This window comes from Ischnura elegans, chromosome 11, assembly GCF_921293095.1.
Source record: "Ischnura elegans chromosome 11, ioIscEleg1.1, whole genome shotgun sequence".
NCBI lineage: Eukaryota > Metazoa > Arthropoda > Insecta > Odonata > Coenagrionidae > Ischnura > Ischnura elegans.
In genome coordinates this window covers 89233432-89521789 of record NC_060256.1, presented here as the reverse complement: position 1 = coordinate 89521789, position 288358 = coordinate 89233432, and the positions used below count along the sequence as shown (strand labels likewise).

General features: G+C 38.3%; 9 protein-coding genes and 1 non-coding gene across 14 annotated transcripts in view; 4 read left to right on the top strand and 6 right to left on the bottom strand.

Moving 5' to 3' along the window:
* The window catches only part of LOC124168109 (phenoloxidase-activating factor 3-like), a 17548-nt gene extending 6840 nt beyond the window's left edge, over positions 1–10708 (bottom strand). The window contains exons 1-6 of the mRNA XM_046546222.1: positions 10366–10708; positions 8133–8304; positions 6773–7254; positions 5858–5960; positions 3718–3947; positions 1742–1849 (exon numbers count right to left, since the gene is read on the bottom strand). Of these exons, the coding sequence (XP_046402178.1) occupies positions 1742–1849; positions 3718–3947; positions 5858–5960; positions 6773–7254; positions 8133–8304; positions 10366–10441 (1171 nt within the window). The 5' untranslated portion in view covers positions 10442–10708. The remainder of the gene's footprint in view (positions 1–1741; positions 1850–3717; positions 3948–5857; positions 5961–6772; positions 7255–8132; positions 8305–10365) is intronic.
* Positions 10709–13730: 3022 nt separating this feature from the next.
* On the bottom strand, positions 13731–36830 carry LOC124168110 (CLIP domain-containing serine protease B9-like). The gene is made up of 7 exons (XM_046546223.1): positions 36525–36830; positions 28825–28993; positions 27612–27874; positions 25965–26064; positions 24189–24409; positions 17900–18001; positions 13731–14374 (listed from the first exon to the last, which is right to left on the bottom strand). Exons 1-7 carry the CDS (start codon positions 36604–36606, stop codon positions 14040–14042), a joined length of 1272 nt encoding a protein of 423 aa, XP_046402179.1. The 5' UTR covers positions 36607–36830; the 3' UTR covers positions 13731–14039.
* A 25789-nt stretch (positions 36831–62619) lies between these two features.
* Positions 62620–89177, top strand: LOC124168071 (CLIP domain-containing serine protease 14D-like). The gene is made up of 8 exons (XM_046546184.1): positions 62620–62873; positions 64638–64699; positions 80685–81101; positions 83498–83600; positions 86108–86280; positions 86405–86491; positions 88042–88241; positions 88436–89177. The coding sequence occupies exons 1-8, from the start codon at positions 62845–62847 to the stop codon at positions 88544–88546; spliced, it is 1182 nt and encodes a 393-aa protein (XP_046402140.1). The 5' UTR covers positions 62620–62844; the 3' UTR covers positions 88547–89177.
* An 11396-nt stretch (positions 89178–100573) lies between these two features.
* Positions 100574–116742, bottom strand: LOC124168134 (protein FAM161A). 4 transcript variants are annotated; one of them, XM_046546254.1, is made up of 5 exons: positions 115568–116742; positions 115317–115475; positions 114511–114735; positions 110272–110554; positions 102792–102884 (listed from the first exon to the last, which is right to left on the bottom strand). In XM_046546254.1, the coding sequence occupies exons 1-5, from the start codon at positions 116647–116649 to the stop codon at positions 102873–102875; spliced, it is 1761 nt and encodes a 586-aa protein (XP_046402210.1). In that variant the 5' UTR covers positions 116650–116742; the 3' UTR covers positions 102792–102872. The 4 variants fall into 4 exon arrangements, with proteins under 4 accessions (XP_046402212.1, XP_046402213.1, XP_046402210.1 ...); XM_046546255.1 differs by having other exon boundaries at positions 102832–102878; XM_046546256.1 differs by lacking the exons at positions 114511–114735; positions 115317–115475; positions 115568–116742 and adding an exon at positions 100574–101224 and having other exon boundaries at positions 102623–102884; positions 110272–110361.
* Positions 116743–121182: 4440 nt separating this feature from the next.
* Positions 121183–207481, bottom strand: LOC124168356 (eIF-2-alpha kinase GCN2). Its single transcript, XM_046546553.1, has 30 exons — positions 207390–207481; positions 207244–207305; positions 206979–207154; positions 206693–206828; positions 206409–206528; positions 205372–205607; positions 203084–203196; positions 201482–201687; positions 201025–201144; positions 200006–200177; positions 199686–199923; positions 195877–195994; positions 193145–193294; positions 190647–190877; positions 189418–189593; positions 187865–188074; positions 186689–186886; positions 186099–186294; positions 180121–180287; positions 179130–179304; positions 172540–172928; positions 171426–171523; positions 168135–168322; positions 167698–167931; positions 166716–166873; positions 129116–129407; positions 127639–127748; positions 125655–126027; positions 124884–125050; positions 121183–121466 (listed from the first exon to the last, which is right to left on the bottom strand). Exons 2-30 carry the CDS (start codon positions 207298–207300, stop codon positions 121340–121342), a joined length of 5331 nt encoding a protein of 1776 aa, XP_046402509.1. The 5' UTR covers positions 207301–207305; positions 207390–207481; the 3' UTR covers positions 121183–121339.
* LOC124168358 (SET domain-containing protein SmydA-8-like) lies at positions 132231–163035 on the top strand. Its single transcript, XM_046546555.1, has 5 exons — positions 132231–132365; positions 157237–157636; positions 158195–159109; positions 161417–161554; positions 162739–163035. Exons 2-5 carry the CDS (start codon positions 157241–157243, stop codon positions 162880–162882), a joined length of 1593 nt encoding a protein of 530 aa, XP_046402511.1. The 5' UTR covers positions 132231–132365; positions 157237–157240; the 3' UTR covers positions 162883–163035.
* Positions 207482–207553: 72 nt separating the features above from the next.
* LOC124168359 (serine/threonine-protein kinase ULK3-like) lies at positions 207554–223816 on the top strand. 2 transcript variants are annotated; one of them, XM_046546556.1, is made up of 9 exons: positions 207556–208003; positions 208083–208234; positions 212047–212261; positions 212759–212985; positions 213646–213907; positions 216019–216192; positions 217264–217448; positions 219388–219472; positions 223239–223816. In XM_046546556.1, the coding sequence occupies exons 1-9, from the start codon at positions 207917–207919 to the stop codon at positions 223256–223258; spliced, it is 1407 nt and encodes a 468-aa protein (XP_046402512.1). In that variant the 5' UTR covers positions 207556–207916; the 3' UTR covers positions 223259–223816. The 2 variants fall into 2 exon arrangements, with proteins under 2 accessions (XP_046402513.1, XP_046402512.1); XM_046546557.1 differs by lacking the exons at positions 219388–219472; positions 223239–223816 and having other exon boundaries at positions 207554–208003; positions 216019–216158; positions 217264–217439.
* LOC124168549 lies at positions 214503–214621 on the bottom strand. The gene has a single exon (XR_006866973.1). It is a non-coding gene; the product is annotated as a U5 spliceosomal RNA (small nuclear RNA).
* A 6282-nt stretch (positions 223817–230098) lies between the features above and the next one.
* Positions 230099–264023, bottom strand: LOC124168447 (protein sel-1 homolog 1). Its single transcript, XM_046546691.1, has 11 exons — positions 263083–264023; positions 262188–262423; positions 254423–254618; positions 252288–252430; positions 251384–251509; positions 247215–247443; positions 242051–242199; positions 240738–240903; positions 238880–239127; positions 235855–235977; positions 230099–231752 (listed from the first exon to the last, which is right to left on the bottom strand). Exons 1-11 carry the CDS (start codon positions 263609–263611, stop codon positions 231273–231275), a joined length of 2625 nt encoding a protein of 874 aa, XP_046402647.1. The 5' UTR covers positions 263612–264023; the 3' UTR covers positions 230099–231272.
* A 15-nt stretch (positions 264024–264038) lies between these two features.
* On the top strand, positions 264039–282840 carry LOC124168448 (protein farnesyltransferase subunit beta). The gene is made up of 10 exons (XM_046546692.1): positions 264039–264693; positions 264865–265008; positions 265136–265248; positions 265323–265448; positions 269998–270168; positions 271261–271390; positions 271547–271679; positions 274279–274390; positions 278089–278203; positions 282409–282840. Exons 1-10 carry the CDS (start codon positions 264589–264591, stop codon positions 282559–282561), a joined length of 1302 nt encoding a protein of 433 aa, XP_046402648.1. The 5' UTR covers positions 264039–264588; the 3' UTR covers positions 282562–282840.
* Positions 282841–288358: the final 5518 nt, after the last annotated feature.

Sequence of the window (288358 nt, the reverse complement as noted above, 5' to 3'; positions counted from 1 at the left end):
GTGAGTTTCGACTCCACTTGGATTCACTGTTGTGTCTACACGTCTAGCGCTGTCGATTGCACGTTATCGCAAGTGAAGTCTTGTCGTTGGCGGTATTTTTGTATCAAGCATATAACCAATTATTCGTTTGAGGCGATGTCTATTGACCGAAGGAGAGTCGCGCTGTTATAGAAGAAATTTACGGAGTGTCGTCGATTATATAGCGATTGTTTCAAGAAATATATGAATATTGCGGGGGAGCATATACGGATTCAACGGGCATTGGCTAGATATATAAAATAAAGACGCCGATTTCATCAGGAAAGAAGGAGTATATAGGATACGTGTAATCCGTTCGCATACGATGATGGATATTTTCATTAAATATTTCCACGCGTCAAAAGAAGCTGTTACTTAATTCGTAAATAGATATAGTGGATGAACTAAAAGTTCGCTTGTAGTTAAAAAGTTAGAAATACTTTTTTAATGGATGCTCCATGTTAAAGTGAACGGAAGAACGGGCTTTTATTTGCTTTCTGTGCTAAATTTGCTAGCATATTTCTTACTTATTTGTTTCGAAAAGCTGTATGTAGCTAGAAATATCCGCTATTGAATTTTTTTATATTTTTAGATTCTCGTAGCATTACGGTTCATGAGGGAGAAACATAGGGCAACACATTTTTTTTGGCAGTTAGGCAATCTTCAGTAAGTCGATGCGTAAAGGACAAATGTCGTCCATAAATCAAGGGAAGAATGATAGTCCAAAATTTCCAATTGGAAGGAGAGAAAGGGGGTTAGAACTACAATAGGATGTCATGACATGCATGTTCTAACTCTATCCATTACATGTACAATTCACGAATATTTTAATACTGTAGGGTAAAAATCGTGTACAAATTTCTTCTGCTTCTTCTCGCCCGTGATTTGCGTTCCTTGTGGAGGAAGAATTAATCTTCCTTTCATTCGCTTGTTTCATGTCTTGAGTATTCGGTGAGGAGTTTACAATAAATGGCTGTGAGAAAGAGGATTCAATTTTTACTTACAGTAATATGCATAACTATGAAACCAATGGAGTCCACTAATCCAAGAGATTTCTATTTGTGTATCAGAGTGATGTGATTTACTCTATCACACGCTTTAGAAATGTCAGTATAGAGGACATCAATTTGACAACCATCCTCAAGTGATTGGATTAAATAGTAAAAACCAAAGGCATTCATGCCTTTGATATTCCTCGATAAACTTTATGGTGTCTGCCTCGGTAAACGGTCCCCTCGGGGAACTCAAATTCCCTCCTCTTGCGTACACGCTTACACTTCTCTCAACGTTCTCCATTTTTAAACAGCGATCCACTGCTGTCGGACCAGTGCGATTTTTTCGATCTAATCGAGAACCCTCGGATAGCTACTAGGATGGCGGCTACCTCGTCCGAGCATCGAGAACCACAGCAATCGATAGTGAACTCGGCCGGAAGTTGATATGATACACGTCCGAGTCGGCTAGTACCAACGAGTCGACTCGTACGTGTAATCCCCGCTTAAAAGAGCGAGAATCGATTGCTACTTGAAACGAGTGCGCGGGCCGGATGAAAGCCCTCCGCGAGCCGTATTTTGGAGACCCCTGGTACATGTCAACAAGATATCTAGCTATAAACTATGATGCTTGGCAGCGGTTGACTATTTCTTTTATCATACACGAAGCTGCATGCAGAAGCCACTATCATGGTACGTGCTCAGCATAGACCATGGTTACGATAACTTACATTTTTCCGTCATTCCCCATCCAGCCACGGTGGTGTTGAGTCCCAATTTAGTGTCATCAATTTTCAAACTGAGGTCCCCAATCGGTAAGCACACTGGAGCAATGTAATCTGGAATATAATTCACACAAATTTCAGTATATGTGAAGCAATTCAGATAATGCGTTATAACTTGCTAAGGAAAACACTGGTTTCTTAATTAAAGGAAAAGGAAATATTTTCGGGAAATATTTCTTAGGAAGATCCTAAAAAAGATCAAGAGAAAGTTTCACATGACGGTAGGCGAATGTGGACTACCGAACCAAGACGGAAGCGAAATGAATACTTGAAGGAATTTCCCATAAAGTCTATATTACTATAGAAGGCTCCTCTAGGAAGCAATAGCAGTCCTAATGTGATCCAGGTCTCCGCGCATAAAATCGCTCTCCAACTTCATCTGCATAATACCCTGCAAGCCGCCTAAAAGGCGTGTGGCAGGGGGTGTTAGGACACCAGCCGTTTACAGCTAAAAAAAAAAAAGAAAATGAAGTGTTCTAACGAAGTTGAGACTAGCGTTTATTAAAGTCCTTTATGGTTCGGGGGAAAAACGAATTCCCATATCTATCCGTTCGGCAAAACATCTCTCTTAATTTATCGCTTCCATCGGACCTGGAAACATAGTGCGTCTCTACTATTATTCTCCAAGTCCCTCTTAAAGATATCCATTCTCAATTGTTCAAACAATCTAAGCATAGCGCGCAGCCTCCGAGCCTCCAGCGGCTCCCAGCCTCATTTTCTTAACATCTGGGTAACAGTGGCGCCGACTCCATGGGGCCAGAGGGGGCCCGAGCCCCCTCAAAAATTCGTTATGGGTGTGAGGAAAAAATGTATCAGCCTTGTCGATTTTCCCCGGAGTGTTCAGATATCGAGATTCGAGTTATTAGGGTTCTAACGTTGTACATATGACTCTTCTAAAATGCTTAAAAAAACTCACTACTTATAAAATTTCCGGGGGGAATATCCCCGGTTCGGGCCCCCCCAATATTTTTTTAAGTCGGCGCGCCTGCTGGGTAACACTGTCTGTACGCCCGTAGCAGTTTTTGACGAAACGCGCAGCCTTCCTTTGTATTTTATTCAGTTCGCGGACTAAGTCTTTCTGCACCAGATTCCATACACTCGCTGCATATTCAAGGTGCAGTCGGAAGAGAGCGAAATGGCACCTTAATTTTACTTTCTCAACCGAAAATCTTCCCACCATACGCTTGACGAATCCTAATTTATTCAGGGCTATTCCGCAAATATTCTTTATATGTGTTCCCCACGTGATGTTCGAGGTTATCGTAACTCCCAGGTACTTCACTTCGTCTGTTGCCTTTATGTTAATGCCATCCACTGCATAAACATGGTTAGAGTTGGACGAATTCCGCAAGAAATGTACCGCCATGCATTTGCTCAGATTAAGTTCGAGTCCCCACTCTTTTCTCCACAAATGAACGTTGTTTATAGTATAAATATAGATTTAACCTGACGGATAATAATTGTACTGATAGGTTTATTCGTGGGATAGCAATTATTTTAACACTGAATAATTTCAGTTTCGAAAGTAGCATTTTTGTGTGAAATCAATGGTTGGCGAGGTTACTTGGTGGAATCTTGACATGATAGATAAAAATTAAACTTTGTTGTATTCAACACAGATTTATGAAAAGATTCAACCGCTTTCAACCTTTGCTGGTAATTGCAAAGAGGTGAAAAAAGCCTTTTTAACCTCATGATAATTAATCTTTTACCCAAAAAAACTTTTTCACCTCTTTAATAATGACCTGGAAAGGTTGAAACCAGTCGAGTTTTTAAAATAATTTTGTGTGGAATACAACAAAGTTTAATTTTTATCTATCACTTATCATTTTTCAGAGAAAATTTAAGATGAGCTGAAGATGAGTGTTCATTGTGTGACACAATGTTTCCAGAGAAACATCCCTAGATACGCCTATACTTACAAGTAAATTCCACGGTTGTCTTGAGACGAAGCAGTGCGATGTCGTTAGGTAGCGTTCTCCCAGGACTGTAATCAGGATGCGCTATTTTTCTTTCCACGGCGTAGTCCTTCGGAGTCTCCGCTCGGCAAACCTCCAATTCTTGCAGAGTCATCAGCGCCTCGTCCTTCTGAGCACATGCCTTCATTTCTTCATCGTCTTGCGTGTTGTACTCTCCTAACCGAACCGACACCCTGAAATTAGACCCGTGCAGTGGCATAACTATGAGGGGGTAGATACCCCCCTCCCAAATCCTCAGAGAAATAAAAAATATTTAAAATCGTTGTCTAGTTTTACGTATGATAACTGCATCTTCTTAAATTTAATTTTAAGTGCCAAAATGGTGTAAAATGTATTTCCCAGCATGTCATTTTTAAAAACTTTTCTCGGAGCCTGTGTTGTCTGGAGGGGGGATCATCCCCCAGGCCCTTCCATCCCCCAAAGCATATTCCTAGTTTCGTCACTGGACCCCTTGCCCGTGTTTATTAATTTTGAACCAAAAACAGCACCAATGCCTTTACGTTGGGTTATATGAAAAATAATAAATTATGCAAATATGATAAAAACATGTGTAAATATAATCTCATAATTAACAATGATGTTTTACGAATGCAATGTGTACAAAAGGGGTGGGGTATCAGAATTAAAGGCTTTGCAGTTGGCTGTTGAAACTGGTGCGGGAGGCGAAGATGTCAAGGGAAGAACAAGTATTCGAGTGGAAATTGAATCGAGAAGGTAAACGGTAAAAAAGGGATCTTTGAGAAATTGACAGTTGGAATTTGGGCTGGGGGAAAGTTTCGTATGAAATCACTGGTTTGCGAGGCTAGTGGTTACTCTGTGGAATCGTGACATGATAAATTGGAAAGTAACCGCTGTTGTATTCTACACGTATTTATTAAAAGACTCGACCGGTTTCAGCCTTTTCAGGACATTATAAAGAGGGCAACCAACAGGGTGACATCTTGATAATGACTAGAGATGCGTGAAAATCGCAAATGCGATAAATGCGATATAGATGCGATGTGCGCAAATAAATGTGGCATAGATGCGATGACTGGACTTTTATGATATTTTTACGCAAATTTTCCTTTTCGACGGCAAAATTCGTACATTTTGTGCCGAGCGCAGTTTAAATGCTCCGCCGACACTGACCGCTTAAAGCATGTGAGCGACTGGCCAGCTGCTAGTTGGTTGGGACTCTACGTGGCCGCGAACTACAAGTGGGCGCGGGCAAGCTACACTCCGCCACTATATGTCTTATTCCTTAATTTATTATTGTTCTACAACATAATTATTTAAAATATTCTGTATTTTGTCATATAACTGTGTTTCACTACATTTTATCGTCATCTACCTCATTATGAAAATAAAAAAATAGACGTTACAAAATGCGATAAACTGTTTTTGAAAGTGCGATAAAAAAAATGAAAGTGCGATATTCACGCATCTCTAATAATGACCTGAAAAGATTGAAACCGGTCGAGTCTTTTAATAAATACGTGTGGAGTACAAAGTTTAATTTCTAATCTGTCATGATGTAAAGTTTATGCATTGAGGGTCGAGCGGGCTGGTATGTCGAGTGAAGAGAATGAGAGGAGATCAATGCCTCTGAAAGACCTCTTCATGATGCAGTGAAGATGTATTCATCATGCTTGTATTGAACTGCCAAACAAATGCAATGTGGAGTGGGCCTTACGCAATATTTGCCCCTATCTTAAATACAAAAATGTCACACCTGAAAAAATGATGAAGTTAAATCGTCAAATTTTAGATCAATGAAAATGTAGACATTGGCGAACCATATTGACACTGAAAATTACAAGAATATTTCACATGTTTTATACGAGTAATGCACCACAAAATGATCGGTCAAACAAACGTGCTGCGTCTCCTAACCTGGTAGATTATATTTAATTGCAATCTAATTATCCAAGTAATTATTATTTAATGCTTAGGACACTTGAAATGAATATTTATATTGATTGCCCGAAAATGACGCAATTTTGCCAATGAGTGTCATCATGCTTACCATTCACATCAAATGTATACATTTTATTTCTAACATGCATATGCTACCCTCAGGCAGGCTGGTGTGATAACTTACGGCTCATATCTGAAGTCATTTACGCAGTGCGCAGCCGTGAGAACATATCTGTCGTTGATGAGGGTGCCCCCGCAGATATATTTCAGTCGGTGAAAGTACACCTCTGAATGCAGGAATAACAGGAGAAAAATTAATACTCGAGTCATATTACCATATTCTTCTAGCTTATCTCTAGTTTAAATCATCATATATGTAATAATGCAAAATGGCAACAAATTTCTTCAAATCTCGCGACCACCTCCTGTCCAAAAAATTCCAGAGGTTCAATCACAGCATGAAAGATGTTTTTATTACTGCAACAATAAACGTCTATTAGGGTATCAGTTATAGCTCGTTATAATTCAGATAATTCATTATTGCATTGAATACATCCTTGACTTCACGTAAATTGAAACCCAGATGATGTTGATATTAGTCAACCTTCTTTTCTTCGCAATGTGTCTCATGCCTTAAATTTCGAGAAACCCCTTCTATCATGGTCAGACGGTGGAAGGGATAGCAAGAGGAAGATTACTGAAATTACTGGAGGCAGGACAAATGTTTCAGATGTAATTCTTTCCTCAGGCAATTGAGAACAGCAACAGAAAAAAGAAAAATGCCAAAATTCCACATAGTTAACACCGGGAAACTTGTTCTCCAAGTCCTCCATTTGGCAACAAAGAAACATTGAAAAATTATTGGGTGCTGAGTTATAGATTGCTCTCATCGGGAAAGTGCCAACATTCACCGCAGAGCACTTGTTGAATTTCAATAAATAAATGGCAGTTTTATCAAAGTGATCGACTTTACCTTTTATTTATAGCAGAGGACCACAATATGCGTTTCCGGAAATAGGAAATAAATAAAAATCATTTTTCAATACATTAAAACTATCTTTATGTTAATAATCCTAAGAAAATTTTAAAAATAACTCACCTCTAACTTGTATCAATGCTAACCATGGAAATTCGCCAGGCATAGTCTCCTCTCCGTTTATGATTCGCGACTCAAGGCTCACTCCACAAGGTTCCTCTAGTAAGCGGCGGAAGTTCATTCGGACTTTCAACGAGCCTTCGTCTCCAGGGAAGGCGTATTTGTCTTCGGCGTTGTTCGAAGGTGGAGTAGCGGCGGTACTCTTATCAGAGGTTACTGGAGTAACCTTCTCAGTGATGACTGGAGTAACTTTATCAGCAGTGACAGATGTAGCCTTGTCAGTGGTGACTGGATTGGCTTTTTCAGTGGTGATTGGAGTGGGCTTTTCAGTTGCGATTGGAGAGGTCTTTTCAGTGGTGATCGGAGTGGCCTTTTCAGTGTTAGGCTTTGCAGTGGACGGTACCGTCGGCATTCTCGTAGGATCGGTATTAACCAATGGCAAAAAATTCTCCGTTGTGCCACGTGTGGTCATCATCGTTGATGTGCTGGAAGTATTGCATCGATTAAGGCGTCAAAAATTGCAATTCGCCCGAATACACATTAAATCCGACGGCACTTAGCTCTACACAATGAAATATTGATACCCTCTCCCCGAGTTAGGCCAAGATATTACGTATCCAGCCACATTGAGAAGGACCTCGTGAATTTTGCTCCCTTAGCATCCATGGGAAATCCACTATATTGAGAATTTTTCTAAACTCATGTAACCAACTCTGAACTTTTACATGGATTATAAAATAATGGAGAATTAAAACGAAATAATACTAATTTTTAAAAATTAATTAAAACTAAAGTTATAGAAATTAAAAAAGCACTACCCTCACCATTGGCTTTTCCATATTTTCCCATTTTAAATATATAGCAGTCGGCTAATACATATCAAAGAATTGTTCACGTAGACCCATAAACGCAATCCATTGAAAGACTTCCGTAGATAGGAGGGAAAGACAATTTTTCATGATAAAAAAATATTCCCGATTCAGCCACTCTCTCATTATTTTCAAAAATAAAAAACAGCAAATGTTTCCGCTCAATTTTTATGTGTTCGTGACGTTATTAAAATTTGGGATCATGTTCTCCTTCAGGGAGAACCACTCATTGAGGGAAGAAGGTGCTTACAACAGCGTATTATATTTCAAGCTCATTCACAATCAACCATTAAAAAATTGGTGAACGAGCACGCATATCATCGATTGATTATCGCGATAGCAGTGACAACAATAGTCTAGTCAATCGAATGAAAAATTGCGATACATTGCTGTATGAATATCGATATAACTGCGATACATCGTAACATGAATCGCTGTAGAAGAGACATTAGATGGGCCAGATAAAATCGCTTGATCTCGATTTGCGGGCTTACCTTGGTTCTCCATTTCGGTTTATGTTTGAGCGGCCCTGTTGAGTCTTGCCGCCCAGGAGAAGCATATGGGCGCTTTGAATAGTGCGAAAGGGCTTCTCTATGGGGTCAATTAGCGATTTCCACCAAGGCCTTTTCACTTCCTTCTTTCCGCCATACTGATCTTCTTTTGCATCTGCAACGTGAAACGAAATATCATGAATATTTGTCACTACATACAAAACGATGATTGATCTTACATCCTTCATTGATATCCCAAAAGATGAAATTGAGTTTTACACAGCGAAGACGTCATTGAATTTGTTTTAAATGACGAACACTAAATTCTCCATGATGACGACAAATCTTCGCGTTAGCAGTGGCAACAATAGTCTGGTCAATCGAATGTTAAATTGCGATACATTGCTGTCTGAATATCAATATAATTGCGATACATCCTGGCATGAATCGCAGTGTATTCGCATTAATATAATGGCGCATCGCGAAATACCGTTAATAGATTGTGAATATTATCGCGATTATCGCTCCTCAAGTCCTCCAATCCTGATCACCCTCATCATTCTAGGTAATCCATACTCCCGCACCCATTTTACCTTTAAATTTTGTGCCTCTATCACTTCTCGTGAGAATGCGATCTTCCGATCTCTCTTTATACAACAAGCTGACGCGCAAGAAACCCTGAAGAAATGCAGAGATCAGACCATCGCCGCGGAATCCTACGTTCTAACAATGCGCCATTCCCTCTAGATGGTCAAGATGATAGTGATAAATGAATCGAGATATCGAACGATGAATCACGATACATCGTAGTATGATTATTAATGTAAATGCGATATGACGACGCTAAATGTTTATAAATATCCAAAACTCTGGCCACCACTAACAGTTTACAGTTTCATTTTACCTGAAAATACTAAAAATATAAAAAAAAGGGGCAATTTTGAAGAGAAAGACTACAATTCCGTCAGCAGCAAATATCTTTCATGACCTTACAATTTACGAAATTCCGCATACAGCTTCATTAAATTCCCAATTTATGCCGGAAAGATCATTCTCAAATTCACCGCGACGTGTAGCTGTAGTTTTCTTAATGGGCCATCATTTTTCAGAAAATAGTATACAAATATCTTCAAACCAAATTTCAACAGATTAAAAGTGGATTTTGAACATCTTGAACTCTTGGACTAATAACTCGCCCCAATAATGAGGGACATTATTCTCCTTTAACATTCTAAGAACTTCAGGCACATAACCATAATTTAGGCTGCATTGTTTTTCCTTCTACCCACGTGTTATCAAGGTCTAAAAACAAAGCACGCCATATATTACACGCAAAGCTTACTCGCCCATATTGCAATTGGCTTACGACGTATTAGTAAGCATTAATCCGAGACCTGAATAAAATACTAAGGGAAGCGGAGCGATTGGTCAAAAGTTGGTATCACCGAACAAAGAGCGTGCTCGTTAGCAAACCAAGTCAGGAACCGTTAAAGACTCGGAGGCTACGTGCTAGGCTTATATTGTTTGAGCGATTAAGAACAGATACTTTTCGAAGTAGCACGGATAATATCATCTTAGAGCAGCACCGTATTTCCATGCTCGATACTAACGATAAAATAAGAGAGACATATTGCCGAACGGAAAGGTAGGGAGTTTTAATTTTCCATCGAACAATAAAGGACTCTAATATGAGTGGGTGAGAAGCCAAGGGTTACAAGTGATTTATTTTTTTGGTAGACAGAGTTATGTACAGAAATTTGGTAAAGAAAACAAACGAGATCAAATAGATTTTTAGTAGTGCATTTGATTTTCCACTCGATATCAGCACAGCGCATAGAATCACTCGTAACCCTTGGCAACCAAGTTTTTGTTTAGTTCTTCCAACAATTAACTGCACCTAACTCTGTTAAAAAAATAACTTGTACCCCTTGCCTTCTCACCCCCTCATATGTGCTACGCCGTAATCGAATAACCGCAATGACGCACACATTTTTTAAAAAACATACGTATCTGTATAGGGTTGGGTCTCTAACACCTCCCGCCACACGCCGTTTGAGGTGACTTGCGGGGCGGTATGTAGATGCAGAAACGTACCGCAGATATATCAACTCATTACACCGGGATGAATTTCCAAAAAGGAATATGGGGAATGATAGCCATGAAAACTCACCCAGTGCGCATCCTGCATTCTGATTTTGTCTTCCTGAAAAATGAATTCATGCATGCCAGTACTCACGCTGTGACCTTGCAAGAGTCGACGACAGGAGTATGAGGAGCAGAAGTCGAAAAGTCCAGCACTGTGCAGCCTCCATGCTGAGGTGGTCAACAGTCAAGGAAGTGGTCACCCGCCCATAAGCCCAGAAATGAAATTCGCCGATGCTTCCGGGATGACAAATGAGAACTGGAGTGAATACAGCAGATTAATTTATTTTTTGACAGAAATAATCAGAGGTTCGCCGGCTAATTGATGTCAAACAGGACGCCGTTCCTCATCCTCTCTCCTTGATATCGCGACTAGTTTCCTGACACAACTCCCGTGACGTCTGGGCGTGGTCTGTTCTCATGCGTTACCTCGGCCACGAGCGAACCGCCGAGTTTTGGCCAACCCATCACGATGTTTCCGCAGGATATCCGCTGGGCCGCGGAAGAGGTAGTGAAAGAAGGTGAGGGAGATGAAGCATGTAATCCCGCTTTGCGATTGAGTGACAGCTTAACGCATTTCCGCCTAGAAAAAAACTTTCTGCTTGAGATTTAGAGGATATTTATTTACGTTCCTCCTCTGGTTGTCTTGTTAGTACTACAGTGATTTTTTGTGATATATCAACTTGTTTAATATATCAAAATTAGAAAGATTATTGCATTAGCAAAGGAGGCGTTCATGAACAGGAAGGAGCTTCTGAGAGGATCGTTATGTAAGAGTTTAAAGAAAAGGTTAGTGAAGAGTTTGATCAGGAGTGTAGCGCTCTACGGTGCGGAAACGTGGACACTGAGGAAAAAAGACGAGAGAAGATTGGAGGCATTCGAGATGTGGGTATGAAGAAGAATGGAGAGGGTGAAATGGACGGAGAGGAAAAGGAACGAAGAAGTGCTGGATATGGTTGGCGAGGAGAGGCAGCTTTTGGATGAGGTACGGAGGAGACAATGTATGGATGGAGCGAATACTTAGCGGGGAGGGGATGTTGAAAATGGTGTTAGAGGGTAGCATGTTAGGGAAACGAGGGAGGGGAAGGAAAAGAATAGGATTTTTAAATGGATTGAAAGGGCCTTACAATGAATTGAAGAAGGTAGCGCAGGAAGGAAAGGGAGGCTCCCAGATCACTTCTTTAGTACTCCATGGAAACCTACCTTAATCGGTAGAATACTGCAATAAATCAAATTGTTTCTTCTGAATGACTCGCAGCCGTATACCTAGTTACACTGGGCGCCGACGAGGTCGGAATCTTATGTCGCTTACTACATACGAGTTACCGTGATAGAAAGGATGAATCTTCAGGGCAAGCTTATTTTGTTTGAAGGCTAAAAAAATCAATACAGAGCCATTTCCTGTTTACTTGTATGATACTTGCATGTATTTCACATGCGGTAGGTGTCAGTATTGAATTCTGTTTTGCACCCATCTCTATCCGTTAGTGGGTTTATTTCTTCCCGGCTTCTAAAATAAACTAATCAGTGGAATACCTTATTACGAGATTCAACAACACATTCGTGACAATTCGAAAGCAAAAATGAGAGCGGGTTTTCTTCAAGAGCCTCATATGCTCAGAATGGTAGGATTTAGCCATATGGTGGGCGGAAATTGGTTAATTAAACTAATTTATTATATCTCATTAGAGCCAGATCATGAATAGATACAACTTGTGCCACAATTTATCGTCATCATCACTGGTCAACAATCCTAGGATTGGTTTGACGCATCTCCACTCAGTTCTCCTATCAGCTAATCTTTTCACACCTACGTAATTCTTCTCTTTCACATCTCTATTTACTTGTTCCATATATTTTGTCCGAGGTCTTCCTTTTCCATTCTTGCCTTCCACTTGCCCTTCGACGATTGTCTTCATCAGGCCATCATGTCTCAATATGTGGCCTATAGGGTTGTTCCGTCTTCTTATTATGGTTTTCATGAGGCTTCTCTTCTCTCCTACCCTTCTTAGGACTTCCTCGTTACTTACTCGGTCAATCCATTTGATTTTCATCATTCTTCTGAAGCACCACATTTCAAAGACCTCTATCCTTGCTTTCTCCGCAGCGGTCATTGTCCATGCCTCACTTCCGTATAGGATTTACAATTTATCGATGATTCAGAAAGGACATATTCGATTGCTACCGCGGATATTATGCATCAAAAACGGATCTCTAATGTAATAATACAACTTAATGGCCATTTTCCTGATTAACTGCTTAATAGCCTGCGGTGGACCCAAGGAGAATTATTCGTGAATGAACTAATTGATTGATAGTACGTAAATCCAACAGACGAAAAATCACCCACTCCAGTTTGAACTGCATCTAGAATTTTCCGATACAGCGCTGATATTGGGCTTTGGCCACCAAAGAAAATGACAAGATAACAGTATAGACAAATGTACTAAAACACAAAACAACAAAAATGAAATACAAAAGAATATCCATTTCCTATTTAGAAGGCACTGTTATTTCATTATCACATGTTTTCAGTTTCCATCGGTATGAAAAGGATATCATAAGTTCTTTTTTTCTTAATTAGACCAGGTATTGTTTCATATTGACATGCTGCTGTAGTTAAACAATAAGCAAGCCATGGTTAAAGCTCGATAAAACTATTTTGGATTGTTGAGATGAGGTTTTTGATTTTTCATTTGGATAATGGTTAGGTGACCGATAGCAATAGTGGTAAGAATAATAATTGAACTATGCGGGTACCTCTTCAATTCCCAACAACCCATATACGACAGGTTTTGAGTTCTGGGATTGAAGAGTAACGTAGGACTTCACTGAAAGCGTAGGAATGACACAGCCTCAAGCAAAAGAATTCTCTGGGTTGAGCTTTGAAGCCGGTAACCACCAGGGTTTCTTAATCGTCGACAATGATGTCAACATTTGCGCGGTGGGAAACACAAAAGCCTTTCAAGAAGCCACAGGTTACATTTGGAGAAGTATTTTTATGCTTCAATTTTTTGGAATTGATTGATTGATTGATTTTTTGTATACCAGCATAGTGACTTCTTCTCATTAAACAAATACAAAAACTGTGCCTTGAGGCTTAAATGAAATTTTCACATCTAATGGCGGAATTTGTTCGTTACTTGGTTAAAATAAAATTGGGAACAGTCCGCATTTTGATGTAACAACCAGGCATGTTCCTCTGACTCAATCACCAATCACAGGCGCTTGCCATTGCCACGCCTTTGCTGAAGTTTTCACATGCGAGGCAACAAAAAGGAGTACGTACCATTATTCACCTAGCAATTAGGTGAATTCTACGTATGGCTCATTAATGTTCAACTTAACTGCGTATTGCTAGCGCCTATTCAATTCCCAATAACCTGGTCATGGCAGTTGTACAGTTATAGAGGAATCACGTAGAAGTTCCTCTACAAGCAGTAACAAATAAAATTCGTGGGCAATTAACATGCTTTATTTTTTTACAACTGACTGATCAATTTTTTTCCACACCGACATAGAGGCTTTTTTCTTCCAGCAGCCATGAAAACTGTGCTAATAACATTTTCTTAAGTTCATGCACTAAATAGCGGTTAATCTGGTTCAAAATTGGAGAAAAAATCCATATCATACATATGCATGTTTAACTAACTCGATCGCACCACATATACTTCGCCCCAATGCTTCACCAATGCCACAGGTTTGGAATGCCAGAGAAGAACAATAAGTTTTCCCCAGACTTCAGCGAGAAATAAAGGCGAGGCCAACCTAGGGCTTCATTGTCGCGAGAATCCAGGGCAGGAACCTTTCCACGTTATCGAAGATCAAGGGGGGCTCATCTTGGCAGTATGCAGACTTGGAAATTAGGAGGCCCAACTGCACATATCTCGCGGCCGGTTGAGCGCTGACATTCCCGGAGCCACCACTCCTGGAGCGAGATTTCATCTTCAAGTGGGAGAAGAGTGGAGCACCGAGGTCACCGTGGCAGAGGTCACTGCCGTCCACGCCGATGCCGCACATCTGTCCTTCCAACACCTCGTCTCCCGTTGCCTCCTCGCACTCTGAGGGGTCTGCATTGTACACGAACGCCTCCGATGGGATAACTTGAAAAAAAAAATAATTAAGGTGGGAGGCTAGCGACCACACGATTCACCCTAACTCACGAATACCTCAATAGGGTAGTTTCCTTCATCAAAGAAAACGAAAGGTATTGATTGCGATTCGTTATCCACAATTTGTGTATTTATAATATACAAATTATTTGGTATTAGAAATTCCGGTTTAGACGAATGACAAGGGTCAATTTTACCCTCATTTGAAAAAGGCTAGATTGGCGCCCATGCGATTCCACTCCACGTGACGTCACAGGGACCTAGTTTCTATACGAGTAGATAGGAGTTTTACATTGTCTGAGATTACCAATGCATGCATGAGGTACAGAGTTCAGGGAAACATGTCTTAATAATCACCTATTAAAACTGCCTATGGTCGGAAAGTTTCCTTCGTTTGATAAGGTATTAATAATCCTTATTTAAGCCAAGCGCTACCTGCTAGCAGGGTACTCAGCTACATCCTGCGTCGTATCAGCGCTCAAAGTCTCGCCCCAAGGTCATCTCTCTTGCGACAGCGGGAACCAGAATGACGTCACACGGAGTTTTTCCCAGCATTCATACTTAGCCGTCGCGTTTTCGCGCGCTTGAAATTTTTCACTTTTCATTCAATCGCGAAAAATAGATACCAACATTTAAAAATCTAAAAGATTGAAATACTCACTCCAGGAGTAATAATCATTCGATTTAGGCAAAAAAAAGTAATAGGAAACCACCCTGTTAGAGTGCATGGGATTGAATTCGTAGAAACGAATGATACGCAAAGTAAACAAAACAATAGGGTAGTGTCCTTCATCAAAGAAAACGAAAGGCATTGATTGCGATTCGTTACCCACCATTATTATATTCATAATATATAATTCATTTGATTTTAGAAATACCGGTTTAGACGAATGGCAATGGTCCATTTCTATCCTCATTTGAAAAGGGCCAGATTGGCGCCCATGCGATGCCACTCCACGTGACGTCACTGGGACCTAGTTTCTATACGAGAAGATAGGAGTTATACATCGTCTGAGGTTACCAATGCATGCATGAGGCGCAGAGCTCAGAGAAACATGTCTTAATAATCACTTATTAAAACTGGCTAAGGTCGGAAAGTTTTCTTCATTTGTTAAGGAATTAATAATCCTTATTTAAGCCAAGCGCTACCAGCCAGCAGGATACTCAGCTACCCCCTAGCAGCCTGCGTCGTATCAGCGCTAAGCTCGCCTCAAGGTCACCTCACAGGGCGGCAGGAGGAACCAGAAATACGTCACACGGAGAGATTTCCCGGCATTCATACTTACGCGTCGCGTTTTCGCGCGCTTGAAAATTTTCACTTTTCATTTGATCGCGAAAAATAGATTTCGTCATTAAAAAATCTAAAAGCGTGAAATACGTACTCCAGGAGCAATAATCTTTCGATTTAGGCAATAAAAAATAATAGGAAACCACCCTATTATAAGTGTAGAACATGTAACGGGGCATCCATTAATTGCGGGAGGCGTTCAAGGGGGATGGGGTAAAGTCGTTTCTCACCCAATCTCACGCGGGGCAAGTGGGGGTCCTGGCAATTATCAAGTAATTTTTTTCCCGCAAGAAATAGTGTAAGACTGCGACATTAGTAATATTGAATGATAGTATTGACAAATATTAAATAAAAATAATTAACGAAATTGCTTTTTTTATAAATCCAACGCAATGAAGCCGAGATTAACGTAATTACACTGAAAATTTGCATTTTGAACAATCTCACGTGAGGTTGGGAGAGGGGGTCGAGCCAAATCTCACGATATCTTACTATGGGTACTCGCATATGAGGAGGTAGAGATAAGATTGAGGTGGAGGTAGAGGTATAGTATCGCATAGTAAAGAGATTTGGGCACGCAGCTTTCCCATAGCCTCGATCACGTGCCAGTCTTTCACCGTGTGGCATCAAGTATAATGGTTATTGGTTAGTTGAAACATTTTCATAATGTTAAGCGATAGTAGTGGTGATGGTGACATGTTATCAGCATGTAAGTGGTGGCTGACTGGTAGTTAAGTAATCGCGAATTCAGTACCCATCAATACCCATAAATCAAGCGCCACAAGATCTGGGAGAATATCATCATCTGTATTTGCAACTTAAGTATTACCCAGACAAATTTCAGGAAAACATTAGGATGTCACAAGAAACGGGCCTTGAATGCACCAATCACGGAGTAGCCTCCCGATATACCTCGCGACACACCGCTGGAAAGACAAACTCGTGTCTTTGAAAGCGGTCCCGCGCGACCTCCTGGTGAACCGTGAGGTACACCTATGCCTCCACCTGCTCACTATGCGCGCGCCCGTAACACACGATGTATTTTTGTTACCTCGAGGTACTGCGACCCCTTCCTCTATCTGCACCTCCACCTCTTACCTCCTCACTATGCGAGTACCGGGAGAGGGGGTACAAAAATCGCTAAAATCACCTCACGTAATTAATAAATGTGCCCTACGGCCTCAATCGTGAAACAGAAAATCGACTCCAATGGCCGTAACGTAGGGATCATGTCGCACGAACAAAAAAAATATGTTTTGTTTTGCTGGCACGGGAAGATTATCAGGAGTGACTAGCCTCTCAACCGGAAACCCCTCAGAAGCACTAACCCAACTCGAGGGTAAATTATCGAGGGTTGAAGGGGCCTCGCTAAGGTTTCTTGAGATTTCACTCATGATTTTGAGGGCCTCGGTGGCGGTGGGGTTAAGTCCTCACCTGCCAAACGTGAGGTCGCGGGTTCGAGTCCCGCCTGGATAAGTTCCCCTTATCCAGAGCATGGTTGTTCGTGTACGTTTCATTGTTGAATTTGTTGAATACCCCGATTTAAAATGGCCTACGAGAGCTGTATTCGGAGGTTTGGGAATAAAATAAAATAAAAATAAAATAAAATGAAAATAAAAATGAAATAAAAATGAAATAAAAACAAAATAAAAACGAAATAAAATAGAAATACAATAGAAGAAAAACGAAATAAAAACGAAAAAAAAAACGAAATGAAAACGAAATAAAAATATAAAAAAAAACGAAATAAAAACGAAATAAAATAGAAATAAAACAGAATAACAATGAAATAAAAATGAAATAAAAACGAAAAAAACGGAATAAGATAGAAATAAAAATGAAATAAAAATAAAAAAAACGAAATAAAAACGAAATAAAAACGGAATAAAAACGAAATAAAAACGAAATAAAATAGAAATAAAATAGAAATAAAAATGAAATAAAATTGAAATAAAAATGAAATAAAAACGAAATAAAAACGAAATAAAATAGAAATAAAATAGAAATAAAAATGAAATAACAATGAAATAAAAACTAAATAAAAACGAAATAAAAGCGAAATAAAAACCAAATAAAATAGAAATAAAAATGAAAAAAAAAACGAAATAAAAATGAAATAAAAATGAAAGAATAAACGAAATAAAAACGAAATGAAAACGAAATAAAAACGAAATAAAAATAAAATAAAATATTGAGTCGAATCTAGTTAAAGTATCGAAGAGACTTACGATTATCTCCCCATCCAGCCAAGACGAGATCACTCGAAGAATCGCCGACATTCCAGCTAACCGCCATATCGCCAACAGGCAGGCACACAGGACTAATGAGAGCTGAAAGTTGCATTGATTGATAAATAAACACACTGCAAATAACCTTCGTTAGGCTGGAAAAACCTCAGGTTAGGGCTGATAAACAAATACTCATTATCACGCCTGATCTGAGTTTATAGTAACTCACGCTTGATTGCCTGTTTTTCTTCAATGGTAATGTAGTTTATTTAGAAAATTAGTGAAAAAATTGACAGAAGCGGAAAAAAAATTAGTAAACCTTTTTTGCTGCAAGATTCCGCGGAAGCTTTACGGGAATAATTAATAGAATTGGTATTTAAAAAAATCGGAAGAAATGAGGCTAATTTTAGACATGGAGGAGACTTCCAACATTTTCTGCTTTTGGAAAACCTAGTCATCTAATGGTTTTATGTTACCCGCCACCATTGGGTGGTGTATAAAATGGATACACTTGGATTTTCATAAATGTTATTAATTTACGCCAAGCGTGGGGAGTGTTGGGAGAAGCTATTTAACTCACAATTAGTCAATTTTACTAATATAATTGTAAGGTTAACATGTAAACATTTACATGATTATACATGTTATTTTGGTTACATAAGTGAATAAAAAAGGTTAATTTTTCTTTTTTACAAATTGAACGTTGTATTATATTTAATTATCTCTCAAATAACAATTCTAGTAAAACTAGAAATAACCAAGAATTTAACAGGGAGTGCGTAAGAAATTACTCGGAGAAAGTAAAAGGCACACCGTAATTAACCACTTGATATGAGAGTAACGAGCCACAAAGTTGGTATCATGTTAGTTTATTTCTAAAACTAGTTGCTCCTTAGATCGACTCAACTTCAACTTCCATCACACCTAAAACTAGTTGGTATTCAAGTGTACTTCATCATAGAGTTGCACAAATTCAACAATTAACCACATCGAACACTACTAATCTTCGCTTAAGCAATTTTACTGGAAATGGGTGCTATATTTATAACAGTATCGATAAAACCAAAAACTATTTACCCACCATCAACCAACCGACTGTGAGGGAAACTATTTTATCAAAATTTTGAGTATTAAATATTTCGTTCCATGCTCACTTCGAGAGACTTTCCAGAAAAACGGGAAATACGAAAGCGGCTCAATGGGCAACATGGATAGCAAATTAGGAATCTTGCCGGAATGAGGGGAAGACTTAAATGATAACACTAATTACCGATAATACCATGGCAACAGAGAACATCGAACCTGGCAGTCATTTTGTGCGGCGACAATAGTCGCTGGGGTAATCGTCGTCATCGCTATAGCCAACAATGCTCTAGCTGGCTTGGTGATGAAAACGCAAGAGTGGTTCAGTATTAGTGAAGCGGGCCATAGATGTTCAAGTCAAACCAATGGCTAAGTTGGAAATGGCTATAAATGTCAGATAAAGAGCGTGGAATCCCGAGGAGATAGAAGATGGATGACAACGATTGATATCTCGAAAAATAATCATTCCACCATTCGTACATGCTCGGCGGTCTGCGAAGGTTTTGCCGGTTTCTATCATTTTTCCTGCGAATGCCAGGCCACGAAGCCAACCCGGAGGAAATGAGTTCCAGCATATAATGAGTCTCCTATCGCTGCCACAAATTCACTATCACCTTAATCTCCATACGTTAAGGCGAAGTTTACCAAGGAATTATTGCTCTATCTTCGTATGTACTCGCTATTTAATCACCTAAATCACACGGACCTTAGATTGTAAATATCCACGTAAACTGATAGCAAAGGAAATAAAGTTTTTCATAAAGTTAAAATGAAAATTCTACAACCCCCGAAAACACAGCGTGCGTAATCTCTCTTTTAATTTGGAACATAGCCTTTAAATTCCTCTCACAATCAGGATAACTTAAATCGAGGAACCTAGTCGTAGTCAGTGGATCCAATGAGCACTACGGCCTGTATTTAATTTCTAATCAGAGGGTTAATTCGATCAATGTAATGGAAGTAAATTTGTTTAAGAGATAAGCATGGACAATGAATTCCACTTCTTTTAAAATTAATATGTCCATAAATCGACTATTTCGTTGATCATTCATTGTTTTTATCTCCTATTTCCCTTAAATCTGTGTACGTTGTGGTGTAAATCGGGGAGTTTAGTTCTGCCACGATTCTGAAAAAACGAACGATTAACCTCGGAACGATTGCCTATTTTATTTCTAAACAAATGCTTTGCTACACTCAAATCGTATTAAGGTTCCTCATTGCATCCGTGCAAAAGTGACATTAAACGAAAAGAGAATCTGATAGTCTTCAGATATTCTAAGACCGTGGTCTTCAGTGTACGTTTGTGGTGCTTAGCAACCAAAAATTATTTATATAGCTATGCTGACAGCCTTATAAATAAAGAAAACATTCATTTTAAGTGTTCAGTAATACAGTTTCATTTGTGACTACGGACATTTTATAGTTGCTTCACTGATCAGAAAACTGTTGTGTAAAATGAGGTGACCACTATTACTTCAGAAGAACAAATAAGAAGACCAATATTGTCAGCTTAGACTTGCTTACTTCTTATTCCACTATTAAGCACTCAGAACAAATCGAGACGTTACATAATTCGGCGTCATCTTGATAATTTTTTTGTGGGCAGCAAATATTGATGATACAAGCATCCTTAATGCGCATAAACAGAACTTTAGGAGGGTGCACCATCTAGGTAAGACTATATTGGATATTATTCTGTAATAGTTAGTGCCTTAGTTATTCCTTATTCAGACAAACACACTGAATTGGAATTTTAAGCTTTTAAAAGTTCAAAATCAAAGAAAACTAAAGTAATACGTCAAATAATTTCTTTATAAAAATTCCTACACTTAAGAAAGGGTAAATATTGACAAGATAGTACCAATTTTCCTGAGAAATCTGGATCACATAGATCCCAAGGGAGGTTTCGATTTTCGTAACAATTTTTATCGCGAAAATATACCAATTCGCGCTATGATTTTTAGCCAGGCATAATTGGTCACTGAAGCGCCTTAGGCCCACGACCGTTCATTAAAGTAGACATTTGCGACACTTGCGCTGTAATTCAAGATAATATTATTTATTAATGGCTTCAAATAATTTATATAAATATTTCAATTTCATTTAACGAAAAAGCGTATATTTTCTATGCTGATATACTACATGGATATTAGCAGAGAGTAAGGATATTAGATATCAAGGTCAGAGCGCTTCCTGAGAATAAATAGCAGGTTCTCTCGCATAGTAATAATTTCTCGGCATACTTCGCCAAAATGTATGAAAAATTGAGTCTACATCTACATAATACCCTGCGAGCCACCTCTAGGGTGTTTGGCAGGGGGTGATCAATCACCAACATTCAGCATGCAATTGGACTCCCACATGCACACCACACGGTCCAAAAAGCGTCACGTATATTAACAAATTATACTACCCCATGCTGTTAGAAATAATAATGAAATTAAGAAACATGCGTTAAGTTTTTACATAGGTTAGTAGGCTACACTACAAGTCATGCAATCTATTTGTGAGTTCTAACGCTGCCGTTATAATCTCTTATTGATCGTGGAAAAAAGACATTCTGAATCTGTCTGTTCCACAATCTATCTCTCTTATTTTATTTATATGATCTGATCTTCCGTAGTATGTTGGCGTCCGGAAGATATGGTTAGCTTCGTTAGAAAAGACACTGCTCTTGAATTTATCTAAAAAGTTTAGTCTACTTTTCAATCTACGGTCCGACAGAGATTCCTATCCGAGTTTATCAAAGTCGGATGGGAATCTCTATCATCCGAGTCGATCGTGACCTTGTAAATCTACATGCTACACTGCAAGCCGCCTCAATAGGCGTGTGGCGGAGGGTTTGGGAACACCGGCCGTTTACAAATAAAAGGCAAACTCTCAAAAGGATTTCACCTACTTTGGTGTCGTCTTGTAGCAGCGATGGGAGAAATATTATGCTTGATCTCATTCCTCCGGGATGGCATCGCGACCTGGCTTTTGCCCGAGACGTGAGATGTTCTGAGTATTTAACAGTGGAATGAGAAACAAGCAAATCTAATCTTCAAGGACTGGTCTTCTTATTTATTCTTCTTAAAGAGTAGTTGTAACCACATTATACACAACAGTTTTATCGCAGTAAACCGATTAATTAAATGTCCGTATTCATTAAATGAAACAATAGTACTGAAAACTTAAAATTAATATTTACTTTTTTAAAAAATAAACTCTCAAAATAACAACAAAAATAATTTTTGGAGCCTAAGCACCGCAAAAGTCCACTCGAGACTATTATATTATTTTTTTCTTTTAATGCACTTTTACATGGATGCAAGAAGCAACCTTAGCTAGGGAAACAGGCTACACACCACGAGAGTTGGCATCATGTCAATTCCGTCGAATTACCTTCTATTTACACAACTACATAATACCCTGCGAGCCTCCTATACGGTGTTTGGCAGGTGATCAATCACCACCATGCAAGAGGACCCCCACGTGCACACCACACGGCAATAAAAATAATGCGCGTGGTAATAAAATGGGATCGGGTTGGTGTGGTGGCTTGAGTGTTGGCTTCCCACCCGGTGGACTCGGGTTCAAATCCCGGCGGAGGCAGAGAATTTTCAGAGACTGCCCGATCCCTGCTTGAATGTTGTGTGGAGGGCATTTCAAGCGCAACACTCCGTCCGTCGAATGGGACGTTAAGCCGTGGTCCCCTTGGCGCCTTTCGTTAAGAGCAGGCTAATGCCGACGCCGGGTTTCCCTCAACCCTTCCTTACCTACCCCATCCCTCATGGCGCAAATGACCTCAGCTGTCGGTCGCCTCCTCCAAATACCATACCATACCGGTAATAAAATAACCTTCATTTCCTTACCCAAACATTTCCTCTGGATTTTACACACTTTGATCATATCTAGGGTCATTTCCCACAGAGCCATTGGTTTGGCGTGTGCGTCAGTGACCCGAATGAATGGAACTGAGCCATTAGCGCGTTTTCATCACCAAGGCAACTACTAGGAGAGCATTGTAAGCAAATGACGGCCGTGGTTACTCCGGCGACTATTGTTTCCGCACCAAATTAAGGCTATGTACCATGTGCTCTGTTACCAAGGCAGCGGGGTGTTTATGCGGAAGAGCAAAGGAATCAGTTTTGGACATGTCAGACAGTGTAATTATCCCAATAAGGTTCCTCATTTGCTAATAAGTATCGTATTGTGTCAGCGAAAGTGGCTCGCATCTGTCGTAAAATTGTATTGTTATACCATTGAGGGGGAAGGACCATGAGGATCGATTGCGTGGAAATTAAAATCTATTATAATTAGTTAAATTAGCATAACCAACTCATTGCTGTTAAAATATACCTCCCGCGAGAGCGGTGAAGAACTTCACTCTTATTAGCAAGAAAAAAAACTTCAATACCGGGAAAGAAATATCGGTACTTGGGGAGCACTCCGCTCTTCAGCACCCGTTTCGTTAACGTTTCGAAGAAGCAAAAATGTCGCAATCCCGTAGTACCTGAGAGATTGTATCATGAACTGATGCAAACGATCAAATCTCCAACTTATAAAACAGTATTGAGTATTTTTTTTCTTCCTCTTTGTCTCATTTTCAAAACGTTGATTAACGTCTTGGAGTGAAGGTCTTTGAGAATTAAATGCAAAATTTCTGGCCAACGTTTGGGCATGTTTTTATGCCTTTAACGTAACTATTTAGTAATTACGTAATGATGTTGCAATAATTACTTACGCATTCAGAGATTAACTATTGTTATCGAAGTATTGTACCGTCGGTGGAAGTTTACATGGAACATTATGAAAATTAATCAATCAAAATTAATGGTAACTAGGTGTGGTAATAGCTTAGTAACATAATATCAATAAATATGTACAAAGTTAAGGTATGTCAAAATTTTTGTATATCTTTGTTATCTTTGTATTTTATATTGTTCTTATGTTTTTCTTTCAAAGCCCTGATGATAGTTTAAAATAAACAGAAACGTTGGCTAAAACTTTTTTGCATAACATACGTTGACCTACACTCCGAGAACTACTTAAACATGAAAATTACCATAGGTTATCTACCCTCTCAGTTTGGCCTTCCTTTGGAATTTACAATAATGCCTATTCCATGTCATGATATCAATAAATCCTGACATAATTAATATTTTGATAATTGATATAGACATAATTATTAATAATAATAATAATGTCGAAATGTGTCACTCACGCGTGTACTCGACCTTCTTGGCGAGGCGAATGAGCGCGACGTTGAATTCGCCGCTGACTGGGTCGTACTTCGGGTACGCATGCGTCGTGGAGATAGCGTAGTCAACGGGTGGGTCGCCGTAGCAAGCCTCGATGGCCACCACGTCATTCAAGCCTTCCTCCACATCGGTGCAGTCTGATTCGTGGAAACCCACGTTGTACTCGCCGAGACGGACGTGGGTCCTTTTTTTCGAGAGGAAAGTGGGGGAAATGAGACAAGCGTCGGTATGGCTTTGCCTTAACCTGCCCCGTGAACGAGCCAAGTTTATACAACAGACTTAGACCTAAAAACATATTTTTACGGTTAATAACACAGATAGCCAACAACTTAATGTGTATAATTTTTACTTTGCATTAACTGCTTAATAAAACCACAATGCCCAAAATTTCTTAAGAAAATTCATTGAAGAAAATCCGCGTAAACGTGCTACGATCCACCCTATGTAGATTCAATAAAGAAAATGTCTTTCTGACAAGAAATTTTGATACTCATTTACGTAGTTTTATTGAATTTGTATCCTTATTTTATTATAATAAATCAAATATGATTAAAAACGATTCAGCCACTCTTGATTAATAAATGGTGTAACTAAACTGTAAGTTCATTGATTGTTAGGCGGAACAAAGTTCGCCAGGTCAGCTAGTATTAAATTAATAATAGGATTTAATTTTTAATTTTTATTTACTTATCTCGATCACCCCCGAAAACAGCACAATGAGGCATTTACTTCGGGAAACAATCAACAACGGACGTTTACACACACCCACATCCTGGAAGGGGCAACCTACCCAGGCGGGACTGGAACCCGCGACCTTCGGTATGGTAGGCGAGGACTTGACCCCTCCGTCACCGAGGCTGTCAATTCATCATTCATTGATTATCACACTCAGCTGCAGTGCTTCAATCTTAAGGTTTGTAATAAATCTACATTTAAATGATACCCTGTGAGCTAACTATAGGGTGTTTGGCAGGGGATGAGCATTTATCCTTAATATTGTACTAATATATAAGTGGGTGCCGCCACAATGGCACGTGAAAATGCACGACAAGGGTTAATTCCCCCCAAGCATAGTTAATTCTCAATCAGAACAGCTATGATATAACTTAGGCCCAGTTTACTATGCATTAAAAACTAAGGGCGCGGATGAAAATTTACGAACACATGGACCTGTTATTACCACTGGGCATATCATGCGGCACCATTGAGTAAGATATCATCTGTCAAAAATAAAGTCTGAAGAAAGATATGGTTTTAAACCGTGAACTCTGTAACACTGGCTTACAAGTAATTTTACAAACTTTGAACGATTAAGTTGTAATTGGGATGTAATCTTGGGCCGACTAGCTTAGCGAGACCTAAAGTACCATACAACCCAGCAGTAAGAGACATGGGATAAAAAATCATTAAAACACATAAAACAACATCCAACAAAGATGTGTATATATTATGGCATTTTTAGTTTGAGATGAACCAAACGAGGTGAAAAGCTGGTTGGTGGCACTAAAACAGAACCATATACATTTTATAGTTCCAATTTATTTGATTAGGTTCCTTTTAATGTGCACTTGAACGATGAATAAATTATTTATAAGCTCCATTGATCAGCACATTCCTATTATCTTGGCTCCATGGGAGAAGATGCAGTCGAAGCACGGTTGAATAAAGAAAACGCGAACATAAATAACTTACTTAGATTACATTTCTCTCTACCTCACCTTAGTCAACCTAATACTTACAATTTGTGGCCGGGAGCAGTCAAACAGCTGGCGATGGTGAGAACGTATCTGTCGTTAATCAAAGAGCCTGCGCAAAAGTTCTCCATCGTGTTATTTTCGTCTGAAAAAAGAATAAAATGGTTTAAGTTATGGTTTTCCACCATAAAATTTCAAATATCGAAAATTGAAGATGAAACGCTGATTTTGTGATGGTGCAGATGTGACGGTGCTGCAAGCAGCTTTCATTTGCGCTCAGTGATGTCATCTCCGAATTTTCAGAATGTCTGACTTCTTTTTTCTGGAAATATATAATTCCAAGAACGTTTTTTTAGCTAAAACGCAAAAAAATAAAAATCGCATGAAATGCGCAGAGGTGGATACAGATCCATACAGAAGTTTTCATAGAAATCTGAGAGCCAAGGAGGCGGTTTAACAATGTCTGGTTATCCCCAACCATATGATAATATAGCCTTTAACTTTACCTGGTGGTGGCATAAAGTTCTGGGAAGCTTAAAATCTAATCTAACACAGAAGCTATAGGAGTGGAAGGGATGAGGAATCCCGCACCGTCACAGAGGCGGGCGCGCCCTACTAATAGCAAAATCATTACTTGCTGTTTCTGCAGAAAACAAAAAAATTCCCTATGAGGAACGATACTTGTAAGATTTTCGGTAGATCCACCGTAACGTAAACTTAACCCCCAGTAAGGGGGGCCCCATCATGAAACCCAGCCGAAAGCCCTCAATCACCCCAGAGTCCCCCTGAATAAGAACATTAATAATTGCTGGGCCTTAGTTCAGTCACTTTAATAACACGGACATTTTTCGAGCTCACAAATAGACAGGTAAACTTCTGGTATTCTAGCATCTCCCACCACATCCCTATTGAGGATTACGGAGTAGTAGGTACCCATGTAGATTGTGGATTAAACCATTCTCATGATTGTGAATAAAAGACGATCATGAGCACTTAATGAGGAAAAGGTGATATTTTTCATTTACCACATCATTACAAACATTTTCGTAAGACAAAATTTAAATCTCACAAAAACGTGAGGATGATAGAGCTGGATGAGTCCAGTTATTTGGGAAGCAAGATAACTAGTGACGGGAGAAGCAAGAAAGAAATCAACAGCAGAATAGCCCAGGCGAAGAGAGCATTCCACCAAGAGAGACCTGCTTACAGCGGGAAACTTAAATCTGGAAGTAAAGAAACAATTTATAAGAACCTACATTTGGAGTATGCTCCTATACGGAAGTGAGGCATGGACAATGACCGAAGCGGAGAAAGCAAGGATAGAGGCCTTTGAAATGTGGTGCTACAGAAGAATGGTGAAAATCAAATGGATCGACCGAGTTAGTAACGAGGAAGTCCTAAGAAGGGTAGGAGAGAAGAGAAGCCTCATGAAAACCTTAATAAGAAGACGGAACAACCTTATAGGCCACATCTTGAGACATGATGGCCTGATTTAGACAATCGTCGAAGGACAGGTGGAAGGCAAGAACGGAAGAGGAAGACCTCGAACAAAATATATGGAACAAGTAAAGAGAGATGTGAAAGAGAAGAAATACGTAGGTGTGAAAAGATTAGCTGATAGGAGAACTGAGTGGAGAGCAGCGTCAAACCAATCCTAGGATTGTTGACCAGTGATGCTGAAGGTCAACTTACCGGAAAACCTTAAAAGTGCCAGCCATGGAAACTCTCCTAGCAAGATAAGCATATTTCCATACGTCATGTTGGAAGGACTGGCGCCGCAAGGGTCATTGGACAGTCTCATGAGGTTCCAGGCGGCGGGGTCCACATCTTTCGGAGGAGTCGGGGTCGCAGGTTTCGGGATTCTCTTCGGAGTAGTCCCGATGTCGGGGTCCATCAGCATTCGTCCCATCGACTCAGGCGGCGGCGCGGTGCTCGCTGTTGTGCTTGCTGTGGTGCTGCGTCAAAGAGTTCATTTTGTAGAACTGTAAAACTCGTTATAACGAGTTTCAGGATAGCTATCTTCAATTTTGTCATAAAGGGATTTCGTTATATCCATAATAAAGGATTTTGGCCAATACATCACAGGATTACCGGCTACAATTCCGTAAACGTTCTTTATTTAAGCAACAGATCCGTAAAATCTTATCATCGTCCCACCCTTTCCTTCAAACGGCTGTAAAGAGAAGGATTTTAAGATCAAAGGTAGAGGTATGTGGTGATGGCCACACGTCAGAACAACTGACGATAAGTTAAGGAACGGTTAAGTAGCGAATATGGCCTTAATTTCTTTATAAAAGAGGAAATAATTCCCAAGGGACCAAAGAGTAGTTTGTAATAGCGGGGATACCGTATCTTCCGTACTCGTTACATGCGGGGAAATGAACAATGGCGATAATCGGACCGGAAGCTCACCTCGCTGTCAGCAGGATTTCGTTACATACGTCACCGTTACCAATTAGTTTTACTGTAATTGGCATATATTTATTGATCTCGGGCACACATATACATATAGAACTTAGAACTCAGTTCTAAGGGCATAAGGGAGAATTTATTTATGTGAGTTAAAATGAGTTATCCAAGATGGTGGTTTATTGATTGGGGAAATAGGGTAAATCTGAATGTTATCGCTCTGCATCCAAGACAATGGCGGAGGAAGTCCAAAGATATTTCCACAAGAACCAACACTTGAAAAAACATACACAACCAGGGTGGCAAAAACCCCGCTGAGACGATGTATACCCACGACCTCTAAGTTAAGAACCTGACATCGCCACCAACGTGGCCGCCAAGTCCCAGTTAAAAATGAAGTTTTACCCTCAGGATTAAATATAACCATAATTTAGCTATCGCATTTCCAAATGACGGGAAAATCTTAGCTGCACGGCTATGTCATTTGTCGACTTACATTTCCAATGTCACAGGACGATCCTTGCTACTTTTGCTACTTTTGGACACTCCAAGCAACAAAAAAGCGCTGTCGACTGTTCTGAATGGCTTCTGCACCTTCCTGATAAAGTTCTCCCACGCCGAGGGCTGACTGCTCACAGTTTCTCCCGCGGCTGAAGCCCGCCTCGCTGTGGTAGAAAAGAGCCTGATATTATTGGTTTGCAACACATCCAAACGGGATGATCAGATTTTGGGACAAGACAAATTACACAGGCCAACAATGAAAAAAACCTTTTTACTGAAAATACCTTGTTCTTATGTTTTTAAAGTTGATGAATCCAAATATGATGGTTTCAAAGTTGTATCACCCACCATTTATTCACATTTTACAGTTAAATTTATGAAATCAAGCAAATTTTTAGAATTTAACAGCTTTTTTATAGTTATAATAAAATTGAAAAAGTAGGTCTAATGAACGAAGATAATGGGGGATTCCCGTTGGTACTTCACCGAGAAGTTCAGCGAGCGATTCATCTCAGAAAAAGCTACACAAGAAGCTTCAAGGAAAAAGGGTAAAAAAATGTAGACCAATTCCAGTTGACAAGTGAACCCTGTATTATCACGCTGTAGTAAATGCAAACAATTTTATCACGATGTAGTGAACAGTAAGTACAAACAATTTTATGATGTAACACAGTGTTTCATTGATTTCCCTTTTTACCGCATAGGGTTATTAGACCAAATATTATATACATATTGCTAGGAAACTATGGGTGATACAAAAAAACTTAGGCCAGGTTTGGATTCGGCACATCAAAATCAATAAATATCAGCTATTAAAATAAAAAAAGTTTTCAAACAAAATTTTTTTGTTGGCCTGTGTTATTATGCAAGTACTAAAACACCGTGAATCAGGGTCCAGAGTAAAGTTGCGTTAGCATTAAAGACAAGGACCTCAAAAACTTCCATGCATAGGTAATCACGCTCAAGTGAAAAAGCTTTCATGCATTGGTAATCATGCTCAGTAACAGTTAGGAAAAATATGTGGCAGTGGTAAGATACTATCTCCTGGGATGGGACCCACATTATATCTTCGATTAAATTTAGGGCGATTACTGAGCTAGTAGAGCCACGGTATTTTAGAAAGTTTCGATTTACGACCGTAGGAAACGCATAATTCGATAATTTCGATATAATTAAATGAAGAAGAAAGGCCAAATAAAAAGATACGATGCTTTTTCAAATAACATACTGCCTTTCCCCATCCAAAAAATTCAAATGGTGCTAACTTGTATTTATTCATAATACTGGTGAGCTTAAAAGTTCTTAATAAATTTTCACCAGCTAAATCACGGAGCCAGTCTCTACCGAGTACGTTCTGTCTATGAATTTAAGAAAATATCCTTCTTCTGAGGAGATGATGGCAGAGCTCTATGCCTTTCACAGAAAATTTTAGTAACGTCGACATATAACATTGTAGCTATTTTATCTGACCACTTGCCCATAAATCCTTCAAAATATTCCTTGCGTTGTCCACGACAAGGCTTGCACGATCTCTTTGCGCAATAATGGCTATTTAATACTTCAGCATCCTATCTATATACAGCCCTCGTGGTGACTGACTCACTGATGGATACAAATTCCCGACCACTTCTAGAAGTGCTGGAGAGCTGAAATTTGGCACGCGTGCGGGGAACCGGAAATGATTCGGAGGAAAAATCCGAAAACCGGAAGTTTCCGCCACGTGTCGTCGCTAGGACGACAAAATGGCCGAAATCGCGCTTTTTCCGGGGACCGTCTTCCGGTTTTTATTTTACTGCGCGCGAACCGTGCGTGCCACACGGATCGTTAATGCATTTTTTGAAAGCTGGTAAATGTAGTAACGTAATTATGTTATGTTATAAGTTTCTTTTTAAGACATTTACTGCCAAAATGGCGTCCAAAAATTGGTTTTTCGAAAAATATTTCATAACTTCCGCTCCCCTAGTCGTAATTACAGGTGTAGGATATTGAAAATGATTATTATATATGCTCATAACATAGTCTACGAAATGTAGGTAACGTTCTTCTTTCATCGTCCTTGGTTACTGAGAATAAAATTAAAATATTCCGAAAATCACCGAAAATTACGATTTTCAAAAGATTAACACAAGGTTTTGTCAATTTTAACTCAACCGATTTCTTTCAAACTTTGTTGTTACATACAGCTATGCATTGTCTTTCAGAAAACATAAACATTTTAATAATAATTTAATGGATTTAACCGCGAAAATCCTATCTATATACAGCCCTCGTGGTGACTGACTCACTGATGGATACAAATTCCCGACCACTTCTAGAAGTGCTGGAGAGCTGAAATTTGGCACGCGTGCGGGGAACCGGAAATGATTCGGAGGAAAAATCCGAAAACCGGAAGTTTCCGCCACGTGTCGTCGCTAGGACGACAAAATGGCCGAAATCGCGCTTTTTCCGGGGACCGTCTTCCGGTTTTTATTTTACTGCGCGCGAACCGTGCGTGCCACACGGATCGTTAATGCATTTTTTGAAAGCTGGTAAATGTAGTAACGTAATTATGTTATGTTATAAGTTTCTTTTTAAGACATTTACTGCCAAAATGGCGTCCAAAAATTGGTTTTTCGAAAAATATTTCATAACTTCCGCTCCCCTAGTCGTAATTACAGGTGTAGGATATTGAAAATGATTATTATATATGCTCATAACATAGTCTACGAAATGTAGGTAACGTTCTTCTTTCATCGTCCTTGGTTACTGAGAATAAAATTAAAATATTCCGAAAATCACCGAAAATTACGATTTTCAAAAGATTAACACAAGGTTTTGTCAATTTTAACTCAACCGATTTCTTTCAAACTTTGTTGTTACATACAGCTATGCATTGTCTTTCAGAAAACATAAACATTTTAATAATAATTTAATGGATTTAACCGCGAAAAAATAAAAATGGCGGGCACTGCTAACATTTTTCAGGGACTGGTTTGCTTTTTATTGTATTACTTTCGAAATATGGATGTCATAGGGCACAATTCTTTTAGACATGACAGTAAATGAATGTGACCATATAGTACCGTCATCTTTTAACCCCCCGAAACCCCCTAAAAAATTAAAATTAGCATATAAGTAGCCTTGTCGGGTACCTTTCGTCACAATTCCGCCGCTTTTCCAATCCTTACCACTCATCGCTACGGAATTGATGTGGACGATTGATGACCGCTGGCAGTAAAAACCTATAAACCCCCGGTAAACCCACATACACCCCCCCCCCCCAAAAAAAATAAAATTTTCAAATAAGTCTACTTTTTCGGTACTTTTCGTGACTATTCCACCGCCCCCAACGACTCATCCCCCCGAAATTTATGTGAATGGATGGTGACCGCCAGGATTACACACATTTAAACCCCCGGTATCCCCGTGAAATCCCCCCCAAATGTAAAATGTGTCATTTAGTCTCCTATTTGGGAACTTCTCGCAAACATTACGCCGCACTACCCGTCCCCTCTGAGCTCTAGATCCGGAATATTTGGTGAGGGCGAGCCACCGTAAACCATACGGGAAAAAATACCAGAACACCCCCGATTACCTCCTGGAACATCGCCGAAAAAAAAACAAATTTAAACTCGCCTTTCCGAATAGTTTTCGACACAATTTAACCGGTGCCCCTACCACTTATTAAAACCCCCGATAACCCCGTGAAACCTCCCAAAAAATTTCTAATAAATAGCCTCTCCAGGGAAAAGAATCGTAAGACCACTCTTCCGGTCCCCTAGGACTTATCGGCACGGAATTTATGAGAACTTTTAGTGACCACTGGTTTAACACAAGTATAAAACCCCCGGTATTCCGTAGGAACCCCCCGAAAAAAAATGAAAAACTTGCCATTAAGTCTTCTTTAATGGGTACTTGTCGCCACTATTAATCCGCATTGCACTACCTTTTACAATCATCGCTACATGATCACTGTGGACTTTTGGTGACCACATGCATAACACATTAAAATCCCCGAATCCCCCTGGGCACCCATCTCGGTGGGGAAGACCATTTATAAGGACTAGGCGGAGCAGCCGCGGGGGGGCTCCTCAACCCCAAGGCGGCGAAGCCGCCCCACAACGAGGAACTGGCGTAGGCGAGGGGGAGCTTCAGCAACCCCCGGGCGGCGTAGCCGCCCCGATGTTCAAGCGGCGCAACCGCTGTGGACTCCCCCCACCTCTGGGCGGCGAAGCCGCCCCTTAAACGAATGACGGTGAAACAGTTCCGAAATGCCCTCGCCCTCTGGCACACTAAACCCCCAGGCGGCGAAGCCGCCCTTCAGCGAGGAACGGCGAAGCCGTTCCGAGGAATGAGTGGGGCACCTCCCTACCCCCTGGCCGGCGAAGCCGGCCCCTAGCCGTGTTGAGATTATTCGAACTTCAAAAGTCTTCGAACGACCACAAATGTAGACGGCGAAGCCGGAACCGGGGTTTTAAGGGGCGGAGCCCCTTAGCGAGCGCGCGGAGCGCAGCGAGTTCATGCTTCTATAATGCGAATAGAATTTGAAATATCGAATGTTCCGTTGCAGCTAACCTTGGCAATTTATACTTTTTTGATATCGTAGTAACTTTTAAAAAATTCTGCACATGACATAGAGCATGAACGTAGAAGTTCAGTACATACCACTCATGTCAAGTAGTCTGATTTCTGAGATGCTCCACCATCGTGGATTCCGGTGAATTTTTGTGCAAAAAATTATACAATGCACGCATTTAAATAGGGAAAACGTAAAATATTACGTTCCCTTGCGCATTTCTTGCTGTTATTTGAAAATTCGATTGACACCATATTCGTTTGCCTCCTAAAACATGTTTAAGGGTTTTGGCAATATTTAATCCTTGAATTTCCGGATATATTTGTCCGAGAGAAAATTGCCTAGGGTTATAAACGTTTGCTACTATGCTGCACAAAATATGCTGACAGAATGTAAGTAAAAACTGATTATATTTAGGTAATTTAACGCAAAAATGCCCAAAAAATGGAAAAGGCGGGACAAGTTTTACTGTCGGTTGCCTATCTACATCTCCAAAAGCATGCGAAAAGCCAGAATCTTTTTTGTGCGATGAATCAACCTAAAATATTTAACTCAAAAATTGGTGAATATTTTGCTATTTATTAATTTAAAAATTGAGTTTGAAAATTAAGATCTCAATGGAAACATAAAAAAGTGGGATTTAAATATTTTAAAAAGACTTCAACTTTGGAAAAAAAACTTTTTTTATCTGAACGAAATCAAAATTTATTTGTCATTGCTACCATGCCTGGAAATTGAAATAGGGACACCTTTTGGCGGTTGCTGAATAAAATCACCTTGATTACAGTATCGCAGTTCGTTTTCATTACCATTGGAGGTGTGGCAAAGTCAGGTCAGTGACCAAGCGCGCTGCGTCAACACGCTCCATCATTATATTTATATTCCTATCCTGGCTTACTCAGCATCCATCCCAGTGTTTAAGATTTCGAACAAAATACAACCTCTTATACACCTTCTAGGCATCAACTTCCTGCTCTTAGCTTTGCATGTCGAGATTTAACGAGAGAAAATTTTGCAAACCATAGATATCGAGGATTTTTTCGTTCTTTTTCTTCACTGTTGACAGTCACTACTCTAATAGTCCCATCACTTGCGTCACGACCTGTTGAAACCCAAAAATTGATAACCCATTTTTCAATTTTGCCTTTCAGTAGTATCCCTTTACCTATTTCCTGCGTGTTTCACTACAATATGAAATTATGCCTTTCCAGTTCCCATATTTTTGCGGCATAGCTGTATCCTTTCCAATGGCATTGGAAATAAGAAATCGACAGTTAACATGTGAGTAGCGCAATAATAATTAAATGCTTGCGACCTTTCATGATTGCTACAATTCATTTTTACAGGTACTACTCTTACACCTCATCTACATCTAAGGACAATCTCTGCGGCCACATAATAATGATAAGGAAATAGGCATCTTCAGCTCATGGTAATTGGTCTCGAATGAGGAAATATCGAAAAATATCCTTCGGTAAGCAAGGACAAAAGATATATATCCACCACGAAATTTCATTTGACGCCTTCAAAGTATTCCCTTTCACTTATAACCTTGTAGAATTATGCATCAAAAACAAAATTAAACGAATCTATAATACAGGGTAAGACAAATAAGATTTCTGTCGGTCTTCAATGAGGAAATACTACAAAACTAATTACCCTTAAGATGTACTCACATGCATAATAATTACAACTATCACATTATTAAAATTTGCCTCTAATGATATAATTTGGGATTGTAACTTAGGCTTTCTAAATAATCTTTCTTTCTTTATTTTTAAATAACCTTTCCTTTTGCAACATAACGTGTTCAAGATGTAAATGACTTGCACCCATAAATGGAATCTTTGGGAGTAGATTTACATTCCAAGGCTAGCCATGAAAATTAACGTTACGCTTCTAATAAAGTGTAACACATATCCAATTGTTCAAGGAGTATTTTTTCACACGAAAAATGAAAAACATTTCAATTCACATATTCAATCTCCGAATAACTGCCAAAAATAATTGGCGTACTTATTAAAATATTAGTAAATTTAAACCTATCACTTTCATCAACCGTTACCGCTAAGGCATTTCACTTGACGAATGCTAAGCAATATTTTTACCACCAGTGGCCAAAACTAAAATTACGTGTCAATAAGTCAAACAATAAAAGCAAAAATATCGGCTATTTCACTCCGATAGAATTAGCTTGCCGGTGCCCATGGCGGATTGAGGAAGTCTAGTTATAATAACATGGCTAACGAATACCACAGCATTCGTGTTTTCTGAGATAATAGCTGACCGTTGTAGCACTAATTAGAAAAATCGGTAAAAATGCAAGAGTAAGCTACTGGAAGCCCAATGATATGCAAGAATAGCAAAACAAGCAAGGAAGAAAAAATATTTTGGTCTGTCTCTTACATAATACTAAAATCGATGATATAATAAATCTCCTTTTCATCATGATAAAATACTTAATAGCTAACGGAATCACTTATGTTCAACACAATGTTAGTAAAAGTACTGGGATCAATTTCATTTACTTCATAAAAATTGTAATCAATTACGATAATAAATTACTGATAATAAAAATTAATCAGTAAAACTACAGTTACAAATTACTATTAGTTCTTATATGAGTGTCCACTCTAAAGACCACCTGGAAACTGGCGAATTACGCAGAAAAAATTTGGAATACTTGAGTCATAAAAATTGCAATTTCACTTGCGATACAAACAATTATAACTGCCGTAACAGCACAAGGGGTGTCCTATTTCATACCCATCATAAGTAGGCTGCAACATAAGGTTGGCTGAACCTAAGCAAGCAAAATATGGTAGTCAGAGATTCGAAATTATCTGTAGGCCTAGGTAAATCTGTGAAATCAGTTAAGTAACCGTCGATTACGAGCAAGCAACGGTTGAAACGAAAGTAACGATTCCCCTTTCACCGTAAGGAGTTTTTTTAAATAAATACTGTGTGTAAAACAGCAAATTTTATTGCTTAATCTATCATGTCACCATTCCATAAAGTGAACTCACAAACAGTTGATTTCAATAGTTTGATCGCTAATATTTTTATTCTTCCTCGTCAATTTCCATCAGGTCAGATATTTGAAGAACTTCAACAAGTAAAAGATAAGCAAAATCACTCACTTTTAAACCGAGGCTCGACGAACTGGAGCAACAGAAGGATGAAGACCACGCGGAAGACATTCCGTGTGCGCGCGGCGGCCATAGTGGATCGTAGCAAACTCCAGGGAGACTATACAACAAATTCCACACAGCTGCTTCAACGGATGAGATCACGGACTTGCCACGGACAGGTATCTCTCCATTCAATTAAAGGAACGATGCGTGACACGATTTCGTCAACGTCAAGGATCTCGAAAAAGGGGAGCAGGTGTTCTCGCAGGCGACGTAAGAGTTGAAAGACACGCTGCTCTATCGCCTTCCACTTATCAATCTGCGGTCGCCGAGCGGAAGTTATGTCACTCGGGAGAGTTGCGGATTTTAGGCTTTTGGTCTGGATCAGAGGGGAGTAACGTACAAGCCTGGCATCAGCGACGTATATCAAGCGAGGGGGCCCGTCCTAGGAAATAAGGAATACAAACAAAAAATTATCGTATTCTGAATATGTTTGATGCCCCATTATGAGGGAGAGGTCCTGCCTCATACTACCCCGTAATGAGGATCTGCACACGCAACTGCATAGTAGGTTACGATTTTGGGTAGCTATGCTGATATACTATTCATGTGGTAGTTTACAAGCCTAACTTACGAAAGATGATTAAATGGGGTAGTTTCCTTCATCAAAGAAAACGTAATGCATTGATTGCAATTCCTTACCCATCATTAGTGTATTCATAATATAAAAATTATTTGGTTTTAGAAATCCCAGTTTAGACGAATGGCAATGGTAAATTTTAACCTCATTTGAAAAAGGCCAGATTGGCGCCCATGCGATTCCACTCCACGTGACGTCATAGGGACCTAGTTTCTATACGAGTAGATAGGAGTTTTACATCGTCTGAGATTACCAATGCATGCATGAGGCACATAGCTCAGGGAAACATCTCTTAATAATTACCCATTAAAATTACCTAAGTTCGGAAGGTATCCTTCGTTTGACAGGGTAATAATAATCCTTATTTAAGCCAAGCGCTACCTGATAGCAGAGTACTCTACTACCTGCGAGCAGCCTGCGTCGTATCAGCGCTCAAAGCCTCGTCCCAAGGTCATTTCATAGGGCGACAGCTGGAACCAGTAATACGTCACACGGACTTATCCCAGCACTCCTACCAAGCCGTCGTGTTTTCGCGCGCTTGAAAATTTTCACTTTTCGTTTAATCGCGAAAAATAGGTATCGTCATACAAAAATCTAGGAGCGTGAAATGCGTACTCCAGGAGTAATAATCTTTCGATTTAGGCAATAAAATAATAATTTGGAAACCACCCTATTTACTTTGCTTAAATCCCCACATTTGACAAAAATCGCAAGAAAAACAAACGACAGTTTCAACGACTATATCGGCGTAATCAAGCATCCAGATGATGGTATCAATTCAATATCATGGCAATGGTATAAGCTCGATTCTTGAAAACCGGATCGATTACAAAAAATATTGACGATTTAATCAGGGAAAGTTTTCAACATGAATATTAAAATTCCACCTCGACAAGTCGGAGGAAACTACTCTAAGGTGTTTTGGAGAGCGGTGAAATTTTGATCAACATGCAGAACACCACATTTAACATTGTCGTAGTACGTGCTACTCATGTATGTGGCTGGAGTTATGCCGCATCCACCACGCACTATTTATTCAGTTACGAATATATTTATAGTTTTTAATTGGAAATTTATTTACGAATTTTTTTTATTTCCGATTTTAAGCGAACACGCAGCCAGAAATTGAGATTTTATTTACCTTTTCGATATTTCTTAAAACCATTCAGTTTTACTATGTAACCTTAGATTCGAACACAGCAGATCATGAAAGCAAGATATGTATACGAAGAAAGAAATCAAAACTACCCCCAAACTCCCATGCTAAGCACCCTTTCAGCGAAAATTGCAGGAATATATTAAGGATATCGTATCTGCAGGTTAGTCCACTCATCTTAAGTTTTCTCAAGGAAAGAAACACATTTTGGTGGGTAATTTGGGAATAAAAAACTGGCCGCGTGCATGAACGAATCATTGTTGCAGGAAAAAAGTGAACTTAAGTCAGCAACCTTGACGAATGCCATCTGACACGCCTCTAGCACAGAATAAATGAAATTAAAGCGTACTACTTCAGCTTTCCGGACATTCATTTGGTAGATTTCCACGGAGAGATAAACGCTCTTGTGCCCGGACCGCTGGTCACCCTAATGAACGTCTCGCTCTGATGGATAGCCGCGCGGCTACAATTTCGTTCCCTTCTATAAAAAGTATGGGAATTCCTCTGGGAATTTCTTTAAGGTTAAGGACTGCCAATGTCAAGGAGCAGCGTTAGTCACCCAATTGAGAGGGCGAGCACAAAAAAACCTTGGCGCGCTCGTCCGCTTTTAACAGTCAAAATGAACTCGATGATCATAAATGTCACTGTCTAGGGGACTGCATAAAGGAGGCCCAATTCCAACCCATAGAAGTCTGATTTCTGTTGCCACTTCGGTCGCATTTTAATCGGTTTTTAAAAATGTCCATGGCAGCGGTGAGGCATGAGTGCAATGCGATCCACTTTTTTCCAAAACTTTGCAGAAGGGGCGCAGCGAGGGGGGGATAAACCCCCTCCCCCCCCCCCCCCAGAGCTCAGAGAAATTTTTAATTTTAATCCATTTACTTAATTTGATTGATATTACTAATAGAATAGCGTAAGGATTAATAAAATATCCGTCCGAAAACCGTAAAACTCACCATTTTGAAAAATTTATCTTAAAATTCCGCAATATATTAATCTCGCACCTACCGCTTATCCTGGTAGGTATTCCATACCCCCACACACACCGGTATTATAGTTGTACCTAAAGCCCCCCCCCCCCCCCCCCCCAGCCTTGATTCCTAGCTGCGCCCCTGCTTTGCAGTACAATTTTCTCAATTCCGAGGAATAGCATTGAGTTTTTATGAATTTGATAGATCACATCATCATGTATAAAAATTCAACTAAACGAAATAGAACAAAACTACATGTGCGCCCTGACATTCATTTCTTGGATTTATCAAAGTGTTTAGAAGACACATCAGTAGAAAAATTAAAACCCCGCCTGCGACGCCGAAAGTTACACTAATATTTTGAACTCGTGGACGGTGCTCGTCCACGCACTTACGGTCACGGCTCACGAAACAGATTTTTCGGGTGAGAACGACGACAATCCCATCAAATTTTCCTTGTTTTGAGCTGCTTCAGTAATGCCTCGTTCACATTACGATCGTCCGAACCGTCGTCGGAACTATCGTGCATTCACATTACGATGGTTAAAAAATGTGCTGCCCTCAAGTGCTGACATCTAAAGTGAACGGGAAATTGAATGTTAGCAAAGCTGTTGAGGTATGCATGGACAAGATATTACTGTGTTTAACGTGTATTTACCGAATAATTTTTCTTCCGCCCATATTCTTCCTTCCAAGGACAAATCCATGAAATGTCCATGGAAAAAATAGAGCTTCACGAGCTTTTCGTCTTTCTCTTGTCGCTTCCGTTTCCGGTCTCCCAGCGCCTAACCATCGTAAAGTGGCAACGTTCGGAACTACGTCAACTATGGTCAGAACGTAGCCTACGGTAGGCTACGGTCAGAACTTGCATTCACACGGCTAGTTCGGTCGACTATCGTTAGGACGACGGCTCGGACGATCGTAATGTGAATGAGGCATAATTGCCGATTGTTATAGGTCCTATACTGATGAGCTGATTCAATTGAAAACTATGCTATGCATATTTTTTTCTTTGAAAATTACTTTACAAATCATAAATCATATCGTAAGATCTTAGATTTTCTCGACGTTTGAAGAGCAGAAATGATTCTCGGGTTTTCCGCAGGGCGACTGGCTCCCTGTCTCCCTGTCTCGCGTAGTTTCGAAGAACGGCTTGCTCTTCGAAACGTCGCACAGTGGGCTAGAATCGAAAAAAGCTGGCCAAAACCTCAAAAACGATTTTTTTGAGCTAGGAAGTTGAAACTTCGCATACATGCTCTCAAATAAATTGTGCATAACTTTTCAGATTATTTTTTTCCTGTGTTTTCACGTTAACATTATATGTGAGGTCAAAGTTGAACAAATTTAGCGAAAAACGACCACCCTAGATTTTTTCTGAATATTGCCAACTTTATCCTCGTGCAGTGATTTCATGAATAGTTTTGTCGAAAAAACTGTTATACCATCTTAATTGGCAAATCTTTTTCCTCAGTTAAAGGGTTTTTAAAGATTTCGTTTCATCAATAACCATAGATTTATAACAAAATGACAGAGCCTGTTTTCAGCCCATTTTTTTACATAAACGTAGAGAAAAAGTAGATATTATCATCGACTTCCACTAAGTAACTTATATCATGTCGTTCTTTGAAGCTTCTATATTGTGAATCTAAAGTAAAACCTTGCACCAATTTGCAACCCCGAATGTTACATCGTTTTTTCGAGCGTGCCGTCGACTCGGGTTCTGGCCGCCGGCGGCGGAGAGTACGACGACGCGGCAAGCGTGTGGATGCAATATGGCCAATTTCATTTTCATATTCAACACACAATCAGCGTTATTTACACATGGACCGATAATAAGGTGTAAAATAGACCATTATGAGGATTATTTTGCATTTTATGGACCTTAGAAATCTATTTTTATGAACGAGGTTGTACAAGAGAATCCTGATAAAAAGGGCAGTTACAGAATCACGTAGTCTTAGAGGTTCAATGATCGGCAATTTCCATTCACACCATTTTCCTTTCCAGCAATTCACTCCTACGTCGCTATATCATTCTCAAAATGAAAATCCGTCCAATTGCATTGTGACCACGAAATTAAGTTTTCTTCTTCAAATATTTTTACACGGAGAAACCACTATGGAAGAAGTTGATCAACCAGTGATAGCTTAAAAAGCATTATTTTTTTCATCGCACGTTTCCACGTAAATCGATCGCTCGTTCTTCCGGATAACTCAAGCGGACAATCTTCCAGGAAAAACGGCAGATAATCGTGTAAGCAATCGTCAAGAGAATGCAATGTGGCGGCAGATTCTTGACAAATCCTGTTTTTTTTTCAGGGAATGCATGACACTGGGGGTATTTTCCTAAGGGGCTGACATTATTTTTTCCTAATATCACTACATAACTATATTGCAGGGAAATGAATCATTTTCTTCATAGAAATTTTCAGAGTCAATTCCATTGAGGTATACTTTCTAATTCGAATTTATGACTAAGCAGGTTTTTTCAGGAAACTGCATGACACTGTGGGTATTTTTTTCAGTGACTGAAATCATTTTTTCCTGTTATCACTACAATACTATATTTTATAGAAATAAATAACTTTTTTTCAAAGTAACTTCCATTGAAATATCCTTTCTCACTACGAAAATAGGCACACACAACGATAGATAGGATTTAAATCATCAAAATAGGGGAATAGGTTCAAAAAAGAAGGGATTATAAACATTCAGCTATCCTCTGAATAATAAAATTATTCATTTTCAATCGTAGCCATGGGATTTAATTCAAGGTGCTCGTCAGGAGTAGTGAAATAATTACGACGACACTCACTACAAAACTTTCCACTTATCATTATCATTGCGTAAATTGAGTGAAAATATGCCAAACAAATTTTATACTACCCTTATGGTTCATTACGATTTATCGCTTCATAAATATGGTGTTTGGTGAGCGCTCATCCTAGTGGAATACTTAGATGTTTTTTTTATTCTGCCTGTTATGTAACATGTATCTCTTTGGTAAAAGTACCCAATTCCAAGAATCTTGTACCGGCCTGCAAGGTAGAATCCTGATGCAGAAAAACTTCAACTTTGGAGCTTCAAAAATAATATGAAAAATTGATATCCTGTCTAAAATACCAATCAAAACATTTTATAATTCTATAATCTTAATTCAGATTTGTTGTTATTGTGTCAGAATATGTCTACTACCGAATTTCCTATTCATATCAGAAATTTTAAATTAAAAAATCATGCAATGATTCTATCAAAATAATATGCTCAAGCCCCACGAGACATTAATAACAAACATCGCAATATTATTGAATGGGAAGATAAATATTGTCATAGGATTTCTTCCAATATCAGACACACAAACGACGTAAGGGAAGGAATACTTATCCGCTTCGCAATGTATCATTAAAAAAAACTTATTTCATGTTTAATTCATCGTTTTGTTGTAAATTGATAGGAGTGTGATGGCGTGTAGGTAAAAAAATTACCTATTGACTCCCAAAAAAACTGAGTCGTGGTAGGATGGTAGTGGGAAGATGAATTTACTCCTCAAGGCCCGAGTCATTTAAATTAATTCCAAGTGGATTCACGACGATAATTTTTCCATTTGCAATTTAAGATTTGATGATTTAAATTCCTTTCGCGGTAAATGCCAAAATAATCTCACAAATCGCTATAAATTTAATTACTTTCTTACTAAGTTTCAATATATCAAATCAACGAAAATATTCCTGCATTTAACAGCTCGCGGTGAATTAAGATGTCGTTTATATGGTAAGTTGCAGGATAATTAGGCTATATAGACTGGTTTCAACAAGAATAGGAGGAATAATGGAATACCAGCATAATGGAATCCCGGATGATGTAAAAGTTCAACTGCCAAGTCGCAAAACTTCATTCGTTCTTTGGTAAGGTTAGTTTGTATTCAGAAGCACCTTTATTCCGCAATGAGAACAATTTATCTCGTGACCCTAGTCTTCAGTGTTGCCCGTAATTCAAGTCGTATCCTCAGCTGGATTTTAAATTAAAATTATTTTTCACGTTCTTCTTCTCTAATTGGATCTCGCGAGTCACATTGCCAGTCTAGATTGATGAATCGTTTGGATATTATAAATAGTCTGCTAATTGCTTGGGATTCCCACTTCCTGTCTCGTAGCCCGGTAACTCCGAAAAGGTGTAAAATGAGAGTCCCACGGAGTCACTCGCATTCATCGTTTTCCCTACATGGAAAAGATTTAGCAGCGGAAAAACCAATGTATTTTTCACAATGCTGACTAGCGGCGGAGATTATAAAACTTTTTTTTCCTCGGGATCAAAATTTCTCCTTCCAATCAACTCTACTATAAAATGCAAGCCATCGTATTTTACGAGAGTAATAAAATGCAAAGCGAAAGGTGAAATAGGAATGGGGATGAAAATTCTTTTTGTAAGGGTATTCCAATTTACTGAGGAGAAGATAAAATGGAATATACTAGAGTGATAGCTATTTCATAGTTATATAAGATAATTTGATAACTATTAATCTGAGACATAACGTTTGCGAAATCCTAACCAACAGAAACGGTAAAAATTGTTCTGTTTTTCTAGAATCATAAACACTCCAAAAGTGTGAGAGTGTTTTCATTAAAAATGATGGTAGCAGCAGAAAAAATAAAGAACCAATTGCAGAATATTATAATGTCAAAGATTAAATATAAAATCTACTATCTAAGCTACTGTTAAGAATATCAATTCTTTCTAAAATAGGAACCAGGAAAAGTTTTCTTGAACATAAGAAAATGATTGGATCAGAGTTTTCATGAGAGTGACGTATAAATGGCACAGAACATATCATGTAAAAAAACAGGCTCAGGCAGTTTAACATAACCTAGATTCATTCACTTGTTAGTAAAAAAATGAAGAAAACTCTCCAAGCACCAACTTTGGCTTCCTTACACTACTCATCGAATAGGGTGGTTTCCTATTATTTTTTTATTGTCTAAATCGAAAGATTATTACTCCTGGAGTGCGCATTTCACGCTTTCAGATTTTTAAATGACAATATCTATTTTTCGCAATTAAACGAAAAGTGAAAAATTTCTAGCGCGCGAAAACGTGACAGCTAAGTAGGAATGATGGGAAAAGTCCGCGAGAAGTATTTCTGGTTCCAGCTGTCGGCGTGTGAGGTGACCTTGGGGCGAGGCTTGAGCGCTGATACGACGCGACGCAGGCTGCTAGCAGGTAGCTGAGTACCCTGCTAGCAGTTACCGCTTGGCTTAAACAAGGATTATTATTCCCCTATCAAACGAAGGAAACTTTCCGAACTTAGGTATTTTTTAATGTGCGATTATTAAGAGATGTTTCCCTGAGCTATGTGCCTCATGCATGCATTAGTAATCTCATACAATGTAAAACTCCTATCTACTCTTATAGAAACTAGGTCCCTGTGACGTCACGTGGAGTGGAATCGCATGGGCGCCAATCTAGCCTTTTTCAAATGAGGTTAAAATTGACCACTGCCATTCGTCTAAACCGGTATTTCTAAAACCAAATCATTTGTATATTATGAGTACACTAATGGTGGGTAAGGAAACGCAATCAATGCATTTCGTTTTCTTTGATGAAAGAAACTATCCTATTGCTCCACAGCCGCGCAATGAAACTTTGCGACGCAGTAATGCGATGAGTACATTGTATTGATTGGTTTCGAGATCGTGTGACATCTCTAGGGCAAGATGCTCCAGAAATTGTCATCCAATGACAGAGGGGTGGTTATGCTATCAGACACATCGAGCCAAAATGGGACCAATTTTACCCACTCCAGTCACTCGACGATCATAGTACTGCGCAATAAATACCTTTTTACATCAATGGGCTCCTTCAGCAACTTCGTATTTCTGATGTATTCAACGGTGTTCGGCGAGATGTTGTGGAACATAATGATACAATGGTAAATGAAGAGCAAACTTAGTGCATGTCCACGTTACTGTGGACATGCACTAAGTTTGCTCTTCATTTACCATTCGTATTTCGGTTGATGGTAATAAGAGTCTGAAAATAAGGAGATCCGTATATTTTCCGTTTTACGATGTGCCGCCTACTTTCGAGCTATTCACGAAGAAAAATCAACGGTTTTAACCCCATCGCAGATGCGTTGATGACGTCATGAACTCTAGTAAGTCCCTTCTTGCCTCTCCACTAATCCAGGGCTTTGTGCGGTTCGTTTTTCTAAACACTTTCGTGAGCTATTACCATCATCAATGAGCGTCTCACTGCGATCGAGTGTATCGGCCAAAAATATCATGACGTCACCATCTCATTGAAAGTGGGTGTCAATTTTCGTGTTTTTTATTTAAAAATTCGGAAAGAATTGCTGAATAAGGAATATCTCTATCACCATATCTTATTTTCCCCAACCAAACGTCCTAGAGGTTGCTCGCAGGGTATTACGTAGATGTTATCTTTCCTTTACAACTACCGAATTCTTTCAACGAATTACGATTTCGATTTTGAGTGAACGACGCCATTGCACTAGGCTTAAAACTTTTAAATTGGAATGGATTCTTTTTCTTATCGAACAGTACATTATTTTCATCTTCCGGGGTTATATCATCATTCGAGACGCACTGCCCCATCGCAGCCACACAATTGAGTATTGGCATGGGTGGAAAATACGACGGAAATATGGTTAATTTGCTAGATTTATATATCTTTACAAATCTTAGATGAGGGTATTGGGTTATTGCATTTTGCGATTTCTTTTAAAATGAAATATCATCATTTAATACGAACTTTTTCCGCATTATCATTCTACATGCGAAAACGCATCTTCATTGATTCATCGCTGCGCTGTCATACCCCCCCGTCGGTTAGCCGATATTCGCGAACAGACGTGTAAATTGGATACTAACTTACTTTCGCATGTTTTTTTTAGCTCTGCCGGCAGCATTCGCCAATGTTTCATCATTACTTTAGCCAATGCCAAATGTCACCAAAGATATTCCTGACTTGGAATCATCATTACAACTCCATCTTCGTCTTCGGGATTTTGTACGCTTCCACCTTTCAACGATTTTTCCGTTTCATTAAGACTCTCAATATTAAAATAGGGTTGTTTCCTTCATCAAAGAAAACGAAAGGAATTGATTGCGATTCGTTACCCACCATTAGTGTATTCATAATATACTAATTATTTGGTTTTAGAAATACCGGTTTAGACGAATGGCAATGGTCAATTTTATCCCAATTTGAAAAAGGCCTGCTAGCATCCTGCGTCGTATCAGCGCTCAAAGCCTCGCCCCAAGGTCACCTCACTTGCGGCAGCGGGAACCAGAACGACGTCACACGGAGTTTTCCCGGCATTCATACTTAGCCGTCGCGTTTCCGCGCGCTTGAAAATTTTCACTTTTCATTTAATCGCGAAAAATAGATAACGTCATTTAAAAATCTAAAAGCGTGAAATACGTACTCCAGGAGTAATAATCCTTCGATTCAGGCAATAAAAAAATAATAGGAAACCACCCTATTCCCCTTTATGATGCATGCTGCACTATCGCACGGGACTAATTAGTACAATTCTGAATTATGGTTCAATTCTTGCATTTTTTAATACCAATCTGTTGGAAAATGTTGTTGAAAGCACCAAAGCCTTTAATGGTCCAGTTAAATTTGTCTGCTAATAACTGTTTTTCTCTCTTTTCCGTCTTACTAGCCATTACTTCCAGACCTGTGAATTGCTTCACCTATTTGAAATTGCACCCACTGAATTATACTCTTCCAAAAAAAAAAAATGGATAAAATCTACGACTCATGGACTCATTGGATAAAATCTACGAAGGCATTTAATAAAATCTACATCGACGAAATACGTCTACATCTAAGTAATACCCTGCGAGCCATCTCTCGGGTGTTTGGCAGGGGGTGACAAATCACCAACATGCAGCATACAAGAGGACAGCCACATGCACACCGCACGGTCATAGAAATATTACACATACTAGCAAAATATACATACTTATTCATAAGAAAACTTGCTAATGTTTATTAATTCCTAGAGAAAATACATGCAAGGTTAAACCTATGAAAAAAACATGCAATGAGTGATCCTAGCGAGCGACGCCATTAATCCTATCAATTGAGACAACGTTGCTATCCTTAATAGTACGAGGGAAGACTGTTCAAGCCATCGCTATGTGTGGCACGGGTTGATTCCTCAACAGGCGTGATGCACTCATCCTATTCTTGCTCTTCAAACACAACAGGAATCATCTAAAATTGTCTCGCGAAAATAAAATACTTCTGATTAAATAGTGACTTACGGGTGCACGCCGCTTGGTACATTGGATGTTGCCCCGACGCGACGTTTCGAGACCGACTGCTGGTCACTTCTTCAAGGGAATCAAGGTGGTGTTTGGCGCTGCTGAATTTTTATTTCGCAACTGAACCAAATCAAACCAAACTCCACCACCATCCCCTTGAAGAAGTGACCAGCAGTCGGTCACGAAACCTCGCAGCAAAATCCGATGTACCCCGCGGCGTACACCTCTATACTACTCTTTAATCATGATGGGACGCGAAAGCTTTAATCAAGAAAAAATACGTTTCCCCACTTCGCAAACGAAGTGCCTCAAGCGAGGGAAGTAGGCACAAGAGATGTGGTTGGACGTTTGACACCGTTGGCCACTGAAAACCCGGTCACGAGGATAACGCTAACGAGAATCTTATGCAGATGAGGGCAATGGGAAATCCTCCTGCCGCCTGACCAGACCAGATATTCGCACTGAGGAGAAATCGTCTACGATAACTTCAGGGAAGGAGGCATAAACGAGGCATAAACTCCAAATCCGCGACCTTGTCGGGCTAAAATGCGGTAGGGACGCAAAAGAGAGAAGCTACCTGCTAAGATGTCGCAGTATGCTGCTAACATTTCGGACCCTAGCGAGTCAACTGATCGCTTTAATTTATAGATTGCAGCGCAAAGCAGCCATATGTGAGGTTAGTTCTTATAAAAAAATAAATAAAGCAGCGCGAGCGCTTCCGATATTTCAGGACAGTTAAGCCTGAATCACACGATCATTTTTTTCGTCGCGAAAGTGATCACTATCGCGATCACTTCGCGAAATGATCGTCGCCGGCAATTGTTTTTCGCATTCGCGATGAGGATTCCCATCGCTATTTTTCATCACTAGTCCAGTCGCTTTTTCCGTCGCTAAAACCGTCACTAAAACCCTATATCAGCCAATCGGAACGCATTCCCGTATGGAGCGATTGCAGCGTTCGTTGGATAATCGTGGGAACGACATAGATAAACAAACACGCTGTATATTTTCGTGATGCGGGTCCTATGACAACGAGCTGCGATATCGGAAATGATGCAAAAAGCGACGGCGGGAGTGACCGTGTGATTCAGAAAAATGATCACTGGAGCGATCGCTTTTCGCGACGGGAAAAGTGATCGCGATAGTGATCACTTTCGCGACGAAAAAAAATGATCGCGTGATTCAGGCTTTAGACAGGTAATATTTGTAAGAGTGTAGAGCAACGTACTGGCTGAATGTCCTTAGCAAATTAGGTGAGGGTTTTTTCTCCTAAATGATTCGGAATAAAAATACGCTTAACGTGGTACCACGGTAGAAGGTGTTACGAGAAAGATAGAGGAAACACAGCGCAGAGCAGAGATGTTTTTAAAAGAATATTATCATAAACTTAAAAAAATTCAATTATAACTCTCGTCGCATGGGGTTACGAAAGAATTGCGGTGCGAGGATTCGAAAATATTACCGCCTCATTACAAGCCCTCGACCATGACACTCACATCAAAATATCATCAACACCAATCATCATCTACATCTAAATAATAACCTGCGAGCCGCCTCTACGGTGTTTGGCAGGGGGTGATCAATCACCAACGTGCAGCATGCATGCACACCGCACGGCCATAGAAATATTACGCATAACAATAAAATATACGTGCATACTCATTCAAGGACAAAAATTGCCAACGGTTAGTAATTCCAATAGCAAATCCATGCAATTTTAGAACAAAATCATTACCCTAAACCCTAGGGTGATTCCACACCAGGCATGCAGCACTCATTCTAGCCTTAATCAGACACGCGCCCGCTTGCCGGACATAGGCCAGGCACACAGGACAACGACAACCGGTCAGTCCAGAAACTAAGACAGTGCTGTGGACATGTAAAATGTACACGCTACCATAAAAATACAATTACTAGATAGGAATAGAAAACGAAAAGTTATCGCAGTAAGTGATTCATGCAGGAGGTATAACATGCCAAGAAATAAATGCCAATAGGTAGTATTGACAATAACAGTAAGTTATTAGCCATATATGCAGAGCCTATTTTATCTACTTGGAGTCAGGTTGTCCTAGAGCTAAATTATCGCTGGTATTATGGTCTCTAATTTTACGCGGAAAAAACGACATCTTAAGTCTATCGGTTCTGCAGTCTATTTCCCTCATCTAGCATGGAAGAACTTCTGTATCCCTCAATACCAATTACAGTCTCGTCATCCACCACCAATTCAACTCAATCATCGGTTCTTCCCCACGGAAACAATGCCGGGCAGATCATTTTCAAGCCAATCCGAAGTTTTTAAGAGTCTTAACTGATGATTTATAGGCAAAACAAAAACACCAACCTTAACTATGCACGGAATGATTCCACTGCAGTTATTCAACAGCCGTTCCAGGTCGTGGCTTAACTCCCCGTGCTATACTTATGTTTTCACGAGCGTAATATATGGCCTGGTCATCAAATTAATGTTACCGCAGTATCCTGTATAACTCGCCGTAACAACGAAATCTCTGGCGTCGCTGCCGGGAAGATACTTTTCAAGCGCGAACACAATAGTTGCCACAGTGATTATTTATCAGTCCATTATAAAAAATATGAACAAGGCAACATAAAAATGATAAAATTAAACGCTAATACAAACAATAAACTTGTCTGGTCAACCATTAGTGTATAGATACAGCGAAAACGTTTCTGAACTGAAGTGAACAATCGTTTTCCAGCCCAATCAAATCGTACTCACCTTAACAATTTCCACGTGATAAAGTCACCCTCTCCAGTATATAACGTAAATTCTAGAGGTGTTTCTCGATAAAATTTTATACTCACAATTGTTTTTTTTCAAAAACTCGAGATAAATTCATACATCGAATAATAACACTTATAACGAAGCAGTAATTCACCACGGGCATAACATTACGCCGTAAAATCTCCCTTCCAAAATTAACTGGCGATAATAGATAAACAAGGCTTATCGGATCGTTAACTTTATGAAATACCAACAGTTACCGACTAAAAGATCCAATAAGGACCATTTCGAAGAATTCTCCATGGCGACGTATCAAAAATTAGCCCACATGATAATTATTATTACGCATATTGAAGACCATGACAAAGAGATATTGTTCCGTAGACAAGTTAAGGTGCTATTATTATTATGTATTTTATAAAAAAAATTTCAACACCGATCAGTCTATTTCAAGTATTCACAGGGAATTGACAAATAATTCCACATGCATACTTAGGTGAGGGTATTCAATAGGTACACGCGGAAAAGAAAAATCTAGCATTTCATAAATTCGTAAACTAGTATCCACCATTATTCAAGGAGAGTCGGACTAACAAATGGAAAACCTTTACCGAATCCTCAGAAAATGCATTTGTGCAAAAATTCTACGGATTAAAAAATCTTTTGCCTTGACCGAGATTCAAACCAGGATCTCCTTACTTCACTATGGGTGTCCTTCTAATTGAATTACCAAGGCATCTTCTTCTTTATATTTTATCTTTATTATACTTTATGGCTTTTAGGCTATTATACTTTATGAATAAACTTGATGCCCTGAGCATTACTTTGAGTAACTACTTGCTTGGCTGAAAGGGCACAGATTTCGTAAGAGCTACTTATTCCCCACAGGAGTTTTGTTTGGTTTAGAGGGCAGAATGGTTTACCTACGCCGCCAGACAAAGTGTATGAGAGATTCAGGTTCTAATCACGGCAAATGATTTTTCCTCCATGGATGGGTCAAACTTCAATTAGTACAATCTTTAAGAAACTATGAATGCATCAAATTAAGATTTGATGATGAGGTAGCTGAAGTAATGTTATAGTTTCCACTAAAACTGACACATACTGTAATAAATATAAAACAGCACATTCAACCTGCAAAGCTTAAATTTGCACCTCATCCCGGTATTGCATGTGAATAATATGCCACTGCTCACATGCAATATTATTAATTTCTCGACGCAAAAAACTGCTTTCAGTACATAAAGGCATGAATAAGACCCATTATATAGTTTTTTTTTAGCTTACCCTTTCAAGTCATTTTCTGTAATTTCCCTCTCAAGCAACTTCAGTCTGCGAAGTTATAATTCGAGCATTCGACAGGTGATGCGTTTCGTCGCTTAACGCCTCAATTAACAAAAGAATGCAAGGATCAAGGTTAGGCTGTTTTTTGTTCCCTGCTATTTATTTTGAGGGCAAGGTCGTTTTTTCCCAATTTATGTGGGTTTTCCCAAACCGTTTCCAATTCACTTCCCTATCTCTTTCATGTTCCTCACATTACTCAGAACTTATTCTCGCTCAGTTCTTTTGCCATTAAATTGTTCTCGTTTCCGGTATTCGCGATGATATCCCTGGAGATAGCGCGCTATTATACTTTATGAATAAACTTGATGCGCTGAGCATTACTTTGAGTAGCTGCTTGCTTGGCTGGAAGGGCAGAGATTTCGTAAGCGCAACTTATTACCAACGTGGATTTCCACTTTTAATGTGAACATTAGAAGTTAATCGAGATCAAAATCGGAGATAGCGACAAGTCGAACGTATGAAATAGTTCCTTCTATAACATTTTCCTAGTTCACTAACCGATTTTCAAATATGTGGTATTCCATTTTTCGGTTTCCTTGGATGAATAACTATTACCTACTCATGCCTTTTCTTTTTTAAGATAAAGCGACTCGGGTTTTGGTGAATAATCATCATCATCAAGCGTAAATTATTATCCATGTATCTTATAATTGTAACCTTTGTTACGTAACGGAAAAAGAGATCAATTTTGAAACCGACGCCAGAATAGGGAAAAGGATAGGTAAGTATTTATTTATGAGCGTTGCCCTGGTTATTAAAAATATTTAAAATGTCTCACTGATATCTATAAAACCCTCAACCCTCCCCTACCAACGCGTAATAGCAACCAAATAAACAACAAAATAACTATAAAAATAACCATTTCTGCACCTGAAGATGTCGCCTCTGCGACGAAACCGGTCGTCTTAAATAAATTGTGTGAAAAGTACCAAACCTTTTAATTGTTTACAATGGATTTTCACAAAGTTAAGCCTGAAATAATCGAGATTTTTGATATCTAGAATCTAATTCGCGGCAGTCGTTACCTAATTTCAAATTATTCATTTTAAAATCACTACTATAGTAATTACATACTAAGTGCTTAGCAAAATTACATTTTATCATCTTCGCTGTTTCTGTAAAAAAAAGAAGAAAAGGAAAATAATCATCCGAGAAACCCTATTTTCCTAGTTTACTAAAGTCAGGAGTAAATTAAGTAGGTGTTGGTGAACTTTTGCGCAAAAAATATCTTCCGGGCAAAAGTACATCTACATCTAAATAAAACCATCTCAGTTAACTCTAGGGTGTTTTGCAGGGGGTGATAAGATATATATATAGTATACGAACGAATGTTCTCAAATTAGACTGTTTGGTGAATTATTGTTAAGGGAAATTTTTACATGCTCAATGGTGTAAAGAACCATTCATAGAGTAAATTATGAATTTAAATTGGAAACTAATCATATCCTTAAGGGGTGACATAATCATAGATGTAATTAATTTCTTATGGTGACCAGATTTTTTTTTATAGACGCAAGTAAATACAAATCAGATTTCGAGAAACTATGCCATCAACAAGGTATGACCTTGAAAATGACACATTTTGCCGAAGCCTGGATCGGATGACAAAAACCTGTGAACTATACAGAAGTGTACCAGTGATTATGTTGCCTGCCACACGGTTCCACAAAACATTGCCATCAATCCATAGCCTGGATACTTTTTTTTGGCGTTAGGTAGATGCGTATATTGGGAAAGAATGAACTCATCTTCGGTTGACGACGCGAATACTGGCGAGATCTGCTAAGGACAGACCGTGAGGTGAGGAGGAAAATCCGGGAAAAAGCACTCGGGAGACGGGATGCGTCATTTTTGTTGCTCGTTGTTTCATGAGGGATGAGGGGGGGTTTGACAGGGCTACAAACACACACACACACACCGCTCGCCGAGAAGGAGAGGGGGGAGGGAGTAGGGGTGGAAGGAGTGGGGGGGAGGCGGAGGGGAAATGAGGGGAAGTCGGGACAACCGGTTGCCTCGGTCAAGGCAGCAGCGGATTCGCATCGCAAAGAAGGAAGGAAGGGGATGGGGTTGAGGATGAGGAGAGAACGATGATAATACAAGCACTGAAGAATAATAGACGAGGTGAAACAGGTGCGGAGGGGTTTATTGGAGTGAAAAATAAACTTCGTCATAAACGTGACGGTTTACCAAAATACGACAATTAATAATAATAATAATAAATAATTTTATTACTCCACACACAAACTACATCATAATAGCAAAATTGAGTAATTTTAGGTAGTCGCTAAGGATAACCTGTTTGAGGCTACCATCCAAAATAATAATACATTATGCTTTACATATAGTGTAGCTCATTTTGTGTTACCTAGATAATCTATACTAACCAAGCTTAAGTGCGGGGTTTGACTGGACATAATTATTCAATGAACTAGTTCACCTGTTTTATTGTCGACTGTGATAGAGTATGAAAATAAAATTAAAAAATAATATTAAAATCTCGACTACCTATATCCATAAGCCGAGGGAATCACTAGGGGTAGGGAGGGGTAGGGCTAGGGATACAATGAGTTAGATTTTGGAATTCAAACGGAAGGAATGATCAATTCATAAGGTAGAGTTGGTTAAGAACACGTCTTGGTAAAGCCTAAATAGCACGATCATTTTTCTATCCCTCAGAGGGATAACTCCAGCGATAGGTTTTAAGGGATCGAACAGTCTGAATCGCACAGTCATTCCCACCGTCCCTTTTTCCATCACTTTCTCCGTATTAAATACTATCATTCCATTAAATGCAAAGCGTGGCGTTGGCGGCCTTGCGTTCTGATTGGCTGAAGGACGGTGCCAGCTACGGAAATAGGGACGTACCGAGTGATGGAAATTCCATCTCTGGAGCCATCGCGGGAAATGATCGCGAAAAGCTGCCATTTTTTCCGCCATCGCTGGAGTGGTCGCTGGAGCTCTCTCCAATACGCTTAGATTACGGCTTCAATCGACGAAAGGCTCGTGGTGCGACAGGCAAATATTCAGTGCGTAACAATGGGGGGGAAGAGGGGGTAGATCCCCTCCCCAAAGCCTCAGAGAAATTTTTAAAAATATTTATAACTATTGTCTAGTTTTGACGTTTAATAACTGCATCTTTTTACAGTTAAATTTTAAGTGCCAAAATGATGTAAATTGCATTTCCAGGCATGTCATTTTTTTGATTTTCCCGGAACCCCGTTGCTTGGGGGGGAGGGGAACGCCACCTCAGGCCATTCCATCCCCCCCCCCCCCCAAAGCATATTCCTAGTTACGCCACTGGTGCGATTAATACGATAACCGAATCGATCAAAATAAAACCGAAGGCATGGAGTTACACAAGGCTTCGAGAGCCAGGAAAATGAGGTGAAAAATAAATATTTTAGGTATCAAATGTGTTTGTAAATATGAAATAATTGAAGAGCGGATCGTAGAGTATTCATCATCACTGGTCAACAATCCTAGGATTGGTTTGATGCAGCTCTCCGCTCAGTTCTCCTATCAGCTAATCTTTTCACACCTACGTATTTCTTCTCTTTCACATCCTTCTTTACTTGTTCTAATTATTTTGTTCGAGGTCTTCCTTTTCCGTTCTTGCCTTCCACTTGTCCTTCGACGATTGTCTTCATCAGCCATCATGTCTCAAGATGTGGCCTATAAGGTTGTTCCGTCTTCTTATTATGGTTTTCATGAGGCTTCTCTTCTCTCCTACTCTTCTTAGGACTTCCTCGTCACTAACTCGGTCGATCCATTTGATTTTCATCATTCTTCTGTAGCACCACATTCCGAAGGCCTCTATCCTTGCTTTCTCCGCTGCGGTCATTGTCCATGCCTCACTTTCGTATAGGAGCATACTCCAAATGTAGGTTCTTATAAATTGTTTCTTTACTTCCATATTTATGTTTCCCGCTTTAAGCAGGACATTCTTTTGGTGGAATGCTAACTTCGCCTGGGCTATTCTAGTATTCGCGCAAAGAAAAGGGTAGCAAAGACACCGGGAGTAGTGCCACTTGTGTGGAAACGTGGGCTACGAGGGATAATTATAAATTAGATAAATGGAGACGTTCAAGATGTTGCTAATGGAGGAGAATGTACATCCACATAATACCCTGCGAGCCACCTCTAGGATACTAGGCAGGGGGTAATCAATCACCAACACGCAGCATGCATGAGGACCGCCACGCGCACAACACACGATCATAGTGCATTACGCCTAATAACAAAATTTACGTACAAATTCATGAAAATGCAAAACCTGCCAACGGTTAAGTGATTCCTAGAGAAAATCTATGCAAGATTAGAACAATAGAAAAAATAAAAACGTGCCATCAGTCGACCTAGCGAGTGATGTCATAATTTCTATTGATCGAGACACTGTTACAATACCTGATAGTACGAGGAAAGAATGACATTTTAAATCTCCCTGTTTTGCAGTATATTTCCTTTATTTTCTTGTTATGATCACGCCCACCATAGTACATAGTACAGGGTATATTTCACGTCGTATAAGACAAAATCTCCGACTTAACCAAGTAAATTTAGTCAATACTTTGCTTTACGCTCCTGCAAATATTCCCATCCTAATTCGCCTAACATATTGGGAACGGTAAGCTTTTCGTCAAATTGGAGGTCGTAAGAGAGAAAGGGGGGCAAATTAATAAGGCACTTGGAAACAGCGTGGTAGAGGAGAGGATGACACTGAAGGAGAATAAATAAGATGTACGGGTCGGATGAAGCGCATAATAAGAGAGGAGGTGATGCAAAATTACTTGCAGAGGAAGTGAGTGGGGTACGCGCGGAAGAGTAACATTGATACTTCCTATTGTGTTTCAGGTAAGTAAATTTCCCTCAAATGGTAAATCGTCTGCAATAACTACAGCAAAATTCACTCGTTTCTTCGATTATTTGTGTCATTACCTCTAATGAGTGAAAGAACGCAAGTAAATTGAATACGAACAACTTCTGAGATTAACAATTAAGGAGAACGAAATGATAAGCTCTTTAATTCACAATTTCATTTTATGCACAAATTCCATTTTGATATTCAACAAAAATTCCTTAAATTTTTTTGTTATTCAAACTAGTTTCCTTTACAGATGTGAAGTTCTACGAAATAGTTATCTCAGTAGTCCACCATTATCATTTACTTAAAAAATGGAGCAATAAAAGGCTTGCGACATCAGCATAAATGTTGCATTGACATTCGCATCGTGTCGCCGGCACCCAAAATTTTAACGAGACGAAATGTGAATAGCATAGGCTATTGGCAGAAAGACATTTTTGACTTTAAAAAATATATATACTACAAGGTAGGTAACGAATATTTCTTTTTTAACTTTTAAATAAATAATAACAGGACAGTCTATAATTTTTACTTTACTCTAGGCCACTACCTCCGAAAATCATACTAACAAGCCCGAGAGAATTATTGTTCCAGTGAAAAACGAATTCACATTACACCTATCCGTTCGGCTAAATATCTCTTATTTCATTGTTTCAGTCCATTCTGGAAATCTGTTGAGGTTCTAACATGATCTCCGTATTTAACTAAACGGTATCTGTTCTGAATGTCTTAAGTAATCTACGTCTAGCATCTAACACACGGCCTCCGCGTCTCTAGGTGATCCCAACCTTATTCGTGATAAAGCTGTGCAACGTTTTCCATTTGCTCGAAGCATTTTTCGACGAATCATGGAATTTTCCCTTGTATCTTCTATATTATTTCTACTGTATAGATACCTTTTTCTCAACTTATACGCAACCGAACTCTAAAAAGAAGGTACCAAAATGCACAGAATTTATCAGAGAACATGCGACGGCATATCTTACTTCCTAAATATTGCATTTGTTTCCTAAAATTGGTATAAATTTTTTATTGGTATAAAATAATTTAAAAAAAAACAAAAAAAACGGTCAATATTCCTGACGCTTACTGCGCACAAACTGTTTCATTTGTTCACTTGCAACAATATCTCGCATTCTTTAAATAAACTTTATTAAAATGCGGCTGATTCCACATTCAAGTCTCCTGTTGATACGTAAGTATGAGTCATCATGTGCGTTTAACAGAGGATAGTGTAATTACTTCCAATGTTGTGTTTAAAGAGGTCCTCTGACCTCAATTTGTACATGAACATTCCAATTAAATTTGTACATAAGACCCTGCCTTTTTTTCTACATTTTAAAATTAGAAACGCGCCTATCCCTCTGTGGACCTGCATTGAAAAGAGCGGGGTAAGCCCGCTGGGAGCGGGCGCAGCACGCTTTATTTATTTATTTCACGGAATAAACCTTTCTGCGGCACATCCATCATGCTTACCGCATATTCGAGGAGCAGCCTGACGAGTGCGAAGCGGCATTTGTATTTCTCTTGCTCATCCGCAAACCTTCCCTCAATTCGCTCAATCAATCCTAGCTTCTTCCCGGCTCTGCCGAAAATATTTTTTATACGCGGTCCTCGTCCCTAAGTTATCGTATCTCCCAGACATTTGAGTTGATTTGACGCCTTTATCTTTAATTCACAATTTCATCTTATTCACTCCATTGGCAAACATATACATTGAGGTAGACGTTCTGAGCAAGAAATGTAGTGACATGCATTGGCTGAGATCATCAACGTTATTAACGGGTAAACACACTGGCATTTAGGAATCACGTCGCAAATAACGGCAGGTTTTCGACGTGGGACTCATTGGTGCGCTGCCGTCGTCATTCGTGGGTATGTAAAAAGCGCGTACGAGCTATTTTCATAGAAATAATTTGTAATGCCCAAATAATCATGTAATATATTTCGGTAAGGGTATATAATCGTTGATCGAGATCATAGTTACCAGCATCGTTATTATAATTCGAAATCAAACATTACGAACCTTCTAATTCAAGTATGATATGAATTTAAATTTTTAAAAAATCAGAGGCTTTGCAACTCACAGCCTTCGATCGTGTAAACTGCAAATGAGTAACTAGGGAAAGATATTGGTCCCAAAACCACAATTTTTTCAAGACGATTTTACTCAGGACCTCTCTTTCCACATGCCCTATGAGTAGCGGAGTTATAAATAATCCATGAATTTGCAATGAAATTCATAGGTTCCACAAGATATAATATTAACAACACGGAGTCAAAGATTCGGATTGACGTCGAAGAAAATATTCCCCAATAAATCTCTTTCTTAAAAAAAAACCAGTCGGAGAAACAATCATCAAGCCATCACTACGGGATTATCAACTAAAAATTAAAAATACGTCAACGGAAAAAACATCATTCAATAAATTTTCAAATGAACAAGGCTATACCTATGTAGGCCACATGAATTCTAGCGTCATAATTTTGCGACAGGAGAGAGGTAAATTTCTCTTTTTCGAGTAGGAACTTGTGATTAGTTCTGCAACCTGAGTAGTAGCATCACAAAATACCGATAAACAACTCTTTGTTGCGGAAATTGCATTGCGCGAGGAAGATGATTGTAGGAAAAAATGAGGTGCCGGCATTAGAGGTGAATGAGTGCCCGAGAGACACTTGAATCAGGCTAGTAGGGGAAACTTACGCTTAAGGCAATGAGCAGCGAGAGGCAAAACGCAATGAAAAGCAATAGACAAACGGGAAGGAGAAAGGAAGATCTTCCAAGAAGGAAAAATATAGGAATGGGGAACATGCATGAAATTTGTTCATCATACTAGTAATTGATTGAATAGACAATTTTCTCACGAGTCCAAATATATAAGCAAAAACTCTCCTAGCACCACACAAACGTCATTAAATGCTTATTAAAAGTGATAGAATATCTCTTGATGCCACATGACCTGAAACGCCCTCTGACGTCATCGCACGGTACACCATTCACTTCGCTAAAAGAGTAGAATGGCGGACTTGATTGCAATATATCTAAGTAAAAATCATCAACGAGCTTTGTAGAAGTTCCTCAAAGGACAAGTTGACTTAATAGGGATTTAAGAAAGCACAATACGACAGTTTATATTTGGTCGACTTCCATATAGCAGCTGATTTTCTGAAAAATAGTGATTCCTTCCAAATCTCACCAAGCAATCCCCTTCATTTGTTTCAATAACGTCTTGGCAACCCAACATATTCACAGCAATTATTTTCGCCAAATTTGCGTTTGAGCCCCTACATAGACCGATTTTTTATCCACTTCCTCAGTCTGTCATCAGTGGATTCCGTGTCGTGACGTCACGCTCCGATGACGTCGTGTTTTCAAGCAGCCGATGAAGATTAATTTTCAAAGACTCATAACTCAGCTAAAAAACATTATTCATCCGCGAAATTTTCGGTGAGTACATTTGAGATAGGAACCTTCTTATTCTAGTGCTTTGAAAAAAATGTGCATGTTCCCCATTGCTGCGCTTGTTAGAGCTGCGGGATGACTTAAATCTCATGAGGACTTTGAAGAACGTCTAACATTAGGACGGAATCAAGTAATGCCTAATTAAGCTTTTCTAACAGAATTTCTAGTAAATCAATAATCTAGTAGGGTTTCCAAATGAAAGGACTGTAACCCAATGGAAATAATATGACGTATCACGAACTTCTTTATGGCGTTGAAACCTTACTTTACATTCGTCCATTAAAAATGAGTAAAAATGAAAAAAAAGGTTGATTTATTTTTCCCAATATTTCAGTTTTACAATATTCAAATTTTATCAATTTTTGGAGGCACTATTACGATTAATATGAGCTTAGTTTTACACGAAGGGAAAAAAGTCACTTGTTTAAAGAAATGGCCAATTTTCTGAGAGCTGCACGATGGAAATAAATGGATTACATTCCTCATTTAAGGCAAAAAGTTTAGAAAATTGATAAATTCTAGACTTAATAAAAAAGAGGCAGAACGGGTATTTCGGGAGAAATAAGAGAAGAATGAGCGAATACATCGGTATTTCTTTGGCCCCAATGAGATCGCAGCGGACTTTCGAAGAAGCAAAACTGGATATTTCCCACCGCAACTGGACCTAACGCAAGACAGCAAACTCAGAACTACATTCATTAATTTATTAAATGGTGGCTTTTCGTGAAAGTTTCGGAGGATATAGAAAGCTGAAAAGGAGAATAGAAAACTACACCTCGATGTAATGAAATTGGGAAAACGAAAAAAAACTAAAATGAAATCAGAAATTCTCACTTATCAAGAGAGACAAAAACGTTACATGGATGTGATACAATAAACGAATAAATGAGAAATTATGAACAGTAGTCATATTAGAGGACACATTTTTCATAATTATATGATGTGCTAAAATACTGAGCCCCTTGAAATAAATTCTGAAGCTCGTATCAAATACTTTGGTTAAGGTCCAGCATTTACCAGACGGCTGATCCAATGAGCTAAAAGTCAATACCATACTTAATATGATGACAGAAACTATTAAAACCATTTTATCGATTAGAAAAATTCTTAAGTAAAATGTGCGACAGGATTATTTTTAAAAAAAATATGAGTCAAACTTCTACCGCAATTGTCGCACCCAAATGAGGCTCATGGAACGGGAATAGGTACCCAACATGAAAAAATAATAGTCACACAAATCCTTGATAAACAAGGAAAGGGAAATGAAATATTGTGGTTTCTTCTCCTTTTTTCCACTGCAAAAACACCAATTAATACCAGTACTTCTTTGACAGTAAGCAAAGCCTACCACGAGACAGCGGGAGGCTGGGAAGAATGGTAATACGGCAAACGGCATTACACTATCGTATTCTGAACTAAGTTCGCTGGAACGACCACAAATTTATTCTCATTCAAGCCATTAATAAATCATAAAACGAATCCATATTCTAAGCAAAGATCCTGCTGAAAGAAATTTAAAATAAAACTATCATTAGCATAAAATTTTGTGAAATGTTTATGAATGGAATTACTTTTGGCTTCCTCCGATATCAGATGAAAAAGGAGCACATAACCTCAAGATTAGGTACTTTAGCTCTTTAATTAACTATGGTGATTAATGGAGTTCGTCCACGATTGTTACGATATTTTATGACTTGAAACAAGGTTTAAATAAATTTCTGATGTCATCGAGCATCCTGGAGTAACCTTCTCAAAGCAAGCAATAGCGAAATGGAAAGCTTCCATCCATCGCAACGTCTGAAAAGTTAAGGAAAACGATAGAATTAATTATACCTCTGATTTTAAGGAGATGAAGTTTGCCGTAACTGTTCCTTCAAGTACTTATGTGTAATAAACAATTTTTAAAGCAATAGTTATCTACAAATTTGGAATGCTTCCAAGTATTTTATCCATTAATTTAAAGGAATAAGTTTAAAAACTCCATCGAAAATATCTTGCTTCACACTCATGAAATCAACACCACCATTTCCACTAGGTATATGGGTAATTCAAAATATTAGGATTATATGAAAATCATTGAGAGTTTCCTTCCGGAGTTTCATCCCCAAAGCCAAGATTCATGACCTATACATACACCCTCCGATAACTTCTAATACGGGCAAATAATTTTTGTTATAAGTAGTATTACGCAATTACACCTGCTTCAAGCAAAACTCCGCAGATATGTTCTCGCGAAAATATTTCTTCAAATAAGGAACATATCGGAATACTTTACTGCCCGGAAACGACAGCGCAGCTGCCCACCCTACGATTAATAAGTGTGCCGGAGGAATCCCCACGAACATTATTTCGCGGAAAAGATTGCTCATCGCGGTTGAAAGAAACTCGGGATGCATTGACGGGATGGGAAAACTTGGGGGTTAGCCTTGTGGAAAGGAACGCAGCAAAGTAAAAAGCACTATCTAGCGGTGAAGGGTGTCCACATGGAAAGCTCTTGTGTATTGGAATCAATGGAGTGAGTGAGCGAGGCCTGGTGAGGTTGGCGGTGGTTTGAGGTAAGGGAAGGGGAAGTTGTAGGGGGGAAGAACGGAGGGGAGGCGATTCTGGGAGGTGGGAGAGATAGCCAGGGTCATCGTGACTCGGATGGTCGCAGCGGCCAGTCCGTGCGGTAGTGGGCGCGCGACCTTTATACGAGCGAGCCAATACAGCTCCACGGGACATCGTTGTTGACGCGCGGACGCTTATACAAGCCTGTGTTTGCGGGCGTGTGATTACCGGCCACACACACAAGACGGATACGAGATTTCGGACAGTGAAAACTCAGCGGGACCCTTCGCCGTATTCCAGCAGACAAGATGACTTCGGCCGTGAAATCGTTCAAGAGGTAGGTACACAAACGTCAGGGTGAAATTGGAGGGATTTTTCGAAACGGCTCGAGGACTTGGACCGGTTGTGCCGGCCACCCCACATTTCATCGTCCCTGCAGTACGACTGCCTTGATGAAGGCCAGAGAATTTCTCCAACTTTATTGCGTTCATAACCTGTGAGTTCAGTTAACAATTTCGACTATTGGCATCAGCCATCACCCAAGTTAAGCAAGTGAGACGCAATAATATCGGCTTTTTTAGCACCGTTAAGACACGATCTACATTCACGTCTCAATCTTAAAACCGCTCCTGCCAGAAGGAAGGTGCCACCTCAAAATTTCAAGAAACTGTGTTTTATTTTTTTTGCAAAACCACGCGTTTCAGTGCGTAATTTTTTTTCATATCCATTGTTGCCAGTGCAATCATTCTCGTATATTTTGCACGGTCCTGAGAAAGGTTTTAAGCATCTAAGCAGTAATGGAGTGGTTTAATAAAAGTAAAGAGGACGAAAAACCTTCGGATAACCTGAATTTATTTTAAATGCAATAAGCCAACGCAGATATCCTTTTCAGAGGCGTCAAAAATATTTCTTTTTTCTTTTGGTACCTAATAAATAAAAAAATATTTTAGAAATTGTGAAACTCACGCTTCTATCAAATGACCTTTATATGAATTTTCTTATTTCTTAATGATATGAAAATGTTTGCTAAGTTCAATTTTCTACCTTTCCTTGTTTACCAGTGAATTTTTAACCGAGTTTTTTCCTTGTAAAGCAAACAGGGGCGGATTAAGGTCGTTGTTTGTTTTTGGTGGGTGGCAGTGGCGGATACAGGTGGGGGGCGCAGAGTACTCGCCCCCCTCCCCTAGTGGGACCGCCTGCATCGCCGAACATTGCAGAACCACAATTGTAACTTTTTATATCATAAGATGGCTTTGCCTTGTATACGTGTATAACCAGTTTAAATTAAACTTTCTTAAAAATTGCATGTAACTTGATCACTTTTCATTACGATACAGGTATAGGTAGCTCAAAACATCTTTTGCGCCCCCTCCCCCCCTTGAGCTTTTTCTGTATCCGTTTCTGGTGGGTGTCCCATAACTTTTCGACGCGCCTTTGTGGTATGCAATACCTTTTCGCGTTAATATGTCTGAGGTCTGATATGCGTAGACGGGTGGCTTTTAAATATTCATCATTTATTTTGAAACATTTTCAAGCTGGTGAAACAAAAGCTACCCTTGAAGAGCCACCTAAAAATAGCAATCTTTTCAATTTTCCAGGAATTACTGGGGCCAGCCGCCCCTCGCTTTGCTCCTCCATTGATAGCAACAAACTCGAAGCATTTTTGTTCATTATGAACGAGTCGGTATCATCAAAGCCAGTTATCTTCAATAGGGTACCTATAGTCCTCATATTAAGGGAAATGTTAATATAAATTGTATTTATTATGCTGAGGAATAAATTCTTCCATTATCGACTAATTCAAGAATAAACTTTGCTATAGTACACACTGTACAAGGTATTTTTTTTTTTAATCTACCGGTTTCGTCCTTTTCAGATCATCATCAAGAGGTAAAATAATTCTTTTACCTCTCAATAATGACCTGAATTCATTTCCGATTGATTGTCACCATTCCACGAAGTGAATTCGCATACCATTGATTTTCTTCCATTGTTATTAAAAAATCCTTCCTAATGAAGGACTTTAAGCTAAAAACGCTTAGATAAATTATGTTTTACGCGCTCGAACTATATACCTCTCTTTGCCTTTCTTCTGTTTCAGAAATTGGACCCATCCACAGACTTTCCTGAGGGCAGGTCTTCTAGTCCTACTCTTATGCGACGGTAAGTCTAGCCATTGGGTATTTATGAGTATTCGTTCTAGTCGAAGAAACGTATAACAACGGTTGCTCAATGCACTGGTCTTCGAAGGAGATCGCGTCCTTCATCCCCGCGTCCATTGCCAAAACTTTACCACCCAAAATGGAAATAAGGCCTCGAAGCTTTCCGGGAAACCCCAGAATATGCGTCGCTTCGTGGCTCAGTCCACGCACACTCAGCTCTGGGTGGCGAAATACGTTGAACGCAGGCCACGGCGTCCAATACGTTATGATCCCACGACGCGCGGCTACGAGGATATGAGTCAAAGCCCCCTATGCGACATCGCTAAAAATAAACAACTTAAATTTGAGCAGCTAGATTTGTTATGATATTACGCAATTAACAAAGCCGAGTTTCCAAAATGCTGCTTTGCGCTGGGAATCTCAATGCGTGCGAGGGGAAAAATGAAGACCTTAGGGTCTGTTTAAACGATGCATTAACACTAAGGAGTTAATGTCTGTTTGCATTAATGACTTTTGCGGACCGGAACGGCACATATACGAATGCGTGAACCAAATTAGACCAGGTATATGGGCATTTATGAGTATTCGTTCTAGTCGAAGAAACGTATAACAACGGTTGCTCAATGCACTGGTCTTCGAAGGAGAAATGGATTTGTAAAAAGAATTCTCGGTAAATGCCCAAAAAAAGGTGAAATAAATAAGCTACCTGAATTTAATGAGGCCTCACTTGGAATATGCTGCTAGCGTGTGGGACCCTTACAAGGTAGGACTAATGGCTGAAATCAATCGAGTACAGCGCAGGGCGGCCAGATTTGTGATAGGTTGTTACGACAAAAAGTGCAGCGTTTCCAGTATGTTACACGAGTTAGGATGGGAATCTTTACAGGAGCGTAGATCAAAGTATAGGCTTAACTTACTTAGGAAATTCGAAGATTATATTTTCTCAGACGACGTGAATCATATCCTTCGTTTACCATCATACTATAGTAGACGTGATCATGAAAATAAAATAAATAGACTGCAAAACAGAGAGATTTAAAATGTCATTCTTCCCTCGTACTATTAAGGATAGCAACGTTGTCTCAATTGATAGGATAAATGGCGTCGCTCGCTAGGATCACTCATTGCATGTTTTTCATAGTTCTAACCTTGCATGCATTTGCTCTAGGAATTACTAACCATTAGCAATTTTTTTGTGAATAAGCATGTATATTTTTCTGGTGTGCGTAATATTTCTATGACCGTACGGTGTGCATGTAGCGGTCCTCTTGCATGCTGCATGTTGATGATTTGTCACCACCTGCCAAACATCCTAGAGGTGGCTCGCAGGGTATTATGTAGATGTAGGTACTATTTTCTGTACATGCATGGGTGGTTACACGGTGCATTTTCGTTTCAATTTACGCGTTCATACATTTAGACATTAACTCGTACGGGTTAATTTACCGTGCAAGCAGGTCTTAAAATACGGAAAATTCCTTAGCAGAATATTTTTCATATGCGATTCAATACATTTGATGGATATACAACACTATATGGACCAGAAAATAGAAGAACAAAGAAAAATACGAATGTACATTGAGAGGGAGGTAAAATAAATTGATTACAGGTATATTTTGAGATGCCATTATTTACGTTTTTATACCAACTCATTTACTTTTGAATACCATCGCTGCATGGTTATAAATCCCGCATTGATGCAATTACTTCCACTTTAAAAAAACCATTCCGTTTTGTTTTGTGCGCGCGCTCGAAACTACGTGTACGGGGTCACCAGCTCATTTCATTTTCCCTCAGCTTTATGCATTTAATTATTAATTTCGCTGCTATTTAAAAAATAATCTGTTTTCCAACATGAGTTCACACCTTACCCTTTCTCTAGTATCATTCTAACAAAAATCGCGGCAATTGCCAAAATGCCTTCACTAACACGATTTAAAATGAATAAGAGAAAAATCTTTTGAGCTTATTTTATGAGGAATAGGGTTGTGGAAAAATCCTTTTCGGTCTTTGATTAAGAAAGGTAATATCGACTTAATATTACATTTTTAAGATAGATGTTATTCTCTTGTCGTCATGGGAATAGTGATTAGGGAATCTATGCGATTGCCAAGAGCCGCCTCGATAAATTACATTTACACTCACTGATTTTGTTAAAGTTAATGAGTATAAAATTTTAGAATGGAAAAAATAAAACCTTTGTGAATTTTCATAGATTTTTTATTTGTTACGATGCGTTTCGGCGCTGAGGCGCCATTTTATAGCACTTACCGAAACACAGGCGTAGGTTCCGAATCGCGTCGTACCAAATGAAAAATCTGTGAAAATTTACAAAGGTTGCATTTTTTCCATTCAGCATGTATTTTCACTAAACTGAAATCCGAATCGATCGATTAATATAATTTTCGTTGAGCACGCTTAAATGTTACAGCACACGGTATTATGACAGTCTAATAACATTGTTCAATTTAGAGCCAGATTCTATTGTTCATTGTTTTAGGATTGGAGGTCTTGTAAATCAATTGCACTATCGTGTACAAGGTATGAAAATTAAATTTCAACTGGGAATTACTTCAGCTATATCCAAATGATACCTTGCGAGCCCCCTCCAGGGTGTTTGGCAGGAGGTGATCATTCACCAGCATGCAATAGGGTTGAGGATTCCCACATGCACACCACACGGTCATAAAAATTTTACGCACAGAAACAAATTATACTTCCACATTCATGTAAAGGCAAAATTTACCAACTAATCATGAAGGCAACCTGCCTTTGAAGCTAGAACATACTGTCAGTAACGCTAGGAAAAAGATATACTTCTTGAAGAACAAAATCTATTATGTTCAGGTAAATGGTACACGAACTGAAAAGAGTTTGGATTGGTTTTCCTCTCCAGCGCACAATCGGTTGACGTAATCGTTGGCTTAACCTGGTGATGTATCTTCACAACGAATCACGCGTGAGATGCAGTGAAATGCACCCATATTATTGAAAGAAGCTTCCTGGATGGTGACGCATACAACATTTCAATCAAGGAAAAAAGGTATTTCTCAGAAATCTGACAGTACCCATTCTTGTCTGAACACGCAACTTACTCCGTTAACCATAGTCACCGAGTAGATTCACTAGATCGGTAAAACATATGTTGTTAGATAACTTTGAAAAGCACAATTTAGTGTCGGAAAACGTAAGTAATTATGAATAGTTCTAAAGTGCTTTATGTTCTAGTGATGGTGATAGCGGTGAACGATGTGGATTCTTCATGGTCTCTCATTGACGGGTGGTCACAGGGAAATAAAATTCACTAGTGCATTCCACACTGACAATTTATTAAAATCGACCATACTTTCGACAACCTTATTTAACTATCAGGGTGTGTGTGATAACGACATGTGACGAAACCATGGTCGCTGTTAATAAATTGTCAGTGCGGAACGTACGAAGTGAATTTTATTTCCCTTTATTGTGGTTCCGCAAAGTTAAGACGAAAACTTTAAACAGATTGGTCACAGTTTTTTTCCTCCGTAAAATTAAAAAAAGTATGATAAAAACTGTTATTCATTTATGAAAGCACATATTGCTTTGCACGGATACTAAACCTTTGCTGATTGAGTAATTCAATAATTTTATTAAATTATTTAGTGTAATATATATTTTTTAAATAGAAATTTTTCGAGAATGGGATATCAAAACTTGAAAAATTATTCACCATTGCCCATGAAAAAGAGTCGAATATTCGTAGTGCCAACAAAAATAATCAGCGGCAACGAAAAAAAAAGCATGTACAAAGTACGTGTAATTCATTCAAATAACTTACTACTGGACCTAAGTTCGAGATTTGCCTCAAGTTTGACCGAGGTAAGGGATTTTAATCGATAAATACATTTTCTTCGAATCGAGCACGCGAAGCGAAGCACGTGACACCATGAGGTACTGTGTCGGGGTGGAATATAAGGGTGGGGCCAAACCCCTACCACCCGCCATAAATGGAAAAATTAATTAATCGGAATAAATATAAACAAAATGCGCGTGAGAAAATAATTGCACAAAGTTAATTCCTTTTTACAACACTAGTATTTTAAGAATGAACCGACGAATTATTTATTTTATATACCTTTGAATTTAGCGACCAAAATCTAATGTAAAATATTAATTGTGATTACTAATATACTTATCTATCGTATCAATAGATTTAATACTTAGGATAGGAAAATAAATTTGTGTCGAAGAAAATAAAATATAAATCGCAAATCGGGCGTTGAGTGAAATATGCATGAAGCAGGGCACAGCGGTCACGGGGTAATGCCATTACCATGTGGACGCCGAAGTCGCGTCGGGTTTCTCTCCACCCCCTCTTCATCACCTTGACTTTCACCTTCGTCAAACGACTATCCAACGACAGGTCTTTACAGCTCTTGCATTGCACAAGAGACCATAAAACTGAGTTAAAGAGTTTTCACGTTTAAAGGTAAATTATTGTACCGAAAACATCATATTTGGTTTGACTAAACGCTATTAAAAGTTCATTAAATTCATAGACATGGGAGCTACCTACGCTATCACTCGCGTTACCTCAACCATTCCTTTTTTCCTTATCTTGACCTCGTTTAATTCATGTTAAAATAGATCTTGGAGTGTAGGTCAATGTATGTTATGCGAAAAAGTTTTAGCCAACGTTTCTGTTTATTTTAAACTATCATCAGGGCTATGAAAGAAAACATAAGAACAATATAAAATACAAAGATAACAAAGATATACAATATTTTTACATAAATAAATTTCCTCAATCATTCCTTGATTCCGCGGGATTACATTTCGGGAATCAAGAAAATCCGTGGGTTCCTGATAGACATTTTTCTAGTGTAAGCGAACAACATTCCGCCCCCCCCCCCTCAAAATAACCTGAGAAGTAGTAGGATTAGTACTGAACATGGACTGATTGCTTAGGCGCCCCCGTTTGCCTGGCGACATACGCGGCCACTTAAACCGTCCAGACCAATACAACTTAGCGGGTGTTGACCAAGACAACTACGGCACCCGCTCAGTTGGCTTGGGCCACCGTTGGAATTATGTACACTTTTACGCCCAAATAATATTCTTCACAAGTATTTTTTGGCTAAAACTGCTGATGGATTGTGCCCGTAAATATAAAAGTGTGCGTTATCTTTCTTGAATTCGATAATTATCTTTTTAAAAACAATCGTAAAGGATAGTAATTACGAATTATGAAAATTATATATACTCATAAAATTGATAATGCGGAAGTGTTCTCTCAAAGGCATGTAACACGATGTCAAGTCACGATTGAAAGCACTATAAGCTCAGGAATAATTTGCTTTCTCATATTAGCAGTGATACAAGCTTCCACGTAAATCAAAACCTAACATAATCAGTACATAAAACTAATAATTTCTTATTAGAATTATATATTCCAAAATATTAGACGTAGAGAATATTCGCCAATACTCGCGGTAATACGTCACTGAATTTTAAATGAATTAATATAATCCTAGGACAGTCCCATCGGCTTTTTCCCACTTATTCCATTTCTGTCCTATTTTAAGGTCGTAAAATAGATATCTTATTTTAGAATTACATTTTCATCATCAAAAAAAGTTGATATACACATAATTCTCTTCTGCACAGGCTTGTAAGCCCGAATCCGTTCATCACGCTATATAATAATGAATGGATACCATATAACTACGGTCAAGAACAGATCTTTATCTGGATCAAGGCCGGTTTTACGATAGGCTTCCAGGAGGGCAAGTCGGTAACTTGGGGCGCCTCGTTTGGGAGAAAGAGTTCTCGCCCAAAATTGTCTCCCGACCCAAGTCGGTAACTCGGTAGAGAGAACTGTTTCTCCCGACCGGATGGGAGACAACTCGCTCCGATGGGTAGTATGAAAAATTTCTAAGGCGAATTTGATATTGGAGCTTGATTTATCGAAAAATTAATCGTGTGCCATTTTAAAATGTTTTTAATTTTATGTAAAATTCAGCCATGCAAATATTTTCTAAATTGAATACATAATAACCTCATTATTACTTACCAAAGTCGGGACTACTTTTTTGACCGCGCGCAGTGATTCCTCGCTTGCAAGCGGTTGCAAGGCTCAATGCAAGTGCCGGTAAATTTTGCTTGTCCCCTTGTTAAATTCTTCATCTCGTGTCAATTTCAACCTCACCAAAGTTGAAAATTAAGAGTATATTTCAAATATGAATACAGCTTTTGCTCGCTGCTTGCAGATTTGTGCAAACATCTTTTGTGCCAAAATTGTGTTAATGTCAATGTGACAACTCTCGTAAATCTTCTGCTGATAATCACAGTGCCAGTGGTTGCAATGTACAAAGTTTGGATAAGTTGAAAATTATCGGCTAAGAGTTGTAATTATCATTGCTCCATCGTGATTGAATTGTAAACAGTGCTATTACCGTATCGATTAATGTCTGACAGCAATGCAAACATTGTCAGTGTCGTGTTCACCTCCGTTGTTCATCGTATAGGTGGTATAGGTACATTGACATTTCACGATCAAGCTATCAAGATCAAAGCTGTGTGTGAAGTTTCTTTTTCTAGTATATTTACGAATAATAGTGAGAGAAGTCACCTGTGCCTCTTTCGTATGCTAATTTCTGGCTTTAAATCAGTGAATTAATAGTTGTTTTCATCATAACGAGCTTATAAGCTATAAACTATAGTGATTGTAAGTTGTTCGTGATGAATAAAAGAGTGGAAGTGATTTCCAGTTTTTGATTATTTTATTTGCCTATGTCTCACTTTATATTTACGGTGTGTGCTAGTATTTAGTTTGTGGATATTCATTTATTATTGAAGTACATTTATAGCGTGTGTATGTGTTGACAGCGGAACCGATTCGCGATCTCACATGTGTGCAGACGGTTTTTCTGAGCAGTCGTATTCGTGAAACCAATGAAAAGGTGAAACTCTGTTACATTGTCATGGGACAAGTTTCTTTTAACAATAAGGGCATATCTTGTGTTTCATTAACTATCTATTGCTTTATATAGGTAACTGCTTAGAAGTTATTTTCCATTATTTAAATAGCTTTTCTTGCGCTCTCTGAATTAGCATTAGCTTTCTAAACCCCGCTACTTAAACGAAAAAAATGCAGAGCTACAGATTATTGTTATTTCATAGGATTGCGGTGTTTTTGTCTGTTATTGAGGCCCTCCAGCTAAGTATTGCTGATGGATTTTCAGCAGGTAGAGAATCGGACCATCGAAGGACGGATAGGACAACCTTCTCCGCTAATGCGGCCGGAAATCTTCCTCCCTCGCCTCAAACGGTTTATTTATATCCCGCAACAATTTCTCACTGGTGGTAATTGCCCCACTTCTTTTAAATGCACCTCATATACGAGCAATAATATTCTATGGTTTGAAAGAAAACGCGCCATATTGAGAAAATACAACAAAACACTGTCGAGATACGCACTTTCTCCATGGGAGAAAGAGATACGTCGGGCTCTAGAGGGGGACATAACTGAAGCGCCCGTCTGGGGCGCCGGAAGGCGCTTGAGGGGGCTTACAGACTTGGGTCGGGACACTAGTACTCTCCCAGGCGACAAATAGTCTCCTTTCTCCGGCGGGGCGCCCTAGAGACTTGGGGCGGGCGACAACTCTCTCGCAGGCGCTTCACGAATCTCCTTTCTCCCATTTTCGGGAGAGAACAGAGTTACAGACTTGCCCTCCAGGAGAACTACTTTCTCGAGTGCGGTGGATACATCAACGTGAAAGGAATCTTTTACGATCGTGCGAAACTATCCAGAGTGAATTGAAACTGTGACCAGCGCCAACAATCAATTCACGTTTGCAGCGTTCTATAATGGGGTGTTTGCATAAAACATTTTTGCGCTTAAATATTTCTTCATCTTATAGAGGAAAGGAAGTAGATGAAGAAAACATAAGTTTTAATGCAGTAAAATGGAGAAACATATTATTATATGAATAATAAAATCGCTAAAATGCCAAGGAAATCAGCGGGAGGAGATACGTCCTGTGATTCGTCGATCGATTGGTGACGTCACTTTCCCGTAGTTGCCCGTATGAGGCCTCATTGCGACTGGGAAAATTGTCGAAAACATAGCATTAGAGGTCAATTTTGATAAAGGAAATACAAATAATCTACCAAAAGTTGATGTATTTATGGTGGCGGAGTATTTGAAGGGAAATGACTGCTTCAGCAGAAATAAAATTAATTTTTCACTTCCATGACTGTGACATTTTCCATTTAGAATATAGGTATAGAACAAAAAAGAGCAGGGAAACGGGAAAAAATAATGTTGTCTTAATTCGTCACCCATGCAGAGCGACGCGACGTAGCGAGACATCAAATTCATCTTCCTTTGAAAACTCGCATAGTGCCAATACAAGTGATAAGCAATTTCAAGAGAGTTAGAGGCCTGTGGCGACGATTACTTTAAATAAAGAGCACTCTTTGATCACAAAACGCGCACATTGTATTCTTATTACTATTACCCAAGTTATCCTTACTATAGTCGACTGACTCCACGATATGGAAGAAATTGTAGACCTTTCCAGCACCTGGCCTCTCTAAGTTTTAGGAAAATCTTTTCAAACCGCCCAATATTAAAATTGAAAACTATTCGCTCGTTCAGTACTGAATCACATGGAGGTGTCTTTTCGTAGAAAAAAATCCACAAACTTTGTCTACACACACGACATTACTTAGAAACAGGTAAAAGTTAAGATGCTTTCAATATTTTCTAGATATATATTTTTTATTTTGGTAAAGGATGGTGTCCTAACACTCCCACACGCACATTGAGGCGACCTGCGGGTTTTTATGTAGACGTAGATTAGGAAACAGAGTATGAAAATAGCGATACATTCAGTCGACAAGAAAGACCACGATCCCTCCATCTACGATCCTTTCTGGGGATCTCTGATAGACACATTTGACCAACCCCAAAGGACGGAAGGTGCAGCTTCCAACCCAAACTGCTGCAACTTGCAAGAGAGCGTGCTGAACACACACAACACCATCAAAAAATGTAGCAAAAAATAAGTGGTCTAACACCTGCTAACGTCGATTATTTCCCAAAAAATGACGAAAATTTCGTGTTCACGAAAAACGGTCATTTTAAAAATATCTGTCATTCAGCTGTTTTCCCGATTTTATCATCCTCGAATGATATGTTTTATTTGAGGAGGCAAATGAGGACACCGATTTTTATCAAAATTTGATGGATCTAGGGTTAACTCGAGTTCGAGTTGGCATGGAATGAGCAAATATGTGTACAATATACTGTGCTTTAATTTTTATGTTTTCGTAGCTACTTTACAGTCCACCGAAAAATAATATTTTTCCTGAAATACAGAATTCGCAATTGCAGAAAGATTGCGCAATGACGTTCCCCGTGTAATCGACCTTTAGATTTTTATCCGCATTTTCAATGTTTTTTTTTCAAAAATCGGCAAGTTTCTATGATTTCCTGCATGAATTTAACTGAACGAACCCGAACGAGATGACAAGACCCATCCCATATTCGAAGACACCCTATTTTATGGACGTGGTCATTTGTTGCCACGAAAAACAGAGTGACATCAGCAAAACGGTAGAGTTTCCTACGGAGGAAGAAAATTGCAGAATAGCTCTTGTGATGAGCGAATTTTATTTAAATGAGACAAGAGAGAGCTCGGTTTCAAAGAAAACTCCTCGCATCATCGGTGGGGTACGCAGGACGTAATAAGTGCAGAGGTCCTTCACAGACGGAAACAGGTAATGATAAAAGCATTGCACATGATTATATTGACGGTAAAAAAACAAATTCAACCAGCTCACCATTATTCCCCATGAATAAAAAACTAAAACTTCATGATAACGTACCGATATATAAACGTTGTCTCGTTGAATAACCTGAAGGAAAGATAAAGTTTCAGAGGTCCTGTGGCTTAAGAGGACGCCCCTCCTCGACATTACAGTTGTATCTTTCTTAAGGCCGTTTTACACGGGGCACGGAATTGCGCAGGTTAGAGCTGCATTAATTTCTAAAATGGCGTGGAATTGCGCGAATGCATGAACGAAATTAGAACAGGGGCTATTTTGCCGTCTCGCTTCCACGCATTCTCGCATGTGTTCTAGCAATTCACCACTTTACACGACGCAATTTTGATTGCGCCTTCGCACGTACGTCAGATTGCGCAATTCCGTGTACCGTGTAAAACGGCCCTTAGTGACATCAGTGGCGTAGCTAGGAGGGGAAGGGGGGGTTTGGACCCCCTCCCGAAATTTAAAAGCACACTTTCTTTGCATCACAAAAGAAAATCAAATATTGAAAAATGATGAATTTGCTAAATAATTGTTTAAAAGATGAAGTTTCTTCGATTATGAAAAGAGTTAAAATTAGTTTAAAACCCTCTACTTAGTACCCTGTTTTTCAAAAATTTCCCCCCCTGGTTTTGGACCCCCCTGAACAAAATTCCGGGCTGCGCCACTGAGTGACATATTAATCGTTTAAAACTTACATTAAACTCCTGAAATTTTCAGGGTATATGGAGTAAAACTTGTTCGGCGTGTCAGTAGGAACCTCAAACATAAATATTTCATGCAATACTCAAACACAATTTTAAAAACTTTAAAGAAAAGCTAAACCTCACAAGAACAGCAGGATTTATATATATATCATACCAAGAGCCAATCTCGATGTGAATCCACGGAGATCAGTGAGTCAATGCGAATTCTACGATGGCAATTTTTAAGAAGACGTGTCACTCCCTCTCGGCCGGTCTGCCTCCTATAATGTCCGGTAAAATTGAAAAGATGTTAACCGTTAAGATGAAATGAAAGCTTTTATTTCAATAGATTAAAAATAAATGTCAAAAAATGATTGATGAATATCTTAAAGACAACGACCGCTCCTATCCGTGAAGTAATATCTCAAAAATATCATTCTACACTGGCGTGTCTTGAATTTCTAGCCCAGAAAATCGTATGCGTCAATTTTGAGCCAATGTAATAGTATTTGAAATTTCGTCCTTAAAATCAGAATACCAATCCGTGATGGACGGAATTTCAGATACATAAGGCTCAAATTTTACGCAAGATTTTATGGACAAGAGGTTCAAAATACGTCTGAATGGAATGATACCACTTTGCGGCTAGGAGCTGTCGATTTGTTTGCACATAAACGCATAGATTGTTGCATACCACCAAGGCGGCCCGAAAATAAATTAATCCCTCCCCAAAACAAAAGACCTTAATATGCCCATGTCGTACGCCGAGCACTGAGGCCGTTTTATACGGGGATCGAAATCGCGCAGGTTATAACTGCATTATTTTAACATTATGGCGTGCAAGTGCAAGAATGCACGAACGAAATTAGAAAAGGAGCCATTTTTCCATCTCACGCCTATGCATTCTCGCATGCGTTCTAACAATTCACGGCTTTACACGACGCAATTTTGACTACGCCCTGGTACACACGTCAGATTGTGCAATTACGTGCTCCGCGTAAAAAGGCCTATAGAAAACATTTCATCTCTCATGCGAGCGTTCCGCGACCCCGTAAGCCAGCAAGAAGGTCAGTCAACCGGGCGAGTGGTCAGGAGCGCGATTTAAGATGTGGATCCGATCTAACAAGGCTCTTTTTTAATCTACCTAAGGTTACTCGCACGGTGAGGAGGCAGAGATGGAGGTGGAGATAGAGGAAGAGGTCGCGGTACCTCGAGGTAACACAAATACATTATGTGTTACGGGCGCGCGCATAGTGAGCAGGTCGAGGTAGAGGTGTACCTCACGGTTCACCAGGAGGTCGCGCGGGACGCTTTCAAAGACAAACGAGTTTGTTTTTCGAGCGGTGTGTCGCGAGGTATATCGGGAGGCTTTTCCGTGATTGGTGCGTGCGTTTCATGTGGCATCCTAATGTTTTCCTGAAATTTGTCTGCATAATACTTAAGTTGCAAATACAGATGGTGATATTCTCCTAGATCTTGTGGCGCTAGATTTATGGGATGAGCACTGAATTCGCGATTACTTAACTACCAATCAGCCACCACTTACAAGCTGATAACATGTCGTCACCATCACCACTACCATCGCTTAACATTGTAAAAATTTTACGACTAACCATATAACCATTATACTTGATGCCACATGGTGAAAGACTGGATCGTGGTCGAGGCAATGGGAAAGCTGCATGCGTAAACCTCTTCACTATGCGATACTACCTCTACCTCCACCTCAATCTCCATCTCTACCTCTATCTCCATCTCTGCCTCCTCACTATGCGAGCACCCTGAGGGTGAGTAAGATGGGTATTTTGGACCTAGAATGAAAAACCAAAATAAGTATACAATTTCGATTAGGTACAGCCGGGGGCCGGAACTAGGGGCTACGATCACCCCCCCTCCCGTGATCCCCCTCGCTTCCTCCCTCCTACCCCTTCCCCAACCACTAATTGTAAGATATCAGATATCCGTAAGCTATTTTTTGAGATGCGGTAGTTGAAATTACACACCGTATGTTTGCTTTTAAGAAGTTTCATAAATATTATTTTTCAGTATTAATACATTTAAAATATTGTTAAACAATTTTATTATAAAAATTATAACTTTTTAATAAAAATATAAATAAATAAAAACTTTAAAATTTTTCCGCCCTATGAAATCTGCCACCCGGAGCACATGCCCCTTCAGCCCCACCCTAGTTCCGGGCCAGGGTACTGCAAACAAAATACAATCGTGGTTTTTTTTTTCATCTTAGAAAACCAATTTTTGACTGAATTATCTCAAAATAATATCAATTTTTGCTATGTTTTACGTTTAATGCATTAGATCCGACAAATCCAAAATATTTTTCTATGGCTCTTCTTTGAGCATGCTTAGGAGGTATTTTCACTCCAAACTACAATTTCGTTCCATTGTTTACATCATTCTTGTGTTATAGGCCATTTTTATAACAAAATATCTCTTTTTCAAGGATTTCACGCTAGCTTTTCTTGAATTCATTGTAAAAGAAATAATAATAATCATCATCATTTGTAACCTACGTCATTGAATTCCTCATGCAAAAATGGCATGGATTTTTTGTTCAATAATGGCCTTGGAAACTGCTGGAATGGCGGAATACTGGGCAAATAGGACATAAGCGACTACCACAAGTTCTAATCAAAGAACCCATGAGAAAGCAATCCATCCTATGTCGCTCACATGCAGGGCTGGGAGTATCTCAATTACAATTATTTTAAAATACATATTTGAAATACATTGTACATCGTATCTGGTATTTCAAATACAAAAACTAAATGTATATTGTATTTTGAATTTCAAGTATGATTTTTGGTATTTTCCCATTCCAAAATAAAAAAATAGATTTGTAAAATACTTTTGAAGAAGCTCTGATAACACTTCTGTAACATTATGCTTCAGAGATTACTTCATTTTCATTAGAATCGTTTTTTTCGTGTTTGCAACTATTCATAACAAGCCAATTGCAGGTTATATTTTTTAAAGATCTCTTAGTTTCCATGCAAATGTATTTTTATACTTTAAAAAGTATTTAAAATAATATTTTGAAGTTTGTTTTTCAAACACCGAAGTCAAAGGTATCTTGTATTTCGCATTTCAAATACATTTTGAGCAGAATTTTTTATTTCAATTATGTACTCCTTGGCTTGTATTTTGTCTAGCCCTGCTAACATGAGCTGCTTCTCCCAATGGGAAAATATTTTTACTAGAGTAAATATTTCAAAAGACATTCCCTTTTATTATTTAAAAGACATTACACCCATGTCTCGTATAGCGCAAGGGATGCGTTCCTTGGGGTCTTTGCGCTATACGAATTTGCGTTATACGAGAGCGTTTTAACATAGGGAAGATAGGGATGCGTTCCTGGTAGCGTAGGTCTTGGGTATTGAATTTCCTCTAAAACATCTATATTCCCATAAAAAGCCTTAGAAAACATTATTTCTATAAATATTTATAGTTTAAAACATCTTTAAAGATAGTATTCACGCATTCAAAGACTTTTATTCACGTTAAAAAAAATTCTTACGTGCTTTCGAAATTCCGTCCTGTCGTGCGGGTGGGCTAACATCTGCTATCTCAGGGGATCGTAATGCGTTGCCGGCAGTTGATGATTTTTCAAACTAGTCTAAAAACAACTATTGTGTCACCCAGGCCCTTTTGTCGCTCATCGAAATGACAGGAAAATGCTACTTTAAATGCCATTTCATAGCTAGCGGAGTTTATGAATGATAAATCATTTTAATTTGAAGTCCTCCGAGTCATTAGCAGCTACGTGAAACAGTCTTTAGATGCCTTGAAACCTGACCCAGGTTTTCCTTCCCTGAAAATGAATGAACGAGAATGCATTCTTTTCCAAAAGAATATCGTCTCATCAACACTAAAAACTAGTTGAGGGGGAAAGGAGCCACTTTCAATAACAGCTTGGAGTTCATCAGAAAATGTTGTGGTGGCTGCGCTATCAACACTTGCAGATTCACCTGATATCGCCGCACTGAAAATACCTGCTTGCCGTTTAAATTCTGGAACCAACCGGAGCTTTCACTTAATGTCTCGGAGCGATTACCACTCTCGTCTTTTTGTACTGATTCACCATGAACTTTCCGTATGTGTAGACCGCTTGGTTGAAGTTGGTGCGGCTGAGGTCACTGATATTTTAGCTTCGTCTTTATTCAGAATAAGGCATCGTGAGTTTAAACTTCCGCGCAATATCGCTTTGACGCTCTCCATTTTCAAAGCAATTGACCTCTCTCAAGTCCTCTTCTAGGTTAATGGTTTTTCTTGATAAATTCTTGATTTTTCTACACGCATTCCTATTTTTTGCCATATTCTCTTGGTTTTTACCCTGTATGGCTCTATCTAAATCACCTTCTTCTGCTGAACTGTATTCCTGAGACGCAGAAGGGCTATGACTGCGGGGAGGGAACGAAGCCATTGTGTTTAAGACTCTATAGCGGACCCTTTTATGTGTTGATGCTATTCATGCGCAACTCGGTCACAGCTCCATTTCTCCCCCGTGAATACCGATGACCTTGAAGGCTTTAGCGTAGACTCTCTACCTGGAAGTCAATCGCCCGGTAACCTACGACGGCAAAAATACGTCTCAAACCGTATTGCTGAAAAAAAACTCATTTAATTAACGCTTAATTAACGATCTAAATTATTCATTATCATTCTGTTAAGGAGACGAGATAAATCTTCGGTAGGCCGGCTATCTAGACCCAATGACGAGTAATACTTTTGGCAATTGCGCAGCAATGAATTTCGATTAATATATAAACAAAAAAGAAGATTTGAGGCAAGAAATAATATTAATATGCGTAAATTGATAGAAATTTCGTGTGTACTTAGCGCAAGTTCACGTTTTATCACGAGAGCGTTTAAGATTTTTGATTAGGCTACACTGCGTTGCAATGTTTCCCCGAGGAACGAATTTGCGCTATATCGAAATTGCGCTAATCGAAATTGCGCTATACGAGACATGGGTGTATTAATGAATTGAAAGTCAGTTGATCATTTTCTATTGTTCGCTTAGTTCTTTGGCAGATGAGTTCCAGAAACACCTATGGGAATAGACCTACCTAATGCACATATAAATGTCTTGTCCTAGTTAAATAATTCATTGCTAACATCAAGGTCCATAGTTAAGATGGATTAAATTATGATGGATACATACTAGGTGGAACTTTTGTGGCCATCCTAATGATTGGTAGTTGATACTCACTTAATATGGTGGTTCATTTAATATTAAAACTTAAGTAGCATCCATATTTATTTCCTCAACAATTAGCTTGGGAAATAGCACATGTAATAGCAATAACAGCCAAGGAAACAGGGATACAAACGTTGAAAATCCAAAGTAAAACCACTTTGACAAACATGTTGGCCCATTCTCAGGCCCACAATGATGGGGCAACACCGCAAAACTGCCCCCAATGAAAGAATGGAACACTTACCATTGATTGCTTTATTCCACAGTGCCATCCCTTGTCTTTGGCTGCAAGAAATGGGAAGAGTGCCTCACCGTCTCAGAATGTCGGAAGATGCAGAAGCAGAACAACATCGAGGCCATGAAGGTATCAGCCACATCGATCCTCTTCCCTTGCGATGAGACGCTGAAGGCTATGACAATATGTTGCGCAGTCCGGCAGCAGAGTGAGTCATCACAGACAGGGTATGAAGTGTACCCTGGGTACAACATCAGTTATGAAGAATCGGCGGCTGATTCCTTCCCAGCTGCTTCAGTACCGATTCCACTGCCGCTACAAGTCAAGCCAAATGAAGAGTATCCGGTGGCAGAGGCAACGAATGAGTGTGGATTGTTCCGTCGAGGGGCCACTGAAGGGGATGCATCAAGGTGGCAATTTCCTTGGCTGGCCCTACTGGGGAAGAAGAGTGAGTATTTACATCAAGCCCTAGCAGGGATGCCGACTTACAAAAAATATTGGGGGGCCCAAACCGGGGATCTTGCCCCAGGAAATTTTATAAGTAGTGAGTTTTAAGTTATTTAGGCATTTAAGAAGAGTCATATGATCAACATTAGAACCCTGATAACTCTAATCTCGATGTCTGGACACTCCGGGGAAAATCGACAAGCCTGACACATTTTTTCTTCACGCCCATAACGACTTTTTGAGGGGGCTCGGGTCCCCTCAGGCCCCATGGAGTCGGCGCCACTGTGCCCTAGTCATCACAGAGTAGTCCAAGGATATGTACTTTCATCAAAATGAAGGATTTCATGCTTTGATTTGTAAAACATTAAACAAAACAGTAGCTTCATGTCTGGTGACTTCATACACACCCAGGTGGGAGGTGTGTGCATACAGGACTTTTGTGGACTGTGTATCCATAAGTTAGCTTTCCACAAAAAAAAATTCACGCGAGAAATTTATACGCCTGAATTTAATTATCTTTGTAGTAAATAAGTTGCTAAACTCAAAGAATTCCTCTTACCAATTAGCAGTCTTCCAGTTTCAATTAAACTTTAGCAACATAAGGTTGTGAAGCAATTCATTGCCCTTGAAATTGATCGACAACAGAAAAATGCTAAATCCATGATTAATTCGTCAGCCGGCATGAGGTGGGATGACTGCTAATTTTCTCAGATCTTGATCCAATGAGGGCCTTTAAATCCTTTACATAACATCAATAGCACCAGAAGAGAAAAAAAACCTGAAATATCATTATTCAATAAGTTTTACATTATTTTTAAAAAATACAATGAATATAATTGCCATTCTAAGACTGTTAGCTGATTTTTTAAAACAAATTTTATAACATGTCAAAACTTATCTTTTTTTGGTTACGACCTACAGCTTTTGGTGTTCATCTATATTTTTGAATTAGAAAGATTCCACAGGTTTTAAGATTTAAATTTCCCATCACTGGCACTGCCCCAGTTGCCTACCTTATTGGGCCAATGTTGGACCAAGATGACAATTTTGGCCTTCATTGGCCATGGACTGCTAACGAATGCCCATAATGGCCCAATATTGGCTACCCCACAAAACATAATTTGGGTTCCCCAATATAATTTATAATATGTAGTTAATTAAACAGTTCAATAATATTTTATGCCTCAGCAAACACATGATAGCTTTCATAATTACATATTCAAGGACCACTTATTTCAGCATGGACACATCAATGTTTCCATCTGAAGTATAATAAATACTATTAATAATAATTTATTCTCCGCAGACCATACAAATGTAGGTATCAGATTCATCAATAATAATAATAATAATAATGTTTATTTGTCCAGAGATCTAGAAGTACAAGAGATACACTGATATAGGACACGTCAGGTTAAAAAAATATATATACAATAAATACAAATATACAATGATGCAGGATACGTCAAACTTTGTTTAAGAATTCATCTACAGAATAATACATTCTTAATTTCAAATATTTTAGTAGGTTGGTCTTAAAAGTAGTGACACTTAATGGTGCCTTAAGTTCAGGTGGCAATTTATTGTAGAATTGAAGGCCCATACAATTTGGACCAGCACTGGTATTCTTGGTGCGCACATACGAAACATGCAGCTGGTCAATTTGCCTGGTAGAATGATGGTGGACATCACGGTTCTTAATGTAATGAAATAGATTTCTTTTTGTGTAAGCAAGTAAATGAAAAATATACAAACATGGTAGTGGTAATATGTCCAGTTTCTTGAACAAGGGACGACAAGGTGAATCATAGGGGGCATTGCACATCAGCCTTATAATTCGCTTCTGAATTTTAAAGATTTCAGTAGAAATATGTAAAGTACAACATAATTATTTAAATACAAAGTACAAAAGCATCACAGTACATATACATGGGTCATAAAGAAAATGATTCAATTTAACATTGTTTGTGATCATCACCAAAGAATTCATTTACAGTATAATAACATTTCATTATCAGATACTCTTTTAAGAGTTTTTTAAATACTTTTGTCGATTTTGTACACTTCGCACTGTCAGGTAGCAAGTTATAGATTTTGGTGCCCATAACCATAGGATTATTTGGAGATATCTTCTTTTTGTGAAAAGTTACATGAATATTGTATGTATTTCTTGTGCCATATGGGTGAATTTCTTCATTAATTACTATAATAAATACATAGCCAGAGTCACAGAAGGGCCCCCACCAAAAATGATTGTGGGGGGGCTAGTCCCTCCAGAAATCAGATATTGCTGTTTCATTGGTTCTCATCTCATCATATAGCTAGTATGAGGAGCCAATGAATACCCAATATCGAGTGGCTGCAGAATCATAAGATCACATAAATATCTCATTTCAGATATGGAGACTGGAGAGTTTGTAGTTGACTGCGGAGCATCTTTAATTAACAACAGGCATGTCCTGACATCTGCATACTGCCTAGACAATCTAAATGCACCTCCGTAAGTACTTTCAAATCTTTTTTGCCCCAAAAGACCAGGATTGCAAGTCTTTTAGAAAATTTAGTGTTGATCATGCTCAATGTTGGTTACACCTATTCTTTCATTACTTCATAACTACAACTAAATTTATATTAATAGTCAACAAATATATTACATGACAAAAAATATGTTAAGCTCAAAAAAAATGGGCAGGCAAGCAGCTGACCTTGAAGACAAACTTTAAATTAATGACTGCCTTATAATTATCTATTAGGGCAGATCCAGGATTTTTTTCTAGGGTCTGATAGGCAAACTGTGTTCTCATCTTTGGGATTTAAAACTACATGCAACAATTACTCTATGAAATATACTCTTAATTTTAATATAAAGTTATAAATAAGTAAATATTTATAACTTCTATCCTATAATATACATTTTTTAAATAGTGTAAAAAAACCTAGGTTGGGCAGAATCACAGAACACACTAAAAAAAGATAAAAAACACTCACAGTAAGTACTGAATTTTTGGTGGCGTATTACCACCTTCCTCAGAGTTAGGTAGGAGACTGTAGGTAAAGGATAGCTGAAGGAAGGGGAAATAGGGGGGGGTAGGGTCCAAAGAGGGGGGAAAATAGTGTGCTGAGGCAATTAAGGGATTATCCGTTGATATTTAAGCCGGGAGGAAGAAATGCTTTGAATAGCCATATGTACATATTAATTCAATGGAATTAAGTCGGAGTGGGTGGTCTGTGGGGGGAAGGGAGGCTAAAACTGATACATTATAACAATCATTGAATTGACACTGATGAGTGCCCGCATGTTTCGCCACCGGGAAGGACGCAAAGTCAGAGGAAGTGCATGATGCCCCGTGGTTATTGATTCTTAGGTTAAGGGGGGTTGAGGATTTGCCTATATAAAAGGAGGGACAGTGTTGGCATTGAATGAGGTAAACTACATTCTTGGAAGTACAAGAGGCCGCAGGGGGTGGTGGTGGACAGGAGACGAGATGACTAGGGATAGAAGGAGGGGTAAAAATTGGGCAGGTCTTGCATCTAGGACGACCGCAGGGCGAAGGTGTACTATTGGGAGTAGTGGGTGGCTTATGTAAGGGGTTCGTTGAGCGGAATAAATTTGAAAGGTTTGCAGGCCGTCTGAATGTGACAGTAGGGGGTTTGGCAAAAAGATTGGCTGTCAACTTATTATTTTTTAGAATAGGGAAGAGGTCTTTGAGGATAGATTGCAGGGATTGTATTCCAGGAAAGTAAGTGGTGCAGAGGGAAAGGTCACGTGGTTTGTTTCTATTGCATGGTTCTGGGGGGCATCTTTGTTTGAGAATTTTTTTATACAGGAGGGACTCTGGGTAGCCTCTCTGGAGGAGGGAGCGGTGAAGGTTGTGAAGAAAATTATTCAGGGCATCAGGATTATTACAAATACGGTGGCCTCGAATGGAAAGGGAATAGGGAAGGGAGCGTTTAGTGTGGGAAGGATGACAACTGCTAAAATGAAGGTACTGCTGCTTAATCGTGGGTTTTACATGGACAGAGGTGAGTAATTTGTTATTGAGAAGATAGATATTAACATCAAGGAAGGTAATCTGGGAATTAGAAATGGTTGAGGTGAAGGAAAGAGAGGATGAGGAATTGAGAGTAGCAATAAAATTGTTGAGGGAATCATTACCATGTGGCCATAGGAGGAATATGTCATCAATAAATCTAAGCCAAAGGAGGGGTTTCAATGGATGTTGGGAAAGGAAAATTTGTTCAAAGTGGCCTAGGTAGAGGTTTGCATAGGAGGGACTGAATCTACTACCCATTGAGCAACCTTTGATTTGTAAATAATGCTTATTATTAAATGAGAACGAATTGTGCGTTAGGACGATATTAGCTAGGCCTAAGAGGAAGTCAGTGCTAGGGGTATGAGGAGCTGGGCGTTGGGAAAGGAAGTGGCGGAGGGAGGAAAGACCTTCAGAATGAGGAGTGGATGTGTAGAGAGAAGTGACATCTATGGTGGCCATGGCAATTTGGGTGTCAGGAGGAATTGGAGTGGATTGGAGACGGTCAAGGAAGTTATAGGTATCTTTGATATGGGATGGTAGAGACAAAACTAGTGGTTGGAGGTAATAGTCAATGAATGCAGATATTCTTTCCGTGGGTGAGTTGCAAGATGAGACAATAGGATGGCCAGGGTGGTTGGGTTTATGTACTTTTGGCAAAATGTAAAAATGTGGAGTACATGGGTTTGGGGGGGAAAGGATGGAGATGTCAGACAAAGAGAGGCCTTCCAGTGGGGCATGTTTTTTTAAATAGTAGTATTAAAAATATAGTCTTTTTAAGCATCTGGAGTAGGGCACGAGCCCCCCCTAAATCTGCCTATGTCTATCTATATTATATTAACTTTTACATACTGCACAAAGCAATTTCTTTCTCTTAAATTTGCCTCCATCCCTGATATTTTTAGAAAATGAAATATTTCTGGAAAAATTTAATATGCATAAGTGGGTATTTTACAAAAAAAATTTTTAATTGCAGTGAAATTGTGAGGCTAGGTGAACATGACCGATCAGCTGGGTATTCTCAGGAGACTGGTCTTCCTCTCGACTACAGCATAGAGAAGATCATAGTCCATGATACATTCAACTATCCATTCTTGAAGAATGATATTGCCCTTATTCGTTTGGAATCAAGCATTCCTGATTTTTCAGGTAGGTGTTAGGTAAATATGTGAAGCCCTCAAGAATAAAATCTCGTGAAAGCTACTCACACCAAATGTTGATCTACGCCATTCTTTCCTGGATTCTCAGTAACATGATGATATTTTTTTTCAAGATTGCATAAGACCTATTTGCCTCCCAGACGCCCCATCACCTGACTCAGCAGAATTCATTATGGCAGGCTGGAGGACGCATGGCTCACGTGAGTACCAACACCACAAGCCCTCTATTATATGGAGAAAATATTTGTACAAGGTCTATTTTTTGTGAAAAGTGCAGAGAAGGGAGTAGACCCATTAAATAACCTCATAACTGTAATCTCATAATCAGGGGTGGATTCAGCATCAAATTTGGGGGGGGGTATGACCTGGGTATTCTCCCGTATGTGTAAATGTTTTTAAAATACCCATTTTTTATGAATTTGGGAGCCTAAATTTTTCATTCTTAACAACATACGAAATTGAACAACTTTAGACATTTAAGGATACAAAAACTATTAAACTATTGAAGATTAAAACTTTTTGAAACATATGTCTCATATGAAACATACCATGACCCCTATAGTGCCCCACCTAAATCTGCCCATGCTTGCGATCACATAGTGTGAATAAGGGGAACCAGGCAACAGATTAGTTGGACTTCAATTGACAGAGGAAAATTATCCATTCCCATTGCTATGTATCTGTACTACCTATATTCAGCTAGTTTGTATATTGTAGGTAGTCACTAGTGAGGAACCATGGCACCAATGTGGGTGGTGTGGTGGGAGATTGCATACATTGTCTCTTTCATGGTGGTCATAGCTGGAGTTAGAGCAACATAAGTCAATGAAATCATTTTATTAATTTAGTAAGTGTTGTAATTAAACATCACATATGATTCAAAATATTTAGAAAAAGAAATATTTGCTCGCATGACATTTGAATAGAGATCTAGTAATAATGACATTATTGTTCAATGTTGGGTTAACTAAATTACCCAAGTAAGATTCCCCACGTACATAAGTTAATCACTGTAAATATCAATTACAAGTATCTAGGTTATTTGTGTTTTGTTACAACTTCAGATAATAGGTATATGTAAATAATAATGAGAATAGCACAGCTAAATTTTGAGTTGGTTGTATATGATACTAAACTTACATGGAAGTTAGTTGAGGATTCTATTCCAACTCAAGTTTTTATAAATGTCAAAATATAGCAAAAAATTAATAAGCCAGAAAATCAAACGGACAGAGCATTGAATGAATTTTGGTATTTTTTTAAAATTCAGAGTACTGTTGGCACTGTTAACAGTTGAATACAAATAGCTACAAGGGGTTTAGAAAAATTCTCATTTCCTATGTATATTAACCTTTTGTGCAATTGATGGCATGTACAATAACTAAATCATTTTAGTAATCACTGATCTTTCCTGAATGCCATCAGTTGTGTCAAAAATTGTCAATTATGAAATATTTATACGTAAACCTTAGAAGAGAATTATGCATCTTAAGTACAAAAGAACTTTAGCATTGAAACACTTCAACTGCGGGTGACTATGTAGAGGAATTTCTCATGTCCTATTACAGTTGAAAGCACAATCTAGTTTATGGCAAAACTACTTCACAACAGCAACTAGTTTTTTGGGTCTGACAGCTATAGTCAAAGTGATAATAAAAAATACAAAAAATAAATATTTTATTACTTACAATTAGTATACCATATTTGAAGTGAAGATGGTGCCTACTAAATGAATTCTATTTTTCCACAGGAGGAGTTCCTTCAACCAGCATACCAAAGTTCGGCCCTCTATCTCAGAATAATTCAGGTCTTTGTGATTTACCAATACCACTGCAGCCTTTGGCGGAGACTCAAATGTGCTTTGGATCCAATCCATCCTCATGTTATGGAGATAAGGGTGGTCCGCTGGTAGAAATAATCAAGTCCTCTTCGGGTGAGAAGGCAGTCCAAGTAAGTGGAATTCTCAAATAAGATTGAAAATATGGAGATAGGCTGGATTAGCATATATGTACCTCAATGATCCATTCCTCATTCCGGTGGCAATATCAAACATCTCTCGATAAAATTTGATAAAAGTCCATCAGATTTTTTTATGGAAGCACAATCATTGAGCTATCCTAATATCATTTCTTGTTTATCCACAGGCTGGAATATTTTCCGAAGGTGGTGCACCATGCAATGCCAGATTTGCAGGAGAGTTGTACACTAAGGTGTTCCCTTATAAAGACTGGATATTGAAGAATATAGTTGTCTGAAAAAACTGGGGACATAAAGGTGTAAATTCATTTTATTCAGATTCATCTTCAGTCGGCTGTGACTAGTATAACACAATTTCTGAGATTACGCTCGGACTTGTGTATATACCAAAAGAGGAAAGACAATGCATGAAGATAGGTATATGGAAACCTCACACACTGTGTTACCCTTTGATTTTTATGAGTGGATGTGTATGTATGAGTGCTACAGTAAAATGGATGATAAATTAAGGTGTAATCACACATTTAAAAAAAATCTTTCCAATGCTACACTTGACATAGAAATTATTCATCAAAACACATTATTATGAAAGAAAAAACACAGAAATCGATTTTACCAAGCTTCACCAAGACAAGATTAAACCCATGGAAGGAGAAACCTATGTTGATATCTTCTTAATGAGAAATACATATGTATATGGGGAAAAGAACCAATGTATTTATAAATGGTCTATACTTCCTTTTGTTCCTCCCATCCTTGATTTCAAAGTTTTCCTTGATATAATCAGGTTAACCTATTTCCAAGATTGTTTCTCCGGATGGGACATAGAATCCTATGAAAGTTTCATTTAATCTGTACTCAAATGATGCAACTTATCATGAAATACTGATAAGAAACAGCACTAATGTGCACCTAAATAAAAATATATAAGTCCAATGATTTTTTAAATAAAAATAAATATTTTACAGCAAAAAATGCAAGTATTTACTGTTTATTGATTTCCTTGATTACATTAAACCTCCCTTAAGAAGTCACTCCATGATTTCCACAAGGATCAGGGTAATTGTACCAAGGAGAAATATCGTACAGTTGTCTACCTTCTGGCTCTATTAAAAATATTCTTCAAAACTCACTGAAAATGAGAAAATAAGGTACAAAATGATGTACATTAGTTATAGGGCCGCTATAGTCCCCTAAGAAATGACTGCTCCTCATAAGTTATTGTAGTAAACTAGGTGTCAGGAGGATAAGAAGTTTGCAGCAGGGTAATATTCCAAAAATATGTACAATATACAGACATAGAAAAAATAAGCCTTTTCAACAGTTCTAACATACCTACATGGATGACACCATACCACCATTAGCTAGAGGCTGAGTTATTCACTTTTATCCTTTAATTTTTGATATTGGGAGGTGGGCAAAAATTTGGGGATTGGAATAGGTAATGCACACAAGACCTTCTTGGAATTACCCACGGAAAAATTCCCAAAATACATTTAATTGAAATAGTAAGTGCATATAATACATAGCCTTCAGAAATAAATTGATCAGCTCAGAAAAATTAAGCTCAACATACGGTTGAATTGTGCTAAGAAGCGCACAAAAAGGAAATTTTCCTTGATAAGCATCATTTTAGATGAGCTGCTATGAGTTCATTTATTTACTGCTTTTTCCTTCATTTCCCTCTTCCTTCCAAGCAAACTCAATTGGACTAAACTTAAAACACAATATTTTTTTACATATCTACTTCCAAGGCAGTAGTGAGGGAGAGGTCTAGAAGTTCAAAACATGGTTTTTTGTGCACCCCCCCTCCCCAAGTGACCCTCCCCAAAATCTTTTCTGACTACAGTTACGGTACCTCTAGGATAGCCGCTCCCAACCATATGCATATCCCTTGGGGGTACGCGACAAATCAGTCCGGGGTACACCGAAAATAATTGGTAATGGCGGATGCCAGGAACTATGAATCTCTAAATCAGGAATATGTATTCATTTTATATAGGGTTTTTTAAAACAAAATTTCCATTTAAACAATTATTTATAACTAAAAGTTTCACCTACCCACAGCAAAATTATGTAATAAAATGTGCACATTACATTTTTGGGGGCACAATACATATTAGTTATATACATATGAAGGGGTACGAGAGAAAAAAAGGTTGGGAAATGCCACTTTATGAAAATTTCTACAGCTATAATTTGTGCAACAATAGAATGAATCCTACAGCTGCACCAAGGGATGCAATATCAATTTTTGCTGGAAGAGCAGTAGAAACAAAATATGCAAAAATGAAGAAAGTATGTGAAATGTGGTCAAAGAGATTGGATATATCATATTAAAAATTTGTTGGAATGGATTAGGGACCCGTGGCATCAGAGAGTGACAAAAATGAGATGGACACACTGGAAAGAATAAAATATTAATAGGATTTCAAAGCGTATAATTTAAAATGAAGATACAGGGTGACTGATTAAACAGGCTTGTAAAGGGTAGGAGTAGGACATAGAATGTGGATGCCTTACCAAGAAAAAATTCCAGGTAGAATACCTACTTGCAGGACCTTCTAGATCTTGCAGGATCCAGCTAGATCCAGCAAGATTTAGAAGGAACCTACTAAAATTCTGTAAGATTCAGCAGGAAACAGCATGAAGTTTGAGTAAAAGAGCAAAGATAAGATAAAAATGTTCCACAATCAAGAGTTTAATCACTTCCAAAGTTCATGAATTGTGTTTTAAACAACATAACTGGAGATGCAGCTAGATCCTACTAGAGGTTTCCAATTTCTAGCTAGAATTTTTACTTGGGAATTATGTAATTAAAGGGTGCAGAGCGAACAGAGAGAAAGGCTTCGTGAGATAAAATTGACACAAAAAAGATACAAAGTTACATATAGATGTGGTTGAATTCCATAATTTCTTTTGCTGAAGCTTATGTTACATCAAAGTTGTCCGGTAAATCATAATCACTTTCTCGCAAGATGTCCAATGCAAATTTTGGTTCAAAATGAAATCTATGCTTCTTTTTCAAGGCAAGACAAAGGCACACCACGATCACAGGTACTTTCATCCATACATTTTGAGAGCTACAATAACAGATATAAAAAGAATAAATATAACCATTTAATAATAACCCAATTTTTAAGTACTTGTTCACCCAGTAGAGTAATTAACCATGAAATGTGACTCTCAGATATTCCTCAAAATTATTCATATAAAAATAAATGGAATTAATAAAGCTGAAAGTTAACAAGCCACTACGGCTACTATTAACAGGACCACTCGTAATCCAGAAAAATATCATATTCCAATTTGAACACAATGGCAGGCCTAACACAAAATGTAGTACCATATATTGTTTTATGCAAAATGACACTGCAATCACCCAATTGGTTGTTGGATTTAAATGCTTAACAAAATTGCGGATGGAACAAATGAAGTGAATCCTGGTTTTGTCAAGCTCTAATATTGAACCTTTTGATGCAATCTTTATCCTAAGAAAAAGAATCCTTACCTTGTACGGTACCTACTCGTAAGTTTTCCTCGTGCATATATACTCTGTAAGAGCCCATGAAGACTCTCCAAGAACAATTTGTGATACCAGACACCTCCCTTCTCCAGAATAACTCTACCCTTACTCTTACCCCAAAAATTCGACCAAACATCACTGCTCGTAAGAAAAGTGCTTTCCTGGCACACAATTAGAGTGAAGTTCGAATTCGAATTGAGGGATAGACAATTTATTTGCTAAATATTTTTCATCTGTGTATAGAAAACATGATAATGCTCCTATTCCAGACTACTCATTACATTCTTCTTTTACTATAGCTTCGTTCATGATTTCAGTTAATGAAATTGAACATAAACTTGGTAATCTTGATCTAAACAAAGGATCTGGACCTGATGAGCTTCCTCCCCTATTTTTGAAGATGTGTCAATCCCCATTATTGTATCCACTATTCATACTTTTAAACAAATCCCTCAGTAGTGGCATCTTCCCAGACTCCCTAAAGTCAACTTACATAATACCTGTGCATAAAGAGGGTAAAAGAAATGTTATTTCTAATTATCGCCCTATTGCCAAACTATCAGTATTAGCGAAAGTTTTTGAATCACTGGTTGTAGATAAACTTAGTTCTACTATTAACAGCATTATCATTCCAGAGCAACATGGTTTCATTAAAGGTCGCTCTACTTTGACTAATCTTCTAACTTTTCAAAACCATTTATTGAAAGCTATGGAAAATGGTACTCAAACAGATGTCATCTATACTGATTTCTCGAAAGCATTTGACTCAGTCAATCATGAAGTTCTCCTTGTGAAATTAAAGTCACTTGGCTTTACAGGCACACTAAATACCTGGCTCGAAAGCTATTTATCTAATAGATCACTTGTGGTTAATATTAACTCCTCAAAATCAAGAATTTTTTATCCTACCTCTGGAGTTCCTCAAGGCTCTCATTTGGGTCCGATGCTTTTCAATGTGTTTATAAATGATATCAAAGATGTTCTTGACCCAGTTTCTTTTCTACTTTATGCAGATGACCTAAAGATTTTCCAAACCATATTTTCTGAAATAGACTTTGTTTCTTTACAAAACAGCCTACAAAGGCTTGAAAAATGGTGTAAAATTAACTACCTGGATTTGAACATTAAAAAGTGCAATACTATCTCCTTCCATAGGAAAAAAAAGCCATTACAATTTCAATACAAATTAAATGGAATTACTCTGCCACAACTATCCCATGTAAAAGACTTAGGAGTTATATTTGATTTCAAGCTCAACTTTACACAACATCTCAATTATATACAGGCAAAATTGTTTAGAGCTCTTGGCCTTATTTCAAGATTTGGAAAAAACTTTAATACATAGTATTGAAATTTATAAAGTGCTTTACACATCTTTAGTTAGATCTAACTGTGATTACTGTTCTGTGGTATGGTCTCCTTACTATGTATCTCACATTAATACTATTGAGTCTATCCAAAGGAAGTTTGTTCGTATGGTTTCGATAAAGTTAAGACTATTTGATAAGGACTATAGCTATTCTGCTATCTTGCCTCTATTTAATCTTCCTTCCATGTTTAAGCGGAGACAGTGCTCTAATATTATTTTCTTGTATAAGCTATTAAATAACCTCGTTGATTCCCCTGTCCTACTAAGAGAAATATTCTTGAAAGTTCCTTCTTATTCCACTAGAGGTGACAACCTTTTTGACAATAGCCATCACTCACGCAACTATACCCATTTTTCCCCATTGCAGCAAATAATGCGTGACGGCAATTTATGTCTCAAAGTGGACCTATTTTTTGATTCCTTACCTTCTGTAATGAGGTACCTGAAAGGATTACCAGATAAGATGCTTACTTAATACTTAATTACCTTTTTAATATGTATACTATTGTCATTGTTGTGAAATCTTATAGCATTTTATAAAGAATTTTAAGCTTCGTAATTGGGCTTCAGCCCGTTAATTAATAAATTATGAAATAAGTATTTGAGAATTTTTCTCCATTAAAATTGAATGGCTGACTATGTTTTCACCTTTTAGCTAGGGCATGCATGGCAAAAAGTTTTACATGTATTCCTAAAATTCTCTCGATTAAGGAAAATTTTCTCATCTGCAATAAGCATTTACCTGTGAGCACATCTGTAGAAAGGTGCTCAAAAATTGTCTACTGACCTAATGGAGAGAATTGCACCTTCAATAGAGGGCCTAGAATTACCCTAGCGAACAAAAGCTGCTCACAGAACTGAGATACTGATGTTATGGACAGAAAAACGAAAGAGCATTCAAAAATGAGATGGAAATATCTGAAAGAAAATACTTTTAAAAACTGGTAACAAAATCATGTGAAGTGAAAGCTTTGAGGATAAATTCTAAGTGGATTTCGGAGTAACTTATAAGTTAAAACCCTGGTGCACTGTTAAGTGTGGAACATAGAGATGCCAATCAAAATAAAGCAAAAGTCTATTCCAGCAAATTTTCAAAATTAAAGTGAAAACTTCATACCTAAAAGCAAACACTAAAGATGAGTAAAAAACAAAATAGTTAAACCTGAAGAGCAAAACACAGCATGAAAACTGCATTTGTTGGAAAAGATAATTGGAAAGCTAAAAAAATAAATAAAAATAAAAAAACTATAGTGGGTTAAAACTAAATTGAGGCCCCAAAATGAAACTAAACATATGATTTAAATTTTACACCGCAGGAATGAGCTATTCCTTCAAATACATGTGTAGTATATGTTTGACCAACATGATTATATCAAATGCCGACCAATTACCTGTGCATGAAGATACATCACATAAGGTGTTGCCGTATAAAGACTGGATATTGAAGAATATGATTGTCTAATAAGACACCAAGTCCTAAAACGGAGTAACCCAAGGCAACGGGTTATGCGACAATCCCCTATGTGGCTGGCACCAGTGAAAAAATCGCGAGACTCCTCAGAAAATTTGACGTTACAACACGCTTCAACTGTGTTAAGAACACTGGAGAACTTCTTCCGACTCCTAAGGACCGCATCTCACCTCACGCCTACGAAGGAGTTTATGAAATTGAATGCAGTTGCGGTATGTCATACATCGGACAGACCGAGAGAGCTGTGAAGTGCCGCATTCAAGAACATAGAAGAGCGGTGAAAAATAAACAATTCCATCTGTCGGCTGTGGCTGAGCACACTCTTGAGTGAACCTGGACACGACATCAACTGGGAAGAAACAAAAGCTATCGCCAGAGAATCCCGATATTTTCCGAGGATCATCCAAGAGGCGATTGAAATATCCAAACATCCTCATAATTTCAATCAAGAGGATAGCTACCCACTCCACAGCACATGGAAGAGACTCTTCGCCCCACACCCCCACGCTATTGGTCGCAAGGCGACCAATCAGGGCGAACCTACACCACTGGGCTGCCTATATAACGGCGGCCAAAACACGGCATAATCACTTCGACCTGAAGACGCCTGCTGGAATGCAGGAGAAACTTGTCACCAACGCAACCACTACGCGGTGAAACCCGGAAAATGCAGCCTACAATATGATTGTCTAAATGAGCTGGGAACATAAAAATATAAATTCACTTTCTATACATTTTTATAAATTCCACACTCCCACGAACTCCATTACTTCCTCTAATTTAATACAAACGGGAAATGTTTAACAAGGATATGACGAAAATATTTATGAACATGGATGGTCATCACTGTACTAGCAATGATGAAATTATTTATTCAACGAGATGCTGATTTTTTACTTCGTCCAAAATAAAAACATCTTGGAAATGTGAATTGGAATCGCTGCAGTACTTTACATCATTAACCCAATTTCAAGTAAATATTCCCACGATCCTCCCTGGGAACCACCACCGATCATCACAGAACTAAATCCCAGGATATATTTAAGTTTCAGTGTACTTAATGATATTATTAGTAGATATGATTTAAGTAAGTAAGGAATTTGGAGGAGGCGACTCATAGCTAAGGTCGTCTGTTCCATGAGGGAAGGGTGGAGAGAAACCCAGCATCAGCATTAGCCTACTCTTAAAGAAAGGCACCTAGGGGACCACGGATAAACAGCTCATCTAACAGATGGGATGTCGTGCTTGAAGTGCCCTCCTCAAACATTTAAGCAGGGATCGGGAAGTCTCTGAAAATTCTCTACCACCTATGGGATGTGAAGGCAGGGTGAGAAACCAACACTCTTGCCACCACACCAACCCCACCTGCTTACTATTTACATATATGTGATATTAATTTATAAACTACAATGCACTCGAATGAGAGGAAGATGTATACGCTCAATCCATCTAAATATGCATCGGTACTTACGTGAATTTAAAGGGACACCATGACTGACACAGCTTGTGAGCATCAAAAATTAATTATGCATTGGATAGCAGTTCAAGCCATTTTAATCCATCATTTCAATTTCCAAAGATCATTGCTTCAAAGCATCACATGATCCACAGTATGTTAAACATAAGCCAAGAATTACATATATATACTAGCATGGAGATGCACTGTTTGCAAAAGCTTAATTGTATCAAACATCGAGAAAGACAAGCTGAGGATATGAAATGTTAAAAAATATTCCATTGCTTAGAACGGCAGTCCATAACTTAACGGCCTTGAGGCAAACAGAATTAATTGAAATAAATCATTATACACTAGAAAATAAGCAGAAGAAATGAAACAAGTTTTTTGTTAAGGCTCAGCTCTTTTCTTAACTACAGAGACATTATGTAGTATCAAAGGCCACTATTCACGTCCTCTCTCCATATGAAAAAAAGGTTAAGGAACCAGAAGTGGGAGGGGCAGAGAAGAATATAGGGTGGTTGAAGTGGCCTCTTATGGCCTAGATTTTCTCAAAGTGTTCCAAACAATTTCCTCCAATATATCAATATCTTTCACAGCAATGCTGGTGGCATTTTCCAAAAGTACCTTACAATGGCATGGAAAAAAACAATCGCAAAAACTTTGAGAATGATTGAGAGGCTGTGTGGTTAAATATACATCCTAGGAATTTAAGAAACTACATGGAATACCAATGGTTAATCACAGAGATTAAAGCGGCTCTTATTCTTTAGAATTGCATAAGATTATGTCCTACTTGTTTCAAAGTAGGTTATCAAAATGAAGTTTATATTTATTTTCAATCGAACATTGGTTTATTTTAAAACAATGGAACTAGTTCCTGTATGGCCCTATTCACCAAGGAACCATAAGTTAGTTTTTTGGGACTGAAAAAGCTGTAATCTTGTGAAAAATAAACCCTTTTAGTTCAAATGATGTACTGATACACAGTGGAACCATGGAAACATGAGGATGAGTTTACAGCAAGAAGCAAATTCACTTTTGGTACAGGAATATCCATTATTGTGGAGCCTTCCGGCAAAGTATTATACCCCAGTAAATTTAAAATTTACATATGTAAGGCACAAAAATGACACAGGTACAAGTCATAATATGTATTACAAAACACTTTATGTTACCTACAACATTCACATTCAGCTAGGTTAATATAGAAAATATGGCTATAGACACACCATACATTCACACTTCATTAATTATGACTATACTAATTGCAAACATGAATTTTAGGTACACGTAAAAATTCTGCACAGAGCAAAACATACCATGGCACATTTTCTCTTAGCAAATGGATGGATAAGGATATTTGAGTAATGTTTTTTTAAACAAGAGGCTTGATACACAAACACTTAATTATGTGCATGAATGAGAAAGACTTCCAGTATGTGCTATTCAAATATGAACATTGCCCTGGTAACATGTTAAAAATGTGCATAAAATGATTTTATGAAAGTGCTGAGTCTCCACTGCCATATGAAGAGACATATATATGTAGAAAAAATTGACATTTATTTTGGCATTTTTTTTTAATGCAATAAGAAGACTTGATAGTGTTTTCAAGTAATATAAAAAGTGTGGACCTAAATAAGGTCACCACAAGTTCACACACAATAATCAATAGATTTCATCAAATCTCAAACTGATGGATTCTCGTTGATTTGATTAAATGTTAAAATTCCTGTCCCATCAATAATTATAACCTATCATTTCCTAGAGTTACAAAAGGCTGACTCTAGACTGTCAGTCTTCATTGAATGGAGACTTAAAAGAGTCACAGAATTATTAATAAGGATTGAATTATAAATCCAATCCTTATTAGTAATTACTATACCACTTTTACAGATCAAATACATTATGGCATTTGCACAGAAAAAACAATTAAGAAACTAACTGACCGTGACACATCACTTTCCACCACAGAATATTTCCGTAATTCAGAGACAAAATACAGTAATAGTCACTTCCACTGATTAATCTTCGGACCATTTCTGCATCACGATTTGCAGCGATGAAGTTGGTTTGTTTAATTATACTATATCTTGTAATATTAATTTATAAAACTGTTTCTTCTTTTGCTAAAAGGCACTCAAATGTAATTACTATTATTTCATAAGAGTAGAATCAATCGAATATACACCTGTACACCACGAAAAATATCACAACCATAGCCAAACTCATAGCCTGAATATTTATGCATTACAGGTAAAAACTGAACACATATGCTTACTTTCATGCCCACTTGCTTGCTTTCAAGTTACACTATTCAAAAAGATTGGTCACATTGGTCCAAACTTTGGCAAACATCCAATATAACAATGCTTGTATTTTGTTCTTCATGATTGTGGATTAGAATAACATTCAACAATATGGAAAATCAAATTTCGTGTAGGAGTGGAAGTGTCGCCACTCCAATGTTGGAGATACTTTTTTGACTGACGGTGCCTACATATACTAAGGCACACATATTCTGATTGACATGACGTTGGTCTAGGTATGATGAAGGAAGAGGCTGATACTAAGAAGAAGGAGAAAACTCGGTAAACAAACTACACACATAACTCAAAGAATTATATGACTCTACATAAATCAAAAGCAAAAAAAAAACAAATGTCGGTGGAAAAATGTACACAAATGTATGATAAATAAGCCAGTAGATAAAAATCACTCATCTCCATGGCCTTACCGCCCAGCCAGCACAAGGGATATGGAATTTAACCAATATGCTGCGGGAGTTCACGATTTTAGCTGCCAGCCAGTGCAGAAGAGACCCCTGTGCAGGAGGCACCCCTTGCCACAAGGGCTGGTCTGGTAGAATTAGGCCCCTCAGCCATCTTATGGCAAGGGAAAGTGTCCAAAGGCAAGATATGCAGGTAGCAACAAAAAAATTGGGTAAACGCCGCAGTCAGCAAGCGAAACGTATAAAACCATTCTTGTACTCGAAGGGTTAAATAACCACAGGGATCTACTGAAGATAGCAAAAACATTGATATTATATACCTCGTCCTCCAAATTTAACATCATAGCCAAAGTAATTTTCAATCTTTATATCGTAATAGAGTTTCTGAACGCCTTTAGTTCATCGCTTTTTCAAAAAAAATATCTGATTAATTATCCAAGATTGTTTTCTGCGTAAGACAAATGTAATCAAAAGTAAAGAAACTTTGTAATTCTACATAAATATTTAATGTATGACCTAGGTTTTGACGTGGCACGTCATCGTCTGGTACAGATGCACAGAAGACAGAATAAACAGTTCATTAGGTCGTAAATTAAATATTAGAGTGGAATTACAAAGTTTTCTTTACTTTTCATTATGTCAAGTAGATTTCATAAATGTATGCCTGAAACAACTAATTATAAGGCAAATGATTTAAATTAGGCTCACATTTTCCACCATGAGCAACGCATGTTTACCTTTTCTTCAGATTGAGCTGACATTTTCAAAACAAAATATTCAATGACATAGACTTTTAAGTACTCATCTTGCATGTTATTTGAAATATAAATATCTCAGTAAATGCACTGACATGAAAGAGTGGAGCAGTTGTGATTCAAATGCATAGCAAATAACATTGTTTTACAAGTAGACGAGAGTAGAAGCCATCATATCAAGTGGCCATATTGAACATCAGGTACATGTAGTTCTGTTGAAAAGCATAGGATGCAATTCAATCAGTCATTGCAGTGAGGAAAAGTAAATCGGCATAAAAAAAATTTGGATGCTATATCCTCACCATATCCTTCTTTATCTCAACATTTTTTGTGATCCTTGCTTAACTGGGCATTCATCTTGCCTCTACCTCGGTGTACTCAAGCTGGATCTTCACTTCTTCCTGAGATAGTGAGCCCATATTGCGGTTGACCATCCTTGTACCCCAGGACAGTACAATGTGGTTTTAGATAAATGATGCCTTGTGCTGACTAGGAAATATACTCCTGGTAAATTCAAGTGTGCCATAAAATCTTGATTTCAGCAGTTGGAGGGACTAAATTTGTTGCTTCGAGCAATCAAAATCAAGAGTTGGAGAAGAGACCGTAGCCAAGAGAGGAAAATGCTGAGATATAGACCAGAGGACTCAGATCTTTAGATTTTGTCCTTAAGATACATTTAAAAAATTTGGGGATGGGGATACATAAAAAAGAGGGCAAACATTTTGGGGAATTCAGTCAGAGGGGGTATGTATGACTGTATCTTCCACATCTATCCCATGACCCTGAATAGACATCCCGCAAATGAGTACCTAACCTCAACCCCTCCCCCATTCCTGCTTTTATATTTTACCCCACGTAGACCTACCCTCAATATACCTAAATACCAGGCTTGCTGCTCCTTAGGTTAGACAGCTCTTGATAATGATGTGTAAGCATTGAAACCGGTCGAGGAAGAATAAAAAAGTGTGGAAAAATACTCCTGCTGTTTCAATTATCACTATCCATGGACTCCCACAAAGTCAACTCGTCAACAATCAGTTTGAGGATTATATTCCTTATATTTTAATTGACCCATACCTAGGAAGTAAAAGAAACACAGAAAATCCACCATTGACTTGATAAATACTACATGAGGATGACCAGTTCATCTATTCTCCATGAAACAAAAGAATGATGCAGGTTTGATGGTAATTATATTACATACAAACAAATATTATCCTCAGGGACATTATTAGTCGACATCACCCACCTCATTCTTTCCATCACTACCTTCATTTTCCTCCGGTAAATCCAACAACTTTTGAGATTCATGAGTGGGCGATGAATCCCTTGCGTCTTCTTTCCCATCCTCAACCACTTCATCTTTGATCTCGTCCTCCAGTCCAGTGCCCTCTTCAACATCTTCCCCAAGGCTGTGATGGCAAGTTTTGTCGTCCTCCGGATCACTTTCATAATATTCATCCGAGTCCTCCTCCTCCTTCACTTCTTCTTCTTCTCTTGGGGTTGGCGAAATGCTATTCACTCCCTTTGACTGCAGTTTGACCGATAGCTTCCTGGATTTCCCTCCACTCTTTGAATCCTTTGGCTGCTCCTTCGCCATCTTCCCATCCAAAACTTCTTTTACTGCTTTTCGTGAGAGATGGACCTGGAGGATTAGTGCTATGAGGAGCATGAAAACTACACAAAAAAATTCATCAAACCAGGTAAAAATGACAAGCACAAAACATGTATGTATAAAAGAACCACTCAGAATGCACACATACATTTTTCATAATTTTTTGAAGGGAAATATAAGAAGTGAACAATGGGGGTACCAATTGAACCAATCTATTAATGGCCTCTTGAAAAGTATGGAGTGCACTCATGAGACACTTTCCCTCAGAGGAAAATATTGCATGGTACAATTTCAACAACAACTAGATGAGTCTTCTACTATTTATACTAGGAGCTGAGCTCCAGAAGAATAATTTTGCAGTCTCCACAGAGAGCTTGCAAATTGTTTCTAAATAAAACTGTTGGCATTTTAAACAGTCACTCTGTGGAAACTATATTTGCTTGTATTTTACTTCTAATATAATTTTCATCAATCACTTGTTATGCATAGCCCAGGCCATAATCAAAGCATAACCATAAGTTGCCGCTTCTGAGTGATTTCACATGCAACAGTGATCAAGAGCCTGTCAACCTCACTGATAAACCTGATCCCCATAATGGGATGAGGAGGTAAAAAGAGCGGACTGACAATGTTCTTTGGCAGTGAATTCAAGCTCAAAGTTGATGCCTAAGATATCATACCAATATGCAGTGACTTCTCTTCCCCAATTCTATAGAATTGTCTCTCAACAGCAGGGGTGCAGCCAAGAATTAAGGCTAGGGGAGTTTTAGGCGCAACTAATACTTTGGGGTGCAGGGTATTGCATACCCACCAGGGTAAGCAGGAGTTGTGGGGGCCCTCCTCCAGAAAATTTTAAGATTAATGGCTCAAAATGGCGAGTTTTACGGCTTTCTGAGGGATATTTAATTGATCATAACACTATTCTATAAGTAATACTGATCCAATGTCATTAAAATGGATTAAACTCAAAAATTTCTCTGAGGTTTTGGGGGGTTTTATTTGGGGGGTTTTGGGGGGTTTTATCCCCCAAAACCCCCCCTCGCTACGCCACTGCTCAACAGAGCCTTCAGTTACAAAGCCAGTTTCCCTCACATAATGACCAGCACTTAAGCAGTCACACAGAGTCAACAGCTAGTTACTTAGCCAAATAAAGTTATCATTAGGACTAACAGGAACTGGTGGGAAATAGTATTGGGGAGATGGGAAGAATACTTGATAGATGGAGGAGGGGGAGGAAGAGATCAATAGGATTAATAGACAGAATAAAAGGGATTGGGCCTTATTGTAAATTGAAGAGGGAATTCCAAGATGGGGTTGGAGATGGCCGACCTGATTCTCAAATTCTCCACGAAAACATACCTTATTTAGTAAAATAGTGAAGTTTAAAAAAAACAATGGGGGCTTAAGAAAATGCGTAAGTCACAATACCTGAGACTGTCTCTCAAACAGAGTTGGGATCTGATAAACTCGCTTCATCATATTCTCCATTTGGTGGCAATGGATCTGGTTTCGGATGCGCTCTTCTTCCCTCCGTGTGCACGCTCGGAGAGCAAGGTCGTCCTCCACCCCTCCCCACCCAGAGACCAGTTTCCACGCTGGGTCCTTGCGGAACTCCCTTTCCCTCAATCTCGCCTCTTCCCTCTGACGCCTCTCCTCACGCCTCCTCACCCTTTCTTGCTCAGCCCTGTCCCTGTCGGAAACCCCAACACACAATGAATAAACCAGCGCCAAAAGCACTTTGCCATTAAATGGCATATCAAAGGCATGCAGAGTAGAGAGTGCCTCTTCAAGCTTAATCACGTGGATATGCAGCATATTAATAAAAAATAAAAATTACAGGCAATTTTCCACCTTAAGTTTCTTTTTTCACTTTTTCTGGAAAACAATCGGTAATTGTATACATATTGTTACGTGCGAGGGTTCCAATACAAAAAGCAACTGTTCTTATTTCCGGAACACTTAACACCTTTATTTCAGTAGAAGTCGTACACATTAACTCTCACTTCGTTCTCAAAACACAATCTCCTCACTCCTCTATTTACTCAAATCTCTCCGTCGTTAAAATAAATAAACCCCGTTGTCATGGATGATTCCTCCGCTACACTGCCCCCTCCTCAAGGCTGTTTCGTCCCGGAACAGTTCTTACCCACGCCTTGACCATGTTGTTCGGCCGCCAACGTGCGTTCACCTCTTGATCCTCCTCAACTCTTGCATTGCCACCTTCGTAAAGTGCCAATCGATTGTAATGGACTACCTTCGCCTTTCCTCTAGGGGTTTGTGGAGCATGTCAGGGTATGTGCGGCGCTCAGGTTCGGGCAGTGTAGTAGCCATCATAGCCTTTGTCATAACTGTCATAGTATCCATTCCTCATTGATGGTGGAGGTGGCAGTCCAATCCTGTCCATTCCAGGGCCCCTGCCATCCATTCCTGGTCCTCGTCTGTCATAGTCCCCACGACCGTCCCTCATCATGTACGGAGGTGGGGCTCTTCCCATTCTCATCCCCCTCATTGGTCCTCCTCTACCTCTCATCATTGGACCAAAGCCTCTACCACGACCACTCTTCTTACTAGAAGATTGCTCAACGCTAATCTGGACACCCATAAATTCAGCATTGTTCAGGGCCTCTATGGCACGGACGGCCATCTCATCAGTCTTCATGTGCACAAAGCCATACCTGTTTAAAATGTCACACTCGGTAACAGTTCCATACCGCTCAAAAAGGGCCCTCAGATCTTGTGCCTTGGCGTCTTCAGGGAGACCGCCCACGAAAATTTTAGTTTTAGGGGGAGTGCTCCCAGTACGGATATCGTCACCCATTTTTGAAATTTTAGTAAGATGCGTAGTCTGTCGATCTGCTCTGCTCTGGCAATGGTGTCGATCGAGAAAGCGTCCCTGCCGCATCGTACTATTTTGGCAGCGACTACGGACATGTCCAAGCTCCCCGCAATCCCAACAGCGTATATCTCTTTTTGTGGGTTGTCCTGTCCTCCGTAAAAATTTTGAGACGATCTTTTCGATCCTATCTTCGAGAGATTCTTCTTCGCTCGTGCTTCGGACATGAGTTAGGATTTTTGAAGTTTCGGTTGCCGCTTGGAATTCCAAGGCTCGGGCTAGTGCGTCGTCCAAAGTTTTTGGGTGCATTAAGCGTAGAGCTCTCTGCAGTTCCGGATCAGCCACACCAACCACGAAAGACTCTGCTGACAATCGCTCAATAAATTCACTGGGCGCCGAGGGATAAGCCAAGAAAACGAGTCGCGCGATGTCCGCTTCAAATTCCTGCAGTGTCTCGCCACGGTTTTGACGTCTAGTGAGCAATTGGCTGTGGTAGACTTGTTGAAGGTGTTTGTCACCGTACCTCATTTCAAGTCGGCCCACCAGACACTCGTAGTTCCTGTGTTCATGGTCAGGCATCGCTTGAAGAATGTTCAAAGCGTCTCCTCGCAGCGCCACAATCAAGCCCGTAGCTCTGTCTTCCTTCGTCCACCCGTTGGCGTTGGCCGCGGCTTCAAACTGCTTGAAGTAAGTAGACCAAGGAATCTTGCCGTCGTATGTAGGTGGTTTTACACGCACGGCCTTGATACTAGGAGCTAGTCCTGACAATACTCCAACAGTGCCCGTTTGCGTCAATTCTTGAGCGAGAGTTTTCAGACGATCTTCAATACGCTTCTCTACATCGACTTCTACCATTTTTAAATCTTCTTTTACGTTCCTTAATCTCTCTTGCACGCCTTGTACTTCCGAAGTGACGTATTTCAGTTCTTCCTTCATCTCGTTGACATCCGCTTCCAGCTCATCTTTTACTCCGCTAACGTCATTTTCAAGCTTGTCCTTTAATTCTCTGACGTCGTCTTCCAACCCACATTTTACTTCAGAGATCTTCGCCAGCAGTTCGTCTTTGATCGAGCGAATAGTACTGGCAATTTCTTTCAAAGTTCTGGAATACTCGGCACGCTCTTCTTTAAATACAGTGAGGAAATGCGTGAATTCATGCGCGCCGACTTCTATCTCGAAGGAGAAATCCTCGGGGTCCACGCCTTCGGCCTGAAGCGCCTCACGAAGTCGCAACTGAAGGACTGCTTTCGTCCCGCTAGTCTCCATGTCACGTTCCGCCAACTCGCGCTTCAAATCCGCCACTTTCAACTCACTTAACTTAGCTGCCTTTGAAGCCATGCTCCTACTTCGATTGAAAATAAGTCGTGCTTCATACAAAAATAACAAACACTATAATTTATGTTTCGTCCCCTTCTGACACCAGTTGTTACGTGCGAGGGTTCCAATACAAAAAGCAACTGTTCTTATTTCCGGAACACTTAACACCTTTATTTCAGTAGAAGTCGTACACATTAACTCTCACTTCGTTCTCAAAACACAATCTCCTCAATCCTCTATTTACTCTAATATCTCCGTCGTTAAAAAAAATAAACCCCGTTGTCATGGATGATTCCTCCGCTACAATATTATTAATTGGTAGGCACTGATTGCAACAAAAAAATTTCTAAAACAAATAAATTTTCTTCACAATATAATTAACGCAGATGTAGTGAAAAGAGCTCCCATAACAAATTGGTAACAAATAATATTTCTGAAAATTACACTAAAAATCAAGAACTATGGAAAAAAGGTTTATGTAATATTTTCCACATCTGACAGAGAGAAATATCCCACAGAGAAAAATCATTTTCCCCCCACAGCAAGCAAAATAACTTTGGCCTAATTCATCAGGATCCATTGTTTCATTCTTTTATCGACATACTATTTAATTTTTAACACATGAATGTGATTTAGTGCCCAGCAATATATGTACATGCAATTAGACATGAACAGGACAGCAATAATCAGTTTACTGCATTTAAGCTCGTAACTCTGGTGGATGTAGAACTCCTGATGGTCCAGGATTTCTATTAATTTATTTTATTTATTCCCACACCACCGAAAAGAGTACATACTGGATTTCAACAAATTTAATTATCATACAAGCACAAAAAACCATGCCCAGGATGGGGGTAACCTACTAAGGCAGGACTTGAACCCGCAACCTCTTGTTCGGCAGGTGAGGACTTAACCCCGCTGCCACAGAGGCCAGCAAATTATTTCTACCTTCTTTTTTCAGGAATTACAATTTTTCTTCTCTGTTTTGAAGAGCTCTGCATTGCTTTTGATAGTGTCCCTACCTCAAATGTGAATATGTACTCCACTGAGGAAAACACGTCGCTGGCTACTCTACAGTTATTTCCTTGAATAAGGCCCAACGCTAATTTAGTGCAAGATAAATAAAACCTGATTATCACATATCTTCCATGACTTTGTTAACTTCTTCAATTCAACTGTCTAATGTTCTTGAGTGAATCTCCTCATGCCCTTTCTTGAGATTATGCCACACCTTTCCGTTCACAAACCAAATAAGTACTACCATCACCACTTTTTGAAAATTGTGGCAATCTTTAGGACTGGTAAAAAAATATAATCTGGAGCATGATATAACATGATATTAGATCGACAAAGCTAAATAAAACCTATACCCTCACCTACAGCCTAAGTCTTCCCCATATGCACCAGAAGAAGTGTCCTTTCCAAAATAAAATTGAGTATTAATGTAAATAAGGAGCCATTAAAGCTATACATTAAACAAAAATAGAAATAGAGCAGTAGATGGGGGTTTTCCATTATCGGAATTGTGAGTGAGAGTTAAAAGGGAAAAAATAAGCGGGTTTTTTAAATTGTCTCATTGAAAGACATTAACAGGAAACATGCCTAAAATATTTCATTCTGATGAACCTGATTATATTGACAAGCAACTTTTCACCAATGATCAATACAAACAGATAGGGATTTTAGGAATATCCTAGTCACATAAATTAAAGAGAAAATAATACTTTTTATGTTTGCTCCACAGATATATATTAAGCCTAACTAAAATACACACAAATGCTTTGGTTTCATGATTTTACCTTTCTAGGATTAAAGGCATCAAAAACTACATTTAATTGGTAGTCATTAAATCAGCTTATTAAGTTTACAATATGAAAAATTATACAATATATTCATGTTTACTTTAGATACTTCATTTGGCAAAATGCTTTGGAAAACATGTAATTCCCAAAACCCATAAATGGTATAATAATGCGTCTGTTACAAGAACAGGAGATCAAGAGATGTCATGGTATGGTCTTGATTTCCCTGTATCATATCAAATCCCCAGACTTATTCCGGAATTCCTTGACCAGGAACGACCCTGTAATTTAACCTCATGTCCACTGTGTGTGGTATACTCAGTCTGGCGAGAGTGTGACCCACGGGTGAATCACACCAAACTTTTAGTTGCATTTCATACAGTACCCTCCATAAAATAACTCTAACTTCTCACTTAGAAGAGTGGCAACAACTACAAAATGAAGAAAACTCATAAATTTGCTGCAGCGTGACCCACGGGTGGGTGGGTCAAATTTAATTAGGTGAAAACACTATATTCATGAATTTTAACATGGGATACAGCCTTTATCATAAGTCAGGTAAGTTAAGGAACAGTGCAATTCCTAGATAAGTGAATAAGCTAGCTCCTCATGCAAACACAAACAGCCAATCAACAATTGCAATTAGGTAATATCAACTGAAATAGGCAATAAATGGGTGAAATGTAGCATCAGCCAAACATTTTGCAATCATGGAAAGGAAAAAGTGAAGTTTAAGTGATAAATATGTCATGTACATAATCAATTTGAATTTCAAACAGAGGTTAGTTAGTTAAATACTACCTAGATGACTGTATACGTAGAACAGAAGCCAAGTTGTTCCTATGTAGTGTTAGAGGCCCAGCCGAAGCTGGTCGATCTCTATCTTTGGTTAGGCTCGCAGCTTTGCAAGATGAGTGACAGCACTTGAGGGACTAAAGGCAAATGTAATAATTAGCAATGAAGGAAACAAACCTTCGTTGCAGAGATGTATTCATGAAAGTTGAAGGCCAGCGCACATCATACAAAAAAGACACAACATCAAAGTAATACGGTGATTAATAAGAAATTATAGAGTCATGAGTGTTTACCATTTAAAATATTTTTAAATTACAGGAGCAGGCACTGAGGGACGAGGAGATACTGAAATCTGAGCTCAAGGGGATATATAAAAGGGAATCAAGTAATATTAGTGAGAATGATTTGTGAATGGGATGAAGAGAGGTACATAGATCTCATACTGGTCAATTCAGACTGACAAATGAGTAGCTGATCATGATTATCCATAGTACAGAACAACTAATGCCAAAAAACATCAAAAGTTTTGTTTTCACGAGATAACCAGAGCTGAATCATGCATATTGTAGATGAGCATGACTTTCACTACATTTACAACCAAGCTGATATTAGTCTGTCTCATTTCAGGTTGGCAAACAAAGGGAGACAAAGAGCATAAAACACTGAAAAATTCTTTTTTTCACAAAATGGTCTCAGGGAATTTAGCCTGAGGTGTATGCAGAAATTTGCATAGAAATATGAAACCCTACTCAGCAAACTTTTGTTGAATTGAGGTTTAACGACCAATATATATGTATATTTTTTAAGACAAAGGACAAATTTTAGAAAAAGGACCAATTTTGAGCATAAAACACTCAATGCGACTCATTTTAAAAATTATGGAAAAAGTAATATTTTTTGATTTTTCAAAAGTTTGACCAAAGTAAGTAAGATCTCTATTTCCCCTTAAAAAAAGAAAGAAGGGGATTTATTTTCTTTAGACAATTACCATTAGAAGAGGTCACATTACAATTTTAACTTTGAACGCAACACAAACAATAAAGTAATTTTTAATTCAAATTTTTGACATTTCGATCCAGATATGCAGGTTGAAGATATGGTTCAATTTTAAAACTTTTTTTCTTCTAAATCAGATTGACAAGTAGCCAATTTTCCGAGTTAATACTGTTCCATTCTGGCACTTGTGTTTTTTACCCACCATTATGAACATGGTAAATGAAACAACCCTATTCTTTTCACACACTTTTTTAATGTATTCCCATCAATTGAAACAACTGAGCATCATTCTCAAGGTATATGTGCGGCAAATGGGTACAAGATTCAAAAAAACCAAATGGAAGAGCAAAAACTAAGTTGGAACTATAATGATAGTAAATCATATTTAGCTAACGCCTTCTCAAGACTGGTAATTAAAGTGAATTTAACCCCAAAATCTTACATACATATGATATAAGTTTTAATTTAAATTATTAAGAAACAGTGGAAATGTCAAGACACTTTTATCAGATGCATGTTTTTGAATGATTTGACAAATTTTAAATACTTACAAATTTTTTTAATGGTTTTTAAATCCGATTTATATTCACATGCCAATTGTACCTCCATTGCTGTCCCTGATGGAACCCAACCCCCATACCACCCCACCCATTGCTCCTATCCTAAATGCCCCTTACCTCTCGACTCGAGTCTTCCCCATCCCTCACTGCTCCTAGCCGTGAAGTAGAATCTCAAAAAATCATTCAATTCAGACATATCTTGAATTTCTAGCCCAGAAATGCATGTATGTTATATTTGAACCATATTATTTGAAATTTCTTTCCTAAATCATATTCAAAATACCTGTCAAAGCCGCATCTTGGCCAACAACTCAATTTTTGTTTTGTGAACTTGATTTTCACTTATTTTTTAAAATTACTTGTAAATATCGTACAAGAAAACATTTTTGCACTTTATCTTATTATTCTAACAGTTTACTAAAGTTAAATTCCTCAAATGAGATTCAACTCCTTTTTGTGAAAACGTGTTATGAATCCGAGAAAACAGATTTTTAAAGATAAGACATAAAATATATATCAATAAAAAATAATGGAAATCAAGATCCTAAAATTAAAATGAAATAATTGGTTGAAGTAAGGCTATCTGGACAGATTTTTTGAGACGCAGCTAGTGGACTGGTATTATGAAATACAGTAGGAATCGATCGAAGTTATAAAAAAGCTGAGTGGAAAGTTCAAAGATTTTTCATTAACCATATTCAATACCACTAACATGATTAAATTTACATTTATGATTGCTTCTCAAGAGAAATTTTTGAGAAGCATAAGTTGTACCTTTTTGTCATGAATCATTGCAGTCTCCAGGTGGAATGGTTGTGGAGTGGTAGTGATGTTCTCATTCTTCCTCCCCTCAAGCTCCATTCGTAAAATATCATGAGACAATTTGTAGTTTGGAATTTTGCTCCTCTTCCGCTTGGGACGGCAACATCTCTCCACTTTGTCTTCATCCATTGAAAATCTTTCCCGTCTCAAATTTGCCTTCTCTCGTGCAGCCATTGATGGTGGCAATGAAGATGATCTTAGAAGCTCTTCGGAACGAATTCTTTTCCTCAGAGTCCTACCATTAAAGAATACATGACTAAACCAAAGGCTAACCTAATTACATAATTAAAGTGCTCCATAGAAATTAGAACAAAATTCTGGCTAAGAACTAAATATGTATACAATAATTGATGATGAGGCACAATTCATTGATGCATCTCCCAAGTCAATGACATTACGTCAACATATTTTTCCAGCTCATTGGCCATTAGTATATTTCAAGGGTGCAGGTAGGAATTAAGGCTAGAGGAGGTTTTTAGGCGCAAATACTGGGGTGTCTGCGGGTGTGGAATACCCGCCAGGGTAAACGGGAGGTGCGGGAGCCCTCCTTTAGAAAAATTTTCATATAAATGGTTCAAAATGGTGAGTTTTGCGGCCTTCTGAGGGATATTTTATTAATATTTACACTATTCTATTAGTAATACTAATCCAATTAAGTAAAATTAATTAAATTTAAAAAATTATCTGAGCTCTGAGGGGGGGGGGGTTATCCCCCAAAACCCCCTCCTCACTGCGCCGCTGCCAAAGCTGCCCAACACATTCTCAAGCAAGGACCACAAAAGGTAATATGATTTCTAAATATGAGCAACATTGCTTTCAACACAATCACCATTAGATATACATATGCAACAATTTGAGGCTGTATAGATATATCCAGCGATTTTGTTTGTTCACATCAGTGAGTCGGAAACATATTTCAAATCAAATTACTGTGTTCTGCCAGGTTCATGCTACCTAACTGCACCGTCTGATTGCAAAAATTTTAACTTGGGTAACTCCCCGGTAGTGCACATTTACTCATCAAGATAATAGCATCCCATGCTCTCATGAAGCGTTGAAGTAATTTTTATTAGACTTTTTTGCATTTTTAATAGAGCAGGTTTCTCACATAAATTTTTTCACCATTTTTCAATAAATAATGAGACAATGTACCAACATTGATTTTACAGTTTATTGTTCACAATAAAGCAAAGCAAGTCATTGATTTAACAGATGAAAAACATGCAATGACCGTAATATTTACATAATTAGACTCTCAAGTAAAGTGTACTCATTTCTTAAGTAAATACAGTGCATTTCACAATGAGTTTCCACCAGAAAAATGTTTTCAATTCAAAATAGAAACATGGCAACAGCAACACTACAATGAAATTTGTTGCCTGGGAAACACATTAATGGTTTCACGTATCAAAACACTGCCTGGCAACATGTTACTGAAAATTATCAACCTGCTTCAAATCATTATTAAATGATTACAAAATGATGAGGTTACAAATTAGCTCTAGTTCACAGTCATTTTGCTGAAAAATCTAGCAATTATGGTAGAATGTGTATATTTATGTATTCTAGAATGTAGAGGCAATTACATGAAATTCTTTTCTACTAAATGAATTATTGTAATTAAAAATCAATCCCAGGCAACTTTAAAGTCTATAAATAATCAAATCTGAGAATATGTACATGGTCTACCCAGTCAAAACAAAAATTATGGCCACAATGTGGCCGCATTGTGGTTTACATGCGGCAGTTATGGCCACGGCTAGCCACAGTTTGCCATATTATGTGGGTGCCATCCATCAAGCCATAGTTTTGCTTGCCAAACAAATGTGCAACTATGGCAACATTTTGAGTCGCCTCAGTAAGGCCACAGATTGGTAAACCAAACATTTATCAACATAAGTATTGTTTTGGTTGCTATTGATACAGGTTTGTTGATGAGTTATTGAGATTTGGTTGATTCTACTAATATAAAGAAAGTGCGTGAAAGAAAAAAGAATATATATTTATTTAAAGTTAAAAAGCTTCCACATTATTTATTGATATCATTAATATTGGTGTGTTTACCCGAGTTTACTGTGAGTACTGTGATACTGAAATGTGGGGAAGATTGGTTAGGCTACCATAATTGTTGTAATGAATAAATATGTTTTAACTGTTACTGATTTCCCGATAGGTCTAGTTAACATATCTGGAGGTGGACAGGTAACACGTTCCAGTCGCAAATCCAAGGCAATATTGTAATGACCAACCTATCTGCAATGTTGTTTTGTTTCTTAAGTGACTAACCTAGAAGATCATTCAGGGATGTCATGGTGCCAGAATGCCATTCCGGCACTGGTTAAGAAAAGATATACCTAATAGCCAAACAACACTTTCATCAATTTTGGTGCTTCAAAATTTCTAATATTATTCTTAACCAAACTAAAAATATTTTTCGATTTGTTTATTCTGTATTTTCTGACATAATTGAAACACACAGAGTAGTATTTCACTTGTAAAATAAGTTAAGAAAAGTGTGTTCCGGCACTGATAATTTTGCCATGACGTCACTGAGACCATTAACCCTTTCGCTGGGGCCAACCCTTCAGAAACCTACCGGTCTCATGCAGTGAAAGCACTGAACATATGGCAGGGAGGATGTAAAGTTACCTACGTTCACAGCAGCCTGCCAAGCAAACGTACCAGGTATGTTCATAGCATTGAAAGGGTTACAGGTTATTTTATGTTATTTATGGTCCATTTTCTGCAATAATAAAGTACTTATAAACATAAACATTTACCAACTACTTTTCTTCGCATTTACCTTTCCACTATAGATCACACAGTTAACTGCACAGAGAAAACTACATGGAGGGTGACAACCAGAGGGCAATCTACCCTACATATCACTTATATTGATTGTAAATAAAAGTTTAAATGCTTTATTATAATTTTTGGTTCACATTTAGTTTTCTAAAACTCATTATTTCTGCATTGAATGGTGGCCTTGATGGGCATGGGATGATTGAAATCTTCAAGGTACTACAATATTAGTACAACAGAATTATTATATTAGTACTTATATATTTGGGGTGGGGCATTGTGGCTTGCCAAAATGAGACCATAGTGTGGCTAAGCATACTTAATCCACATTATGGCAGGCCACACTTTGGCTACATCATGGACAGGGGTCAAAACCATTAACCCTTTCGAGACGGCAGAGTTTTCGTCTTAGCATGACTGCCGTACTGAGCCCCAAGAGACTCTTCTTTCTCGTGGTACGGAGCATTTTTGGAGAGCATTCGTTAAGAAGGGTCTCGCTGTACCTTTTTCGACCCCTCCACGCAAGGACTTCGCATTATCTCGGACTCCGAGAGTAGTTGTGCTCCCTCCTTTCCGGGTTTACGACCATACCTGCGGAATTGGTTCGCGGTCAACTTTTGTATTGCTTATATGTATTTAGCAAATGGATAATTGTTGCCTGCACGTAAATTGCAGACTTTGAATTGAATTCCTTATTTTTTTCTGAGCATTGCCAAATTTTAAACGAAGTTCTAAGGCCAATATTAACGCATTTAATGCAGCAACAATTTCCATGCTGATGTTTATACATAACTCGAGACATAAGTTAATATTTATCGTAGAATTTCGAAAATTGTAAACGCTGCTCAAAAGACAAATAATTCAATTCTTAGTTTATTTTTCTTGAGAAATGAAAAAATATTTATTTCAAAACCTGACTGGATAAAGAATTGCCTGACCGCTGTCCCTCACCGCTAAGAGGGGTTATAAAGGACGAGGGGTCCGGGTACCTGCTCCCGGATTCCGAGGGTAAATCCTAAACCCCGCAGGGTTGGGTCCCGAGACAAAGACAACGTAAACCCGCGACCGTCCTAAAAGGGGGAGAGCTAGAAAATGTATATATACGGCTTTCGTTATCCTGGCTAGGAAAATCTCACACGCACATATACGGGCCGTCGTTTACCGGGTCAGGAAACGTCCACACGCATATATACGTGTAGAGTAGGGAAAAGGTTAAGGTGCCCTGATGGAAACCACTATGACCATAATGGTGTGCCACAGTACGGCCGCATTTTGGCCATGATTTTGCGTTGACTGAGTACAGAATGAAAATTTTAATTGGCAAAATCTGGTGTTTGAACAAGCAGTGCAATTTTTATTTGGTGAACTATATATAAAATTTGATGGTACCTGTAAAATTCATCTTCACGCATCCTCTGATAAACATGACTGCTAAAAAGATTCCTCGGAACTGGCTTGGCTTTGAATAATTTCATTGGCTTGGAAATATTGCGAAGTTCAGGTGAAGAATGAGTAACTAAGTATCTCTTCTCTTCCTCATCTCTTTTCACAAAACTGAATGGCTTCATCATAGCTTTTAAATTTTCCATGCTTTGTTTTTTGACCATCCTTCTCCTTAAAAATAAACAGGTTAAAATATAAATTTAAGCAGCTGAAGCAAGCACACACATCAGCAAGCTGCTCAAGCTTGGAGCAAGCCCCATCATTGATTCCAAGGTCCTTAATGAGGCCAAAAATTACTAATTCCATGGTATATTCCAATTTAACCAACAGCAGAATATAAAAATATGTTAAGTACCATTTAAGTACATTACTAAAGAAACGGTCGGTACTTAGTACAAAACTCACAACAAGTCTAAGGCTACAACAATTGAGACAATGATTGCAACCGTTGAATAAACTACAATTACAAAAAGGCTACAACGATGGAGACAAAAGGAAAGAGTACATTATTTAGTGAAAATTCAAACCGAATGGGTGAAAAAGTATAAAATGTGGTATATCTGGGAGGTAAGTTTAGGAAATAATTCAAATTTTATCTTTTTTAAATAGGACAAAATTTAACACCGACTATGATGACAATTGAAAGTTGGATGGCATACAAGTTTTTGTAACTACTTCAGGAAAAAAGATTATGCAGAAACATACTAGCCCTCATAATTTCTTGGTGACTTGTTCAACCACCCAAAACATACCTAGTCTCCTGCTCATTTAGAATTTTATCGTAGAGAGGAATACGAGACTCAATTGGTACGGGTTTTGTCTTGAAGCCTTTACTTTCACTCTTGGACAAATCACGTTTGGAACCATAAAGCTCACCCCTGAGCTGACATATTTCTCGATTTTCTTTTTCTCTGAAAATACAAAATTGATTGTAAAAGTTTTATTAACATGCCTAAGTTTAAAGATGATATGAAATGATTATATTGAGAATTTATGTTCATACCTGGAGACCATATTAAAAGGAACAGGTACAGTTATTTTTGGATCTTTCCATGCAACACTTTTAATTTGTCTTGGAGGTGGACAATCGGAGCATCTAAGATCAAGATTGCTATCTGAATCGGAAAATGAATGCCCTGACTTTGGGTAGTAATCATCAATACTGAAATTGTCCCACGCACTATCAACAAGAGAACCTGAGCTTACTCTAACTTGTGGATGATTCTTCCTCGTACTTTTTGAACTTGAATCTCTAGATAAGTTCAGCAACTCTTTTTGTTGTTTCTTGTGAGGAGTTTTCTGCGGTGGTGGATTGTTATCAGTAGCTTTCTTTAATGACATTTTTGAACCAAATCCATCATTCTCGGACACAGTATTGTCGTCGTTTTCTGTATGTATCTTTCCATTGTCAATTGACTCAACAGTACTTTCTTCGCTCGTTGACACCTCCAACGAAGAGTGATGCTTTTTCACTTTGCACCGCTTTGGCGATTCAAATCTACTCTTGGCAAAGGTTTGACTGCTTGTATTGGATACAAACTGTTTCCTAGTTTTGAAAGAACTAGTACACTTTTCTTTTACCCGGTTATCTAAGCAATTCACTCCGACAATGCCACTATGCAAATCTGAGCAAGGATTAGATCCAACGGATGAAACTTCCTTCGATCGAGACTCTGGCTTCGCGTCTTTTATGTCGTCCTCTACACATTGAGAAGTTAAAGAACTGCTATATTGCTTCTGCTTCTCCTTAAGGTGTTGAATTTTTCGATAGAAATCTTCATCGGAAAGGTGGTTCAAATCACCGTAGTCCGGAATGCTTTCGTAAAAGTCTATGAAGGCCTTCAAAGGCCTAGCAGAATCACAGGACTTAATATTAGGAGACAATTTACTTAACTTTGTCCGTGGAATCGAAGGACTACTCAAAATAGGCCCGTACGCACTAACCACAACGTCTTTTCGAGAATTCATAACTAACAACGCATCATTCTCCCTTTCATACGATGGACTGGGCAGCCCACTGCTTGGGTTGATAGGAACTTTTATACAGGAGTGTGTAAATGATGAATCACTGTTACTCGTTGGCATGACAGCCTCATAAATCCTTTGATTGGAAATACACCATGGAAACGATGGAATCGCTTTCCTAAACTTCACATCATCATGGAAACGGAGATCAAACATTCGTGCCGTGAACAACAATGCCATCTATTGATAATCCAACGAACGTAACGTAGAATTTTTTTTTGTTTACCGCGTAATTCGAAAGTTAATTTGCTGAGAAATATTTGGAAACATAACATATGTTATTATCAGTGACGGTCTGGCTGGGTCGGCTGGTCGGCAATCGCCGAGGGCCCCGAGCTTAGGGGGCCCCCACAACGCTCGCGTCTATCATGAAGGAAATGAAAGGTATATCCAGCGATTTGATCGTTGGATTATTCTTCCTCATAGGATAATCCTCTAAAATCGGTGGCACAGTAATGGTTTTGGTAGGACCCGCCCGCCTTTGTGACGGTGCGAGATTCCTCGTCCCATCCCTTCCTTCCCTATCCCATTGGAGGCGTAGTCGGGCTCCTATCGCGGCGGCGCCTCCTTCCTTTTTCCTTCCTGTCCTACCCCTTCTGCGGTGCAGAGGTGATAAGCTAACGCTTCCAGACCTCGGCCCAGGAGTGTAACCTAGCTAGCCCGACCTAGGGTTTCGTATCCACTGCATGAAAGGTGAAATAAAAATTACTTAGATTACTTGAACCAAAGTTTTTTTGCAACTATAAAATTCTAGGTTCTCTTTAGCTGCTTTATTCACAACATACTTAGCACAAATATTATGTGAAAAATGAAGGTGTCAGAATATAAAAGAGATCCTGACGATTTTTTGAGAGGTTAAGTCAAAAATAATTTACTTCCGATTTTTTTTTAGATTTCAGTGAAGTTTCATGGTGAAAATTCATTAAATATGTAATAGAACCATAATCAATTGTTAAATTTTTTAAGTTGTGGAATTTTTATTTTTGATTGGCTTTTATCTGGTTTTTAACCCCTCAACGCCGTCATGCATACCCAATACGCTTCCTGACCTACTGTATATAATATTTTTTCTTCGCCAGATATTGTTTTTGAAATTAAAACTAATTACTCTACCTTTTGAAGAAATGTTTTTCTTCTCCGATAAAATATTCATAGTTGCTTTATACCTTCAGGATATTTTTAAATGTTTCGATGAAATTCCGTTTTAAACCAGTGCGTTGACTTCAGTTCAAAAACTCTACGCCTTCCTTCAACTGTACTATCTTGAAAACTGCCACCTATTCTGCTTGTGGGACGTCAAGAAGGGTCAGCTACTTTAGCTTGATATACGGTATCTTCTAAGCTCACTGCCTTCTCTCCATCTTCTCCTTGTGTGTCGTCACCTCGAGCCCCAAGTGTTTGGTTCGCCTCGTTAGTCCTAAGCGTCCTAAGCGAAGGGGCCATGTGCCTAGTCCACAATAGGGTGGTTTCCTATTAATTTTTTATTGCCTAAATTGAAAGATTATTACTCCTAGAGTACGTATTTCACGCTTTTAGATTTTTAAATGATGATATCATTTTTCGTGATTAAATGAAAAGTGAAAATTTTCAAGTGCCCGAAAACACGACGGCTAAGTAGAATTGATGGGAAAAGTCCGTGTGACGTATTTCTGGTTCCAGCTGTTGGCGTGTGAGGTGACCTTGGGACAAGGCTTGAGCGCTGATACGACGCAGGCTGCTAGCAGGTGGCTGAATACCCTGCTAGCAGGTAGTGCTTGGCTTAAATAAGGGTTATTATTCCCTTATCAAACGGAGGAAACTTTCCAACCTTAGGTAATTTTAATATGTGATTATTAAGATATGTTTCCCTGAGCTCTGTGCCTCATGCAATCATTGGTAATCTCAGACGATGTAAAACTCCTATCTACTCGTAAAGAAACTATAGGTCCCTATGTGACGTCACGTTGAGTTGAATAGCATGGGCGCCAATCTGGCCTTTTTCAAATGAGGATAAAATTGACCCTTGCCATTCGTCTAAACAGGTATTTCTAAAACCAAATAATTTGTATATTATGAATACACTAATGGTGGGTGAACACCCTAACGAATCGCAATCAATGCCTTCCGTTTTCTTTGATGACGGAAACTACCCTATTGATGAATAGACTGGTGAACTACTTATTATCAGATTTTTGAAACACTTCACCAGTCACTGATGGACTAAGCAGTAAATGATGGCACAAGCAGAGTTTCTTGCCAGTAATTTTTGTAAAGACTCCATTGTTTTAATTGCACAACAAGTACAAAAGAAAATTCAAGAAAAAGTGTTAACCCTTGAACGGCTAGCGTGCCCACATGGGCACAGCTGCAATGGTTTAAAGAATTGCGTATAAATTCCGACCCAAACATTATAGAGCATTCTGTCTTCGCCAAAAATTTTACAATGCATCACTTTATTCGGTTCGTGTGCTAACGGCCAGCATTTACACCAGCAGTTGACTGTGGCATGATAGGTATTCTTACTCACTCTGTTCGAGGCAGAAAAAGAGGAAAAATGGCGAAGTGTCTTCAGTAAATGAGATTTTTTTCCTTTTTATTTTTGATTCTCGGCTATTTAATCTTATCCTTATAATGAATGTTGTCAACTTCGGTTTCTTTTACCAGCATTGTGATATCTTTCGTACAAGACTAGGAATTTGAATTTATTTTTAGGTGATGCCATATGGGCACGCTAGCCGGTAGCTGGGGGTGTCTTTTTTGGCGGGTGTCCTTCGCTACAAACATTGTTATTGGGTCTGTTATCAAATAATTTCGATATAAAACACTAAGTTTTTGCCAACCTTTCATTATTTTCTTATGTCATCCGATTTTAACGACTTCAATATATATATTTTTTTTTGTAATATTTTATATATTTTTTTCTCTTTCATAGCCCTGAGGATGATTTTAAATAAATCGAAACGTTGGCTATAACTTGGTTTGTATTGACCTAAACTCCAAGAAATATCATAAAAAGTTGTTAAACAAGGTCAAGAATAGAAGAGGAAAAGTAATAATAATATTAATTTTTAGTACAAAAAATACACTTTAAACCATTCAACACTTTTATTCATGGTGCTTGCGTTTTACTTTGCTCGACTATCTAGTATGAAGAATGATAGGGTTATTTTCTACCACCGGTATAGGTACATACCCAACAATCAAGGGCATCCCTTAGCAAAAAAACTGTTGGATTTTAACAGTTACAGTTGGATTCAACAGTTGTCCCAATTAACTGTTGAAATTTTCAACAGTTTTTTTTAACAGTTTTTTCGCTAAGGGATGGTGGAAGGGTTAAAGGATGTTTGATAAATACAATGATGAAGCTCATTATGAAGTGCTTTGTACCGTGTATAAAACTTTGAAACAATAAAAAGTAAATTGAACCTTGATCAAATCGACCACATTGAACGTGGCCAAATTTTCCACCTAAGCCCAATTCCTGGTTGTTAGTGGCAGGGAAACAATCAAGGCAAAAGTTAACAAGCAACCATTACAAGCTCCATCAGTTTTAGTCCTGAACAGGATGGAGGAAACATAAAAATGACCTTCCCTGTGTCTGGGGCTTACGTTCACAATGTGGAAGATTTAAATATGCCACAATAGATTTTCGGATTACTACGAAATTTTTCATGAGCTGTCAAGGCCTTCGAAAGACAAGCTATGGGTAAACCATTGCAGGCATTAGTCCATCGAAACATTCCGAGCAAATCTCATCTTCAGTGACACTGTGTTATTTTCTTGAGTTACCTTGCATTAGGAATTTTCTGCATACCTAAGGGAATGCATTATTAGCATTTACCAATACCATTGCAAAGAAATAGTGAAGGCAACTTGCCCAGATACTTGGAGTGACAATCCTGTCATACCTGTAGATTGTGACAACCGTGTTTAGATGAAGTGCCGAGTAGTGCGCATTATAAAATCCTTGGTATCAATTTTTATCCCCATGTTGAGGTTGCTATTTCCCTTGATGATGAATCAAATGATAGAATAAGTGATAACTATTGAAAACTAGTGGAACGAGTGTCAAAAAATATCTGCGAGAACTGCCTTCCACAAACAACAATACTGCCTAAATTAAAATCTGAATGATCTGGACTTCAAAAATCAGAGAGGTATGTAGTGGGATTTACACGATAAAAAATTATGCTACCATATAATTTTTCTGCTCTTAACCACGTTACTTTCAGCAAGCCCTTTCGTACAAATTGCCTCTTGTGCGGTTAATTCTAATTCCTTTCCCAGTGCCTAAATTCAGCTGGTTTCCTAGATTTTTTTTGGTGAAGAGGTTTTGAGTTTTGTTTTCATTTCAATCACGGAGATGTGCCGATAGGGATAATCTTCTCAACCCCCAACAATGAATATTGAAATCACTGTAAGTTTACACTCGATATCTACCGTAGTTACTCATCCACAGAATTTCTGAGTGAAAAGCCGGCAAGTCGGCGAGGCAGATGCTTTTGAAGATTATTTTGCATCGCCACACACACACTGAGTCAAGAACCGGTAAATGGGATTAGATGCCAGTGAACTACCTTGGCTTGAAAGGCAAAGAAATGAAAATCAAAATGATTCTGTGTATAAATATATACACCAATGAGGGAAAGAGCCCCCCACTGAGATCCTGTATTTGTTACAATATGCCACAATCAATACATAAAAGTTGATTTTCAAAAGCACAATCAATTCCCTGCACTTAAATCTGCAGTGTAATTAATTATAACATTGATCACATCAGCATTTTGTAAATATTGTCATTTAAACTGTATAACACTATCACAGAACAATTTTTCTCAAACTTCAAGTCGTGAACTTCATCGCATAATCGGGTGAGGTATTTCCTGTGACGAGGCAACCTGGAATTAAAAAAAATGATATTATTAAACAGGGAATTAGTTTAGTAAAACACATATTTAAATTATCATTTCATTTCATACATTTAAGCAGATCGTCCAAAAAATCTACAGTAAACGAGCAGCAGCTTTGAAAAATATTCTCTTAATTGATCACTGACAAGGTAAATTCCAATTCCTGAATGCTGAATAAAAATGAGTGGAAACATACGAATACGATTCAGATTCTAACAAATTCTCATGAATACGTCATCCTTCAAAATAAAAACAACAGGTAAACAATCTTTGCCACCAAAATTCAGGATAGTTTGTCACACAACAGAGTTTGAAAATAGAAGGAGACTCAAGAGGAAGCCAAACATGAAACATACTCTCCTACTTCCAAGGATTCATGTAGTAATAACTAGTGATGGGTCGATTTCAAAATTTTAACGATTCCGATTCTGACATTTCGATTCCGATTCTACCGATACCGAATCCATCGATTCTGACGCCATAGGCTCCAAGAAAAATATCACTTATAACTACAAGGGAGAGCCCTGAGTATAGTCATATTCACAGTTATAATAAAGATTAAATACTACGTATATGAATCATGCAATATTTGGCCCTTTCAAATTCTCAAGCAGAAAAACCAACATGTTCATGATGAGCCAGCAGGTTTTGATGTCTCCATGTTACAGTATTACTGCCTGCAGAAAATTGCCTTTTGCTTCACACTTGTGTGACGTGGCAAGTACTTTCCTACCAAAATTGCAAGATTTCGGAAACTGGAATTTTTATTAAAAACTATATCATTGATCTTTATGGATCTTGAATCCTCATGGAACTCAAGTTGACCAAGCGAATGAACTAAAGAACTTAGCTTTAGTTTCGTAAAGCCAAAAAAAATCTATACTTCAAAAGGTAGGGGAGGTAGGGGCAAGGCCCTAAGTTCACAAAATTTCTTCAATAACCATGATGGAATCTTTGGATTATACACCCTCAGTCCCAAAATTATGAATTAGCATTAATGCCTTATACCACACTGATAGCCTACCTACCAGATTTAATATCCATAATCAAAGAGGGTTTATTAGAAGGAAGCATAAAGGTCCTGCTTCTGATGATCTGCACTGCTTGGTCACATTGTAAAAATTAGAGATGGGTCGAATAGCAGATTTCTCGAACTCGAATAACGAATTCGAATATTAAATCATTGCTCGAATACATATTTGAATACCTCGAATACTGAACGATGAATGCGGGTATGTTTGACTCGGTTGCCTATGCAGCAGGAAACACAAGATTTTGGGGAGTAGTTTTGATTTCCTTAAAAGGATTCGAACAGGAATTTAGCTGATAAATGGAATATTTTAATTTTATGGAAACAATTGGGCATACGGTTGATTCAACTAACAACTCTTTCAAATATTCTAAGGGGACACACCACCTCAAAAGAATGATTGCATGTCGTCTCGGCATTTACACTGCCACGATGGATTTCTGTCTGATGTATGCATTCTTATCTACCAAACGCCATTTTATCGGAACGCCCTTCTGATACTCGGCTTCATCCAACTTCTTATTTTCAACAGGTAGCTTGCTTTACCCCCACTCCTGCTGTCAAGTGCTAGCGGAATATCTGAGGCGATTTGCAAAATACACGCGCTTCTCCACCGGATTTTCTTCAATTAACTATTTTCAGTCCATCTTTGGAAGTTCTCACGAGATAAGAAGATGAATTCGAATTGCTATCAGGGAGAAACTAAATATCCTGAGAAAATATCCCTTCGTCTGTGACTGTAACAATAGAGATTTATAGCACAACTCATAAATTGTAACTTGATACATATATGTTTTTGGAAAAAAATATGGCATCGCCTTCCGAGAAGTTCTGCTGCTCATATCGTGTATCGCCAGAATGCTAAGTCTCTGTCGTATTTTAACATTTATTTCCTTGCGTAAAATGCTTTAATAAAGTCACAAACACGTCGTGTTTGGTCTTATCCTTTTTTAAATTAGCGCACATTACTAATATTTCAATCCAATAAAGGTGTAATATCAATTGCCGAAAGTCATTGTTAGACACCTTTTGGGCTAATAGGTGATTCATGCAGCAGTTGACCTCCAGAAACTGGGAACTTTGAAGCAGGTCGGCTGAGAAGGTCAGTGGGTGAGAAAAGAGGGGGCACGAAACACATTTCTATTGTTCTCGTGTAACTTGATATTTTCTTTTGAAGCTTTTCATTTATGTATAGTCTTCGTAATACGAACCCTGCGCGAGCTGGGACCTTTTCACCTTTTGTTTGATTTCGGAGAGGAGGAAAGCATCGGAGGCCGAGGGCTGATGGATGAAGGGGGTAGCGAATTTTGGGAATTGTGCTACGTAGTTACTATCCCACGGCACTGAGGTTCTCCTGGTGGGGGAAACTGGGGATATTCGGATTTTTTCACCCAATCATTTTCGGCTCCCCACGCCGAACTCTTTTCACCGCTCTAATCCGCAAATTTGATGTAGTTCGTCAACTTGCCTATAACGGCGCTGCATGCACTAAACGACTACAGTTCTTTACAATTTTCCGAGTCAACTACCAACGACAGTTTATGACAGTGTACAGCGCGAAATTCAAAGTATTCGAGAGCGTACCTTTAGTATAATTATTCGAGACCTCGAATATCGAATACTTTCTAGTATTCGAGTATTCGCGGATACTATTCGCACAACTCTAGTAAAAATACTGCTAGGAGAATTCTCAAATTGAAATTGCATGCAATCACATTATAAAATAGTTTCTAAGTGAAAATGTTCACTATAAATGGCTTGCTTTCCAAACTGGAGACCACATGCAGACTTCATTACATGGAGGTTTCATAGAACAAGGACTACGACTTCATTATCAGGAATGTTTTTGTGAAATTTCATTACATAAAGGTACGATATAGATACATATTTCACTGTGTCTAGTATTTTTGCTAGCACTTCAATCATTATTGCTGGCTGGTGTTGCATGGCCTCCACTCTACTCACCTGATACCTATTTAAAGACCTGCCAACAAGGGTTGTACATGTTGTCAGGGCGGTGATCTTTAAACTTTAATATTTGTGCAAAACTTTAATATGCATGAATTTTTAATTGTTACAACAGATTATTCAAGCTTGTACTCTCCGTAGATTTTGAAAGATATTTTCATGCAACGCCAATGTGTATTTTTAATTATTTTTAAATAAATAATAAACAACTTTTTATGCAAACTATTTTTTCAAAAATGAACTGTCGATCTTTTTTATCCATAGTTCTTTGTGGTTCAAATTTAGATTTTTGTAGAAAAATCAATCATTTCATTTCAATTAAGAATGGATTGCTTGAAAAATCACTTTCAACCAACCTTTTTCCATCACTAAACTGACCAATATCCATTATTTCTAATTTCACTCACCTTTCCACAATTAAGCTGACACTACACTCAAATGCTTTTTCGTCTCCGTCCATGTCAAGCAATGAAACAATTGTTCGGATTACTGCACCATCTAGCTGAACCCCAAGAACTTCAACTCTGACACGGGCAGAAAACCTTTGCAATACTCCACTGAGATGAGTCATCATCTTTGAATGAAAGAAAACGGTGAACAATTAAACTCCACTCAATTTGAGTTTGACACCAACAAATTAAACCATGGACTTGGCAAAGGAGCATAAAAATGGATTTTCCCTGAAAAACTTGTTGCGTTGTCAAATCATAGAAGTCATAAGGCAGTCATTCCAAGGCAATCAATCCACATCAAGGTATCCCAAGATGATATTTTCATTAAACTTGCACAAGTAGTAGCTCCAATGATTTAAGATGAAACTTAAAGTAATATTCTCCATGAAGGATTGGGCTGTGGGTGATTTATAACAAATTATTGACTGACATAAATTTCCATTGCCCACATTTGCTTAGATAGAGAATAGTAAATATAATTACGTGAATGAAAACTGGAGTCAAAAGAAGTGTCACACTGGTAGAATGAGAAGGAAGTCTTATGAACATTACACTTAGTAAAACAAGGGAATCATTGAGGTTACTTAACAGCTTATATGTTCAGTTAATATAAACAGCTTTGAACGAATGAAGTATTTTCAATCAAATAATTCTCTAAATACGTCAGTCCTATCAGCAACTATGGTAGATTATTTATCCAGTTTATGAATAGATACGTTATCTTACCAGGTTTTCATATCTTTTTCGTATGTGTAGTGCCAGTTTTTCCACAGTGACAAAATGCAGGTTGACCGAGGCACGGGGCTGGGACCCAGAAACAGCAGCTGAGGAAAATGGAAAGCTTGAAGACGTGAGCGAAGAGGGAGACGATGAAAGCGCACCACAAGAAGAGCTGGAACAAGTGGCGGGAGGAGCAGAGGCTGCAAATGCTGTGGATCCATCTCCACAACCCATGCTTCCCTTGTTGCTCAAATCCGACGAACTGCCCATCATGCCTGTTGAGTCAGACCCAAGGAAGCAATCTCCCCCAGATGAAACCCTAATGGCCTTTAGCAAGTGCTCCACCAACTCACTTATGTTGATTTTCCTTTCATTGTACCTTGAAGTATAAAAATCATACCATGAATTAAAACTGAGTACAATATGGAAAACCAACTTCTTTAGATAACCAGCAGAGTCATACAACAGAATGAAAGATAAAAATTCCACTATATTGATGACTCATTCATGTGTATTAAGAGGCATTTTAATCATTACTCACATTTATTCTTCATCTCATCATACACAAGAATTCAAGTCTAATATAGTATATGAGATGATTCATTTAACAAATGGTGACTGGCATGCATTTTTCAAAAGATGCTATGGCTATGATATCCATAAAATTATGGAACACAAGCCATTGAATTGTGGTCGCAGGCACAATTGCTTTGGTAAAGATCTAAAAAACAAAATCAGTTGTTTTTCATAAGACTTGGAAAATTATCTAATTGAAGAATAAAGTTGATGCAGGAATTTTATAATACAGATCTAGGACAGGGGTGAATTCAGTATCAAATTGGGGGGGGGTCATGACCTGGGTCCGAGGCAATAAGGAATACTCCTCGGAGAGAAGGGCTTTTTTACAGTAGAAAATGCTACACTCTTATGATAAATACAACTCCATCTTCTCTCAAATTTGGGACTTGTAGCCATTCATTTTTATATACTCTCTTTACCCCTTTACAAGGATACTAACACTCCTCAGCTAATAAAAATTTTAAAAAATTTGGGTGGGCCATGACCTTGTGACCCTCCCCCAAATCCACCCCTAATCTAGGATGATTGAAGAGGCCACGCCCTCAATTACTGACATCATACTCATGCCAAAATAATGAAGCACAAGGCAATTGATATTCCCACATAGCAGAAATACGTCTCAGATACGTCTCTGAGATGTCTCAAATATCACATGTTACGTCTCGGAGACATTCTGAGAACTTCAGAAACATCTCTAAGACTTCTCTGAGATTTCACTACGTCCAAAAAAAATAGTCTTTGAGATGTCTCATTAGACTTTGTACAATGGTATGCTTTAAATTTAGGCAAAAAATAATTAAATGCAAGTTATACAGTTATGGCCTATTTTCTCGATCATTTTTAGCGACAAATTTTTGATGGATGGCCTTTTGAAAATAAGAAACCCATATTAAATGGCGTGATTTTAATAACCACAACAGCAGAATTTCACCAAAAAATATATATGGAAGGCATTGATGGCATTTAAATACGTTTTTAAAAAAACTCCTGAACGTCTCACAATTACATCTCTGTGACATCTCCGAGACATTCAAGACCATAGTGAGACGTCTCTGAGAGGTTCGTTGCTATGTGGGAAGAGACCACGCCCTCAATTACTAACATCATACTCATGCCAAAATAATGAAGCACAAGGCAATTGATATTATACCTGCCATTTTTGTATATGTTGCAACCTTTCAAGGGTAAATATTTTTACTTCAGAATATTGCCAAAATTTTTCGTGAATTTATCCACCTTCTTCAGGGATAATGGCAAAAAAAAAAGAAAATTCCTTTAGTGTTTTTGGATAATGCCACCAGGCCTTTGCATGCCTCTAGTCTCAGAACAAATTTTTAAGAGCAGTGCCAGTCACATCCTCGCTAATACTAAGAGTAGCATATCTAATCCTGATTAATTAGCAAATACATACCTGTCCTTTTCCCAAGTGCTAACACGCACAGCACCAGTTTCTGTGTCTTTTAAGATAACAATATGGGGTATTCCCAAATCTTGGCAGTAGTCTTGAATGTCTTCCACATTCTGCAAGAGAAGGAAAATAAAAATTACAACACATAGAAATGAGAAAATTTAGAAAAATCAATGCATACAAAGTTTGGAACAGATGTAATTTGATTGATAACATGGCTTCAAATGTTTTTACTAGATATTGAGCACCAAGGAAATTTCTTACATTTAGGTACTCACTTCTATTGAGACTATGACAGCAATGCTGTGATACCCCCTCCTAAATGTTAGCAAAAGTTAAGAATGTTGCTCCCACCAGGCTAAAGAAAAGGTTACATTATACCCAAAAGGTTAAACATATCCAAATGACAAACATGTAACCACAAATTGAACCCTAAAAATTTTAACTCTGCAGTTTAGTACCCTTAGAATAAGTTTTTCTCACTTGGAATCTCCTAGGGCGATTCAAACCTAATACCCATGGCTAGACACATAGCCAGGAGGGGGCGTCTATTGGGGCTTCAGTCTCCCCAAAAGTTTTTTCCTGGTGACGACTCTCAGCAATACATACATTTGTAAAGGAGACCACCAGCCTAGGGAAACTCCATTCCTCTTATGACTCTCTATTTTGTGATACAGTTACATTTCATGGTATCTGCCATTAACCAATGACAAATTCAACTTTCAGCATTACAAAAATGAAATAAATAGCTGATTTAATGAAATGCATGGCTTTCAGATGCACAAATTGGAACAAATATCAGTGTAGGCAACCCACATACCACACAAGTACCCCCTGAAGCATATTTCTGGCCTAATGTGCCTTTGGCCAACACATTCATTCATAATCAGTATAACTGAAGTGTTAACACCACTTTCTTATAAGTTCAACAGATTCAGGCTTCAATTGGTGGATGTTAGGCATATTTAAATAAATAAAAGATCGTAGCACTTTTCCACAAAATTTTTTACTGTGTACTACACGTTTTAGCTCACTGAGCCATCATCTGGTACAAGACACTGCAAAACATTTTAAAATCACCTTTATACCCTTGACAAAGGGGTTGGGGAGGATTTTACATCTTTGAAGATGGGGGTGGGAACAGGCGTAAAGAGGAGAGACAGTAGGAAAAGATACAACAACAGGATGTGGGGAATCCACATTGGAAGGAGGACTCTAGTCATACCTGTAAAATAACGACACGTCAGTTGTATCTTTTCCCACTGTCCCTACTCTGTACACCTGTTCCTGTCTCCTTCTTCAAAGATGCCAAATCCTCCCAAACCCCCTTTCTCATGGGTATAAAGGTGATATTCAAATGGTTTGCAGTGTCTTGTACCAGATGATGGCTCAGTGAGCCGAAACACGTCGTACACAGAAAAATATTTTGTGGAAAAGTGCTACGATCTTTTATTTATTTAGGTATATACCACTTTCTTACCTGCACTGAATCCAGAGCTGAAGTTCGTATCCCAGCAGACCAGAGGTCATGTACAATTCTGGCCATTTCCCTCGTCAAGGTACATATTTGTCCCATGCAACAAACGACAACATCGAGGGGAGAGAGTTTTGGCAACAGTGTAGGGCTTCCACTTCCACTCCACTCCCCAGCACCATCAAGGCCTTGCTGCTGGTGGTGAATCGCCAATGCCACCTTCTCCAATGAAAGACTTATACCAACAGCCGACTGGTTCACTTCACGGGATGACATCCCAGTCAAATCTAGAATGTGCCTGAAAAGAGACCAGAGTGATTTAGGTAAAAAATTCACAAAAAAAATCTAGCTTCATAAAACGATCTAGAAATAGCTAAACCATAAAACTTCACTGACAATTAGCTGATTCCTAAGGTATGTGTTTTCACGTGTTATTTTCATTTGAATTTTATTCCCATTGAATTCTACACAAAGATCGACACTATATTTTAATAAAATCTATTAATAAATATTCTTATTGGTTTCTCCAATTCCAAAAATAGCATTTAGGTTGGCCTAAGCTTTTGGCTATTGTGCAGCAACCTAGAATACTCTTCCTGACATTTACTCTGAAGATGTAAAATGCTTTTCTTTTGACTCACTTGATTCAACCTAGTTATGAATCTCATAGCTTGAATAAAAAACCACAGAAGAGGAACTTCAGTACACAATACTTTGAGGTAAATATATCAATAACTAACATGCCATTTTAAAAACAGATTAATGCAAGACAAGTTTTTAAAAAGTTCTTACATTTTTAGAAAATAGCCTTGCCCAGCACCAAACTAGCCAAAGACCACCAGAAAGATGGGTTCCCTAATGATTCAAACACCAAAATACAAGTGCAAAACAGCTAAACTATCTGGGAATTTGAAACTTTTGACAAAAAAATCATAAATGTTATTTTGATAACCATATGTGAATACTGTGGATTATGCTTCTAAAAAAAAAAGAAATCTCGTTTAGTTCAGGTGAATGGATGCTCAATATCGTCATAAATTTTCACAATGCAATATGACAAATAAAATAGTTTTTGCTTCAATTTGCCACCGTAATCGTAAAATGGCGATATATCAATCAAATACATCAATGATTTCTCCTTCAGACACTTTACTGCAGACATTTACCAGTAGCAATATCTTCCTGGATCCACAGATTAGTACGCTACTCCGTGACGGGATCTGAAGCCATAAGATTTCGCGGGAGAAATCGTGGGTGGAAAATGTATAGTGAAATAAAAATGGATGTATCTATGAAAATGTCGAGTATATTTTTCTCTGGCCATCCGTGGCACTGGGACAAGTGGTCACCGGAAAAATGTACACGCGTGAATAGAACTAAGGGGGATGGGAAAAAGAACTATTTTTAGCGGATATAGTATTATGAACTCGTAAATTTGCTTCCAAAAACATAAGTTGGGGATATAACTTAAAGGGCAGCTCTGATTGTCTCCATTGCTCGTTGGTTTCAACACTTGGGATTTGTTGATGACGACAGTTTCGTCGGTATTCCAACCGTTGTCCTCAGGTCGAGTACCTGGAAGAAGTTTATTTGATTTTTATAGGTCACATTAGCGCCAGTTCCTTCACACTGGAAATTGACCAATTGGGTCAGTTCGTTTCTTTCTCTTATGACCCTCTTCCATGAGGTTCAGTGAGGGTAGATGTACTCTTTGTTTCTGAAACTGCCGTTGAAAACAAATCCCATGCGGTGAAATCCACAAGTCATCCGGAGACATTTTCAAATCAACGCCACGGAAAACAACGAGCCAACGGCATTTTGCAAAAACAGGGTTCCCACTTAATCTAAATGACCAAATTCACGGTTTTTTCCAGGTTTTTACGGTCTAAATGTCTTCAAATTCACAGTTTGTAGATAAACCATTTTAGGCAGATATATTGATCGCGTAACAATCATCGGCCGCACGTTAATCACAAATTTAACAAACTCGACAGACACCGTGAATCCAAATGCAGCAATGAAAGTGCTCTCTCTCTCCTGACGTCACATATCTTTTGCAAAATTTAGCTCTGGCTAAAGGTTGTGCGTGGGAAAATAGAGGGACCAGGGTGCCAGGGATGTTAAGAAGTGTCTGAATTTTCGCAAGTGTTAATGACTACCAGTTACCAGTCTCCTGGCTTGGGTACTGGCTTAAGGTCCATGTGTCATTATGACACACGGACCAATAATTGCGCTTCAAATATACGTGTCCAGATAAATTCGTGGCCATGTCTGCGCGTGAATGACCTTGAAATATGATCGAAATATCCATTTTTCTTTTAATATGTCAATCGTAGTTGTACGATCGCAAAATCAAGACCGAGAGATTTTTAAGGCTTTAGGGCGAAATTCACGGCTTTTTCCAGGTATTTTCACGGTGTGCGAAATTCACGGCTTATTCACGGTTTTAAGGTTTTCAAGGTTCATTGGGAACCCTAGAAAAATTCCACAGAGAAAAAAATCATTCGCCTTGACCAGGATTCGAATCCGGATCGTATTTCCGATCGAGTACTTAAGCCAGTTAAGCTACCGAGGCGTCAATCCAATCCGGAGAATTTCGTGGACAATGTCGGACATGATGGCTTGGACTGCTAAGCATATTATGAGACTGGCAGGCCAAGTCGTGCGCACTGCGCCACAGCCGGAGAGCAAAGCCCGAACTTTGAACACTAGAGGTGCTCGCTAGGAACTTTCGCACAATGTGTACATTGCGTGTGACTCCGTTATGTTATCCCCTTGGCTAGTCCAGGTCAACTTATACAAATTCAACGGCAGCTCAGATATCTCATTCCGTCGCTCATACAGCAGCGCATTGGCGGTGTATTTACGCTTCCACAGTCGCACGATTTCGCGGGCGCGGAAAATTTTGCGAGCAATCTTTCTTGCTCTCGGAAGTCGACGCGAAACTGCAACAAGTGGTCACGGCAAAGTGGCGCACGCGCGAATGGGGTTGGATGGGAGGGGATCTCTATTCTTAGCGGGCAGGAGGTGGGCGGGGGCGCGTTGAAAGCGTAACGGGAGGGAGGGATGGGGTGCGAGGGGGCGGGGGTGTAGCGCCAAACACAGGAGAAGGGCATCTCTCGGAGTAGGTGTAGATCTAGACTCGCGGCCGGCAGCGGCGAGAGTGTCCCCGCGCGCGGTTCCGACACTGCGGACATCGCAGAGGACGGAGAGTCGGGCTCGGAAAAATACCCGGAGGGATATCAAACGACTCAAGGTGCGTACGAAAGGGGGCGTGGTCACGTACGAGCATAACTATTTCCACCACAAATCATAATAGGCTTCGAATAAATCGGTTGATTGTTGACCTAGAAGTTTAAATATAATTAATTGTGCCTAAAAATGAAGATACACCAATACCCGGAGGGATAATGAACAGCTCAAGGTGCATATGAAAGGGGGCGTAGTCAGAAATGTTTCTGCCACAAATCATAATAGGGTTCGAATCAATCGGGTGATTTTATACTAATAGAAGTTTAAATATAATTAATTGTGCCTAAAAATCGAGATATACCGATACCCGGAGGGTTACCAAACGGCTCAAGGAGCGTAGAAAAGGGGGCGTGATCATGAACAACCAAAACTTTTTCCGCCAAAAATCATAAAAGGGTTGGAATCAATCGCGTGATTTTTAACTAAGTTAGAAGAAGAAGAAGATGTTATATAATTCATTTTAACTAAAAATGAAGATACACCTGCTATGTGTACCGTAACATAGTAATATCCGCAGCATGAGATATACTTCTACTTATAGACGATAAAAAGTTCAACCGGTCCCAGCCCTACCAGTCTTCCTGCTAACGAACGATGGATGTAAAAGTCACAATCTAACATTATTTAACCATATCAGGCTAAATCTGTGACCCTTAATAATATAAATAAATAAGCTACTTACATAAAGTAATCAGATAGTGTTAACGTTATGACATTTTTTAAATTAACCGTTTTAATAAAGGGCCAAAAAATGATTGCTACAATCAAATTCATGTCAAGCTGTATTTCCGCTTCATAATGCTCAAATTTGAGGAAAATGAACCAGTGAATCAAACTTTAGGTTGGTTTTGATAGGTGTGAGATTATTCATACATTAGGATAGTTTCCTTTATCAAAGAAAAAAAGGCATTGATTGCGATTCATTAGCCACCATTAGTGTATTCATAATATACAAATTATTTGGTTTTAGAAATCCCAGTTTAGGCGAATGGCAATGGTCAATTTTAACCTCATTTGAACAAGGCCAGATTGGCGCACATGCGATTCCACTCCACGTGACGTCACAGGGACCTAGCTTCTATACGAGTGGATAGGAGTTTTACATTGTCTGAGATTACCAATGCATGCATGAGGCACAGAGCTCAGGGAAACATCTCTTAATAATCACACATTAAAATTACCTAAGTTCGGAAAGTTTCCTTCGTTTGATAGGGGAATAATAATCCTTATTTAAGCTAAGCGCTACCTGCTAGCAGGGTACTCTGCTACCTGCTAGCAGCCTGCGTCGTATCAGCGCTCAAAGCCTCGCCCCAAGGTCACCTCACAAGGAGGCAGCGGGCACCAGAAATACGTCACACGGACTTTTCCCATCATTCCTACTTAGCCGTCGCGTTTTCGCGCGGTTGAAAATTTTCACTTTTCGTTTAATCGCGAAAAATAGATATCGTCATTCGAAAATCTAAGAGCGTGAAATGCGCACTCCAGGAGTAATAATCTTTCGATTTAGGCAATAAAAAAATAATAAGAAACCACCCTATTAGGGTGGGAGTGCTAGTTCCTATCCCTCGGCCACCTCGCAATTCGACGATGTTTATTGCGGAGGTTTTACGGCATCAACCGAGATTTGAACCTGATACCCTTCGGTCAGAGGCCAAGCCCACTATGATACAAAGCTCCCTTTTTGCGCTCTTCCATGTTCTGAATAATATGATAACGCGATGAAAGTTACACATGCGGAGTATGTGTCAATACCTTTCTCAATTCCCTGTTATTCCATCATCTATGTAATAAAGTCTCCCAAACGGATAGGAAAAATTCTCATTAAAATATTGAAAATCAGAAAAGGCCATTTAATACATTTAGAATCAACCATATATCTCAATCTTGCAAGAGCTCAAAATGAAAAAAAACACAAATATTTTTACGTGTACTGATTTTACAGTCAACCTCAGTGTGAAATAGCCTCAAATCACAAGAAAATGAAGCGAACCATGCCACTACTAAAAGTCTCAAAGTGCAAACGCTTACAGACGATATAAGGCATTCAACGAAGAAGAAAACTACAAGAGAGGGGAACCATTAAATTTTATAAAGAAATAACAATATGAAAATATATTTCATTATACAAAAGCAAAATATCATTTTTATTGCCACATGAGTACGAAATTTACAAATTTGCTACCTACTGTAAGTACGACACGACATCTAATAACTTTCAAAAAAAGTACCGGATTATTTGCACTGCAAGAATGTATTTTCACTTCAAAACTTTAGACTGAGTCACCGGTGTAGTATGGCAATAAATTGTTCCTCTGTATTTCATATTAGAATTACACTTATTCTTGAAACCAGAGCCGGCCTTAGGGCGGGGCGACCGGGGCGACTGCCCCGGGCCCCGCGCTTTGGGGGGCCCCGCGGTCGTGAAAAAAAATTAAAATATACGATAGTTTGAAAACGCCATTTCAACTATTACTGTATTGTTAAGTCCGTGCAAGACAAAAAATAATATTATGAAAAAGGAATAATAATGCAGTAATTTAAAGTAAAAAGCGCGCTTTTTATGTTTACGTTATAATTTTATGAATAAATATAATTATAAATTTAATTTGTATTATACTATTTTGAACTCAAATGCGTGATGGTATCATAACGGCGTAATTACGAAGTCTGAATTTGGGAGGGGAACGCATACTTAGCCAGAGAGTGGTAGGGATTCAAAATGCTCGAGTTTTTAGATGGGGTATAGAGTTTAATATTTTAAGTGAAGGGCCCCGCACTGAAGGTTCGCCCCTAGCCCCGCACCTACTAGCGCCGTCTCTGCTTGAAACAATACTTTTGTAAGGGGAGAGGCAGTGGCATTAATCTGCACTGCAACATTTTTAGACAAAATATTATAAACAAACTACATCTGCACAGAAATATACACGGATTAAGGCGCAAACCCAGAGAATTACAGTGCTCTAGTCTGCCAAGGAGCTCAAGAGCTTTCGCATCCATTCAAACGCTTCAGGCGTTGCCGAACGACAAAAATACCGACATAGACAACTTTGTATTAGCAACAGAAAATAGAACTGGGATGCGCTGTTGGCTTCGCCTTTGTCTTTCATCTACGCATACAGTCAAATTAACGGAGAATGTTGGTGCATGATGAGTTACTGTGATGTAGGGACGAACCAAGGATTTATTTTGGGAGGATAATTGATAAAAATCAGAGCTACAGGATACTACTGTAAAAACGAATACCTTTTACACAATTTAATCTATAATAACGAGCATAACAATACATAATATAATGAAGATTATAATTTCAAAATCAATTATTCCATTTTTAACGTTCCACTAAATAGTTTCTACTATCTTTCTTCTTTACGATTTTCTTCATATAACCTTAACGTGTCGCGGTGGTGGGTAGGTAGGGAGAAATGTACCACATATATACACTGGGCTCACCCCTGCTACCATGTGACGTCACAACGATTGAATCGCGAATAACTTGTAGCTCTTGAAAATTCCATTTAAAATTATGTTCTAGTTTCAATTTTATCGCTTATATGATGAGCCTAGCCCAAGAAAAACCACGATACTTACCTGCGCTTGACTTCTAAAACATATGTGATTCAATTCCATGACGATATTTCACCACTAGGATGGGATAAACCAAAATCGCTCTTTCTTTTATGAACGATCACAGCTTTAAAGCAATGGCAGAGTAATATACGACAGAAGTTTCTTGGAGAAGATTTACAACACAGCGAGAAGGAGCATCCAAGATCACCTTTGGACGCGACTCTGTAAGACTTTTTCGAATGAATTTAGCGATTATATGTGCAATACACCCCTGCTGTACTGCACCCACCGTGTTTAGGCTTGATCTATTTCTGCGACTTAAGATAAACGAATTTTGTGGCGAACATTAAGAACAAATTCAAGTACAGAGATTCTGAAATATATTTCGTAAAGTGCTCGTTAAACATACCCTCACGCGGTCGTGAAGTTTGGGTGGAGAGGAATGTGCCATTAAATTCAATATTTTCAAGACAGCCTGCTTCCCCATTGATTGATATAGCGCGGATGGAGTTTTGCCAACATTTTTCTTGTGTTCAGGCCAAATTCGAACGGAAATGAATGGAATTCAACAGGCAGTTGGCCTAAGCATTCTTCCAACCGAAGAAAAATGACAATCGATACGACAAAATACCAAAAGCCAACAGGGTTTTTGAGGCGCGCATCTGAAAACAAATATGTGATTTTTGGTGAATTTATGGGTGAATTAACGGTTTCGAGCGTCAATTGTGTTATCCTTTAAACTTTCTCCGTGAATTTATGCTTAATAAGAGCACCTTTTTTTTGAGGATCACTTATGAATTATTATTAATGTTCAAGGCATGATTAAGGCGTGGTAAGCATCAAACTACTATGTGAAATCCGTTAACAGGACATAAAATTGATTTTGAGGATTTAAAAAGCGATCCGGTAAGAGATAAATCTAACTTAAACATGCCAATGTATCCGAAATAATTATGACAATTAGATTTACATAACTAATTTTTAAAAAATCGAACAACAGTAAGAAGGCAGAAAACGATACTAAATTAAATTTTTTCCACTTTCCCCAAGACTAGCGGAAGTCGCCTATTTATTTAGTTCGTCTATTGGGCATTGGCAACGCATTTTTGACCTCAAATCTACCGAATCTTGTCCGTGCTAGGAATGAAGACCGTTAAGATAAGTTATATGACGTAAGGCAGGCTCAGAAACGACGCAAATGAAGAGCGATATATGGCAATTAAGTCTCTTGAACAAAAACTTCAAAAAGGAGAGGACAAACTTTGTTTGGTTCACTAATATATTTGAAAAATCACGACCCAAGTTTCACAGCATAGTTACATGAAAGCCGGGTCGTGCTGTTTCATATATATTAGTGAACCTAACAAAGTGTATTCTTTCATTTTCCATTGTGGAAAGATTTCACACAATTAAGCCTGAAATCATCAGTTATAAAAACTTCAAAATTAAGATCAGCTTCACCTAGCAGTGCCACTATTTGTTTTTTAATCAGTCCCTAACTCTCATACGGATTAGTAATTGTGAGCAAAGATCGTGTTTTCAGCTTTTACGAGCTAACTCAATCAATTCAGTTGCCTCACCCACGAGGTCTTGGCACGAAAGTCTCTCTCGAGATTCTACTAACCCGAGGGTAGGAACATTGTCTAAGGCATTGATTACCGTTGTTTAGAGATGCCTTCGATCTCAATCAAACCCACCTAAAAACAGAGCTACTCCCTTAAAACATAAAAATAAGTTAGATTGTATTCCTAAAGTTGGGTTAGATTATATTATCAAAGCTAGGTACCCACTAAAATGTTACTACTCAGCATAGTATCCGTCAGAACACTGATCAGCGTATTCAACTGGGGTAAAAATGGCTACGGTAACGAGTCCAGATATAAAATATACATATTTATTCCTTCCAAATGTTTAGAGAAGTATTCCCAAACCTCTAGCGTCTTGACCATGGCCAAATTTTTGAATCGAATAAACCATTATTTAGAGATACGTAAGGCCACATTTCACAAAGATTCCTATTTTATGATAGACGAAAAATTGTGCCCCGATAAAATTATATATTCTAAAATAAAATATTTGTAAGCAGGACGCATTATTACCTCTCGATCGTTCGTGTTTTATTTTTTTTCACGACGAATTACTCTTTTAAAACTAACGTTTCTAACTAACAAACTTTCTAAACTAACTAACTTTCACTATCTTGAAATTTTCAGACCATACAGAGTAGACCTTAATAAGCAATAGCCAGTATCTCAAATATCAAGATATTGCTCATGAGAAAATGTTGAGGCATAATTTTTAAATTTGTCATGAAGGCAAATGTTGACAAGGCTCTAAATTGTATACTTTGAAACTTTTTAACACCTTAACGTAAGTTTTTAATGAGTTATTCGAAACAAATAAGACTGGGTAAGCGGGAGAGATTCGTCCGTAAATAAAAACTTAACCTTTTTATTTTGACGTTAAAGTTTTGCCCGAATAAGGTAAAAGACAAAAAGTATTATGGAACCACTGATTCAGAACATAGCGAAGTGCATGTTGATAATAACGGCTGAATGACGGTGGAATTCACATTAATGAAAAGACGAGAAACTCACGAACTATGCGGTGATGACACGATGGACGAAATTAAGAAAAGCATATGCTTTACGGTTTTTTCCCACGACAGTACATTTTAACGGGTAAAGGCACATTACGTGCATTAAGTGCATAATCAGTGATTGAACACAAGAGATTTTAAACGTTCCTAAGGGTGTTTCACTATTTTTATGACACGTTCTGATGACTGACATAAAATATACGAGAGAAACAATCGGAAGTATTTGTTATAAAAAATCTTTTAGGATAATTGTAAGTTCTCAGAGCATTCACGTAAATCGAGTTTTCAAACACCGGTACCTAACTCTTATGAATAACAAGCATAGAACATATGGAAAATTTAACCCTCTATGCCCCAGGGTGACTTTGAGGTAACATACCGCATTTATGCACTTTTTGTTATTTTTTTCATTTCTTGGCCTCTGTATACCATTGTGACTTCAAAGTAACAGTTAGCCTACCCAATCCCCTCTCATGTATTACTTTTAGTTTGTTTTTTCCCCTCCTGAGGGCGTTCTCTGTCAGATCTCTGCACGTGCACATGTAAAAAATAGAGGGCATAGAGGGTTAAGCATTCATCTTCTCCCACACAAATCAAGGGAGTCGCTGCATGAAAAATCTACTTGATGCCATTGGGAAAATTAAAGATTAAATTAAGATACGTAAACATGTGGAAACTTTGTCGTTGGCATGTCCTACTTTTCACGTATCATGCAAGAGGAGCACCCAAGTTGCACATATTGCATCCGACTTAAGGACTGGGTCGTAGCTGTCGTGATGATAAGAACCACCCACGGAACTTATTAAGAGATATTGTTCCCGCGCCTGCTGTCGACAGCAATATCTCGCGCGCGTGTAACGGATAAGCGTAATCAAATTGCCGGGACGTAACAAATCTGTTAGAAGCACTCACTGTGTCGTTGCTTCGAAAAAAAACTCAACCCATCCAATTAAGAGGGCAGTTAAACGCTTGTAAGCTGCCAACAATTCTCACACGAGTTGGAAGAGGGCCAAACGCGGAACGATGTTCGCGGACGACACAAAATGATTTGGGAGCAAAACAACAAGGTTCTTCGGAATTCATTTTATTTGATGCCACGGATCGGCGAAAGAGGAAACGACGGAACTGACGGAAACAAGTGTCGAACTGCCTAAATATTGTACTGAAAAAAAAAATCGAAATTGATTGTGCAATCACTTATCGCCAAACTAATTTCCTATATGGGTTTCAAAAAACACGGTGTCAAGCCAATTAAAGTAGAAAAATTCAAGCATAATTTCAGGTTTATCTTTCGTGAATACTGTAATAGATAAGGATTTTAAAACACTCAATATTACTTTAATACTTTTACATAATATCATATTTATGTTTTAATTTATGTTCCCAATTTAAAGACTTACACTTAGTAATAGAAATTTTACGCTTAATCTCACTAGGCATCTCAAGACATTAATCATAATTTAAAGTGTTATAGATATTATATATATTCAAGATGTTCCTCGATGGGGTGTATATCATGAAAATGTCCCAGGTTAGGTACACACAGTTAAACACAATAAAGAAAAAAACTTACACGATTAAATTTTCAGTGGAACCTTCCACCTTCCTCAGAGTTATGAAAAAGACTTTTTTTAGTCATTTTCGTAACTCTGAGGAAGGTGGATGGTTCCACCGAAAATTTAGTCCTGTGAGTTTTTTTTATTTATTGAGTCTTTTACTGTGTGTACCTAACCTGGGATATTTTTGTGATATATTATAAATATGTTATATATGATTTCCTAAAGTGCAATTTAAAATGTAATCTACACATTGTACAGCATACATGTATATAAAACTGTCTCAAATAAAAAAAATAAAATAAAAAAAAGAAATAAAAATGGGTGTTGAACTGGGAAAATTTTTGGTGAAATGAATTTGAAATGAAAGATGTTGAAATTCCAGATTGAAGTAAAATTTATGAATGATTCATGCACAATTCCAGGAACTAAAAATCCATGCGTAAGTCCCGATTTTCCCGATCACCGGACACCCTGTGTAATGCCAAGGGAAATTAAGGATAGAGCTAATGAGAGAGGGGGATTTATTTATAAGGGTAATACACCTATTGTATTTGCTGCAAAACAGATTGAAATTGCATATAATAATCATGGAACATAAGAAATCCTAAACTGACAAGCCTGTCTTCAAAGCCCTCAAGTGATCAAAATCACGCGTCTGATTTTATTCTTTATGTTTTACATGGTTGGGACAGAGATGCTAAGTTGGACTTTGCCAAAAACTTTGAAATAAGGGCAATTAACCATGTTCAGATAGAAGAACTCATTAATACGTGTAATTGACTGTTATGTGATTACCATGAGCGTACCACTTATTTCCGTTCGATTCCCTCTTCGATCTCCTCAAAGATTTAAATACATTGGCCTTTCATACACCTAACGTAAATTATCAACAAAGCCATGGCCTGGTGGTTCGACAACACACGTACGAAAATTAACTTGCACGTTGCATTTAGGAAAAAGCGGGAAATCCTAACAGGGAACGTCAAACAAAAGGAAACAACCCTCACACAATACCCTAAAATACAAAACGAGTGAACAAGCTGAAAAAATACAAGAAAAATATTTTCCGCGACGGAGAATCGATATAACAACTATTACCTTCACAGCAGCACGTTTACGCCTCCAGGACACAGCGACTTATTGCGATTTTAGTCTTATATGTAATGCATATAATAAAAACCAACTGTGAAAACCGGGACAAGTACGCATACAATACACACGAAGTAATCATTAAATCCAGCATAAATCGAAACAGAATTATACATTTGCAAGTAATTCCTCCCTCTGAGTGACTATATCTTCGCGCGCAAACGAAATATTTGCGGTATTTACTACAAAAGTAGTAAGGGAAACTAAATTTCCTCGAGGAGCAGAAGTGGCGCCACGACCTTTGTCCTAAAACTTTATAAAGTGACTGTACCTAAAGAGTAGGCCCGGAGGGTAAAGGGTTAGGCTACTCATCTTCGGGTACCAGTCAAGGTCCTGGATTCAAGGCCCGAGTAAATCCTGCGGACAGCCTAAAAAAACTTTCTTGAAAAGCGAAGTGGCATAGTGATAGGACCAGGCTCCTCCAGTGGATTAGTATATGACGAGCTCTACCTTCAACTATCGAAACCAATCTTCAGATTGAATCACTGAGTTTGTGAGCGTATACTTAGGAAGTATCTCATTATAATTAAACTTATGAGACTAAATATTTCCAAATTGAATATTTCTAGGTTCACTCGATAACGTAGGACAATAATCTCATATGATAATAGTTATCATTATTTAAGTATTCTACCGAAAGGTTAAGGTATGTTTCCATGGAGTATCTTTTGTACTCCATGTTTTCAGGGAAGAGATAGTTGGTGGGGTTTCCCACTTCCATCCCAACAATGTTTTTTACGCGACACCATCACGTCGGCTACCTTTCGTCTGGCTCCCACCCTTCGATCTACCTGGCATGGGTGGACCTACCGGAAGTAATATAGAATTAATAAATCCCGCCAGTGCATCTCTAGGGATCAGGAACGCGCAAGCTCTTCCACCGCAACACGGTTGTAGCCCAAGAGAAAGGCGCATGATAATACAAAGTTTAATAATGGCTGGTTCAGTGACTTGAGTATAATGCTAAACAGCAAGGAAAATAATATAAAATAACATAGGACAGTACAAAGTAACTTAGTAATTAAGTGCGAAAAAACCGCAGAGGAAAAATCATTCGTCTTGGCCGGGATTCGAACCCGGATCCCTCAATTTCCGGCCGAGTGCTTTAGCCAGTTAAGCTACCGAAATTTGTGGACTATACCGGACAAGGTGGTATGGACTGCCGAGCATATTATGCGACTAGCAGTCCAGGTCGTGCGCATGGCGCCACAGCACAATTTGTGCATTGCGGGTGACTCCGTAAAAGTTATCACCGTGGCTAGTCCAGGTATACTTGAATTAGTAATTAAGATCTACTCAGGCTGTAGCCGTACTCTGAACAGTAAAAGGAAACCCTGCTACAACCCAAGTCGATCCTCGGAAGACAGTTTGGCGTCGAGTTCGACTTCTGCACGTCACAGTAGGGTGGGTGGAGGTAAAGCAGACGCTCAGCCCTTTTTCGTTCCGCGTGCGCTTTTAACACTTGCGCGGGTGGGCGGGCGGCTGTCAGAAACTGGGCACCCGCACGCAGTAGAGAGGCTCACGGTGCGGCCCAAGAGAGCAAATGCCATCAGTGAGTCAGACCTTCGCGGACGACCCAAAATAATCCCTTGCCCATGAACCACTCAAAACCGAACGAGCTGAAAATAGACTGAAAACATAGTTTACCTCATAATCTACATTGAGAGGGGAAGAAAATCCATTGAAAAGTTGCAATACTATACCTGGTTCAAAAGAATGATGAGTTTCCAATGGATCGATCAAGTTAGAAACGAAGAAGTCATAAGATGAGTTGGAGAAAAGAGAAGTTGTTTCTCATTGTTTATGCACTTACTCTGTATTTGTCAATAACAAGATTGCTTTATTTTAAAGCAAGGAATCACAAGTATTCCACAAAGAAAATTTGTAGCTATATTATGTTCTCAGCGATAATCGGTTCTCGAGCTAGAAAGCCTCATGAAAACCTTGATGAAAGAACAGAACAACCTGATAGGCCATATTTTGAGACGTGATGGCCGGATGAAGACAATCGTCGAGGGAGAAGAAGATTGCAAGAACGGAAAAGGAAGACTTCAAATGAAATATATGGAACAGGTAAAGAAGGATGTGAAAGAGACGAAAGAGGTGTGAAAAGATTAGCTGATACGATAATTGAGTGGAGAGCTGCGTAAAAACCAATCTTAGGATTGTTGACCAGAGGTGGCGTGATCCCTTGTTCGCACTAGAACCGAAAAGTCAAACCGCATCCGACGCCTGTTGATACTAACCCTCCACCCTCTGGCTACCTCATTACCCACGGGCTTTGTAAATAGAATGAAATTACGAAGTTCAGTACCGCACAGCTGTATGTTTATATAGTATATTAGGGCATTGAGAGCCAGGTATGTTCAACGGCTTGTCATATTTGGCCTTGTCTTTCGCCATCTCGTTACAATTTTCCCATTTTTTTCCTGAACGTTATACAACTGGCTAGTCAGATAACGCGTGTGTGTTGCCTAACCATCAGGCTCTGGCCAGTTTTGATTTTTTTAAATTTTAATAAAATTTATTTTAAAAATTTACAATTGACCAGTAAGCATTGAATCATACTTCGCTCCTCCTTTTCAAATAGCCTCTTTCTTTCCTTAAATTAAATGGACGGAGATCCCGTTAAAATCTTTATAAACAGTTAGTGGACGTATCTTTGTTTCAGGCATGGATAAATACTACATTAGGTTTCACTATTCGGCGCTCAGTAACCCTACCAAATCATCTCCACAGAACGTTTTCTAAACTTGATAATTATGTTTATGCATATCGTTCAAAATGATTTATGAATTCTGTACATTTAACTTATAAATTTTGTTATTTCCTCGAAAAAATTGCATTTATTTTGCTTCACATAGGTCGCTCCTTTTATTTTCCTCATTTTTTTTCCTAGTAAACCGGAGCGAAAATATTTGGGCGACTGATTTTTGCTGAAATGAAGACACGATGTATGATGATCGGTGATGGTAACTTGTTCATAAAATTTTTCTTGCTGGCTGCTCCCAAAACTTGTTTCTCATTGTTTATGCACTTACTCTGTATTTGTGAATAACAAGATTGCTTTATTTTAAAGCAAGGAATCACAAGTATTGTACAAAGAAAATTTGTAGCTATCGTATGTTCTCTGCGATAAACGGTCCTCGAGCTAGAAAGCTGATTTTAATCCAAAAACCTCACCTCGCGATTTTCGGCTTCTACACCGACATTAAAAAATGACATTGAAATATTCCTGATCACTTGATCCCCAATCCTTCCTCTCCGACATTAACGCATATGAAAGATTGCTAATCGGCTTGTTTTTATGACAGCATTAATTTTACATGGAGTTAATTTTAATTTAAAATTTAATTTATACTACTAGTAACATTCGCAAAGCAGAAGAAACAGGGCTGCATTAAAACATATTAATAAGAATTTAGTCAACGACCTTTTCCATTTTCCATTGTAAAATTGACACTGGGTGTTATATTGTTGACCCTTGTCTCTGGACACTGAGCAACCAACTTTAGCGCTCATTTTATATTTACTCTCATTTCAAGCCATTAAATTGGGAAAGAAATGAATTTAGGAATTACAAACCATGGTGGCACGCAGGCGGCAAACCAAAACAAACCCCAGACGATTCCTCAATTTCTCTCGAATAGCACGAATAAGTCACAGTGATATCGTTCATTGCGAAGAAAAGGAAAGGAGAAATCTCTTTCAGGTCGACTGGTTAGGTTCACGCCCACGGATTACTCTTATTCATCGAGGACACCTGGAAAAACAAACGCCAACGTAATTTGCACTGGGAACTATCTTAACAACGACCGAAAAGATAACGAAATACCTTTTTTTCTGGGTCTTTTAGTAAAAAGCTGATCTCGAGAATAAGTACCATTGGACAGGATGATGATGATCATCATCACTGGTCAACAATTCTAGGATTGGTTTGACGCAGCTCTCCACTCAATTCTCCTATCAGCTAATCTTTTAAATGATACCGAAACCTGTGAAGATGCCGTGACTTGGCGACTGGGGGCCGCCAACAATTATGCCTCTCATCACCCGGGGGAGAGGGCAGCAGCTCTTCTTCACATGTGCGAAGGTGGAGACCATACTGGTCGGTACAGCGACACACATTTCACTGCGGGCGTGGTAACATTTACTTTAACGGCTGTAGTACTGCGATGTGGAAGGCAAGGGGAAACCACCACATTATCATCCCGAGGAGTCGCAGCTACTCCACTCAATTTATATAATGACATGACAGGATGATATCGGAGAAAATTTAAAATAGCATAAGGAATAAATAACCTTCATAAGAAAAGTTAATTAATAAACATGACGCATTATGAATAAAATAATATTAAAAATTCATAGAAAAAAAACGAACAAATATCGGCAAAAAAGGCTTTTTCAGAATAAACCAAAGAAAATTCAATTATCCAATGGTAATTATTTAATCATCATAGCCACCTTATAATTTGGCTGAAGAATGCCAATCGATAAGATTTAAATGGCTTAACCATACAATTTTCTTTCCCGGAGAAAAATATGAAATTAAACGAAAGCTCACGATAGTATAATACTACGCCAGCAATTTCGCTGTTCGAATCTATTCAATACGAAAACACGCAAAATATATTAATACCGTAATTAATGCCCATAGGAGTAGACTATATCATCACACTTGATCACACGAACTCGTCTCATATTTCATTACCTGATCATCTATGATCCATCCCATGATCATCTACCGTTTCCATCGCCCTTTAATTACCAACAATTTAATACTAGTTCATAGTCAAGATTGCTGATATTTCTTTATTTAAATTCGGAAAACACTATTCTACAAAAGAAGAATGAAAGTTTCGGAGTATTATTCTTTGCAGTGAATATACTTACCCCGACTCGTGCGGGAATGGGCATTCCAGCACGTGGGCAAAACTCCACGCGAAATGTATGTCTTACCACACCCGCAGGCAATCCGCCATGCGTTTTTCAGCGAGCAGTCATCGCGACAATGAGAAGCAGAGGATTCGAAATGACTGGAGGCGAGCACTACCAAATCTAATACTCATATTTATAATTCATCCAAAGAAACCTATCTTGGAATTCCGAATATCAGAGATATCGCAGAGGGCTTTTAATATTGCAATGAGTTTTGCATCTAACTTATTAAAACGAACGGCTATGAAGTTAAAGTTCTACTCTTCGGCCACAATCATACCACATGTACTTCCAGTCGCCAAAAAAGCTGACTGTCATGCGAATAAATCGAAGGCAATCTTGAATGAGAAGCTATATACTATTTTGGTTACAGAAACGGATACAGAAAAAACTTAAAAGGGGGCATAAAAGATATTTTGAGCTCCATATCGTAATGAAAAATAATCAAGTTGCATGCAAAGTTTAAGATACTTTTATTTAAACTGATTATACGCATATACAAGACATTACTATCTTATGATATAAAAAACTTAATATCGTGGTTCTGCAATGATCGGCAATGCGGGCAGCCCCGCAAAGGGCGGTTACATATGGGGGGCGCCCCCATATGTAACCGCCACTGTCCAAGTAACAGGATATCCTACCTCCGAGTGTGCCTGCATAAAATGACTCCGGCCATTCCACGAAGGGAGGACCTACGAGTACGACGACGCAATTTCAAATGATCTCTTTTTAATTAATTGTCACCAACTTCTCCGAGGCTCACAATTCATACTAACATAAGTAACAAACTATGTAAACTACTGTTTTTCCATACAATGGACGCAATTGCAAAAATATCTCCCTCTTAGCAGATTGAAACCGATAAAATCACGCCCATGACATCATTCCAAAATTTCCGTAATCATCAGATTTTAAACGACATCGATTAAACTATTGAAAAAGTCTACTTTTCCACTCCATGAACACGATTTTTTTCGAAACGCGGCATGAAAGACGCGAATCGTTATTGAAGACAACTGAATGGTAATAAATTGTGATCCGATCAGTCGCTCTTGTAATATTTACATTGTAATTTTAATTTTGCAGAACCCAAAACACATTCTTTAACTAGGAAAATAAGTTATTAAAAAAATTCCTACCCCCAGAACTATTATTAGCATACTCTCGGATGGACTGATACGCCTGTTTGGAGGTCCTGGCTATCTATAGCTTTTATACGTTAGTAAAATATGTTAAACATGTGAATAACCAGGATGTCAAAACAGGCATCTGTGCAAGACTTGAAATTGCAAATAAGATCAACATGCACCGCTTACATTACAATAAATTTTTTCTCAGTCACGAAAAACCTCTTAGAATATTTTTTCCAAATCCAGCTGCCAGTATATTTTACTAATGAGAAAGATTGGTAAACGCTATAACATACTTAGGAAATGAAATATGTCTAAAATAATCGAGTTTATTACGCAAAAATTGCGAGAAATAGATGCTAGAAATTTCGAGTTATTCTAAATTAGCGTACATTCAACAGCCATTGCACCTTTGTCGATACAGAACGGGTATCTTTGTTCTCAAGAGCCACACACTATAACCACATTCCCTGGGCATCACCAAAGATGCATCTTTTCCTTCTTCAAAAAATATTTCAAAATCATCCGCGGAGATATACGTTATTTATCCTTAATAAATAAAGATATACATTATTCCCCCATAATTAAGGAAGCAAAATAAATTTTTCTGCCACTGCACCCAAATTCTGTGGTACAAGTTTAAGTTTGCAACAGGCGTGTTTCCTAAAATACCTCACAGCAGCTCGATGTCTTAACAATGCCCACTCTCCTCAAAAATTAGTTGGGAACCGGCCAGGCAGCAGAGTTTACAACACCCAACGCTGCCGTTCACAGCCAGAAATCCTCCAAGAAAACTCGCCTCAGGCTTCAGGAGTGAACGAGGTAACCACTGGTTCTTAACGTAGAAACCTGTCTCTTCTTCGTTCTTTGAAAGATATTACATTTTTTTACACTTGAAAAGAGAATGCTCAAATTAAGAGTAGGTAGCTAGTATACAGCGGATGCAATCACAAAATAAGAAACTATTTTATTCAACTAACTCACTGTAATACGACGAATATATCTTTATTTCATCTATCATTTCATCCCTCTCTTTAGATTTACTTAAAATATACTTTTAACCTTAACATTAGTTACATCGCATTATAATACTTCATAAAACTCAAAATTAAAACTAACTTTTTGGAATTAAGGGAGGGTTTTGCAAAGCGCAATCATATTTTCAGTATCGTAGCGATAAGGAATCAAAATTGTAGTCTACGCCCGAAAAAAAATAGCCATCGTGCTGAGAAAAGGAAAGGAGAACAAAGAGATATTAGGTAATAATAAAAAAAGAAATTCTCTCCGCTTGGATAAAGCGAATTTACGTCAACTTAAGAAGGGTAAAGTTAATAGAGCTTCAGGATTTTCTAAGCGATAGCTAATTACAATAATACAATTCAGTTTCAAACAATTTTTTTTTTAATCAAGTTGAAAGAATAAGGTGGATGACAAAATAAAAAAATTGATGTGATGGAATCAGTATAATATGGATCGAAATTTCACTTTTTCCACAAATTCAACGACAGAGTTTTGGAACCTTGAGTATTTTACATGTAAATCGAGAGGGAAAAGGCCCTCACTAATCCCAGAATTATATTCATAAAAGTTTTTCAACGATTGCTACTATTTTGAAATTAATTTTCAGGCCTTTTATATATTTTACAGCTTACGTTATTATCCCGTATTAAACAGTTTATTTTCAATCATTGGCGAACAGTTGATACAAAAAAAATGAAAATATCGAATATATTGGAACTCAATTCCGCATTATCAGGGAAAATTGCCCTAATAATGCGGAATTTCCCTAGTTGAAAAAGAAAACCCCCCAAACAAATAATGTAGACTTTCAGATCAAGATCTCAATGTATTCCTTGTGCATTGTTATCGAAACATATCATAATAGGCGGTATTTGAATTCCAAAAGAACGAGCAATCCATTTTTGCATTCCAACAATCACCAGTTTCTTTGCACAGGCCGTCGCTACCAGCAACATAGAGATCATTCAATCCTTTCAGACTCGGCGTCCAATATATTGGACACGAACTTTCAGCCAACTTATTGAACTCAATTAAAATTTCTGGGAACCTCAAGGACCCTATGATGAGAAAACTTTATATCTATAAGAACTATCGAATATCATGAATATTGGAGAAAATTACAGATTCGTCTTCAAATTACGCGTTTGTCAGTAACTAACATCAAAAACCTAAGTTTTCCTCTTTCAAAATTGAGTCAGGTCTGAAAGGGTTAACAGTTATGGACTTACGAAATCTGGCACAGGCTCCAAATACTCACGGCATCTTAGCAAGCGCGTAGACGGGAAGTCGCAATGCATGAAATGAAATCTACCTACTCCAGATGCTGGCCCGTGTGAGAACCATTTCAGAGCCTACATCTACAAAAATACTCTTAAAACGAGTAATAGGCTACTTAGATGGTCTGCACGACGTCGAATCCTGACTACGGGTGCCAAAAAAAAATTCATACCGAGACGTTGCTGTGTGCGCGGATCAAATAGCGATGAAATGAGGTTTCCATGTTCACCGCAGAAAGTGAACTAGAGGGTATTAATTTTATCATCCGAAACGGGTGCCTAGACTAAAATAGAGTCAATATAACATTTCACACGATTTAAATTATCCGTTCCAACTGGAATTACACCATATAATCCTGAGGTGGAGTGTGCTGAACAGATGAAACCGATTTCGTACCTCCTTGTTGACCGAAAATCAATTGAAATTAATACTAATACATCAAAATAATCGAATAGTAATACTCAGTATTTTCAGTAGCGATATGAAAATAGTTTACTTTGGAGTCGAATAGATAATTAATTTTGGGATCGAGGGCTATAACTACGATGGATTTAAATGAGGACAAATCTCAACCTCAACAAATTAAAAAAAAAATGAAAATAGAAATTGAATTTTCAAAACGCCAATAGAATTGGTCATTACTTTTAAGCGGGTATTATCCATTTCATAATCACATAATACATCTAATCTCGAATTATCTTGTTACGTGACCATAATAACTTGAAAAGTCCAAAATATATCATTTATAGATAGCTTCTTATGCTTCCCTTTAGACACACTTTATTGATGTTAATTCTAACGATACCGCGGATCAGAAGAAATCTTTCCAATTTTCCCGGTAGTCATTACCCCATCGTCAAAAAAAGTCTACAACGACATTCACTCGATTATCGAACGCAAACATTGAAGGAATCATAGGAAACTTACAATTATAGTTAAGTTATAATATAACAAAAAACAGCAGCTAATTTGGCATTAAAACCATTCCGACTTAATGAAATTTTAAGCTAAGTTTCTAAAAGGCGATGTATGTTCTCCAAAATTTGAGGAATTACGTCAGTTGGACATAAAGACAACTTAAGAGAAAAATTGTAGGAAAAAAACTAAGTCTCTTTGAAAATGCATATAAATTTTAAAAAAGATACGAAAACAAACTGAAAAGTTTCGATGCGCTGAGAAACTGCTCAATGCAGCTACTGAAGTCTTGAATTCTAAAACAGTACACGCCCATTCACCGAAGTTAAAAGCAAAAAACCTTCTTCTCTTCTTCTCCACGCAACCGAAGCCATCACTTCAAATTTCCCCATGAATAGATGTGCTACAACATGCAATATCCATTCATGAATAAAAATCAGAAGCAACGTACATTGCAGCCCAAATTATACAAATGAAATCAGTTCATTCCAAATAGTTGCCACGTGGAATTCACGGCTTCCATGGAGTGCTTCAGTCAAACTCGTTATCATAATTGATTCATTCAAATTCTAAAAATAAACGTGAAGTAGCGGCCCACTCGTCCTGAGTTGGTGACGCCATTGCAATCCTGATTTTTCTCTCGCAAAGGGAGAGCATTTCATTGAGGGATGGAATCGCACACAATCGTACACATCCATGTTTACATTACCTCTTTCTCAGTACGTTTTCGCAGGTTTTTCACCTCCCCTCTTGTGTTGGTGTTTTCCTGCTGTAGGTTTTTTTCCAATGATGACGAAAGTCAGTATCCTCAAGTTTATCCCACGTTTGTTCAAATCTTTTTACACTTGGTAAATGTAACTTTATTCACTTTGCATTTTTAAAGCATACTTCTACGCCTATTTTGTTATAATTTGACTTCATTTAGTTTCAAGAGTAACTTGAAAATGTATTCCTCTGAAAATATTTTATGCACGACTAAGGGTTGGATGGAAGATGAGACTTTGTAGTCCCATGTCGCTCAATAAAGACGAATTATTATCATTACAAGAATGTGAACGAAAACGGTCCACGCGAGGTCCATACCAAAGGTCGAATAGAAGCTGAGAAGCGGTGAACCGATCGACATGAGTTCGTGACGTCATCAAATTATATGCCAAAGGGTGCAGACGGTGGATTTTCGTCGCAAATAGCTGGAGGAGTAGGCGACGCATACTATAACGGAAAAATAGGGGTGTGTTCATTTCTCAAACTCGATCAGAATCAACAATGAAAAAACTGGTGAACGATTCCATTGACTCTCTTTTTTATTACAGCCACACGAATTCCATTCCTCATCAAGCACGGGTACAAGGACATTTCGCCTCGAAGAACTAGGAAGCAAAGATAGGCGATACTATCTCACGATAGTGGCGCGTTCCACAGATATCTCGAAGAAGAACATAGCACGTTATCCAGCGAGCCAAGTTGGCGGCAAACACATTGGCAGCCAGTTAGGGTGATGGGTTTTCTTAATTTTTATCTTTTTTCATACACATTTTTTAAAATTTTCATCTATTTTCAATTTTTAAACAAACTGGGCGAGTAATTCAACTAGAAAATTTTCTCTAAACAAATTTTTGTCGCACAACTTACACAACTCCTTAATTCTATGGAGGTGATCCATCAACATGTAGAAACTTAGGACCAACTTCAATCCGTCACATGTCTTTATTTTCACCTTCGCCGCGGCTTTTAGTCATATTTAAACATCTTTATTTCCCAACTTTTAATTTTTTGCGCCATAGTCGCGCAAAGTTCGGAATGGTGGGTAAAAAATGTGAATGGTTTGAACAAGAATACCTACGTAAAGAGGAAAATTACAGAGAGGATAACTTGCCCAGCATTATCGAAAATTGAAAAAAATATGAAACGCAAACAAAATGAAAAACACTGGCGATTTTCAATACAGTGAAAAGCAGCTGGATAAAAGAATTTCTCATCGTATTTTACAGTCACAGTGAGTGTATTCCTCATCAGGCTCGGGTACAAAGAGATTTCGCCTCGACGAACCATGAAATCTCGACGGTGGCGTGTTTCACAGAAGCCCCAAAGAAGAATAGAGCACGAAATATAATATCCAACGAGGCGATTTGGCGGCACACCCATTGGGCGGGAGTTCTTTCCCGGGGATTCCACGTTCCAAGTAATCGAGAAGCAGGTAGCCGGAGAGCGAGCTCAAAAAATGGTTGGAAATAGTGCGAGCCCTCTTCTGGACCACAATATCATCAAAGCGAAGTATAAATAACATTAAGAACGCAGTAGAGGAAAAGACAAAAGGGGGAGAGGCTTTTATTCGGCTACAGTTCCCTGCCGATTTCTCTCGTTTATAAACAAAAAAGAACTATTATTTTTGTCGGTCAGCGACCCAAATTCATGTGCTCACGATCCCCTAATACATCAGGCGATAAAAACTAAACGAATGAGGTCAACTTACTCAAAGCGTTTAACTTCAAATCCAGCCTATTTTTTCAAAATAGTGTCACACTATCTTTAATTCTCACCAAAAACGCAATAAAATACGATATTTCAACACTCTGATTCCATATATTATGCTTAAAATGAGGTTATGCTTAATATCTGAAGAAAAGAAATGATTTAACTCCGCAGAAAAACGAATTTTGCTAATAAAACAAAGGAAAAAATAATTTCTTCCAATAAAAAAATTCCCTGAGGTATTTTTAACTTCTCTTCCTATTCTCTACGAGCATAAAAACGATAAATTTGGATTAATACCAACCCACCTTTATTTATATTGATGTTCTGTGGTCAGGGAGGGGTTCAGGCACCACAAACCGTCCTTCACCAAAGCATTGGTAACGAAAAACTTGTTGTATTCATGAATTAGCTCTACTGAACAGGTGAGGAAGTCATCAAGTTAGAGTGAAAACATATTTGCACGAAACCGAGTGGCCCACTTATGTATATGTTTGTCATTTTCATTCTGTTTATGGAAACCACTAGCGGACAACTTAAACCCTAAGACAATTGGATATTTTTACGTAATGTAACTCGATTGTTCAGTGAGTAGGATTCGCACAATGGAGACAGAATTATTACAAGCATCGGTCAGAAACCTTAGTAGATATGCTAAATTCATTTTTTGTTGTTTTTTTCTTTCGCAAGCACATAATTATGTCATACAAAAAATTAATTGATCCCATAATTCAGCTGGCAGATGACCAATAGCTCGAGACGTAGGCAATAGATCGAGAAACGGAGAAACTATGAGATATTTATTTTTAAAACTCAATCTTAATTGAAAACTTAAAAAATTATGAACGAGTCTACTTTTTCTGGACGAGAACGGTGTATCGAATGACGATATGTACAGAAGAGCAAAGGCAAGATTTACGTTTTATTTGTACGAATATTATTTCTGTACCTCGGAGGTATCCCTAATTTTTCAGGAGAGCAGTTTTAAGACTTTAAAAATATTAACAAGTAATTACTATAACGTTAGGTTACTATATAAATAACATTATGATATAAAAATGTTTTAAAATTTTTACCTAACCTTCTAGTAATTCACTGGTTAATTTTTTTTTTAATCTTAACTCTGCACTCTAGAAAAATTAGGAAAACGGTCACTGTGTCCTTCACCACCGAGGTAAGAATTTTATGCTATCATATTCTTGACAGGTGTATCACTCGCGGTAGACGAATTATCCATTAAACAATGCTACATACATGACTCGCCATTGTATCGGCCACACTGACGACAACATCCTACGCAACTAGGGCCCCCTAACGAAGACAGCAGCAGAAAATTAATGGCATAGCAGAGTATACACCCGTGCCAAAACATGAGCTTGATTAGAGATCCTCACGGTCGCGAGAAATGAGAGCATTATAGAGACGATGCATCAAAACTTCTCGATTCAAATTTCTTGGCGACAGCAGCTCGAGCCAGGGAAGCTGGGATGTCCTGTTTGGAAAGCACGAGATGAAGAGGAAGTGGACGATGATATAAGGCGTCAAATGGGGATTGAGACTACGCCTAACATCTGAATGATTCCGTAAAACTAATGTAGACCACGCGTAAATAAAATGTAAACGCAAAGATGAAACTTGCTAATCCAACATTAAAATTTTAAATTGCTTTAATCATAAATATTATTTACTAAAATAATGAAAAAATGGAAATCACGACATTATACGGACTTCAAAACAGGCGATAACGGATCAAATTATAATTTCCGCGTATTAACTTACAAAAATAGCTAGTAGCGTCCATTAACTTCAATAAAAAACTAAGCACCCATTATACTCTCACTGAAGCATGGATTGATAAGGAATTCGTTCTAGAGATTGAGAGTAAGATTTTCCCACATTCTATTCTTTCAGCGAAAAACATTTTCTACGAAATGCAGGCACTTTCCAAAATGTAAACAAATTTTACAATCAACATTCACGAAACACTGCGTGACAGTAGCCCCCCCCCCTTTAATGAGATCTAAGAACAAACACACATGCGTCAAAAACAGTAAACATCTCGTTCACATTAAAATTAGAACAATTAAAAACTTATCTAATGAATCCATCAATTGCGAGAGAGCATGGAAAAAATTAATGACAGAACGAAAAAAATCCCCGATGAAAAAGTGGTGCATTCGTCACTTAAACGAGACAGGTGAAATCTTTTCCACCGCGCGATCGGAAACAGACAAATTAAGAGCACTCTCGATGCTCCGTAAAAATAAATTCCACCGGAGCGGCTACTACTCTGGGGAGTAGTGGCAGATTGGAACGCTTCGCCGTGAAGGACGAATAGGAGGGAAGACGAATGGAGATAGAGGGGCGGGGGAAGAGATGAAATGTTGGAGGGCGGGAGGAGAGGTATCGCGCGGCTGGTGGGCGGCCGCTGCCACGTGGTCTCCAACGAGACGATAAACAAACGTTGATGTGTACGCAGGAGTATAAGGCCGCGGCGAGAACGTACACTCAATATCGGAGAGCGATTATTTTAATACCGATAATTGGCGATTACATTAACTAATGACGGAACGTTAACTATCGAATTGTTGGGCCCGACCCAATACCGTGATATAGCACCCAATAAGTAACCGCCTCCCGATAAAATATCGCACATTTATCGATCGATTTTCAATCGTTGTTATATATCGCGATATTTAAATTGGACAACAATATATCGTCAATGGTCTTAACTCATTACCTGATATACTCAACATCATAATCAATAACCTTATGTATTTAAATATCGCGATATTAACTGATATTTCATTAAATCTCCCGCGAGGCCACCCCTATGAAAAAATTGTATAAACCTGTTTCAAAATTTTATACAATTTATACAATTTCCATGGTAATTGTATAAATTGTATAAAATTTTGAAACAGGTTTATACAATTTTTTCATAGGGGCATTCCTTCCCGCGCTCATTACCCCTCCTAATCCAATTCTCACTCCACCAAAGTATAAATGGCTCATTGCCAAAAAGTTCATCACATCGCCCATTCCCGCCACAATCCGCCCCTCGGCGAAAACCCATTTCATTTCACACGAGGCAATTCCCCTCATGCTACTCTCCGCTCATCTTCAGCACACACGGGTTTGACAAATTGCAACACGCAAGGGGAGAGATTTCGCTCGGCCAATGAACACCTTCACCGTCAGCAATAAAAAAATAATAACGCAGCCGAATGTAGCCAGCGCCTATAATCGAATATCACACGAGTTCATGACCGACACGCAGCGAACAAAACAACGACGGAATAAGCTTCTTTCACAACAACTTGACTTGATTTTACTTGGCGTATGTTCTGGAAAAGAGCGTGTGCCTCACGGTATATAAATATATACTAGAGTGCTCAAAGTGGTGGCAAACATACTACTGGTAGCAATGACTAAAAGGAGTGGCTTATGTTGAAACCCTGACTTTGGTATCATTATGGGAAATGATAAATGTTTCGAAATGAAATACTTAAAATGAAATGACATTGATTTCGCGATTGATGCGCAGTCTGTGCTGCGACTGAACGAATATTATATTTATAAGCCTGGGTCATGATAAGTTGGGTAACCCAAAGTTAAGATGCTGTAAAAGGGGTCTACTCAATGCCAGTAGTGGTTTAATGGGGAGTAAAAGTGAGTAAGGTCTTAGCCAGAAAAATATTTTGAGAGGGTTCATCTGAGTAGGGGATATACTCGATGAGGGGGGCTTCATTTGCAGGGGTTACACTTACGATTCAAGCTCCAAATATTTGCAGGAGGTTCCAATCCCAAGACCAAGGACAACTGAATAATTGCTCAATTTATCTATAATAGACTACTACATAATGATGCTTAATAATATTTCATAGAAGAAGAACCAAGGATTACTAGCTAGAATTCGGTTAGGAGACTTCAATAGGATAGTCTTGGTGCAAATTATTGCTCAGATATGCACACAACTTTGGCCCCACAAAATCAGCCATTATAATCATATGACAGATGCTGTCACAGTAGGGTGTCACTTTCTAGTAATTAGAGAGTAGGGGCTGTCATATAGCATGGACAACAAGTTCCTTCTGAATAGTAGAGTACTGTGAAATGTTGTATTGTAGCACAAGACAGGTGTTACTGGTTGTAGTGATTCAATTACAGCACAACACAGAACACTATAAAGTTCTTAAAATTAAATTCTACACAAAATTTTCTTCTTAATTTTCTATTTTGCAGAGCAATGAGCATACTTGTTGATGACCCAAAGTGGGATGCCCTGAAGACAACTAGCATCCCAATAACAGAGCAAATTACAAAGGATAGTAAGAGTGGACAAGAACTACACAATGAAGATTCTCAAAACTACCATATAAGCAGTAATGAGCAAGTGGGAAGACATCTTGTGGCCTCGAAAGACCTTATTGCAGGGGATATTGTTCTTCGGACTCTACCTTTGGCCACAGGACCACTATCCTCCAGTGGTGGCCCAGCCCCTTGCGTTACATGCTACGAGATTTTAGATGAAGATAATCTATACATGTGTCCCACTTGTGGGTGGCCAGTGTGTTCAGAAGAGTGTGCCGCTCATCCACGGCATCTTCCTGAATGCATGGCAATTGTAGCCAGTGGAGTAAAGGTTAGTGCCTTTATAAACTGTGCCTCAGTATTTGCCGAACAATATAATGCTAACAAAGACTCAATTCACAGATACAGAAAAGCTAGACAAAACACTAGAAACTGTGCATAACTTTTTAAAATAAATAGTTTTTAACCAAAAATTGTCATGGAAGATATATTACCTACAATGGAAAAATTAAAGTCTAAAACATTAACTACAGTGGCGTATTATCATGATAAGACACAGTAAATATATTTTGTTTTTATTTTTAAAATTTTATTTACATAAAATAGTACTTTATGTCTCACTACTTACTTTATGAAAGATTATCACAAATGATAAAACTTTGGTGTGGACAACAAAAACATGCATTGGGATTAATATCACACCGTAATATCTGAAATGCATCTAAAATATCTGAAAATAATGTCACTCTGAAGGCTTCAACTCCTAGGCAGTCACAATATTGGTTATAATTGATTGACATATTACTTATCTTTTGTATATTTTATTAATTTGAGGGCAACATAAAAATGTGCACATCCCTTTCTAAAATTTCCCTTCTAATTTATTTAGGTTTCCTTTGATGATCCAACTATGTGGGACTCCTTGTACGATTGTGTGATTTTACTGCGATGCCTTTCCCTCCGCATTTCTTCCCCACCGTCATGGGCTCAAATGGAAACCATGGAATCCCACGAAAACACCAAGCGCCTACAAACTCATCAACGACGATCCAAAGCACTAGCAGCTCTCTTTGAGGCACGCTTTGGTAACTCTTACGGCTCCACCAAGGCTGACGTATTGAGGATAATTGCAACGCTAGAAGTGAATGGTATGGAAGTATCCTCAGCAGGACACACACTTCAGGCTATCTATCCCATTGCCTGTCTAGCGGAACATGCTTGTATCCCCAGTGCATTCAGAGTATTTGGCTCACCGGATGAAGGTTTCCCCTTGACTCTAAGGGCAGCTATTGACATACCTATGGGGAGTGCCATTTCTTTGACCTACACAGATTCCCTGTGGGGCACACCCGAGAGGCGGACACACCTTTACTATTCCAAACTATTCCTGTGCAGCTGTAAGAGGTGCTCCGATCGTGAGGAGTTAGGTGCCTGTCTCACGGCTCTCAAATGTCGGAAGTGCGGTGACTGTATACTCCCCGAAAATCCTCTTTCCGAGGGCTGGCTAAAAGGTGCAAAGGCCGAGGGTGCTGAAAAGTGGTCTTGTAGGAATTGCAAGGAACGCATGGATGGTGCGAGGGCAAGGACGGCAGCTTGGCAGGCCAGTGAGTGGATTAAAGGATTGGAGGAAGAGGATGGGGTTGAATACGATGCTTATGAAAATGTTTTGGGCAAAGCATTAGTGAGATTGCACCCAAAGCACTCCTCAGTGATAGACTTGAAGCATTCCATCCTCCATCTCTTAAACCCACCTGAAGCATTGAATGACAAACAGCTGACAAAGAAGGAGTTGTTAGCCAGAGAGGCAAGTAGAAGTAATTAATTTCAAGGGTGATGAAAGATTATAAACTATTACAAGACCAATATATGTAATGTGAAAATACTGCTCTAGTAATTACTAGAAGTAGTTTTTAAACAATATAAATGTAAACAGTCTTGAAATAGCTTTCTCACATTCACAGTGTGCTGTTGATAATTTAATACATATGAATGCATTTAAAAGATGAAGGTTTGATGGAGACGGAATTGAAAGTACCAAGTAAAAACAAAAATTGCTATGCTCCACAATCAAAAAATGCCTCTTTCCAACCCAGGTTTCAAGGACACTGCATCATTATCATATCCAGAATATACCCACTTAAATATATCTGTTGGGATACAAGGGGCAGACAGAATTAGGAGGAAAAAATTGGTGGGCATTGCAAGAGTTTAAGAGTAAAAGAAAGTAAACAGGAGTGCCTAAGTGGTGGGGTTACCACATCAAATGGGAGGAGAGGGTTTTGGAAACAACAAACACTGGGTAGTAGAAATTTTCACCCCAAACCAACCCCTTATCTCTCACAGCCTACATTTCACTTTCCTCTCATCTGCCAACCAATAGGATCCCACTGCCAACTTGAATGTATCCCCATAAATGGTAATTAAGAATACTCTGAATACAGTAGACTCTCGTTATTACGAAGTTCACGGGACCGAAAAATCGGAGGTTCGTAATAACGAAGTTCGTAAGAACGTTTCTTTTAGGAATTGTCGAAAGGAATAGTGTATTATAAACGCGATTAAATTATGCGGAAATCCATATAGACAGGAAAATGCGTTTCAGTTTTTCAACAGAATACTGCGCCATGACGCAATCGAGGGTTGATATCTTCCCGAATACATGAACTCCGATATTCAAACTCGATGCGTCCCAAGACCTTGTTCCTAGGTTGATAAAATTACAGTCCGGCCACCGAGAGTTGTCCAATTACAGACAAAATGGTCTAGGTCCGGGGAGGGGGCAAGGCTGCCAGGTAAGAAAGGGAAACGCTTACCAAGTGTTCCGTGAAGAAAAGATCCGGAAGGGACGACGAGCGTGAAGGACCTAGAGGAATAATCACTTGTTCTGTGATTCGAAGAATGGGCTTATTTTGGTGGATCAGGCTTATTTCGGTGTTCGTTTATGCATTTGACAACGTTGTCTGACTAGGAGAGGGTGTGAGGTGCGTTTGGGGGACAGCGGTTGGCTTTAAACCGTGCTGGCGCAGGATTATCCGCCCATCCTATTGTGCCGTAATCGGACAACCCTCGCCAGCCGGACTGTATGTAATTTATCGCAGAGTACGGTTATCCTGCGGGATGCAACACTGCATTACACGTATGCGCTTACTCACGCTTGTGGCGAACTGATCTAGCGGGGCCTGCGATGCATTCGGAGCCGAAAAAATAGCTCCCCGCGGTGACGAAGAACGGGCGAAACGTTGAACAGTTCCTAAATTCACACCATTTTCATTGATACCTTATTCAGATCATGATCACAGTGAGAGTTTCCCAGCGCCACACCGCGTAGTATCGGCCAAATCGAAAGGCGCCAAATGTGAAATTTGAAAATTTTGAATGCTCGTATCTCTGAAAATTCGTAAATCGAATGTGCATAGGAAGATGTCTGACTGTACATCCTATTTACGAACGGTTATGAGTAGGGCACCCTGACTACACAGGAATGAAGCTAGTTATATGATGTTGCGTGTAAACTGAATAAAGAACCATAATTGACGCTCTTAGGCACAGTAAACGAGAATAACTTAAACGTGGCGCAATTATTGAAACTTAAGTGTAGTGAATATTCACCTAAATACCGTGACTTGTGCGTGCAACTTCGTAATAAAGCTCATATTGTAACCGCCGGGACCGGGACAAAGGTTCGTAATTTCGTAAAAACGAAAATTTCGTTATAACGTTTCTTTTACTATAGCTTGGATAGGCCTTTTCGACGGGACCAACGGTTTGATTCGTAATAACGAGAACTTCGTAACAACGTTGTTCGTATTAACGAGAGTCTACTGTACTAAGTTGCTTTCTGATGATGATAGAATATCACTGCAACCTTGGCTGGAATAAAGTTGTTTTCAAATTGTGGTCCATACATACCTAAAACATTTTGCCTTCATTTCAATGAGTCTGAATTCCATGCAATATTGGCTGGAGACTTCACAACTTGTATATTTTGCCAATCATGATTAATGGAATTGATGATAGGGCCAGATGTACCGATTGCCCATGATTTTATAGTGATACTAGTTTATTAATGTATTGTGATAACACAAGTATTTTTTCCAATTGGAATCAACAGCTACTTGAAGTGGCAGGAATAATTTTCCCAGGAATCTCACAACTGAAAGGAACATGCCTGTATGAACTTGCATCAAGTTTGATGGAAAAAGCAAAGAGGAAACAAAAAAAGGAAGAAAATTGTCAGCCCATCATTGTGGTAAGGGCAAAGATGCTACTCAGCCACCCTCTGCCGTTACTATGGGAACTGTGCTTCTCATTCGATTTTTAACCAAATAAACACAAGTAGCTACTCAGTGTCTTTGTTTATCAAATAAGTTTTTTGAAGCTTTGCCAAATAAAAGGCAGCCAATTTTGTCTCAGAAAACTTTCCACATTGAAACAATCTTTAGGCTCGTATTCTTAGTCGACCCTGTATATCCGTCCCTGCATAACAAGAGGCCCCTACATGCGTTTCTCAGTCGACCCTACATAAGTGGTGGGGGGTAATTTCGTTTTTAAGTTCTCAGAAATGACATATATGATTGCACAGTGCCAGTTTTCCACTCTGGTTGCGTAATGAGACCTAACTATGAAACTAATAAAAGACGTCCGATAATTTTCGGGCATAATGCTAGGGCAATGGCTTAAGGTAAATAAATAATCAGTGTCACCCGCCAGGTTGTGTCGGTACATTAATTATTGCTGGAAATAATCTAATATCGAGCCAAAAGTAGAGTCACATTGTCTTTAAATTAATGGAATTAATGGGTTATCAGCTATGAACTTATAATTTGGTATCCAACTACTTCTTTCTCTTCCAGAATTTCATGAATAAAATGTGTGGACAATTCTTGTGGAGGACATAAGTATCAAAAGCTTTAAAGCTGATTTTGTACAATATAAGATTTGCCAATTCTGGGAAAGAACTTACAAGTTGCAATTGTAACTTCCTTAGAACGGATTGTAAGCTTTCTAACCGAGAGTCAGTGTGCCGTGAGGGTTACGTACGGTTATGCCCATCACAGTTTGGCTGTAAGCCATTTTTCTTTTACCAATTAAACAAATTAAGCATTACATTGATGATACAGATTGATGATACATTTCAACAACCCAGAAATTACCATTCCAAGTTTGGAGGAAGAAATTCAGCAATGAAAATAGGGGGTTTTAACATAAGCTTTTTAGACTTGGAATTTGATGTAAAAAAGAAAGGATTCGCATTCAATTAACTTTGGGATTTGATCATTGACTAGTTACACAAATAATACAACACATTCTACTTCAAATCTAATATAAATATATATGCATGAATTGATTTCATTTTAGCAAAATGACTGGTAATGTATAACTCTCAGGCATTAATATGAAATACACCTTATCATTTCCTCCTTTCATTCACAGGAAGCAGAGAAGAGCTTTGAAGACTGCATCTACCATTTGCATTTCCAATCAAATTGTCAACCAGAGTACCAGCTGTTAATTGGTGCCAAAGAAAAAATGAAAGACCTAGTAAAGATGAAGGCTAACACATCAGCTAAATCATAAATAAGTCGATCTTGAAACATCAAATACCAACAGCACATGTTTGGTTACTGTGATATAACGAGATGTACCTCCATTAATTTACAACCTGTTAAAGAATATTCCAGATTGCCAAATTTTACTATTTTAAAATAAATAAAGGTGACTTCCTACAAAGTCATATTTTTTTACAGTAACTAATTGAGAAGAAGGAAGATTTACCAACCATGCAAATGATTACTTCAGTAAACAGCAGGGACAAATACATCATAAGCCCAATGGTAGAATGAATAAATACACATGTAATTGGAGAGATTCCAGAACCTTTTCCATTGGCTGACTTCATAAGAATGCACTACGAAGGGTAGAACTTGTGGGTACCTCCACATACATTCAAAAGTGCTAATGCAAGAGTTGGAATGAAATTCTATTCTGCTATATTCTTAGTTTGGAAGATATTTTTGTTCAGAAAATATAATTTATAACACGGACAAAGTTAAAAAAAAGTCAAAATAAACGCACAATTCCCTAAACATAAATAAAAGAATTTTTCAGCTGATAGGACGATTCAATAAAAAAATAATTAAATGTGATGACCAAAGGTGAAATATTTGATTATAGAGATATGATTTCTAATAGTGTACAAATAAACTGATAGCTTAAGCTTCTGATTTTTAAATCAAATTTGATAGATGACATGATATAGAGAAAGCATTATGATTCGATGATATAACATCTATGTAACTTGTTTGTCAAGTTCTTTGGAGCCCTAATCAGAGATATAACTGAAATGATAATTTAGCAACAAATATTTAACCAATTTCAGCCCAGAAAAATGTCTGAAGTTCTGATTTGTGCCCGTCTCTTCAAGCAAGTTTGGTTAAGTATACCAGCTTCAAAATTAAACTAATAGACAGATTAGGTCAACAAAACATTAATCAGCATATATGTAGCAATGTGAAAACATAATAGAGCATAGTTTTTCATCAAGAGCCTCACACATTCAGAATGGTAGGGAGTAGAAAGAAGAGCAGCACGCCCTCCAGAGGGAAATACCCCGATCGATCTTTTCCATGTTCACATCTGAGGTACCGACGTGACAGCGCGATGCTTACGAGTAAGAAACACAAACAGGAGCATTGTAAAAATATGTCACTATGGGAGAAACTCCCCTGGCTCCCGCTTGTTTTTGACCTTGGTTTTTAGATGACTGACTCACGCAGAAAACCAAGGCCACTCAGTTCCTCTTGGGCTTACAACTGGGGAAAGGGAGGAGGGGTAGATAAGAAGTTTGTGCAAGAGGCGCACCCCCGTTTCAGCCTCAATTTCTGGGAAAAAAGATGCGCCTCTTACACGTGCTGATACGGTAGTTCGAATCTTCCCCAGGAGATGGAACTACCATAGGGAGAAGTTAAGTGCCATGGGATAGTAACATTAGTGCATTTCCCAAGATCCGCTACCCCCCTCCATTCAGCACTCACCTCCCCCCTCTGATGCTTTCCTCTTCTCCGAAATGAAACAAAAGGTTCCAGCTCATGCAGGGATCGTTTTACAAAGACCTTAGCTTCGAAAGAAAATATCAAGTTACACGAGAAAAAGAGAAACGTGTTTCACGCCTCTCCGATTCTCGCCCACTGAATTTTTTTAGCCTATCTCCTTCAAAGTTACAAGTTTCTGGAGGTCAACTGCTGCAGGAATCACTTATTAGCCCAAAATTTGTCCAACAATAAATTTCGGCAATTGGTATTATATTTCTATAAGATTAAAATATTAGTAATATGTACGTAATTCAAAAAAGAATGATACCAAACACAACGTATATCTATTGTTATTTAAGCATTTTAAGCAAGGAAATAGTTGGAATAATATGATGGTGATTTCTGGCAAATACCGATATCCTTGCAGCTGAGCTTCTTGGCAGTTAATATGGCATTTTTTCTAAAACAGGGCATCAGGTTGCAATTTATGAGTTATGCTATAAGTTTCACTTGTCAGAGTTGTTAACGAAGCGATATCTTCTCCGGTGATTTTATTTCTTCCTACTAGCAATCCAAATTCATCTGCTCATCTGGCGCTACACTATTTAGAAATGAGTGGGTAAGTTGCCTTCTCTACAGGACAAAAAATTTCATAGCACCTTCGTATGGTCATGCTTCACCCTCTGCAAATGCTCTCACCGCACGCAATAGCATTAATGCCGAACATTACCTTGTACGAGTGGTTCCGTACTTTCCAGGGTGTGTTAACTTCAAACCAGCAAGTGTTTTCAGTGTGGGTTCAATAAAGACCGGTTTCATTTTAATTCGTTTTATTTTTATTAGTCTTTGCACCATGGCCCTTCCGAAGAAACAAGTGAGAACTTTAAAAGATGGAATGAAAATAAATGAAGATGAAGAAAAAAATCTGGGCTAGAAGCGCGTGAGTATTGCAATGCCTTGGGTTGTCCACTAGCACATGACGGCAGGGGTGGGGGTAGAGTGAGATGCCTGGTAAAAACAAGAAGTGGGATGAAGCCGAGGATCAGGTGGGTGTGCCGCTGACAATTAACGCAACATTGTTCACGCTTTCCACAAAGCCTCAATTATATTAAAAATTTAATTATTAGAAAGGAACATTTCAAATAATAAACTATTTTTGGCCTCTGTGATCCATCTCACAACCAATCACTGCGTCAGCGAAAGCGGTTGTTTTAGGCATAACATGCACATTGCTCTCGTAAATACGTGTACTTGAAATAGCTTTCGATGGACTAAATTTTTTACATCAGACAGAAATCCATAATAGCAGTGCAAATGCCGAGTGGAGTGCAAACATTTTTTAGCAAGGTGGCGTGTTCCTTCAGGATATTTGAAAGAGATATTAGTCGAATAAACAATATGACCTATTGTTTCGATAAAGTACTATATTCCTGTAATCAGCTAAAATCTTGTTTGAATCCTTTAGTGAATATCATAATTACTGGTCAAAATCCAGCATTTCCTGGGACACAGGCAGCCTAGCCAAACATCCCCGCATTGATTGTTTTCGCACATTCTTCGATTTTTTCATCCGTTCCCCTGAAAAACGATACATCAAGGTTCCACTGTATATTGAATGTTCTTCCCAAAGCACTCAGACAGGGTAGGACAGTCTGAAATCTCCATCACCACTGGGATTTGAACCCAGGCCCACAGAGTGGAAATCCAACAAGCCAGCCACCACAACAAGCCACATAGCAACAAACCTCTCAGAGATGTCTCACTATGGTCTCGCTTGTCTCGAATATCACGTAATTCTCAGAGATGTAATCATGAGTAGTATGAGTAGTTCAGGAATTTAAAAAAAAAAACTTATTTAAATCCCATCAACGCCTTCCATACATATTTTTCGGAGCAATTCTGCAGTTTTGATTATTGAAAACACGCCATTTAATATGGGTTTCTTATTTTCAAAAGGTCATACATCACAAAATTTGTCTGTAAAAATGATGAAGAAAAGTAGGCCATAACTGTATAACTTGCATTTAATTATTTTTTGCCTAAATTTAAAGCATACCAATAGTACAATAGTACAAAGTCTCATGAGACATCTCAGAGACAATTTTTTTGGACATAGTGACATCTGAGAAAAGACTCAGAGATGTCTCTGAAGCTCTCAGAATGTCTCCGAGACGTAACGTGTGATATTCGAGACGTCTCAGAGACGTATCCGAGACGTATTTCTGCTATGTGGGAACCCAAACCTCCGGTCATTAGACAACTCTAGCCAACTTGACTGCATTTCCTGTTAATAAGGTGCGTATGTAGTGGCTGCCCTGGAGGTAGACTATATTACATTTTTGCTGGGAAGAAAACTAAAATGGACTCAAGGCGACTCACCTATAGCTAGCCAGCAAGCTGTCATAACGTCCTCCAGCTGCGATGATGTCCAACCCTCCTTTCCTTCTCTTCTTCTTCAATTCACAAACCATTTGACACATCATTCCCGAATATTGATGAACATTATACACTAATCCTGGAGCAATGACCATTGGACACTGAAAGGAACAAGAAAATACCATTACGTACATTTCCTAAAATAAAGGCATCACATGAAATTTTGAAACAGTCCTACCAAAAAAATTGCCACCCTATAAGGAAAGTTTTATTTCCTGAGTTGATTGAATTTGATAATGAAGCCAAACCACACCAACATAACAGTTATTCTTTCATAGGCAATATTTTACACTCAGCCCCACATCACACAACAGTGTAACTATAGAAATCATTAAGAACAATTTTAAATGCTGTTTTATAAGTGAAAACTTAACCAAAGAGAATCCTTCATTTTCATACATAGTGGGTTTTTTGCATCCGTATCTGTCCTTTACCTTTTCATTTTATAAGATTATAAAGCATTTGCAAGCGGTTTACATATATATACTTTTCGGCTAGAAAAATATACAGCTATTTTTTAAAGAATTTTGCTGTAATCACATTCACTTCTCTGGAACATTTTTGGGTACACTGCTATGTCGAATACTTCACTACTCAATGCTTGATGCTACTAGGTACTTCTCTCCAGAAGACATTTCTATCGAGAGGAATATAATGCTGAGACATGAAATATTCAATACAGCAGTTCTAGTGAAAATTTAACATACCAAAGAATAACAACTATGTGAAAATAGATCAATACCATGAAAATTCCAAGAATGGTTCAACTCAATTTTTTGCTTTAAGATAAAATCAACATTTTATGTCACCAACAGAAATCAATTCAATTCCTCTAATTATGATGATGATTATTTTACAATGAAAAAGCACCTCGTTATAACTTCAGGGTCTAGTTAAAAATTGAACTATAAATATAAAAACGCACCTTAACTCCCAACGCCTGAGCATGACTCATGATTGTCTCCAACTCATGGAAGGCTTGCCGCGCTAAAGAAGCGGCTTCCCCTTTCCTTCGAACCACTGCTTTGAATGCTCCACCGGAGACTTTTGCAAGAGGCCCTTCAACTTCAACGAGGCAAAGCAGTGCTGCCATTGCTTGCTCACTAAGGCAAAGACTTATCAGGCGTGTCTGGACTTGGAATCTGGTATACTTCTCATCCTACATTCAAAGAAAATATAAATACCTAAATCACTAAAAATAGACAAATATCCATTCACCTTCTTTCACCACACATTTAAATATTCTGATTTTTATGCAATTTTCATTTTTCACTGTGAATACAAAGACAAAAACTATTCAAAATTCAAACAGAGTTTGTATAAAAGCAATTTAATTTAGAAAATATTTGAAGTATAATATACCCTTGCTTCTCCCAAGATGGAATAAATATCTTGATGCTTTCCTTCTTCAATTCCGCAGTGAAGAAGAATGGAACGAAGCAATGAAGTGTGATTGAGGCGAATACTACAGTTCAACTCTCGAAGTGCCGGACGCTCACTAACAACTTCCCAAGCTACAGACAAAATCTCAGCCTCTGCTAACAGGCAACCTGATTGTGGTACAGAGATGTAAACTTTTTATGCACAGGCAAACCAGGGACAGGAAACAATTGTCCTCACCAATGTTAATTCATGAAATCAATGAGCACGTAGCCTCCCACAAAAAATAAAATATTGATGAATGAATCAATAGTAGGTCTCCATATTTGAATTTAAAACTTATATAATCTACAAGAGAATTAGAAACTGATCAAAATCAAGACTTCTTTTAACATTCCTTTAAAATAAATCCAGCCCCCAAATACCATATTTGACGGCATATATGGTGCACCCTTATTTAGAAGGCCACGCACAATAAACAATCATTGAATGCAATTAGGACCAAACATATTTTTATAAAGGAAAATTAACAAACAGCAAGCTATTTTGAACGTGATATGTAAATTTCAATAATGAATAAATGAACGAACAGCAAACAATCAAGCATAATACAAAATAAAGCATTAATAACAAAAACCAGGTTCTCTTAGTTGTCATATTTCGTAAAAGCCAAATAAACAAAGCAGACACATAGATGGGCAAAGCAAAGCAGAAACAAAAGAGGGCAGAGCGAATGCTACTCGTTTCGTTTACTTTTTGACAGTGCGGTGCGGTGACGGAAGGAAACCATCCCAGTTCTCTCTTTTGAGCTATATTATTGTTGGCAAAAATTTAGTTAAACCTGATACAATAATAGGGTAGTTTCCTTCATCAATGAAAACGAAATGAATTTATTGCTACTCGTTACTCACCATTAGGGTTTTCATAATATACAAATTATTTGGTTTTAGAAATCCCAGTTTAAACGAATGGCAATGGTCAATTTTAACCTCATTTCAAAAAGGCCAGATTGGCACCCATGCGATTCCACTCAACGTGACGTCACAGGGACCTAGTTTCTATACTAGTAGATAGGAGTTTTACACCGTCTGAGATTACCAATGCATGCATGAGTCACAGAGCTCAGGGAAACATCTCTTAATAATCACTTATTAAAATTGTCTAAGGTCGGAAAGTTTCCTTTGTTTGATAAGGTAGCAATAATCCATATTTAAGCCAAGCGCTATCTGCTAGCACCCTGCGTCGTATCAGCGCTCAAGCCTCGCCTCAAGGTCACCTCACAGGGTGGCAGCGGGAACCAGAAATACGTCACATGGACTTTTCCCATCATTCCTAATTAGCCGTCGTGTTTTCGCATGCTTGAAAATTTTCACTTTTCGTTTAACCACGAAAAATAGATATCGTAATTCGAAAATCTAAAAGCGTGAAATGCGTTCTCCAGGAGTAATCATCTTTCGAATAAGGCAATAAAAAAATAATAGGAAACCACCCTATTATGGCAGATGTAGAAAAAGGTACGTGTTTCTAGACCTTTATCCTAAAAATAGCATTCAGTATTGAAAGTTAACCTATGTCCTTCATGTATAAGATGCAGGTAAAATTTTTGAGACCAAATTTAGAAAAATAAGCAGGTCTTACATATATGCCGTCAAATACGCTAAGCAATAATTCCTTCAATGAACAATGAATGCTAATAAAAATAGCACCGTCTTAATCATCACTCTCCAAAAGAGCCATAATTTCCAAAAATTACAGTAGTACACTGAAATTTTACAGATTTAATTAATTTGGGCAATGCTAATTTTTCCATCACACCAGAAAGATGCAAAAAAGAAGCTTGATGGCATCATATCTCTAATCCTTTAAATCCACTCAAGTCATAGCGATGATATAAAAAATGTTTTCCAAGAAGAGATGAATGATATTTTACATTTAGTCCATGCCATGGGTGTAGAATTACAACAACCAGAATAAAAGCTATTAACATAAAATTTTTCTGGGTTACAGAAGTACAGTGAGTCCTCGTTCTACGTCATCCCGTTTAACGTCATTTCGCGATAACGTCACGAAAATTTTGAGACCGTCATTCGTTTATCGCACCTACGCTTCGCGATAACGTCAAGTCTTTTAAATTTCGCGCAAAAAAAAAAAAAGGCGAAGCGGCGGGCGTTGCAGGTTGTTCGTTTTGTGGGCGGTAATACAGTCAGTGTAAGCAAAGTATAAAACGGTGTGTTTATTCTTAATTGTGATTACGGTTTTAGCGAAAATTTCTGCAAAATGAATTCTTGCGTAGGTGCGCAAGGTTTTACTTGACATAATGGTTTTCAGGAACCTAAAAAGTGATTTCAAGGAATTTTTCCGTGTAGAACTCTGAGTTTTTGTCATCACTTTTTTGCCGAGTTCACAATAATTTTGGTTCCTTTAACTGCGACGATGTTTCAGCCATTATGATGCCCAGCCGACGCTTACTCGGGCGACCACCATAGCGAAGCCGAAAAGCAAATGCGGGAAGATACAAAAATGGAGAAGGATTTACGTCACTGCTGCTATTGTCGTCGATGAAGACAGGAACTCATATTTATGCGATAGTTTGGCTTTCCCACCGTAAAAAATGCCCCAGATATGATACGCCAGCATTTTTTTCGCGTAGGAATTGTGAGGTCTAGGAGCCGATATTCACTTTTTACATTGTTTCTTATGGGATATTATGCTTCGATTAACGTCATTTCATTTATCGTCGCATTTTTCAGGAACGGTAAGTGACGTTAAACGAGGACTCACTGTATGTTGTGGCTTTGATCAAGTCCTTAAATACGGTAGAACATAGAGCATGCATTACATAGAGCCCTGAACACAGCTGTATGAAACAGTTACAGCACAAATGGGGTGCAAGAATCAGCAGCTTGTGCAAGAGAAATTTTAAAAAAATTGTTTGCCATAAAATGTCCAAAATCTCAATACTGTATGAGTAAGTCAAAGGGTATAAAAGCCATGGAGGTGACCAGTATAAGACATCAGATGGACTCCAACAGCTATGCATCACATTTCTATATTCAATTTTTTACCTATGCACCTGCCGAAGCATGATGTCAAATAAGAGAGTAATTTCTGATATTCAGTGATGAAAATAATTTTACTAAGGCCATACACATTTGATGTTATTTTTACATTGCCTTTGGCTATATAATAATAACTTCAAATGCATGAATATTATTTGCTTAGGAAATATATTCTACTTTTCAATGAGTGCATAGTTATATCTATAAATCATACCTGGATTAGGAGTAACAATATCAAAGGCGCATTCATAGAGCTCGCGGGGATGATATCCAAATGGTCGCTTTTCCCTGTAGACTTTGTCTACACTATATCTGAAATTAACAATTACAATAACATTAAAACAAGAAACTTAAAAAGTTATAACTTGCGGAGGCAGTAAATCTATGAGATACAAATACTGAGCACTATGACTTAGCTAGCAGTAGAGACAATGCTATAGTCAGACTTACGTACTTGAAATCATCAAAATATATAAATATCAATGAATTAATTAAAACTGAAATTTATAGACACTGAGATAAATCTAAATACCCATAAAACTAGTTTCAGCTTTAATTTAACATTCTTGAATGAGGTAAATTATGTAAAAATAAAATTTTACAATAGTATAATAATAACAGAGACTACACATTTGAATCTACTTGCATAAAAAATCAGGAAAAAATGAAAATGTTTGCACAGGCTATCTTCAATTTTGAGAACGATCAGAAGAAATGACATAACTTTCGCATCACTTTGTCCACCCAATAGCCAGTGGCTAGGAGCATTGTTCTAAAAGAGGTCACTCATGGAGACAATACATGTGATGTTAAAGCATTAAATGGGTAGCATTTTCACACATTTTGATCCCTAAATATCTCGACTCGTGCATTACAATGGAATGTATAATTTCACCACATTCATTAACCCACTGTAAATTCAGCAGTCATTCAAGTATCATTGAAGTAAGGGCAGACTAGCACGACCACGACCAGTTTCAGCATTGCAACAAATGGAGCGACGCGCACTAGGCCAAGTGTGACTCTTTGGTCGGACCCAAGTCGTCCGACCAAAATTTTTGAATTTTCGTCGTCCCCGACTCAGCGGTCGTTGCGGCCAGAAATTACACACATTCTAATGGTGCGCCGCGCACTGACTCCGACTTCACTCTGACCTGACCATACCGATTGAGCAAGTGGATGGTGAATGTGTTTTGCTATCGTGGGTGTGGTCGTGCTCTGGTCGGAGGGTGTGCGACAGAGATCAGTTGTGGCCGTGGTCACGCTAGTGCGCGCCTGGCCTAAGCAGGTCACACTTTGTTAACATTCCTAGTCAGCTTTTTATTTACCTTTTGAGAAGTGAGATTCCATTCCATGCAACATAGCGAGCAAATGGTGCCCTCAGGTCATGGGGTAAGGAGACTGTCCCACCAGAGCGTGTCATGAATCGAACATGAGACGAGGTATCTGATCGGCCAGGGTCATGAGGAGTCCTACCATATCCTTCCAATCCGCTAGCAGGGCCAGGCCCACCAGAAGTAAGAGACGGAGCTCCTGTGGCTGGAGAGGGCAGCAATAATGGGGTTGGTACACACACAGCACCATGGCGACGAAATATGCCAACAACACGATCCCTCGCAGCTTCTTGGAGGCGGTAAGCTCGGGCTGGGGGTAGGTTGGCTGGGCCCACACGAGGCAAACTCATGTCAAAGGTCACATCTTCAGCAGGCGTGACTTCCTGTAACAAATGAAAGGGAATCATTATCAATATTGAGGTATGATTATTATAATGTTGAGAAGTCCTCAATTGTCTAGTTTAAAAATAAGAACAAAACATACTGTTCTATTAGTGTTCACATTAACCAAAAACCAATTCCCCAGATGGAATGTGTGAAATTTCTTGGGCTACAGCTCGATGCTTCACTTACTTGGCAATCTCATATTAATATACTGACCAAGAAGTTACGTTCCAAATGTTTTCTAACACGATCCATAAGATCCACTGTATCTCAAGACGCGCTGATGGCCTTGTACTATGGACAGAATTACTCCCATTTAACATATGGCATTTTATTCTGGGGTTCCTCACCCCATGCATCCAAAATCTTTAAAATGAAAAAAAGAGCTGTGAGACTAATAGCAAATTCTCTTTATCTTGCCCCTAGCAAACCAATTTTTAGAAAGCTGGGCCTTCTACCTTTTCCTTGTGTCTATATTTTACATGTGTCATTGTACACTCATAGTAATTTGAACCAATTTAATAACAACAGTGCTGTACACAATCACTACACCAGAAGCTCCAATGACCTACATGTACCATATGTACACACTGCAACTGCATCATGTGGTCCTAACTTAATGGGTCTTAAACTGTACAATGCATTGCCCAATGAATTGAAATGCATTAATAGTTCTTCTATATTTAAGACCAGAATCAAGGAAATTTTACTACATAAAATGTACTACAAAGTTGATGATCTCATTAATGACCGAATTCATATATGTAATATTGTTTTTAGTGTTTTTTCCTTCTCATTCTCGTAATTTTGTTAATTAAACTGTAACATATCTGACCTGTCCTATATCATGTACTTGATCGCTGGACTAATAAACTTATTGTTATTATTATCATTTTTCTGAAGATAATATTAAGTGGAATATTGCCCAGAGGTGACAAAAAATTAAAAGAAAACCTAAAAAAAAGACATCACACGTCCTTCTACTTCCTTTGATTTTTCTAAAAATATTTAATTTTTGTGGTAAGGCTTCAAAAAGTTTTGCAAGTAAATTGTTACAGTCAAGTTTGGTCATATTTACCTTAGCAAACTTGTTTGCTTCAGTCCATTATGCCCAACACATTATCTGGAAGTGATGAAAATGTTGGTTTTGATATTTCCTTCCCCAGTTCATCCCATACTCTGTCCATGCTGAATATCTTATACATCACAAATAGTCTGCTCTATTTTTTCCTCAGCTCTAATTTCTTCTTAACAATGTCAAAGAATAGAATAAAGACACTTGCCCCAATTCCAACATGCACAGGCAACACAATGATCAAGTCATTTCTTTTCAGAACAGGATAGAAAGACTATCAATGGATTTTAAAGATATACTTTTGCTTAGGTAGAAATGAATTCATCTATAACACCTAATCCTTTCAGATCTACCTCAAGGGAGGCAATGAATACACAATTTTATAATTCCCCGACCTTTCCATCGTAAATTTTCTAATTTCCCTCACAAAAGGCACCTAAAAAGTAACCTACCATTGGAATACTTAAATTTGGCCAAAGTATACTTTTAAAAAAGTTTTTTAAAAATGTAAAAACAAAATATGTATAAAAATTAAATGTTACCTGTACATCAGGGTGTATCAGAAACACGTTTTGGGGAAACATATCCCATTGAAAAAGTCGTGGAACTGACTGACTGATTCAAGGCCAAAACAAATCAAGACCTCTAGGTCAACCCTGGACCCTAACTATGACCATATTAGGATGGATTATTTAAAATTGAAAAATGCATGATACTCAGTGCATGAGTCATTCCCAGTATATTTTACCGAGTTGCAGCCCTTAAGACAAAATTTATGTTGCACCTTTGTTAAGTCACAAAATTACTATTTAGACTATGATGGGACCCTAGGTTACCTAGATGCAGCATGGAAGTATGGCATGGGAAGACGGGCAGAAATATGCTGCATCCATACTAGTGGTGGAAATTAGTTTTAGCTGGCGAAATGGGAGTGAAAAATTGGCCAGTAAACATATTGGTACAAAAAGAATGAAAATCAGCCATCCTTGTTCCTATGATGGTGGAAGAATTTTTGTGAATATCTAAGGATTCTAACAAGGAACAGTTGGAATCAGATGAAATGAAAGACAATCAATTTACACAGCAGTGAAAGAGTCAAAAAGATAAAAATGATGAAGAGGTGGGAACAGATGACTACCTGGTGGCACATATGGGAGGCAATCCCTTGAAGTCTGAAACCAATCACAAATTTTTATGACTTGCGTATTGCAGAAAATTATAAATAGGGTGGTATATACCGTATAAGCGCGTGTAAGAGGCGCACCTTTTTTCCCAGATATTGCAGCCGAAAATGGTGGTGCGCCTCTTACACAAACTTCTTATCTTCCCCCCTCCCCTTCACCAGTTGCAAGTTCAAGGGGAACTGAGTGGCCTTGGTTTTCAGCGTGAGTCAGTCATCTGAAACCCTGGGTCAAAATCAAGCGGCAGGCAGGGGAGTTTCTCCCTTAGTGATGTATTTTTAAAATGCTCCTGTTTGAATTTCTTGCAAGCATCGCGCCGTCACGTCGGTACCCCAGAGGTGAACATTGAAAAGATCGTGCGGGGTGATTCGCTCCGGAGCGCGTGCTAAATTTATTGCCACGAGTGGGCATCCCGCGGCATTTATACTGCATATAGTAATATTGGTGTCACAACCTGCGGTTGAAAAAATTCGAACGAGTGTGCTCATTGTTGGACTTAATGGTGGATAGAAGAAATCGGAAATGCTTATAAGTGAAGAGCGCTGAAGGAGAGGTCGAGGGGAAGAGGGCTCCCTTCCCTCCGTATTTAAAGCTACGAGCGAAGGAGCAAGGGAAGAACACGTCCGATCTTGCATGTGACGTCGTTGCCTTTAAAGCAAAGGGGCGAAGGCACAGCAATGTGATATACGCAGTTTGCGTTGCCTGAGTTTCCAGTCCGTCTCGTCTTGTTTGAATGCGCTTATGCTACGCTTGTTTCTTCTGAAATTGTGCTGTTTGGACTATGTTGAATATTAGTAGCCTTATTTTAGCTATAAATCTTTGTGTCAAACAATTAGAGCTCAAAAAACTTAAATGCTGTAAGATATACGTCGCGTTAGGTCTAATTCTTTTCAGAACCTCGTGCGTGTCATACAATTGCTGAAAGATATCGAAATATCTTCGAGCTCAGAAGGTGACTCACGTAGCATTTGACCTCCTGAAACTCGGGGAATTGAACCTGGTAGACCGAAAATATTTTCCTGTGGAGTCTCGGAAAGGAAAAAAACGGCAGAGGCATTAGCTGATGGAGAGCCGAGTGTAGTTCCGTTTGGCTCCTTGCACACACGCCGATTTTGGACGGCCGGTAAAATATTGGCCGATATTTTACCGGTGAAGCGATGCTTGCACACACGCCGGATTTTTACCGGTCAAACGATACGTTGCTAAGTTTTTGAGCCGGCGTCGGCGATCCACAGTGACAATAGCCGGCAGCTAACCGGCATTTTGCCAGTGCCGGCGTGTGGTCGGTACGTGTGCAAGCTCCAATGCTCTCCCATTGTTCACTATTGGAATGTGGACGGCCGATATTTTACCGGCCGTCCAAAATCGGTGCGTGTGTAAGGGGCCTTAAATCTACGACGTGGTTATTATCCTACGGCGCTGAGATTGCCCCGATTGTTGTTCAATCTCTTGGGAAAGCTCATGCCATTTGCCTGTCGTGTTTTGCCTTAAAATTTTCCACGGCTGCAATTCTATTGCAATACTCCTGCGAGAGCTTTTAAACAAAATTGTTCGTGAGTGGGACAAGCAACGTAGAGCGATGGCGTATGCAAAGAGAGGATCGGAACTCTTTCTACTCCCTCTTATACTGCCGCAGTTATCAAAATTTCCTCTTTCAAATAGTACTGAAAGAGGACATTTCGATAACTGTCGAAATTCCAGGCATACGTCTGGTTCAGATCAGCTGGCCGCAATGTTCCTAAAAAATGCAGCCCCTTCCTTGGCTTTACCCCTATCCATCATTTTTAATAGATGTTTTTCAACGGCATATTTTCCGTCAGTGTGGAAAATTGGCAGCATTTTCCCACTCTTCAAATCCGGAAAGAAATCTTCTGTAGAATCATACCGTCCTATCTCAATTTTGCCAATTATATCGACTATTTTTGAGCGCATCATTCATCAACGTCTGTTGTCTTTCTCTCTTCCCTTAATATCTGACGAACAGCATGGTTTCCTTCCCGGATCATCTACAGTAACAAATCTGTCCATTTTGCACAAATATTGCATTGACGCTTTCGAGACTTCATCACAGCTGGATGTATGCTACATTGATTTTGCCAAAGCTTTTGACAAAATTAACCATCAATTACTGCTCTTCAAATTAGAGAATCGGTATAATGTCCATGGTAATTTCCTTTCTATCTTATCTTCTTTCCTTCAGAACCGGCAACAATACACAATAGTAAATGGGTCGCGTTCTTTGATGGCACCGGTTACATCTGGAGTTCCACAAGGGAGTGTCCTCGGGCCTTTACTGTTTGCATTATACATAGATGATCTAGTTAACAGTATCTCCTCCACCAATTGCAAAATATTATTATACGCAGATGACTGCAAAATTTTTAAACAGATTGATTCCCCGAATGACTGCCTTGCTCTGCAGAAGGCTCTTGATGCCATAGACCAATGGTCTGAGATTTGGAGTCTAAAAATTAATCCAGCCAAGTCTACCATTCTACCATTCACCCTACGCAAGTCTATCCTGAGTATAAATTACCGATTATCTGGACATCATATTCCTTCGGTCACCTCTCAGAAGGATTTAGGGGTTATTTTTGACTCTAAGCTGCTCTTTCGTGAGCACATTAAATCCATTTCCACCCGCGCTATGTCTTTGGTGGGTATGATGTATCGCCATAGTGAGGTGTTGGATTTAATTGCTCTACGCACCTTCTTCCTTTCCTGTGTCTCTCCGGTCCTAGAATACTGCAGCCAAATCTGGTCTTCGGCCCCACCTTCTTCATTAAAGCTCCTGGAACGTCCATTGAATTTTTTCCTTTCTGTTGTCCGCTACCGCCACTTGCCTTTTCGTAACTTCTCCCTCAATAAGATTAGATCCTCTCTTGGCATTTCTACTTTAGCTGATCGCCGTATCCTCAATGACCGGAGACTCTTTTTAAATATCATCAATGGCAAATACAGGTCATCAGACCTTCTTTCTTTTTTTCCGCTTCGTGTTCCTTCGCGCACGACGAGGTCGAGTGACCTATTTCATTGTTTCACCCCCCGCCTTTCTGTTTCTAAACGTTCTTTTCTATTCAGACTTCCTTCTTCCATTAACTCATATGCCAAATGTGTTCCAAATTTTGATCCTTTTTTTCATCCCACACCCAACTTGCACCATCACTATCGTAATTTTCCCCCTATTCCTCGCCCCACCTGATGACTATTCTTTGTTATTATTTGTAATTACTGTTGAATTTTTTTTTGTTTTTGTTGGTTACGTTGCTTAATGTTATTTAATTATTTCTCCTGTTATTGTAGTCCTCTGTAATTGGCCTCGTGCTGTTTTTGGACTAAATAAATAAATAAATAAATAAATAAATAAATAAATAAATAAATAAACACCGCACGATAGGATAAAAAAAATGTCGCAAAATTTTTTTTCTTTATAGCTTCGATCCTCAAAATAGGGGTGCGCCTCTTACACAAGCTTATACGGTATGTATTCAAAACTCTTGGGCAACTAATCATAAAAATAAAAGTTAGTAACTGAAGAACTTTTTGCATGGCAGAGATATGGTAAACAGCAATCAAACATTTTCTAAAGCAATGGATCATCAATGGCAGTGGCGTAGCCAGGAATTTTGTTCGGGGGGGGGGCGGGTCCAAAACCAGGGGGAAAATTTATGAAAAGCAGGGTGCTAAGGAGAGGGTTTTAAACTAATTTGAACACTTTTCATAATCGAAAAAAAAACTTCATTTGTTGAAGAAATATTCTGTAAATCCATGATTTTTCAATATTCTTTTGTTATATGGAGGAAAATAATTGTGTTTTTATATTTCGAGGGGGGTCAGGACCCATGGAACCCCTGCCTGGCTACGCCGCTGATCATTGAGAAGCAAATAATTTTTGATGACGCAAAGGTTCACCACATAAAAATAATGATTCTCAAAATTCTTACCTGGTTAAAGCAAGATGCCACGAGATATTTGTAAGCTTTACTTTGAGGGTTGAGTAGTGTATGCCGAACCATTTCTTGCAGCTCTGCCTCTTCAAGTTGTGGGGGAGGAACATAGTCCGATTGAAGAAGCTCCAGGGAGGTTGGACGTTTTCCAGGATCATGAGATAGTAACCATCTACCAAGAGATGATTATCATAAAATTAATCACAGTCACAATTAGTCACATAACAGCATCAAAAAGTAACAAATGACATTACATACAATTACACTATTTTCTTACTTTCCCAACTAATTGTATGTATTGTGGTATTCAACGATCATATAACCCTATTAGCTAGCGATTCAGTCGAGAAATATAAACTCTTTTGTCCATACTAATAATCATTTCCTCTTCACTGTCAGTTCCTATTCCAGCTCAGTTACTGATCCCAGTTATTGCTCTTCATCACGTATTCCATTTTCATTGCTTAATTTCTAAAAGATATTGGTGATTTTTTCAATGATATTATGAAAACTACATTTAAAAAATAAACCATGAGATCTGAGAGGTGACTGATTCCACAAAATCACTCTATTTGAAGTGTGCAATGTATATTAGGCAATTTTCCAACAAGGGTTAGTCCGAAATATTTCAGTACCGATTCTTTTTAACTTTGATTTTCATTCCAGTTCTAACAATCTCAAAAAGTGGTGGAGTCTACAACTTAACCAAGACATCTCTAGTCCAAAAAAAAACCAAAGAATAGATTTTCATCTACTTAGTCAACAAATAAACTTCTAAAAACTTGTACCGTGAAGTTCTATTAAGCAGATATTCTAAACAATAAGCTAAAATCCTACATGAGATGTTAGGAATGAGTTATCCATGCATTGAAGGTCATGCATTCAAATGATGTTTCTTGCTTACATGATTTCTAATATGCACTGCATGAATAAATGTATCATTTTTTGGTAAAAATGATATTTTTTATTATAACATAATACTACATACCTTAGTATATGTGACTGCTGGGGCATTTCATTTTCATTGAAATCGGGTGGAAGAATAATGTCTTTGTGTCTCAGATTTACAAGAACCTTAACTCTCTCCATACCAGTGACTAGAGGATGGTAACACATTTCAAAGAAAATAATGCCCAGGCTGTAAATATCCACTTTCTGTGAAGATAAAATAAAAGCAACAGAAATTAGCAAGTACACATGATATGAGAGCTATTTCAGGGGATAAAATTCTTATTCATGTATTATATGAAAGAGGTGAATACTCTTTAGATATAAAAGGTATGGTCATTTATGACGCAGTAGTGGAAAGGTGAAAGGAAAAAATATTTGCTTTGCTGTCAAAAAATATAATTAAAAATATCAATTTTAGCTAATGGCAGAATAATTGCCATTTATATGCATTGAAAAAAATGTAAATTCGATATTTAATCAAACATACAAGATGATGGCAATTCACCACCTTAAATAAGCAAATTAGACAAATGGAAGGCAGCTTTGGTAGCGAAAGATGGCATTGTTTCCTACCACGATTACTTCATCATCTCTTTGAACATATGAAATGTATTTTCATTTTTTTTAGAAGAGGTTTGGTTAAAAATAGGAATAAAATTTAATTAAAATATTTGTACTCCCATGTTACTCCCACTCTCCGTGTTACTCCCATATGCTTGCGTGTAACTGAATGAAGCAGCTCCCTAACAAAAGAGGATGTTAAAATTTACACTGAAAGGGGGGAAGGTGGGGCAAAAAAGGGGAGGTAAGTAGAAGAGACACTCACTGCATTGAGTCTTTAAGGGGTCTAGTGATAGGTCGTGAGATGGATCACGAAGGCCAAAAATAGTCTATTATTTGAAATATTCCTGTCTAATAAACATATTTTTCATATAATTCAGGCAATGTGTAAAGCGTGAACAATGTTGCGTTAGGGGTCTAGAGATAGGTCTAACAATAAGAGCAGAAAAGTGACTGATTTGAGAAAGCATCAGCAGCTGAGCTATCGCTAGCCACATCTATGACACTGCGCTCGCAAGGGAAGTATCTCTAGTGTGCTCAAGGGTGTCAATGGAATACTCAGCCATATGCACTGTCATAATATGTGCGTTGGCAGTGAAATTGGCAATCTTGCTCTAGCAGCTAGATCAAAGCTCATCATAAAGCTCTTCGGCTAGATCACATTTCGAACACGGAAATTATGTCATGCAATCGTGACAGTTAAGCTAGGACTAAATTTGCAAACTAGCGAGTGTTTTCCGTGTGAGTTTAATAAAGTCAGGTTTCGTTTTTATTAGTTTTATTTTTATCTGTCTTCGGACCATGACCCTTCCGAAGAAACGAGTGAGAACTTTAAAAGACGGAATGAAAATAATTGAAGATGGAGAAAATATCCTGGCTAGAAGCACGTGAATATTGCAGAACGCCTTGGGTTTTCTGCTAGCACATGACGGTAATGGTGGGGGTAGAGTGAGCTACCTGGTGAAAACAAGTAGGGGGATGAAGCCGAGGATCAGGTGGGAGTGCCGCAGACGATTAATGCAACATTTTTCACGCTTTACACATTGCTTGAATTATATGAAAAATATGTTTATTAGACAGGAATATTTCAAATAATAGACTATTTTTGGCCTTTGTGATCCATCTCACGATCAATCACTCTGTCGACGAAAGCAGTTGTTTTGGGCATAACATGCACATTGCTCTTGTAAATACGTGTACTTGAAATGACTTTCGATAGATAAGAATTTTTACATCTGACAGAAATCTATAATAGCATTGTCAGTAACGTAGCCAGAAATTTTGTTCAGGGGGGTCCAAAATCTGGAGGGAAAATTTTTGAAAAACAGGGTACTCAGAAATGAATTTTAAACTAATTTTAACACTTTTCATGATCGAAAAAACTTCATTCGTTAAAGAAATATTTTGTAAATTCATGATTTTTCAATATCTTGTTTTCTTTTATGAAGGAAAATAATTGTGTTTTTATATTTTAAGGGTGGGGGGGCATCCGGACCCCCTGGACCGCCCCCCTGGCTACGCCACTGAGCAGTGTGAATGCCGAGTGGAGAGCAAACCTTAGCGAGGTGGTGTGTTCCTTTAGGATATTTGACAGTGATATTAGTCGAATCAAGAATATGACCTAAGTGTCTTGATAAAGTATTAGTATTCCTGTAATCAGCAAAAATCTAGTTTCAATCATTTAACGAATACAGGCGGTCCTCGACTTTCGTACACTCGACTTTCGTACAATTCGCACTTTCGTACGTTCAAAATTGACACCTTTTACTCGACTTCCGTACGCTAAATTCGGACTTTCGGACATTGGTCTGTATTTTTTAAAAATTCCCGCGGTGTTTATTGCGCATCCCAACATTTAATTGTTTCAAAAGGCAGTTTATGCGAACAATACGAACGTATATAATGAAGGGAATTGTTGGTAGTTGACTCTAATCTAGGTGATTTATTTGGGAGAGAGACTGCCTGCTATAGGCTCCTTTATCAAGAGAAGAAGAAAGCCTTCATTGGAGAGATTTTTCAAAAAAGTTGACTAGACATCATCAAATAGCTTTCGATAAAACTAGTAAGATCTTATTTCGAATTGTGTTTTTTCATTTGAGGGCTGTTTAATTCAAGTACACCTTCAGCAACAATATTGCGTATTGCACGAAATATCACCCGAATTCCATTTGTCTTTTGTCTTTTTTGAATGGCATGCGAGATATACGCAATCACGAATGTCACCAGCCGGATGTCGAATGTTGGTGTGAAAATTAAAAGGCATCCCGAGTGCGGGTTCAACAATTACATTTGGTTATGCTTCTTGATATGTCTTTTCATTTATAATGGACGTAACAAGTGGAATGTCAGTTTAAACGGCAAGAGGAAGTTTCACTCGATAGCCAACGGAGTTCTTGTTTTTTTTAACTTTTATTTAGTTTCCGCGTATTTTCGAAATAAATCAGATGATTGGAGGAATATTATTAACATATTATTAAAAATTAGTGAATTGAAATGAAATCCGTGGAAAAAAAGGTTTTAGTGCGTATATACAGTAGAATCCTGATTTAAGGTTTTTCAGGGGGGACAAACTTTAAAACACTAAATGCGGAAAAACACTAAATGAGGACCTGCCATTTTTTTCAGGTTTTAGGGTCTGTAATGATTGGAATGGCTTTTTATGAATAAAAAGTATTATTTTACGTAACTAAAAGGTGCTGCATGCAGCAAAAAATTCATTGATTAAGTGTTTTCAGCCCTATGAAGGTTGGATAATACTTTTCAGGAATCAACTAAAAAAATGGGTAGTAAAAATAAGTAATGTGAGGATGACAATTGTTTTAATGAAATATTTTAAGAAAATTCTAATAAACATCACCTTAAAAGTATTCCCACACAGAGTATTATTATGGACATTAGTGATTCCATTTTTATGCATATTTCAGTGGTCTCGATGAAATTTAGAATTTTTTCTGCAAAAGTGACATGTAGGTGACTATAGCATTTCTAATATAATAAGAAAAGGTGTCAGTAGGTACTCAAAAAATCATGAGGAATGAGTGAAATAAAGGGACAGCAGAAGATCGCTAATCCTGAATTCTCAACTACCGAATATCTAGTAAAAGGGAGGTTTTCTGGAATTTTGCCAACTTAACGTTTTCTGTTGCCTCGGCGAAACAAGGGATTTATGAGCCTTTAAAAAGCCTCCTATGCGCACATTTTGGATTTCGAGGTCATCCAAAAAAGTAGAATCTTATTTTAGTATGCGTACAAGTCGATGGTGATTCAACTCGATGATAACACCAGATTCGTTGTCATGTATCCGCGGCCTTATGCAGGTCGAATGGAGCCGGGAGAACGCGGCGCGCTGATCACCTTGACTCCGACTCGCCTTGTTTCTCGGCAGCTTTTAATAAAATTTGGTTGGACCTTGAATAACGATTAGCTAAACTCTGTTAAGTGAAAAGGTTTAATCTTCAACAGAACTGAATTTCATCCGAAAAATTGTCAGTGCCTCTGGAGTTTGGCAATTTTGTCAGGGTTATGATGTCGAAGTCAACCTCCAAGGGATGCCCGCCGGATTTTCGTATTTTTCCGCGCTACCGTGAGTATGCGGTGATTTTTTTTCCAGCATGAGCGATTTATTTAGAGTCATGGATCGTGATAGTTCGTCAAAACTCCGATTGTCATTCGCTATTGACATTAATTAGCACCAGATAAATATTTTTGAATCGACAGCGATATCAACCAGCCGCATGTCGATAAATTGGCTCCGGGATATCTAAATTACGATGTAAAATAATGTTGTTCCGTAGGGAAAGAATGCTCTCACTCAAGGTCATGACAGGGGAAACACTTCCTCTGTTCTTTCGCTGTTCCTCCGTGGAAACTGACCTTGGAATGGATTATAGAAAGAATCTTCTAGTGAACTGCGCAATTGATATTGGGCCTCCTCTTTTGAACAGAGAAAGAAGCCGACTGAAAAAATATTGGGCTAATAATGGACTGCCCGTAGGGAGTAGAGTTGAAAGGGGCATAAGCCATCAATTGAAAACATAACGAGAAAACCATTATTGTAGCGGCCCTAGGAGGATAACTCGTGTCATCAGTCGTCACGTATCATCGAAGTCAAGTTCAAGAAGTGAAGGATAAGGTAGTTCGAGGTTATTAAGGGATGACTTTGCTCCATTAGATCGGATCTGATACAAAAAGTGCCTGGTGTTTGGATCAGAAGGGGAGCGAAACGTTACGAGAAGACAAATCACCCAACTTGCGAGTTGAAGGTCGCAGCGCTGCGCTCGCGGAAGAAAGCAGTTGAAGAAGCGTTCCCCGGTAGATTCTATCGACTCTTGGTAAACTTTCATGAGACTGTTCTTGTTGATGAGCATAAATTCGAAGATTTGGATGAACCGTCATGAAAAAAACGTTAAATCGGGCAAAAAAATCTTGAGCGGGACAAATTTTTACGACCATAAATGCGGAAAAACGCAAAATACGGAAACACTAAATACGGATAATTTTTACATTGTCCTAATAGGGAATGAATCGGGACCCAAAAAAATAAACGCTAAATGCGGAAAAACGTTAAATGCGAAGACCTTAAATCCGGATCCGACTGTATTCCGCTCTTATGGAACGTAACCCCTAATTAGTATTCAAGTCAATGGTTCGACTTTCGTACATTCGACTTTCGTACAAGTTCTCGGGAACGCATTGTGTACGAAAGTCGGGGACTGCCTGTATCATAATTACATGCCAAAATGCTATGTTTCCTGGGACATAGGCAACTTAGCCAAACATTCTCACATATATAATTTTTTTCATCCATCCCCCTGAAAAATGATAGATCGAGGTTCCACTGTACATGAATAAATTAAATTCTAAGACATGTCATTTTCATGTCTGCATTTCTTGCGAGATACACAGCACACAGACACAACCACAGCAAAAAATCAGCGTATTGTTGCTTAAACACATAGTGAAATTGTTTTTATTTACAATGTATTTATTTAAAGTATCAATTTAGCAGCTGTCAATTCAGGAACTGTTCAGTGCTTTGTCCGTTCTTCCTTCCCACCGATAGCAAAATTTTTTAAGCTCCAACTATGACACATGTGCAGCTAGATCAGTTTGTGATTGTTCAGTCATGCGAGTTAATGCAATATTGTAATGCAGTGCTGCATTATGCAAGGTAAACTACACTTTTCAATGCCTTGCTCAGGTTTTCACTTTACGAACAAATTATACTTACGAATAAGGTCTCAGAACACATCTAGTTTGTACGTCAAGGACTTACTGTAACACGTTGCAAAATATCGTAAGGCCCATAAAAATTATGTCAACTATGTACCACCGAGATCTAGAACCATCTCGAGACTTGGTTTACTCTCAAAATCGAGTGGGAGTAAAGAACTAATTTTTTCCTGCACAAACCTCGAAAAGTAGAGACTTACAAAGCCCTAAGGATTACATTACCTGATTATAGATAGCTTTGTTTCCACTTGCACACAGTTCAGGAGCCACATATAAAGCTGTGCCTACTTGGCCAGTCATAGATCCATCGCCAAAGTAATTTGATAATGACCTATTATCTCCAGATTTATTATCACCAATTCCCAAAGATTGTTCCTTCAATGCAAATGTCCCAGCTGTTGTATACAGGAGCAAATCACTAGAAGAAATAGAATTTTGTTGAAAAATATCACTCGCATATGAAAAGAGAAAATATGAACAGTTACACAAAACAATAAGCAAAGTAAAAATGGCCAGCGACACTAGATCCTAAAACTCCAGATATTTACTCCGGTGTAGCAAAAAAATGAATATTCAGAGCTGGATAAAAAGGAATTCAGAGTCAATTCAGTTGGATTTATAGAAAATTTCATCAAATCATACGGCATCTTGGAAAATTTGGCAAAAAATAATGCATCTTCATAATAAGAAATTGCACAAAAATGAAATCACTACTTTATAGGCCCATTGAATTTTCTATAACGAGGTCCTCCTGTATTTGCTATGGGTGATCAGTAACATTACCAAAAATCCAATCCATAGTTACATTATACCTGGGAATTATATTGGTGGTTGCCAGTCCAAAGTCACCAATTTTTACATGGTCGTTGGAATCAAGAAAAATGTTGACTGGTTTCAGATCTCTATGAATCATTCCTTGCTGATGAATGTGAACAAGCCCCTCAACCAACTCTCTGAATAATCGCCATACTCTTTCTTCATCATCACAGAGGCCACCATCAATAGCATTTCTGAAATAAACACACACAGTAAAATCTGTATTAATTCATCCGGTAATAACAGCAGCTAATGGTAGTGAAAATTCCATCGTAGATAGTTTATAAAAAAAAAAACTAAGTGCAGAGCTACAAAACTAATGACAACCTTTGCACCCCTTAAAGACAAGAAACCTAAATGGGCAAGACTGCCTTTCATAGGTCGTATGTCGTATAACATGTGACAAGTACAAAGTGACCTTCAAAAAACCACTCACTTTGAGAAATATTTTAGACAAGACAAAAGAAAAAATTGACATAACTAGGATGTTGGGCGTGTATGAAGTAGCAGGTGATACATGTAGTGCAGTTTATAAATGGCAAATGGGAAGAAAGTTTAACACCAGATTATAGGAACATGAAGAGCTTTTTAAATAAAAACCCAAAATCATTTTTAACCTAAAACCTCATCAAGAAGATTTTGAGTATAGAGGAAAAAAGAAATAGAATGGATGCATAAGAGAGGAGGGAAATCATACAAAGGCAAAAGAAAAAGATTGAATTTTTCAATTTTGCTGAATATCAATGCCCATCACCTATTCCATCTGTCTTCTAATGATCTCTCCATTTCCTCCGCTACTTCCCCCTCACCGCTGATTTCTTCCTTCTTTGTATGAACAGCACCTTTCATTCCCCATGCTACCTCAACTAATGACAGATTGAGGCCTCAATCCTTTGTCATTTAACTTCTCTTACACAGCCCACATCCTTTCCACCCCCTTCTCCTTTTCTGCCCCTCTTTCCCTGGGTCATAAAGGCATTGCAGCTGCTGCGGTACTCACTTGTTATTTCTATTCGACCTGATGATGACAGTAAGCGTCAAAACGCATTGCTAATATTAATAAACCAGTGGACAATACAATAAATTTTATTATTTTTCTTTCATGGGACCCAACTAATGCAACATTACCGCCAAACTTATTTAGACAACTTGAAACCAATTATTATGATTACCTCAAAGTGCTCTTTTCACAGAATTCCATTTGGATATACATAAACTGCACTTCTCTTGTGTCTCCTAAACCTTCCTTCTCAGAATTAGCGCTTGAATCCTCAGGATCCCCACTGCCAGGATTCCGAATATTTGAATCAACATTAGACTCAGATGCATTTTCAGAGTTCTCATTGCCAAATACAACACCATCAGATGAATCTGACCGTGGCCTGCAAGACACATGGAGAAATAATGACCTTTAGAAAAATTCAAATAAGCTATTGTAAATCACTCAGGTTCACCAAAGAGCACAGAGGGAATGCAAGGAAGGGGATTCAAGAATTATTAACAGCCTTAACATTAACTTTGTAATTCCACAGAAATTATGTATTTATATGACCCTGGATTTGATGTTGATCGTCATCCAGGGCCAGAACTATGAGTATGAGGGTGCAAAGATAAATTGGCCACTCCTCCTCCCCTGATCCCATCTCATTCCCTCCCTACCCATCTTCCACCCCTAAAATGTAACTTATCCATAAACCATTTTTTTGAGATGCAGTAGTTGAAATTACACACTGTATGTTTGCTATTATGAAGATTTACTAATATACTTGTTAATAATTTATAAATTAATAATCGTTGTAAAAAAAGTTAATTAGAAAAATTAAATAACTTATTTTAATAAACATTTCAAATTTTTCAAATTTTGGTTGTTCCAGGCCTGCCATCATCAAAAAAGAAAAAATTCTGATAAAAACACACAGGTATTTGTAAGACATATATAGAATAACATTTCGAACATAAAGTCACAAACATGGGAGGAGGGTGACAAGGACCAATCCCACATCCCTTCTAGCCCCATTACCCTATGCCTTAACATCAAGATAATGGAAAAATTTCATTATCTACATGAGATAGTGCCCAAGGTTAATCAATGTGAATATGAGAATAGGAGTTCACCAACTTTGGTATTTTGGCATAACATAATTTTATATTATGAAATGAGCTTACTGTAGAAAAGACACAAGAATATAAACATGAAATGATTTCTAGTAAAAGATAACTTATGCTAAAAACAGGGAGGGTTCGTACGCTCTTCAAATTAAAAAAATTACTAACTATTCCCAATTTTTCAATTACAATTTTATAAAAAAAATTTATTTTCATTTTATTTTTAAATTCTACCAAAGAGATTTCTTCCCTAGAATTCTACCCACTTAAGAGAAAGTTCCTCATATCAGAAAATTAGGAAGCCTCTAAGGCTGATATAATTTTAATACCAGTTAGAATTTGTTTTTCTACTTAAAACAATGTTGTTTTTTTGGGAAATTTCTCGCAAACAGTCCCACAGTAAGATTTGTAATTATTTTCTCGTCAATAATCTCCATTTATATTCATAAAATTTTTCATTATAGAATGAACATCCATAAGCATTTTCAATTTAGTGAACACACACTGATCTTGCAAATCTACATGTTACAAAGACGAAGTTTAAGGTGAATAAGAGTAACCAATTAACAAGAAGTTACTGGTTGCATGCTACTTTTTAAGCCACATCATATGACCTTACAAGAAAGCAATCCAATCATCGTCATCTTCATCATCTTCCGACTCCTCTTCATCCTCAGCTTCTGAAGGTGCCGCAGCACTGCCCCGAGAATGGAAAGAAATATTCCAATCTACACTGCTAGGCTCTTTTATGTGAAGAGGAGCTAGCTTCTCAATTTCCTTGGCAAAGCTGTCTCCCTAATCACAAAATAAAAGCATTGTATGATATTAATAAAAATAAATTTATCTACATCAAAATTGCTGATTTTTCCTACCAATAATTAAATAGATAAATGAAAATTTCTTTGAAGAGGTATCAAACTACAATTATTCATCCTTTTTATCATTAAATTGGGCATTTTCCCATTACCAAGAATAACCAGCTTTCCACTTCATGAATGCACTGTAATGTGCGATTAAATAGGAAGTCAGTGATACAAAAGCATGTTTAAATCATAGGGCTGAACAATGAAGAAGGTTATATAAGATCACAATCTCATAAAAAAATATGAGCCACATTACTGATGGAAACAAATCTATTTAGCTGTTATAATTTTACTGATTTTTGACAGTTTTTCTCCTTCACTCATCTCATATTGCAGACAGATATTAATGCACATTCCGTTCATATTTGATAATAATTTTGCTGTTGAGATAAAAAAATGTATTGATCACTTTCAGAAAATATGCCCCAGATTGATCTAGTTGCATTAATAGGAAGATTTAAATTCATGAAACACTTGTGTCATTAAATGGCCATTGACTTCAGATAAATTGTAATGAAAAAAAAATCCCCAGGACTGGCAATTGAATCACAGGTTTTACGAGCCACTTCCCAGACCACTACGCCATTCAGGTTCTTTAATTCCCACGGCAATTTTACTAAGGTTCAATGGTGCAAGATTTTAGGTCCTTGTGATCCGTCAAGGACGGCAATGCAAGGAAATATGAGCTTTCAAAAAACCAAAAGGTGAACCCTGATTCCAACACTAAATCCACTTGGTGGTAAATATGGTTTATTTCACACCTGCCACATGAATGAAAGAGAAATATACAGTAATTGTCACAAGAAAAAATTACCATAGACTGCAAATCAAACCAAATACCTTAGGCTTTCCGGGCCATTATTACAATAAAAATATATCTGATTCTGAGCTAAGAATAAGTCATGAGTGGGGTATCACAACCAAAGTCAGCAAAAGAGACAATGAATAGCAAACAATAAGAAAATATAAAGCTAGGTGTCATTACCTGACAATGATCAATTTTAATTTCTGGCACAGGAGTAGAACTAACACTGTCTGTACAAGAATCCATGACAGCACTTTCGATCCAGGAGTTGTAATAGCGCACCACATTTTCATGATTAAGTCGCGACAACAGCTTCACTTCCCTTGTAATTTTTCTGTTCAGCTGTTTGTTCTTTGGATTCAGTTTTATGCGCTTAATAGCATAAATGCCACCATCGAGCTTATTCCTCACCTGTTTTAGCAAAAAAAAATTAATTAATTAAAGAGTCGTACGAGTGAAATTCAAACATAATACAGTGGAACCTCGTTCTGTCGTTTTTCAGGGGGATGGATGAAAAAAACGATGAATGCGGGAAAACGATCGATGCGGGAATGTTTGTCCGGGTTGCCTTTGTCCCAGGATCCGCTGGATTTTTGCGAATTATGATATTCATTAATGGATTCAAACGAGATTTTAGCTGATTACAGGAATAATTATTCCTTTATCGAAACACTTAGGTCATATTGGTGATTCGACTTATCTCTCTTTCTAACATCCTAAAGGAACAAGCCGCCTTGCTAAAAAATGGTTTGCACTCCACTCGGAATTTTCACTGCTATTATGCATTTCTGTCTGATGTAAAAATTCTTATTCATCAAATGCCATTTCAAGTACACGTATTTACGAGAGAAATGTGCATGTTATGCCTCAAACAACTGATTTCGCCGTCGCAGTGATTGGTTATGAGATGGATCAAGAAGGCTAAAAATAGTTTATTATTTGAAATGTTCCTTTATAGCAATTAAATTTTTAATATGATTGAGGCAATGTGGCGTTAATCGTCAGCGGCACGCCCACCTGATCCTCGGTTTCCTCCCACTTCTTGTTTTCACCAGGGATCTCGCTCTACCCCCACCCCTGCCGTCATGTGCTACCGGACATACCGAGGCGTTCTGCAATATTCACGCATTTCTAGCCCGGATTCTTTTCTTCATCATCAATTATTTTCAGTCCATCTTTTAAAGTTCTCACTTGTGTCTTCGTAAGGGCCATGGTCCGAAGACGAATAAAAATAAAACTAATAAAAATGAAACCGGACTCCATTGAACCCACACGGAAAACACTCGCTAGTTTTAAGTCAACCCACCCCGGAAAGTACGGAAGCACTCATACGAGGTAATTAGGGTAGCTCTAGATGAGCAGATGAATTCAGATTGCTAGTAGGGAGAAACAAAATATCCTGAAAAGATATCGCTTCGTTAGCACCTCAGACAAGTGAGACTTGTAGCATAACTCGTAAATTGTAACCAGAAGCCCTGTTTTCGAAAAAAATCCGCATCAACTGCCGTGAAGCTCACTATCAGCTGCGAGGATATCGATATTCGCCAGTAATCACCATCGTATTATTCCAACTATTTCCTTGCTTAAAATGGTTAAATAACGTTAGAAACACGTCGTGTTTGGTATCATTCTTTTTTGAATTACGTGCACATCACTAATATCTCAATCTAATTTAAGTATAATACCAATTGCCGAGATTCATTTTTAGACACCTTTTGGGCTAATCGGTGATTCATGCAGCAGTTGACCTCCAGAGGAGGAATTATTAGCCATAAATAATACATTGTAAACACTTCGTCTTATTTTTATCAAACGATGAATGCGGGAAAATTATTCGACAGGACCGCGATCTTCGAACGATCAATGCGGGAAAACGATACTTCGGGGAACGATAGATGCGGGAAAAAATTACATTGTCTTTATGGAACTTAATTTGGGACCAGGAGCGGCGAACGATGAATGCGGGAACGATAAATCGGGGTTCCACTGTATTATTAAGGGTTTGAGAGACACTTTTAAGTGATAAAATATTAATTCCACAGCACCCAGGAGGTAAGGGGGGCACTCTCGCACTCCCTTCACTTTCAAACTGCCTCTCCCTTCATATCAAAGATAAAATCTCAAAATATTACCAAAGAACTTTTTACGTTGATAAGTACTTTGTCTTCTATGATACAAGAGAAGGTTGAAGAAGCAAATGTCGGAAAATCCTTGCTCGCATGAGCATGAAATGACTTAACTATGTAACTGATTTCAATATCTGATTTTTTTTAAAGACCATGAAAAAGACAAAGAAAGGTAAAAGGTGTTACGCCCAATAATATGCCCATGATAAATCACAAGCTTGTTGTGGTAGTTCATAAAATTCAGATACATCTTTCAATTGTTAATTCTTTTTCCTTTTCACCAACTATTATTTTATCATTACACCTGATACAATGGTGCTACAATTTATTGAGGCGAAATATTTTTAAAAATTCAACTCAGAAAATCTTAAATTTACAACTCAAATTGCTTTCAAGAACTATCCTAGTTATTGGATATTCAGTATGTACTGTTGGGCAACTTGGTTTCTAAAAAGGATTGGAATTGAACTTTCACTGTCACAGTCCTGAGAGCTCTATACCTACCTTGATTTCAGAACCTAAATGCACTTAAATATCAACTTAGCCAATTACCTTCAAGACATCACCAAAAGCACCTTTACCCAGCCATTTGATGATTTCAAACTCATTTTTGATCCTGGATTGACCCTTGGGGTTAGCTGGAAAATACTGCTCAATATCTATGTCGGGTTCTTCATTATCAGACATGCTGTCGCTCTTTTTCTACAAAGATCACACACACACACAGGAAATTAATAATGACTATATGTAAATACAATAATCTTCCAGACAAAGAAAACACTAAGTCAATAATAAAAGAAAGATACCTATAATTACATATGTTCATAAACTTAAAATATCATGAAGCCACGAAGAATTCATTGAGTACGGTGCACTAAACTCCCGATTATCTGGGCTAACGATGGGGAAATACGACACAAATTAACGAAAAACATGGATAGTCCAGATTTTCATTTTTATTTCTTATATTCTTCACAATTTACGTAAATCAAACAATATATTATTATTTATGCACGCAGTCTGTTATTTTCAATTGTTTCAAGGACTAATTGCGAACTTTCATAATTCGACCGTGGATCTTTTTTGTGGCATTAATTTCATTGAACTCATATTACCAGTGCTCTGTATACTCCAGCAAACTGTCTATGAAGTTGAGTGCCTGGCTGTGACTCATGCGATAGCTACTCCCTTTGTCACTGCAATCAATTTCCCCACTGCCTCCACTTCCACCACTTCCCTTCCTCTCCTATCTGCTCCTGGTCGCAGTCTTGACAATATCCTTATCTGCCATGTGTGACAATGTCCTTGTGCCATTGTCCTGCCACAAGGGCAAGGGCAATGGCACAAGGATAAAGGCACCACAAAGCATTCGGCATCACTGCAGAAAACCCACTAATACTAGGCAGCAATTGATTAGTAGAAGAACATGTCTACTCCTGCCTGTCAGCAAAAATAATCACCACGTTGCAAATGCTAGGACACAAATGAGATCTCAGGATTATTCATGCCAGAGTTCAACAAAAATCTCCTATTCCCTTGGGCTGTATTCACCGCATGCGAGGCACCAACAATAAATGGCATTTGAAATATGAAAAATACAATTATAGATAGCATTTTACTAATTTATGATCGGTTATCTATGGAAGAAATCTTATGAAATTCATCAAGAGGTTTTTTTCTGTCGCTAAACGTCTTCTGCAGATGCATGGGCATAACCAGCAGGGGGCAGCCGCCCCCCCAGAATCAAAAGTAAATTTAGTTCTAAACAAACGTTTTGACCACATTTCTTTACATATAAGTTATTATATTATTATAAGTTATATCATTACTTATATATACAGAAATATATATAAGTTATTATAAGTTATATCCAAGAAAATTGATATTACAGTAAAAAATGTAATAAAAATAAAAACATTCTTTTTGTGCAAATAATTTTAAAAACTAATAAAGCGCAGTTATGATTTCCTTGAAATTTTGGTTACCTTAACCTTTTCTGTGTTACAACTTGAACAACCACGGCCCCCCCCCTTTAGTTTTGATCCTGGGTACGCCCTTGTGCAGACGTCCAAGTAAATTTCACATTTCTTGTCAGCAGATAAAGAAAATAATTCAGCTTTACTGAGGGAATGTGCATGGATAATCTGCCGACAGATAATCTGGAGTTTACTGTACTTCAAAATTTATTTATTTTGAAGAAAATAGCTGTTCATGCATGCACATGAAATATACAGTGATTCAAAATGAATATCACAACTTTAAAAACCAAAATCTCTTCTGGGAAGACAAGGAGAGCTAAGCACTATCTGTTGTTGAATTAAGGAAGCTTTAAAGTTGTTAAGTTCTAAATATAAACATTCATTTAGTTGCTCATTTGTACGGTTGAGACGCTGTTGACGTCAGCCTATGACAATGCACTTCATCACTCGCCTCCCAAAAGCCCTTACCTCATCCCCTGTGATATTTTTCTCATGAGGTATTCTTTTATAAACACCCTGTTTTTTCCAGCTTAAATGAAATGAAGACAGATTTAAATTGTGACTAAGTATTTGATACTAAATCCCACAAAACAGATCATTAATCAACAGCTTAAGAACGATTACTATTCATACATCTAACTCTGTTAATGAAAAAAATAACATATACAGAGATAATCAAATTAGAACTTAATAAAATGAGCAAAGCAATGTAACTTCATCATCTCATTGGTCCTTTCTCATCAAACCTCTCGCGTGAGAATTGTACAAATCACTGTGCATATTTACAACTTGGAAACCACAAACAAAATACCCAATATTACAAACTAAGAGCATAAAAGATATTAAATACTGCAATGAGCAACTTAAAAGTACAAACATACCACCAGTTGTGCATTTATAGTTTTACTTTTCTAAATTTTCATGTGTGCATATAAATCATTTTCAAAAACACCATGTGAAATGGTCATCAACTTTGGATGGATTCCAGCTAGTAGCAATATGTTACACTAATAAAAATAATAGGCTCAACATTTAATCATCAATGTTATAGTAAGTTACTTTCAATAAGGTTGGACCCAAAATTCACCGTTTTCATAGGTTCTTTTATCAAAAGTCTTACACTAGTAGGAAACACAGCTGGTATTGAACAGAATTTTATTTACTGTGGTTTGTGTTCCACCTCAGGGAATTCACTTTATGCTTATAACATGATGTGGATTTTTATCTTGCAAGAATTTTTCTCCCCAGTTTTCATTCATCATGACGCAACCCTTATAGCTATAAACATAAATCAGCTAGACAAACCTGCTTCTGGGCCCAATTTCTCTGAGGACTAAGCCCTCTCTCCAATGGATCCTTGGCAAATGGATGCTCTAATAATTGCTTGGCACTCCATCTTTGACGTTCATCTTTCAAAAGGCACCTAATACATAAATTTTTACATCATAAATTTGTAAAATTTTAATAAATATTGAATAATACCATATTGTTAAATCATAGAATGATTTAAACCAATGATAACTGATTATTTATATTCCATTATGTAGACTGCATGGACACATCTTCCTTGTTTCATAATACAAACAGTAGGCAATGCAGCAGTGAGGAGAATGAACATCCAACAAGTGGGAAAATCCAAAAGGATAAAAATGTCAATTGTTCACTGGAGTAATAATTCTGGTAACTTACAATGTATATAAATCGAATTGCATGTGAACTAAAACACCTAAATGCGAATGGTTGGCATGCTGCCCTCCGCAATCAAAACTCTTTCATCAAAACTAGAGATGGGTCGAATAGCGGATTTCTCGAACTCGAATATCGAATTAGAATATTAAATCATTGCTCGAATATTCGAATATCTCGAATTTCGAATACCTCGAATACTAAATGATGAATGCTGGAATGTTTGACTCGGTTGCCTAGGCAGCAGGCAATACAAGATTTTGGGGAGTAATTTTGATTTCCTTTAAAGGATTCGAACTGGATTTTGCTGATTAATGGAATATTTTAATTTTATGGAAACAATTGGGCATATAATTAATTCAACTAATATCGCTTTACCCCCACTCCTGCTGCCAAGTGCTAGCTGACAATCTGAGGCATTTTGTAAAATACAAGCTCTTCTCCACCGGATTTTCTTCAATTATTTTCAGTCCATCTTTGGGAGTTCTCACGAGATAAGAAGAATTGGATTTGCTATCAGGGAGAAACCAAATATCCTGAGAAAATATCCCTTGGTCTGGGACTGTAACAATAAAGATTTATTGCACCACTCATAAAGTGTAACTTGATATATGATTTCGGAAAAAAATACCGCAAAAACTTCTGAGAAGCTCTGCTGCTCATATCGAGTCTCGCCAGAATGTTAAGTCTCCGTCCTATTTTGACATTTATTTCCTCGCGTAAAATGCTTAAATAAAGTCAGAAATGCGTCACATTTGGTCTTATTCTTTTTTGAATTACGTGCTAATTCCTAATATTTCTATCCAACAAAGGTGTAATATCAATTGCTGAAAGTCATTGTTAGACACTTTTTGGGCTAATAGGTGATTCATGCAGCAGTTGACCTCCAGAAACTGGAAACTTAGAAGCAGGTAGGCTGAAAAAGGTCACTGGGTGAGAAAAGGGGGGTGGGGGGGTGCGCGAAACACATATCTTTTGTTCTCGTGTAACTTGATATTTTTTTCGAAGCTAAGGTCTTCGTAATATGATCCCTGCGTGAGCTGGGACCTTTTCTTTATTTCAGAGAAGAGGAAAACCTCATAGGGGGGCTAGTGCTGAATGGAGGGGGATAGCGAATCTTGGGAAATGCGCTAATGTAACTATCCCACGGTACTCATGCAGCAGTTGACCTCCAGAAATGGGGAACTTCGAAGCAGGTAGGCAGAAAAAGGTCAGTGGGTTAGAAAAGGGGGCGTGAGACACGTCTTTATTGTTCTCGTGTAACTTGATATTTTTTTCAAAGCTAAGGTCTTCGTAATACGATCCCTGCGCGAGCGAGGACCTTTTGTTTGATTTCGGAGAAGAGGAAAGCGTCAGAGTGGGTGAGGCGCATGCTGAATGGAGGGGGATAGCAGATCGTGGGAAATGCGCCAATGTTACTATCCCACGGCACTGAGTTTCTCCCTATGGTAATTTCATCTCCTGGAAAAGATTCAAAACTAAGTACCTGTCCTTATTATCCATAAATGACACATGGTAAACACTTCGTCTCATTTATACGAAGCCTGCGCGAGCTGGGGCCTTTTATTTGATTTCGAAGAGGAGGAAAGCGTCGGAGAAGGGGCCAAGGGCTGATGGATGGAGGGGGAAGCGGATTTTGGGAATTGTGGTATGTAGTTACTATCCCACGGCACTGAGGTTTTCCTGGTGGGGGAAACCGGGGATTTTCGGATTTTTTCACCCGGATCAATTTAGGTTCCCCACGTCGAACTCTTTTCACCGCTCTAATTCGCGAATTTGATGTAGTTCGTCAACTTCCCTAAAACGGCGCTGCATGCACAAAAAGACTACTACATTTTTCTCTACATTTTTCCGAGTCACGTCGTGCGTGCGACAGTGTACAACGTGAAATTCAAAGTACATATTCAAGGTATTCGAGGCGGTACTTTTCGCATAACTATTCGAGACCTCAAATATCGAATACTTTCTAGTATTCGAGGTATTCCAGTATTCGAGGATACTATTCGCACATCTCTAATCAAAACTCCTAAGTATTAGCTCTTGCTGAAATGTACCATGACCAACAATCATTTGTCTATCAAATCTGGAGACTATTTACTGATTTAACATTCACATGTAAAACAAACCTAGGTTTAAAAGGATTTTTTTGTTTCAGTCCAATTTTAGGGATTTAAGTTAAAACATTAGTACTTTCAAGTTGACATTTGCATTTGTAAGTTCAAACAGTTGTTAGATGTATGTTTATTAACCTAATTTTCATCACTACTTTTTGGATCAAAAATGGTCCACTATAGCCATATTAGAAAAATTATTTGCTCCTATATTATGATAGCACGTAAACTTAATGTTACAAAAAAACATTCCTCAAGATCTTGCACTGAGTGTAATCATGTAACAGGCCAAAATATGGAATTATAAATCGATAATTCGATGGATAGAACGATAAAACTTGAACTTTCTTTGGGCGCCACTCAAAAATTACAAGACTCGATGACTAAAAATATATGCCATTACAAATGAGAACAAATAGATTTAAAAAAGTGTATCAAAAAATTACAACGCAAGTCTTAACCCTTTCGCTGCTGTTCAATCTCCGAAAACCTTCTCCTCACATGCGGCGAAAAGGTTAAAATTCGTTTCTTGGGCCCATGGAGCAGGTACCTCCGGAATGGGTGTGGTACACCCTCCGAAGGGTCGCTAATCCGCGACCCTATCCTCGACGAGCTCACCCACGCAGGACCGTCTCCTCGACCCTACCAGCGGGGGCCTACCTCCCGAAAACTGACCGCTCTGACTGCATTTTGAATATCAATCAATCAATCCGATCATCAAAAAATGATTGTTTTCACCGCACTCCTGCCAATCAAGCAATCAAGCACATCTTTGAATCGTGTTTCTGTGATGAAAAATAACGATTTTGTTAACTTTGCTGAAATGGCCATTTTCCGGTTGTCCGCAGCCACGTTTTTATCGTTATTTTTCATCACAGAAACACGATTCAAAGATGTGCTTGATTGCTTGATTGGCAGGAGTGCGGTGAAAACAATCATTTTTTGATGATCGGATTGATTGATTGATATTCAAAATGCAGACAGAGCGGTCACTTTTCGGGAGGTAGCCCCCCCCCGCTGTTAGGGTCGACGAGATGGTCCTGCGTGGGTGAGCTGTCGAGGATTCCGGGTCCCGGATTAGGAACCTTTCCGAGTGCTTCGGCGAAAGTGGTGACCGCATGGAAGGGACGAAGAAAAAGTACGTCCACAGCAGTCTGCCGTGTGGAGGTACTAGGTACGTCCACAGCAGTGAAAGGGTTAAACAATTAGGCTTCAGTCCACAAAATATCAAGCAATTACAAAAAAGTGAGAAATCATGCATATTTTCCTCCAGCATAAAGAAACTACAACCAATACAAACGACAGCTCTTCACTTACTTTGCTAGGAAATCTCTAAGATCAGCTCTGATAGTGGTTGGAATTTCAGGTGAACTGTCAGTTATAATACAGCCATTGATTAAGGAAAGTAAAAGAATTCCAAATCGATAAATATCTGCTTTCTTTCCACCTCTTCCAACTGAAGGTGGGAATATATTTTCTGCTCTCTCAGCAGCTGATGACTGATAAATGTCAGATAGTCTTTTGTCAAGGCTGTAATCTCCTAGTTTGATGACCCCTATGCAAGATAACAATGAGCTAATGGTGATGAAATGGAATTATTAAATAAATGATACATAGCTAATTAAATAGACAATTACCTGATCGGTCAATGTAAACACTTGTGTCTCTCAGATCTTTATGAACAACATTGTTATGGTGAAGGTAATCCAAGGCATTCAGAACTCCAATAGCACAGTGGCGAAGAATGTCAGTGTCCACAGATAAGTTTTCAGTCAAATACAAGGCTAAATTGGTCCCAATCACAAACTCCTATAGATCAACATATATGAAAGTGATTAAAAATTAACAATGATAAACCAAGGCTAAATATGAAAAAAAAACAACTATCATCTTGGGGACATTGTATATTATTACAGTAAGTCCTCTACATACTAACAATCGACGCTTACGATCTTTCCAAGATACTAAAATTGAAAAATTCAAGCGTGCCCAAAATTTCAAATTTGGCACTGGTTTCTGGATTACTGGTTTTTCTGGATTACTGGCCTTGAGGGCCTTCCCAAAGATATTTCCCATTTTTAATAACTCCTCTTTGATTTAAAGTACGACAGGCTAATTCTCCATTTCTCTAAGTCACATAATCAAGGAGAGTGAAGCTGATGACTTGTTTCATCATTTGTATTTTTCCATAGTGAAGGGTGTACATGTGGTCACTGATGACACATATACGTAGATGCTTATGTAGCAAACTAAGCCATGAGCCATTCCGGATTTCTGGTTTCCTGGGTTTCAGCATTCCGTATTTGAGGTCCTCAACTGTATCAATTAAATTTTTGTTAAGCCAGGCACTGTACAGCATTTTGCCTCTCCTTCCTTCCCATGGGCAACAAAACTTTTACGGCTCCAGCTGCATCACACGCACTGCTAGATCAGTTCGTCCCCATCATGAGTTAACACAAAATTGAAATTCAGTGTTGCAATCTGCAGGATAATCACACTTTTCAATGCCTTTCATATGTTTTTCAACTTACTAACAAAGTCTCGGAATACATCTAGTTTGTACATTGAGGACTTACTGTATTTAGTTTTCATTGGAGATAGGCATAAATTTTTCTGCCTTTGCGATATGAGATACATTTTTTTTTACGCCACTCACCTCTAAAATGAGAATCACTAAACAGTCTTTTTCTTGAATATATTTCATATTAATGTAGTGGACCAAGTTAGGATGGCTAAGTTTCTGTAGAAAGTTTAGTTCCTGCTCAATGCTAGTTATCTGAAAAAAAATATATATCATCTAGATTTGTCATTGAATTTTGCACAAAAAAATGGTCAGAAAAAGATTTGGGCTCATGCTATGCATACAGAAACAGACACAAAAAAATAATTCAGAAAACACGTTAGAATGACAGCCACACAATCTCACCACTGAAATTTCTGTAACCACTTCATACTCTGCTTCTCTTTGGATAAGCTGGTCTGAGCCATTACACTGAATTAATGGAGATCTTACAACAATCCTCTGTTGGGCTAACTGCGTGCCAGTAAAAGGCATCACTCATATTAAGAAACTTGGCGTTGGGAAATGAGATAAGGAAAAAATTTATTCACACCTGTTTTAGGTAATTAGCCATGTCCTGGTGTACACTTTCTTCATTTCTAGAGAGAGCCGTTGGTGACTTTTTAGGAACAGAATTGTTAACTTTTGAATTATAGGTGGCACCTCTGCTGCACCGCATAGTCCATTCCACGACAGCTAACAACTCTCCAGTGGTAATGTCCACAGCTGAGTACACAACACTTCCTCTTTGACCATGGCCTGAAATACAGAAGTTATTGATGATCTTCAAAACATTATAAAGCCACATTAGCACTAAGACTATGATATAAATAAAAGCAAGGACATAGGTATAGGATTCAATTCTCAATTATAACATACATTTTTTATTTTTAATGCTTCAATAATTTTACGGCTGAAGGAATGTGGGTACTCATGATACTTGCAATTTACAATGTAGCTATAAAATTTAAAGGATAGTTATTAACACATGAACTTCTACAAATCTTTCACAGAGCGCACTAGCACTTGCATACACTAATATGTACTCCTACATATTACTCTGTCTATACGTAGCGGTACCATGTGATACGATGGGGTACTGAATTTCAAAAGTTATATTTTATAGCAAATGTAAATATTTATGACGGATTTGAGAGTTAAACACCAATTAGTACGTATTGAAGTATTTTATACCAAAGTTTTTGCCTCTCCAGAAATACATGCATACAAAATGAACTAATGGATCTTATAACAAGGAGCGAACAGCATTATGATTTCAGCAGGTTTTGGCAGACGAACATTGGGCAGATATTGCTATTAGCATATGAAATACAGAATATACTGAACCAATCTTCTTATGATTAAGTCAGCATGTACAAGAGGACTATAATCACATTGTATCTCACTATGATCAACTTGAAAATTTTATTGCAAGCAAAATTGGTGGCATTTGATACAAAAGTAAAACAATATATGTGGCAGCGGAAGACCCACTGAACCTTAGTCGAGGTTGCTGCTGCATTATTTAGAAGACAGGTAACTGCGTTCCACAGGGGAAAGGTTAATTATGGCATACTGCAATGTGATAGGAACTGTATTTTCAACGTTTTGTGTCCAGTTTTAGCCCTGGGCTAATAAGCTCACAAGCTTAGGTTTAGCACTAGGCTGAGATTCATGATGAAGCACCATACATAACAATGTCAGTGGAAGAATATTAAAGAGATGAAATAGCATAGACCTTCAGTATGTAGGAAATAACATTTTAAGGACTGAATTTTTAGTTTTGATAATCATGAACTACTTCGAACCACAAAACTCCTTGATTCTGTCCCCCAGTTGAGCATTGATGTCCAACTTCCACTAGTATAAAATATAGCAATACAGCCACTCCACATTTAAAGCAACGAAAAAAAATTAAAAGCCCAAATACCAAGAAAATAATCAAACATAATCCAGATTCATACCTTTTCTGTTTTTGGACTTGCCTGTTCAATTCAGAGAACAAAGATAAAAAAAGGTTATTTCATTGTGACTCTTTACAATTGCCGAGGCTTAGAAAGTCTATCCAAATTACACTCCTAGGTAAATTATCATAATTTAAACACAGAAAACAACAGAGAACAAGATAGCATACAACAGATGAAATTCAGCTTACCGAGACACTTTCCACGCTGGACTTGCCTCTCCCCTCGATTATTAAAGTGAACTATTCGAGTCCCGCGATGATCACAATGATCAATGTCAGTTCCTTCCGATATAGTCTTGCTTCTGTGAATTAAAAAGATGTTTGTCACTTCCAATGTAGATGCCTTATTAGTGTCACAAATTCAGCAGAGTTTATGATTCTTTACAGAAAAAAATGATTAATATGTACATATTAATTTTTTAAATAAAACCTTCCAATTCAAAACATAACAGTAGAACCTCAATTTAATGAAATTCAAAGGACTCTCACAGAGAAAAAGTCATCATTGCTGAATTCTTCTTAGCAAAGCTAGAACTTTTTCACCATATTTTCCATGATTTCGCTGTTCGTACTGTAAGCTTCAATGCATCTGAAAGAATGTCTTCGTGTCGCACACATTGCTCTCTTAACTTCAACATACATCATCACAACTCAAAAAATCCTAAGATTGTTCTACCGCAGGTCTCGACTCAATTAGGTGGTTTCCTATTATTTTTTTATTGCCTAAATCGAATGATTATTACTCCTGGAGTACGTATTTCACGCTTGTAGATTTTTTAATGACGATATTTATTTTTCGCGGCTAAGTATGCAGGCTAAGATCGCAATACTCCTACGAGAGCTTTTAAAAAAATTGTTCATGAGTAGGACAAGCATCGTAGTACAACGCCGTATGCGAAGAAAGGATCAGAACTCCTTCTACTCCCTCTTATGGGACTTTGCATTTACGAAAGCATTGATTGAAAATTTTGGATTCAGAATCAATTTCTTTGACGAATTTGGATCCAAAGTACATTAAGGTGAAGGGCATTATTCGTGGATATTTGTATCTGAGGTATCCGATCCGACCATCCCAAATCAGCATCATAAGGTTAAGACTATTTGATGACTGTCAAAAGGCCAGGCACAAGTCTGCAACACCGCCCGATAGTATCAAAAAATGCTGAAAAGCTTTTTTTTTCTTTAGCTCGAATGCTCAAAATGCCTCTTACACGCGCTTATACGATATATGCACTCCTGAGGCCTTATCTTTGAATTCATTAAAGGCTTCCTGGAAGTAAATGTTAAAAATTAAGATGAGGAGGCATAGCCTTGTCATACTCTGTTACATATTACATATTGCTTCTTCACAGCTGGGACCCGTTTTTATCACTGCTAATTGGTTTTTGTAAAAACTGTGAATGATTTTTCTATCACTGTAAAGAACTCCAATTTCTTTCATGATTCCAAGCATTGTGTTCCAATCCATATTAACAAATGTCTTTTCGAAGTACACAAACGCAACAAATGTGGGCTTGTTCTCTCCCATTCTCTTCCCTATTAGCAGCCTCAGGGCGAACAATGTGTGCCTTTTCTGAATCTGAATTGCTCCTCAACCAAATACTCTTCAGCCCTTCATTCTATTCATGTATGAATGCCTGCCTAGTGTTTTTCATGGCTTTCTTCAATTCATAAAGTTTAGGTGGCATCTTATCACACCTAAATCATGGTCACAGTCAATGTTTGCCCTAGAGTAGCTTTTGCAGTCCTCCACCTAGTTCCTGAATCTTTGTTTCCCTAGAATTTATTTGATGTGGAATCTTCTCCGGTATACTGGTATTTTCTAATTTATCTTCTTCACATGGGATTTTGACTAATGCATTGGCAGCCATTAACCACCCGTAAAATATTATGATTAAATATTTTAAAGATATTGAGTGTCCATGATCAACCAGTTATATCAATAGTCAAAGAGGTTAACACATTATTATTTCCAACTATGAAGTGAAAAAAATTTGATTTCTATGAAAAAAACTTGAAAAAAGAATTGCCACATTATTTTCTGCATACAGTGGCATTTTATGTAGTGTAGGGCATCTTAAGGTCGAAAATTAATTGCTACGACTTAAAATTGCTCATATGGAAAACCAAATTGCTAAGTAATGATTCAATGTTCATTTTCCTCTCTAGTAATCATTAAATTTTGAGAGTTTCATGATCAAAAGCGCTAGTTACCCAGAAGCACGCATCAGTGGGTGCGTAATGTGTAGAGGCATGATCATGATTCAGGAAAATAATTTGAAAGGATGCATCATAATAACAAATCTTCCCTGTACTTTAGCAGGTAAATATTGTCAAGTGAGAAAAAAATGTTGGCAATAGTAAAATTTCATTGCATCCACACCCGCAATACCATGCTTTTACTGAAATCAGCTTTAATAAATAGCCATGCTCGGGGCCAAGATAAAATTTAGTTAAATAATTGGTTGAGTAATTACCTTCGCAGTGGAAATGAACTTGCTCTGATCATTGAGCAGCTTCTACTTCTCGCTATGGATTTATCAGTAAGTGGTCCACCAAGTCCATTTTTTGTCTGAATACTGCCTAGCACCACCCCTTCGTCTGCTTCAGTTTCCTTGTCCTCAGATTCTCCTCTTCGTCTCCGTCGCCTCCTAATAGCTTCTTCTTTCAAGGCTTCTCGCTTCTTCCTGATTTCTTCTTGGATGGCTTGCCTCTGCAAAATATATGCCAAAGTAGGAAGATTGTCTAGACACAAAGAATATTGGCAAGTTAAAAATTTTTAGATATGCAAATAGTGACAATATAGAGAACATTTTTTACACAATTCTTCCTCTTATGAAAGAACTGACATAGAAAATATGTCCCAAAATAAGCAATAAGAGCCTAAAAAATTGGTCGGATGCCAATATATAACATTCATTAGGGTATATATTGACTTCATTTAACACAAAACTGTAATAGCATTCAAAGCAGACACTGCCAGTTATTCCAACCCAGATACAACGACAACATTCAACCCTAACATCCATGATATCCCTTAACCTTTATAGTGTCACCTTCATCACACCAACAAACAAACAGTTTTATTAATAGCTCCCAGATCATTTGTATAAACTCCAATGGATATCCATCAAGTCAAATCAACACGTACTACGATATTCTCCTCTTTGTCATAATAACAATCTCCAATAATTAATTAAAAAAATAATTATATGAGATCTCCCGAAGGTTTCATACTTGTAAGCGTAATAAATTCACTTATATACCAGAAATTGGTCTGCTTTTTATTCCATGCCACGCATATATGATGCTTTTGAAATGATAAATATTAGGAACTTAATTTATCTTAATCGGGACCGCAATTCATAATAAAAATATAGGGTCAAACATTCATAATAAAAATATAGCGTGCAAACGAAACGGATACAAAAATGTTTTGAATGGAGCGTTGGAAGGTGAGAAAGTGTGCACACTGAGGAGTGAGAATCAATGTAATCGGTCTACACAAACTTACTTCACGATCTTCTTTCAACTTTTTCAGCTGCTGCTGTTGTAAATTTTGTTGCTCTAGGCGGGATTGCATCTCCTCGTAGAATGATTTAAATCCAGGTTTGTTATGCTGATGAAGAAATTTCTGCAAAAGATACGATGTTTTATTCGTCAGTAAAACTGCAGTAAATTTCAACTTCACCCCATGGGGTGAAGGTCAATAGACTAGCCCGATTGTGATAATTAGATTGCTTGTGAAGAAGTCAAATACCCGTCTTATAAAATGGCTGTTATTACACTTTAACATACCTGAACATGTTGAGCTAGTTCAAAAATCATCTCCTCTCCGCGGCGACTGTGGGCTAACGATTCCAACTCCGTCTTTAATTGAGATATGTTTTGGCATGACAAACCTTTGCTATTTTCCAATGAAATCGACGGCAACCTAGTGAATTAAACCAAATTATTGTAATTTCAGGCGCATTCATTCGTGAGATGAGGAAAACATACCATTCCCGAAAAAAAATTTCCATTTACAAAATTAAAGTGTAAACAATGTGCCACATATTATAGGATAACTTAAATCATTCCTTACTGATCTGGATATTTGGATGGACATGTTATGTGCAGATCAATTTGAGCATGGATTTCTTGAGGACCTTCCGAACTAGATCCTTGCTGAGGTGTAAGTGTTATAACAACATCCGGAGGCCGGGTTATCTTCCAAACATCCGTATCCCGTAAATCTCGCAGCTCCAAAGAGAAGATTGCCTAAAAATTTAAAGCATACATCTTAAAATTTACTACCTTATTCATCCAAGATGTTAATGTGGATAATGCATTTTTCAGAGAAAAATTACTTTCAAAGCTTGTATTTCATTTTCTTGCCGTTCCTGACAGGACTCCGAGTCAGCCATTAATCCTGAAAAAATACAAATATTTTCGGTACAAAACCCTTCCTTTATCTGAGGTCATTTAATAAACACGCTGATACAATTATCCTTACCGCATGGAATAAATCCATTGAAAATTAAATGAACTCGAATTATCAGCTGTCAAACATTCCTGCCTATTTTCATGCGCAACGCTGATCGCAACTTGTATTTCGCCGAAGTTCGAAATAGCAGACGGAAAAAAGAAGTGCGCATTGCGAGAGTGTTCACAGAACAACGTTGATAAATAATTAAACGGTGAAGATTAGAGTAGCAAAACTCTTGGCGAAAATTATTAATAATTGAGGACAGAGCTGATATTTTAGGGGAAGCGTGTATTCACTATTTTACACAGCTACTCAAAGTCTCAGGGGCGTGAATCATTTGTCGGTTGCTTGGCAAAATGTAGTAGACATCGTGATTTACTCGTATAGTTGTACAACCAAAAACAAACATCTTCTTTAGGCTACAAACCACAATAAATGAAAAGCTGACAGTGTATAATTATCAATTAATAATGTGGTATACATTTTGGGCATTCTATTTAGAGTGAGAAACGTTAAATCAGTGGAATATTTAATGTTTTACTCATGTTCCAAGCATGACGTTACCAACGATAGAAGGCTACGTTATAGTGGAAAAAATTGGTTCCGGTACCTATTCTACTGTTTATAAGGCATTTAAAAAGGTATGCATAAATATAAATATCTTTTTTTGGAACCTATGCTCATTCTTAATCCTCGAACATTTTTTTTGTCGATAACTAGGAAGGTGACAGGGGTGTTGTTGCAGTGAAATGCGTAGACAAAGGGAAGCTCTCTGGGTCAGCTGTCGATAACATTGTTACTGAAATATCCCTTCTGAAGAAACTTAAGCATGAACATATTGTGGAAATGAAAGATTTCTCTTGGGATGCAAGGCAAGTACCAATGTATTGAGCGACACAACTTAATCCATTTGGGAGTTTTAAAGTTACGGGGATGTTTATAACTCAAGTATTAAACCAGTTTAAGTTGGTTTACGTGAAGCATTTCGCCAATCACTCGGCCTGTCCCCATCTCATGTTGATATTCACTTCTTAAACCTTGACCTTTTTCTTGTCATCCCATCTATAAACTCTTATTCTCGCCCTCCCCTTTCCTCTTGCTCCTAAAATTCCTCAAGGTTTTCAGCACCTCCTCCTTGCTTACCACTCGCTCCATCCCTCTGTTTCCTCCATATTCCCTCCAGAAGATTTCTCTCCTCACCCACCATGGCGAGTACCTACTTCCTTGTTCCTTTCCCTCTTTGACCATTGCACCTTTACCATTCTCCCCCACTCTCCTTCCTGAGTGTAAACAAATGGCAATTCTGTTTTTAACTGTCAAAGTTTGAGGGAAAAAATCTGAAAGATTTAAAAAAAATTTAATCGACTCTGAAAAAAAAATCGCAGCCATGAGATTGTTATGATTTGTTAATTTTTACTTTGTCTTGGAATTCCCTGAGAAAAATTGGCTTATCAACTCTCCAATTTCTGTTGGAAACATAATAGAGAAAGTGAGGTACAGCATGCACCACCTTTCCCTAAGAAGAGACTAAAACTGCTGAGGAAGATGACACACAACGTTATCGGTTAAGGGACGCATTATGCTTGCTTGACTGCAAACATATTTTTGTCTTTTATCTTGAAATATTACTTATTTAATTCTTAAGCTGTTGTCTTTAAATTTTTGGGGTATACAGAGAAAACCTTTAGCATTAATTGTCTCACGACTAAAAACTTAGCATTCATGAAGAAAAATACTATCAGTGATGGTGAACTGATTAAAACTTAACTATGGAATATCAGTTCTATATTCATTACATAGGTGGTGGTTCTATTGTAATTTCATTAGAGCTGCTAAGTGGTGATGATGGATATGACCAAATTTTGTAAATAAGAACTTTATTCTGTGGTCCAATCCAATATTCAGTCCTCATCAATTAACACCATATAACTCATCAGTTAGGCAACCAGTGCTCTACCTTATGCCTCAAAAAGTACTTCCAGATACCTGTGTCAACTTCAAATTCTACAAAAGCCTTTACCATCCATTGGCCCACCAAACGGGGATGGGAAAAAATGGCCTCTAGAGGGAGATGTTCTCAAGAATGGACTCAACAAAATCAAGAAAGCAATTCAGTGCCTTAGCATGCGTTTGGGTATCGGCTTTGGGTAATGCTTTCTCAGATAAAGAATTTATTGCTATGATACCAAGAATAATATTTATAGGGGTTAATGAGGAGGTAAAATATAATAAGGTTAATGATATATTGTTATCTCAGTGTATGTAGTTGATGAAGTCTCTATGGGTTCTCTGCTGGAAAATAGAGGCTGTGGCTGCCTATGTTTCAAGACCTAACTCTGTCTGTGTCCTCACCTACAGATCAGTCTTTTGCTGCTTCATTGTTGGCAATAACTGCAAAGCGTGCAAACCTTTGTACAAACTAGATGACATGTATAATGGACATTTGTGTGGTCAGTTTGTAGGACAGCCAAATATTTGTAAGTTTGTCAAAATACAACAACAGTTATGAATTTATGTACGGTATATAATGAGATATCTCTGAAAGAGTATTTCTGTTGCTTAAATTTTTACTTTAGAAATCGGGTCGGTATAAATGAGGGTTGTGTATTAGGACGGAACGGAAAAATCTATTTTTTTCAAATCCATGTGACCCAATGAAAAAAAGTTGTGGGACTGATCAAAAATAAGGGCTGAAAATTTTGAGACCTCTGGATGAACCCCTGACCCTTGCTCAAATGCCATTCATGGGGGGAGGGTCAAAAATCGAAAAATTAATATTATATGGTCATTCCCTAAAGAATTTGCTGAGTTACTTGCCTTCAGGTCAAAAATTTTGTGCATTTTGAAATACCTGCCACCGTTAAGCCGCAAAATGCAAAATTTGAGTGTGTGCCCGCAAAGAGAATATGTATTCCAATGCCCACGCAACGTTGCAGATAGAAGAGCACCAGGCCCCTCCCCACTTGTCTCTCCCCTTACCACCCCCAAATGCATCAAAATTCATCCTGCGTGTGCTCCTAGAAGGGCGCTCATCTTTGATAATATAAATCAGCAGATGGTAGAAGGTAAAAAAGAATGCATAATGAGATGACTTGTCCTTTTTGGCATCTCGTTAGTGTTACACAAATCAACGTTGCCAACTTTTGGAGGGGAGATGAAATATTTTGTATTGTTGGCGATATTTTCAGATGCGAGAACGCATGCAAGGACCCTATGGTCAATGAAGTGGCCACTCGAGTGGTTAGCGAGGGTCAGGGGTTCACCTAGAAGTCTCAGATTTTGCAAGCCTTATTTTTTATTAGTCCCAAAACTTTTTTTCATTGGGCAAGATGGATATTTAAAAAATCGATTTTTCCGGTCCACCCTATTTGTATGTGATGAGCTTTGACACTTGTTCCATAAGAACTCACTTTCTCCGTAGTTTTAAGATGATTGGGTAGTTTATTATAGTTTTGTGCAATGCTAAGGTAGGGGAAGGGTTGGTGAGTGATACAGTAGACCCTCGTTAATACGAACAACATTATTATGAAGTCCTCGTTATTACGGAGCAATTTGTTGGTCCCAACGAGAAGGCCTATCCAATCTATATTAAAAGAAACGTTATTACGACATTACGAACCACAGTCCCGGTCCCGGCGGTTACAAAATGAACTTTATTACGAAGTTCCGCGAAAAGCAACGGCATTTAGGTGTATATATGCAACGCTACGTTATCATCATTGATCTACGTTGAAGTTCTTTTCTTGCACTGTGCTCAAGAGCGTCAATCTTGGTTCCTTTTTCATTAGGAGATACTTCAATATGCACGCAACATCATATAATAAGCTTCATTCCTGTGGAATTATGGTGACCCACTCATTAACGCTCGTAAATTGGACGTGCAGTCAATCCTCTTCCTACGCACATTGGATTTACGAACTTTCAGAGGTACGAACATTCGAAAAATTCAAGCACGCCCAAAATTTCACACTTGATGCCTTTGGAGTTTGCAGATTCAACACGGCTTGACGTAGAGGAACTCGCACTTTGGGCATAATTGAACAGAGTATCATTTAATCCGGAGTGAAGTCAGGAACTGTTCAGCGTTTCGCCCATTCATTCTTCCCGCGGACAGCGATTTTTTTCGGCTCCGGCTACGTTGCAAGGTAGATCAGTTCGTCATAATCGTGAGTTAAGGTATGATTGTGGTGCATTCTGCGGGATATCCACTCTCCTCGATGCCTTGTATATGTTTATCAACTTACGAGCAAGGTCTCTGAACGCATCTTCTTCGTATATCGAGGGCTTGCGCATACTTTAATCGCGTATTTAATACACTTGACTCTGAAGGTTATAACTGGGGGAGAATAAAGAGAAAAGAAATTTTGACAAAGTATTTTTTTTTTCTATGATTCTTAAAAGAAACGTTGATGCGAACTTCGTTATTACGAACCTCCGGTTTTTCGGTCCCGTGAACTTCGTAAACACGAGGTCAACTGTAATTCATTACTATTAATACGATGTCTTGCAGTTGCTATTTATGGTTCTTGTGTTTTTCTTGGCTGAGATAGAATAGTTGATGATATCTTTTGTCAAATACCAGAGCCTTTTGGATTAAGATGCAAGGAAGGGTAAGGACTCTGTCATTTATAAAGTATGGCTGGCAGCAATTTTTATTCGATGTTCTCATTCTATCAATTGACAGATGTATATACATTATTATGGAGTTCTGTGGGGGAGGGGATCTTTCATGTTTTATCAAGAGACGCCAAAAACTACCTGAAGCAACTTGTAAGAGATTCCTTCAACAATTGGCATCAGCTTTGAAGTACTTGAGATCCAAGAATGTTTGTCATATGGATCTAAAACCTCAGAATCTGCTGTTAACATCCAGAGTCAATCCAAAACTAAAATTAGCTGGTAAGTTACATTCTTAGTTTCCTTTACAAAATTTGATTTTTACTACTAGTGTCCAGGCTTGCAAATCTCAATCTCCTTTGTAAGTTGTCTCCTAGGTTTTAACCTCAAGATGGAAATGTATTCACATGAATAGCTATGGGAAAAAAATTCCCTTGGAACATGAGTTAAATAACAGACCTTCCCTTAATATTTTTGCTGGGAAACATTCCTTTTTGCCTCATTAAATCCAATACCCACTCCTGAATGGTTAGTTTCCCTTATACTGTCCTCTCTTATCTGTCCAATTCCCTATGGAGTATGGTGAATTGCCTACATTATCTGCTTAAAAATGAATTAATAAACACACTTTCATGGTTGAAAACTCTATCTATGTACTCTGTAAAAATGGAATCATAATTTTACAATACTTATTTTCATTGTAAAAAGAATTTGTTTTATTTTTGTGCATCAGTACTAATATTCAATACTTGTTGAAATTATTTTTATTCCGTGTGCAGATTTTGGATTTGCCCAGTACCTATCTGATGATGATAAAGAGTGTTCACTGCGTGGCTCTCCATTATATATGGCTCCGGAGATGCTTCTCAATGCTGAGTACGATGCACGAGTTGACTTATGGTCTGTTGGCGTCATTGCGTATGAGTGCCTTTTTGGGAGAGCTCCCTACTCCTCTCAAAATTTCCAAGAGCTTGCTGATAAAATCAAGGCCAGGCTTAAGATTGAGGTGAGGACATTTTTCAATACACATTTTGTGAACTGCTGCATCTAGATAGCATGGTAAATTCATTGTCCACCCTTGACTTGATCTGGGGATTTCACTAGGTATATAATTGAATTTGCTCAAAAAGAACTTTCTTCAAATTTTGTCTGAAATGAAAGACTCCATTTGTAGTGGACAATTTTCTGGTCATTGCTAGTAGTGATAGAGGAAACTTATTTTATTTTTTAGCAAAATGTATCATGTAATTTAGTGATTTCCGTATTATTAAAATCTTCGGAGTGATATATATTGCAATTTCAATATTTAGCGCATGCAAAGATATGCACTCCTAACGAATTGTTCCTTTTCCTTGTGTGTCTTGTTTCTGGTGTACATTTTCTGTCAAGTTTTTTTTGCTAGTGGTGGCATGAGAATACATATTTATTTTGAGGTATCTTTGGATGGTAGCACAATCCATAATTTCCTAGTTAAAGCTTTTATCCTGTAAAAGTGACATAAATTGTTTATGTACTAGTTGACAGGTATTCTCTGCCAAAAGGTTTACTCTGTTTTATTTTTATAAATGTGTTTCATCTCCGAGAAAGTTACTATCTGGCCTCTTTTTTGTGAAACAGATATCTGTTTATTTAATTTTATATCACATGCATTTATTTATCTTTACAGGTGCCTCCTGCCTCGCAAATATCGAAAGACTGTCGTGACTTATTAGCTGGATTACTGCAGCATGACCCTAATAGTAGAATTGATTTTGAGGATTTCTTTAAGCATCCATTTCTCGATTTAGAGCATATGCCTTCAGAAGAATCTTACCAAAAAGCAATAGCTCTTGTGAAAGAAGCAGTGGTGAAGGATTCAGAAAGGAAGTGGAATGAGGCTTTCAAGTTATACTGTGACTCCTTGTTATATTTCATTCCTACCATCAATGGTAAGTTGACATTGAAGCTACCTGCTAGTAAGTACATATTAGGTATGGGTTGATTTGGTTTCTAGTTTCATGCCTTATTGAGCTTTAAAGCAGAATCGAAACTTAACGCTAAAAAGAATGAGTGTTCGGATTATTTTAGATACATATATGTCATTAAAGATGAAGGCTTAGAGCCTCTTTGCATTATAAGCCTGTCATTGCTGAAATTAAGAAGCTTCTGTCAAGATATTGACTTTGGCACAGTTAGGGCGATCCTGTAACTTTTGAATGAATTCAATAACACCTGCCAATTCTTAACATGGCAGAGAGAGCTGGTAATACCTAGGTTGTGGCAATGTATATATTCGTTAAGGAGTAGGTACCTTGTTGTGAAATGAGAGATTAATATCCTTAATGCTTGGTTTTAGTGCTTGTATATTGTAACGAAACTCACCTTCCACTTCTTATTTTGTGTTACCCTGGGGTACAGAAATACACTTAATTAAGAAATAACATGCACCAAAATCACTTTTTACAAATAATATTCAATATGTCGTAAAGAAGACTAATTGGGCCCAATTAATAATCTGATATTATACATATATATTACGTAATTTCCCTTTCTGTTCCAATGGGCATAATCAAAAATTGTTTATACATACAACTGAACTCCCGCCACGGAAATCTTTGGTAAAAGGCAAAAGATTTTTACGAACTGACTTGAGTATCTCTTCCTCTGCGATCTTTCTCTCTCGTAGGCGCCTCCTTTTTCTTTGCGTCCTTTTCTTCTTTCTGCCGATCTTTTTAGAACACGTCTCTCTTTAAGTTCTCTCAATACACTATACTACGATAGCTTTTCGCCCGATCTTTTTAGAACACGTCTATCTCTTAGTTCTCTCTCAATACACGACTCTCTTAGTTTTTCTTTCTGCATCCCTCACTACCATTATTGCCTCCTCACCTCACCACATTGTTAATTTTGATTTATTTATTTAAACATACAACACGGCGGTTTTTTTTTACAATATCACGCTTGTTACAAAAATATTATGAATGAATGTAGCCTTAAATGTGATAAGCTATGCTCTAATTATAATGATTTGAAGAGCTAAATCACTACTATGAACTTGACCCATGGAGATGAATGAGAAAGGAGGATGAACCACTGAAATATATCCCACGACATTGATCTGAAGGACAATTTCTTATAGTAAAAAGAATTACTTTTCTGTTATTTGTTATGTGAGCAATTAGTGAACTATGGTCAATTCACATGCCTAAAGTAAATACATTGTGTGATACAATTATATACAACACCATTTACGGTGTTAGAGTTGCATTCCTTTTTCTTCGAAAGATTACATCCTTCGTTTAGGTTAATACTAACTCAGTATTATATCTTTTGCTACTTTGGAATACACGTTTATCAAATCTCAATAATTATTTCAATGCAAATCATTGAATTAGAGATCATGATTTGGAGTAATCATCTATGACCCTTTAGTGTCATGAGTACTTAATATCGATCAAAATGATGGGTCACGGTCATTCATGGTAGCTGACCAACCCTGGTCCTTATGGTCTCAGTTACAGGCTAATCAGTCAAAAATTCAGCACTACCATCCTTTTGACTTAAAAAAAAACTACGTGTCAAGTAGTGTATTAAAACCTCCGTGTAACGAATTTGACTGGATGAGGATGAGGGTTTGCCGTACGGGGGTGTTTTGCAGGTTGCGTTTGGACAGGATGGGCATAGCGTTCCTATAGTTTGAAATGGAGACTTCTAAGCTGTTGTGAAAACGATCTCACGAAACAAACTCACTCTTGAGAGTATTTGCATAAAAATCAATGCAATTGTAACAGTATTAAAGATGAATTCCTCTAGGCCAGCTGTTGGTAATGGCATTGAGGGTTTCCCATTAATTAGGCTATGATAAAATAGGTGTAAATGTTAGGCCTAGATCAACATAATAGACTATGTCAATAACTCAGGGGAATCAATTTGATCTCCTTGCCCGTTGAAGGGCAAGTGGAATTCTTGATGTTTTTGGGTTAAATATTCCCTTTGAGAACGTTGCTTTTTTCATGGATGATGTAACTATTTATGCTTTATTAATTTCTCTCCTTGTTAGCGGAAGTAGACGCTCAGAAGAGAATGGCGTTGAAGGCCAAAGTGGATGAATACATCAACAGGGCAGAAGACTTGAAACTGCTCCTGAATGGGCCAGACTCAGCTGGTGGCAGCAATGTGGCAAGAGCTGTGATGCATGATGTAATTGCTTCTTCTTCCACCTTACCTAAGCTGGGTTAGTGGTTGTTGTAAACCTCGTATATAATGGCAAATGGGTGACTTAAGTGCTTAATTCAGTCATTTGAAGTCTATCAGCAGTCATACTGCTCAGCCATCAAAAATTTCAGCTCAATCCACTACATGGAAAATGAGGCCAATTTTCATTTTTCCCCTCTGTCTTGGAAACAAAAAATCAATGATTAACTGGGTGGCCTTACTTCTGGAAAACCTGGAAAGTCATGGAGTTTCATCGTGTATGGGAATTCAAGGAATTTCATTATCTAGAAAGTTATGTAATGTCAGGGATAAACAACAAAAACATTTTAAAAATATATTTTATCTGAAATTCCATAGATGATATTAACTCATTCTTTAATTTATATTTATATGCTTGATATTTTAACGTACCACTCAGAATATGTCATTCAGAATGTGCTATGTTAGTTTTAGAATGTATTTTATTAGTATAAATAGCCATGGGAAAAAATACTTTGGACTGTAAATAAAAAACCACTGGCCATTAGGTTTGCAGGCCCTTATGCAGACTGCAAATTATGAGACTATCCACGTTTCTTAATTCTCATGGAAATTTTCCTTGGGTTCACAGCACTGATTGTTTGGCCATTGTGGTCCAAAGTTTTGTTTTTTGACCTCTGAAATGTGTGGGGTCCAGTTTAACTTTGAGTCTAAGTGGAATACTCAAAGTTTTACTGTTTGAGTTCTTACTCTAGTATGTATTTAAGATTTTAAGCAACAGACAATGTGATATTTTGTATCAGTATTCAGTAAAAATCTATGTATCAGTTTAAAACCATTTTGAGTCTTTTTGTATTTCACCTTTAATGTATGCTTCACGATAGACGCGAGCATTGTGGAGGCCCCCTTAGCTCGGGATCCTCACCGATTGCCAACCTACTACCAGATGCCCCCTGGCTTATCTGTCCCTTTCATCTTCAGAATTATTTTGATGAATTATGATTGTGGGATCAAATGAATGTGTGTCCCATTTGTTGTTGAAAATAATTCACCAAAAGGATATCTCCTCTTTCTCACCTTGGTTGCAACTTTTGTCCTCTCCTACTTGCAGAGCACATGGCCACTGTCACCCCTTTGCTCGCCACTGCATTGGACATTGGGAAATGTGCAGAGCAGTATCTTTTGGAGGGACAGTACCACCATGCATTGGAGAAATTTGAGTCAGCTCTGAACATCATGATCCCTATACTCAGCAAGGAGCCTCAAGGACCCAGGAGGGAACTTCTTCATCAACAGGCATGTATTGAATAATTCGTCCACTCCCAAGTATCGCTGGTGAATGGCTTTAGCTTTGCCGATAATTTTTTTGTATTACTAGGTGATTAAAGAAGAAAAGGAATTTCTCAATTGGCCGTATAATTCTCCCTGCTCGTCCACCTTGCAAGTCGAAAAAATTTTACTGCGTTGGTGTGCGGGAAGGGGGAGAAATTCCCCACAGGGACCAAACACCAGCCTCTCAACCGGAAAGCCCAAAAAACACACACACTCACACAATCACTAATACAAACATACACTACAAGATCCTTTGTGGGGGCTGTAGGGACCTCCGCTAAGGATTCTTGCTCCACAAAAAACCGGGAATCTTCACAGGATGGGCCTGTTAAAGACAGCCAGTGATCCGTAGAAACACTTGCACTCAATAAGAAATCACTCACACATTCACTCACCTGTGGATGGCTTCAATGTTCCGGGAGAAAAAAGATTTGCTCCAAAAGAGCGTCGTCGGGGGGTCGGCAAGGGGACGAGGAAAACACACGCAAGACGAGCAGGGAGAATTATACGACCAATTGAGAAATTCCTTTTCTTCTTTAATCTTTCGAGGCCGTAGAAGCTCAATCCCCATTTTTCCATTACTAGGTGAAATTACACCTGCCATTACACTCGGTTCCAAATAAAGTAAGCTTCCAACTATCCATGTACAGATAATTATCTGTGTTGTGGATTATCCCTGATCTGGTTTCACTCTCCTTCAATGTTATCTAGAATCTTAACAAGAAATAAAATCAGATGCAAAAACACCGGGATTGTCATATTTTAATGCGAGGATACTCAAGGCTTATTATTTCCATCAGAATTCCTTTGTAAGGCCTAATTATTTTCTGTAATTGCTTACAAGGAATGTTTCAGTTTACCTAGATGTTTGCTCTGGTATTGCAGAAGGCAATGAGTGGCAAAAAAAACTGGAGATAAATTTTAAAGTGTCTTTATGGGTAAACAATTTTTAAATGAAGTAAATGTTATCAACAAGTTTTCAATGAATTTTTCATTTTGAAAATGCACAATTATTGCAAAAGCAAAGTATTGCACTCAGGCATATTTTAGCTGCGACCAGTCAAGGTCGAACGCGAGAGGAAGGGATTGGTGTAAGTGAAGACAGTGGTGGAAGTGGAAGCAGAAACAAAGGTATTAATGATAGCTTGAGTCATAGCCAGGTGCTAGCCTGCAAAGAAAGTTTGCTGAAGTATGTGAAAGAGGGGGAATATGAGTACAATGACATCATCGCCACTAAAAAGACCTGTGATCAGGTGAAGAATGCTCTCAATGAGTCCCTGAAGCTATCTAAAATATGAGACTATCTTCTTCTTTCTCTGCTGGTATTCTTGTTAGGGGTCACCATTCCTAACTAGTTGCCTTCAAGTCATTTGATCCTGGGTATCTCTTTATTTACTCTAGCAGTAAATTTATCGGGATATTTTCTGCTAAAACAAACACAGGATAAGATGTAAATAGATGTTAGAGTTATGTATATGGGCTTTGTTTTCCAAGGTTACGTATTAGAATTTGGAGCATGGTATCAACTGCTTGTTTTTGGACAGAGATGGCTTTATAACTCCCATCGTGGGTTTAGACTTTTGTGGGACCCTACGGTGGGTCATCGGAGTACCTCATCATAACTCACTGGTGGGTCACTGATAGGTTTATCTTCTAGCCACTGCACTCTGCGGTCTTTAACCTATGATACGAGGCAGGATTGGATGTGGATTAATATTTTATGTGTTCAGTCAGTGACTGGTGTCTGCTATTTACAGTTAGTAATTTCCAGCAATTACCCTAGCTTGCTATCCAACGTGATGATTTTAGCTCCTCTTGTGCCCCTAATTTTTATCTTAGTTTTTCTATAAAATGAGTCTATTTCTTCTCATAATTTCACGATATTTTTCCATTCTTCTTGCAGATTAAAAGTTGGCTAGATAGGGCTGAGAATGCCAAAGCATTTATCTCTCTCTTACACTTGGAAGGAAGTGCAGCTGGAAATAAAGGTAAGAAGTTGCAATATAAATCATGAATTCTGTTCTCTGAGCTTGTTAATTCATCATTCACAAATTTGATAGTAGTGCATCCAAACTGCATGTAAAAATGCATATTATTGCTAATCTAACCTTCATTTTAACACACAATTATTTCACCCCCAAAAAATTGTTGGCAATTTACACTTCACAGTTTGTGTTGGCATGATGATGGTGATATGAAAGCAATGGTGTTCTTCCATTCCAATGCCTCACGATGGAAAAGTACTTCTTTAATGATGTCCTTTTTATTGTGGTTTCTAGCTATCATTGTTATGCAATTTTATTATTTGTTGCTGTGGCATCTTTTTATATCGTTATGTCCAGCCAAAGCTAAGAAACTTGCGACACCATCTCATATGGTTTTCTGATGGTCACAGAGAAAGGAAACTGGAAGTGTGTTCTGGCACTGTGAAATTAATTCTCATAAGTTATTAGATTGTGCTCTCTTTTCTCACTGGTAACTCAAGTACATACTTCTCTGGGTATAAATAATATGATGTGATTCTTATTTGAAAGATTGATTTGTGGCAATTGAAAGCAAGCAGAAGCATTTGGTTGCAATATTAGCAAACTATAAATACATATATGCTGTATTCTTATCCTATGATGCATGGAGATAATTCTAATTTTTCCATCATATTTTGTAAAAACTAGAGATGTGCGAATAGTATCCGTAAATACTCGAATACCTCGAGTACTAGAAAGTATTAGATATTCGAGGTCTCGAATAGTTATGCTAAAGGTACTGTCTCGAATACTTTGAATTTCGCATCATACACTGTCGCACGCACGTCATTGGTAGTTGACTCGGAAAATTGTAGAGAACTGTAGTCGTTTAGTGCACGCAGCGCCGTTTTAGGCAAGTTGAGGAATTACATCAAATTCGTGGATTAGAGCGGTGAAAAGAGTTCGACGTGGGGAACCGAAATTGATCGGGTGAAAAAATCCGAAAATACCCAATTCCCCCCACCAGGAGAACCTCAGTGCCGTGGGATAGTAACTGCGTAGCACAATTCCCAAAATACGCTACCCCATCCATCCATCAGCCCTCGACCCCTCCTCCGATGCTTTCCTCCTCTCCGAAATCAAACAAAAGGCCCCAGCTGGTGCAGGGTTCGTATTACGAAGACCATAAATCAAAAGCTTCAAAAGAAAATATCAAGTTACCGGAGAATAATAGAATCATGTTTCACCCTACCCCCTTTCTCCCCCACTGACCTTTTTCTGTCTACCTGCTTCGAAGTTCCCCATTTCTGGAGGTCAACTGCTGCATGAGTACCATGGGATAGTTACATTAGCGCATTTCCCAAGATCCGCTATCCCCCTCCATTCAGCACTAGCCCCCCCTCTGAGGCTTTCCTCTTCTCAGAAATAAAAAAAAGCTCCCAGCTCGCGCAGGGATCATATTTCAAAGACCTTAGCTTCGAAAAAATATCAAGTTACGCGAGAACAATAGAAACGTGTTTTGCGCCCCCCTTTTTCTCACCCACTGGCCTTTTTCAGCCTACCTGCTTCTAAGTTCCCAGTTTCTGGAGGTCAACTGCTGCATGAATCACCTATTAGCCCAAAAGGTGTCTAACAATGACTTTCGGCAATTGATATTACACCTTTATTGGATTGAAATATTAGTAATGTGCGCTAATTTAAAAAAGGATAAGACCAAACACGACGTGTTTGTGACTTTATTAAAGCATTTTACCCAAGGAAATAAATGTCAAAATACGACGGAGACTTAGCATTCTGGGAAGACTCAATATGAGCAGCAGAGTTTCTCAGAAGTTGATGCGGTATTTTTTTCTGAAAACATATATCAAGTTGCAATTTATGAGTTGTGCTATAAATCTCTATTGTTACAGTCACAGACGAAGGGATATTTTCTCAGGATATTTGGTTTCTCCCTGATAGCAATTCGAATTCATCTTCTTATCTCGTGAGAACTTCCAAAGATGGACTGAAAATAATCGAAGAAAATCCGGTGGAGAAGCGCGTGTATTTTTGTAAAACGCCTCGGATTGTCCACTAGCACTTGACAGTGGGAGTGAGGGTAAAGCGAGCTATCTGTTGAAAATAAGAAGTTGGATGAAGCCGAGTATCAGATGGGCGCACCGATGATATGGCGTTTGGTAGATAAGAATGTATGCATCAGACAAATCCATCGTAGCAGTGTAAATGCCGAGACGGCATGCAATCATTCTTCGCGAGGTGGTTTGTCCCCTTAGAATATTTGAAAGAGATGTTAGTTGAATCAATTATATGCCCAATTGTTTCCATAAAATTAAAATATTCCATTAATCAGCTAAATTCCTGTTCGAATCCATTAAAGGAAATCAAAATTACTCCCCAAAATCTTGTGTTTCCTGCTGCATAGGCAACCGTGTCAAACATTCCCGCATTCATCGTTTAGTATTCGAGGTATTGGAAATTCGAGGTATTCGAGCAATGATTTAACCCTTTTGCGCCGGACCTTGGTTCAGGGAAATTCTTCCTCAATACGAGTCTCTTGAAAGTTTTCTTTACTTACCTTGTACGAAGCATTTTTGCGTCAACTGAAGGCAGTGGTTCCCTCCCTAACTATTTTTGGACCCAACTCAGACGGCGCCCATCCCTTTCCTCGGCCTCTGTCCCAGACCCTAGAAGGATTAAAAGCCCCTTCCTAGCACGAGTTCGCGGTCAACTGGCTAAAATGTTAATGCAAAATATATGAAAATATTTGTTGCTCGCACTGATTTTTTTACATTCAAAACGAATTTTGTGTTTTTTTCTGAGCGTGCAGAAATTTTAAACGAAGTTCTAACGTTATTTAGACGGATTTTATGTATTTACTAGTTGTTCTATAACTCCGTTGAGATTAACGTTAGAATTTTGTTTGAAATTTCCATGTGGTGAGCAAAAAAAGATGAATACATTTCTAGCATTGAATTTCAAAAGTAAGCAACAAATATTTTTTTGGAAAACACACTGCAAATAACAGTAGTTGACCGCGTGGAGAGGATAGGAAAGGGTCGACCAGAGCGGCTGAAGATGGGACTGGGCTCGCGCTAAGGCGGATCGTGAGGGGCGACTGCGTCCGTGGGTCTATTGTGTCCGCGACAGTCACTTTTTTCGGCCTGTGCCGCACAGGCACGGCATCCGTTGGTTAGGGTAAGAACATTCAGGACGCACTGGTGTGGCATTTGTTGTTTAGGGAAGAAAATCCTCGCCGCACAGGTGAGGCATTCGGCACGAAAGGGTTAATATTCAAATTCGATATTCGAGTTTGAGAAATCTGCTATCCGACCCATCTCTAGTAAAAACCATAATTGTTAAGTTCATTGAAGATCAAAACTTCTGTTTGCGTTCATACCTTAGTCGCATGATGTGCTTTATTTTTGCAAGAACTTTTATGTGAAATACTGGTTATGCCTTGCTGTAAAATACTGGTTGTTTTTTTCTGTGATAAGCATGAAGAACATGTTGCAATTTTTTCTTCTAAGGTTTTATTTTTTCCACCCAAACCCTTGAACATGATTCATATATATTTTTGCAAGCTTTTAACTTGTTTTATTGCGTGATGCTTGATTAATTTTAGCATTGATGTTTCACCTTGGATAATTGATTGCACATTCATATAGGACTTATGTCAGAATCATCTTTGTAGTCAGTGTGTGCTATTGCTTCAAATTCTGCTCCTTTGTTTTCTGCAAGTGGGCTAGAAGACTAGAATGTGATAATGGAAATTTTATTTTGACATTTGCAGAACAGTGTTGCTTACAGTGAAGTTGAATCATGAAGACATCTCCAGGGAAGTGTTTCACTCTTTTATCATGTGAGATACAGTGATATAAACATTTAACAGGTGAAAATTTTGTCTGTATATAAATGTGCCTATAATGTTCAAAAGAAATGTTCCTATATATTTATCTAAGAGAAAAGTGTGTGTGATAGCAGTATCTCAATATTTGAATTCAAAGTCATCAGCTCATTGTTAATATTTTATTTTCTCAGGGAATAACCTCTATTGCTCTATTTAGTTATTTTATCATTGTGGCCAGCGAAATAGAGATGAGTGAAATGTTATTTAAAAAATTTGATGCACCTGCTGATTTAATTACATAATTTCAATTATATGACTCCCCATTGTCGTGACAAATGATACAATTTTGAGTTACACCTTTGCTTTTGAAATTTTCTATCTAAATCTATTTTCCCATGAATAATTTTTGCATTTTGATCTCTGTCTCTCCTCCTTTTGGGATGTATATATTTTGTTGATTGATGATTGTGTGGACATGTTGAGCTTATTTCCAATTAAAAATGTTATTTATTCTGTTTTTATACTTTTCTTTTACTATTCACCCATAAATTCGTGTACTGGTTGGTTAGATCAGTGCATAATGTGGATTTTAATGAGCAGTCTACAAGAATATATGCAAATGTAATATTTTCCGTAAGTCTCTTTTACATAATTTAAACAACAAACATGAAAACAATATTGTACACCAGGTTAATTGGAGATATTTACCATTGTAGGTAATGAATGAACATTTACGAAATGTTGTATATGTGGCTTACTGACTGGTTTGGAATTTCTGAATGTAAGAGGTCCATTATTGGGCTATTTATCACATGTGGACTAAACACGCAAACCAGGATGGGATTAATGGCAATGCAGGGGATAAAAAAAATGCTGGAATAATTTCCAGAATATATATCTTAAAAAATCTAATCTAATCTTAAAAAAATGAATGAGTTTAATACCATAAAGAGCAGCAACAATAACTGCCGTTTAATAGCCGTTTTTACAAATTACCTGAAGTCCATATTTAGGGGATGTAATTATAATAATTTATTTTTCTAAGGATCAGAAAGCAATGAGTGCATTGATTCAGATATGAGGTATGTCATTAAGTATTATATAGAGATGAGGTGTTGAGCTAATGCACTAGCATATGAGTATAGAAATCAGTAAATTATATAAAATGTGTGGTACATTTAAAAACAATTCTAGGATGATTGAAAAAATACTGTTTTAAGGTTACAGGTTGTAATCACATTTAAATTAGTTTATAGAGTCAAACTCTTGTGAGAATACCTTCACTTTAAGCTGCATAATCAGATTTCCCTTTTGTTGTCACATTTATTTTAGCATTCCTCTTACAGCCTAGAGTGCAATGTTATTGGAGTTTCTAGATAATGGAATTTGGTTTCTTTTAATTTCAACCTCCCTCTGCAATTAACGCTGAAAAATGTCAATTACTTCAGTCTATTTAATTTTTGATCCTTGTTTATTGATGCAAATGGAAATGTATGGCGGTTATGTCAATATAATGTTGCTCCTAAGTGCCAACATAATGCTATTTAAATTGGAGAAAGGGTAGTCATGTGCTTTTCTCTCAAACTAATTAAAGCTTTTTACTATGCTGTTTTTGTTTATTTTCCTCCCCTTTAAAATAAACCATAGGTGTAATCATCTGAAAATAATGTCAAGCATTTTCATGTAATTAACAGGTACAACAAAAATATCAACATTCTTCATGGAAAAACTAGTGGAATGCTTTTCTTTCCAAATTCAAATAAACAGCTCAAATAATAAATTTTTCCGAGAATATCAATCAAATATTTAATAATTTAATGTCTCATGAAATCTCTGGACTCTTGACAAAAATATCTCATTTTTCTAGGTGTTGGAGTACATATTTTATTCTGCATATCTATCTACATATCTATTGATAGACGTCGACAGAGTAAATGCAGTATATATCAATTAGACTGCTTGTACATCTGAAACAAATGGAATGGGTCAATGACTTTGCGCCCGTTTCAGTGGCTGCCTGCTACGTTTCTTGTTATCCAAGGTACTTTTTAATGTACACTGCTGAAACAATTTGATTCAGAATGTTCAATTTGATTTAGGTAGCCTTATAATCTATGATGGGTTTGAAAAATTCAATCTTGTTGTATCGTTTGATTAAATTTCAGAGAAAATATAAAAATACATAGGAATATTGATTTTGGTGATGCAAGTAATACCAATTACATATTGCAAAAAATTCAAAGCCATATATTAGAGGCAAATTTCTTCATTAATCATCAAATATCATGAATACTTCATTATTCAAGTATTTGACTATTCAAGTCACCCATTGCTGGAATAAACTAGAAATTATTTGTGGAAAACCTAAAAATCTCTGCGAATTTTCAAATGCCCATCTGCTGATACTTTTGCATTAGAAACTGACAAGGAACACTCTAACATCCCTTTCCTTTTGTTCAAATTTGGTATGATGGTTGTGTATCATGACAAATTGCACAATTTCCTGTGCTCTCATGGCTTAGGATCTAAGTACCTAATTACCTAGTTTCGTGCCTGTAACCCATTTTTCCATGAGGGACCCCTTGTTCTTCGACCTGCAGAAATGAACCTCAGGTGGCAAACCCTGAAGGGATTGTTGGTGCTGGGCCCTTGCGATGGGCAATGCTGACAAGAGGCTAACAATCGCTTGTGTCCTGATTGACACTTGTGCGCAGATGCAAAAGAGGAAGATCACTAAATTTTACATGGCTTCTTGCCCTCAGTATTGGGTCCAAAGAAAAATGCAACTCTTAATGAGAAGTGAATTGAGGAATAGTAGTTATATACCAAGTTTTGATTGTGGTCGAGTGCCAGAGTGGAGCTGGATGGCTGACAAAGGAATAGTGGAGGTGGATCATAAGGGCTCGATACTACATAATCAGGACTCAACTAGATACTGAAGTCGTGCACGTGAAGGTCACTTTAGGCAGTGAAGGACCGTGGTATTGGCCAATAACAACAACAAGGCCTACCCCCTACTAGTTGCTATTTTCCCTAACTAGCTGGTCTCGTTTCTTTATTCCTCTTTCTCTATTACTGCTCAAAATGTGAGTTTTTTTCTCCCTCTAGCTCCCTCTCTCTGCAGATGTTACACCGAGGATATTAGGTTATTATTGTCCCAGAAAAATTTCCTCTATTACAGCTTTGCCTTGTATTTCTCATAAAAAATGTGAGCATACTGCAATCTACTCAACATAAGCCGAATAAGAAGAATTATGTGTATTACCTGGGCAAATATGAATAACAGGTGTGATTGGACGAGGTGAGCAAAAATTTAATGCAATGATTGAAAGGGAAGTGCTTACTAAGTCAGGGGAAGTGAGGGCTTTATCAGAAAAAATCCAGGGCATTTGAACTTGGGAATCCTGTAACAATCATATAAAATGGCAGGTGATGGAAAAAGTATTGAATAAAATGCTATCAGGCTCTCCTCCACTTGTGAACTTTCAGTGCCCACTAAGTACTTTTTGCGCTAAGGATTTTCGCATCAAGGCTCGGAGACTCTAAGTCTCGGAACTCTTGTCTCCCAACTCTGTCCTACGAACGCTGTCCTACGATGCTGCCCTACGACGCTAGCCCTCTGATGCAAGCCCTCCGACGCCAGCCCACCTGGAGATCAAGACTTATATAGGTAGTACAGCAGAGGAATACCTACTCCTTGGCAATCAAGGGGAAGTGGGTGCTGAGGCATAAGTATGCAGTTTGGAGTGAGAAGTACTCCACTTGTACTATCACAATTCTCTCTCCCTCCAACACCTCATCCCACTATGTCTCTCCCCTCCATGAATTCCAATGACATGCCTCTACCAGCTATCACCCCACTTGGTTATGTCTCCAACCCAGAAGATTGAGGAGAGAAATTTCGGCAGTACGCGGTTCTCCCCCTCCAACCCTGGCTTGGATGACGGACGTTTTGCAGTGGTGCCAGTCGACAGGGGCGCCTACATGGCAGATTTACTCGGATTTGCAGCTAATTTGAACATCGCCCTATTACCCCTCCACTTCTTTGCAAATTCCCTCCCCTCCACCCTGACACGTTTCGGAGCTCTCAAGGTCTCTCTTGCTTCGGCGCTCGCGGTGCATAGATGTCTTGGGTGAGATGGGTGATTTCTACAAAATTACACAGCTTGTACTTAGTTTTTGGTAATGCTTCCTATGGGATCATTAGTTATCATCGTTGTTTTCTGTAGTAATTCTGATTTTGAATATTTGTACTTCTAATAGATATTGATTGAAAATAACCCGTAAATTTGTGACAATTGTTTCTTGAATGCTGATTTCTTGTTTGTGGAGTCTTTCCCTTAACCACCTGGTGACAGACGATTGGAGTTCCCTGTGTCTGGGGCTTCACAATCTCAAAGATTTAACGACGTAACGCCACATATGTCCGTTTTGAAGTCCAGAACTGTTCAGCATTTCGCCCGTTATTCCTTTCCGTGGAGATCAAAATTTTCCAGCCAGATCAGTTTGTCACCATCGCCAGTTTTAACGCGAGCAACGTAGTAATGCAGCGTTGCGTTCTGCAGGATATCCCTAACCTTGCAAGGGTTTTTCAACTTATGAACAGGGTCTTGGAATGCATCTTGTTCGTATGCTTAGGACTTACCATGCAGTCAGATTTGTTATTTATTGCAATGATAAATTACTCTTTGAAAACGTAACCAGTAGGATTGAAATTACAATTACTATCACTTTTAATTAGGGATGGATGGATCCAGATCGGATCCTTGATTTTCAGATCCGCATCTTCGGATATTATCGGATCCTAATGCATTTCCATTGTCTGCTATAAAACTGAGTAATTATTCAAGTTTCTTCTGGGTACATACAAAGGATTGCTATTTTTATTTACATACTTGTTTTAATATTTTTACTGATTAAAAAAATCATATTTATAAGCTTTCAAATTATTTTTTGAAAACGATAAAATCTTTACAGGCTCAGGATGTAAACTGTTACGCTTGCGTTCGGAAATGAAAACAGGTTTTAATTTTCGGATAATCCATTGACTGAATTTTGATATTCCCCACATAAGTTTCTCCAAAATTTTGTCACTTTCTCTTCACATTCTGACTTCTGTTTCACCTGCAAATGCTTCAGTTGCGGTGAAGTGGATTTTGCACTTCCTCATGATTTTTTCACGTCACAGTGGATGCAAATGGTTCTCTTTATGTCATTATAAATGTTTCTACAAAAGGAAAGATTTTTATCGGTATATCATCAAATTAAATTGTAACTGCACAATCTGCAACACAATTAACAATGTTTAGAACAGCATTAGCATCACGTGCAACGAGTTGCAGGAACTGAACGAGATGACCGCTCAGCAAGAGGAAGGGGTGGGCAGCAGAAGTGCATAAAGGATAGGTGGAGTGGTAGGAGAACTATCCCTCTGTCTTTCAAGCATTAAGGCCATAAATGAGGGTGTCAAGGATGAACATGTCAGATCTTGCTATTTTGTGACATCGTTGCCTTCAAAGCAATGCCGGGCGACCGATGTGATATGTTCAGTTGGCGTTTCCAGGCCGTATCTTCTTGTTTGACTGTACTGATGCCACGTCTGTTTCTTTGAAAATTGTGTTGTTTGGAAATTGACTTGGAAAACTTTTTTTGAATCAATTTGAGCTTAAAAAGACCAAAATATGTTAGAAATTCGACGCATTTGGTCTCATTCTTTTTTGAATCTCATGTACGTCGTCTAATTGCCGAAAACTACCGAGACATCTTCGGGTCCAGTAAGTCATTCAAATAGTATTTAAGGTCAATTGGTGAGATGGGGTACGGATGAAACATGCTTCCATTGCTCTCGTGTAACTTGATACTTTCCTTCAGAGATATTGATTAATGGACTCTGTAGTCTCGGAAAGGAAAAAACCTTAGAGGAGTGGGGTGATGGAGGGCCGAGGATGCTTTTTTTTCATCTGCGACGTAGTCACTTTTGACGTGGTTGTTATCCTATGGCATTGAGATTCGCCCACTGGTTGTTCAATCTCTTTGTATGAGTCACACCATGTGCCTGTCGTATTTTGGCGTAAAATTGTCCATGGCAGAAACTCTGTCGCGTAACCCCTACAAGAGCTATTAAGCAAAATGGTTCATGAGTAGGACAAGCATCGCAGTGCAACAGCGTATGCGAAGGTAGGAGCGGGACTCTTTCCACTCCCTCGTGTAGGACACTGCATTCACTAAAGCATAAATTAAAAATTTTGGATCCAGATCTGATGCCTTCAGCAACTTTGGATCCGAAGTATTCGATGAAGGGCAATATCTGCGGATATTTGGATCCGAAGTATCCGAACCGACCATCCCTACTTTTAATTTTGTTCCAGTAAGTGATGCAATTGCTGTCAATATGTTATCAAACCTGGAGTATCAGAACGCAAACCAGCATTTAATTATTCCTTAATGCCATTGCATAAAATAATTATTGAAATGTTTGATGAAGGCACTTCAGGAAAAAATAAACTTTCTACCAAAAATTTACACCAGTGGATGCGGTTAATGTAGCTGGAATTGCCTTTGATCAGCGCATGTAGATTCAAATTTTCAATATTGATAACTAGAATATAACAATTACTCACATGAGCTTAGGAGTAGATTCCAAGTAAAAATTGATTTTTTTAAAATAATCCATTTCAAGTAAAATAAGCAAAGGTGTAACCATTAACCGTAATTAAATTACCTTAACTTCCTCACATCACATGATCAGTAGGAATGACCTTTATGTGGTTAGATTGTCTCATGAACAGAAAGACTGATCAGTATTTACAATATAATAATCTTTTATTTACACTCCTCACTCTTTCACCCACCCATTCCCTCATAATCCAGTCCATCCATTTTTTTTGACGGGAATGGCAAAACAAAATATACATACTTATTGGTGCAACAATCACAGTGGGTGCATTCCATCTCCATTCATTTTTTCAACACACAGCACAATGTAGATAAGCTCCCAAGATTGAAGGAGCCATTACACACAACTTTTATAATTCAAAAAAGCAGCTTGTCCACTTCACAATGTCAACTCTGAAAACCAAAAAATAGGAAGTAAAACATCACAACAATGGCCAATGGAAGTATGCATATTTAGGATCCCTAAAAACATTCACCCATCTTGGATACAATGCCCTGGCAAAATTGTAATTGCAACACTCATTATGCTCAAAGCTAACTCATCAGCAAACGATGCTTCACATGAGACACCACGCCAGCAAGGTAGGCGTGTTGCCAGCAACAAACAACAAACGGTGCAAGCAGCCGCATACAGTGCGTGGTAATAGGTGGGATGATGAATAGAAGTCAAGCTGTAATCGGGCGGGATGAGTTCTCTTTGTAGCTCTTTTTGCACATGCCACGTGGCACTAGTATACCACAAATCTGAGAAACATGATGTAGCAAGAATTTTTAAAAAAAGTTTGGCAGTTGTGAGTCCTCTCCTCAAAGAGTTAAGTCAGTCTTTTGAGCCAACTTGAAAATTTCCAAAGTCAAATAGGCTAACTCTGTTGTTTGGACTTAGAAAAGCTACAGAAATTTTGGTGTTGAAAGATAACATTTAATAAAACTGGATGAATAAATTTTTTTTAAATGTCATCGGGCATCAAGAAAAAAACCACAAAAATAGATTTTGGGACCAAATAAAAGCTTTGAAATCAAAGGGAATATGACAAAGATTCGATGCAGCAGAGGTGAAGGAAGAGGCAAGTTAAATCGAACACCCCAAAATGTATAGTCTAATGGTTTCATCAGGATCAGTAATTGAGAATGGAGCTGTGGGGAGAAAAACAGAAGTGGTCCACGTTGAATGAGACAAACAACGCAGCGCACCCACCACACGCGAGTAACGGCCACGCACACCTTCCCACACCCCCCCCTCCCACAACTTCCCCCACATACACTAAATCCCTGTCATCATACAAAGCGCAGTATCCCATTCATTTATGCTGTGCTGCCATCTTGGGAGGGGGCAGGCAAACCACTGTCATTCGGGGGACATTCCTTCTCACTGCCCCCTCTCTCCTCGCAACCCCCCTCCTCTGCACTATCCTTTGTCGTCGTCGTAGGCTGCTGCTGCTGCTGTGGGGTGGGAGACTCACTCCCACTGTGCTGTGGGCCACCGCTCGCCCCCTCTTCGCACCGGTCACCCTCTGGAGGGGGAGGCGCACGCTCGCTAGCTGCGTGATCATTCTGCGTTGTGGGAGGGGGTGGGGGGGCCGGCCTTGCTGGGGGAGCCGCTGGGGGGGGGTGGTGGTGTCGCCTCTGCTGTGCAGCTTCAGGCCTCGGCCTCTGGTGAGGGGGAAAGCGGAAGTACACCACCAGACCCATCAAGCCGACAAGACCAGTGATCAGGAATAAGTCCCAGTTGGGCCCAAACGTCTCATCCAAGTCAAACACACTGACCCAATCCAACCAGTCGCTCTGAAAGACAAAAAAATTAGGATGTACTCATTGACAAAAGCTTTTTCGACCCATTGATTACATATAAATAAACCTGGTTTTCCAAGTTTTTTTTTGGGATCACTTCCACTGATATTTCCCGTCACCTCCTGGAGGCCTCATCTAATGTAGGTTCCTCCTTCACTCTAAGGAAGTCTACATCATGCACGGGGAAATGTCAGTGCAAGTGATACAAAAACATGCAGAAAACACCCAAATAAAAAGTTTATTCACCACGATATATTTATTTCCCCTCCAGCAGTAGTTCTGAGTGGCTGTCATTATTCTATGCACACCATCCTAAATTAATGTTGGGCTGATATACTTTACACACACTATTGCATGAAAAGCAAGCACATATACAAAACTAAATAAGAACAAGTTACACTAAACAAGTAAAGTTCCTGAGAATGTCAATTAGTTGGATTTGTAAATTACTCACTTCAAATGAGCAGCCCACAAGAATACTTACAGTGAAATGTCATTCTAACGAAATCCTACGTATAACTGAAATACGTCCGTTAAACTGAAATTTCATTACATGGAAAAGTGCGAAAATTATCGCATGAAACCCATATTAATGAAGGCCATACTGGTTATTAAATGAAATGGATAAACAAAGTTTGGAATTTTTCCACTCATGACTGTAATTTATGACTTCGTTACACTGAATTTCAGCCAAAAAAATCTTTTCGCTAACCTAGTACCATTTTAAATTTAAAAATATAGTAAATGTCAAGGGGACAGAAAACAATTTCGTTATACTGACATTGGTTATAAAGAAATTTCACTGCATAATGTAAACAATATTTTGCCAAAAATCTCTTTAATTTATTCAATCAAAATTACAATTAGACACAATATTGCAAAAAATTTTAGGCAATGTAAATTTATTTCAAATATATGAAATGAACATTATCCTAATTTTATATCCATAATTTGTTTACTAAGAGGGAATTTATGAACCTGGCTCAAAATATGAGTAATCACGATGCAGTAAACTCTTGTTATTGCAGAGTTCACAGGATCCAAAAACTGGAGGTTCGTAAAAACGAACTTTGAAAGAGCATTTCTTTTAGGAATCATCGCAAAAAAAAACATACCTTGCTAAAATTCCTTGTCTTTTCAATCTCCCATACTTATAGTCTTTTGCAGAATAGCTTCAGCGTCATGAGTATGATAAACTCGATTAAATTATGAACAAATGCAGAAAATCCTCAATTTACGAACAGGATCTGTTCCGAGACCTTGTTTGTAAGTTGATAAACCTATGCAAGGCATTGACTAGTGTGGTTATCCTGCAGAAATTACAATTTTGCAACACTGCATTACAATTTTGCATTGACTTACGATTGTGACAAACTGATCGAGCTGCACTTGCAACGCGGCTGGAGCCGTAACAATTTGCTGTCCGCAGAAATGGAGAGCGGGCAAAATGCTGAACAGTTCCTGACTTCACAATGGATTAACTGACACTTTGTTCAGACTGTCCGAAGTACGACTTCCTTTACGCCACACTGCATTGCATCAGCCAACTCCACAGGCCTCAAATTTGAAACTGCGAGCCGCTTGAATTTTTCGAATGTTCATCAGAAGAGGACTTATCATACTGCCTGTTTACAATTGGTAATGAGTGGGTCACCATGATTCCACAGGAATGAAGTGGGTTCCCACTCTAACTATATTATAAAATTCACCATTTTTTCCAGGTTTTCACGGTCTAAATGTCATGAAATTCACGGATTGTAGATAAGGCATTTTAGGCAGAAATATTGATCACGTAACAATCATCGGCCACACGTTAACTAAAAATGTAACAAACACAACAGATGCCTTGAATGCAAACGCAGCAATCACAGTGCTCTCTCTCATGACGTCACCTATCGTTAGCAAAATTCATGTCCAGCTAAAGGGTGTGAGTGGGAAAATGGAGAGAGCAGGGTGGCAGGGAAGTGAAGAAGTGCCTGATTCTTTTGCCAGGGTTAACGTCTTCCAATCAAAGGCTTAAGGTCAATGTGCGGTCATGGTACATGGACCAATTAATAAATGCGCTTTGAATACACGGGTGTAGATAAATGTGTGGACTGTATCTGCACGCGACTCGGCCTTGAAACATGATCGAAATATCGATTTTTCTTTAATTCCATCTATCGTAGTTCTACAATCAAGTTTAAGAGATTTCAAAGGTTTAATGGCGAAATTCTCGGCTATTTCCAGGTTTTTTTTTCACGGTAGACGAAATTCACGGCTTACTCACGGTTTTTAGATTTACACGGTTGAGTGTGAACCCTGAATGAAGCTTATTATATGATGTTACGTGGATACTGAAGTATGTCCTACTCAAGAAAGAACCATAATAGATCCTCTTGAGCACAATGCACGATGAGAACTTGAACGTAGCGCACTGATTATGACGTAGCATAATGTACATCCACTACAAGGGAAGCCTTTTAAAAGAGTCGGGAATGAAGAATATTTTAAGAGGTACAAAAACGCAATTTTTTAAAATTGTTTCTCAAAGTACTCCTCACCACAGTCAATGCTCTTTTGTATTCGATGGAACCAGACATTATAACATTTATTCCATTCTAAAGTAGGGGTAGTCAAAATGGCTGTTTTGTAGGCATCGACTGCTTCTTAAGACGTCTGGAAGCGCTTTCCTCATTGCATATTCTTGATTCTGGGGAATGTGAAAAAATCATTGGGGCTTAAGTCCAGGCTGTATGAAGTATGATCAAGAATTTCGATGTTTTGCAGTTCCGAAAACGACTTTGTGACTCGAGTGGTGTGTGAGCTTGCATTGACATGATGGAGCGTAATGCATCGATTTGGGTTATCTTTCTGAAGCTTGGCGATCACTTCCGGCAAGCAAATGGTCGTATACCATTGAGCATTAACTGTTCTTTGATTTTCAAGAGCAATCGCCGCTACAATCGCCCTGATTTGGCTACGAACGATGCGACCATTTTCTTGGAAACACTGCGAGAGCGAACAAATTTTGTTGGTTTGAGCTCACTTTGGATGACCCATACTGAAGATTGGTGTTTTGATTCAGGCTCGTAGTTACAGATCCATGATTTCTCACCACTTACGATGTTGTGAACATGCTTTCATGTGGTTCGTCACTGAGGCTAGAGTTACATCGCTGAAACTCTGCATACTAGCGATAAACGGCTGTCTATGATGGTGCTTCTTTGCCAAAAACAACGAAAAGTTCAGTAACGCATTCTTGCTGGGCGAGGCTTCGTTGAAAGTTATAGAAAATTATGGTGTGGTACTGTTCATGACTTAACTCCATCTCATACAGCGACTTGGAAACTTTGACACACCACTGTTTTAAAACTATCAGGCCGATCTTAATGAAACTTTACATGGGCATCAACCGACTCAAAAAGTTGTTTATATACACCATTAATAGTTGCTAGGTGATAAGGAACGTTATATTCCCTAAACTTAAAACACTACCCTCGTAAATAACGTTACCTACCTGTAGAACTTCGTACTACAGTTCATTTTATAACCGCCGTGACTGGGACTGAGGTTCATAATTTTGTAATAATGTTTCTTATACTATAGATTGGATTAGCCTCTTTGTCGGGACCAACGATTTACTTCGTAAAAACAACAACTTCGTAATTACTGTTAGTATTAACAAGTATTTCCTGGATATAGACAGTTACTTAATATCCAGGAAATAATGGAATACCACATAGTTAACCTAGAGTTAGTGAATTTTGTTAGTATTAACAAGAGTTTACTGTACTAATGAAGACGAGGGCATTCATTCTGGTTATTAATATGAGTTGTAAACCCAAGTTAGTGAATTATGCTATGATTTTTGTATTATCTTTATATGGCTTGCTATGTCAGCTATAGCTAACTTTTCGCAGAGAGAGAACCAGAATAAAACCCAGGGGGTGATTATTGGTATTAGACAAGAAATAAAAATACAATAATTAGAAAGGAAACTTTTAAAAATAACAATTTTTAAATATCCTTAAGAGGAGCCCCAAAGCCCAACCATAGCTAGGGAAAGGCTGTAATTTCTTTTGGGGAATGAGTACAAGTCACCTTAGGGCATTACCTCTTGCAACTGCTCTATATTGGCCATTAAGGACAACTTCAGAAGAGCCAAGAATACGGGTACTTTTGCATCAGGGCTCGCCTCAGCAGCCATGTCATAGCACCGCTTGGCAAGATGCATATCCTGAGAAAAGAAGTTTATACAGCTATGTTAACAAGTAATTTTCCTTTGCCAAAAGACATTTATCAAAACAAATCCTCGTTCTTTAATTTAATCATAAACTGCCATCAATCACACAAAATTGGAGCAGAATTACCGACAAAAGAGTATAAAACGTACCACTAAAAACTCAAAATACAATTTAAAACAATTTGTCATGCATATATTTAGTTCACCTGTCATAAGCTATCAATAGACATCAATGATTAGAATTTCTGGGAGGGACTTGGAACATATTACACAGCAAGTCAACTTCAGCCTCAGAGGCAGCGGAATCAAGTCCTAGTACTCTACAGCAAAGGTCATGGATTTGAGTCCCACCTGGTTGGGTAACCTCTGCCCGTGGTATTGATTTTCATGAAATTCTTATGCAAGTTTCCTCAGCAATGATGGTGTTCACAGTAAGATTTTAGGTTCTCCAGCCAGTTTAGTAGGACAACGGTTTTGAAAGCCATACTGATTTTGTCTTCAGATTGAAGGGGAGAAGTCTGGTAGTTCGCCACCATTATAGTGCTGGCCTCTAACCTGATGAGCACTGATCGCCTAGCACTCTCTTCCGTATGTTGCTTATATGGTAACCATTGTTCCTATTGAATTTATTGGTCTCAAAAACTGACCTGATTTGACCTGGCCTACCTGATTAGTCTGGGATAGCAGGGATTTGTCTAGGGTAGTCCTTGGCAATTAACTTTGCTGCTTCTGAGTCAATTTTATGTCCTGCATCACTCATTGCATGTTCTGCAATGGCCTACGAGCTCACTGTCCACAATGAGGGAGATAATCTCATATAGCCCAAGTGGTTTGAGAAGCTAAGGAAGAAGAAAGGGAAACTTCCACCCTCCTACCTTACCTCCCACAATGGTACGATGACAACGAAATACCAAAGTGTATTGAAGTCAAGCACCATCTACACACCTACCACCTCACTTTTCAAGCCTATCAATAAATCGGTGGGGATTGTGAGAACACTCATCAGCTCAGGAGTAACTAAGGATTTCCCTGAGCTAGTAGAGTAGAGCCAAGGGAACTCTTTCCTGTAGAGCAATGACTATACTAAGCAGTTGGATGGAGCACTGATGGGATCGCCACTTTTGCCTCTAGCAGCCAATCTCTTCATAGTAAAGTTAAGGATGGATACTAAGAGTACCTATCACAAGAAACCTATCAGGGTTCCCACTCAATCTAAATTATAAAATTCATGGTTTTTTCCAGGTGTTCACCGTCTAAATGTCTTCAAATTCACGGTTTGTAGATAAACCATTTTAGGCAGAAATATTGATCACGTAACAATCGTCGACCGCACTTTAACTACAAATTTCACAAACGCGACAGACACCGTGAATGCAAACGCAGCAATGAAAGTGCTCTCTCTCATGAGGTCATATATCGTTTGCAAAATTCAGCTCCGGCTAAAGGTTGTGAGTGGGAAAGTAGAGGGACCAGGGTGCCAGAAGGGTTAAGAAGTGTCTGAATTTATGTTAGTGTTAATGAACGCTTTGGTTACCAGTCTTCTGGCTTTGGTACAGGCTTAAGGTCAATGTGTCGTCATGGCACAAGGACCTATAAATGCCCTTCGAATATACGTGTGCAGATAAATCCGTGGCCATGTCTGCGCGTGACTGACCTTGAAATATGATCGAAATATTCCTTTTTCTATTAATCTGTCAACAGTAGTTCTACGATCGTAAAATCAAGATTGAGAGATTTTTAAGGTTTTAGGACGAAATTCATGGCTTTTTCCAGGTTTTTTCACGGTATACGAAATTCACGGCTTATTAATGGTTTTAAGGTTTTCAAGGTTGAGTGGGAACCCTGCCAATTTATGACTATGACATGTGGATGATACCTTCATAATCCGGGCACACTGGACTGGTGCTGAAGAACTGGAGAGACTTCTGGCACACCTTCACAGAGAACATCTATTCCACTATGGAAAATGTGAGAGAATGACTTCCTGAACATTCTGACCTGAAGGAAAGATGATGGCAGTCTTGAGCATGCCATTAACTCTCTCCTCAACTGAGCCTACACAATTTTTGATACCACATCATTGAACTCAGAAAAGAAACACTGAGTGGAGAGCTGCGTCAAACCAATCCTAGGATTGTTGACCAGTGATGATGATAATGACAATTTTACAATTTTTCATTTTTGAATGCTCGTCTCTCTGGAAGTTCGTAAATCGAAGGTGTGTAGGCAGGTGACTAACTGTCCAAAGTCCAATTTACGAGCGGTTATAAGTGGGTAACCATGATTCCTAAGGAATGATGCTTATTATAAGATGTTGCGTGAACCAAAGAAAGAACCATAATTGATTCTCTTGGACACAGTACTGGAGGAGAACTCAAACACAGCGCAATTATTAAAACTTAGCATAGTGTGTATCCACCTATATGCCATTGCTTATTTGTGGAACTTCGTAATAAAGTTTATTTAGTAACTGCCGGGACTGGGACTGAGGTTCGCAATTTCGTAATAACGTTTCTTTTACTATAGATTGGATAGGCCTTTTCGTCGGGACCAACTCTTTGCTTCGTAATAACGAGAACTTTGTAATAACGTTGTTCATATTAACGAGAGTCTACTGTAATCAAAAACTTTAGGTCAAGGTGAAAAAACAAGCATGAAAGTATTTTAGAAACATTGCTGTCATATAAGAGCTTTACTTTAGTGGATTTTATGCACAAATCAATGCAAGGAAGTTAGATACTACGATAAATAACAAATGCCCTTAAAGGAAGCAAACTTAAGGTTTACAAAGTCAATTCATCATCATTTTCCTTGACAAAATTTTTAAATTAGTACATTTAAAGGGTTAACAATTGCACATTTCAATCTGGACGAAGAAATCTGAAAAAAAACTTACCTTTTTCATCCCCAGGCCTTGCTCATGCATATATCCAAGATTGAACATGGCCTGTGCATTCTGCTGTTGCTGTGATGCTAGGCGATAATGAGTGGCCGCTGCCTCATAGTCAGCCGGAGTGCCCAACCCATAGTAGTGATAATCTCCCAGTTTGACCTGTGCCACAGAATAGCCTTGGGAGGCAGCACGACTCCAATACGTGAGTGCTCTCACCAGGGTCTCTTCCTCACTGAAAAGGGTGGCTTCACCTGCAGAGACAAAATACACAAACACTGATACCAAATCTTGAAATTCCCAATCATAATTTAACTCATCAATCACCAAAAGGACACCTATCATTGGAATATTTTATTTCTCTCACATTAAATTTTGTTAAAAAGAAAATTTAAAAAGCCAAAAACTAATACATTATCAGCTAGAGTACATCCCAATTAAAAAATATGTCTAACAGTCAAACTTAAACCATAATACTAAGTACACATACTGGTCAGTTTTCCCTTGATTAGTGAGCAGCTACAGAATACTTTTAAATAAGAATTAAGCTACAGATGCAACAACCAAAAAAAGTAACTTTTATTGAAAATAATTTTATAAATGCCGCAAAATGTTTTATGTGATTTCTAATTAACTCTCTCTATACAACAAGGAACGACCCAAAAGGCAATCCAAGATTCTCCCAGAGTTAAATGAGATGGCGAGACAGCCCAGAGACAGAGGAATATATTAAAAGAAGCTATGTAAGAATTTAAAGAAAACGTTAGTGAAGAATCTGATCTGGAGTGTAGCGTTTTACGGTGCACAAACATGTACACTTAGGATGGAGGACGGGTAAAGACTGGAGGCATTCGAGATGTGGGTGTGGCAAAGAATGGAGAAGGTAAAGTGGACGGAGATGAGGAGGAATTGCTGGACATGGTGGGCGAGGGGAGGCAGCTTTTAGATGAGATACGGAAGAGACAGAAGGTATGGATGGAGTTAGTGCTTAGCGGGGAGAGGATCTTGAAAACAGTGTTAGAGGGTAGAATGTTAGGGAAACAAGGGACAGGAGGGAAAAGAATAGGATTTTTAGATAGAATGAAAGGGAACTGAAGAGGGAAGTGGTTGATAGGGACGGAGGATCCCAAAAATTCTTCTCAAGTACTCCATGGAAAACTACCTTAATCGGTAGAATACTTAAATAAATAACTTTAATAAATCAAAGAGAGAACTGGAGAGAGTTAGGAGATGAGGCAGTGCCTGAAGGAAGAGAGGAGACAGGAGTAGTGGAGGCATATCTCTGTGACGGCAGTAGTATCGGAAGAGGGAGAAAGGAGATAGAAGTATTGGAGGCAGAGCTCAGCAGTGCAGAAGAGAGAGAGGGGATGGGATTAGCCTGGCAATTGAGTTTCAAGTTTTTTTTCCAGCATTATATCAAGCCAATAAAGGACCAAGTCAATTGTTGAGGAGTTCACTTTGTAGAAATTTATTGTATGTTACAAGATACAAACAGCTGTAGTGTTTTTCCACACTATTTTATTCGCTCGACCAGTTTCAATGTTTACAATTCAAAGAGCTGTTCTTGTCCACTGCCTGAGAATCTGTCAAGAGTCTGAGGCAGCTCTTAATAAACCAGTTCAGCAAATAAAAGAGGAAAATTATTACAGCTGTTTGTATCTTATTATGTACAATAAAGGACAATGGTGACTGTTTTAAGTGCACCTCCTTTTAATTATTTTCACGCTATCTTGCCGATCCTTATGAACTCTGTGAATATTACGTGAACAATATTATAAAATCCCTAAATTCCCAGCTCTCCCCACAATGCTGGACTCCTAGAAGTTCCCACTGAGCGACACAGTAATGCTACTTGGCCACTGACCTCTGTCCAGAATGAAGGCAGCATTGCTCTGGGCTACCTCGTAGCCCAATTCAGCGAGCAGCGCGTAAGTCAAGAAGGCCTCATCTGGCCGGCCATCCCTGTAGTGGTGGTGCGCCTCCATCAGTTTCTCTCCCCATTTCCCACGCTCGGCCACGTTCTTGAAAAACTGAAGAGAGAGCAACACGTTAGTCTCAAAGGGATCTAAGGAAAAGAGCCACTCATGGCATGCTTTGTTACTAGAGTGAATATTTGTAATCATTCTATATGATTGAAGAGGTGTTGACAGCAATTTTTTCAGCCATACATTTAGCATTCACAATAGAGGTATTCCTCACTTAACACCATAGATATGTACCCAAAAAGTGTCATGTTAACTGAGATAGATGTATTTCAGGCAGTATTATTTATATTTTGTGTGCCACAGCTGACTTTCCTGGGCACTATTGTACATTCATATGCATCAATACAGTTGGTATTGGTACAGTGGTGCACAGTGATTAATAATCAAAGTGATTATTATCTTTTGTAGAGCTAATTACTTCATGGATATACCAAAGTATATTCTTATTTGCTTTCCTTATGTTTGTAAAGAGGTTACATGAGAGTTTTGGTAAGTTCCTTACTTGGGGTGAAGCAAGAAAATTGCTTGAACAAATACAAGGCAATCTTGAGACCCAGTTGTGCTACAGTGAAAATGTTTGAATATTGTTTATCTTACTTTTCAAAAAATACTCTGAAAAATAAGAAAAAAATATTGCTTAACCTTCACTCGTTTAAAAAAAATTTTTATAAAACAATAATAATTGAAGTATCAAGAGCTTCAAAAGATATTTCTTATATGAGGGTACAAACACGTAAAAAAATTTCATATGAATCTGAGAAGTCAAGGTTCATCTCAAATCAGAACTGATCAACAACCGCCAGAGCTCCTATACAAGATGACCAATTTCAATGCATTGACACTTCCGAGCTGAAGATGCCAGCAGGATGGCTGGATAAACTGTTGTCACCTCCAGACAAGACTACACAGAGGAACATGCCAAAGCCATTACCAACATGGAGAAACACCACTGAATACTCAGATCCAATTTTTTAAATATATACTCCATGCAAACCTACCATAATTGGTAGGTAAGTATGAATGAAAAATTAAGAGGTTCTAATCTTACTTCTCTAATAAAAAAATACAGGTGTTTCCTTGAAGCACGTATAAATCTACACAAATGAATGATGTGATTAGAGCATTAAAATGAACATGCACCCATTCAATCAAGGATTTAAGAAGCAAGCTATTGACAGGTTGGCTGTCTCACCTCAACAGCTGTTGGACAAGAGCGCATCATCCCAGTCCCTGATGCATGCATTTGAGCGAGGTTGTAGTATGCAAGAACATGGCCACTCTGCGAAGCTAGACTGAAGTACTTGTTGGCCAATTTGTAATCTCTTCTGACACCAAGACCACCTGAAAATCAATACCCATATAATTTAGCGATTTCCCAGGAAATATGTAGCTGGCAATTTTAAAATATTTAAAATTTCACATGAGTACAGACGAGACGACAGCAAGATAATAGTCATGGCAGGTATTTGTCTCAATTTTGTCGCAAGTAACTGAGAAAAAAAAACTGCTTCTAGTCTTCATTAGGTTAAAGTAGAAGACTAAAATTCCCCAGAGGAAAAATATTTGCCTTGACCAGAATCCGGGTTCCCTAAACTGATGCCACTTGGACTAACATGGCATCTTCTTCCCCAGCTGAGTTTTGGAGTGCATCCTGGTCAATCAAATGATTTCACCTGTATGGAATTTTTTCACTTTAAGTGCTCGGTATAGGTATGCAACTGGCTAGTCAACAGTTATTTCATTGAATAAAAAAAATCCACATTTGCACATGAAAGAAGTATTGTTTGAGAAAGACACTGCATTAATGCATTGGCATTTTGTCCAAAATTTGAATTTTATTTGCCGTGTTTCCTGAAGTTTCCAGAAGAGGGAATGAGATAAATACCACATCTATGAAAGCCTCTTACTTCCCGACACTTCCAACTCTTCTCGGAGGTATAATTTTTTGAGTCACTATGTGCTTCAAATTTTAATGATAACCCTAGAGTGAGGCTATTTTTTAATTTTTCTAGAACTCTTTATTTCACCCCTCTTAGATTTAGCCATGGGGATTTGAATCAATATGCATAGAATATATAAAAAGAGCTATTAGTTTTTCTGTTTTGGGCGGTAAATTTACGTGAATCACTAACAGTCCGTGAGTATTGACCAAAGGAAATTATTCTTCCACCTCTTGCTTGGAACTGAAAGAATTGTAACTGACCTACAAAATAACTCTTAACAAATTGCGATTTTAGCCACTGGGGCTAAGAGCAATTAAATAATTTATTATAACTAAATAAAAAAAAGCTTTTCAATGAGTGGACTATGCTTCTTCATAATTATCCAGGCAAAATTATCTAATGCTGAGAGTTTATCTTGATGGAGAAATTATAAAAGTGCATGACTTGGATATGCTCATGAGCAAGTTGCAGTCATTGGGACTCAATTATATTGCGAATAATTCACATTCTGCCATATTTGCCTGTGAGAAATTGCTTGCTTGGCTGTTGCCTTTATGGTTGCAAGCAGGACATGGGGTGCACAGGGCCAATCAGTAGACAATGAGTGCAGCTTGTGAGCACCTGGCGGAGCTTTTAGAAAGGACCACATGGCCATGTTAAGTGCTTCAATGTTTAATCCTTAAAATACTGTTACTCAAACGTAAAAATGGAGCGAATTTTGGCCCTACAGAACTGTTAATGCTCATTTTAGCCTTAGAATGATGTTAACTGAACTATTTAAAAATTAATTGTTATTGCAATAATGGTTCTTAATCCATCTCTAAATGTTATAACAATCCACTTGTATTATTTAGTATATTGGTTTAACTTCCCATTGCACACTTTATAATATTGAAATCGAGAATCCACGAAATTTTTAAAATTATACACACCCTACCTGACTCCAACAGCCTACAAACAAACCATACCTTACACAACTCCACCTATAAAATAATCAAAGTTTTACAAACACCCAAAACAGCTACATCCAATCAACCCCAAGCCACAAGCATACGCAACCCTCCTCACGAATTAACTAACAATTTAACACACTGCCCCAAAGCCCTCCAAGAAAACCCTAACCTTATGCGACATTTTCCCACCATAACCACCTGAAGGTGAAAGATAAATAACAGAAAATTGCCACTTGTTGTACTATCTGGCATCATGCCAGCATTGATGAAACTTCACTCTGCCGAGGGCATAGCTGAAACCAATACCTGCCCTTATTATGTATTTGAAAATGATTGTCACCACCACAAAAATCAAGATATAGAACTCCAAGTTGTTTTGTTACAATACAAAATGTTGGCACTTTGCATTGGCTTGGTAAAAATTAATGGCCAAAGAGCAGGAAGCTAAGGAAAAATATTTTTTTTATAAACACCCCTGGTAACATATTGAATGCCCAAGCAGCTTAGAAAGTGATATGAAAGTGGCATAACAGGGTTCACAGTGGCTTTTCATTTTCAATTTCCCTGAATTTTCCATAATTACCAGTCTGAATTTTTAAAATAGCCTTTGACTAAAAATCAACAGCAAGGCATTCATTTTCATTTATGATAGCGATTTTATGGAAAAATGCAGCAAGGTACAGGGGAAGCTTGTTTTAATGAATACGGCATATGGCGAGAATCACATTAAAATGAGTGGTTGGCAGTGTATCACCAAAAGGCCTATGATTAACACGTAAAAATATGGATTTACTGTGGCCAAGAATACCCTTAACCAGAATGCGATTGGCATTACAAGGTACCGTATAAGCTTGTGTAAGAGGCGCACCCCTATTTTGAGCATCGAAGCTATGAAGAAAAAAATTTTGCGACATTTTTTTTATCCTAACGTGCGGTGTTGCAGACGTATGCCTGGAATTTCATCAGTTATCGAAATGTCCTCTATCAGTACTATTTGAAAGAGGAAATTTTGATAACTGCGGCGGCAAAAGAGGGAGTAGAAAGAGTCACGATCCTCTCTTTGCATATGCCATCGCTCTACGTTGCTTGTCCTACTCACGAACAATTTTGTTTAAAAGCTCTCGCAGGAGTATTGCAATAGAATTGCAGCCGTGGAAAATTTTAAGGCAAAACACGACAGGCAAAAGGCATGAGCTTTCCCAAGAGATTGAACAACAATCGGGGCAATCTCAGCGCCGTAGGATAATAACCACGTCGTAGATTTAAGGCCCCTTGCACACGCACCGATTTTGGACGGCCGGTAAAATATCGGCCGTCCACATTCCAATAGTGAACAATTGCATTGGAGCTTGCACACGTACCGACCACACGCCGGCACCGGCAAAATGCCGGTTAGCTGCCGGCTATTGTCACTGTGGATCGCCGACGCCGGCTCAAAAACTTAGCAACGTATCGTTTGACCGGTAAAAATCCGGCGTGTGTGCAAGCATCGCTTCGCCGGTAAAATATCGGCCAATATTTTACCGGCCATCCAAAATCGGTGTGTGTGCAAGGGGCCTAACGGAACTACACTCGGCTCTCCATCAGCTAATGCCTCTGCCGTTTTTTTCCTTTCCGAGACTCCACAGGAAAATATCAAGTTACAGGGGAACAATGGAAACGTGTTTCATCCCTACCCCATTCCACCAACTGGCCTTTTTCGGTCTACCAGGTTCAATTCCCCGAGTTTCTGGAGGTCAAATGCTACGTGAGTCACCTTCTGAGCTCGAAGATATCTCGATATCTTTCAGCAATTGAATGACACGCACGAGGTTCTAAAAAGAATTAGACCTAACGCGACGTATATCTTACAGCATTTAAGTTTTTTGAGCTCTAATTGATTGACACAAAGATTTATAGCTAAAATAAGGCTACTAATATTCAACATAGTCCAAACAGCACAATTTCGGAAGAAACAAGCGTAGCATAAGCGCATTCAAACAAGACGAGACGGACTGGAAATTCAGGCAACGCAAACTGCGTATATCACATTGCTGCGCCTTCGCCCCTTCGCTTTCAAGGCAACGACGTCACATGCAAGATCGGACGTGTTCTTCCCTTGCTCCTTCGCTCGTAGCTTTAAATACAGAGGGGAGGGAGCCCTCTTCCCTCGACCTCTCCTTCAGCGCTCTTCACTTATAAGCATTTCCGATTTCTTATATCCACCATTAAGTCCAACAATGAGCACACTCGTTCGATTTTTTTCAACCGCAGGTTGTGACACCAATATTACTATATGCAGTATAAATGCCGCGGGATGCCCACTCGTGGCAATAAATTTAGCGCGCGCTCCGGAGCGAATCACCCCGCGCGATCTTTTCAATGTTCACCTCTGGGGCACCGACGTGACGGCGCGATGCTTGCAAGAAATTCAAACAGGAGCATTTTAAAAATACGTCACTAAGGGAGAAACTCCCCTGCCTGCCGCTTGATTTTGACCCAGGGTTTCAGATGACTGACTCACGCTGAAAACCAAGGCCACTCAGTTCCCCTCGAACTTGCAACCGGTGAAGTTTGTGTAAGAGGCGCACCCCCATTTTCGGCTCCAATATCTGGGGAAAAAGGTGCGCCTCTTACACGCGCTTATAAGGTATATCTCTTCGGAGCGGTGCATAATTAGTACATATTTAAAAAAAAGGGGATCACTCACTTCACCGGTGATAGCAGAAATATAATTGCAAGACCAGGTGTGCGATGTTTATTTTGTCAGCCACAAAACATCTAATCGTCACCAATACAATACACATAACCGCAATGATTAAATTGCTAAGCACAACTAAACTGAATGACTACCTGGCTTGAGGGCAAGGAGGCTTTAGGAAAGATGTGCAACATTAAGGCAGCACAGCTTAGTGCAGGAGGGAGACTCAGTCAGCATGCTGAGCTGCAGTAGGATCGGGCACAGTATCGAGACCTCACCACAACAGTATGCTAAACAATCAGAACCACGCCGAGCTCATCGACACTGCACCTGAGCTGGAAGAGCTTCATATTCATCATTTTCAAGTGCCTGTGATAGTTCGAATCCTATTTTGTTGTTCCTACGATGCTCAAGACCATAATAAGTTTAAATTGGCCACTTTATCATTAGCAAAAGTGGCCAAAATTTCACATCGCAGGCATCTATAGTTTTGACTGGAGGTTCTGTAAATAATTAAGTATTCCTGTGGACAATAATGTCGAAAATTCACCACTCTAATATCATTCTTCATTTTTTTAAATAGTGAAATGCATGAATATGTGTTTCACTGATAGAGCATCGTATTTGTGACTATTGTGCCATTGGGGCTATAATTTTTACATAGCTTTCCCTTGAGTTTGTCTACTATTTTTCAGGGTCCCTAATAAAGGCACACAGGTATCCAGCTCAGTGAGGCCATTTATAATCCAAAAAACCATGTACAAAATAAAAACCACTCACTGAAGTACATGTTCCCAAGCTGCAGTTGGCCATCAACCCAACCTTGGTCAGCGGCAAGAGAAAAGTATTGCAGGGCTTTCCCATAATCCTTCTCAACGCCCTTGCCATAGAGATACATCAGACCTAAACCACTTTGGCCCACTGGATTCCCCAGATCGGCAGCCTTCTTGAAGTACTTGTAGGCAGTTTCATTGTCCTGCTTCACGATATCACTTCCTTCCAAGTATATCTGTGTAAAAGTAAGTGTTGTTATTAATTAAGGATGGATTGGTTCAATTCTTCCATTCTCAGTTAAACTGTTTCTCGAGCCTAAAACTGGAAGGGTAAGAGAAGCCAGAGTTGATTGAAGAAGAATTGATTTGAAGAGAAGAATTGAGAAAGGTAATCACAGTTCCAGTAATCACATAAAGAAAGGAAATTGGCACAAAATCCAGTTTTAAAACATTTCACTTGCTAAAAATGAAGGCAAGACGAATATGTATTGCTGTTCTCATCAGGTACCGCTGTATAATTGTTTTCAATTGTAAACTTTTACCAATTAATTAGCAATACATCAAATGTATATTTTTGGTATTTCTTTACCTTTGTTGTTAACCAATATTTAATAATGACAATAGTGATGGGTCGATTCCAAAATTTTATCGATTCCGATCCCGATTCCGATTCTGACATTTCGATTCCGATTCTACCGATACCGATTCCATCGATTCTGATGCCATAGGCTCCAAAGAAAATGTCACTTAATTCCAGGCAACAAGAAAACCGCTTTAAAAAATATTACTCTGTGAAAGAGTCAGTCAAACAAAAGCATCTTTCATATCATCACTATGTAATCAAAATATAATAGCTAAATTTCAAAACAGAACATACCTGAAAAGTGGTGTTACATGATAGGTATTACTTTAGAATATTAGCACTCATGTTTAAATTTAAAATAAAAGTATCTTCTTTAATATCTCTCTTTGATTGATAATATCTTATCATTATCAATAATGTCTCACAAATTTAGTCTCCTTTTACAGACTTCAAATTTTTGCTCAGAAAGCAAAGCATCTTCACTCTGTCAGGATAAAGCCTGTTGCATTTTACATCACATATTTTTCCTGCAGAACTAAATGTCTTTCACTGAACACAGTGGATGGCGGTATGGCAAGAAACCTCTTCGCTAATACTTTCAGCCCTGGGTAGGAGATACAAGTCTTTCAGTATTTCCCAGGGAAGGAATTTGGTGGTGCATTAATCTATGATAAATAATCTTCCACTTCAGCTTCAACAGGGTTTGCTATGGTGACTTTGGACACTTTTCCAAATGCATCACTGTATCTTGACTATATACCTGTCACAAGCTCCCTAGTCTGCATTTGCTCCCTCGGAATATAATAGGGATTTCCAAGTAGCACTTTTTGATCTCGAGTCGAGTTGAAAATTACTTGCGAGTATCGAGTCGAGTCGAGTATGATAATTTCTGAACCAGGCATTACAGCAATGCATACTACAATATATTCTACTCCAATTTTCTATGATGAATGTAAAAAGGAAAATATAATGAGGATCGTTCATGGTTATTGCCAGAAGTAGGAGATGAATGAAAATTTATGTGTCTTCAACTGTTCTATAGGGAAAATTGAAATTAATTAACCCCAAGTAATATGTCGACCATATAATATATATCCAAACTACAAGGGAGACCCCTGAGTATTGTAATTTTTGCAGCTATAATAAAGATTACATACTAAGTATATGAATCATGTAATATTTGGCCCTTTCAAATTCTCAAGCAGAAAATCCAATTATTTTACATGCTCAGCCAGCAGGTATGCCATATCAGCAGGTATGTCATATGCCAGGCAGCCATCTCCATATGTTACAGTATTACTACCTGCAGAAAATTGGCTTTTGCTGCACACTTGTGTGACTTTCCTACCAAAATTGCAAGATTTTGGAGACTGGAATTTTTATTAAAAATTGTATGAATGATTTATTTGGATCTTGAATCTTCATGGAATTCAAGTGGACGAAGCGAACTAACTATAGAACTAAACTTTAGTTTTGTAGAGCCAAAAAAATTCTATACTTCTCACGTCATTTAATCAGCGTTAAAATCTCTTGCTTTTTTTTAAGTTCAAGAATGAAACTAAGCTCTACAAATGAAATTCACATCGGACAGACGCAGTAATAAAAAAAGGCTAAAAGATGCCTTGTGATATGAAAACTCCCCCTTCCGCACGACTCACCTCGGCGAAGGTGGAAAGGGAATAAGGGTATCAGTTGTTGCCTTTCATGGAAATAGTTCCTTTTTCTCTCTCTTAAGCATGCTGACTTAATTTCTTCACTTTACTTAAATACCCGAGCCATATTTCTTATGCGTGGGATGGTTCCGAAAAATATCCAATCCTTAGTATTTTCTTTCGAGTAATGCGCCTACTGGCCTAGTCGATCTATACATAATCCTTTATAACATTCTCAGTTTAGTGTTTTAAGTCAATTAAGACGATTATCCATGCTTTGAATGACGATTTTCAAGGCTAATGTTTTAAAAAACTTGAAAAATCGGCCTCAGTTACCGAGCCTCGGAGGTCCGCGGCGTGTAGGTCATCCTTGACGCGCGATTAAAAAATCGCTCTAATTTCCTTCGTCGCAAGATTTTTTCCAAGATTTCTACTAAGTAATCTTTAGAAATCTTTACTTTATATTGTAGTTCAAATTTTTCGAGTGATATTTTTCGTAAACGAAAGATAATGTCTACTTTATGTCAAATTTCACGTGAAAAACGGGTCGGCCATTTTGCGTTGTGAACCAGACAGATGAGAGCCAAAATCTTCAAAAGTCATTGAAAATACAGGAAAAGCACCAGGTCCAGGAATATTTTGTTTTCTTATTCCATAAAACTCATACCAACGCAAAACCACCTGGATAAATTCAAAGATTTTTTTAGGAAAAACGATATCTCGCGTGGCATTGAAAAATTGGTCATGCTTGGGCCTCTGTATCTCACTAAAGGTTCGTATTTATGTGAAATGGCATATAAATCTATATCTGGTAATGATTTATGAGTATTTACGCCACGTTTCAAGTCTCTATCCCCAAAAAGGTCATTTTGGACTTTATTCCAGCTTTTTCCGATTTCGGACCAGTGCGCGCCGGGTAGGAAGACGATCGGCTGCCGCGGCTGCCGTAAAGGTATTCGGCGCCCATTTCGACAACTATAGTGTATTCGGCAAGCTGAAACTACCAGACCAAGGCATTAGAATGACTTATCAGCTTTAAAAACTGCATTATTACATGAGTTTCATGATAGCGCTTCCTGTCGGAAGATCGCTGGGCCTACTAGACTCGAAAGCTCTGTAACCTTAACTATAATACTCGACTCGACATTCGTAATGCTACTCGAAACGCTCGAGTCGAGTACCAACTACTCGACTCGACTTGAATTTTCGACTACTCGCACTTCCCTAGAAGATGTGTGTTTTGTTATCACGATTACGTGGCGCGAAAGTTCAAATGAATGTTGGAAACGCGGTCGTATATTTTGTGGTTTGAAGTACTACTGGAATCGGAATCGATTTTTCACCTTGACAAGTACTCGTTTTCGATTCCGGTTCTTGGTCGAGAATCGAGGAATCGAAGAATCGAGGAATCGAACCGACCCATCACTAATGACAATACAATCCAGTAATCACATTTTTATTTTGAACTAGCACAAGTACTTATAATAGCATAATTATAATATATATATATAATTTGCCCCTCAATCGTTTCTCAAATTAACCCTTTTACTGCCACTGAATTATTTCACTTTTTGTTTTTGTGGTTGTGGCCTTTTCAACGGCTGTGATTTACGTAAACCCCCCTAATCTATCTATGGTTATAAGATATAAATATATCTTAAGAATTGGGAAACAATCTAGACATATTGTATAAATTAAGTAGCTGAAAATTTTTTAATCTGAAATGTTGCTAATTCTGGAAAATAGCCTCGGCAGTCTTCGTACATCCCACCTGAAATGGGCTGGCAGTAATAGGGTTAATGGCAGATGTTGCCGATGCGTAATGGAGTGAGTGCAACAGGGATCAGTCTAATACGTGCAGCACCACGGATTCTACAAAATGAAAATAGGCAAATCCTTTCATGAAACATAGCATCATAGAGGTAGGACAAATGTAAATACCTTTCCCAGGAAGGCCATAGCGACAGGATTACCGGCATTTGCAGCCAAAAGGAAATAATCCAGAGCTCTTTGATGATCCTGCTGGACTCCTCGACCTCCCTGATAATGTAACTGCCCAACAGCCACCTGATGCATAGGGAAAAAAATATGCATGTAGAAAATGACCCACAAAACACCAGGATATGTAGGACATTGAATCTCTCACTTCAGATACATGGTGAAAGCTCTCTTAAGTGCCAGTCTACATTAGATACACCATTAAAATTATGTGCTTTCTTAATATGCTGCCAAGAACCAGAGTAAATGAAATGGCTACAAAGAATCTGTTCATACTCAGGGGTTGACCGTGGAATGGAGGCAAGTGAGTGGCCGAGTGGAACCACACTCAGTCAATTCGAGGCTACAGTGTGTACATACGATTCCACCGCCAGCCAAGTGAAAGCTGGGGAGTTCGGGAGGTGTACTTCGAAAGGCTCTAGTGAGCTATCCTCATCTATCCAAATTAACCTTTGAGTTGAGTCTCTAAGTGAGTGAGTACATCCACAATAGATGGAGGCATAACACAATATTTTACAAGCAATTCATTACAAACACGAGGGCTGGGAACCAAGTACTACATGTAAACTTATTCACCCAGTCATCCTCATGAGGGGGTTAAGAGGAAGGAAGAAAGGAACTGCTGCGAAATGAGCCCAACAACGCCACCACAGTGGAGATGGGGAAGGAAGGAATGGAATGAAAGAATCCCACAGCATCATTAGGGGGACAAATGGGTACCATTAGCAAAACCATGATTTAATGTATCTACAGAAGGGCGAGATTTTTCCACGAGGGAGAAAAATCCAATGATATTACCGTAAAAGTATTCCACATATGTATTTCCGTAAATGAACTGCAAACTAACCTGAGCGGGGACATCTCCATTCTGAGCCAACAGTTGGTAGTACTCGACGAGGTCATTCTCCAGAGTGGCTGGATTCTCCATCTCCTCAATCAGCCTCACTCTTTGAACAGCTGAGCCACCAGAGAGAGACACCTCCTTGGCGACTACAGACGAGAAGAGAGAATGGACACGTGACGATTGCTTTCATGAATAAAATCGATCGACTCAGAAGAACGTGCCACCCATTTTGCAGATGACAGCTATATAGGTGTGTGTGACCAGGGTGACTTTGAGTCGTCCAACCTTTATTTCGAAAAAAAGGGAGTAAAATTTGATATCTTGGAAATGTTTGAAACTAGACTTCAAAGTCCTTTAGAATTTTGCTTAGGCAACTACGTCTTCCAGAATTCCTTAGATTTGACAGCGAAATGGTGCAATACTTGGAAGCTCAACTTAAATTCCAGAAAATGCAATTCCATTTCTATTTCTCTTAAAAATTCCCTAATGGGGAATTCTACTGAAAATGGATGATTATGTGATTAAAAAATATCCTTCGTGCTGAAAATTACAGTGAAAGCAGTTCTTCTAACCTGCGTATTATTCGTAAAATTCCATTTTGAAAATTGTATAGTAATCTTGCACTCCAAACGACCCATCACCATGTTGGCTGAGCATGACGTCAGAGTCCAGTAAAAAATACGTTTACGTGGTGCCAGTAGAATATTTGTCCCAGTTTTAGAAAAACCTATGTATCTCTCAGTACAATTTATGATTAGAGATCCGTGAAAGTGGTTCTATTTTTCGCTAAAATTCGTTTTTAAATCATGAGATTTCGGTGTTATAGAAAATCATGGCAGTGTTATTATAATGCTACAATTTTCCCATGTTTATAGGCGTTTTTTATTATTTTATGGCACAAGTTTCATGAATACTTATACTTTTATTAAGCATTTTACATAACATTGAACACAATTTCGATTGTAAAAAATTTCTGATAAAACTACATGAAAGAAATGGTTCAAGTTATATTGGTTGAAGGTATATGAATGGTTCAAGTAAGCAGTCTTGGCGAATATGATCGGCAAACGACAAATTCCCAGTACCTCATATGTACTTCGAGAGCCATTCTAGAAATTTTGGATTTTATAGTTTCTCTACACTAAATAAAGCCTTTAAAAATGCTTCTGGAGTAGCAACAACAAGCTCCACGTTTCCTTTCTTTGACTGAGTGACTGTGTGTTCAAACGATAGCTGTCGTTTTGTGGGTTCCCTTTCTTTCGCACGTTTATGAATATGTATCGCTACTGATGTGCTTTAACAAAGTGTCACATCTTTCAAATTAAAATCTTTTATCCCAACCTTTGCACAGTAACATTCTGTCTTTCACATAAAATCCTTCTCAGCTGAATTCACTTGCCCTGGCATGAACAGTACCACTAGCTTTTGGCATTTTAAAATTCCTATCCTTCGCTCGATATTTAAAGCTGTAACTAGGATAAAAGTCCAACCGCAAAACACAACCTATCACGATGATGTTTTGAAACTGAGTGCTGGGTAGCTATGGGTATAACCATAGTACTGTTTAACTTACAAATTGGCCGAAATGTTTCATATCGTGGGTTCCCTCTTGATACCCCTCACCCAGGTGTTGAGGGAAGATAGGACAGCAGCTAGATACAACAAAATCGCTTAGTTTTGATTACAGCTGTTGCCAATTGGTCAGGAATGGCAGTGAAAGAAGAACACATTACAAAACATAATCGAATTCAAAGAAACTTGAAAAATTATTTCCCATTTATTGATCCTGAAACATCTAGAATGAGACGTAAAACCATTTGTCATTTGGTAAAACCAGTCTGAATTTCACCATAGAGGAAACAATCTGATGGTGAAACTGGCAACAACCTCACCAGCTACTGGGAAATCTGGGTTCAAATTCTTACTAAATCAAATGATTTTTTTGTGGCAAACGTCTACCTTAGTGTGTAATGGTTATTATGATATGATTCAAAGTATAATCAGAACTTTTGAGAGTGATACTGAGGAAATTTCTTTGATGCAGTAAATCAATATTTAATGATGCTGGGGTCACATAAGTCGTAAATTAAACCAGAATAATCTAAAATGAAAGAAAATGCAAAGAATCAACAGCATACCTGAATTAGCAACTTTACGATAGAAGGAAAGAGCCTTTTCACAGCGTGTGGAGACAGTGATCCCAGCCCAGTGGCGATATCCGAGGGCCATCTGCGCCCAGCTATTTCCACCAAGGGCAGCAAAAGTATAATACACAAGGGCCTTGGACTGGCTTGCGTTGACATGCACACCAGTGGCATACAAGAATCCTAGGCCCTGAAAAATACAGAGAGCAATGACAAAGGGGTGAGAGGTTTGGAATAAATTCTATAAGGTAGCCTCGATAATACACAGGTAGAAACTATTTCATATCGTGAAATAGTTAATTATTTGAGAGAAAGAAACTCTTTAATTCTGCTGTATAAATAAATATTCCTCTTAATATCAATAAGCATTACCATCACCGTCCTCTTTGAGATTGATACAACACAATATGAACATAAGAATTTTACAGGGTAATTGATACAAATTAACACAAAAATCTTGCAGGTTAACACAAAATCTTCTTAGTTAATTAAAACAAAGATCTTCTTAGAGTTCTACCAAACCTAGAGACGGTATACATAGTTGTATGTATTCACCACAGTTGGACTGAGCCCTAAGAACTATATCACTTTGACAAGGAATGAATGAAGAATTGCCAACAGGGTTCACGATTGTACTTTTGACTGGTTTGTCATGTAAAATTCTGTCATCAATAATCTGTGGCGCAAATCTCGCGCCGCCCGGTCGTCACATGTTCTGCTGCCTCACTGACCCCACCGCTAAGTGGCAGGCATGGCAACCCACGCCACTACAGACCAGCGCCATGACAGTCTCGCCTGATCCACCCTCCAAGAAGGACGCCTTCACTATCGCGCTGAACGACAATCGTATCTTTCTGTAGTGTACGAACGAATGAATAGTTATTGTTTTTCAAATGCTGCGTTTGTGTTGTGGAAGTAACCCAATCCTCCTCAAATCTATATAGTTCCACTTTCCAGAACTTCTGCTCATTGGAAGCATTGGCGGTCTGAATATCAAAACTTGGAGGTCCCAAGGAGGTTATAAATAGGTATCTAGAGGCTCTGTATTCAAGTTTTAAGCATGGTCAGAATTCCACCATCTTGGTTTGACAATTTTCAGACTTAGTCTCAAACAGTACACATATATAACCAAGTATTCTATTCCTTGTATCACCTCTGATTTATAAAATGAAAATGCAACAATTACTTCTTGATTATCATCGGAGATCTCCGATTGTTCGTCATACTACTGTGTATATTAAACTGTCCATATAGTCATATCATGGCGATAATATATTATCATGAACATGCTTTCGTACTATTATTGCAACCGCTCCGCCATCATAAGATTTCCATTGGCTGTAATCTTACTAATTACCAGTAGAAGTGCAGGGGAATGGAAATTTTACACTTGTAAGATGTTATTTCCGGCTAAGCTAGTTGCTCAGCGGAACCGTGGTGACTGACAATAATTTTTTCTTGGGAAAAGATATTCGAGGCATACTTTCCCGAAGCCTTCCCATAGTGATAGGAAAAGGTTTACTGTGTTTGTTTATGTTAGTTTATTTTAACGTAACAATGATCATGACTGAATATTTCACCAAATAGTTAGCATTGTCTCCTATGGGATTATCAATGTTTTGGTGGGAGTGGGCGTGGCTATCCTACCCAAGCACCCCCATTCCTGCCACACTACGCTCAACGCTCGGAATCATTGGTGCCTCCTCCAACATATTCACAACCTCCTTGACAGGTCCACCATTAGCCATTATCACTTAATGGGTTAAACTCGGTGACAATCTTTCGAAAATAAAACCCAATTTGCAACACGACTGCATCATATTTTATATTTCAAAATTAATAATTATTTAGGCAAATGAAACTCTTAACTTTAGCTGTTTAAATAACAATGTCATCTATAAAAATTCCGGTCAACAAATAAACAATAGTCTGTGGCTAACCATATAAGGTAGAAACATACTTCACTGCCGTGCAAATCATCATCATATTTAAATGAGGACATTAGAGGTTTTATCTTTAAACAACCTCACCTATTTCATCAGAAAAATTTAATTTTGTATAGTTAACTGAGCACAGAACCCAATATTCTTTCCATTTCTGGGTTATTACCAATGTATTTAGTGTTTTCAGGTGTTCCCTTCATATTGCATTGGTTTTTTTATTTATTTAGAATTCGGATAGCTACCCAGTACACAAACATACATAAAAATAATACAGTGGAACCCCGATTTATCGTTCCCGCATTCATCGTTCGCCGCTCCTGGTCCCAAATTAAGTTCCATAAAGACAATGTAATTTTTTCCCGCATCTATCGTTCCCCGAAGTATCATTTTCCCGCATTGATCGTTCGAAGATCGCGGTTCCGTCGTATAATTTTCCTGCATCCATCGTTTGACAAAAATAAGACGAAGTGTTTACAACGTGTTGTTTATGGCTAATAACGACAGACACAAAGTTTGAATCTTCCCCAGGAGATTGAAATACGATAGGGAGAAGCTGAGTGCCGTGGGATAGTGACATTATCGCATTTCCCAAGATCCGGTATCCCCCTCCATTCAGCACTCACCTCTCCCCGTCTGAAGCTTTCCTCTTCTCCGAAATAAAAAAAAGGTCCCAGCTCGAGCAGGGATCGTATTACGAAGACCTTAGCTTCGAAAGAAAATATCAAGTTACTCGAGAACAAAAGAAACCTTTTTCACGCTTCCCCCTTTCTCGACCGCTGACTTTTTTTTAGCTGACTCGCTTCAAAGATCCCCACCTCTGGAGGTCAACTGCTGCATGAATCACCGATTAGCCCGAAAGGTGTTTAAAAATGAATTTCGGCAATTGGTATTATATTTTTATTAGATTGAGATACAGTGTGTCCTCGTTTAAGGTCGTCCCGTTTAACGTTGTTTCACGATAATGTTGTCCAAAAATTGAAACCCTTGATCATTTAACGTCGTTATTGCTTCGCGATAACGTTGTTCAAATTATGCGCGGCGAAAAAAAAATGAATGGCGAATAGGACGCAAGCGCATCTGATGTATAGTAAATATTACTATATTAATGCGATTGGTAATTTTCGCTCGACAGAAAAGGTTGGCGTGGGTAGCGTATGTTAAATATGCGTCTGAGCGAATAATTATTGCCTCATTTACCCATTATCCGTTTATTTTTCTGATGCCAACCGAAAAAAATGTCCACGAAGAAGAGTGGCTATCCTGGTGGTTCTTCAGACGTGAAGAAAAAACGGCGATATTAGAACAAAAACTTGGTATTATTAAAAGAATTGAAGAAGGTGCAACTGCTGGAGAGATCGGTCGAGTTTTAGGTTTGCAGGTCGAGTTTTTACAATTAAAATTTCTTCTGTTACTGAAAATATCGATGTTTCGCCATTAAAATACTTTCTTTTTAGTATTTATATTTCATTTAATAATGCCTTCTTTCCAACCTTTTCGTTATGAAAATTCGTTTCGTTTCTAATGAATCGTTATCATGCTGAAGTGAATAATCGGTAATGAATGTTTCTCGCGATTTCCGCCGGGTTAAAGAATTCATATCATCACGAAAATTGACTCGCCCTTCATCCTCGTGCTTCCGAGTGTCAGATTCAGATTTTTTTCGTTTTGGCCTGATTCAGGTGTCTCCCGATTGGTCACAAAGTCTGCTTAAAGTTACGGCTCCGATAATTGGCCTCCTTGGATTCTCGCCCGGGAAATTCTGGATTCTTCACGAAGAAATGGATTGTTAGGAACATGGCTAGGAACCAATTTAAATTTTTTACATTGTTTCTTATGGGAAACACTGCATCGTTTAACGTTGTTTCGCTTAACGTCGACTTTTTCAGGAACGAATCAACAACGTTAAACGAGGACTCACTGTATTAGTGATGTGCACGTAATTCAAAAAAGAATGATACCAAACACAACGTATTTCTAACGTTATTTAACCATTTTAAGCAAGGAAATAGTTGGAATAATACGATGGTGATTTCTGGCGAATATCGATATCCTCGCAGCTGATAGTGAGCTTCACGGCAGTTGATGCGGATTTTTTTCGAAAACAGGGCGTCTGGTTACAATTTACAAGTTACGCTACAAGTCTCACTTGTCTGAGGTGCTAACGAAGCGATGTCTTCTCAGGATATTTTGTTTCTCCCTACTAGCAATCTGAATTCATCTGCTCATCTAGAGCTACGCGACTTATTGTTAGAAATGAGTGGGTAAGTTGCCTTCTCTGTAGGATAAAAAATTTGCGCAGTCTTATGGTCATGCTTCACCCTCTGCAGTAAGCTCTGCTTATGCCGTACGCGATAGCATTAGTGCCGAACTTCACCTCGTACGAGTGGTTCCGTACTTTCCAGGGTGGGTTGACTTAAAACCGGCAAGTGTTTTCCGTGTGGGTTCTATAGAGTCCGGTTTCATTTTTATTAGTTTTATTCTTATTCGTCTTCGCACCATGGCCCTTTCGAAGACACGAGTGAGAACTTTAAGAGATAGACTGAAAATAATTGAAGACGAAGAAAAGAATCCGGGCTAGAAATGCGTGAATATTACAGCACGCCTCGGTATGTCCGCTAGTACATGACGGCAGGGGTAGGGGTAGAGCGAGATCCCTGGTGAAAACAAGAAGTGGGATGAAGCCGAGGATCAGTTGGGCGTGCCGCTGACGATTAACGCCACATTGCCTCAATCATATTAAAAATCTAATTGCAAGAAAGGAACATTTCAATTGATAAACTATTTTTGGCCTTCTTGATCCGTCTCATAACCAATCACTGCGACGGCGAAATCGGTTGTTTGAGGCATAACACGCACATTTCTCTCGTAAATACGTGTACTTGAAATGGCATTTGATGGATAAGAATTTTTACATCGGACAGAAATGCATAAAAGCAGTGAAAATTCCGAGTGGAGTGAAACATTTTTTAGCAAGGCGGAAAGAGATATTATCCGAATCAACAATATGACCTAAGTGTTTCGATAAAGGAATAATTATTCCTGTAATCAGCTAAAATCTTTTTTAAATCCATTAATGAATGTCATAATTCGCAAAAATCCAGCGTTTCCTGGGACATAGGCAACCCGGACAAACATTCCCGCATTGATCGTTTTCCCGCATTCATCGTTTTTTTCATCCATCCCCCTGAAAAACGATAAATCGAGGTTCCACTGTACATTGTACTTACATAAACTGCATTTCTATAAAATCAATGCATTAAATATGAATCAGAGATATGCAAATGATAATTATTAGGTATACGTTCCTCAAACGTTACTTCAAAACACTCTTAAAACTATCCAGAGACATATGAAAACATCAATAGGTGAAAAGAGTATATTTGTCTCTCCAATAATTAAGGGGATTACATAAGTACCGTATTTCTCCGAATATAGTCCCCCCCCTCTAATTTTGAGGCTTCAATTTTGGGAAAAGTTAAAAATATTTCTTTGAATATATTCCCCCCCTTTACTTTTACCACAGGCATTTTTGGAAAAAAAGGGGGGACTACATTCAGACATTTACGGTAATTTCTATCGTAAAAAAACGTAGAATGTCTAGAATTTAATAGTAATAACAATTGGTACTCGAAAAGATATTAAGTTCAATAGATTATAACAACTTATGAAATATTTTGTACATTTTTGCCATGTTGGTCATCAATAATTATATTTCTTTACGGAAAGTTCATATTCTATTGAGAAGTACTTTTTCAAAAACTTTTGCGATACATACAGTGGAACCTCGTTAAAGCGAGTACGGGCTACAGCGACACCCCCGCTATTACGAGAGATAGCCGATGCACCGTCAATTGACCCTATAATAAGCGTGTTAAAAAATTCGTTTTTACGAGACCCTTTCGGTGTTGGCTCTCGCCATAGCGAGGGTTTCACTGCCGGAAGACTTTCATCAAGACTCCTTAACCTTTGTAATTGCTAGTGATCTGTTAGAAATGAAGTTAATGGAGTGCTCAGTCTCAAATTTATGTGGTAAACTGTCGTTCGATAAATATAATGATTGACGAAACAATGCTTTGCATGATTTTTATTCAGTGCGGTGCTTATAAATTGTTTGAATAGTTAGTCGTTATTTGAGTAAGGAAATTCAGTGATGCAAAAAAAACATCGCCTTTCGTCTGGATTTATGCTTACGTTTATCGGATAGATGTTTATCTGTCGCCGCACCACTCCTGTTCCTGAATATCTGTTCGCAACAGGTATATTGGCTATTGTTTGCTCCACCTCCGGTATAGCGACAATTCGCTATAGTGAGTGTTTATTAGTGCACCGTGGGGTGTCGTTATATCGAGGTTGCACTGTAATTGAGTAGCTGTTGGTCTACAATTATGTACATCAGATTTATGTCCAGATTCATAAATAGGTACAATATCAGGGGTATCTTGGGATTTGAGGTAAAAGCGATTTAGGAAAGATACCCATGGATGATTGATTGAATAATTCAGGCAGAGGCAGAGCAAGGAAAGTAACACAACTTCCCCCAACATTTTGTGGAAATTGCTAGTCACTTTTTCTGAGGAAATGTCAACTTTCTCGCAAATGGTTTTTTTTTAACAGTTTACCACTTTACCCCTCATAAATACCCTCTCTGAAAAGTTGACTTATTCCCATTGAAAAAGTGACCAGCCTCAGCCACAAATTGTCAGGCAAAAGCCGATATATATAAAATGGATGGGTATATATGAAAAAATAACTACAGATGGTCATTTCTATCATATTACTTGGGCTGTTTGATCACATCCTTCATGGAATGTTACACAAGAGCACTATTCTACTTTGCAGCGTGCATCAATAAATAATGGGCCATGGTTTCCCATTATAGCCATATCAAACACCTAGGTTCCTCACAATATTCAATGACTACACAACTTAAACATCTTATTCATAACCCTGAAACATTCTACAGGGTTTATAACAGATATTACATCCATACATAATGCCCCTTTAGCTAGCATCATTAGAGAGGTAAACGTACTTCCTTTATCTATTGATTTTTTTATTTGCCTAGGAATACTTTGCTGAGTATATTAAAGAAATCATTATGAAAAACATACCTAATAATCATAATTTTCATAACCCTGATTAATATTGAATGGATTGATTTTATGGGTATATTATTTACTCTTTTGTATGTTTTATACATGTTCCATGCATTACTTTATGAATAATTGTGTATTGAGTAACTGACCCTATTCAAGATAAATAAATAAACTTATGAAGGAGGGTTCCCACAAATTTTCCATGAATTTCAAGACCAAAATGAACAACATTTCAATGATTCTACCTTGAATAGCTTTATACAATCTTTAAACATTAAATCAACAATAAAAGCATGCATAAATGACAGAAAAATTATTGCCCTTGTAAGCTACAGGTAGCACTGCCTCAGGGACCATCGTCATAGGCAGTGTGGCAGCACCAGTGGTTGAGTGTTCGGAGGGAAATCGGAATGACATGCTAGAAGGGATCATCCCCAAAGGCTGGCACATACATCGAGAACACTTCCAATTTTTCCAGGAAAAGTTTCCACGATCACTTTTATTTTCCCTGACTTTGCAGGTTCTCAAGGCGTGTGGAAACCCCGTAAATGAGCTGAAACCAAGGAGGGTGATGCTCAAGACTGAGCTGTCTAATATTGTATTTGAACATTGAGGAGTTATGGAATGACAGGGGGGAAGTATATACCCCTCCTGTGAACAGCCACACACCTTAAAGCCATACGTACACCAACATAATTAATCTTGTAAAAATTGGCATACCATCTGAGCATCTGGAAGTCCTTTCTCTGCTAGCTCCACAAATTTTTGGTATGCTGCTTCGGTGTTTCTTGGAATTGGCCCTGGATCAGCATTCCCCAGAAGTTGAGCCCATGCAACTTTAAGCCTAGCTCCATCATGTCCAAGACTTGCTGCCTTGCTGATCACTTTGTATGCCTCAATACGGTTGGGACGAGTTGCATTGAGGAGTCCAAGCCCAGTGTCATACAATGCTGCAGCTGTAGGTAGTACAAGCAAATAAATTACTGACATTCATCGCTGGAATGACATTGAATCACACAAAAATTTTGAACTGACGCACGCTCGGTTTTATAATTACACAATAAGCACACCTTTCTGTAAGCAAACATGTCAATATGTACCCTAATTTCTTAGTGACCATAGCATGTAAGTGTTGATGAGAACTCACGATGAAGTAGTTTCATGGGGAAGAGACATAACAGCCAATAGGTCACAAATATGTATAGTCTAAAACGCGACTGTCTCTCCAGTTATTCAAGAAGCAATGAAATCGGATTTGTGCAGGTGAGCGGGTCTGAAGATACCTTGTGAACATTACCCCAAAACCTACGGCCATGTACAAAATAAACAATAACAGGTTGATATTGGTCCTTGTACCATTGCCAAACACAAAGTATGCTACAAGCTAGTCACACACTTCTGGATTACCTAATTATCGCTTTCTGGATTTTTCTCAATAGAACAGTAATGGGACTCAAAACACACCTTTGTATGTTAAGTCAAGATTTTGACAATGATGCCATCATGAGTTGATTTATAACAAACTTCACTTAAAAAGAGTCCTTTCAAGACTAGTATATTCTTCACTGCATCGAAATTCATAGGCCATCAACAAAGATGTTGTAAAAGGTCTTACCTTTCTTTTCCTCTTCTGTTAATTCTCTTGGAGGAGGGGGAGGAGGAGATCCTACAACTTCGGAAACTTCTTCTTCATCCTCAATACTTTCGCCGAAACCATCATCCGATTGTGTTTCCATAGCTTCTATCATTCTCTGTATCCATTTCGTCTGGTCCTTAATTAAGGTTTCTGCATCTTCCGTATCTACTACCGACTGACTACGTTCACCTCCATCATCACCCTTACGCTGGTTCTCATCTGATTTCGCTGAATCAGAAGGTTGTACGATCTTGACAACTTTCGCATTTGAGTTCTCTACGGTATCCTTTTCAACTTGACTTCTGCCATCATAGTCATCGGAACGAAGTTCTCCATCTTTTTCGTTTTGTTTTTCGTCTAACTTACCCTTCTTCAGTTCAGAAAATATATGATTTCTAAGCTCTTGAATGTTTTGTTGCCTATTTTGCTGTTCTTCGCCATCGGCTCCGAAAATAAGAGGCACGACACACAGGAAAAGGAACACCGTACACAGTGTCTGCTCTCGCATGATTTTAATGAAACAAACACATTTCAGGAACCAAAAACTTAATGCCTGCACAGCTTCACTCCAATTAACATTGACTTTTTCTTAACTACAAAGGGACTATAAATGACATGAGTAAACAATAAAACCGATTCTATCAATTAAAAAGGTCATATCGACATACAGCTAGCGTTTCCAAGACGTCACAGAGCCCCTATTTTCACTGTACACACCTCTCGTTCCGGAGTTAAGTTCACCAAAGAAATTATACACCCTCTAAGATTTCACTACACTAGAAAAAATCAATTTAGTCGAAAACTACCTAGAAAATAAACGTCCTCAACGATTTTCATTCCCATCGTAAATGACACAGGTGATCTGTACAACACTACCGCACTCTACTCGGCAAATTATCAACTACACGAGAGCGAAACAACACCCGGACCAACCCGGACTTCGAGAATAATCATTTATTGACTTCTGTCCGTTATTTTTCTTTCGATGAATTCTTCGGGATTTTTCTAAAATAAACTGTTAATTATAATCGCTGGTGAAGCCATTGCAGACGTTGCAAATCACGATAGGGAAGAGGAACGTAGAAATGAAACATTTCAATGATTTGAATTACGTGGCGATGCCGCAATTGGCTGTGGGGTCCGTGGTATCAGATGGATGAGTCGGATGAAGCCATCGGAAGAATTTTTGCCTCATACACTTTAGGAAATTGCGTACTACTCAGAACAAAGTTTGCTCCTGTGGGGAAAAAAGTAGAGCTGGTTCAATAAAGTAATCATTAACCTCTACGCTAATTGAATTATTATCATTAATTCATCTCTCTCGGCAACTGCTGCGAGGGCATTGCAGGCTTTGTCAGCTCTAAATTTAATAGTGAAACTATAATGCTGAAAGATTGATAGCTTAATCACTCCAACCAAGGGAATTGTTAAAATATGGACAAGCGATCCAGTATGAATTTTCGCTAGGGCGTTCGTCGACTATTGATGAGCTCGAGAATAGGAATGGCGGCTAACGTGAGGTCTTACGAAGATTTAGAAAGAGAAAGGTTTAAAGAACAAGGTTGCTTTACGCCAACTTCGATTGACCAGGTAGATACCCGAGATGCTACTTTTTGGCATAATTTAAGTTAGTTGCTGATACTTGGCTATTTCGTCTCCTGTGACTGTTTTCGCTGTATCCGGCGAGACGTGGTTCAATGCCTTCATTGCTAAACAGTGGGATGATGCCTCATGCATTATTGTTTTTCTTCCAATTTATAGGTGACAGTTGAGGAATCTGTAAATGAACTGTTCGAGACCTTTTTTAAATTAGTCCAAATCGATCCGGAAGCGCCTGCTTTATTGAGAGAAAGGCACATATCTTTCTTGAAGAAATGCCTAACTCATCTGTCTGTAGCTTATGAAGTAAGAATTTTAAACCATTTGCATGCATAAACACCGCAAATAATTTTACGCGAAACACACTGGTTTTAGCGTGGGAACTTGTAATTCAATGTAAAATTGTCATATTAAATGTTGGATTTAATTTCAGTGCCTTGATTCCAGTCGACCATGGCTTTGTTATTGGATCCTTCACAGTCTTGAACTCTTGGACGTGCAGCTACAACCCAGCGAGTTATCTAAAATTGCTCATTTTTTGGGGAGGTACTTAGGATTTTATTACATTTATGTTACCTCAAATTTAAGGCAGTGAAACATGAGATTTTACTTTTTGACAGATGCCAAAGTCCTGATGGAGGATTTGGTGGCGGTCCTGGGCAATACCCTCACCTAGCGCCGACTTACGCTGCAGTTAATGCCCTATGTATCATTGGAACAGAAGAGGCTTATAAAGTGATTGACAGGCAAGTGTGATGTGCTCGCCATCAACTCTGTCTTCCTCAAATTTATACATTCTATGGTTTTCAAATCATTCGATTATCATGTCTAATTATTCATACATCCTGGGTTATCATGGCTGTTAACCCATTTTTCTGTTTGTGTAAACTTAATCTCACTGGTGAGTCTTACAATTAGTAGGATGATGCTGGGGATGAAGGAATCGGCAAGTATATTGTTTGAAAAGCTATTGTTATCTGTCGTTAACGTTAATAACAATAGGGTACTATGTGAGAGAATTTAAGGTTTTATATAAATGTATTGAACGGAGTAGAAGCTTTTTATTTGAATTAGCCATACACATATTAAATTGAAACCTACAAAACCTACCTAAAAATCAGAGTATTAAGTATGGTATCATGAATGCAAGGGTGAGCAAAACAATCCCTAAATATATAAAAATGTAGCAACATAGGTAACTTGTATCCGTCGAGAAAAATCCTGGTTCTAGTCTCAATAACAATTTCTATTCTTGTGTGTCTTTGCGTAGACCGGCATTAACAGAAGGGTCAAGTCAAGATGCCATGGTGTCAAGAATAGATAACACAACACCCTGCAGTTTGTGAAAAAAATAATTTGTTCCCCTGTTGTAGCAAGGATAGAAATGGCTGGACACTAAATGCAAATAAAATCAAGCCACCTCACCTTTTTAGTCATACGAGGGTCATTCACTGATTCCACAGATCCCAATTCATTATATGGAAGGGTTTTTGTTTCTGACTATGGATTTGGAGACAATAGCATACCCTATGAAAAAATTGTATAAACCTGTATAAAATTTGTATAGATTCTTATACAATTGTCATGACAATGTATAAGAAAGTATACAAATTTTATACAGGTTAATACAATTTTTTCATAGGGGATGTTTTATTGTCATAGACTGTTAATGGCATACATATTTTATCTGATATCAGCCACCAGAGATTAGAAGGTATAGAGAACCCTGGCAGAGATTACCATTGCAAGGGAATTTACTCAGTCTGAAATTTCTATCTTACAAGGGGAGACCACGAAAGTTGCTCCGCCTTTTTCAATGCCGTATTTTTTATAGCCTTCGGAATGGTGAACACATCCCTGAACTAGTAGTGGTTCCGTTGAATGGGCCTTAGTTTGGCTGTAATTAATTAATTTTCATGCGGTACTTTTCACAAGCCGAATATAGTGTCATGATATCGCCTTTTCATTAGGAGGGTCAGGTGGGGTAGTGGTTAGCGTTTACGGCTACCACCCGGGGGACCAGGGTTCAAGGCTCCATTCTGGTTATAAATTTTCTTGTCTCCATTGTGATCATACGGTATCTACTTTTTCATTAATTTTAATTGCGACAAGCATAGACATGAGACTATTTTTTTATCACCATAATGGCGTTAGGTATTTAAGCAGTGTCATTTCAAACACGGAGATACGACGACTGCACTAGCAAGGGTTGGTGTGCGCCAAGATGTTAATTTTTTCATTGCTTATACTGATCAACTTCCACATTAAAAATGGAAACCACTATTGCTAGAGCACATAAACGCTAACCACTACCCCACCTGACCCTCCTGATGAATGGGCGATATCATGACACTATACTCGGCTTGTGAAAAGTACCGCATGAAAATTAATTAATTACAGCCAAACTAAGGCCCATTCAACGGAACCACTACTAGTTCAGGGATGTGTTCACCATTCCGAAGGCCATAAAAAATACGGCATTGAAAAAGGCGGAGCAACTTTCGTGGTCTCCCCTTGTTAATAGAAGATTCATTATCCATTCATTATTGGATCATAGGATGAGAACACCTAACAAAGTCATGGTGGTAATTGTTGGGATGTTATTTTTGCTGACTATTTCAGTCAAAATGATTGGATTAGTAGTCCCCAATGTTCAAAGCCACCTTTGAACATTTTTGCCTCATTTTAGAGCAAAACTAAGTGCCATGGATGATTTGCGCAAAAAATAATGACTAGTTCATCAGATGACAAAGGAGAACCTCTATGTGCATCTGAGCTGGATCAGTTTGATATGTTTACTTAGGCCGGCCATGGCCTGATGAACAACCACAAGATGTGAATGACAATACTTTCACTACAGATGTAAATTAACAAGAAAGCTCTGCAAAAAAACTCCATAATTTTATTTCCTAAGTAAAAAAGTTTAAATAACGCATTGCTAAAGAATGTATGATCCACCAATACGTCTCATTACATCAGTCAGCCACTGGTTCTTACTCCAGGTTTTGATTTTACAAAATCCAACATTTTTACCCTATCTGGGTTTAATCTGTTCTTTTTTTGGCAGAAGAATTTCCTGCAATACTGAACAGGAGTTCACTGAAAACAGTAGTGGTCAATGTTGATTTGAAGGGCTCCGCAAGATTTGCTTGGAGCACAGTTTACATACTGCATTTACATACCATCACAATCAATAGTGAAACGCCCCCAACTTCTGACGACATCATCTGTTAATTTGTTGTAACTTGTGCGTCAGTTCAAAATATATTCTGTATTCTGGGATGTAGCTAAAGTTCTTACTTTAATTGACAACTCATTCGCATGCTTCACTGTCACAGTTATTGTAACCTCAACAATAAATTGCTCAACATGCAGGTACATCAACACCAGGCCTAACGCAAAATTGTAATGCAGCGTTGCATTCTGCCGGATAACAATACTTTTCGATGCCTTGCATAGGTTTATCAACTTATGAACAAGCTCTCAGAACGCAACTTGCTTGTATGTTGAAGAATTTCTGTATATGAACATGATTCCATCGTGACAACTTTCAGACGAAACTATTTTCAACCTGTTGCCGTTCACGGCACGGCACACGGTATTGCAGCAGAAAGCCGCCTGAATTTCACATAAACAGCAGCCGGCAAATTGTCGTTCGTCTGAAAGCGGCCTCAATGTAGCATTGTTGGTGTTTCACGCTGAAGAAGGCACATCACCGGACAGGATTGATATGGGTGCAGTGCTGTCAGCGGCACGATTCAACTCGTTTGACATAGAGACCTATGGTAAGTTGAAAGAACGGCGCAGTGGATGGCGGCAGGCGAATAGTCAGCTTGTTTGAAAGCCGGCTGTGCAATGTTACGATGTAGGCAAGAGTAACAAACTGACGAAACCTTAAATGCGCGTGTTAGCAAGCAACTCTCAAAAGAAAAAGAACGTGGACGCCATGCTATCGGAAAGTAATAAATGCATTTTTTAACCTTTTTTTTTCACTTTTTGGCCTCGAATATGCTGCTGACCATTTCAGCTTTGGGTGCCAAATTCAAATCATTGCCACTGTTCCAAGCTGGTTCCAAAGTACCGACTTAATGCGATCGGTTCTCGATACTAGTTCCACAGGCCAAGAACCGGCAGTACCGAGAACGGGATACTGGAACCGACCCATCTCTATAATGAAGTAATGGGGTGGTTTCCTTTTATTTTTTTTATTGCCTCAATCGAAAGATTATTACTCCTGGAGTACGCATTTCACACTTTCAGATTTTTAAATTACAATATCTAATTTTTGCGATAAAATCAAAAGGGAAAATTTTCAAGCACGGGAAAACGCGACGGCTAAGTATGAATGCCAGGAAAAGCCTGTGTGATGTCATTCTGGTTCCTGCTGCTGCAAAGTGAGGTGACCTTGGGGCGAGGACATATGTGCCGCTAGGCGCAGGCTGCTGATGCAGCCTGCTAGAAGGTAGCAGAGTACCCTGCTAGCAGAGAGTGCTTGGCTTAATTATGGATTATTAATACCTTATCAAACGAAGGAAACTTTCCGACCATAGCCAGTTTTAATAGGTGATTATTAAGACATGTTTCCCTGGACTCGCTGTGGAGTGGCATCGCATAGGTGCCAAACTGACCTTTTTCAAATGCGGTTAAAATTGACCATTGCCATTGGCCTAAACTGGAATTTATAAAACCAAATAATTTGTATATTATGAATACACTAATGGTGGGTAACGAATCGCAATCAATGCCTTTTGTTTTCTTTGATGAAGGAAACTACCCCATTAATTATTCAAGTTTCTTCTGGGTACAAACGGTAAAAGGAATGCTATTTTGATTGTCTTGCACATTTTTATATTTTTACTCAAAACAAATTATGTATTTTTATTAGCTTTAAAGTTATATTTTAAAAACACTGATATATTTACACACTCAGGAATCAAACTGTTACGTTTAGTATCACATAATTAGCCCGAGGAGCTGAAGACCCTCCCACTGACAACAGTAGCAGGGGGAATGCAGGGACCTTTTTTTTCTAGCCCCTTGTGTTGGAAGAAGTTTTCGTTATTTGTATTGTCTAGGAAGCCTCCTTTGGTGGTGCACCGAGAAAAGTTAACATGAATGTGAAATATTTTGGCAATTAATGTGAATTTCAGAAGGAATTTGTGCCCCTTGACCTTCCTCTGTATTGTCTTTTATTCATCTTTGAATTGCTTTGCTGAGCTGATTACTCAAGTTTCTTTAACTGAGGAGTGTGTCAATAAGGTTATATATGTCCAACTTGTTGTTTTTTTTACACAGAGAGAAGTTACGGGATTTCTTGTGGTCAGTTCGATCTCCAGATGGTGCTTTCCACATGCATGTTGGGGGAGAGGTCGACATTCGTGGCTTGTATTGTGCTTTGGATGTTGCACGGCTGACCAACATATTCTCAGATGACCTCTTTGATCTTTCAGCAGAATGGATAATTGGGTAAGTCTGGGGGAATGACAAAGCTACTGATGAGAGGAATTAGTGGTAACTAACTACATATTTGACTATTTAAAATATTTAATAAGTGTGTATCAAAAATACTTTTCAGTTATATTAATGAATTCTTTTTCACCTTTGTTTGGGTCTCAGTAGCATAGGGTAGGTTACAGTTGCCCCCATTACTGACCAAAGGGATCTTGTTGGATCAGATTAAGGAAAAAAATTATTTTTTTGATTCTGAAATCACTTAAAATGACCTTTAAACAATTTTTGTTTAAAGTATGTGTCATCTTTGAGTGATAATGATTTTAATCTTCTTTAACCATTATAGCATGGTTTAACATGAAAATCAATAAAATTAGCTGATCGTCAACCTGAGATACTTAACAGTATTTATAACAGTGAAATTTAACGATAAAAGGAAATAAAATTTCATCGGTTTCGTTACTCAAGCAATTTTGACATAGATATTTTACATTGACATGACAAAGGGCTTAAATTAGATTTTATGGAAAAATTCAAAATTGCCAAGAGACTGGATGGACTTAGTGATGATGTTTTATTTTGTACAGACTCACCTTTGTTTAAGTTAAGCATCGACATGACATCAAAACCCGGACATTCATTCACACTCCACTTCTTGTATGTTTTTTGTCATTGGCCTTCATTCATCTGTTCACCGAAACTGTTTCCCCTCACACTCTCCTCACACCAATTCCATATTCCCCCACCTCCTACCTTAGCCTGGGTATAAGTACTGTTAGAGTGCTGGTTGTATCACCTTGAAAATGTCACAATTCGTTGAGACCAGGGTCGGTTGTTGAGTTTTGGAATTAAAAAGTGTGGAAAATACCATTTGTGTTCTTTCGTCATGGTTATTTCATTCCAATCGAGCAAGTAGTTACCAAGATGCAGTACTTCAAAATCATGTATCTTGACTTTTTGCTGGGACAGTATGGTTGAAATATCTGTTGAATCAAAGCAGAACGAGTAATATTGTATTTACTTGGTAAGAACGAGTAATATTGTATTTACTTGGTAACAATGCCCTTCATTGTGCTTCTCTTGAGTTGTTTATCTTTCATCTTCTAGCTGTCAAACATATGAAGGAGGCTTTTCGGGTGTTCCTGGTATGGAAGCGCATGGAGGTTATGCATTCTGTGGTCTCGCTGCCCTCTCATTACTCGGAAGGGAGAGTTTGTGTGACATCAAGGCACTCTTGGTAAGCCTTAATCCAACAAAATCTGTCATTTTGTATCTTGTGTTTTCGTTTCGTCTTTACATTCGATTTAGTCCTGGAAAATGTTTTATCTCCTGTTTCTTAAATTCTTCCTCTTTGTCGTTGCTATAAAATTGCACTCTGCTGCACTCACGGAAGAGGTGGAATGTGAATCGTCAAATGCGATTTGAAGGAGGATTCCAAGGACGAACCAATAAATTAGTTGATGGCTGCTATTCTTTCTGGCAAGGTGGTGCATTCCCTCTCATCCATCGAATCCTTACTCAAAACGGTGAGTTTTGTTTTTTTTTTCTTTTTATTCGACCCTTTTAGGCCCAGAGCCTTAGTTAAAATCATATATAATCATATGGCTCTATTATTTTCATCTTCTTGCTTGTTGTGTTTTGCATTTTTTGGCCATGGTGTCTACCTTCAAATGCACTTTATTCACCAAGATATATGATTTAGGCATACGCCTGTTAAGTTTGATTTGATCATTCACCAAGATATGTCATAGGAATTACTATTGGCTTCAATGGTTTGTGTTCTAAATGCAACGATGTTCAATTTTATGAGAAAGAGTTAGAAACTGATCAACAATAGTTGCTCTCAACAATCAAACCAAATATCCTCCTGGAATACATAGATGCAAATGGCGCAAAGCAGTTATTCATGTTTTTACCGTGTTTCACCAATTTTAAAATTCTGAAAAAATTAGAAATATACTTTAGAGCAGGGGTAACAACATATATTTTTTCGGCACGTCTATTGTTTCCTAAATTTTTTAATTTGATTTTGAAAATTTCAAACTTATGTAAAAGTTTATTTTTCGGTAAAAAAATGTTGAAAAAAATCAGGATGGTAGAGCGTAATTGTATTTACATTTTGAAATAAAGAAAACGATGTTACAAAAATAAAAACTGGAGGTATGGTTAAAAAACTAAAAATCATGTTTCCATTTTTTTGGGGTTATTATCCATTGTTAAGGCCTGAAACTTAGGGGAAACACATAATATTGGATGTACTTTAAGTGTATATTTTTTATTTTTCAAAACATTTGGGTGCACTTTTCACCATCTTAACCTGCTAGACCCTTTTGTTTTGAAATGGCGAAGAGGAAGAGAAATTAATTATGCCACTCTCGTATTGCTCTATTATTTTCATTTTCTTGCTTGTTGCGTTTTGCATTTTTTGGCCATGGTGTCTGCCTTCAAATGCTCTGTATTCACACTACTCACGGGCATTCGGGTATACTGTCCACTGCTTTCTGCTGCCCGAGGAACAATAGAAGATCGAATATTGGCAAATGTTAATGCCTCAATATTTTCACCATAATGAACTGCATATTTATTGAATGGCAGTTTACCACATGAATTTAAAACTGAGCACTCCATGTTATAACTTCAGTTGTAACAGATCGCCAGCAATTACAGAGATTAGGGGCTCTAGGTGATGGTTTTCCTGCGATTGCTATGGCTATTGCTAATGCCAATAGGGCCTTGTGAAAACAAATTTTTTTCATGCTGATCTTGCCCCTTAGCGAAAAAACTGTTGAAATTTCAAGAGTTAATTGGGACCACTGTTAAATGCAACAATAAGTGTTGAATCCAATAGGAACTGCTTAATCCAACAGTAACTTCTGAATAGGGTAGTTTCCTTCATCAAAGAAAACGAAAGATATTGATTGCAATTCGTTACCCACCATTAGTGTATTCATAATACACAAATTATTTGGATTTTGAAATACCGGTTTAGACGAATGGCAAGGGTCAAATTTTATCCTCATTTGAAAAAGGCCAGATTGGCGCCCATGCGATTCCACTCCACGTGACGTCACAGGGACCTAGTTTCTACACGAGAGGATAGGAGTTATACATCGTCTGAGGTTACCAATGCATGCATGAGGCACAGAGCTCAGGGAAACATGTCTTAATAATCACCTATTAAAACTGGCTAAGTTCGGAAAGTTTTCTTCATTTGATAAGGTATTAATAAACCTTTATTAAGCCAAGCGCTACCAGCCAGCAAGGTACTCAGCTACCCGCTAGCATCCTGCGTCCTATCAGCGCTCAGAGCCTCGATCAAGGTCACCTCACAAGGAGGGGGAACCAGAAATGCGTCGCACGGACTTTTTCCCATCATTCCTACTTACGCGTCGCGTTTTCGCGCTCTTGAAATTTTTCACTTTTCATTTAATCGCGAAAAATAGATATCGTCGTTTAAAAATCTAAAAGCGTGAAATACGTACTCCAGGAGTAATAATCTTTCGATTTAGGCAATAAAAAAATAATAGGAAACCACCCTATTCATCAATAACTTTTGGATTTATTAGTTACTGTTAGAGTTTACAGTTATGGTTAGTTTTAACAGTTACTGTTAGTTTTAACAGTGGTCCCAATTAACTGTTGAAATTTCAACAGTATTTTCGCTTAGGTGGGGTCAATTGACGGTGTATCTGCTGTCTTTGGTTATGGCGGAAGTCTCGCATTAGCCAGTACTAGCTATAATGCAGTTCCACTGTATCAGCGCAGGAAGGAAGACCTACTATTCATTACTGCTCTGAGGGTGATGGAAGACTGTTCAATCAAAATGTTATCGGAAATTTCTCTTACTCGTCTAGACTCCAGGGAATTATATATTAATATGATTTGCCGAGAAAAAACAAAATGCCGTTCCAAATCCATTCCGTTCAGAATCAAAATTACAAGCAATCCTATTCCATTCCAGGGTCCTTTACATTCTGATCTTATATGCTTGCACATTACCCCTCACAGGAATGGAATCGAAAGGGGAATGTGTGACTGGTGGATAAGGGATTTTTCATGTTGTTATTTTGTTTTATCTAGTGGTAAATACTCACTGAAAATGTTTTTTTCACTTTACTTTTCCAGATGAGAGTGTTGCAAAATTGGACCACTGGCTATTTCACCAGGAAGCACTTCAGGAATACCTTTTGGTTTGCTGCCAAAGTTCAAATGGTGGGCTTCTAGATAAACCTCACAAGTAAGTTTATTGACTGATTATACTTCAGGTTAGCATTTAGTCATTAATAGGTATGTACTTCTCTGGAGGTACAAAAACAGTTACCGTATTTGTCTGAATATACCGTATAAGCGTGTGTAAGAGGCGCACCCCTATTTTGAGCATCGGAGCTTTAAAGAAAAAAAAATTGTGGCATTTTTTTATCCTATCGTTCAGTGTTGCAGACGTATGCCTGGAATTTCGACAGTTATCGAAATTTCCTCATTAAATGCGAATTGAAAGAGGAATTTTTGATAACTGCGGCAGTAATAGCGGCATAAGAGGGAGTAGAAAGTTCAGATCCTCTCTTCGAATACGCCGATGCTCTACAGTGCTAGTCCTACTCACGAACACTTTTTTTTAAAAGCCCTCGCAGGAGTATTGCAATAGAATTGCAGCCATGGAAAATTTTAAGGCAAAACACGACAGGCACATAGCATGAACCTTTCCAAGAGATCGGACTACAATCGGGGCAATCTCAGCGCCGTAGGATAATAACCGCGTCGTAGATTTAACGGAACCACACTCGGCCCTCCATCAGCCAATGCCTCTGCCATTTTTTTTCCCTTTCCGAGACCCCACAGGAAAATATCAAGTTACAGGGGAACAATGGAAACGTGTTTCATCCCTACCCCATCTCACCAACTGACCTTTTTCGGTCTCAGGTTCAATTCTCCTTGTTTCTGGAGGCCAAATGCTAGGTGAGTCACCTACTGAGCTCGAAGATATCTCAATATCTTTCAGCAGTTGTATGACACGCACGAGGTTCTAAAAAGAATGAGACCTAACACGACCTATATCTGACAGCATTTAAGTTTTTTAAGCTCTAATTGATTGACACAAAGATTTATAGTTAAAACAAGGCTACTAATATTCAGCATAGTCCAAACAGCACAATTTCGGAAGAAACAAATGTAGCATAAGCACATTTAAGCAAGACGAGACGGACTGGAAACTTCAGGCAACGCAAACTACGTATATCACATTGCTGCTCCTTCGCCCCTTCGCTTTGAAGACAACGACGTCACATGCAAGATCGGACATGTTCTTCCATTGCTCCTTCGCTCATAGCCTGGTAGCTTGAGATACGGAGGGGAGGGAGCGCGCTCGCTCGACAACTCTTCCAGCGCTCTTCACTTATAAGCATTTCCGATTTCTTCTATCCACCATTTTGTCCAAAAATGAACACACTTGTTTGAATTTTTTAAGCAGTAGGTTTTGACACCAATATAATTTTCAGTTGCAAATATCCTCATATTAGCGTCTGATGATGATTTTTTTAAAATCAGGTCCTCAGCGTAATGGAAATTGCTCGGCAAGACAGATGTTGACTATTAACCAGGCGTGTCCTTCAAAACTACACGTTACTCTACGTTTGATAAGCGATTACTATATGCAGTATAAATGTCGCGGGATGCCCACTCGTGGCAGTAAATTTAGCGCACCCTCCGGAGCAAAAAACCCTGCACGATCTTTTCCATGTTCACCTCTGGGGTACCGACGTGACGGCGTGATGCTTACAAGAAATACAAACAGGAGCATTTTAAAAATATGTCACTAAGGGAGAAACTCCCCTGCCTGCCGCTTGTTTTTGACCTAGGGTTTCAGATGACTGACTCACGCTGAAAACCAAGGCCACTCAGTTCCCCTTGGACTTGCGACCGGTGAAGGGGAGGGGGGGGGGAGATAAGAAGTTTGTGTAAGAGGCGCACCCCCATTTTCGGCTGCAATTCCTGGGAAAAAAGGTGCGCCTCTTACACGTGCTTATACGGTAGTCCCCCCTTTTTTTCCAAAAATGCCAATGGTAAAAGTAAAGAGGGGACTATATTCAGACGCATTTATATAATTTTTCCCGAAACTGAAGCCTTGAAATTTTGGGGGACTATATTTGGAGAAATACGGTAATCAGATGTTAAACAAATTAGGCTGAGATGCGGTAGACACTCAAAGGCGGTTTGCACGGCTCAAATTACTTGAGCAATATGTAGATATCTTTCAGAGAACGGACACGGAGAACATCACATGGGAACACCACTATATTTCCAAGTTCAAAAGAAACTATAAATTAAGAGAGATATTTTGCTTAATGGATAGGTATGAAAATTCGTTTTCCCCCAACAATAAAAGACTTAATTAAAAAATGCAGAAATAAATAATACATATTTCCAAAAACAAAAATACTGGTAATAAAGCTTCAGAAATCAACAATTCAAGTAAAATTTTTTTTTATCATTTGATTCGTCAAAATTTACAGATTACTATGAACTGTATTTATTGAGTTATCATCTATAAGGAAATCCAAATCATTGCAAAAAGGTATGTTGAAATTCTAATCCTTTCCATTTATTTCATTTACAGCTGAATTCTTTTTCTTATTTTATTTTATTATTTTTTTAAAATTGTCTGAAATATTTATGCCTTTTATTATATCAGAATTATTTACTCATATTCATTCACAGCCCTGGTGAAGGCGTATAAATATACTGAAAGGTTGGCAAAAATTTGCATTGTAAGTTCTTCAAGACCTATGCTCCAAGACACTGAATCAACACTAACCTATGTGACATTTGGCCCTCGCATGACCCCAGGAGGTCAACAAGTTGGCAATTTGGGTATGTGGAGTGTACCATTGAATTGGCCACCAGTGAAAACCTATGGTTTGTCACCTTGGTAGCCAAGATTCACTTTTGCCACCCCCTTACCCTAGGTGGTGACCACTCTTGTGACCGTACATGGGTCAAGGTTGGAATTTTTTGCAAGTGAAAGGAGTTCCGTCATTCTTCCCCTCCCAAAAATCTAGGAAGCGTCATCTTCTCCTAAAAGTTTTCTGTCATTTTTCGACGTTGAAATTTTTCACATGGAAATCCTGTAGGGTAAAATCAAATTATGCGTAATTCTACAGTCTGCATACAGTATTGGCCTACTGTGAACTTTCGTTGATGTCTCGAAAATGGCTTTTATTGATCTTTTTTTGGCAAAAGAATGCCATAATGGCAACCCATGAATTTCCCCAGAAAAAGCTTTGGTATGTAAGAAGGGAATTGATGTTGGTATAGTAAACCATTTTAAAAGTAGCAAGAGATAAGCACCACTTCTCAACCATTTCAACCAAGATTTTTTTCATCGGAGATTGATTATTGTGTAATTTGAACTGTGGTCGTGGGAGAACATCTTGGATGAACTTGGGATCGTGGTGGGCACTCGGTTTCTTGTATAAATTGTATAAGTCGTCTGATTCTTGGTAGCAGTTACCTTAGGTATTAAGATGGATATCACAATGGGTTTCAACTGAGTTCAGTTTACCTCATTGCCGCTTTAATATCTGAAAACTCTTGTTAAAAGAAATCAGCTCAATTTTGCAGTATTCTTAAGACCACCATATTTATTATCCCTCACTACAAGAGTACAGTGGTATCATGTTGCACATAATGTCATACACCACAGATATCACCAGTTACTGTCATCAAGTAGCCAGTTTCTGATGGATTTTACAAATAACCGATGGATTGTCATTACTTTTAGGAGTGCTTGAACATGAATGTGTACATTTATTCCGGAGTACTTTTACTTTAATTAGATATAATGTTAACCGGGCATTGACTACATGTTCTAAACACTTGGCTCAAGACAAGAGCCTTATGAATGTGAACAAAACACGTATGCTACCTTTTTTATTTCAGGCCGAGAGATGTGTATCATACATGCTATGGTTTGAGTGGGCTGTCCGTGGCGCAGCACTTTTCAAATCAAGAAGGGTCAAAAACCTGCATTGTTGGAAACCCAAACAATGAATTGGTGAGTTAGTTTTTGTGTTATTACCTCTCTGGTGTTAACCCTGAATCACATCATCATTTTTTCCCTCCCTCAAGTTCTTCTTCTCGTAGCTCTTCAGGGACCAAAAATATGATCGCTCAGTCCATCATTTTGTGAATCACTCTTTCATTCCACAGTCCCTTTTTTCATCGCTTTCCATAATTTCCGTGTTTACAACTTTTATTCAATTAAAAGCCAAACATGGTGTCACAAGCTCTGTTTGTGGCCGTGCGTTCTGATTGGCTGAAAGATGGTGCCCGCGTTAGTTACAGCAATGGATGTGCAAAGTGGTGGAGAAAGGAATGGGAATTCTATCATTGGAGCCTTTGGGGAAAATGGTCGTATGAAACAGTGACTTTTCTGCCATTGTTGGAATGGTCACCGAAACTATTGCTCAAAACAGATGCAGAAAGTGATCGTGTTATTTATGCTGTGAAGAGCAAATGTCAATGGAAGTGTTGGACTGGGTTGGGCAGTTACTAAAATGTGTTGCTAATATTGAATTCCTGTGACTTGGTTCACCAGTCTGGCAAGTGGTCAAGTCATGTCACCAAACTCTGCTTTACCTTAAATTTTTATGTATCAAGTCATATTCCTTTGAAAAACGGTATTAATCAATGTGCTGCAATCTGTATATTGTTCCAATTTCTAGTCCAGAGCAGCGATAGAATAGTCTTTTGGGGTTCGTCTGCGACATTGCTAGAAAAAATCTTTCTGATCCAGAAAAGAATTAATAAAATGCATGCTTAAAAAACCCCTGAAAAATCTGTGTACACGGCTACTGATGGAGCTCAAATTAAAAACAATCCCATGCATTTATGTATTTATATATATAATATCAGTACTTTCAAATAGCAACCTTTACCTTGTGGAATCAGCCAGGACATCCATTCATGACACAAGGAAAAAAATCTATGTGAACAATCATGAAACAAGAACCTCTGGCAATAGCCCTATTGCAATGGACATGAACAATTGACACTTATAATCTGTAGAGGTCCGTGAATTTTGCGAGACGCGATATCGCGAAATAACACGAAATAACGCGAAATCGGTTATTTAAAACGAAATTTCACGTTATTTGCGATTTTAGGTGGATTAGTGAAAAAATCATATGTAATGAGTCATAATCTATTAAAACATAAGCCTTCATTGTTTAACGCTGCCGACGTTCATTTGCTCTATCTCATTACGATTCCCAGGTCAATAGGCTCGTTTAGTCTCGCGCATCCGCGTAATATCGCGCACTGTGGTGATTTATCCGCCAGAATTTGCCGTTAATTTATCACTGCCTCTTTCTTACCTGAAGAATTAGATATTATGAATTAAAAATGCGCGGAAAGAAATTTAGCGCGGCCACGGAGGAGCGGAAATACAAGCTCACACGCCCGATACGCGTCAATGCCGAGCAGTAATTCCGGCGACTCACAGCGGCGCATTAGACTGCGTTATTGGATAACTTGTTGCAGGAATACCTTGAGTATGGGTCTAATGTAACAATTTCGTTGACTTAAACACGGCCGCTGGCTAGGACCGGGCCGCCATTCACGGCACGGCCCACAGCGTGGCAGAGTCGTCTCGTCTGAAAGCGGCCTGAATTTCACGGCGTCGTGACGTGAGCGGCGGCCGGCGAAAAGTCGTTTCGTCAGAAAGCGGCCTCAATGTAGCACTGCCTGTATTTCACGCCGTAGACGGCGCACCGCCGCGCCGTCAACGGCACCATGCGTTAACTGAGCGGTTCGATTCGTTTTAAGACATCCATAGACACGTAAGGTTATTTGAAAGCACGAAGCGCTAGCAGTTGGGAGAAGGGAAGGAAGGAGCAGAAAGGATAGGAGGAGAGGGGATTCTCCTTATTTGCAGACGGATCGTCGAATATTTAGCTCTCCACTGAGCTACAATGCAAAAAAATCATTTCGACATTGGCCAAATCTAGTACCTAATTCTTCAGGTGAGAAAGCGTCACATTCTAGATGCTTCAGGATCGATAAATAGGAAATAATTTTTCAAGTTTCTTTGAATCCGATTATGTTTTGTTATGTGCGCTTCTTTCTCTGCCTTTCCTGACTGATAGGCAACAGCTGTAATCAAAACTAAGCGACTTTGTTGTATCTAGCTGCTGTCCCATCTTCCCTCAACACCTGGGTGAGGGGTATCGAAAGGGAACCTAAGACATGAAACATTTCAGACAATTTGTAAGTTATACAGTACTGCAGCTACCCAGCACTCAGTTTGAAAACATCACCGTGATAGGTTGTGTTTTGGGGTTAGACTGTTTTTTTTATCGTAGTTCCAGCTTTCAATATTGAACGAAGGATAGGAATTTTAAAATGCCAAAAGCTAGTGATACAGCTCATACCAGGGTAAGTGAATTTAGTTGAGAAGGATGTTATGTGAAAGACAGAGTATGACTGTGCAAAGTTTGTGATAAAAGATTTTAATTCAAAAGATGTGACACTTTGTTAAAGCACATCAGTAGCGATACTCATAAACGTGCGAAAGAAAGGGGACCCACAAAACGACAGCTATCATTTGAACACACAGTCACTCACTCAAAGAAAGGAAAGGAGTAGCTTGTTGTTGCTACTACTGAAGCATTTTTAAAGGCTTTATTTAGTGTAGAGAAACTTGACAATGCAAAAATCCTGGAATGGCTCTCGAAGTATACACATATAAGGTAGTGGGGATTTTGCCGTTTGCTGATTGTATTAGCTAAGACTACATACTTGAACCATTCATATACCTTGAACCAATATAAATTGAACCACTTCTTTCATGTTGTTTTATCAGAAATTTTGTGCTACCGAAATTGTGTTAAATGTTAAGTAAAATGCTTAATAAAAGTATAGGTATTAATGAAACAAGTACCATAAAATAATAAAACGCCTATACACCGGGAAAAATGTAACATTATAATAACACCGCCAAGATTTTCTATAACACCGAAATCACATGGTTTTAAAACGAATTTTAGCAAAAAATAAAACCACTTTCACGGACCTCTAATAATCTGTAACCTAAGTACTTTCGATCATCAAAAATTTCATCTATATTGGCAAGGAATCTAAAAAAATATTAAAACTGTGCTACTACGTATTTACTGAATGAATATTTTGAGAGCATTCATAAAACTGGAAGTACATAATGTAATCTTCTCTTTAATCACCATCCTAATGTATGCATTTATGTCACCGTTTTCCTTTTTAATTTCCTGATTTTATGTATACTATGTGTATTACTTGAGATAATTGAGTGGAGAGCTGCGTCACACCAATCTTAGAATAGTTAACCAGTGATGATGTGTATTATGACGAATCTTAAACCTACTTCTGTGTAAGCATTGTGACAATATGATTAATTATTATTATTGTTGTTGCTTTGAATTTATTAATAACTCTCTCACTCAGTGATTCAATCCAAAGGTTGCTTTGGTTAGGTGAGGGTAGAGCTCACCCCAGACTAAGCCACAGGCATGTGTACATCAGTGGCGGATCTATGGGGGGGGGGGGGGGGGGGGGGAGCTATAGCCCCCTTTGAGTATCCAATTTACACTAGATAGAATGGTAATTTTTTACTAACCCCCCCATGACTGCTGGAATTTTAACCCTCACTTAGCCCCCCATTGTCCCCATCATCCTGGATCTGCCACTGGTGTACATCACAGGGTAGGGGAGCTAGTTCCTTTCTCTGGGCTAACTTGCACCTCAAGGATTTTATTGGAAGAGTGCACAAAGGCTCACTTGCTCTAATAAATAATTTTTATATAAATTTTTAGTTGTGAACATTATTTTAATCTGTTTGTTTTTTCCATAGGATGTCTATGCCACTGCTTCATATTTCTTTTCAGAAAAGTTTATTCATAGATTAAAAAATAATGAATTTAATTCTTGACCGCTAAGATGGTATTGTTGTCTCAGCTTCTTCATTTTTGAGGTACACTCATTGCAAATGAAAGTTCAATTCTTATATGTTCTTCATTAATCAAGAAAGGATTGATTTTAAATCAAATATTCATAAAAAATTCTAAGCCCTGAAGGTGATGAATAAATTTATCAACATGTTGGCAAAGAATTAAACTTTTTGTTTCAATGACCATAACTCAATAAAAAAAAGAATCTGAAACAGCTAGTATATTCCTGTAGCTGATGAAGAATTCTTTTCAAATGCTTTTTTATTTCCCTTTCCAGGCTCCGCTCCATCCAGTGTACAACATTGGCTTTGAGGCTGTGATGAATGCGCAGGGCTATTTTCAGAAGCTCGGTCCCCTCCCCCCTCGGCTTGCCCCTTCCAGTCACGACCCTCCAAAGTCTGAGGATAACCAGCCGTCAGAGTCCAGTTGAAGTGTAAGTCGGTCTGTGCGGGCTTTCTCCTGTTCCATTGCTGTGCCTGCAGAATATGTTGAGTCAGTACATGCGTTCCGTGCCTTCAGCCTTCTTAATAATGTGGGAAGCTTTAGGCTCTTGCTGGAAACTACCTTGTAATTATAATTTCCTCCATGAAAAATTTGAATTCAACGATTTTTCCATGGAACTGTTGCAGTTGACCAAATATGGCATCATTATTCCACTGATCAAAGTGAACTTGTTTTATGAACTAATAATAAAGTGTTGACAATGGTTCAAGTGTGTTCTGATTCAGTATGTTGATTCATATCAGAGTTAATTGTGATAGTGGCTTGGAAGAAGAAGTAAGTCCAAATGGCCTGATCCTTTCTCCATGGGGATCCGGTTGGTGTGGTAGCTTGAGTGCTGGCTGCACACCCTGTGGGCTTGGGTTCATTCCCAGCAGTGGCAGAGAATTTTCAGAGACTACCCTATTGAATGTTGTGTGGGGGATATTTCAAGCGCAACATTACATCCGTCGGATGAGACGTTAATTCATAGTCCCCTTGGTGCCTTTCGTTAAGAGCAGGTAATGTTGGTGCTGTGTTTCTCTCTGTTCTTCCTTCCTCACCTTTCCATCATGGTTTAAATGACTGTAGCTGTTGGTCACCTCCTCCAAATACCATACCTTTCTCCACCACTTTCCTCATTTGTCATAATTTGAGCTGAGATGTTAAGAGAAGATTTTTGAATGTTTCATGGAGATCATTCAGGTGTTATAGGATCTACTTCTTATCTAGCAAAATAATGAGATGAATTCTTCTTGGGTTTCAAACTGCGTCAGGTCTTGTCGACGATTTTGTGGATAACTTCGCCATTGTCGTGAAGGCCTTAATGTCAGGTTGGATTTTCTTACCTTTATGTATATGATTCCACACTGCCAATTCTGAGTCGGGTGGATCCTGATTGGCTGGTGTCCCTCTCCCTCCTTCAGGGTGTCCAGTGAACAGGAAAACTAGGTGAATGGGGAATTAATTATGAATGTTTAATCCCCAGAATCACGCATGAATTATTCACGAACTTTTGCTCCAATCTGGAATTTCTAAATCTTTTGCTAATGGCTTCCGGGTGCAGCTGTGTGCTGTGCATTGTCTCGCAAGCTTTCGTGTCCGTTACAGGGTGCATCATAAGGCGATGAATGAAATTACGGAAATGGTTGTAAAGCCCACTTCTCGGTGTCACGATGTAATATCGCCCGTTTATGTTCCTTAATGCGGGAAGTCACGGAGCGCCACGGAGCATGATTACTCGGAAGATGGGCATCGAATTTTAATCGACGAGATGCAGGTGTTAGCCAAAGAGAAATTTTATCATCGACGACTAATTCGGGAGGCTATTGAGATTGTGAAATGCCCCCAGAATTTCAACAGAGTAGACAGCGTCAAACTCAGCCAGACCTGGAAAACAATTTTTCGAAAGAAGAAACGGCGAATATGTAACCAACAAGGTTATTCACTAGAAACGAAGAAGAGGACGCTCGCCGCTCAAGGACAGGGCTGAAAGTTCTGCTGACGTCAGCGCCGCCCTCCTCCCTCACGACTCTAGTGGATGGGGGAGGTTGGACGAGTATATAAATTACAACCAATTCCGTAATTTCATTCATCGCCTGATGATGCGCCCTGTCACGGATGCGAAAGCTTGCGAGACAATGCGCAACACACAGCTGCACCCGGAAGCCATTGGCAACGATGCCCCTCACTGCGAAAACCTACGTTCATTCTAAATCTTTTATTTCAAATTCATTTCACATAAAATTTTGCCAGTTCAATACCCATTTTCTGGCCAAAAATGTGTTTGCTGTAATTTCAAGTGCACTAGCTCAGTAGAATATTTACAGCTGCATTGAAATGTGGAATTTTAGACAAGACAACAGAGTTGAAATGTCTAGCTCTCTTGACTCAAGTAGGATTCAAGAACACGAAGAATAGAATGCCAGGTGACATCAACATCTACTGATAAGGTCAAAGCAATGTCTTGGCTTGCATTGAATAAATTTAAATTTTAAATACAATGTGTGCTAAATAACCTCTTCCTTGTCCTCGTAAATACATAAATATAATATCATTTAAAAGTTTTGAATTAATTTTGAGTGTTTTAAATTTGAAATTTAAAAAAAAGTTTCTTATCCGTCGCAGTAATCACGTAAGATTAACCTTGAGGTTTTTTTTTTTAATTTCCCTGGAAAACCAGACATTAATAATAATAATAACAATAATAATTTTTATTCACTTTAGGCAAGAATAGTTGCAAGTTTCATCAAATTGAATCAAATTAAATTTACAGAAAATCAATAAGGGGCCTCTGCCCATTTCACACAATACATTCACAACACATTATATATACATAGAATGGCACAGTTGTATTATACAGACTTTGCCTTATAGAGGATTTTCCTTTCAAAGTAAAAAACAATTCTTCTGATGTTTAAAGCGGTTTTTTGAGCACAAAATTTTTCAGTTCAGTTTTGAATTTATTCAGAGAGCTTACACCCTTAATATTGTGAGGGAGTGAGTTATGCAGCTTGGCCCCTTTGAGATAGGGTCCATCTGAATTTAATCTAGAAGATCTTTGCTCAACATATTTATCCATCTTAGATCTCGTTTTATATTGGTGAATGTCACAATTTAACTCATACATACTCATATTCCTTTTCACAAACAATATAGTTTCATATATGTACAGAGCAGGAAGAGGCATGATTTGAGATTTACAGAAATAAGGTCTACAGGACTCTCTGTAAGGCAGGTAATTATGCATGAAATTTTCTGCTTTGATTGGCGTAGACACCCTGAGAAAAAACCTTGCCACAGAGCCTGAAAGAAAATACTCCGACGTCTCAATGTGTGCGTGGATGTGAGTTTCCTCTGTGCATCCCATCTGCTAGGACAGGCAAACCTGGAATTATGCATTGATTTTTCTGCTTTGATTGGCTCGACACCCTGTCCTTGCTACCCTAATTTTCCAGAGAATAGACCTTCACAGCTGAGAGCATAACCAGCATCTCTATTGAATTTCTCCTCCTCCATTTGTATCCCAATGGCTTCTTTTGTCAAGCTATGACAATATCCATCTGCTCCACTGATTGATTCTGTCTTGTCAAAAGTTGGTGCTGAAAGCTGGCACAGAATGCAGAAATGAAAGTATTTCTGCAAACAATTCAAAAATTCATGACACAGTTGAATGATCCACTCTCATCAGTAAATCAGGGTGAAAATATTTTATTCTTGAGTTACATTTCTTGCTGGTAAAAACTAGTGTCGTCAGTATCGGCATTTATTCCTTCTTGTAGTAAGAATTCTACCAAATCAAGTGCCTTGATAGCCAATTTAGACGTCCTCAAATAATGTCTTGCGGACGTATTCATAGTTTCCTCAGTAAGCTACTAACGCCTAAGTAGCGTTCTAAGTAGTAGCAAACTAGCAAAATGGTATTCATAGATCGTTAGTAAGGGCTACTAAGCTTAGTATGCTGCTATTTTAGTAGCCGGTTCTTAGTCGCCCTCCGGCCTTGTCAGGGAGCTACTACATAAATATGGTGGACCGTTGTAGATGATCGAACTCCGGTTTTATAGAGTTTTCATGCATTTGTGCCAAAATGGAATATGAGAATCCATTCTTCAAGTAAGGCAGGCAACGTATGCAGTGTAATTGTGGACAGGAATTGAAAGTTTTTTGTAGCTGCGAGGAAGCTACAACGTGCAGTGAACTTGTGCCTCTAGTGTAAGTGAACACAATTTGTGCATTCAATGCGCCTCTAATTGAATTGATTGCATATAGACGAAGTGATTTGTGAGTGTATGAGCTTCAACAAAATTGCATATTTATTTCTTCCATACTGGTTTAATCATTTCGTTCAAAGGTATCTAATAGTTGTTGCGCAGGGGATATGTTTCATATTTGAAGCAGTTGTTCTTTAGGGATATAGCAAACGCTTATATATTTTCATTCGTTTGTACGCTTATATGTTGTGCTTGATTTATTCTACTTATTCTAGTCACTTCATCGTGAACTTTTGCCAGTGTTTACATTTTGCGTATTTCGTTGTGCTGTTTTTTTGTTTTGGTTACGGTACGAGTAAGGAGCTGAAAAGAATACCGAAAAATTTGAAATAAGAAGAGGTACCGAGAACTCCATCAGATGCAGTTTATCAGAGAGAAATAAAAACAATTTTGCTAGAAAGATGCCCCCCTGGTCCGCTTTGACTCTCATGAAATAAATAAATGGAAGAGAAAGAAAATAAGCATAATCTTTTACATCGAAAATACCTATCCTTACGATTATAGCTCCCTCGACACGCTCCAGGGCCAATGTTTGCATATTCTTCAGGATGTAGAATTTTGTTGGTCTCCTGAAGTCGCAATTAACCCAACCCTCTCCTTCTTCCTGGGGAATTGGCGAGAAATGGGGAGGGTATTTTCATAAAATGTAGCTACTAGGAAATATAAACAATACATAGTTATTTTATTTCATATCCATTAAGTTATAGCAAATTAATTAACGCACTAAGTAAGAGCCCGTCGGCAAGAGATATATCAGCCTGTCGCACTCTTCACCCCTCAGCGGCAAAAGCCGTTACATCAGCCCACTGCACTAAAAGGGTTAATTCAAAGAATTCAGTTGATGGGAATGATAAGATGAAAGCAAAATCTTCCTCTTATTACTCATGAAATTGAGCGTTGTCTATATTTTTCATGGGATATACATCTGCACCCCACATCACCTTCTGAAAGTCACAGTCAACACTGGAGTGGATGAATGGAATGCAGCACTGACACTACGGAAGACCCTGTCATTTCGGAATGGTCAACAGTGATAGCTCTGGAGGTTATTCAGCAGGAATTTTGGTCTAAAAACGAAAATAACAATATGATCATGACTTACAAAGTCTCTGGAATGTGTATTATAAAGCAGGCGAGAATAAATCCCAGAAAATATACAATTAATGGTAAGGTACACTTATTCCAATGAGAGAAAATAAAATACAATCACGAAAATTATATGTAATATTCCTTCGTCTTTCAGTAGCCCAATGAGAATTCACCAAAGTTACTTTTGAGCAGAGTTTAATAGAATGTAAACAGATGAACAAAATCGTGATTGGAGCTGTATTAATAGCTGATGACTTAAAAATAATTTTTTGGTACATCGTAAGCATAATGGTGTGTATTCATTCAGAAATGCATGAATGGTGTCAATTACATTTGCCACTGGAAATCCTTATTTGGATACTCCATGCTTATGAAAATACACTTCCCTGAGATTAATCACCATATGAATGGCCAGAGGTGGGCAAACAAAATACCTTTCAATTGTATTTTAGATACAAAATACAAATTATTCTAGAAAATTGTACTTGAAATACAAAAATAAAATTGAAGTTTCTAAATATTTTCTTGAAATACCAAATTCAGTGCACCTTTGTATTATGAACTACAAAATTTCCAGTGCCACATTATTAACACTATAAGAACGGCGGACGTTAAAATGACCCCTTTTCATTTTCACTCATTTTTTTCACGATTTTTTTTCATTTTGATTTCACATTTCATGCACTGAATGAATGCAGCTCTGTGCTTCACCAAATAATGTTGATGGTACCCTGCCTATCAAGCTTAAGTAAAAAATAACTATTTACCTTTCTAGTGTATGATGCCTTCTATGACAACCTGGTCAAAAGATGAAATAGTCCTGTAACTTTTGAGAAATATAAACTACACCAAAGATAGATAGGAAGCTATTCACCAAATGGCTCCTCA

What these genes read in the sequence shown, in the direction of transcription:
- LOC124168358 (XM_046546555.1), top strand. Translation starts at nt 157,241, where the DNA reads ATGAGCATACTTGTTGATGACCCAAAGTGGGATGCCCTGAAGACAACT. An exon ending in TTGTAGCCAGTGGAGTAAAG is followed by an intron (nt 157,637 to 158,194) that starts GTTAGTGCCTTT and finishes TAATTTATTTAG; the next exon opens with GTTTCCTTTGATGATCCAAC. An exon ending in AGGAGTTGTTAGCCAGAGAG is followed by an intron (nt 159,110 to 161,416) that starts GCAAGTAGAAGT and finishes TGGAATCAACAG; the next exon opens with CTACTTGAAGTGGCAGGAAT.
- LOC124168448 (XM_046546692.1), top strand. Translation starts at nt 264,589, where the DNA reads ATGAGCTCGAGAATAGGAATGGCGGCTAACGTGAGGTCTTACGAAGAT. An exon ending in TCAGCAGAATGGATAATTGG is followed by an intron (nt 270,169 to 271,260) that starts GTAAGTCTGGGG and finishes TTCATCTTCTAG; the next exon opens with CTGTCAAACATATGAAGGAG. An exon ending in TCGAATCCTTACTCAAAACG is followed by an intron (nt 271,680 to 274,278) that starts GTGAGTTTTGTT and finishes TTACTTTTCCAG; the next exon opens with ATGAGAGTGTTGCAAAATTG.
- LOC124168134 (XM_046546254.1), bottom strand. Translation starts at nt 116,649, where the DNA reads ATGCCAACGAGTAACAGTGATTCATCATTTACACACTCCTGTATAAAA. An exon ending in CCTTTTAATATGGTCTCCAG is followed by an intron (nt 115,476 to 115,567) that starts GTATGAACATAA and finishes TTGTATTTTCAG; the next exon opens with AGAAAAAGAAAATCGAGAAA. An exon ending in CGTGAAGATGAATTTTACAG is followed by an intron (nt 110,555 to 114,510) that starts GTACCATCAAAT and finishes CTTTAATGGTAG; the next exon opens with GACTCTGAGGAAAAGAATTC.
- LOC124168359 (XM_046546556.1), top strand. Translation starts at nt 207,917, where the DNA reads ATGACGTTACCAACGATAGAAGGCTACGTTATAGTGGAAAAAATTGGT. An exon ending in TCCAAAACTAAAATTAGCTG is followed by an intron (nt 212,262 to 212,758) that starts GTAAGTTACATT and finishes TTCCGTGTGCAG; the next exon opens with ATTTTGGATTTGCCCAGTAC. An exon ending in TTCCACCTTACCTAAGCTGG is followed by an intron (nt 216,193 to 217,263) that starts GTTAGTGGTTGT and finishes TCCTACTTGCAG; the next exon opens with AGCACATGGCCACTGTCACC.
- LOC124168110 (XM_046546223.1), bottom strand. Translation starts at nt 36,606, where the DNA reads ATGGCCGCCGCGCGCACACGGAATGTCTTCCGCGTGGTCTTCATCCTT. An exon ending in GGCACTTTTAAGGTTTTCCG is followed by an intron (nt 26,065 to 27,611) that starts GTAAGTTGACCT and finishes TTCTTTTTTCAG; the next exon opens with ACGAAAATAACACGATGGAG. An exon ending in GGCTGGATGGGGAGATAATC is followed by an intron (nt 14,375 to 17,899) that starts GTAAGTCTCTTC and finishes TTTTTTTTCAAG; the next exon opens with TTATCCCATCGGAGGCGTTC.
- LOC124168071 (XM_046546184.1), top strand. Translation starts at nt 62,845, where the DNA reads ATGACTTCGGCCGTGAAATCGTTCAAGAG. An exon ending in GCCGTGAAATCGTTCAAGAG is followed by an intron (nt 62,874 to 64,637) that starts GTAGGTACACAA and finishes CTTCTGTTTCAG; the next exon opens with AAATTGGACCCATCCACAGA. An exon ending in CGGGTGAGAAGGCAGTCCAA is followed by an intron (nt 88,242 to 88,435) that starts GTAAGTGGAATT and finishes GTTTATCCACAG; the next exon opens with GCTGGAATATTTTCCGAAGG.
- LOC124168447 (XM_046546691.1), bottom strand. Translation starts at nt 263,611, where the DNA reads ATGCGAGAGCAGACACTGTGTACGGTGTTCCTTTTCCTGTGTGTCGTG. An exon ending in CTATGGCCTTCCTGGGAAAG is followed by an intron (nt 247,444 to 251,383) that starts GTATTTACATTT and finishes ACTTTTACACAG; the next exon opens with ATATACTTGGAAGGAAGTGA. An exon ending in AAGGCCTGGGGATGAAAAAG is followed by an intron (nt 235,978 to 238,879) that starts GTAAGTTTTTTT and finishes TTCTTTTCTCAG; the next exon opens with GATATGCATCTTGCCAAGCG.
- LOC124168356 (XM_046546553.1), bottom strand. Translation starts at nt 207,300, where the DNA reads ATGGCTGACTCGGAGTCCTGTCAGGAACGGCAAGAAAATGAAATACAA. An exon ending in TTAAAATTGATCATTGTCAG is followed by an intron (nt 189,594 to 190,646) that starts GTAATGACACCT and finishes TTTTGTGATTAG; the next exon opens with GGAGACAGCTTTGCCAAGGA. An exon ending in CAGCAGTCACATATACTAAG is followed by an intron (nt 179,305 to 180,120) that starts GTATGTAGTATT and finishes ATCTCTTGGTAG; the next exon opens with ATGGTTACTATCTCATGATC.